This window comes from Dermacentor variabilis, chromosome 5 (genome assembly GCF_050947875.1).
Source record: "Dermacentor variabilis isolate Ectoservices chromosome 5, ASM5094787v1, whole genome shotgun sequence".
Lineage (NCBI taxonomy): Eukaryota > Metazoa > Arthropoda > Arachnida > Ixodida > Ixodidae > Dermacentor > Dermacentor variabilis.
The window spans coordinates 78,438,621-78,641,120 of NC_134572.1; the positions used below are offsets into that span (position 1 = coordinate 78,438,621).

The 202,500-nt window shown below is 44.9% G+C and overlaps 9 protein-coding genes and 3 non-coding genes across 18 annotated transcripts in view; 2 read left to right on the forward strand and 10 right to left on the reverse strand.

Moving 5' to 3' along the window:
• Nucleotides 1–245: 245 nt before the first annotated feature.
• Nucleotides 246–2,341, reverse strand: LOC142581909 (uncharacterized). The gene is made up of 3 exons (XM_075691354.1): nt 2,325–2,341; nt 701–1,742; nt 246–322 (listed from the first exon to the last, which is right to left on the reverse strand). Coding segments are annotated over exons 1-3 (1,047 nt in total). The 5' UTR covers nt 2,328–2,341; the 3' UTR covers nt 246–320.
• A 14,563-nt stretch (nt 2,342–16,904) lies between these two features.
• On the reverse strand, nt 16,905–19,045 carry LOC142581910 (uncharacterized). Its single transcript, XM_075691355.1, has 3 exons — nt 19,028–19,045; nt 17,428–18,445; nt 16,905–17,043 (listed from the first exon to the last, which is right to left on the reverse strand). Coding segments are annotated over exons 1-3 (1,023 nt in total). The 5' UTR covers nt 19,031–19,045; the 3' UTR covers nt 16,905–17,041.
• A 7,075-nt stretch (nt 19,046–26,120) lies between these two features.
• LOC142582839 (uncharacterized) lies at nt 26,121–37,812 on the reverse strand. Its single transcript, XM_075692911.1, has 6 exons — nt 37,595–37,812; nt 35,635–35,726; nt 32,812–32,984; nt 29,021–29,079; nt 27,942–28,007; nt 26,121–26,288 (listed from the first exon to the last, which is right to left on the reverse strand). Exons 2-6 carry the CDS (start codon nt 35,722–35,724, stop codon nt 26,164–26,166), a joined length of 513 nt encoding a protein of 170 aa, XP_075549026.1. The 5' UTR covers nt 35,725–35,726; nt 37,595–37,812; the 3' UTR covers nt 26,121–26,163.
• A 13,218-nt stretch (nt 37,813–51,030) lies between these two features.
• On the reverse strand, nt 51,031–69,589 carry LOC142582841 (Na(+)/citrate cotransporter-like). 2 transcript variants are annotated; one of them, XM_075692915.1, is made up of 6 exons: nt 69,041–69,589; nt 66,993–67,097; nt 64,655–64,829; nt 57,940–58,101; nt 52,773–52,910; nt 51,031–51,387 (listed from the first exon to the last, which is right to left on the reverse strand). In XM_075692915.1, exons 2-6 carry the CDS (start codon nt 67,076–67,078, stop codon nt 51,232–51,234), a joined length of 717 nt encoding a protein of 238 aa, XP_075549030.1. In that variant the 5' UTR covers nt 67,079–67,097; nt 69,041–69,589; the 3' UTR covers nt 51,031–51,231. The 2 variants fall into 2 exon arrangements, with proteins under 2 accessions (XP_075549030.1, XP_075549032.1); XM_075692917.1 differs by lacking the exon at nt 57,940–58,101.
• On the reverse strand, nt 58,833–58,905 carry TRNAA-AGC (transfer RNA alanine (anticodon AGC)). The gene has a single exon. It is a non-coding gene; the product is annotated as a tRNA-Ala (tRNA).
• Nucleotides 59,507–59,579, reverse strand: TRNAA-AGC (transfer RNA alanine (anticodon AGC)). The gene has a single exon. It is a non-coding gene; the product is annotated as a tRNA-Ala (tRNA).
• On the reverse strand, nt 59,764–59,836 carry TRNAA-AGC (transfer RNA alanine (anticodon AGC)). Its single transcript has one exon. It is a non-coding gene; the product is annotated as a tRNA-Ala (tRNA).
• LOC142582840 (solute carrier family 22 member 15-like) lies at nt 68,268–134,780 on the forward strand. Of its 3 annotated transcripts, none has more exons than XM_075692914.1 (8): nt 68,268–68,378; nt 96,565–96,812; nt 98,335–98,762; nt 105,741–105,959; nt 107,451–107,665; nt 112,141–112,255; nt 120,631–120,703; nt 128,575–128,835. In XM_075692914.1, the coding sequence occupies exons 1-8, from the start codon at nt 68,312–68,314 to the stop codon at nt 128,698–128,700; spliced, it is 1,491 nt and encodes a 496-aa protein (XP_075549029.1). In that variant the 5' UTR covers nt 68,268–68,311; the 3' UTR covers nt 128,701–128,835. The 3 variants fall into 3 exon arrangements, with proteins under 3 accessions (XP_075549029.1, XP_075549027.1, XP_075549028.1); XM_075692912.1 differs by having other exon boundaries at nt 68,273–68,378; nt 128,570–134,780; XM_075692913.1 differs by lacking the exon at nt 68,268–68,378 and adding an exon at nt 95,979–96,281 and having other exon boundaries at nt 128,570–134,780.
• LOC142582091 (Na(+)/citrate cotransporter-like) lies at nt 84,841–88,034 on the reverse strand. The gene is made up of 3 exons (XM_075691501.1): nt 87,822–88,034; nt 86,100–86,249; nt 84,841–85,209 (listed from the first exon to the last, which is right to left on the reverse strand). Exons 1-3 carry the CDS (start codon nt 88,032–88,034, stop codon nt 84,841–84,843), a joined length of 732 nt encoding a protein of 243 aa, XP_075547616.1.
• LOC142582842 (prenylated Rab acceptor protein 1) lies at nt 134,769–144,067 on the reverse strand. 2 transcript variants are annotated; one of them, XM_075692918.1, is made up of 7 exons: nt 143,980–144,067; nt 143,452–143,597; nt 141,657–141,869; nt 139,394–139,491; nt 138,362–138,463; nt 136,118–136,228; nt 134,769–135,114 (listed from the first exon to the last, which is right to left on the reverse strand). In XM_075692918.1, exons 2-6 carry the CDS (start codon nt 143,535–143,537, stop codon nt 136,131–136,133), a joined length of 597 nt encoding a protein of 198 aa, XP_075549033.1. In that variant the 5' UTR covers nt 143,538–143,597; nt 143,980–144,067; the 3' UTR covers nt 134,769–135,114; nt 136,118–136,130. The 2 variants fall into 2 exon arrangements, with proteins under 2 accessions (XP_075549033.1, XP_075549034.1); XM_075692919.1 differs by having other exon boundaries at nt 143,869–143,996.
• A 7,983-nt stretch (nt 144,068–152,050) lies between these two features.
• LOC142582843 (signal peptide peptidase-like 2B) lies at nt 152,051–185,701 on the reverse strand. 3 transcript variants are annotated; one of them, XM_075692920.1, is made up of 15 exons: nt 185,310–185,701; nt 184,982–185,211; nt 184,669–184,782; nt 184,365–184,547; nt 184,175–184,261; nt 182,235–182,383; nt 180,324–180,517; nt 178,794–178,890; nt 176,366–176,561; nt 170,074–170,148; nt 165,891–165,947; nt 162,377–162,530; nt 161,143–161,220; nt 158,552–158,706; nt 152,051–155,172 (listed from the first exon to the last, which is right to left on the reverse strand). In XM_075692920.1, exons 2-15 carry the CDS (start codon nt 185,069–185,071, stop codon nt 154,729–154,731), a joined length of 2,073 nt encoding a protein of 690 aa, XP_075549035.1. In that variant the 5' UTR covers nt 185,072–185,211; nt 185,310–185,701; the 3' UTR covers nt 152,051–154,728. The 3 variants fall into 3 exon arrangements, with proteins under 3 accessions (XP_075549035.1, XP_075549036.1, XP_075549037.1); XM_075692921.1 differs by having other exon boundaries at nt 185,299–185,701; XM_075692922.1 differs by lacking the exon at nt 165,891–165,947 and having other exon boundaries at nt 184,982–185,699.
• Nucleotides 185,702–190,939: 5,238 nt separating this feature from the next.
• The window catches only part of LOC142583583 (beta-mannosidase-like), a 52,542-nt gene continuing 40,981 nt past the window's right edge, over nt 190,940–202,500 (forward strand). Inside the window, exons 1-6 of the mRNA XM_075694072.1 lie at nt 190,940–191,048; nt 192,214–192,360; nt 193,799–193,947; nt 194,501–194,703; nt 200,455–200,525; nt 201,156–201,361. Of these exons, the coding sequence (XP_075550187.1) occupies nt 190,940–191,048; nt 192,214–192,360; nt 193,799–193,947; nt 194,501–194,703; nt 200,455–200,525; nt 201,156–201,361 (885 nt within the window). The remainder of the gene's footprint in view (nt 191,049–192,213; nt 192,361–193,798; nt 193,948–194,500; nt 194,704–200,454; nt 200,526–201,155; nt 201,362–202,500) is intronic.

Genomic DNA, 202,500 nt, shown 5'->3' on the forward strand with positions numbered 1-202,500 from the left:
TCCGCTGTTCCCGTTACATTTCATGCCGATAGTACTCTTGTAAGAGGACCGTGACTCCATCCTTCACTAAGCTTTAATTGAATGAGAATATAAACGCGTGATTGGTGTTTTGAGTAATGAATGTAGCGACGCTGAAAGAGTGAACAATGGTTACATTAATGAAAGAAATATTGTAGACAGTAGTGCAAGTTGAAAATTGGTTAAGTTTATTCTCGCCTTCCTCTTGTGCCATGATGAAAGGGGACAGAAGAAGACGGACCCTAAATTTGTTAAATCTACTAACTTTCGACGATGACTGTGCTGCTTCCCACATAGCAGATTTCTGAAAACAAGCAAAATAATATTGATTAGTATATTGTTCTCCTAATACACTTAATGCTGTAAAATTCAAATAATCAATAACAAACTCTTTTTGACCATTGCTACATGCGCAGCATACTGTAGCCACTGCTATGAAGTTCGGCATGTGGCCTTTCAGATATAAGTTCTTAACTCCATTGTGTACAACACCTCAAACATTTAATAAAGACAGAAAAGAACTGTGATTGGCGCAAACAAGACGGACTTATTTAAAGCGCAGTAGCAATATCAGCCCTTGATTGCCCTTTTTCTTTTTTTTGGTATGAGCTCAAGTATCGCTCTTTTAGTTGAACGTCAGACTGTTTCAAGCAACGCATTTCAATGTACGTGAAGTACTTACACTTCTTCCTGCGGAGGAGAGCGGTGTAGTCGTAGGCGCTGCCGAGACCATAGCCGTAGTTCAGGCCATAGCCGAGGAGACCGTGACCGAAACCGTAGTGGCCAGCGCCGTAGCCGAGGGAGCCAACACCATAGCCGTAGACTGGGGCGGCGTGGTAGGAAGCGAAAGCTGGGGTGGCAACAGCGGTGGCGACTGGGGCAGCGTGGTGGACGGTGGTGGTGGCCACAGCTGGAGCAGCGTGGGCAACGGTGGCGACGGCTGGAGCAGCGGCGTAGGTGGCAACTGGGGCAGCAGCGTAGGTGGCGACTGGGGCGGCGTGGGCAACAGTGGTCACAGCTGGAGCAGCAGCGTAGGTGGCGACTGGAGCAGCGTGGTAGGTGGACACGGTGCGGGTAACAGCTGGGGCAGCAGCATAAGTGGCAACTGGAGCGGCAGCGTAGGTGGCGACTGGAGCGGCGTGGGCAACAGTGGTCACAGCTGGAGCAGCAGCGTAGGTGGCGACTGGAGCAGCGTGGTAGGTGGACACGGTGCGGGTAACAGCTGGGGCAGCAGCATAAGTGGCAACTGGAGCAGCAGCGTAGGTGGCGACTGGAGCGGCGTGGGCAACAGTGGTCACAGCTGGAGCAGCAGCGTAGGTGGCCACTGGAGCGGCGTGGTAGGTGGACACGGTGCGGGTAACAGCTGGGGCAGCAGCATAAGTGGCAACTGGAGCGGCAGCGTAGGTGGCGACTGGAGCGGCAGCGTAGGTGGCGACTGGAGCGGCGTGGGCAACAGTGGTCACAGCTGGAGCAGCAGCGTAGGTGGCGATTGGAGCAGCGTGAACGGCGGTCACGGCTGGAGCAGCCTGGTAGGTGGACACGGTGCGGGTAACAGCTGGGGCGGCGACGGCGTAGCTGGCAGCTGGGGCGTAGCTGTAGCCGAGGCCGAGACCAGAGTAGCCGATGCCATGAGCAAGGCCGTAGTGGGAAAGACCGAGGCCGTAGCCGCCGGTGAAGCCAGCGAAGGCGCTGGTGGCCAGAGCCAGGACAATGCAGGCACGGATCTGGGCAAAGAATACGACGTGGTGGTGTAAACATCACATTCGTCTAAACAATAAGGTGCTGCCTTAATGTGCACAGCTCTTCCTGAATATTTGATAGTAGATATCTAAGGTTCCATTTGCTTCCTATATTTGTGTAAACGTTGATGAGAGGTGAAATTATTGGAGTACAAATATCTCCGGCTGCCATCAGACTTCGTACAGGACTATAATCGTCCTATACAATCCTAAACGATCAAGGTTTGCCTAATTGCTTTGAATTCGAGTTTCGCATGATGTGTTTAATTATTCGTAACAAGCTTATTTTGTGTCAAAGCGAGTGGCAGCAGTTAGACTATGCGTCCAGCTTCTGGTACTCAAAACTGATTTCAGACCATGGCTTTATAAGGGAGTATTGATCACGAAGAAGCTAGATATGGTAACTATGGACGTAAATATCGTGACGAGCCTACCACTAAATCTCAACGACTGTCTTTCACGTTCATCAAATGTTTCACTTCAGCTTCACTGTAAGCGCAATTCCCTTTAAAGCTCTCCTATGGAGCCAAGCAAAATTCTTATTAGAGGCATGCTGGTTCTTCTTACCATGGTCTTTCTCAGCTGCTGACGGTCCAACTGCTGATTTTACCATCGTTCGGTCTCCTTTTTATATCGAAATGCTCATCGGCAGCGCTCTAGCGGTGGCCGAACAAAATGCGTATACAAAAGAACAAAAACGAAGAGGATACATCGCAATTTATGCATGTTTTACCAAAGCGGTTAGAAGCGCATTCCGCTACTTCCCGAGCGTTCTATCCTCCTCACTTAAGGTGAGGTAAAAAGAAGTGACGCTCCACGCAACCATAATGGAGAGGCAGTGCTACAGCCCGACCTTGACACCCTGCATCGGCACGGTCTATCGCTGGCCTCTACACGTATACTCAGTTGTGCTGAGAATATACCTTGGCTCAGAAGCAGCGGAATACAAAAGAAGTCGAAGTGAAAAGCCGGGCAGGCGACAACTAAAGGTTTACTGAAGCGCGCACAAAACCGGTTTCCAGATGCACCCGCTGACGGAATGTAGATCAAACGGCGTCGTATACGATGCGCGTCTCCTACCTTTATTTTGTGGCAATATTCTTTTTCCTGTTGAGGTGCTGCATGTTATACAAGAGTGATTTCGTATTTGAGTGAAATCTATACGAGAAAGCTATCACGTTTCATCGCGTTGGCGCTAAGCTGCGCGTAAAGTTATTCCTTAAAGCGCTACCATTTGTGAGACGTACAATCTTCGCAGGATATTAGCAACACAAATGTAGTTGAAATGCAAGAGTGACACCAGTAACACCAGGTACAACTCTTCCTGCACGAAGAGCATTGACTGTGTAATATAAATTTTTTCTTGCTTTCGGTATTTTTCGGTCAGTGTGCTACCAGTCACCGTACGGCACGTCCAGATCGCGACCTAGATTGTTCCTCAGCAGGCACTGCGCTAAAAAAAAACTTCTGATTTCAAATGAACTACTACTGCATTTCAAATGAAGATCGCCGCAGTATTTGTCCCATTGCGTTCGATGGAGGGGCTTGTGGTGTCAATTTTGAGGAAGGTTGGAGAATGTCCTTGCGACGTCCAAAGGAGAAACAGACAATGTGGCGGGGCCTAGCTGTCGTTCAAGATCAACGCCTCCATTTCACTGATTTTAACTGTAGTTGCAGCAACTTCTTTTTGCCTCATTAGCAGCCTAATCCCGGCTCTACTCCCTAAATATCCAATGATATTTGTGATATAGATGTGTCAGGTGCTGAAAGCGTGTTTTGCAGGCTTCTTTGTAACAAGACTACTATTTGCGTGATTTGCTTCTATAGAAGCCCCTCTTCGGGTGATGAGAGCATTTCTGCCATTCATGAGTTTCTACGCCGATATGCTGACAACTCTAGAATTATCCTTATGGGAGTCTTTAACCTTGCGGACGTGGACTGGGTAACTATGCATCGCACATCATCTTCTTCAGAAATTCTCATTGACCTAATGTTATCATTTAACCTTCACCAAATAATCCTAGAACCGACACGTAAGCAAAGTTCAGCAAACAACATCCTTGACCTTATACTAATCAGTGATCATTTTGCAGGGTACGAAGCACAGACAGGAATTATTGAAGGCATTTCATATCACAACTTACCGCTATGCTTGTTGCCTCTGGACTGCTCGATAAAAACGCGTTGTGGTACATCTATAGTACCCAACTTCAAGAAGGCGGATGACCACAGCATATCAACCCACCTTGCGTACGAATTTCAAGCCTTTACTGAAATAACCTCCGACCCGTCAATCGATGTGAACAAAGCCTGACTTCATTTTAAGATTATGGTTTCCTACTGCGTAACTATGTTCCGCTAAAAGTCAGGCGACCACAAAGAACAAGCCCATGGATAACTCGGGAAGTTATCTACGCAAAGCGTCATGTAAAAAGGATACGTAACTCTATTAAAAATCATGGATCATGTCCATCCAAAACCAACAAACTAGCATGGGCAGTTGCACATTTTTTAGAGACAGCCAAAGAAGCTAAGGAACATTATTTTCATGTAACGCTGCCTAACTTTCTGACAAACAGCCCTCAGCGATTCTGGAACCATTTCCGCCCTACTAAAGACACGTTATCGGACTTGTCTCCTGAGGAAAAAACTAACAACGCTAACGCGTACAATAATTTTAGGTGAAATCTTCGCCTTTCGAGGTGAAATTTGGCTAATGCGTACAATAATTTTTGGTGAAATCTTCGCATTTCGAGGTGCCTCACCTCCCCGTCTTGCGGCCATGGAAGCGGAGCATGCCAGAGGCCCACCTGGCCAGAAGTCATCAGGGCTGTCAACCGCAAGGAAGGGAGCTGGCTCCACCAGCGACACCGAGGACACCGAGCTGTACTCTATCTCGGAAGACGACTCATCCGACGACGGCTTCATACCCGTCCGGAGTAAGAGGGCGAAGAGAAAGATCGCCAACACAGCGCCGTCAACTCCTGCGAGCACTACGACTATGAAGTCAAGACCTGCGCGCTGGCCGCACGTCATCATCTTTATGCCGGAAGAACCGTCAAGCAACCTACGGTCGCTGAACAGGCAAGCCCTATCCATTTTTCTGGAACGTGCGGTGCCGGATCAAATGAAAGACATCAGAATAAACCCACGCAAGAATATACTCGCCATAGACATGTACAACGCGAGTGCGCTAGGAACATTTCAAGAAATCACGGAGCTAGACGGAATCAATATGCGCCCCTTCATCCCGATCGACGACACATCGATAGCTGGTGTAATTTACGACATTGACATTGCCATTCCCAATGATCATTTACCTAGCCTCATCAAACCGGCAAACGAGGACACGATCATCACGCAAGTGCGCCGTCTTGGGAATACGCGCTGCGTAAAAGTAATTTTCAAGGGGGATTGCATACCACCCCACGTTAAAGTCGGACATTTTCGACATCCGGTTCGACCATTCATCCAGAAGCCGCTTCAATGCCATCAGTGTTTCAGGCTAGGGCACGTCAAAGGCGTGTGTCCCAACTCGCTACTGTGTCCCCGTTGCGCTGAACCTCATGCAGAAGAGACCTGTGGTGCCACAGTTCTGAAGTGCGCCAACTGTAGCGGCCCTCACGTAGCCTTGTCGAAAGACTGTCCCCGTATCAAGAGGGAGCGCGCGGTTCTGAAGCAAATGGCCAGAGACAATTCGGTCCACAGGGAGGCAGCCGAAGTAGTCCTGCGTCGGGGTCGACGTCGACACCGTCGTACGTCTTCAAAGAAGGCGCATGCGCGAAGCGATAGTACCCGCTCCACTACGGTACCACTTACTCGCGCCGCGAAAGGGCCCACCGCTTCCACGAGGGAATCAGATAAGACTCTTTCTTTAGAGGAATGGCCTACGCTACCGAGCCGCTCCCTTGCTAAGGAACCTCAGCAGGTCACGGCCCCACCGGAGCCTTCTCCGGCCATTGATGATTCGCCTAAACCAGATGGTCAAGTCATCTCGGTGCTACGGTCCCTCATGGAGGCCATCCGAACGATTTTAGTTGAGATGGGGACACCGTCTGCTCGAAGCGCACTTAAAGTGCTGGACGCCTTAAGCCCAGTGCTTGAATCCCTCAACTAGAAAGATGGCTACCCCATACCCCATCCTTCCGAAAAGAAGTCAAGGCAGCGTCCGTCACGCAGTGGAACGCCAGAGGGCTAAAATCACAAATTTCAGATTTCCGTCAGTATGTGTACACCAATGTGTTTCCACTTATCGTCATTTGTGAGCCCAACTTGTCGAAACCAATCAGACTGTCAGGGTACGAATGTTTCATGTCATCAACAAATAGTGCATGCAGCAAAATCATCGCTTTTGTTCGTCGTGAACTCACCTATGTTTTGCAACCAATTGCGCCCCACGACGACAATCAGTATATTTGCATCACAGTTAAAAAGAACAAACTCTTGTTTACTCTCATAGGCGCGTATATATCGCCTTCCAGCAATTTCGACACTAAAAGATTAGTGGATATTTTGAATGTTTGCCCCGCCCCATGGGTCATCATAGGAGATTTCAATGCACACCATCCAGCATGGGGAAGTACAAAGACAAATGCAAGAGGACGAAGATTATCAAGCATCGCCTACAACTATGGCTTTACTCTCTTGAACGATGGTAGCCCCACCTTTCTTCGAGGCGTGACATACGGCAACTGCCTCGACCTTGCTTTCGTCTCCAACTCTCTCGCCAGATGTGTGAAGTGGTTTCCAGATATTGAGACACATCGGAGTGATCACATTCCCACCTATCTGAACATCAAAGGCTTGTCGTCTAGATCTGGCCCACGGAATACCATTCGGACGATTCAATGGGCCAACTTCAAATCTGATATGGAAGATGCCTGCAGCGAGGGCCTACTCTCAGGGTTAGAACAAACAATTAAAAATACGAAGCGAAACGCCACTCGCATGCTGACAATCTCTTACACGCGAAACGACTTCGACATAGAATTAGAGCGACTTCGCGCACTTCGTCGCCGGGCGGAACGTCGATATCGGCGTACAAAATCAATCCATGACCTTAGGACAGCCAGGAGGATACAAAAAAAGATTCAGCGTCGAATGGATAGATTAGCGTCTGACCGTTGGGCAACGTTTTGCCAGACACTCGACCCCCGCAAGCCGCTGTCTCACATTTGGAAAACGGTGCAAGGTCTGCGTTGCCTTCCGGAACAGCGTTTTCTATTCAAGGCGCTCGCGCTTTTCCAAGGGAGGCAAGACATCGATGTCGCAGAAGACTTTTGTGCGTGGATGGCTGGCCAAGCGACACGTCCAGACCCTCCAGCCCGAGATGACGTCCCCCATTCCCGTGACTGCCGCATGGACCTTCCTTTTTCAATGGAGGAGCTCGAGACAGCACTAGCTCTCTGCAGGCGCTCATCATCTCCGGGCCCAGATGGTATATCCTACCGAGCCTTGTGCTATCTCGGAGAATCCGCACGGATAGCGCTATTGAGTCTCTACAACACCTCATGGCAGGAGGGAAATGTTCCTGACGAATGGAAAGTGAGCCGCCTGGTGCCAATCTTGAAGCAGGGCAAATCCCCGCTAGAGCTCACCTCTTACCGCCCAATAGCGTTGGCCAGCTGTGTAGGAAAGATGATGGAACGGATGATCCTTGGCCGCCTGGAATGGTACCTTGAATACTACAAGATTTATCCGAATTCCATGGCTGGTTTCCGACGTGACCGCTCTTCCATCGACAATGTAGTTGATCTCTTTTCATAAGTCCAGCACGAAAGGTCCCGTAAACGTTTATCTGCAGCTTTATTCTTGGATGTGAAAGGGGCATACGATAACGTATTACACGAGGTGATTCTCGACGCTCTTGTGACGGTTGGCCTAGGTGGTCGAGTATTTTTGTGGATTGCAAGTTACCTTTCTGCAAGATCATTCTATGTGTTAACTGACGATGGCCCAACTACGCGACGCTATACCAGCAGGGGCGTTCCTCAAGGCGATGCTCTCAGCCCGACGCTATTCAACCTCGCTCTTATTGGGCTTGGTAAACACTTGCCAACTACCACCAAAATTTCGATATACGCAGATGACATCTGTGTCTGGACTTCGGCAGTCATACGTCCTCAGATACGAGCACGGCTTCAAAGAGCGGCTACTTTGACAGCGAGCTACTTGTTTGAACAAGGTCTGAGCATATCGCCAGAAAAATGCGCCCTAGTGGCATTTACTCGCAAACCAATGACGCCTTATGTCATCTCAATCAATGGGCCGACCATTTCCTATGTCAGAACCCACAGATTTCTAGGCGTAATTATCGACCGAGACCTCAGTTGGAGCCCGCACATGGCCTACATGAAACGGCGCCTGACAGGAACCTCCCAGTTGTTTAAATACTTGACAGGAAAGACGTGGGGGATGTCAGTAGACGCAATGCTGAGACTCTACAGAGCTCTCTTTCTCGGTTTTTTAAGATACAGTCTACCTGTACCGAACAACACCTGCAAGACAAATATTCGTGTTCTGCTGGCAACACAAGCTCAAGTACTCAGAGTTTGTCTTGGTTTGCCCAGATGCACGTCAACTGAGGCAACTATTGCGATTGCTCGGGACCATCCAATGCAAACTCACATCACGGTGGAAGCCCTGAGAACGCATATCAGACATTTTGCACGTGCCACCTATCACCACTTTGCAACACTACCTTCAGACAGGCACTAAGCATCATTCTCTAAAACGATCGTCAAGTACAACGACAAACTTCCCTCGGGCTTCACCGCTGCATCTAAACCATCGATATCCCCTTGGTGCCTTGTCAGCCCCACAGTCCATCTCAGCGTACCAGGAATCGGGAAAAAGTCTGATTCGTCATCGCCTGTGCTGAAACAACTGTCTCTGCTTCTTCTGCACGAGCGGTACGCGGACAGTGCACATATTTATACAGATGGTTCCACAAACATCCAGCGTTCGTCCGGTGCTGTGGTCGTCCAAGCAAGAGGTATTACCATCAGCTTTAGGACTGACCACCCAACGACATCTACATCTGCGGAACTAGCTGCTCTTCGCGCTGCACTTTGTTTCGTCAATCGGGAACCACCTCGACAATGGTCAATTTTCAGTGACTCAAAGGCAGCCCTACAATCTGTGCTATCAGCTCTGCGTCGCAGGCCATTCGAACAGCTCGTGGTCGATATTAGATGCCTACTTCATACATCACATGAGAAAGGACATCACGTGACGTTTCAGTGGCTGCCAAGTCACTGCGGCGTCATAGGAAATGAAGACGCCGATAAAGCCGCTCGAACAGCTCTTGAAGACACACAGGAAGAGGCCATACCACTTTCACGGTCCGACGCAGCCAGAAGCCTTCAAGTGCTTGCACGGGAGATCACGCTCTCTCTATGGTGCACACCAAGCAGCCAGACCAACCGCAGCAATCATCAACACGACCTGCCCTCATTGATGCATCTGTGTATGCCAACTGGACTCCGCCGAAGTGAGGCCACCCTGCTTTATCGCTTATGGCTAGGGGTGGCCTTCACGAAATCCTACTCGTCTCGCATTGGAATGGCCGACAACGCTCTCTGCAATGCCTGTCTTTGGGAGGAGATGCTGGAACACATTCTGTGCGACTGTCCTGAATATAATGTTCCGAGACAGTCCATGGCGTCCGTTCTAGCGCACCTGGACAATAGACCATCGTCAGTTGCAACCATTTTCACATATCGCCGACAGAAGACATCGCAACTGAAGGCGACGAAGGGACTACTTCGGTTTATGAAGGATACGAGCTTGGACAAGCGGCTGTGACATTGACGTCGCGTACCGCGCAAGAGTGACGGACTGTAACTGACGATGTGTTTGCTGTGTTATGTGCTCTCTCTCTCTCCTCCCATCCTTCATCCCCCCATCCCGCTCCCATGTGTAGGGTAGCAAACCGGGTAGGCTACACTGGTTAACCTCCCTGCCTTCCTTCTCCACTTTTTTCCTTTCTTCCTTCACTCGAATCTCACAAAAGATGACGGTAACCTTTCAGACTTGAGTAGCAGTTCAACATGGCGCATCGATCCTTAATCATATCTGACGTGGTTATATTTAAAGGGACCCTGAAACGCTTTTGACGATTTTCTACAAACGTACTGAGTCGTTAGAGTAGGTCCTTCTGATCATTAATTGACACATCTAAGTGCTCTGCGTAAAGCGTGTAATTTATTATAAGGTTTTAAAAATGCACATCGCTGCCGATCGCAGCGCACTGCTCGGCGGAATTTTAAGCCGCCCCTACCCATATGACCAAAATCACCCATATGACGTCAGTGGGGCGAGCTATCCGATTGGCTGACCAGGGCGCGTGATCGATAATTTTTCCAACTTTATGGTAAACAAATGATCTTCGTAATAGTTGGAATGTTAGTTCATTTGTTTTTTATAAAAAGGAAGTAACATAAAGAGAATGCACAAGAACAATGTTTCAGTACACTTAAGCACTTCCGGCACACAGCAACTGTCGTCTGCTTGTGTTACAACGTACTCCATTTTGACGAGATCTCCGCGGTCACAGTTGGTCTCAGTCTTTTCGCGAGCACTATGATTCGACTTTGTTGCCTTGTGGACTGCAGACGTAGCGACTGGCAATATGTCAAGCTGCGACATCGTGTCCCTCTGCAAGGCAGCGTACGAGCGAACTGGCTGCTGCGCATCGGACTACCGCTATCCGATCGGCGCCAGGATTTGCGCGTTGGTGGCCGTCACTTTACACCGGAAGATTACTAACGCAACAGCGTTTCGCGAGTCCCGTATTAGGGCAAACGTAAGCGCAAGGGGACAGGGTCTGGCCGCTTGACTGTGCCGTAACGGGATGAGCCGAGATGAGCAGAAGAGCAAATGTGAATAGTCTGCACGGTGCAGCCACCTGGTGGCATAGAGCGCAACCATACACAGTAGCAGCAACGAAGCGTATTCTTTGCTGCTGGTGCGTATTTTTCGCAGGAGTGTAATCATCGACACGTTGTTTTTATAAATGTTTAAAATGTTTTACACTTGGTTAGAGCAATATTAGCGCTTTGTTTGGCTGGTTAAGCGCTGCGCCAACAAGTGTCTGGACCGTGTAGACCGATCAGGCCGCTCACGTACGTCTACGCCAAAGTTCCTTCATCAGCTTGAGTTTATGCCTCCAGTGATTTGCCGAAATGACCAGCTTGCCTGTGGTTAACGAAATACCAGACACGTTCGGCGCTACGACAGAATGCTCGCAACGCACGCTGCTTCGATAGCTCTCGCTTGGGGTCGACAGCCAAGCGGCTAGCGGAGAGGTCTCGCGCGGGCGGGGGCGGGCTCCAAAACAAACGAAAGTGGACGATGTGACGTCGCATCGTGACGCAGGACCAGTGAAGGCGGAGCGTAGCCCCGCTCGCTCGGCGAACGAGCTGAGGAGGAAAAGCGTGGATGGGGAGGAGGGTAACTTCTAATCGCTTGTAGCTCCATTAATACGTAACGCTTCAATCAAATTGTGGTGCGAATGTTCTACTTAAGCTGTACCCTACGCGTCTACAAAATTTGTCCGAACCGTTTCAGGGGCCCTTTAACATGTTGCTCACCCTTGACCCTAAAATATCATGCGGACCAGATGACCATCCCAAAGCACTTTCTAAAGAGATACGCAGAGTGGCGCAGCCAATACTTGGGCCTGATATTTCGAATATCCCTATTGCAATCATCCTTACCCGATGACTGTAAAAATGCGAAAATCATCCCAATACACAAAAGAGGAGATACCTCATTGCCCTCGAATTATCGACCAATATCTCTCACTAGCACCGCTTCCGAGACGCTCGAGCATATCATCCTTAAACACCTAAAAAACTTTCTTGACACTCACAACTTTTTAACGCCACACCAGCACGAATTCCGCCATGGATTTTCAACCGTCATCCAGCTTACGGAAGTTGTGCAGGACCTCGCATTCAATATCAACAACTGTAGCCAGACTGATATAATATTATTAGACCTTTTGAAAGCATTTGATCGCGTATGCAGCAGTAAATTATTAACGAAATTGCGAGGTTTTATTGTGAATGCGGAAGCTTTAAACTGGTTAACATATTTCTTAACAAACCGGGCACAATTCGTACTATTTCAGCATATGTAATCTGCGACAGTGCCTCTCACATCAGGCGTTCCCCAAGGATCCATGTTGGGGCCACTGTTATGTTTAATTTTCAATAACAACCTAACCAGAAATATTAACTGTAACATCAAACTGTTTGCTGACGTCTGCATTATCTACCAAACAACACCTACGAAGAACATGTTAAATGAACAATTCACTAGGCCAGCTAAATGAATGGTGCAAAAAATGCAAATGACAAACACAACTAAATCAGTTTGAATGACGGTACCAAGAAAAGAACAACCTCACCACTTTCCGTACTTTATTATCGGCACATTGCTAACAAAAGTTCACCAGCATAAATACTTGGGCATCACTCTACCTTCTCACCTGAGATGGGACGTGCAGATTACCAACGTGACCTCGAAGGCATTACGCAAGCTATTTTATCACCGAAGATGTCTCCGCCTGGCACCCACGTCGACTAAGCTTTTCGCGTATACTACTTTCGTTAGACCGGTTTTGGAGCACGCTAACACAGTTTGGTTTCCCCACTCATGAACTAATATAACGACACTGGAAAAGGTACAGTGAAAAACGCTGCGGTTTATTTACAACAAATATAAGCGCACAGATTCACCCACTAACCTTGCGGCTATATTACGTTTAGCGACGCTATCATCAAGAGCGAAGCAAGCAGGGCTCAAATGTTTATTTAACTTGATTCACAACTATTAGAAGATAGACTTGACAAAATACATGTTTTTCGCAGTCACGATCATCGAGACAAAAACATGTAGACGCCTTAACAGAATATTCATGTCATAATGACACATTCATGTACTCTTACTTCCTCCTCGTTATAAGAGAATGGAATCGCATCGATCCTTCAGTCATTTCTGCAGACTCATTATCTCAGTTCACATCACGGTTAGAATCCATATCAAGCAATCAGTAACGCAGTCTTACTCGCATATTATGCTTTGCGACTCTTGTAAGCCATGCTGATTATCGTCAAGGCGTTTAGTGTTATTTTTGTTCCCGTTTGCTGTCTTTTTCATGATGCGTTCTCTGTATTGCTGCGCGTATCTCCTAGATATGTTATATCTTCATTTGTTTGTTTTTTATGTATTCTTACCTTGTTCCTTTGCGTTCCTTGTTTGGCTTAGTGACACGCAATTTGTACGTGCCCGTTTATTACCATGTATTTCATTTTTTTGTGTTACCTATGGCCCCTGATGGGACTGGCAGTATTGAAAATAAATAAATAAATAAATAAACAGAAAGAAATTCGGAGTTATTGAAAGTTTGGAGAACTTCTAGCTCAACAAGATGCACAACTAAGTTTCTAATTTTCTTCATTTGACAGAGGTATCTTTCGTCGTGCGTGCGTGCGTACGTGTATGTGTGTGTGTGTGTGTGTGTGTGTGCGCGCGTCTGTGCGTGCGTGCGTGCGTGCGTGCGTGTGTGTGTGTGTGTGTGTATGTGTGTGTGTGTGTATGTGTGTGTGTGGGCGTCTGTGCGTGCGTGCGTGCGCGCGCGTGTGTGTGTGTGTGTGTGTTTGTGTGCGTCTGTGCGTGCGTCTGTGCGTGCGTGCGTGTGTGTGTGTGTGTGTGTGTGTGTGTGTGTGTGCGTGCGTGCGTGCGTGTGTGTGTGTGTGTGTGTGTGTGCGTGTGTGTGTGCGTGTGTGCGTGTGTGTGTGTGTGTGTGTGTGTGTGTGTGTGTGTGTGTGTGTGTGTGTGTGTGTGTGTGTGTGTGTGTGTGTGTGTGTGTGTGTGTGTGTGTGTGTGTGTGTGTGTGTTTGTGTCTGTGTGTCTGTGTGTGTGTGTGTGTGTGTGTGTGTTAAATTAGCAGTTAAATTAGAAAAATCGGTAGTTCCGCCTCCTTTGAAAGCGACAGGAACATCTAGCAGTGCACTCGCGCTCTTCGCGTGGTGTAAATGACACGACATGACATCTGCTGCTGCCCATCGCCAACCACAACCAGGCAGACACCCGGCTTGTCACAACGCTGGCCCGATTAGAAACACCAGCCGCGACATTAAGCGTCACTTCTAGATCAGCGCCGAACGAAAGGACCAGATAGATTTAGTCTGGCGTTAATAGTTGCTGTCCGTTCGCCCAGACCAGTGTATGCACAACGTTGAGCGATTGAAATTCGATACTCGGAGTGCATGACGACCGGAACTTTTTGCACCGCAGGTGATCGCTGGGCACGCCGTAAATCCTGACCGATTAGCGAAGGTGCCCAGGCAACGGCGTGCCTTATTTCGGTCGCGGGTGGACCTACGCTACCGGGGGAGGCATTTCGCGCTGTCAATGGAAAGGATAAGTGCGCGGCACACATCATATATAGCTTGACGGGCTCTTGCAAACGGGTCCAGCGTCGCAGCAAATATTCGAGCGTCTTCGTTTGCGCGCACTGGCGGGACGAGCGCGACTAGAGAGACAACGCAATTCAAAATCTATTCGCTTCAAAAAGTCAGAGAGATCGGTCTGAGTTTGTGAGCTCTAACCTGCTACTCTGCACATGGGGAAAGGAAACAAAATAGGGATGGCGTATGACGATATATTGGTGCGATAAGGCTGGTCGTTAACACAGCAGGGTATTTAAAGGGTGTGTTCCAATTCTGGCCAGCGTCGGAGACAGGTTACGTAGACAGCTAAGGAGACAGCCACGGCAGCTTTGAACCCAAGTAACGGAACACATTTCGAACTGTTTAGAAGGCGTATGGAAGACGCTTCTGCGACGTAAAGCCACCTCGCGACGACAAGGGGAGAAAAGCACACATTATTTGGGTATTTAAACTATTTGCGTCTGCAAACCATCTGCGAACCGTATGCGAACCGTCTGCGGACGTTTTGACTTACATTAAGCGCATAGGAAAGCGTGTTTGAGTTCTCGTGTGCGCCGACTACCTTCCCATCGAGTTCCCAAGCATCCGGCTTAGCCGCCATCTTCTTTGAACAGGAAAGTAACCTCCATAATTTTAATTCGAAAGCTTTATTGGCTCATGAAACGGAAAATCTGGCGCCTTCCCCGTACGTGGTACAAGAAGTCACGTAGCCACAGCTGATAAATGAGAGGCACGCGCCAAGTGTGCGCTGGGTTCCGAGCACCACCAGATGGCGCTCACTTTCGCGCATCAGTCATCGTGTGTGTCTTTTTCTTCCTTTTTTTCTTTTTCGAATAGGTGGGACATTAGGCAATAAAATAACAACAGCTGGTGCTTGGTGACAGGGACGGAGGGATGGAAAACTTTATTTGATCCTGCAAGTAGTGATAATTAACCACTGAGCGGGCCACTCCCACGTCGGGACCGGAAGGCCAAGCCTTACGCCAAGTCGTGAGATTGCTGGACAGCCCAGAATTGTTCATCCAGGTCCGGGCTGCGAAGTGCAGCCTCCCACCTGCATGCATTCTTTGAACGCCGAGTCCAATTCTTTCGTAAGACCAGAGCATGTGTTCGAGCGTGGCTAAAGCACCACAATCTTGGCAATAAGGCTCTGTATACGTCTCCGGATAAAACATGTTCATTCTCCGTGGGCAAGGATAAGTACCAGTCTGTAGTAAGCGTAATGTAAGTGCCTGAGCCCTGCTTAGTTTAGGATGCGGCAAACTGTAAACCCTGCGATTAAGAAGGTAATACTTCGTGATTTCAATGCATGAGGAAGAGGAGTCTCTTTTCTCGGGTAGTACCGCCACGCCGTTGCGCAGGGCAGAGCGGAGGGTAAGATCACGCGCTGCCTCATGAGCGGACTCATTGAGATTCGGAGGGGCTCCCTCGATCATCCCAAGGTGAGCAGGGAACCAACATAAGTAGTGTTGAGAGATCTCACATGTCTGCATAATTTTAAGAGCAACCTTAGCCACCGAGCCCCTATCAAAGGCCCTAACGGCCGACTTTGAATCGCTATATACAAAAGGCCTGCGCCTGTCAACCAGGGCGAGCGCAATAGCGGCTTGCTCCGCGACCTCTGGCCTACCAGTCCGAACGGGAGTATTGGCTGATATTGGAACCACATCGTGCGCCTGACAGCTTGCTACGTATCTTTGCATCTGGCTGAAACTTGACGTGTCTCTGGCTTAGTATTCAGAGAGAGGTTAGTTTAACTATCTACAGCTGCGCCTGTTACAGAGTTCTGAATTGATTACGATCAACAAGGCCGCTGGCTAGATCTCAGTAGCAGCTCACTTACCTACTTCACATCACTGATATCCCCCTGCGAACCGAACGTGCTACCGTGGTGCTTCATCATCATCAGCCTGGTTACGCCCACTGTAGGGCAGAGGCGTCTCCCATACTTTTTTTTAGGAGGTTGTGGCCAATTACTACACCATAGTGGCCAATCCTGCTCTGGTGAGGGAGTGCGTTACCGCTTCTGGTCACCGGGATCAGGCCGCACTCCAGGCCTGTTTCTGCAATTTTATCAACACGCGGATTTCTTTTTAATCTGGTGAAAGATTGGGCGGCATCGGGATTCGAACCACGGTCCTCTTGCACCCGAGGAGGATGCTCTACCTCTACGCCACCGCTGCACCCTAGTAGTGCAGCGGCGGCGTAGTGCGCGGTGCACCCTAGTGCGCGTAGTGCAGTTTGCACCGTCATTACATAGATTCGCTCATGCGGTTTGCCGCTTGCGCACGACATTCATTCTTTCAATCGGCAAAGTTGCAGCGCGTGGCATCGCTGACAGCCATGATGGTGGCCGGCGTGGGCGTGCCCAGCGCGTTTGGCTGTTTGCTTGACTCCCAAACGAGCGCCGTGCGGCCAAATCGGATGGGCGCGCTTGTCAATGGTGACGACTGGACGGCGCACACTACACCTTCACTTATGCTTGGGCCACGCGCTCCGCTGTTCGCGTTACATTTCATGCCGATAGTACTCTTGTAAGAGGACTGTGACTCCATCCTTCCCTAAGCTTTAATTGAATGAGAATATAAACGCGTGATTGGTGTTTTGAGCAATGAATGTAGCGACGCTGAAATAATGAAACAGCGAACAATGGTTACATTAATGAAAGAAATATTGTAGACAGTAGTGCAAGTTGAAAATTGGTTAAGTTTATTCTCGCCTTCCTCTTGTGCCATGATGAAAGGGGACAGAAGAAGACGGACCCTAAATTTGTTAAATCTACTAACTTTCGACGATGACTGTGCTGCTTCCCACAAAGGAGATTTCTGAAAACAAGCAAAATAATATTGATTAGCATATTGTTCTCCTAATACACTTAATGCTATAAAATTCAAATAATTAATAACAAACTCTTTTTGACCATTGCTACATGCGCAGCATACTGTAGCCACTGCTATGAAGTTCGGCATGTGGCCTTTCAGATATAAGTTTTTAACTCCATTGTGTACAACACCTCAAACATTTAATAAAGACAGAAAAGAACTGTAATTGGCGCAAACAAGACGTACTTATATAAAGCACAGTAGCAATATCAGCCCGGGATTGCTCTCTTTTTTTTTTTTTTTTTTGGTATGAGCTCAAGTATCGCTCTTTTAATTGAACGTCAGACTGTTTCAAGCAACGCATTTCAATGTACGTGAAGTACTTACACTTCTTCCTGCGGAGGAGAGCGGTGTAGTCGTAGGCGCTGCCGAGACCATAGCCGTAGTTCAGGCCATAGCCGAGGAGACCGTGACCGAAACCGTAGTGGCCAGCGCCGTAGCCGAGGGAGCCAACACCATAGCCGTAGACTGGGGCGGCGTGGTAGGAAGCGAAAGCTGGGGTGGCAACAGCGGTGGCGACTGGGGCAGCGTGGTGGACGGTGGTGGTGGCCACAGCTGGAGCAGCGTGGGCAACGGTGGCGACGGCTGGAGCAGCGGCGTAAGTGGCAACTGGGGCAGCAGCGTAGCTGGCGACTGGGGCGGCGTGGGCAACAGTGGTCACAGCTGGAGCAGCAGCGTAGGTGGCGACTGGAGCAGCGTGGTAGGTGGACACGGTGCGGGTAACAGCTGGGGCAGCAGCATAAGTGGCAACTGGAGCGGCAGCGTAGGTAGCGACTGGAGCGGCGTGGGCAACAGTAGTGACAGCTGGAGCAGCAGCGTAGGTGGCGACTGGAGCAGCGTGGTAGGTGGACACGGTGCGGGTAACAGCTGGGGCAGCAGCATAAGTGGCAACTGGAGCAGCAGCGTAGGTGGCGACTGGAGCGGCGTGGGCAACAGTGGTCACAGCTGGAGCAGCAGCGTAGGTGGCGACTGGAGCGGCGTGGTAGGTGGACACGGTGCGGGTAACAGCTGGGGCAGCAGCATAAGTGGCAACTGGAGCGGCAGCGTAGGTGGCGACTGGAGCGGCGTGGGCAACAGTGGTCACAGCTGGAGCAGCAGCGTAGGTGGCGACTGGAGCAGCGTGAACGGCGGTCACGGCTGGAGCAGCCTGGTAGGTGGACACGGTGCGGGTAACAGCTGGGGCGGCGACGGCGTAGCTGGCAGCTGGGGCGTAGCTGTAGCCGAGGCCGAGACCAGAGTAGCCGATGCCATGAGCAAGGCCGTAGTGGGAAAGGCCGAGGCCGTAGCCGCCGGTGAAGCCAGCGAAGGCGCTGGTGGCCAGAGCCAGGACAATGCAGGCACGGATCTGGGCAAAGAATACGATGTGGTGGTGTAGACATCACATTCGTCTAAACATTAAGGTGCTGCCTTAATGTGCACAGCTTTTCCTGAATATTTGATAGTAGATATCTAAGGTTCCATTTGCTTCCTACATTTGTGTAAACGTTGATGAATGGTGAAATTATTGGAGTACAAATATCTCCGGCTGCCATCAGACTTCGTATAGAACTACAATCGTCCTATACAATCCTAAACGATCAGGGTTTGTCTAATTGCTTTGAATTCGCGTTTTGCATGATGTGTTTATTTATTCGTAACAAGCTTGTTTTGTCTCAAAGCGAGTGGCAGCAATTTGACTATGCGTCCAGCTTCTGGTACTCAAAACTGATTTCAGACCATGGCTTTATAAGGGAGTATTGATCACGAAGAAGCTAGATATTGTAACTATGGACGTAAATATCGTAACGAGCCTACCACTAAATCTCAACGACTGTCTTGCACGTTCATCAAATGTTTGACTTCAGCTTCACTGTAAGCGCAATTCCTTTTAAAGCTCTCGTATGGAGCCAAGCAAGATTCTTATTAGAGACATGCTGGTGCTTCTTACCATGGTCTTTCTCAGCTGCTGACGGTCCAACTGCTGATTTTACCACCGTTCGGTCTCCTTTTTATATCGAGATGCTCACCGGCAGCGCTCTAGCGGTGGCCGAACAAAATGCGTAGATGCAAAAGAACAAAAAAAGAGGATACATCGCAATTTATGCATGTTTTACCAAAGCGGTTAGAAACGCATTCCGCTACTTCCCAAGCGTTCTATCCTCCTCAGTTAAGGTGAGGTAAAAAGAAGTGACGCTCCACGCAACCATAATGGAGAGGCAGTGCTACAGCCCGACCTTGACATCCTGCATCGGCACGGTCTATCGCTGGTGCCTACACGTATACTCATTTGTGCTGAGAATATACCTTGGCTCGGAAGCAGCGGAATACAAAAGAAGCCGAAGTGAGAAGCTGGGCTGGCGACAACTAAAGGTTTACTGAAGCGCGCACAAAACAGGTTTCCAGATGCACCCGCTGACGGAATGTAGATCAAACTGCGTCGCACGATGCGTGTCTTCTACCTTTATTTTTTGGCAATATTCTTTTTCCTGTGGAGCTTCTTGAGCGCATGTTATACAAGAGTGATTTCGCATTTCAGGGAAACCTATACGAGAAAGCAGTCACGTTTCGTCGCGTTGGCGCTAAGCTGCGCCTAAAGTTATTCACAAAAGCGCTACCAGTTGTGAGACGTAGAATCTTCGCAGGCATTAGCGACACAAATGTAGTTGAAATGCAAGGGTGACCCTAGTCGCACCAGGTACTACTCTTCCTGCACAAAGAGCATTGACTGTGTAATTTTTATTTTTTCTTGCCTTCGGTATTTTTCGGTCAGTGCGCTACCAGTCACCGTATGGCACGTCCAGATCGCTACCTAGATTGTTCGTCAGTGGGCAAAGCGCTAAAAAAAAACACCTTCTGATTTTCAAATGAACTACTACTGCATTTAAAATGAAGGCCGCCGCATTATTGGTCCCGTTGCATTCGATGGAGGGGCTTGTGGTGTCATATTGAGGAAGGTTGGAGAATGTGCTTGCAACGTCCAAAGGAGAAAAAGACAATGTGGTGGTGCCGAGCTGTCGTTCAACATCAATGCCTCCATTTAATTGATTTTAACTGTAGTTCGCGGGTGGATCCGCGATACCAGAGGAGACATTTCACGCTGTCACTGGAAAAGCTAAGTGCGCGGCACACATAAGGTATAGCTTGACGGGCTCCTGCAAACGCTGTTCAGCGTCGCAGCAAAAATTCGAGCGTCTTCGTTTGCGCTCACTGGTGGCACGAGCGCGACTAGGAGAGACAACCCAATTCAAAATATATTCGCTTTAAAAAGTCAGAGAGATCGGTCTGAGTTTGTGCGCTCTAACCTGCTATTGTGGGCTGCGGAAAGGAAACGAAATAGGGATGGCATATTATGATATATTGGTGCAATAATGCTGGTCGTTAACACAGCAGTGTAATTAAAGGGGGTATTCCAATTCTGGCCAGCATCGGAGACAGGTTACGTAGACAGCTAAGTCAGCTTTGAACCCAAGTAACGAAACACATTTCGAACCGTTTAGAATGCGTATGGAAGACGCTTCTGCGACGTGATGCCACCTCGCGACGACGAGAAAAAGTGTAACAACGCACACATTATTTCTGTATTTAAACTATTTGCGTCTGCGAAACTTGCGTCTGCGAACCGTCTGCAAACGCCTTGGCTTACATTAAGCGCATAGGAAAGCATGTTTGCGTTTTCGTGTGCGCAGGCTACCTTCCCGTGTAGTTTCCAAGCGTCCTGCTTGGCCGCCATCTTGTTTGTCATCGTGGGTCTTTTTTTTTCTTCCTTTTTAAACATAGGCAGAACATTAGGCAATAAGATAACAAGAGTTTGGTGGCGCAACCCACCACTCAGTTCCAAAGGGGACGCTCTATCATCCATCCATCCAGCAGCAGCGGGAGAAAGAAAAAAATTAAGCAGATACTCCTCCGGAAGTTAAGTCTGTGTAAACATTGGGCCACTTGCTCATCTCCACGCAGCCTGGTGTCATTATCAATGTTATGAAACTTGATCCGACCAGTACAAGCGACAGCAATGCGGCGACACGAACTGCTGCCGTCGGCAGCAGTTCGTGTCACAAGCAAAGTACAGCAGGTGATGGCGTCAGGTGCGCTGATGACTTTCAGATCACTATAAGCCGTTATCGCCCTCTAGCGCCTTATCCGTCTCCGTCGAACCATTGTGAGGCGTGAGCGAACGCACTCCGGTGGTGGCTGCATCTGGCGCGACCACGAGGTCCGTATTTTGAAAGTGATCTGCGAAGGCGACAGAGAGCGCCGGCTGCTGACAGCCTCGTGTCTTCTCTGTGCTCGCCACTGAGTTCGCGTTGAAGAGAGGCGCGCGGGCTCCAGTCTCGAAAGCGATCTGCAATGTATGATCAGTGCGGTGAGTGCTGACAGCTTCGGGTGCTCTGTGTTCTCGCCGCATAGCTCGCGTTGGAGCGATAGGCAGAACGAAGGTGAATTCGCTCGCTGCTGTGGGAACTATCTTGAAAGCGATCGTCTTACGAGACGGAAGGACAGACGGACAGACGGATGGCTTTTCTTGTTGAGTAAGTATGTAAATTCTTACGCATTTAGAAAAAAGAACCGCAAAGTTCGCTTGGCGCATTACGTTCGCCGCAAGCATTTCCCGGTAACGATTACGGTTGCATAAGCTGAAGTTGCCGGGAAGCGGCAACTGTGTGGCCTGTCTATATAAGCGTCGCGCGTCGCGGCGCTGCCACTCGGTTCTGTCGTGCGTTCTCATGAGTGAACCTTCGAGTTTTCTCAGTCATTAGCTGCGCCCGGCTCCTTTGGGCGTCCACGCAAGTACGCGAACGAGGCCGAGGCGTCATCCAAGAGACGTCGCAATGCATTCATCCACGTAGGGATACCTAAGTGCACTTGATTTTTTTTTACTTTGGTTCTGTCTGCGCGCAAAGCTGTCTTCTTTGGCGTATTTGTGAGAATTGTAACTAGGCTTAAGATTATTGCTGTCTGCTTAGCCCTCTACTATGCCTCTACAGAGAGTATTAGAACAGAGCCTATGGATCTTGCGGCTAGTCTTGCGTTGTGCTCAGGGTGACTTGTTAAACAGCCGGTCACCATAATACCAAGCAGCCAAATGCGTTTTTTTTTTTCAGAATTTGTGCTACTAGACATCCTGCTATCCTGTACAAGAGTATTGGCAAAATCAACGGCTGCTACTACAACTACTGCAGCAATGGTTCCCAGCGTGGTATTCGCTGTAACGAAAACAAGCAACAACGTTGCCAACACGTGCGTCTATGTGCTCTCACTACGCGGCAACGGCGCAGCAGTCTGACGAAGACAAAGGGGGGCCCAACGAAGGCACACGCAGCGCTGTGTGTGTTTTTGTGCCTCTTTCCGTCTTCGTCAGATTTTTGTGCGGTTCCCCTGTAACGCTCAAAAGCCGACAAACCTAACTCGGGACTCTCAATGGGTTCCAGTGGCATGCACACCTTGCACACCTTCCAGTGCACGCTATGATGCGTCAGTGGGTTCTTTATTTATTTATTTATTTTGTTTATTGCTTTTTCTTTGCTTTTATGTTCATTTCTTCTTTTTTTCTATATGTTGCTTTTCTTGTGATGACTGAAAGCGGGGTGGCAGTAGGGGGCTTCCTTCATAACGACCCAATTGCACATATATTTTTGGTTTACAGTTTGCGACGCCTGTTTTGTGATGATCTTCACGCTGATGATGGCAAATACCTGCTGAATTGCGCAGCAGCCGGCGTGCATATTCCTATTTCATGGTTGCGCGCTACGTAAATGGTGCATTTGCGATTTTCCTGCATAGACTCTCACATTTTCTTCTGAAAAATATAACTACATAAATAACTATGATAGCAATGGTAGAGGAACGCCACATCTCGATACGTGGGACAACGGCGATCGTGTTGTTAAACATGTTGCTTGGTAGGACGGCGCGTTGCCCTACGGCTACGCTTAAAATACATTTGTCAAGCATTCGTTGGTCGTCCAGTGTGACCTGGATCTCGGCGACAGGTCCCTCGATCAGTTGCGGCTACCAGCAGCCAACTTGTTGTCAACTGTTAATAATGGGCACAAAGGATCATTGTTTTGGTGCATCATGCTTTGTTGATGCAGATATGTGGATATTGTGCTGCTGTCATATGTTTTTTTTATATAACTGCTGACAGTCGGCTCGACAAACGCAGTACGCAACATTCTGTATTTGTGCTAAACACATGCGTATGAGGACCTGCTGTGTAATTTAAACAATCATTACAAAGGAGTGCGAACAAACGAACACGGAACGCAGACACCACAAGCGTCTCGAACATTCTTAAAACATTCCAAAACAAGATTTTACATTTGCTTATTTCGCAGCATGACTGCATTGTTATAGTTCTAATCATTCGATACAGCACTTAGTTGATAGTGTTACTAGCCCTGTTTGTGAAGAAAAAGAATGTGAAATTGGCTATGGTCTGCACCCATTGGCATGGGCGTCGTCCAAAAGAAGTGGTGATCATAGCATCACTGGCCGTCTCCAGCTTCTGCTGTCTTCGTGATTGGTGTTTATTACTTCTGAGTGCTACGAGGTGACAACCATGGGAGAGGGTGCCGACCAACGCAAATCAGCGTTATTGTTCTTTTTTACCAATTATATAGTTAAGAATGCTCAAAGTTCACTTCCCTAGCACCCTAGTGAAAGTAGACTGCTTCCCTCCGAGCCTAATAGCAGTCAATTTCGCACAGCTCATTACGCCTCTCTAATCCCATTGTGACACCGACTAGCTGTAGATTAAACTAGGATCGATGCTTTGAAAACTGAAGCCGTCTTGTCAAGAAGTACTTTCATTAAATGCAGTATTGTTTGTCGGTTTGTAATCCGGCGTGAGTCGTGGTCAATAAATGCACAATCAAGTACGGCATAGAAGGAAACGCGACCAATATTTCACATTGTCTGCACAATTTTAACACTCGAGTTCCTGGCGTGCCACCTGTACGCCCGAAAAATGTTTGCACGTATTTCTTGCGTATTACTTATTTACACAAACTGCAAGAACGCTCCGCAAAAATATTTCTTTTAAGTAGAAATAGGCGTATGTCTACGTCGCTAAATTTTTAACCCGTTTACAGGCACATCGCTTACAACGTTTCATAGAACAAAGACGTACCGAATTTGTTAATAAATGAATCTATCCTGGCCTTGACACGTTTGACAGTAACATAGGCCGAAAATTGCAACCTTTTGCCCGATTATGCTTCTTTTCCAACATGCATCGCACACCGATTTCCGTCATCCTCAATCCAAACACCTGAGTTCACAAGTATTGCGCACAAAAAAAAAACGTTACATGCTCTGGGAATGTGCCGGCAACCACGGTAATGGGACCACATCCGTTCGCGACGCGTCCGTAATAGCGGCCGTTACCGCACTACAGGAAGCCTCGAGCTCGCTTCTCCCCGACGCCGCCCCAGCTGCGGGGGCCGCCGGGGACCTTCTCCATGGGCGTCGCCGCCGCTGGGAGGCGGCTCTCAAAAGTTCAGAGTTGGCAGACCAGATCTGGGCCGTCCGGCAAGCCAAAGATGCCGCCTGAGTCCAAGGACTTCGAGCCGCCACCTGAGGCCACCACAACGAAACTGCCGGCCATTCATTAATAAAGTTTCTTCTCTCTCTCTCTCTTACATAACCGATGAGTCGGAATCAAACTAGTGAATTCACCTATACATTATCGCAAAAGTATATGAGCAAGTGCAAATATGGTCGGCCACACCATGGGCGAAAATCCACTTTTTTTTTTTTGCCATAGACGGCTTTGTACATAGTTAAGCTAGGTCTCGTGTCTATGCATCGAAAATCTGGCTCGGGAAACATTTGTGCTTGCTTTTCAGAAACGCTGCTGGAAGAAAGTGGAAACTGAGTGGTGAAACTTACGAATGCTTTTACGTTCCAATTGAGACACTACACTTTCATGATGTGCATAGCGCGACTGCAAACAATGGACGAAAAAGAAAGCACGATGGAGACAAGCGCCGAGTCCTTTGTCTCCTCACGCACTGTGCACATCGTGAATTATCAACTAGCCCCGTCTCAAACATTACTTTCATGCTTCGCAGAACCTCAGCCTTGACTCGCTTGTAAATACATAACAAGCTGGCGCTCAACTGCTCTGTGTCAATACAGTCCCTTAGAACAAGGCATTGGCCAATCTGCTATGAATGTGGCCAAACTATCGCCCCAATAACGTACTGTGGAGGGTGCCCTTCAGCGAAGCATTCGATAGCAAAAATTTTGGCATAGAACTTTCGGTTGTGCCAGTTTTTTTCCGCTAACCAACAGCTATGAGTAAAAAGGTGTCGTGTTCCTTCCCCAAGTTTCTCTTGAAAGCGAGGTCGTGAATATTACTTTTCTTTGTTACGAAAAGTGGGTTTTATTATATGTGATTGCACAGCACATAAGTTTTTGGTGGCAAAATGCCGGCTTCACCGTTCAATCCTGAACCGGTCTATAAGCAAACGACTCTCGCCATCTCTGGCTCGCTCGCTCGCTAGCACTTTCTTACTCAGTCACTCACACTTAAGTTGTTTTTTAACTATGCTATCACGGGAGCATTACGTCACTAAAATCTCTCAGTCAACGTAAAGTCGTCACGAAACACGCTATGAGCGAAAGACATTTTTTTTGTGTGTGTGCGCTTTATTGGCTTTAGGCGGGATAATAAAAGCTTGAAGCTCATAAAGAATAAACAAGTGGAGTTATCCTCTACTACAAAATGTTTTCATACTACTTCCCATCCCCGAGTCATTACCTCTTATAAAGGAGTAAAAATAATCGAACTACCGAAGTTATTGAGCGAAGCTACAATGAACAAAAAATGTGCAGCCGAATTACGCCAACATACGTTAGTTTTACCAACTACCTTACATTCAGAAAGCAAGGATCAGACATCTGCCAGCTCTTACGAGGTACCAACATCCTATATTACCTTTAAACAGGACAAAGCGTTCACAAGGAGACGTAGACCAGAAATGATCAGGCGTGGGCGAACATATTTATAAGGATGAAGTCGGCCTTGACGTAGGACATGCCATATGCCCCGACCGTATACCGTCAATGCATAAAAATGCTTTATTGCGCAGTATTTTGCAGACTGCACGGATCGGTGCAGACGATTTTCCGCAAGGCATGTGCGTTCTCGCACGTCGCGCTGGTGTCGTAGATCTTGAAGCTTTCGTCTCCGGTCGAGGTGTCAACTGCAAGCGGACAAGGAAGATAGCGACTAGGTAAGCAAAGTTTGAAAATAACCAAAAGCGTAAGCTTATTCTCGGCGTGCTATGTTCTCTAAACGGCGCAGGCACTGGGATGGCATGCATTTAATAGAAAATACATATGTCATTTCTAAAGTCAGGTGGATGGGCGCAACATAGTGTTCGCTAATCAGCGGCTTCGAGGGGTTTCGGCGCTAAGTTGTGCCTTCGCGTGCAGACTATGTAGCACCCTGCACACTCATTTGTCCTGTGGCACGCAAGCACTCGCAAACCACCAGCTGATAAACGAGATTATACTACAATGCGAAGGGATTAACAGCAGAGTATATGATTGCGTTAGCTGTTCGTCTGCCTCATTGTCAAAAAAAGAAAGATATCCGATTTCTTCGTCCGCACGTACTTTCTCTGGGTTGTGCTGTTTTCAAGTGCGATAAAGTATACTTCAGTCAATAAATATTTCCTTGCATATATTTCAGGCACGTGCAATAAACCTTCAGTTGTTGGTAGCATCATGATTCCATTTTGCTGTCGTCCTGTGTGCTTCGAGCCAAGCGAGCCTTTGCAGCCAGTGACTGCGTACTCTTGGCGTCTGAGAAACACACTCACGAAAATGCGAAATCAATGGCAGTTCTCCACAAAGCACTGTTTTCATTGAATACCACTAAACTTGATTTTTAACGCTAAATTATAATCCTAGATTCTCACTTTCTTTTCCACAGATATCAGCCAGACGTTGCATATCGCATTGCTTGTTAGCAAGCAACACAGTGTCGTCCGCATAAAACAAACCCGGAAGCTGCTGCCCTATTATGGTGCCCGCCTGTTTGTATAAGACATTAAACCCGATATTCCTTCCCTCGAGCGCCCTTTCCATCCTAACCATGTAAATAATAAACAGAGTGGAAAGGGGTCATCCATGTCTCAGTCCCTCTGTGATATCGCCTTTCTTCTCCCTCCTGATCCCTTCCAATTCCGCAAAAACGATGTTTTCTCGGTTAATCTACCTCAAAGCCTGTATAGAGGCGTTGTCTATACCTTCGCCTTCCAGAATATCCCGCTCGCATCCGCGGATGCGTGGAGGCAAGCGCCATCTGGGGGTGTTGCAAGAAACCCAGCGGCGCACGCCGCACTCGTCTTCCGCTGTGATTGGTCGAGTTTTTGCCCACGGACGTGACAAATGCATTGGGGGGGGGGGGGAGGGGGGGAGGTGAGCATACAGCTACGCTGTAGAACTTCGGAAGCTTCACTGTGCATTTGTCACCACTGTAAACTGAAGACACAGCTTTCGGCAATATAGGTACATGGTTAGATCACGTATTCAAACCCGGTCATTTACTGCTGCTCTGGCTCTGTTTCGATCTGCAGTAGAAGGGATAGAGTTATGATTCAGTTATCATCTCAAGTTTCATCGAAGGCACTGGCTTAATGGAAGAGGATAAGCTCAATTCGTAACGTATTAGCCTATGATCCCCTCGAAACGTCAGCTGGTTGCCATTTCTATTCACGAACAAGTGAGTTGTATTTATGAGTGTATAAATTAAAAGCAAAGTTAAACCAGCCCGTTCAGACAAAGGGGGCAAGTTTCCACTGGTAACTTATAAAATAACTGGAACATTATCCGCGCTTCAAGCCGCTTACCATGCTTGAAGAAATAGGCTTTTCCGTTGTGCGGCGCCTCGAGAAGGTAAAGATTCACATTCTTTCCTGTAAGTGACAACAAAAACAAAAGCTTAGTAATGCACACTGTCAATTTACTAGGTAATCAAGCGAACGTTAGTCAAGTTGTTAAAAGAAAGCAAAAATAAAAACAATTATCACGATTTAGAAGTAAATGCGAGAAAACTGTGTTAGCATTACATCGCACCTCTTCGAGCACCCGGATCCCCGATTTAAACCGCTTGCACCACCTCTCGAAACACACACACACACATACACACGCATATATTTATATATATATATATATATATATATATATATATATATATATATATATATATATATATATGTATATATATATATATATATATATATATATATATATAAACGCGTTAAAAACGAGGTTCAAGGTGCAAACATACGACATACGCTGTTCGGTGCACCAACGAAGTGCAGCCGGTCCAACAATTCCGCAGGTCTTATATCCTGCACCATGTTTCTTTTTCTTCTTTTTCCTCTTTTTTCTGTTTTTTTTTTTTCTTTTTTTGTCGGGGCATTTAGTTTATCACTAAGGTCACACACATCAGTGCAATGTGTATAGTGCTCAGGCGACCTGCTGTACCATTGCAACACTGACTCAACGCTCCTTAAGACTTCACCTTCTATAAACGTTTTATCATCCAGTCGATTCGAAATAATACGTTGTGTGCCCAAGGGGAAACATTGGCTGAGAAGCGGTTTGATAGCCGCCTCAGATATTCACATGGCGCAAGCACTGAGTCAGCCGTTCCGATGAAATGGCAATATGACTTAGTGAAGGCGATTCTGAGTAATAGTTTACGGACCGTTATCGCTTTGCATCGTGAGATATTGGGCGGTAGCCGTAAACATAATGACGGATTGAGGACGTAATTGCCTTAGGCTTTGCCAAGAAAAGAACGTTGTTGAAAAGCGCGCTTCTATGCTAGCGCTGGAAGCAGCATCGCCAGGATTATAAATACAGCGAAAAATTCCCAGAAACATTCGCAGAGCTACAGCGTGCGCGCGCAGTACCGACTTACCACCTGCGGCTAGTATGGCGTAGTCCTTCTGTGGCGCGTACTCCGCAGATGCGTGAAACCTGCGGAAATAGAAATAAATGGTGTACAGCTTTTAACGCGAAATACCTCACCCTTAAAAAAAATGGTTGATGAGGTTTTCGCAACGCGGTTCTCTTTGTCCGCTTCGCAGTAAAAACGAGATAAAATGTTCGATTGCGGTATTGTTTTCATTCCATGTTTTTTACGCTGACGTAGTTTAAAAAAGACAATACGTTCGACAATTTTCAATTGCCGATGTAACGGCACATTCCCAAGCTTGTAAATTCTTCAAAATGAATATTCTACAGCCAACCCATGGCACATGACGAAGCTTTTGCAACAAGCAACGTGCCTCAAAACATTGTTCGTAATATCCCGAGTTTAATTACTTCGCTTGTGCAGCCACCCGCGTCGCTCGTGCTCATGACGTTGGAATGCAAAAAGAGACCGTAGGCAAAACGCCGTCCCCCATGAAGAGTCGAGGCACACCGAAGCCAATTAGCGAGCTGCCTGCAGGCGCGCTAAAAAGGCGCTCAAATAATAGGAACGAGTATAACGCACGTGGGGAGAGATATTGTTAGAGGATTGCCGCCCCTATAGTTGTCCGGATAGGCGACCTCATAACCGATGCCTTAGTGGCTACTTTTGCATCGTGCCACTAGGTTTTTAACTTCCATCATACGTTTCTTTTAAACACGGCGCCTAATTCAACAAATGTTTTCGTTCGTAGTGCTTTTTCTTTTCTATTCCTTTTTTTTTCGTTGGCATACCGCCTTCGCTAATAAGTTGAACATCACAATTTGCTGGCACATGCGATTATCAACTGTTCTAGCATGATAACTTTTTTTTGTATATACGGCCCGCGTTTTGAGAACGCAAATGTAAGGGAATGCTGCAGTCATCCATGTCGAGAGTCGAACCCATGACTTTTCCATTTCAAGACAGACGATCAGCCGACAAAGCCGTCACTTTGCTAGCCGCCGTATTCACAAACAGACTGCGCATTGAATATTTTAATCGACTCCACCGCGTCGACTCTCGACTTGAGAAGCTGCTGAGCTGCAGTCTTGCTCCTACGTCGAGTAGTTGCTTGAACAAACACAGTTTTACACCAATGCAGCGACGCCGGGAGCCAACTGGGCTGGTATTCGCAAAGCAGTTCTTGCGCCATAGAACGATTCGTAAGAACGAGAGCCGACCAATCCCAATAGCGAGCATATAATTACGAATGGCGACCGGCCAAGAACCGGCAGTTCTTACAAACAAAAAGCTTCGTGAAATTGGTCACTCGTTGCAAAATTTTCTACAAAGCGAAGCGTTGTGACGAAACGTGACTCAAGACACCTACTGCCATCCGCCCATTGTCTGCCATCCACTTTGCTGTGCATACCTATATAGTAAAAACGTCGACTCACAGCATAGAAAAAAAAAACAAGAAACTTGCTAGTAAATGTTGCGTTAACGGCATGAAGAGTGACAAGGAATAAATGTTAAACGTAAAGTTGGAGATGCAGAAACCGCATACGGGATAGGTGCAACTGGCAGAAAACGAGTGATTAATATATGCCAAAGACAAACGAATCAAATTGGAAATGTGTTAAGATAATTCAAAGGGCAGTTCACTTCTGTTAGAAACCAGCTAAAGGCATTTGAGAGAAAGTTGTTATTGGAGAGAAAAAAAACTGACTCGCCATCCAAGCCCTGCGTCCAGCGAAGCTGTTGCAAAACCACCACTACAGCGGCTGAGGGGGGTATTGATGGCTCCGGTGCTTGTTTTGAGCTTGTTCTTTATTGAAACTTACGCTGTTCTGCACGTTGTATGCGTGACCCTAATGAATGTATACACTGTTCGCTTCACTTTGCTGTGTGCTTATAGGCTCTCCATTACTAGGGGTATGTACCACTGCACGTTTTCTTGCTTAGAGGGTTATGAGCCATTGCTGATGATGAGAATTTTTGTTCATAAATGGACACTTAAAATGCGGACCACCGCGAGGCTAACAGCTTCGTTGTAAAATTTACCGATGGCGACTATACGGATCTGGCGTGTGAAGATAGCACGGAAACCCTAGGAAATATATTTTGTTACGATGTTTCAGTATCCATCCAGATGTACATGCGGATGAAGTTGCCTTGCCGGAGTCCTTGGGCTTTAAGAATAAGAGAGGAAAGTTAAAACGAATTTGTGATGGGAGGAGAATAGGGAAATACGGTTGGAGTATTCGTGGCGTCCGACCAAGTAATACACAGGCATAATGAAAAAGCCTATGTTCTTAAATGGTAATAATGTTATATCGGGTTCGATGGTCTGTTAGCACGAAACTATGGGCCTTGAGGACCGACAATAGGCACCAAATAAAAGTAAAAATTATGAGCTTGCTGGTTTCTGCCACCATGCCGTTTCAAAGGGGATGCTCACTTATACATCCATCCATTTATTGTGTCGAGGAAGAGCGTCGAACGGAGAGAGAGATGAAAAGGAAATGCAGGGAGGTTAACCTAATATTAGTCTCCAGTTTGGTACCCTACACTGGAGTTGGGAGACAGGGGCTAGAAAGAGGACAGAAAAGAAAGGGTTAAAATAAAGTGCACACACAGAGACACACACACGAAGGGCGCTCAAGTTAGAGACGTTCACAAAAGCCGGTAGATCGCAAGAAGCGCAGTAGTGTTTGCACGGGCTTCTTCTGTGACGTTAGCTCTTGTCGATAGTGTAGAATTCCTTCTTCAGAAAGTGGTCGGTTGTTCAGCTGGTTGAATGGAGGAACATTATGCAATATAGGGGGTAAGTCGCTCGACGATGAAGAAAGACAGCAATGAAAGTGTAAAATGGCAAGCAATTACGCATTCAGCCGAATCAAAGAAAGAAGAAGACTGCGATAATAATTTCCTGATGGTGAGTAAAGTTGAAACAAATGAATCTATATGACATAAAAAAAGACATCAACGGCGATGAGCATGGAAAAAATGTATTATCGAGGATCTAGAAAAGAAATTTTGATGCTTAATCTCTCAGACACTGGTGGCGTTTTCTTTTTCTTCTTTTTGTAATTTTTGCATGTCGACGCACTTTTATCACAGGTAAAAAACCTGCGAGGAATAAGTCTGAGGCCTCAATTATACTTCGGTGTTACTAGTCTGAGGCCTTGATTACTCTTGACCTTTTACAGTTCCAGTGGCGAGCGCATGAGTGCACCAACTCTACCACAACAGATGCATGCTTGCGCATCCATTAGATTACGCTCCCAATTGTTACTTTCCTCTTACTGGCGAAGCCATCCATATTTATCTAATAACGCTGCAAGCCTGTCCAGATACGTACTATCACACTGGAATGAGATGCAAACAAGGGCAAATACAGATAAAGAAAAACACTTCTTGCGCTTGATTATTTAATAACTGCTTGAAATTGTAATGTATGATCGTTCACTGTAGCGGGTCGCTAAGAGCGCTCACGCCTGCATGGCATAGGCCACTGTGAATGAATTTACTTAAGCGTCGTACCAAACAGCGAATGTCGAAAGTAAATTCCCCCTTCTATTTCGTTTTCCTTGTGTCCCGCGTTTCATTCCGGCCGTGGTATAGCGCACAAAGATGCGCTTCATTTCATTCGAAATCGTTGCCAACCGACTGAAGCCCCTTACTTCTTAATTACGGGAACAGCGCGACTCGGAGAAACAGCTTCAGCGGGCGAGTCTATTACAGCGTTCTTTATGCGATGTAACCGCACCCGCCCCTTGAAAGCTCGTCAGACAGGAGAGGTGTGCACTCACGTCGTTTTGCCTTCGCTGCCGGGCAAGCTGAAGGAGACGATGCAGTCGACCTTGTTGGGGTCGGAAAGGCCCCGACCACTCCACGAGACGCTCAGCTTGACGGCCGACGGGTCCTCCAGGCTGCTGCCGTTGCGGTAGCACTGGTACGTGGTCAGTGGATCCTTGCGTACAATCTGCGCACATTAAAGCAGGACGTGGGGGAAAAAAGAAAACCCGACGGCATAAAACAAGACGTGGCATCACATATGACACTCCAACACAACCCAATTTTTGATTGGACTGATTGCTAATTTAACTGCTGATTGGTTCTGCCCCTTGTAACCTTACAGTTTTCCAACTAGGCATCCTTGTGAAACCATGCATGATGTCCCAGCCATCCTACATCACGTCTAAAAAAATTAAAGAGAGATGGGCCATTATACGCGAAGATAGCCAAATTCATATTGTTCGCAGTCCAGTAGAGTAGCCGCCAGTAATTCTTTTTGGTGCCATTCAATTTAGTAGTTCATTGCAAATAGCTATTTTTCAATTACATGCACTAAATGACTTGCTGTCAATAGAGAAATGGCAGGAAAGTGAAAGAAACTTCAAACTGACATGTTTTCAGCCAGGTACTTTCTGCCCATTTATTCTTCCGAAGAAAGAAAGCCCGCGAAAAATGAAAAACTCGACGTGACCAACCGTGAGGCCACATCAAAAGGCAGCGCGTTCAAAAAAGGCGTCGCGCTGTCATGACCAATATATATATATATATATATATATATATATATATATATATATATATATATATATTCTTTTACCATTATTGCACAGCGCATTTTCTAGTGTTCGCTAATTTTACACCTGAGCCTTCAAGCTTGCAGTGTTGAAAGACAGACGGCGCGCTGCGCCCAATTTTTTTAAACGATTATATTGGAATTCGGGACACCAACAAACACCACCTAACCCGATTGTTTACTGCAAACCAAGAGGCCTTATTTATGTAAGAAAAAAAAATTTCTTCGTCAAGAACTAGTGACATAGCCACCAAATGGAGCTGTAGTAATGCTTTTTTTTTTTTGCCGCCATATTTTGTGGTAATCAGCGTGGTATGTCTCTTATTATGAACGCAACAAAAATTGTCGTAATCTAGACGCATAGTTGTGTAGAAAAACTACAACAGGAATTAACTTTAAATTCAGTGTGTGCACTGAGTGTCAGGAAAATCAGGGTCCAACATAAATTTGAAACAATTGTTTTTTTTTATTTTCGCAACTCGTAGTAAAACCAACATTCTTTTACAAACGACTATTTCCAAAATACTTCAGCCACTTTAATATTATAAGTAGGCCACGATATTGTCGGCAAATTTGTGCAATACAACAGCAGGTCATATTATGCAAAATGGCTTGTTACTCTTTGAAGTAGTGGCTTGGCGCAAAAAAAACCACGGACACAAGGAAGACAGACAAGGACAAGCGCTACTCACAACTGTTAAACTGTGTAAGAATAGAGATAGATGTGTGAGTGAGCCTTCCATCACATTACTGGATGCCGAATTTAACTTCTTGCGCAACCGCCTTTGATGTGCATGTACCGGCTTCTCTTTTGCTTGGTAGGCGCATGCGTGACAACAGGATATATATATATATATATATATATATATATATATATATATATATATATATATATATATATATATATATATATATATATATATATATATATATATATGCACTATCCTTCCTTCGATTAAACAGTTGTGAGTAGCGCCGCTTGTCCTTGTCTGTCTTCCTTGTGTCCGTGATTTTTTTGCGCTAAGCCACTACTTCAAATATGGACGACCAACTAGCCCAACAGTCAACTCTTCTAGGCTTGTTACTCGCCCTGAGCTGTTAATTTTCTGCGCACCACTTATCTATTTCACTGGTAGTCCTCACACAATGCTCTTCACATCGCTGTTGTCACCATCGAAGGAACTTTGAATTTTTTTGAGGTCATACTGCGCCACTTCGTAGCGACATAGGCGAACTGATTCTGTAAACTCTGGACGAGCGTGTTCTGATTAAGTGCTTTGCGTCGGGCTTACGTCACTGACTCTGAAAAGAAGTGCGGCCAAAAAATTACCTAAGATTGTTCAAGCGCATTGACAACGAGAACAAGCCAGTGTATATGCACACTTGTTTTCGTTATCAGGGCGTTTAAACGATCCTAAGTATTATGCCTCACCGAGATGACCGAACGTCAACGCTTGTGGCCTAGCAATCTACAAAAATCGAAAAATACACAAAGACGAAATGCAATAACACATTCGGGAGGAGCATCCGCCGTGGTAGCTTAGTGGACATGTGGAGTTTCGCTGCTAAGCTCAAGCTGGCCGCGCGGGCGCATTCCCAGGAAGGGGGGGGGGGGGAGGACAGGTAGAAGTGGGGGAGAAGGGGGGAATGCAGAAGTGCTCGTGTACTCACATCTATTTAGGTGCGTGTTAAAAACCCCAGGATGGTCCAAATTAATCCGACGTCCTCCACTACGGCGTGCCTCATAATGAAATCGTGGTTATGGCACGTAAAACGCCAGAATTTCGTTTCAATTCTAACACACAGAAGGGGTACAAAAATACCTCGGTACCTACTAAAGCAGAGGACGTTGGGTCACTTGCGTACGCATTCGATGCGATGATCGTGGCCGTCCGATGAAAACGCACTAGGTCTAGTGGTCGTGGAGAGATATTTACGCAGCCAGTCGCGTCTTTTGGGTTTCCGCTAGTCAAGTTACGCCAATTGATCAGCCGAAAGCTTGCCTGATACGAATGTGGGTTGTTCGTGAAGCTGTCTGGTAGCGTACCTCAAAGAAATCCTTCAAGGGCGAGCAGAACACACCGCTTGATGCCAGGAGGACAAGCAGGGCACAGAATGATGATTTCGTCGATGTCATGACTGCAAAGGAGGCCCGAAAAAGAAAAGAACCGACAGAAACGCAACACTTATTTCTACTGTTACCACACCAAGTCATTTGGGAGAGTAACAGCCTTAATTTTAGTCACCTTGACCGCTTTCTTACGTTCAACTTGTGTAACACGAAATGAGGACGCCACCTCGTTTACCCATTCAACATTTTCGCATCTGAGGAAATGCGAGCGGCACCCAGCACTTGAGACTGGTCGGGTTCGTTGGTGATGGGTGCGGGAGGGAGTAAGGAACGTGACACGCGGACGACCCGGTACGTTACCTTGTGTGCATTTTCTGCTTTTAACGCACAGTCGAGTTTCGCCGTCGTTTCCCACCAAGTTCCCTACAGTAGCTTACATGACACAAGCTTGATTCATTGGTGGTGAACCGAACACAGAGGGAAAATTAAAGGAAAAGTGACTGCCCAAGGCTGTTTCGCAGCCGTGTTCAAAGATTTAATCTATATGTCCGAATGTGAAAGTAAGAAAACAGTTTGCTCTTCCTTGCTTTTATTATTTGTTTTTTCTTCTTTGCTACACAGTCTTTCTAAAGATATTCGTACCTGCACTTCAACGTGCACTAAAAATTGTCAACACTTTGCGCCTATGTACTGAACTCTTAAATCATCACGAAATGGTACGCCCGCCGTGTGCAAGGATAAACATTTCCCTCAATTATCTTGTAAGATAAAATAACCAGTTACCTTTCTTCGAATGGCAGACATATGCATGCCCTGGGTGCTCCACACTATTCTAATAGAGGTCAGAATGGCAAAGAGTTTCGCTGCCTCTTGCAAGCCAGAATGCCTTCGGGTACCTGGCATATGCACGGTGATATGGCATTTCAAAAATTCTGACGTAAACTTGGTCCAAGTTGTTCGAGCAACAGCCGGTAGTTTGAATCTCACTAAACGCCATAAATCCTTGAGTGTATGCATAGAACTGTGAGGCGATGAAGCGTGTCCAGCGGTGGCGCACTTTCCCTCCTCGGCAGTCATCTACGCCGTTGTCCAGTCACATGCTGCATTTCAGCAAAATATGTTAAACCAACATGGTCTTATAATAATAACGCGTACAATCAAGAATACTTATTCAGCGCCATCTTGGCGCCCCATATGGTATCACTGCAGGACCATTGGCTCTCTGAATTCGATTTTGATTTGGTTCATTTCACAGCATCAAGTACACAAAAAAATTCACCTTTAAGTGACCATAACGGAGAAAAGCTACGTTTCAGCAGCTCGACTAGCCCCGCCACCCCCAGAACACAAAGGCAAGACAAAGGTAACCAGTCCCGTCTATTACCCACGCCCTGGGGCAACCGCTCCCACCCGCTAGTTGAAAATTCGTGAGTCTGCTCACTGCGTCTAACCGTCTTCAGACCTCAACTCCCTTTATTATTCCTTTTTGGTATCGACTTTCTTAGGTTTACAGAAAGCGCAGCGTATTCTAGACGTCACCACGTCTTGATCAAGAACTCCACTTAATCTTGACGGAACGGAAGACCTAATCTTTTATGCTCTAACGCCGCATCTGCATAGACAAGAGCCTCGGTCCGGGTCATGACAGGCCACATGCTGCCCTCTAGCGTGCATCGCAAGCTCACGGCACACGGAAGTTTTTATGCCTGTCTCTCTTTTCGTGTCTGCGTTCCGTCCTCACGATCATAATTTCGCTGTTCGTACTAAGCAACATGTAATCGTGCATTAAACTATGTAACCCCCGCTTGTCCTGAAAGTAACTCCGACGTGGTTTTCGTCGCGCAGGTTTGCAGCATTTCACACAGTTTACGTCGACTTCTTCACTTGCCGTTACGGATTGCACCTTCACCGTGCAATAAGCGAAGGATGGACTCACCTGGGCGATGTGTTGGTGCTCAAACAGGCGTCCTTGCTGCGGGCGCTTCGGTTTCGGTCTGGCGAGTGGCATTCTCCAGCCGCCGACGCTTATCACCGAGGTGTCCGTTTCGTTTTTCTTGTTCCCACCTGACGGTTGGGCGTTCCTCGCAAATGCATACAACACGAACTCGCATATTTTTCGATGGAGAAGAGACGCGGCCGAGGCTGGGTGTGTATCTTTTCCAGGAAGCAGCCCCGCCAACACCGGACCAAGGCCGCACCTTCTTGCGCTCGAGAGAGATTTCATTCGCCGACGACTCGCTTCGTGCACTGTACAAAGACGGTCGGTCCTCCTCCCTCCCTGCTGTTTGCATTTGTTTATCGCCTGTATAAGAACTCTATGAGGGTCAGTTAGAACGAGAGTGGAGGTAATACCACATTTACTCGGGCACTGCGCTTCCAGTAAACAAATGGCTGGCATCAACGTTCACGATTGGCTGTTCAAGCTTATCACGGCTCGCGTTCGCAGAGAAGTTCTTTAGCTAGAATTGTTCGTAACAGCAAATTCAGCGAATATAATACTAAATACGTCTTTAGTGAAGGTGGCCGGCTGATAAAAAAGCACAGTTACGAATGAAGGGCCCGATTTTCGAAGCCTTCCGTTTGTCAGAACTTTTCCTGACTGGTGCGCTGACTTCGAAAATGATATGTTCGCTGCCAATATTGGGCCGTATTCTTTCTTCAGACTCACAACTAAGGTAAGTACTTTTTGTAAATTGTGGCGGAACAGCTTTATGAAATTCACAAAAGCTTTCGTTCATATGTGCATTTTGCCATCGGCCAGCTGCGGCGGCTAGTATATCTGACATCGCCGCTGGCTGGCATCTATTACAAACAGTTTTAGCATAAGATTTTTTTTTGTATATGAGTGCCCAGATTTTTAAACGCTCAGGAGCGCCGACGAAGGGAACCATCTTTAAAATAAACTTCGGCGTGACAGCAAATGTTCTAGTATAACATTATAACCGCATTCCCTGCCATCCTCGTTGTTCACGCCAAGCAATAGCTACGGGTATAACTTTCTTTCTTTGTTGAAGTGCGAAATTTTCTTCAGGCCCAAGCATGCTGACAAGGGCTCGTATTCGCAAAGAGCCCCTACGCTATAATTATTCGTGAGAAAAAACTTCAGCTAATCCTGACGCTGAACATATCATTAGCGAAGGTAGCCCATCAATGACGAAGTGAACTTACGAACGAAAAGCTTTGTGGATTCGGCCCCAGAATCCATAGAACAAACTGCTCAGCCGTGCGTGCGGTCCCCGCTCCGCGCAACTGTATTCCCGAATGCGCGCTCAAGTAAACAATAGAAGTCTGTAAATCTGTAGTTCTGCTATATTTCTTTTTCTGCCAGCTGTCGATGACACAACTGACAGTTGGCGTCGATGCAAGTATAAATAATTCAGGAGGACGAAACCAGTGGAGGCAATCAGCTGTTAAAACATAAATTTTCCAATTACGACGGCTCACGCATTCGTAAATTAACCTCTCGGTCTCGTTTTCCTGAATTATTTATCCTTGCAGGAACGCCAGCTGCGGCTGTGTCACAGAGAGGCAGAAAGCAAAAAAGGTCGCAGATTTTAGCGATTCCTTTCGACTATGAAGACAGTTACTGCGACAGCCGAATTCTACTACATTGAAAACCGCAATATTGTTTTCACTTGCCTGCAGTTTTCCTCGAATAATTATGCTCACCCACTACGTGAGAATGACAAAGAAGTTAGCGGTTTCTAATCCAGAAGTGGATGTTTCTAGGCTAGTCGGTGGATATTGCGCAGCCGACCATAAATTTTTATGATCGCTTAGCGCAATCAAGGGCGCTCCCCTTGTCCCTTTCCGTCCTTCCTTGTTTGCGCTGAGCGATCATAAACATTTATGGTCTGCTGAGCTAGCGTTTGCATGCACTCAGACCTTGAAGTAATTGTCCGGTACTGATGTCGCACGATAACGCAAGATATCGATAATGTGAGAATCTAAATTCTCATCGGGTCCGATATCTTGCGCTATTACGCAAAATATCGTGGGATTTCGAGCTGCCCGTGGACTCTGAGACCGGCGGCGTCTGTACGTGTATTTCGGAGGCCCAAGTCAGCAATACTGTAAGGGGTTTGTACCCCGTGACGACGTGCCATTTGATCTGTTTTGACTGAGGGGGCTGCATAGCTTGTGGAAAACAAATGCAGAAGCACTGCGTTAATCAAAAATACATTTCCGTCAGATTATTAGGCATTTCGAGCAAGTTTATGATCAAGATTATCGTCAGCCGGATTGGTATCGCCTTTCGATTAAGTGTTTAGCTTCTTCTTTCTAGATTTTAGTGCGATGGAGGGGGGAGGGGGGGCGGGGTTGCTTTGTATTATGTTAATTTTATTTGTAGATACTGCTCGCTATTCTTTCATTGATTAGGATTATTTGGTGTGATTATCTGGCGCGACTATCTTGTGCTTGCAATACTGTAAATAGTTCCTGTAACGTGCACCATTTTTGCTCTCTGTGATAAATACCATGACAAAAAGAAAAAAAAAGGTTTCGCGATAGCGCTGTGGCGAGCGCGCCCGACTAAACAAATGCACATTTCTGCAGTGACATGGGCTCGAATTCCACTGGTGTCGGCTGTGGACGAGGTTTCCTTTTTCTCCGCCTTACGGCGATGGTAAAGCGGAAGGAGAGGAGGTGGCCTGACGACGACAGAGTAACGTTCAACCCTTCGGGCGTCGTCAGCGTAACGGAATGGAAAGACGGACAAGGCAAATCCAGTTTCGAGCACTCAGCTGCTGTCGCAGTAAAATTGAATAAAAAGGGGGGGGGGGGCGAGGTTGGCAGGACAAATGGTGTACACACGACTGGCCGTTGTCGGGCGCTCCACGGTGCTCTGACTGCGAGCGTTACAATTAGGCTGGTCTAAATTGTGTGCTCGGAGCACATTCGGCTGGTCCTTTCAGGGCGCCACGCTCCCGCCCAGAGTGCTCGGAGGCGCTCTCACTTTCAACATGGAAGCGTGACCGAGATCCGACAGAGACTCGATCACGTGGTCACACCGATTGCTCTGGTAGCAGATGGGGCAGCGTTTCTCCGGCTTCAACCTCCGCATCGCTGCAAACAGAGTTTGACTGCGATAGGAATCGACCGAATGTATGCCATAAATATACCAGGCTTACCACCCTGTACGCGAGTGTAATGGGGAAGGAGTTAGCGGAGTAAAAGGTCGAAGAGGAGTGTGCTTGCCATACAGTGTGAAGTTAAAAGCCTCCAATTCACACTCACATAGGGAAAAAAATGAAAACAAAAATGAGAAACAACCTCCAGCAGTCCTGGCCGTGTATTCTGACTTTGGTGAAATCACGCAATATCGAAGTTAATGCTGCGGGCAGAAGTAACGGACCTCCCAACATTTTGCAAACCGCAATTCGCCATGACTGGACCGAACTGTTACCGTTTGTCGCTCAGCGCATCCACAAATAGTGACGATGGCATTTTTTGCTAGCTGATGTAAAAATGAAAATCAATGTCGTCCTGGATGGTCCAATACTTTTGCTCAACAGAACAACTTAAATCACAGAACTCCGCAATGAAATTCTACTGCGACTTCGTAGGCTTCGCGGTATCCACATAGCACTATGAATGCGCTCTGCTCACCTCGGAATACTTAGAGTTGTATCAGTGTAACTGCGCCAGTTGCCTTATATGAGTATAATCTCAGCATAATTGAACTGTCTACACCACGAAGGCGAATACATCACGGCACATGTGGAACGCTATGGCGCTACGTGAGTAGATTATGCCTGAAATAAGTTCCACCTCGACTACGTAAAGCTAGTAAACCTGTTGTATAATTCTATTGCAAGAACGCTGACACCTGTAGTTCGATCCCACAACGGTGCAAAAAAAAAATAATAAACTGGGAGTATTTTTCCCCCGAGTTCTGTTGCGCACCTTGGCAATCTACCAGCAATGGTCACATATAGAATTTCCAGTCACACTCATCAGTAATAAATGCGCATTCATTTTGGCATACGTTGCCTTACAAAGGATTTCGCCAGTTCGTGACGTCTGGAAAGGCCTGGCTTTGTCGAGCTATGCTGTCGGTCAGGGATCCACAAAAGTAAGTTCCGGCTATTGCGCTCGAACGACTGAAATTCCCTGCCTCATTCCTTCTCTCCAGTGATGCCCCCGTTGCTTCGCGAACGGCTGTGCTGTATATTTTAAAACCACGACACTGCGAAATCGGCGCATTATGATTAAACCTTTGCGGTAAATTGATATCATTAAACGCTAAAGAGAGACAAGCGAATCGTGAGCCCAATTGTATTTTATATAATCATCTAGCGTGCAGTTTGAGCGTACAAATATAGAACACAGAGAAAGCATGAGAACGTCTTCGCCGGCGCCACATTGGTGGTTGGAAATCTGTAGAGAACGTCACTCCCTGTTCTAATCCTTCTTTCTCACGACTTCTGTGCATGCAACACATTCTCACCAGTGTGAAGCAACGGCAAGCTGATATACTGTTAATTCCCCACCATCGCTCTCCAGACCATGGAGTTGGCTCCATTCTGTTGCTATAAGCGACAACCTTTTGGGCTAGGCATTTATCGTGGCGTATTTTGTACTGATTTTACTAAAAGATGTGCGAGTTGGGTCTTTCTGTGTCCCTTGAAATAATCTCCCCCCCTAAGGCTACTAAAATCAGCAGTTTATATTGACGCGAACGGTGACAAATTTAGTTCAGATGCGAAGCTATCCAATAACCAAGTTTTCAGCATAAGGTTAAATGTTAAAAAAAAAATTATAAGGTTTTACGTGCCAGAACCCCGAAGGTTAGATGTTCTGTCCGAAATTGAAGATATGGCTCACTTCCTCATGAAGCAAACAGAGAGCAGCCTTGAACAGAACTTTCTTTTTTATTTGATGTTCTTTTTGTTCCTTTTTTTCCACTACGTATCTCTTTCGGCAAATCCAAAGTAGATGTGGGGCAAAGACAGTCGGCGAAAGGGTACTTAGATGTGGGAAGTTGAGGATCTACCAACCTGAAGGCTAAGTAAAATGGATCATGGACAACACATTCTAAAATCCGCCTTTGTTGTGTCTGCATAAAACTGGTCCTTTATGCTTACATTTAATTTCATCTCAAAGTAATGGCAAGTGTCAACCCAAACGAATGAAAAAGATCTCTTTCGGCAAAGCCCCCGAATAAAAGAAATTATGAACCTTCTTTTCGACTTTGTGTGCGTGTTCAAGAGAGGCTGGTTATAAGACGCCTCTTCTATGAAAGTATCCGCAGGTTTCCTGTGGATATGGACGCCGATTCTACTCCAGTACTCGCCCTCCTTCGACTTCGACCACAGAAATTCTAAAACCTATAGTTGTAACAAGCTCCTAACATATATGCTCTTTCCTCGTGTTCTTATCGTGCATTTCGAAGCGCTACAGTGGTCTAGGCGCACGTCTATCTAAGAAGCAGGGGCATAATTCGCGGTTTTTCGTTAGTAAGTGCTGTTTACCGCTGGAAAGCCGCCTTCGCCTGTAACATGTATACGTGGAACATGGCGATCAGCTCGTACGCGCTCTTACAACCTGTTCTAGCGTAGAAGCCGTGGTTGATCAGTGACACTGCCGTCAGGCTACTGTGCACGAGGTCCGGGGTTTGATTCCCGTCAACGTCCGCCGCAGATCATCGTGATCTCAGAATCCAAACTCGATCGCATGTGTAGATTAATCTTCGCGTTAAAGCACAACAGATGGCCTAAATTAATCCAGAGCCCCGAAAAATACAGCCTATATCATAGTCCATATGTTGCTTTGGGGCGTTAAGCCAGTTAAGCCTAACAACTTGAACACGGGAGCAGGACCCTAGGAGGCGCGCAGAACACATACATACATACATACATACATACATACATACATACATACATACATACATACATACATACATACATACATACATACATACATACATACATACATACATACATACATACATACATACATACATACATACATACATACATACATACATACATACATGTACCAATTACCGCAACTGATGTTCTCGCCTACAGACTTAGAAATGAAAATCGCGCGTTGCAACCCGGCAAAAACGGTATTCCAAAAGCACTCGTCCGAAAGATGACAGGCGAAATTACCATAACCAGAAGACGACTGGTTATAGTGCGTACGTGCCCGGCATATTGCTACATAAGGCGTAGCTTTCCTTTTCGATTCTTTGTAATAATGAATGCGCTGTCAGAGGGGTCTTTCAGTGGACTGGCCAGGAGCAAGAGGGGCAGGCTGGCGCAATTCCAGTGGCGGCGGCTGCAACAGATAAGCCCTCGTCGGGGCGTCGGCGAGCGGGAACAACCTGTTTTCTTTTTTTCCATGATGACAAAAAAGGGAAAGCGCAGGCGGATTTTGGCGTCGTGACAGTGCGGTCAAGGCGGCCGAGGTCGCACAGTGGCCTCTGCTGTCCGAAGATCCGATGTTGCTCCCCTGAAGCTTTGCCCTAAAGTTCGTCTTCGAATCTGTAGGCTTTTTATTTGATACAGTCGAACGTCGTTACAACAGACGCCTTTACTACGAAATCACCCGCACAACAAAAGGACCAATGTATACACCCTGTGGCCGTATTACGTGAATATTTTCGTTTTTCATTCTTTTGGCCCTTCGTCATTGGTTATCACGACACCACGCCTTCGTCATCGTCGGTGTAAGCCACTTGCTACAACGGGTGATAAGAAATTATTAGAATCGAAAGAAAAGGACTCATAAAAACTACTCCTGACCAGCTTCCTATATATACACATTTATGTATTGCGAGAGCCAATATGACGAAGAATTGTACAACGAACTTGCCTCTTTAGAGAAATTTATCAGTTTAACAAATTTACTTGTATAACGAAGTTACTTGTTTAACGCGTACCTGGTAACATTTTAGTCTTTTAGAAAGGAATTATTGCCAACATGCAAGTGCGAAATGACCATTCCTGCTCGGATGGTCAAGGGTACCACCGAGCTGTGCATGTCTGAACGCCGCGCGCGAGGCTGAATTTAACTCCGATTGCGTCATGCGTGGTGCGACAACAGCGTCATCTGCGCGTTCGACACATGCACTCTCGAAGAAGGGCTTTTTCTGTCTACACAACAATATTAACGTAAGGCGCGTGGGTAGTACGGTTGCAAAGATATAAGTGATAATGCTATAACACGTTTTAGTTACCGTCAGTTTCAGCAAGCGATCCTTTGAGCCTTTTGGAAGAACGCTTCGCGAGGAGTCCTTCGTGAATTCGACTCCTGCGTCATTGCACTTTGAATTTTGTGTCGTTATTTGTGTCCGCAATCTTTTCGATGCCACTAAGTACTAAGTGTTATTCTTGCTGTTTTTGTTCCCTAATAATTATTTCTATTATGTACAGGAGTTCTCAATTCGGTATAGAAATAAGAAACGTTCCTTTTTACGCGTGTAATACAGTTTCGTAACTGATACTATAGCACATTGGCCAAATATTATTCAAATTCTGATTTTGATGCGGGATAGCCAGCTCAGCTTCGTGCGTTGTTGGTAAGCAACTGCCTAGATTTCTCGGGAAGGGCACGTCTCGGGCCGAATTAGCAAAGCTTTTCATTGGCAAGTGCGCCCTGCCATTGGTCGGCCGCCTTCATTAATAATATGACCAGCATCAGGATTGGCTGTAAACTGCTCTTTCCAATAGTGCAAGCGTAGTGCTAGCGCTTTTTGAATAGGGACCCTAGATGTGCACGTATTCGCAAAAACGTATTTACTCTAGAATTCATCGCAACAGCAAATTCCAGCGAATCTAGACGTTGGACGCATCATCGAAGGCGACCAGCCAATCGTAAAAAAAGCACTTGCGAACGGAAAGCTTTGTGAAATTCGGCCTTTGTTCTCTCAGCGTCCTTCGGCAGGCATGCGTGAACCCCTGCCTGTAAAACTGCGCAACTCGGTTTGTAAGCGCAATTCTCGCGCTGCGGTAATCAGCACTTCCGCGATTATGTAACGGCGTAAAAACGTACTATTGGCACGCCTACAATCAAAACCGACGTCTGCGTGAATACAGACGCTAGCCGTATTGGTCAACAGTATTTCATTTTGACTAAAAACCACAGACACGCCGTGAAGCCGCACATGCGTGAAGACACAAGCGGAAGATCGCAGAGCTGCTGGCAATAATATCAGCTTGAAGGACAGCGCAAAATACCGTGACCAGACAGGCGTGTAAAAAACGAGCTCGAAAGCTTTATGCCCTCGTCCTTTGTCAACAGTTAACGCTCGCCACGTCTTGCCTTCCCTTGTGTCCCGCAGTCGACAAAATGTAAATATATTTCAAGGCCAGCATTAAAAGGGAACCATTCTTTCATCGGTAAAGAGCCCGGCAGCTAGTCGGCTCCAGCACCGGGTCGGTGGGCAACCGATGAACAACTTCAGGAGCCCACAGTTGTCAAGACTCGCGCTGCCTCTTTCAGGTTTTGCGGTGATTGCAGAACGGTTTCTGATGACAGTGCTAGCTCATCATGTTAACTTTTTAGCGATCCAACTTATGTTCCTTTCTTCAGAAAAAAAACACGCCGTCAAAGCTTCGGCTTTTTAATGCTCAGAATTTCGTGCACATCCAAACTTGTGATTGACGTCGTCGAAGCTGTGCAACACTCTCTTATTATATAAGTTTCCTTAAATAAGTGAAGTATATAAATCCGCCGCTGCTAAGTGACACCTCTGTCGAAGCAAATAGTGTGTGTATATATATATATATATATATATATATATATATATATATATATATATATATATATATATATATATATATATATATATATATATATATATATATATATATATAGTCATATCTTGCGAAGCCAACAAACACTGACACCAAGGACAACATAGGGGAAATTACTTGTGCTGAATAAATGAAATAAAGAAACGATAAATTAGTGGAAATTAAAGTGGATGAAAAAACAACTTGCCGCAGCTGGGAGCCGAACCGACAACCTTCGCATTTCGCGAAGGTTGTGGGCTCTACTAATTGGTAGAGCATCGCACGCGAAATGCGAAGGTTGTGGGTTCGGCTCCCACCTGCGGCAAGTTGTTTTTTCATCCACTTTAATTTCCTGTTTTAAGCACATATCCACTTCCTGTTTTAAGCACGTATCCACTTCCTGTTCTAAGCACATATTATAAACTTCATTATTGAAGATCAAATACAAAACAACTTGTGACTGTCATATGGACCAATTAGGCATGTCACCTTAGGAAAACTATTATTTCACAAATAATGAAGAAACACATTGCTTTTGTTAGAGCCCGTCAAGGGGGCTTATAATGCAGGATAAGGCCAGTCACGTGTTTATCACATTTTTGTAACAATGTCATCACTTTGAGGCTAAGTTCAAATTTTTTCGTTGTCAATATATGTCTGATATGCAATAATGTTTAGTGTTAACAAATATTGCTAAGTATAAAAAGTACTTCATATTGTTCCTAACAGCATTACAGCACAGAAAATACCTTGAAAGCTCGTTTCGGCGCAGAAGTTTGGAAGTGATAGTTTTCCTCAAGGTCTTGTTCGGCCAAAAAGAACAAACTGAGAAAAATGTGCAGAATGCTTTCAGAACACGTTATCTTATGTTCAGACCAAGAATAATTAATCAAAGTGACCTGCTCCATAAGGTGGACGCTTCTCTTCAATTTGAAGCTGCTCTGCGGCAATTGTTGCAAGTCGTCTTCCTTTCTTTTCTTTTCAGCTTTAGAGCAGCCCAGCTCCTTTGTCTGCGTCGCAGCCAGAATTATGCCTTTCTTGTTCAGTTTTTCTTTTACGGTCTACTGCACTCTCGATGGAAAGTCTCCCATGATTAAAACTCCAGCAAAACTAACTTTCTAACGCGGGTATTCACTCTGTGTTCGGCTTTTTGCCGGCTCTGTGGCCGCGTCTTCGATCGGGCGTTCGTGGTCACTCTCGACGGCAAGTGGTCACCGCCACCACACGAATTCATTTTCTTCTTTTTTACGGCACAGATTGCAACCAAACTTGGTGATGAACTTCTTTGTACGTCTAGAAATGCCAAAAATAAACTAAATTAGAAAGTGCGTTTTTCTGGCAAAAAAAAATATGATGATTTTAGCCCCTATCCCCCCCTAAGCAAACTTACATGGAACGAGATTAAGAGCGTACTGCATAGCCTTCTTGTCTTAGAATCCTGCTATGTTCGGTACAAGCGCAAAACAAATTGTTGGTGTACCTGGCTACTTTTTTTTGTCTCCAGGAGCATATTTAGCTCCTGAGCTGAACGCCGAATAAATGTTTAAAAAATTAATCCAGTTTCAAGCCAAATATCTTCTGTTTAGCAATCATCGAACACCGGTGACATACCCCGTGATTGCAAAAAGACAAAAATCCTCCCAATTCACAAGTGAGGCAACCTTTCCAGTAATTAACTAACTATCGTCCAATATCATGCATTCACGAGCATTAGTTACTACTAGAGCACGTTATGTATTCCGAGCTAATAGGTCACTTAGAATCCATTAACTTTTTTTACAGGCGCCATCACGGATTTTGTAAACGCCTATCCTGTGAATCCCAGCTCGATGAATTTGCGCACGATAGGTTGCAATCCAATCCGGCGGCGGCTGCGTATGGCGCGGCCACGCACGGCGACGTGGGCCCGACGTGGAAAGCGATCAGCGATGGGCACACAGTCGGTGCGCCGAGTGCTGATAGCTTCGTGCGCGCTGTGTACTCGCCGCTAAGTTCGCGCTGAAGCGAGAAGCAGTAGGAAGGCCAATTCGCTCGCTGTTGCTGCCGCGCTTTCTCACTCCAGCGTTTCGACATCGAGTGCGCGCGGTCATCGAGTGAGACGTGCTCGTGTTTGCTTGCGCGCGCCTGGCACCATGCTTGTTAATTTAGCTAGTAAGCGAATGTTTGTAAGTTTATACGGCCCATAAACCTACTGTCCTTACTTCGTACAGCTGTCCACTAATTTGCTATCGAAATCGATGCTTGGCCTTTCGGGCCAAACTGCGACTTTTTCTTCTTTTTCTAATAAACCCTTGCGTTACCGAATTCACATCTATTAAATACCAACTTCACATTGTTACACGCTTGAATTATATACTTACTATTGTATAATTACTGTTTATTACTATTATTCTTCGTTCTGTGTATTTTTCTTTACAAGCACAGTAATATATGATTCAATTACATACTTACTATCGTATGATTGCTGTCAGTATTCCTGCATTTTTTTGATCGTGTGTATTTTTCATCAGGCCAGGACGCAGCAGAAAAGAGATTTGGTTGAAGCCAATCACATCTCTTAACTTGGCCCCGAAAAGTGTTGAAGCGTGCCATCGGGGATCCTAACCAAGAAAGAGCTTCAATATGTTGAACAGTGCTGCAGTGTATAGGTAAGGTGATTGCCGTTAATGTATGTTTGTGCCTTGCGCACGTTCATTGCGGACTTGGGGACAGTTGTTTTCAATAATAAAGATCCAGCCACCTTCCTGTCGCTATGTCCATGTTTTCCTCTCGACTTTTTCCTTTTTCAAGTTTACTGGCATTGTCTGAGTATAATGTGCACTTCCTTTACGAACGTAGTTTATTGACTACATATATATAATACGAACATATTTATTTGCCCCCGTCTCATGTAATGCCTTCGGGCCTTTAAGACTATAGAATAAATGCAATCCAATCAAATCATATGAAACAGGCGCGTCTCTCTGCTCAATAAAGCAATGTCGAAACAATTTTCTTTAAAAGCAGTAAAAGGTTTAGCAGAAGCCTTTTGTCATAGAAATCCGTAAGCAGGGGAGGTATTCTGTAAGAGTCCACCTAGTGGACATGTCTATTTCATATGCTGTTGAAGTTCACAATGGCTGGGAGCTGGTGGGCGCATCGCCAGCAACCATGCGCCACAGCCAATCAGCACTTCAGAAGCAGACGAAATGGACATGTCCACTAGGTTCACTCTTACGGAATACCTTCTCTGAAGTCACACTATAGCAGCCATAATCAAGGGCAAAATATTTTGGCGCAGAAAAATAGTACAAGAAAAAAGAACAAGCAGCGACCGCAGGTCGCGCCGCAAGCCGGCATATCAGTGGTGATGGACCAAGACAGACGTGACAAAATCTATTGCTCCCTTGACGACATCCCTGGTAGCGCCCATGGTTGCCATTGCCCATGGTTGCCATTGCCCATGGTTCGGCGTCATCTCTCGTATCTCGCTTCTCGGAGGACGTCATTCCACTTACTCAATGAGCAAGCGGAGAAATAAATACGGTGCTATTTACATCGACACTTTGCCTGCAAGAAAAATAACCCTCGCGCGCAAGAATCCTAAGGCGATAGACTTACGTTTAAGCTATGTGCACTCATGAACGGCCAGCGCCTAAAACGCTGGGCTGGGATGCACAAAAAATAAAGTTATTACAGTAGAATTTTTCGAAAGGGCGAATTACAGTCAATCCGGACGCTGGACTTGTTAGCGCAAGCGGCCAAACACAAGCAAAAGGCTTTGTGAAATTGACTCTTGGTTCGTCATATAATGTAACGCAATGGCCAACGTTGTAGTAAAACGACAGGTACGCCCTATGACGCATCAGTATCTAGAAAGCGTAAGAAGAAAAAAAAAACTTGCTGCAGCCATTCAGTTAACCTTTTAATCGGTAAGCTTGCGCGGTCTCGTTTTATGCCCGCATTCTGCTCGCAGCGGCTGGTCGTTGACCAGGCTTTCCATACCGGTCTACATCATAGAAACCATAAAAACGTCCTTGAGACGCCCCTGCTTCTCGGGGCGTACAATATTATTGCTGTCGAACATAGTTGAAGCGTGTTGTAGTAAGCCCCATAATCATTCGTCGCACGTTGCAGCCTACGTCGAGCGGTCTTGCCGTATACTCTTCGTTCAGTCATATTATTCCACGCGAAGTGGGCTGGTTTCTGCCAGCGAACACGTTAAAACACGCCTTCGCACTGAGGCAGCAGTGTACTTGTGGCCCCATGAGACTTCCGGTCGCGCGTTCTTTGGAACCCAAGTTTGTCAAGAAAAATAAAGCATTTAGTCCCGTAGTCAACTACAGGTACGGCCCGCATTCACAAAGCATTTGTTATGCTAGAACCAATCAAAATAGCATACGCAAGCCAATCGTGATGTTGGGGATGGTATTAGTGAAGCCGGATTATCACTTACGTAGCACTTGCATCATTTTAATTGCGTAGCGAAATTGGCGCCACCAGGAGGGTCCTATATTTATAGGTTATTATGAACAACACACACACCTCTCATCAAGGTGTGTGTGCGTGTGTGTGCGTGCGTGAGTGCGTGTGCGCGTGTGTGTGCGTGTGTGCGTGTGTGTAAACATAAGAATTTATACACGTCAATTTTATTGCAGATCTTGTGCGTTATACGAGCACGTCTCGCGTTAGCAAACTGCGAGACGTCGTCTCGTGCAGAGCGAGAAAACAAAAAGCGAAGTTTCAGCGACGACCGCGAGGAAGATGTCGCAGACAACCTGACGAAAGACTGCGCACGTGATGCACCGATTGTTTCTTCCCACTGAAGGGTTTAGCACTTGTGCGCCTATCAGTGAGGGATAGCGCCGATGGCGGGCGCACTGCTGAAGCAGGCGTACGCCCACGTAGGAAACGAGTTCAGGTTGAAGACGTATTCGCCCAGCGTGTTGATCAAGGCAAGGTTCACGATCTGGCAGCAGAACTTCACGATGATGCCCGGTATCAGCTGCGAGTGCAACGGGCAGAACCGTGAGCATCATGAATGGGGTCCGGGAGAAAAGTACTCACCATTTCCCTACGAACATTGATAGAGGGAACTCTGGCGCTAATGTCTATGGGAATCCAATCATGGCGGTTCCGTGACCTTGGAAATGATGCTTAGTACGTGGACTTTCCTAAAGTGCGTCCTCTTTGTTTCAAACGGCGTTGCGACTTTGCTAACCGGTCAGTTTGAGCACTGTCGTGTTATATATGGGATAACTCGCAGGAACTATACATTAGCGCAGTCCTACCGTCTTCCGGGTTGAAAAAAAAGTAATTGTTTCAATATTTAGGGCAGTAAAGGCACATGAATGGTAGTAAATAAGGACACAAGAACGTCTGAAGCCAGAAGCACGAATATGAGACAAGTCCGTGCACTGACCATCATTCACATGGTAGACTGAACGATCGCAGAATCAGAGTTCCCTCTAGTAATATTAGTAGAACACAATGTTGTTAACTGACGCCATGACGGTCGCTGTGACGTTGTACAGCTGGCATGGTGAAAATAATTCTCATTCTTAGAGCATTAGAGGCAGGGGAAGCATGCGTGCGCAACCCATACTGCGGATAGTCTTGATCTGAGGACTTCATTTGTGTCTAATAAACCAACGAAATTCTCAAACTAACAACACCACACCAGCACTCTCCATAAAGGTAAGTTATTCCGAAAATTTCATGTGTGGCGATCATTAGACTTAATTGGTCTAATTTTTATCGTACGATTCTTTCCAGAACATTACGTGCGGAAATAATCACTTGGAATGCCAATAATTTATTGCACACGCCATTTAGATGTTTTGACGGACATATAGTGGAATATGTTAAGATTTATGCACCGCAAAAGATTAATGCGCTGCAAAATTGCACAACAAAATTAACTTAACTCGGAAGGCTTAACTTCACATCTGCCCTCTCTAAGCTTTATAAGTAGCGGTATTCCTTCGTTCTCATGTGAAATAGGTGATTTCCTCCAGCAATACCAGGAACCTGTGGAGGTACGCTAGCTATAGTTCTCATTCTATCACGAACAACTTTGTTTAGGCATTCACAATCATTCAGATTCTATAAATTTTAAACCTAGTACAAAAGCAACTATTTCAAACTACACGTCATCTCTCTCCGCAATGCAACTTCAGGACTATTTGGTATAAACTGTGTCCACCAGTGATATGATATCTCACGAATTCAAAAAAAAATATTACTGAGACGTCCCTTATCTCGGCCGACGATTCCATTACGTCATGCAACAATGCGCTGAACCAGCATTTCCCAGCGAAATGTATATGCTCCCCCCCCCTACGCACATGACGTCACTGCTCAAAACGCCCAGCACGGTGCAGCGCGTACCAAGTCCTTAGTGTTGACGTGTCCCTCGTCGCAGATGATGGCGATGACCGAGGAGGAAGCTGGAAAGATGCACGCCTGCGTCACCGACAGGCACACCGGGAACACCAGGTACAACGGGTTCAACTTGAGTTTGCAGGCCTGTGAATCCATATAGAATGACTTGATGAATTACTAGATAACACACAGGAAAAGCCGCTACTCCAGCGATCACTCCATGTTCTCTTGATTAGGTGTTCTAAGTGCGTAAGCATTTCTGTGCCTACCCACCCAACGAGGAAACCTGTCCGTCCGTCCGTCCGTCACGTAAGACGAATTGCTATAAAGAAATTAATGTGTAAAACAAGATAAACTCGAAAGGCAATTTGTTGGCAGCGGTGAGTTCCGAACCTACGCCTCCGTGCTCAGAAGCCGGCTGTCTTACTCACTGCGTTAAACGACTACACTTGTAGAAGCTGAATATATTTGAACCATATGAATGTGTTGCACCGGCGGTACAAAAGAATTGTCAAAGGAGAACAGTTTATGAAGGCTTTGTTGAAACATTCGTTGACGGTGGAATAAAGGCCACCATCACCAAGCATGTAGGACCACATGCAGAGTCGACTCGAAGCATTGTATACATAAGTAAAATTACGATTTTGCGAAATTTTAATGACAAACGCGCCACATCTCCGATGTGCTTCGGTGGTTGCGGGATGCGCCTTCCGTTGGGGCGTTCCTTCACCATAGAGTTTCGTGCAGTAATTGTATGTAACTACACATGCCTTCACCGACCGAAACGTCACCGATCTCTGAAGGCTTAGGCGCTTCACGTCGCGCAACACAGACAGATAAGCATTCAATGAGCTGATAAGGAGCGGTGAGGGGTTATGTGGGTCTCACCACGGTTGGCAAGTGTTCGACGCGGTTGGATAAAGTGTTAAAGGGCGATAAGAGTTTATAATGATCGGAAATTTTCTTATAATATTAATAAGTACCGGTAAGGGTCGTATAAGGTCTGATAAAGTTTATAAGATCCTTTAAGAGTTGATAAGGGTCGGATCATGTATAATAATGTTAATAAGGTTAGATAAGGGTTTATAAGGGTTGACAAGGGTCGGATCTCGTTGTATAAGGTTGATAACAACAAATAAAGGTCGATAAGGGTTTATTAATGGTTGAATCAAGTTTTATAACACTGATAATGACACCGGGATGTGTGGAAATGAGCAATTGCACAATGCTTGCGCATACTTCGACAACTCCCACAGAAAAATTCAGCGTAATTTTTTTAATAGTATGCATGTTCGGCTCACGCTTGGCAACTTGACTGGCATGAGCACATAGCACGCATCATGCTGGTGGCGATTGCCGCTGAAGTTTGGTGGATTGATCGGCCAATGTCGCAACATAAACGCATCAGGGGGAATCTTGCTGCGGTTTACGATTATATAGATGAGTGCTTTGATTCTACACACGTGAGCCAATGTGGTTGGTTCTTGCTTTCATCTAATCGTGCTCTTTGTCGAATTCTTGATGGTCAGCAAGTGTGCCACAAAGTGAAAAAATAAACAACTGATGCGAAGTTAGAATAGGACACCGACACTCTTGATTTCAAGATCGGTTCGTTATTAGAAGTCGCTTTATTTGTTTTTTTTTTTTCAAATTAGCACTATTGCAATGCCCGACTAAAATACGTGCTCACATGTTGCTCAAGCTGAGCTTGAAAAGCATGACTGCTACTGCAGAAGCAATCACTACGGACATATTTTTTGCGGATGTCCAGGCACATGCGTGGTGCAGGTCGTACATTGACGCGAAAAGCGTCCTGAAACAACCAGCAAATCTGAAATGCATGCCGCACCTCTTAAAATACACCGTTATCGGCCCGCGTGCATGCTCATCACAACAAGCCCACAAACCTTGGTTAAAGGTACCGACAACTGTTCGGAGCGTGCCTTGACATTATCGTGCCGACGGAAAAAATGTGACTCACAATGGCAGGAATGAGCATAACTTTATCCCTTAAACATGGAGTTACATATTTAAATTGGCTCCAAAACATGTCTCAAGATGACGTGGTACGACACTTCGTGGTGAAACATGTTATTACGCCCTTGAAAATTATGTCCAATTCCAAATAAATGTGCAGGCCCCTTGTTCGTTTTAAATGCCAAATCTAAAAAGTCGCAAAAACGTTTATTTTCCTAATATTGCAAATTATGTCTATTTATCTGTGCACTTCTAACCCGCAAATAAGTGTGTCGAAAAGTGGCGCTGCGTGCGCTCGAGGAAGCAGAGCCATGCATTGACGGAACGCCGCCGTCTCACAAGCAGTGCCCCTGGTAAGCTTCACGCTACTTCAAAACCAGCCACTGTAGTGCACCGATTTTACCGTAACGCCGCACAGGAGTCTGCAACTCAGCTGACAGCGAGTGTTCCGTATGGCCACACTAGTGCATGGTGCAACCAGCACCGCCCTCCGCCTCAGTCGACTTGGTCAACTCGAAGCCGTAGCGGACGGCGCGTCAACAACCGCTACCGACCACAAAATGCTATGGGGGCGCTTAACCTATTACACTTTGGCTAACATTGCTCGTGATTTCACATAACTATGACATATAGGCTAATATCCGCGGCACACGAGTACCAAAGCCATGTTCTCAGTAAACCAGTGGAGAAACACCGATTCCGAGTCAAACTTAATTTGTCTCGTATCGTAGTTTCCCATTCGTGCGAGTGGTTTGAGCGTAGTCGTCGGACTACGCGAAACACACAATTTATGCAGCACTTTATTCCAGTCGTCGATATTTTGCGTGCAGGACAGGTTTAGGCAATGTTTCTTTTTCCGGTGGCGGCGGTGCGCTCAGTATAGCCGGCTGTCCAGTGCAGACGGCACCCGTATATCCGTCTTTCGTGGGCAGCGCTTCTAAAGCAACCACTGGGGGTCATAGAACGCATGAGTTTGAAATCTCTATACTGCGGATTTTTCATAATTTTACAGAAGAAAGGAAGATAGGTGCACATCCGCGGCCTTACAGATGGCGAGCTGTCTCATGCACAATGCACCGCGGCGGCCAGGCGCTGGTTCCGAGTTGCACTTGTCGGCAGCTAGTGTTACTGCTAAAATGGTCGTCGCTTGTCGCAAAATATCCGCATTACCTTTTAATGACCAAACATATAAATACCGAGAAAAAAGTTTATTCTTCTATCTAAGTATGCAAAACACATCAAGAATAAGTATAATCAGCAAAAGGAAAAAATATATTGCAGAAATCTTTTAGTAATAAAGGGAAAACCCCAGGCAAGAAACTGGAAGTGGGCTTCACCCCAAGCCACCTAAGGCTTTATTTTCAGTTTGTATAGACAGCTCTTATCATATGTGAACCATAGGTGCACATTTCATTTGCTTTACGTCACATGTGTGACCAGCTGCATATGTCGCATCGGCCTGTCTCCTCTGACCTTGCTTGCACAAGACAGTGAGTCGCGTGCCAAACTTCTACTTCCTCGTCCAGTGTTCCAGCTCTAAACCAACAAATGACGCTTGCTGCCTGTAATTCAGTGTTGCTCGAAGACATTTAGCTAGACACTTCGTACTCAATACTTCAGAAATCAGAATACTTTAATACTTCAATCAGAAACCCGGAAAGAAAAAATATTTTTTGGTATGTTGCCTGTAGGCAACACTCGTCAATAAACGGTTAACATCTCACTTAAATCTACGCTGCAATAATGCTTTATGAGAAACAGGTTGTAAGTTACAACGGATGTTTGATTCGTCGTGGGCGGCGATGCTCATCTCTGCGATGACGTCACAAAGCTTCGCGGTCATCCTCTGGTCGGACACGTAGGTGGTGTTCGAATACACGCCGCTGCGGCGGTTGTCTCTGAGTACCAGACGCATATGTGAAATTCTATGCTTTTGCTATTTTCATGTACCGGATGTAATTGCGGACCCAAAAAGACGTCAAATCTGCTGTTTTACACCGCTTAATCTAGGGAGGAAAGGCGGTGACTTTTCTGTCACCGGCAGAAAAGTTTGCAAACGATAAAAATGTCCGTGACATCCCTACATTAATAAAATATTGTTGTGACTGTTTATAGGTCACAATCGCGAGTTTAATGAAACAGCCATTTTGCCGCTTGATGTGCACATGTTTCAAGTGGCTAAGTTTCCGTCGCCGTGTACATCAGTTACCACTGTTGTTGGCATCTAGACAGAGTAAATATAGCGCTGTGAGTAAATGTAGCGCTGTGTCCGCGTCTTGCCACTGTCTCTCGTCCTTTTCCGTGCGCTAAAAAAACCTGAGTTATGGAATACCAACACGCCCTAACCTACGCTCTTTCAAATATAAAGGACGTTTTGCAGATCGAAAAATTGTGCCTTAAAGCTTTTCGGACATTTCCAGGATGAACCCTTACGGCTGTAGACACTTTCGATAGTAGGCTTTCCATCAAGCTAATAAAATTTCGCGTTTGAAAATTGGTTCTCGGTGTTCGTGTAACGTTCATTTTCTTAGCTTTAAGGTTGGCCTTTTTTATTCACCTTTAAGCGTCATATTTGTGCGTTCCTCGATCCTGCGCATTCTAGAAGTATTCTGGGCCGAGTACCGAAGTGCGGCTTATTAACGTTGCGTGGGCTAACGGTATCAGGCATCGAACGCAATGACCCACGCGCACACCCCTCAGCTTCAGACTACTGGAACAAGACGTGGAGACTAAAATAAACAAACACACGCGTGATTGTCAAAATGCGCTGACATTTGGTAAATTTTCGTAAAGACTTCGCCGCACCATTTCGCGATTAGACTATTTTCGCTACCATAAAGAGAAGAGTCGGTGGACACCGCTACACTCTTTCTCTCTAGCCAGACACACTGAACTGTTGCGGGGCAGAAAAGGACGTACTGGCATTCGGCGTTTCCAGGTCTTCCACCCAAGGTCTGACCAAGAGACCAAGGTCTGACCAAGGCTTAGATTCGGTGACCTGACGAGAGCAGCCGTATTCAGCACGTCAGGGTCAATGACACTGGTGTTGAGGAGCACTTGCGAACACGGGATATAGCGCATCCTTTCGTTATTACAAAGGAAGCGCAATCGTTACGATGTTGGACGGGGAACAACTTGGCCCGACTTCGTACAAATTTGCTTCCTTTGTTCCGTCGGAATCTTTCGTATTACGTACCAAGGAAATGACGACGGGCAGCAGCATGGTCGCGGCTGCGTCGTTGGGTGTGAACTCCGTGAGCAAGGCGGCGCTAAGGGAGATGAGAACCTGCATTTGTAGCGGTGTCCGGATGTTCAGACTCTCGATCAGAACCACGAACTCGGAAGAGAGCTGCGTGACCTGCGCGAAGCATCCCGACGCACGCACGCAATTCAAATAAACTTTATCATTTTCCCTGCAAAACAGACTGAACATTAAGCGAAACCTGTAAAAACGGCTTTACGAAAGCCTCGTGTTTCATAGACGGCACCAGGTATACGTGCTACAAACGGTACAATATTTAACGCTTACAAACGCACGCGATATATATAAACTTACCTCGTACAATGTTTACGCTATTGCTAAACACGTATCAGCAAGTAGTGTGGTAACACTAGAGAGATTGGCAGTAGTATTTAACAATCGGCAACCATTCACGATGGTATAAAACCCGCCTTTAAGTGGGGAACAACGCCAAACAAGAAAATATTGGCGGTAGTGAGTCAGCCGCCAGCCGTTACAGCAGTTCCGTTTTCACATCTGCTGACAAAACCTAAATCGTCTAATCATGGCGCATTTTATCAGAGCTAGAGGCTTGGAATTCACATAGGACCACGAAAGATTGTGGGAGAAAATGGCACTCATGTCTCATTGTGGGCGCATGTGTGTATAAGAACAACATTTGATACTACAGGTCACGAGGATGCCAACAAGTTAATAAAAACACAGCGTACGTTCTAACTAAAGCTAAACTTATGCTGCCAGAAAGCGAGCGCCGCTGCAGGGACCAAATACCGTTTCCCCTGTAGCAGCCGCTTTTATCGCGTAAGGCGTTTGTTCAATCTTGTGCCACAAAATGTAAGAATAAGAAACGGAGGTGCTGGGTATCGATTCCAGTACCTCTCGCATGCTAAGCGAGCGCTCTACCATCTGAGCTACACCCCCGACGGAGGTGCCAAGTGTGGACACACCTTCCAAAGAGTATCATAAGAAGCCAACAAACAGTGACACCAAGGAGAACATAGGGGAAATTACTTGTGCTTAAAAAATGCAAATAAAGAAACGATAAATTAGTGGAAATTAAAGTGGTTGAAGAAACAACTTGCCGCAGCTGGGAACCGAACCCACAACCTTCGCATTTCGCGTGCGATGCTCTACCGATTGAGCTACCACGGCGCCGTTCTCCCATCCACTTTCTTGGGTATTTATGTGCCCTAGTAGAACCTTAGGAGTGTTAGCCAGCGCCACCACTCACAGACCTTGGCGGCGGACGTGGAACGTCCTTTAAGCCGCAGGCGTCACGAGAACGTGATCTTTTTGGGTGAAGGCAACTGGTCAATAAACTCACATATGCTACCTGAAGGCATCAGTGTTGCCGGATTCGAGACCCTCGTTATTCAATCACACATGGATCCTGCCGGAAAGCGAGCGCCGCTACAGGAACAGAATACCGGTTCCCCTGCAGCAGGTGCCTTCCCTCGCGCACGGCGTTTGTTAAATCTTGTGCCACGAAATGTAAAAAGGAAAAAAAAACGAAAAAATATAGTGGAGGTGCTGGGTATCGATCCCAGTACCTCTCGCATGCTAAGCGAGCGCTCTACCATCTGAGCTACACCCCCGACGGAGGTGCCAAGCGTAGACACACCTTCCAAAGAGTAATCACACATGGATCCTGCCGGAAAGCGAGCGCCGCTACAGGAACAGAATACCGGTTCCCCTGCAGCAGGTACCTTCCCTCGCGCACGGCGTTTGTTAAATCTTGTGCCACGACATGTAGAAAGAAAAAAAAACGAAAAAAAAAAGTGGAGGTGCTGGGTATCGATCCCAGTACCTCTCGCATGCTAAGCGAGCGCTCTACCATTTGAGCTACACCCCCGACGGATGTGCTCCAAGTCCGTCCGGTCCAGGCGATTTCCTTGCTCTAAGATCATCTATAGCCTTTTCAATTTCTGCTAGAGAAATTGGCCTCTCGTGAGGTTCCTTAAGTTCGCCACATATTTTCGGTATCAGAGGTAAAAATTTGCTCTTAAACGCCGAGATATCGCTTTCTCTTGCTTAGTAGCGTGCTATAGTAGTCCACGAAAGCACGTTCTATCTTTCATTTGTCATTTGTAAGCTGTCCTTGATAAACGATTTCTTTTATTTCCTTCGTCAAAGCGTGTCTCTTCTCTTCACTTCAAGCTCACTTAATAGGCGCTTCACCCAACCATACACGTTCCGCGCGTGCTCTTAAAACTGCGCCGCGATATCTTTCTTCATCAATCACTTCAAGTTTTGTTTTAAGTTCTTTGATATCATTTGCAAATGTACAAGCCGCGCCACTTTCCATGTTCAACAGGTATGGTAACGTGCATTGCAGTTGCTTTTCCTCTTGCTTTTGTCTATGCCGCAACATGCATGCTCTCTCTAAAGCAATTGTTTTCGCTTCTGTTTTGAACAGCTCCCAAGCTTCTACAACATTTTTTTGCATCCTCAAGGAGAACATTGTCTAATTTCTCTTTTATTCTTTTAAGGAACACTTCATCCTGGGGAAGATTGTCATTAGGTTTCCATAAGTGCCAATTAAATTTTTGCTCTTTGCTTTTCGTACCTGTCGTAACCATTACCAAGCAGTGGTCACTGAAATTGATGCTTTCTACGCCGTAGTTAGAAAGTAGCGGAATTAAGTGAAAATGAACATAGAAACGGTCATCCCTCGCGTGGCTGTTTTCTTGAAAATGTGTATATTGTACATCACTGTCAGAACCAAGAACACTTCCAACATCCTCAAGATCAACTTCACACAAAATTGTAGCGCTTTTATCTTGGCTCAGTGGCCTTTTGATCGATCTTTCGGTCGGCACACACAATTAAAGTCGCCAAACATTGGAACGTGTCTTTCACGCCCCAAGAAAGACCTTAGATAAACAAAAAAATTGTTCACGTTCACGAGCATTATTAAAGGGACACTAAAGGTTACCAGAAACTCAAGTTAAAGTGGTAGAGCAATGTTCTAGAACGTCTAAGGCGTCAATATAATCGCGAACAGAGCTTTAGTAACCGAGAAATTCAGGTAAATGCATGACACGATTTGAGACCCCCCAGCGACATTCCGGTACTAGCCCGATGACGAAAGGACTCCTCATAATTTGTGTTACTAATACTCAACTACTCGTATTAAAAATACCATTTCATTCGATTATAAGACGGAAAAAAATGCTACTTGCCTACGTCTATTCGATTCTAAGAAAAAATAACATTTTGACGTTACCCTTCAGTAATATGGGTGTTCAAAAGGTTTCGTTTTCGCTCGACTCTGCGCGCTCGACTCTGCGCCGCGCACGCTTTGGAGTTTCAGTAGTTTCGTTATCGCGTCGTGCTGTGAGGGTTCTGCTGGCTCGCGAAACTTTCATTTGGAACAAGCAGCGAGAATGCCACGTCCATGTGATGTCGTGGGAAGCCCTCGTTGCTTTCCCGCTCCGGAGAGCCGGTGTCGAGGCCGCCGTCGTAGTACGCAACGACGCCGGCAGTGCGAGCCCTCAGCAGCAGGTCGCGCTCGTCGGTGCTCAAATCGCTGAAGTTGAGCCCACCATCGCGAGCCAATCTGTCGGTGTCAGGGTCCATTGCGACAAGCGTCGAAGTTAGCGTCATAGAATGAAGTACCAGCTTATGGGCGTCTTGCGCTGGAGTTTGAGGTATAGTAGCGGCGCCTGGTGGCGGTGCGGGAAACGACATCTGGGTCGTGCCAGCTTGGGTCGTATTGAGCCCTGGCTGTGGCGAAGCACGTTTCTAGGCCGAGTTTTGCGTCGATTCGCACATTTTTATGCCCTGTTGCGAGTGCGAAAAGGCTCGTCGCTTCTCATAGACCACGCCGACCACGCTGCGAGCTCGCCGCAGCCTATAGTTTAACGAAAACGGACTCTCCGTGTGCCGCGGGACGTAATGTGGGACGTAATTCATTTCTCCTTCCGCTAGCCACCATACTCCCGCTTTCGCTCTGCTGTCGGCTCTGTCTTGGCTCTGTTTCTGGCCGCGCGTTCGCGTTTTGCGCAGAAAAGCCGTAGCGCCGTCTGCGGACGCCGTTCTACTCACCGATGGCGCAACGTCACTATGAGACCATGATGTCAGTACTCCTCGATCGGAGGGCGGGCGATTTGAACTGCGCTAGAGGTACGCGGACGCTTCAGAACGCATTTTCTCTTAAAATAAGTCTCTCCTTGGCACGAAACAAGCGTTTCGAGGTTTCTGTGATGATATTTCAACAGTCCACGTTGACTTAATAGTAACCTTTAGTGTCCCTTTAAGAGCGTATACACGAACCATTCGCGAAACCATTCCAGAAATAGAAAAATCACAAACAAGCGAACGCCCCCCTCCTTACATGATGTAACTTGTTGCTCTGTTATCCCAATATTCTTTCTAATAAACAAAAGGCAGCCACAAGAAGTGCTGCTCGCGTGGCAAACGCATACGTTGTACTTTTTTCTGAAATTTTCAACCAATCGAGCCGTTATTGCTTCAGATTTAATTTTTGTTTCGTAGACTGCCAGCAAATCAACGTCTTTTTCTGCGTATTAACATGCGACTTATCTGACATCGTCTTCGCCTCTGCGACAACCCTCTGACGTTTAATGTCGCCAAGCGAAGCGGACTGGTGAGGTTAATAGTGTTTGTCATTGCTTGAGCCATCATTAGGGTGCACCCCTATAGGCAAAATTTCATAGGAAACATACGGACTCTAGTATGCGGTGATGTTAGATGAACATAGCCTTCTTTTTCGAAGCGACGCCTGCAAAGCCACGTCCTCGCAGGCTCATTCCCGATCAAATATCGGGTGTTGGAAGTTGTTTCCGTGACACTACCTCCGCTAAGGCGGAGGCGGCGCGTGTGACGGCCGTCTGTATAGCGGCACCTTAGGTTTTACCTTCAACATCGACCGTCGGCCTGTCTGGGTTTTCTGTGCAGGTCCTTCCGTATCCGCGCCGTCGGTGTCTCGGCTATGGTCCTCAATATCGCCGCGCAACCGCTTTAAGGCGCCCTTAGCGTCAGAGGTCACGTCCATGTTCTCGCTGATACAGATCGTCAACCGCGGTGGTCGGAGGAGGCCTAATAGTTGAAGATGCGCGCGTCGCCCCAACACGACTTTCCTTCCCTTGAACCTTCACGAGTAGAGGTGCAGAATCCGGCACAATGCCCTTATCAGTCCCCTTCAGGTATCAGTCCCCTTCAAGTTCAACTTTTCAGTCTTCATTTCCAGAGGTGAAGACTGAGCATCCGCCCCTTCAAGTGCTTCCTTAGCGGCCTCCTCTGCGTCCTCTTGATCCAAAAGGGGCTCCGATGAGTCTTTGCTCCTGCCTGGGCCAGCAACGTTGGCGTACGTTCTCACGCACTGGGTCTCGTCGTGGACGAAGCGACGACACAGTCCACGGAGTGCAACCCGTCATTCTCATACGTGTCCGGTACCACGGCGCAGGAGGCAGAGGGGTGCTCTGGCCGGGACAATAACGAGAGCCAGGTCTTTCGCAATCCAAAGCTGATGTGGTAGGTCATCCGCTGTCATTGCGGGCTTGAGTTTCAGGACCCCTGACCGTGTCGTGGTTCCTTTGTCGTTGCAGTCCTGTACCTGCCACTTCTCCCTCGTCACTTCGGTCACTCTTCCGAACGGTGCCAACGCTGTTCGGACGTCTTCATCAGGAACACCGTGCAGCAGCCAGAAGAGCTTGAGCCTGACACACCGGTTGCACAGGTCACGCATCGGTGTTCCTTCACAAGAAATGCTTCAGTGTCGAGTATCTTCTTTTTTGCCGCCACGCGTTCGTAGAATTTACGGCCCACACATGATTCATCTGATAAGCCCCCAGGGCCACCACTTCCGGTAGCAGCATGAGTCTTGAAAGCGCGTCTCTGAAGTTCTGAACATGGTAAGGCCGCGCCTTAACTTCACTGTGTATAAAAATAGTGTTCAAAACACTAGCACCCGAAGGAAGTTGTGGATAGAATCATTTGGTAGTCCGGAGAAGGCTTTTCCGTTGACCAGGAACAGCGGCCAAGGGCCGCTGTAACCACTCCTGGGGAGAAAGACATTCCGCGATCGTTCACTGCGGTGGCCGGAAGTGGAATCCTCTCTGCTACACCCCCGACGGAAGCGCCAAGCCTATAGACACACCTTCCAAGGAGTAATCACTCGCGGGCCCTGCCGGAATGCGAGCGCCGCTACAGGCACAGAATACCGGTTCCCCTGTAGCAGCTGCTTTTCCTCGCGTACGGCGTTCGTTGTCTTGTGTCGCAAAATGTAAAAAGAAAAACGAGAGAAAGCAGTGGAGGGGCTGGGTATCGATCCCAGTATCTCTCGCGTGCTCTACCATCTGAGCTACACCCCCGACAGAATCCTCATTCTTCAATCACCAAATTAAGAGAAGAAAAAAAAACTGCAGAGTTTCAAAGACCGAACAGCGGAAGTTTCAAATTGCGAACAGTTCAGGCTCCAGCGGAGCGATTTCCATGCCACGAAGGCGTTTTGAAGAATAGACTGCCTGGAAAAGCAAAAAGCTGCTACCGTAGCAGGAAATAGAATACGTAATTTTGTGTTCAGAAGCACAACGCTATAGTCACTGAGCTACTTTGGCGGGCTAGGGACGCGTGTGCCTATTTTTACCGGCGGGTAAGCGGCTGCAGAAGGTTTCGGATACACGGCCTTCCGTGGCCAAGCACCCACCTCGCTGGCTACTCCAAGGGCGAGTCCACCGCCGAAAGTGAGCAGCATGCCCCAGGCCATCTTGTGCTTAACCACGCTCCACGAGAGGATGCGTTTCTCCAGGTTGTCGCGGGACATGGGCACCGCGAACAGCACCGCCACCGCCATGAATGCCACCGATGTGTCGTCCACCGCGCTGCGTACCACACAAACACAAGAACCCTGCGGTATTCAGGTTATGAACCCATGGCACCAGATCATGTGAAGGTGGAACCAGAAGCCAGGGGCGCTATAACGTAAAGCTATTCCAAATTTTTCTATTCCAATTCTGAAATCAGCCCTCCGCGACTAGTCAAACTTTTTTGGACCGGAAACGGAAACGGCGATAGCCCCACATCCGATATGACGTGTATACACTGATTATATATGCATGATTGGACCGAACAAAAGAAAAAACTTTATTTCTGATTCGACGCCTCTTCACCATTAGACCTCGGCTATTCGTCAAAAGCTTTCGAGCTGCACCCACTTCACCTGCCCGTCACGCAATGTCACAAAACCGCAACAACTCACCGCGTCAAAGTGACGTGTACGCGTTAAAGGTGCACTAATATGCCGAACAAAACTGAATTTTCTTCTGAATAGCCGCAAGCTGCCCTGTTCCGAAAGGAATGAAAGATCGCTGCCGCCGATCGCTCAGGCACTGGATACTCGCACCTGCCTGAGGGCATGGGTTTATTTACGTATAATCAAACTTTTTACATCACCATGTAACATTTTCGAGCACTTTCGGCACGTTTACGACCTCGGTCTACCCAATCTTCTTTGCTGAGGATCTGTTTTAGCGTAATTCTTAACCTTCCATTGCATGCCGCCCCGATTTTCGACCAGCCACCGCAAGCTAAATAAGTGGACCAATCGCAGACGCCGGCACCACCCTCTTCATCCGGTTATCTATTTTCAGTGCACTGGCTCGGCCCGATCGGATCTCTCTTCACTTGAGCGTGCTCCTCACCTCTTTTCAGCCAATTAGCTAAGACAAGGCGCTCAGTGTAGGCAATGTTATTAGTTTTTAGAACAAACAAAAGTGACCTCCTATAAACAAGGAGAGCGTTTGATTGGTCTGTTCAGACAACCCTGCGAGTCACCGCCCGATGCTTGCGTCGGCGGTTACGCAAATTTAACATCAGGAGATTGGAATAAAATCATAGTGGAATAGTTTTACTTTAGAGGGCCCCAGGTTATTAAAGCGAGGGCGCAATTTCCTCGAAGGCTGTGCTTTGGAGATAACGTTTTTGTAACGCCTTACTATACTCCGAGAAAAACAGCGCAGCAACAGGACCAATGAAATATAAAACAACACAAACGCCCACTAGAAGTCAATAGAATATAGCTTTTGTTGTTTGTTTTTTTCATTGTTTCTGTTACAGCGCTGTTCTTGTCGGAGTGTTGCTCAACAAACTAGCCCATCCTCACACTCTTATGCCTTCTTATAAGCTGCTATATCGGTTAATGCGCGAGGAACGCCGTTTACCGTAACTGCATGCCTAAACTGCACTAATTAATATCCTAAATATTTTTTTTCTTTAGCGTAGCCGTCAGTATTCAAGGCACATGTCTATACCCGCGAAGAAGGCCGAGACTTAAGAGCGTTTTCGGATTCCGGGAGAAAAGCGGCGGTGCCTGTGACGACATTCTTTCTGTTCTACAAAGATCTGCGGGGAAGTGCACAAGCAAGGCATTGTAGGAAAACTGTACATGAACCATCGATGCATTTATCGGCACCTTTGGGGGAGCAGTGAATCAAAACTGGCGCTAATCTCCAGATTTCTAGCAAGTGGACAAAGAATCTGCCAAGTGAGCACGCGCTGGACCGTGCCCCTTCTTGTCATTGCCGCCGTCCTCCTCCTGCGCTGAAATGTTATTGCAAGCTTTGAGCACAGACTGGATTCGGTACTGCAATTGTGACTTGTGCCCTAAATTGATTATTTAAAAATAATTAGCGACATCTAGCCATCAAAAAAGTGAGCAATCGATGCTAAATTCCGGATGTCTGCTAGCCCGAGTCACCCTCTAAGCAAAAAAGGTTGCCATAGCCGACCGGCGAAGAAACTGACATAACGTGCCTGTGGAAATTTTGTTTCCTCTTTCTTTTCAATCAGTATGACGTTTTCCTAATCACTCCGCGTTCTTTTCACGTTACGTATATGAATGTCGCACGATTCAGCATACAGTTCGTAGTTGACCGTCAGCACTGGTGTCCCGTTCGTCTCTCTCGTTTCGCTGTCAGCGTTGGTTGACAGGTCAGACGCAAAGCCTACTACAGCCCCAACTTCGCACAGCCGAAAAGAAAGCTTACCTCATGTGCAACCATTTCGCCCAGCCCTTGAAGAAGACGGCCTTCCTGGTCGACCAGAGGAAGAACACCACGGCCAGCACGACCATGACGACCTTCTCCGCGGCGCTGAAAGCGACCGAGGACAACTCAATTCTTTATTCACCGGAAAGCATCTTGGCTGGTCGTTTGAGCTCAGTAGAAACAGCTTGACGGGCCCGCATAGACGCTTGCAAAGCAATACGCTACATAAAGTTTGTGGATAATAACATATAAATTGCACACGGCGAACACAACAGACACACAGCACTAGTTGTGCGATATAAAACACTCGCACAAAATTTAGCGGTCATAACACGGAGGCGTTGACTACCGAGCAGTATGATGAAACTTCGCGGCAAGAAGGTTTTCTGAGCTTGTCCATGTCATCACCTTTCTTGCCGATGTTCTTTTTTTAGTACTGCTCGTTTTATTTTCTATTTATTTGTTCCTTGCAGAGTGAAAATTTCTTGCATTTATGAAAACGACAGCGCACACCTTCTAATGCATCACGTTCACGCAAACAAGCCTTGGCAACCGATCAATTATTTTTTTCTGCTAGTCGAACAAGGCTCTAATCGGGATTAAGTTGTTTATCGGAGGAATAGCTTCAGCCTCCCTTCAACACATTGTGATATATCGGGAAAACAATCTCCCGCTACACGGCAGCTGAAGGTCGCCGCGCAAGAAAAAAGAAAGCTATGAGATTAGGATTGTCCGCCGGCTTTCTCGCAATACAGGCACGACTATGTCGCAGTTTCCCAGCTGTTACCAGAGGCTCGAGGGAAGTGGAAGTGTTATTCTTTTGCCTCGTGTTTTTATCAGCCGTACTCTAGCACCGAACGCTAACGTGTCGCGCCAGACGAAAGCGAAAACTCTCCGCCGTTTTCTCTGACACTTTATCACGCTCTCAACGTGTGACAGAGACGCACAAACGTTGCGAAAGAACGACATGCGCGCACGGTAATGCGAAACGTCGGCGCCGAGGCCGCTGCTCGAATAGCGTGTGTGACTCGCGAGAAGCGTGGGAAGAAACGGCGTGCACACGGAAGTGGGGACTGAGTGAGATCCCCGTCGCCGACGACGCACGCTCTATTCGGTGTCAGTGAGCGCAGTCTCGACAGACCAAGGGAAACCGATTCAAACTGGCCGCCACCGGTCCTCACGAGAATCTACTTGGATGCGTGGGGAAACGTTGTGGGAAACAGTCGTGAAAAACGCGTGGGCGTCTAGACCTCAAGCGTCACACGTGCGATGAGCGCTTGTTTCGTGTCCAGAAAGGAAATACCAAGACTGTCGGTGAAATGAAAAGCGAGCAGGCGTCAGCCCTGGGCTGCGTTGACTCCGGCGGTTCAGGCGAATCGACAGCAGGTTTGGTTTTTATCAATTACCGTGCTATAAGCCGATAACTGGAGCACCACGAAGTGATAGCAAATTTTTTCGAGGCTGCCGTGGTGTCCAAAACCTTTTCTCTTAATGTTAGTTCCATCCATGCACACTCACCTAGAAAGCTACAGTAGTGCTTCAAGTTACAGCACCGTTTGTATAGTAAGTGGCTACGCGCTCACAGCAGCCTTTTGCAGCGAATGCACAGCTGAGTTGATAGTGAATTTGTTACACGCGTTGCCGAAACCTTCTCGCAGTCAAGCAGGCGCCTGTATAATGCGGTTGCTGCATATGATTGATTGATTGAATGGTTGATCGATCGATCGATTGATTGATTGATTGATTGATTGATTGATTGATTGATTGATTGATTGATTGATTGATTGATTGATTGATTGATTGATTGATTGATTGATTAAATGTGAGTGTCTTGTAATATATGAAAGCCCTCTGCTCGCAAACAGGAGACACCAAGAAACATCCCTAAAACCCAGCGCCCCCGCACAAAGCTCCTGAAGCCGGCCGTTGCGCGAATTAGCCTGCGGGCCGCTGAAGTTTCAAACGAACGTGATTGAGCTCCGTCGTAGACAACGATGCGATTCTGCCGGTCGTAACGCTCGAGTAGCTCGCAAACTTCGTCGACTCACGTGACATTGCCAAGGCTCCTGTACTTGACCAGGAAGGCGTCGTGGATCGCCTCCTTGCGGAAGTCTGTCGCACTGGTAAAATAATCAAAAGGACAATTAAGAACAAGTTCGTGTCCCGCTTCCAGCGCTCAAACCGCTAGTTTATTCAATATTAATTGCCTAGGATGCTTGAAACGCGAATACGGCGCGCAGGAGATACGGCTTGAACCAATGCAGCCGGCGTGTTGCAAAAATCGTGATGCCGAGGATAGATTAGGTGCTCAAAAAAGAAAGCAACCAAAAATTAACGAATTATTCTCTGTCACGAGAACTGCATCTATTCCTTCCGTATGAGACCCCGTATAAAGGACAGCTCTGGATTAATTTTGACCGTTTGAGCTTTTTGACGAGCCTCAGCAGCAATACAAGCGCTCTTGGATACCACCCAACTATAATAAGAATGAATATAGATAGTCCGTGCATGGTCTAAAGATCTCAAATAGGCTGCTTTGCCTTGTTATAACGTCTTGCCTCGACCACGTAAAGTCTACTTATTTGGTTTCGTTGCTGTCCGTAGACATTTAAACGAGCCCGAGAGCAGTAAACATGTATTACTCCGTAGAAATATATATACACATATTTTGTAACTGATAGTGTCAGAATGCCACTATCCGAAGCTAGGAACCAAGCCTGCGAGCATGTGTTACTCAGCAGAACATCATATATGCTGAGTCAAATAGTGGCGCATATAGAAGGAATGTGTCAAGACTGCGTGACAGACTTCGCGCATCATTTGGCCAGTACCTTCCGCGGCAATAAATTACCGGTAATTTATAAGCGCACCGCGAAGCTGAACTGGATGTGCCGAGCTCTTAATGCAATGGTTTTCTCGGAGCACAGGAATCATACGTCGAATACCCCACCATGCGTCGTCGACAAACTAAAAGTTCGTACTTCTCCAACACGCAGCGCTACCCCGTTGCTTTTGATATATTTCGAAATAAGATAAGCACAAATCTTACTACAGGAACCCGCATCGCATTGCTGATTATTCTGGAGCAACGCTATAGGCCTCGATATACAAGCGTTGTTTCAAGATTAGGTACCATAGCCGGCAGTCTCAGAATAAAGACATCGTCTTGAAGTTGTTCGCACACATTCCATCGTCCACATTTGCTTAAGCGAACTGAGGGTGCCTCCCGCTGTCGAAATTATGTAAAGTGCACATCACACACTACAAACCATGCACTTCATTCTACCCACTTACCATTTCCCAACTGAAGCGGGCGAAGTCTACATGTTAAAAGGTCGTGCTTGGAAAACCTTTTCCCGGCTAAGTGAGTTGTGCAAAAGTCAAGATATTCCTAAGTTCAAGAATTACGCGTAAGGTGCCCACCTTGCTCTACACGCAACGCCGTTGGCTGATTTCAAATAGCTGTTTCTTTGTTTGTTTTTTCTGCTAAGTTTCAGGAAGCTTTAGGAACAAGTTTATGCGGCCGATAAAACTAGTATCCTTACTTTAATATGGCTCTCCGCTAATTTGCTATCGCAATCGACGCTTTGCCTTTCGGGCGAAACTGCGGCGTTTTTTTTTTTTAATCAGCGGCATCTTTTTTTACGTATTTGAGCACCTAAATCATAATTCTGCCACAAATATTCCCTTATTTATAGCTTTTATCCCTATCAAATTTATCGTAATTCATTCACCTCAGTACGTCGGCCGTCTATATATAAAGAAGGGCATTCTTGCGTTTTAAATGTACTTCAACACGCGCTTACCGGGTATCATACGTACGCAGAACTGTTGCGAGGAGAACCGACCGCAAAACATTCAGCTGCGGATGCACTGGGACAGAGCAAGGACTTACAAGTGATTATTACCTACACTTGACTATGCAGTATTAACTACAGCGGTTTAATTACATACATATTAGTCCACGTTTCCATGGTGCACTTTTTTGCTATGCCTTCATGCAACTGTAGCAGAGAGCGCTGTTACGACTTTGAGGTGGTCCCGTAGCGCTCGTCACCCGTTTCGTGACAGAGCGTTGGTAGCGAAGACTCCGAGTCAGGCGTCGGTGAGAATAACGAAAGGGATTTTATACACTATATGCAGGTCATTATACAGGACAAGTTCGGATCGGCACGGGGGCTGAGAGCTAACAGCAAACGCGACTGTTCCCGCTCGGCGACGTCCGTTGAGACTGCAACGCGTGACGCATCTCACTCCACTCGAGAGCGGCACTCGGCTCCCGGTGGGTCGGTGGATCCGGTTCTCCCGGCGGCGGCGTCGGGGCTTATAAAGCCCCGAGAAACGATTGTCACTCAAACGGCCCAATACAAAGCCAGCACTCGACGGTCGCCCGAGAGGTCCAACCAGCGACCGCGCTGGCCACCCGGTTAAAAGTTGCCGCGCGCGGTGACCTCCAGACAAAAGGAAATACGGCGCCGGGCTGTCCAGCACTTCGTTGCACGTTTGGACATGTCGCTTGCCGATGCTTTTCATCAGGACGCCGCTGCCTGACGGCTCAGCATCTTGACTTGTCAAGGGAGAGTTTAGGGTGCTGTGCCTTTCGGCGCAGCCCCGGGTTTGTCCAAAGGGCGTTCGCAGGATAAATTCTGCATCTTGTAGATTCGGAATCCGGGCTGGTGGTAATGGCACAACAGCATCCCCGCCATCAGATAAGGCGCCGGGAAGACGAGCTGCCTCCACGTGGCTCGGATGCCAGGCGCGCACGTTCGTCAGGCTCGTCCAAGTTCACGTCCAGTGTCCGGACGCCAGGTAACTTCACATGCCCAGGTCCCACTTGCCAGGACAGGAGCTCTGCTCACTGCGTTGCCGCCAAGGCACCTCGACCAGCTCCGCTCGGGTCGTTCCTAAGCCTTTGCTTCTCTCCACTGGTCCCGGTTGGTCGTTCTGCAGCTTGCAAAACCGACCGGCAAAAGGCAACACCCAACACGAGCAAGTGCCCTCTGTCTCCCGTCAAACACCAGACAAGGCCATAATCCAAATCAACCTAACTAAATTGCTGTCCCCCTTTTTGCTCCCGCTGCAACAAGAGGCAGGTGTACGATCTGGTACACAAGGCTCAAACAACCATTTTTCAAATTAACAACACACCGAAATATCCCGAACAATTAATAATCAGCAATAATAATGAAAATTAGAATGGTCCCCTTGAAATCACTTGGACCGAAAACATACTACTGAGGAAGCAAGTGAGCTCATTCATTTCTTTCGTTGATACTTTCGAGGAATCAGAAGCTGCTTATATTTGCGACCCAGCTTATCCGTGTAGCGGCGGTACAATAAGCCAGATTCCTCGTAAAATGAAACCCTTTTTTTTTTTTCACTCCCCGTTTGACGCTCTTCCTCAGATCGGCTATTGAACAGCCTTCCTGTTGCTCGCGAATCAGAGTGTCTTTTTCAACTGCAGCCTGCTCCTGCCAGCTGGCGGAAACCGGAGCGAGTGTGGAGCGCGCGTCGCCTAACTGCGGCGTCGCGTCCATATCGCGGCTAGCACTGCACGTGTCACTCCCACTCACTTCCAGGACACGCTCACCCACGCAAGCCTCCGAGCTCTGCCTCTCCTGTGCATGCTCGCCACTTAAGTTACCTTGCTCGGTCCGTGTGCTGCCCCGCTGTTCGCTCACCGACGCAAAGTCAAGTTCTCTCGACAGCGGGCGCGCTTTGGCTCGCGTGAGGGCAATGTACGCCACGTTGGCAAAGAATGATTTGCCCTGATCCTTCAGCAGCTGCTCCGAGCTATTTGAGAAGAGGTAGGGAAAGTACTCCAGGAGGGCGGCAGACACAGCGGCTTCTGTGTTAAGTTTTCCAAACTCTCCTTCAATGATAACCGTTGCGATCGGTAAACAGACACTCTCCTCCTCGGCCACTTGCCGTATCCTAGCGCACTCTCCCGTAAGATCACTCGAGGAGACGAAAGATTGGTGGACAACGTCCATAGTTGGTGCAGAGTCCCGAAGTGCTCTGCACTTCTTGCCGTTTACCTTGATTTCCTGCACATATGGCTCCAATAGTCGTATGTTCTTGCGAGTTTCCTGTATTGTTGCAAAGGCAGTTTTCTCTTCGCAGTTCGCAGCGATGTGCCCTTGCCTTTTGCAATTGTAGAAGGTTAACGGTTTCCGTCTTTCAAAAGAACGCGTCGTATCGTTTCGCTGTTTTGTTGCAAAAACAACTTTCTCTGGGCAGTTCGCAGCGATGTGTCCTTGCTTTTTGCAATTGTAACAAGTTAATGGCTTCCGTTTTTCGGGCTTCCCGGAAAACCCATCTCTCCTATCTGCTTTTTCTACGCGCACTTCCTTGCTGTGCAAGCTGCGGCAGGTGTAATACTCTTCCGCTAACTCTGCTGCCTTGTTTAGCTTAACCTCCTTTAGCCTATTTTGCAGCCAGAGCCTGACATCATCATCAATGCAACGGTAGAACTGCTCCAACGCGATGCATTCGACGATTTTGTCGCGGTCGTCGTAAACCTCTTCGCCCTTCAGCCATTCCATCAGGTCGGCTTTTAGACGAAACGCGAAATCAACATTCGACTCCCTGCCCTTTTTTGCATACTGGAACCTCGGACGGAAAGCTTCGGGCGACAATTTGTACTTCCGCAGTAGCGCTTCCTTCACATCACTGTAGCTCTCAAATGCCTCTTTCGATAAGCAAGTTATTACGTCCGATGCCTCCCCAGGAAGCAAGGCTAACAGATTCTGTGCCCTGAGGGATCGCTCAATGCTATTCCGTTCGCACACGTGCTCAAATTTCACGAGGTATTTGGCCATATCCTCTCCGACGACAAAGGGCGGAAGTTGATCGCGTATTCTTGGAACGTTAGAAGTGAGACTAGGCGCCGGCGAGCTATTTCGGGTCTCCAACGCTTTCATTTTAAGCTCGTGCTCGCGACGCTCCTTCTCTCTCCTTTCCTCGCGACGTTCTGTTTCCCTCCTTTCCTCCCTTTCCTCCTCGCGACGTTCCTTTTCTTTCCTTTCCTCCTCGCAACGTTCCTTCTCCCTCTTTTCCTCCTCGCGACGTTCCTTTTCTGCCTGCCGCTCCCGACGTTCATTGATATCCTCCCAGGCCTCTTCGGCTTCCTCAGCCGTTACGTGCCCAGTCCTCATGACCTCAAGGATCGCATTCTTTTTTTTGGTTGAGCCCAACTCAATGCCCAACTCCTCACAAATTTGGGGAAGTTCTTTGACCTTGTACTTCTCCATCGTTCACACTGTCCTCCTGCTGGTTACCCTTTTTGAATATACCTGCCGTACGCTACTATAAAGCTACTAGTAAGACATCCGCAAGTATTTCACACGCTGCCCTGTTTACCCCCTCAGCATCCCCTGGTTTTTAAAACACTCTCACTAGGCTTGAAACACACAAGGTTAACACAATGCAACACCAAATCCTTCCCTAAGCTACTATAACCTGTGTCAGAGAAAGTCTGGTGTTTGAGGTAAACTTCAGGCACTCACCGCGCCGAGGTAGCCGATGCCGGTCAATCCCGTAGCTGCCACCACTGTTGCAACTTTGAAGTGGTCCCGTAGCACTCGTCACCCGTTTCGTGACAGAGCGTTGGTAGCGACGACTCCGAGTCAGGCGTCGGTGAGAATAACGAAAGGGATTTTATACACTATATGCAGGTCATTATACAGGACAAGTTCGGATCGGCACGGGGGCTGAGAGCTAACAGCAAACGCGACTGTTCCCGCTCGGCGACGTCCGTTGAGACTGCAACGCGTGACGCATCTCACTCCACTCGAGAGCGGCACTCGGTTCCCGGTGGGTCGGTGGATCCGGTTCTCCCGGCGGCGGCGTCGGGGCTTATAAAGCCCCGAGAAACGATTGTCACTCAAACGGCCCAATACAAAGCCAGCACTCGACGGTCGCCCGAGAGGTCCAACCAGCGACCGCGCTGGCCACCTGGTTCAAAGTTGCCGCGCGCGGTGACCTCCAGGCAAAAGGAAATACGGCGCCGGGCTGTCTAGCACTTTGTTGCACGTTTGGACATGTCGCTTGCCGATGCTTTTCCTCAGGACGCCGCTGCCTGACGGCTCAGCATCTTGACTTGTCAAGGGAAAGTTTAGGGCGCTGTGCCTTTCGGCGCATCCTAGGGTTTGTCCAAAGGGCGTTCGCAGGATAAATTCTGCATCTTGTAGATTCGGATTCGGGGCTGGTGGTAATGGCACAACAGCACTTTAGTAGAGCGTGTATTACTGAGAGAAACACGACTTGGAAAAAAAGTCTAAATTTGCCATTCAAATAATATGACCCCCCCAAGAGAGTGCACGGCATAGTACATATTCTCGTGTCAAATGCGCCAATATACACTGAAGTACTAAATCGCCAAACAGACGACACAAGAACAGACACGGACAAGCGCTTAAATGCTTAAATAAATGCTTCCCGAATAAGCGTTGCTTTATAAACGAATTCAGTGTTTCCTCCCATTGATCACGAGCAGATTGTCAACTTTTGACTGTTTATCGGAGATATTATGAATGTCTAAATGCCTACGACTGCTTTCGGCATCGAACCCACCGTGGTTGCTTAGCGGCTGTGATGTTGGGCTGCTAAGCAGGAGGTCGCGGGACCGAATTCCGGCCACGGCGGGCGCATCTCAATGGGGGCGAAATGCGAAAACACCAGTGCGCTTAGATTTAGGTGCGCGTTAAAGAACCACAAGTGGTCCAAATTTCCGTAGTCCCCCCCCCCCTACGGCGTGCCTCATAATCATATCCTGGTTTTGGCACGTAAAACCCAATATTTCATTATCTTTCTTTTTTTGCTTTCGACTTCATACTGTTCACAATAGCTAAAAAAATATAATAATCTGCACCGACGTTTCACGTTTATTGCCAGCAGAGTATTACAGTGCCCGAAATCACTACATCGATGTCGTGCGCTGCATCCCGCAGTTGCAGAAACTGCGTGTTTTTTTATACACATGAGGGTCACTGCAAAGGGAGAGCGAGGACGCACGTTCCAGCGAGTCGTCCTCGAGATGTCAGAACGGACGGCTATGTGTCGTACACGCGCCATGTGCAAACGACACCCCCAAGCCGTGGCAACAGCCGTCCGCGATCGCGAATCCATTCAGACAGCACGGGTATCTGCCAAGCGGTAGCCTCGTAACACTCCGTATCGGTGCGGGCCCCACTTGCTTCCCGTACAGAGCGCGCGCTCTACATGGAGTCGCTCTAGAACTAAAACTCAGACCTGTCGGTGTTAAATAATATTCGAAAACGCGCACGATTTCCTTTTTCTAAATTTTATTTTACTCGATCTGTGGGGTTTAACGCCCGAAGCTGACATTGTGAGGGACACCGTTATGGGCGGGGGCTGTCTCGGGATTAATTTTGACCAGACCAGGTTCTTTAACGTGCACCCGAAGCACGATAAACGAGAACATGACAAAAAATTTAATTAGGGCGTTTTACGTGCCAAAATCACGATCTGATTATTAGGCACGCCGTAGTGGGGGGCTCCGAAAATTTGGACCACCTGGGGTTCTTTAACGTGCACCTAAGTCTAAGCACACGGGTGTTTTCGGCCCCATCGAAATGCGGCAGCCGTGGTCGGGATTCGATCCCGCGACCTCGTGCTTAGCAGCCCAACTCCATAGCCACGAAGTAACTGAGGCGGTACGAGCGAGTGCTATTATTATTATTATTATTATTATTATTATTATTATTATTATTATTATTATTATTATTATTATTATTATTATTATTATTATTATTATTTCCATCGAAATGTGGCCGCGGAAGGCAGGTGATCGCGCCAGCGACCTCGTGCTTGCAGCCTCCGCAGCGCGTACAAATTGAATATAAACACACACAGGAGCTCTGAATTCCAACCTCATAACACGAAATTGTTTCATGTCGGGCCTCACCGAAAATCTGTCGGGCGTACATACATCACGCAATCATCATCCCGCAAATGTTCGAGGTGGTGATATAACTTCGCCTACCTAATGGTTAGTATTAGGTTAGGTACGTAAAGGTCACAAATGTTCGGTTTATTAAAGTAATTGCGCTCTTCGTGACATTTACTTGTTCAAATAAGGATATTTAGCTATCATATATTTTACCACTGAGCGATTTCATCGACAATGTGCCCGGTAGCGTGCACAACTAGAAGGCTGTATATTAAAGATGGCAGTGCTTAAAAGTGTATTTTCGGTAATATTTTGCCGTTTTGTGCCTGCGTAATGGTTAGGAATTGAACATTTAGTTCGTCACAAATAAATCTACGCAAGTAAATTCCAGTCCGTGTAAGTCTTGTGACCTGTATGCGTGACAGGGCAGTCACGACACGTGAGTATCTAACCTATGTGACATGGCTGTCATGAGTAAACGAAGAGAAAAAGCGCGCAGGTACAACGAAATTTGCACCACATTATACAGAAGTTTGTGAACGCTTTCACAACTGGATACAAAAATGCATGTGTAAATGACCGTCCGAAAAAAAGGCAAATCATGCATAAATCAATTCTTTTTTTTTTGTAATTTTGCAATATCTCGCGTTGGCCAGCCTTTAGTGCAATAAAGTGTTTAACGCCAAAACACAAGGCTAGAACAGTGCACCTGAACATCTGCTTTCTTTCCCTTGTTCGAGCAATGCGTAGTCTGATCGACTCACTTGTGGAATTCCTGAGTCACAGTTCTCGTTGTGACATGTTGACTCAGCTTCAGCAAAGCTGCGTTCACTTCTCTGTCCTTTTTTTTCTACGCTGACGACAGCCGTCAGGAACGGCAAACTGAAGTCTAACATAGCAGTGGCTCGAAGCAAGAACGAACTAAAAACAGTAAAATGGAATGTTAAGTTATAATAGCGCTACACGAAGCGCGCTAGTACAGTCTTCGAAGTTGGGGTTAAAACGACATTTTCCTTGAAAGAAAGCAATAAAGGTTTAAAGGTAATGTCCCAAAAGCTATTTACTTGACAAATGACTTCTTAATTACCATTTCACCGATTAGAAATGTTAGCCGATATCGTATTTAGATAACAAATTCAAAGACGTATATAATTTATGTCATCAGCGGGAATATCGTAAAAATCACGTGCCACGATATGTCGTATGCTATGTAGACTTATTACCATAGTGAGGGCCAACACTTATGCCCGATATTTAAGCTTAGTAGAAAGTGTTCAACAGGAGAATAGTTACCTTGCCTTGTACAACGGCCGTCTTGAACTTCACAATATAAGCGTAGTCCGTCAAGTGCTTTGGTGAAGATTTACATTTTGACTCATCGAGGATACTAGTGAAATGTTTTATACCCGTGAAATGCGTCCGCCTTACAGAACAATACAGTCGAACTAGTGTACCTTTAATAGTGGCCCTTGAAGTATTGCTGGAAGCTTAGCGTCCCAGGACCCTGTACATCGGCTGTTACCAAAAGTATGCCCATTATGCAACTACTGTTTCTAGGCCCTTAAAATAACAGATTAGGCTAGGGCATAAAATATCCCGAACCTATCCATAAGTGTACAGGTCCAATGTCTATTAACAACATATGATGTTACGTGTCTTATACAGATGTCACATGGTGCACTTTCGATCACGACCAATACTGATCCGGCTCGATTGCAATGTATTATTCTATACGTACCATATATATCACGATGTCATGATATATGGTTTTTTTTTCACCCACATTTATTTCCATTAATTTATCATTTCTTTAATTAGGTTAGTAAGTACGAGTAATTTCCCCTATGTTGTCCTTGATGACATTGCTAGTTGACTTGATTCATAAAAATAGGACCACTCGGTTAATCCCTTTTCTTCTCGTTTATGCCGTGTTGTTAGGCAGTTATAACGCACGCAAGTTTCTTTTTTTCCCTCTGTACAACGTGTTCTACATCAGTAAAGAACACATGACCCATATTCATAATTCCATGTTATATTATGGAATGCTGAGTAAAAACCCGTATCTTCCCACGTAAACTCCTATGTACATATGGTATTGCGGTTACAAGGCATATATGGGCTATTTTAATAGGATGCTTATCGCGCACTGTGGTTTCTTAGTGGCTATGGTGCTGGGCTGCTAAGCATGAGGTCGCGGAATCGAATCCCGGCCACGGCGGCCGCATTTAGATGGGGGCGAAGTGCGAAAACACCCGTGCACTTAGGTTTATGTGAACTTTAGAGAAACCCAGGTGGTCCAATTAAATTATTCCGAAGTCCCCCACTACGGCGTGCCTCATAATCAGATCGCGGTTTCGGCACTTAAAACCTTATAATTTAATTAAGTGAATCAATTTAATCATTCTTATTTAAGCGTCAGCATCGGGAGCTGGCATCCTGCGATTGTCGAAAGCCCGTGAATCGCTCGTCACCGATCCTTGGGCGACATAGAGCTGCACCAGTGGACAGAATGGTGAACTATATAGTTCTGCCCCAAATGAAAACTTCTAGTTCGACACCCCGGGCCTAATCTTAAAGCCTCGCTTGCAATAAGCTGCCCCGCGGTGACGCCAAACCAGCTTACGGGCTCTGCTCTGCAGTGCACTGACGCAGGTATACATTTACAATCTCGATCACCAGTGGCTTTCAAGCACCACTGACGCACTTACGGAACGAGAGTCCTCATGACCTAATAAGACGGAGGGTCGACATATGTTTGTAAGCACCCATCACAGGATCGTCTTGCTGTACTGGGAGAGAATCTTTTTCTTTAATCACGGTAAATTTTTCTAGTTGTAAATTTCAGACCACTTTGTGTTATGTAGTCTAAGCAGGAATTGCGTCAGCTTGATCGCGTAGAAATGAAGAAAATAAATAGCTAGAAAGGAGATAACTAGAAAAGAGATAATTAAAAGGCATAACCTGAAAAGAAAAGAAAAAGCACTCACAGTCGTCGCATGTGCATGAAGTACAACACGATGAACGCAATGAAGACTTCGAAGAAGGCAACCGGGAGGAAAGCGGTCATCCAGGACAGGAATGTGACCGAGTCTACCTTGGGGAATCGCCTACGAGTAAACACAAGACACAAATTAGCTGAAGCCTTCCGTAGTTTCCCCAGGGCAGGGTCGTTTTGATTTCGATTCGTGACTCTACCATTCCGAAAGTGCCGCGCTGTCCATAAGAGCGTTTTTGTAACAAGACGACAGGCCCATGCCTAAGATCCGTTGTTTTGCCAAAAGCGTCGATCTTCATTAAACTTGCATCGAATGTTTTCTAACGTGAACGCGAAATGATGTTCTGCTTCAAGGCAACCTCAAACCTTTTGCAGGAACAAGACGTCACTAGCTCAACAAGTGCGAATGTTCTCGTAAGCTGTAGTTGACAAATATGTATCTGATAACAAAACAATGCAACAAAACATTTCCAATGATGGCGCCGTTTTTTTTTTATTGCTAGGTGGAACACCCATGGTTAGATTTCATTAAGTAAAATAAATTATGAGGTTTTACGTGCCAAAACCACGATCTGATTATGAAGCACGCCATAGTGAGGGACTGCGGAACCGCCTGGGGTTCTTTAACGTGCACCTAAATCTAAGTACAAGGGTGTGTTCGCATTTCGCCCCCATCGAAATGTGGCCGCCGTAGCCGCGATTTGATCTGCGACATCGTGCTTAGCAGCCCAAATTTCAATAATCCGATCAGTGCTACAGAATGCAAACACTGACTTGCAAATTCATGTGCATCCGCGCAACAGCCTTAACGCGCAGCATTACGTTATTATTTAATCTATTTGAAAGTTTAACTCTCGTTAACTTCTGTTCTTGCTTTACATTTATCAACTAACTCAGCTCGAGCGTACCGACGGTGGTGTTCGGTCACGTTCGACGATTTCTTTCAAAGCTTGAGGGATCGAGTCGAGCAGGGCCGTAATCAAGCGCGATTCAAAACTGCCATGCGAAGGCCCCAGATCGGCATAGAGTTATATGAGGATTGACTCAAATGCCGTAGAAAGTAACCGTGTAGGCACAACACTCACGACGTGACGATCATTTTGGTGACGTAGTTTGTGATGGTGCCGCTGAGAGTGCCCACGGAGCCGAGACTAGCCGTGTAGGCGACCGTGATCAGGAGCACCTTGCGGATTTTGATGAACCTCCTGTGCACACGAAACCAACAGCCAATGTTTCGTCTGTGCCACTGCGCCTCGCAACGTATGCGCTGTTTGTAGAACATCGATTTCGAATCATTTTCGTGCACCTGTTTCGCAAATATCCGATTGGGTATGGCCTTGTTACCGACACCCCCTTAATCCATCAAAAAAATATCATACGAACGTCGCTCAAAGAGGACCCATCCTTTATATTCCTTTTTTTCTGTTTGTGTGCGTGCGGTAGCTGGTTGAACATTTGAATACATGTCTTATAGTCTGTATATCGTATCTTGTATTGTATCCGTAGGACACTGTAGTGCAGGTGCATATTTCTTTTGTATCTGGCTGTCTTGTACGAACGTATATGTAACATCCCTCCCTGTTATGACCCTCAACTGAGGGTTGACAGTATTTCTAAATAAATAAAATAAATATCAGTATGTTAAGGCTCACTTGGGAAAATTCTAGAGACACAGTTTATAAAGGCTATGAAACGGGTATCCAGACTAGCGCTGTCGTAAGTGTTGATTAACATCGCGAAGCAACACCAGCCCTGTGAGAGTCGCCGTAGAGACTAGCACCGAAACTTTTTTGGCCAGCATGGGTTTCTTCGGCGGGTACATAAGTATATCCAGTATATCGCTCGAGTATATCCAACTCTGTGGCATCACAGTGCGGCTGCCGCAATGGATAATCGAACCTGCGCGTGCCATCGTGCTCATAGCATGAACACTGAGCCAACACAGCTGGTGGCCTTTGTCTCAAGGCATGAGGGCCGCCTACAATACGCTGCAGCTACGTTGTTTGCGTTATCAGCAGCATTTAACTCTTCCGTTACCTATTTTTCTATATCCCTGTAGCTTAGTCCTTTCTTACGGACGATATTGAGCTGAAATTTTAAATCTATCAGCGGTGGAGATATACTCACGTTGTTATACGCCGCATCTGAATATCGTCCAAGTTGAGAGCACTGGCAATGTCTGCGCCACGTGAGAGGAAAGAGTCTTTGAAACCACGGGTGTAAAATTACGCACTAGGTCTGAAATAGAACTAAAGCGTTAAGTCACCTAGTTGAATTGCTAACACGACTAAAATACGCTCATAGAGTCACACGAATGTTGACACCATATATACACATTAACTTAAAAACATCAATATGTGCCTGTAAGCATGGGTAATACACTTTTGTCCATGTTGAGTGAAAAGAAAGCTGTCATCAAAGGAAAGTTGCCTGCATACTTCGGGAGCACCAAGGTATACGGTACGAGTACGGCACTGTTGCGGCTCGAGGTGGCGTTCGGGCAAGGAATCCACCAAGCCCATTGACGTGTACGTACGGTAGTAAGAATGAAGGAAAAAGGGTTTATTTTGCATTATCTACACTGGCCCCAGATGTTAAACGTCTGAGTTCCTGTCAGGACACATTAAACGTCTGAGTTCCCGTCAGGACACGTCAACCCACCCTCACTGCACGAAAGGTCTCCGCTTTTAATACCCTCTTCATCCCTGGGCCAGGAAATCTGATTATTGCATCACGGCCAATCACATTCACCGAATCGGTCACCATATCCTGCCTATATGGTATCGTACCGTTCCGCCGAACTCCACCTCCAATGTTGTACTGTCGCCCCCGCATATTTAGCAGGCGCGTAGCAACCTGTAAATTCGAAGTCTAAGCCGTTCCCACGGTAGCATTCGACGTTGGCCCTTTTCATCATTAGTTCAAGTTCTCAGGTGCAGGTAGAGGGGTCTTTTGTGGACCCGCCAACAGTTGGTGTCAGCGTTGCGTTGACTTCTGGATAGGCACAGTGGGGTTGCCTCGAGGCAAACGTCTAATCAATGCCCATGGCAGTGTTGAGACGTAACAGCACAAGACATAGAAGCGGCAAACTTACGTCATCATGCTGCTTCAAAATGAAACTTGAGAGCATAGTTAATTACGTGAGAGTAAAAAAAGCGTATGCGAGGAGTGCCTGCGAAGCTCAGGTGATGTCACTTGCGAGATGACACCAGTCAAAATTCGAGCTCCTGTCAATAGGTCTGACTAGGCTGTGAAGTGCAAGCACGCCTACCTTGCCAGCGCCGTTGTATCTATAAAGCGCTCGCTGTTATTCCCGCTGTACTTGAGCTCAGGCAAGCCTGAGCATACTGTTGTGGACAGCTGCATTGTTTTGTTCTTTTAAAGTAGCTATTTTCGTTCCCATGTTTAAGTAGAGATGGACCTTCCTCAACCTCTCTATATTACATAATCTTATTCTCTCCTAATCTCCGTTTTCTCACCTCCCTCCTCTTAAATGCAGTAGTTACAACCTGTTGTCGTGGGAATAAAAGCGTCAGGAAAAAGACCAGAAACAACGCTCCAGCCGTCCTCCTATTCAGCATGTTATGAACCACCACTCAGGAAATTGGCATGAAACAACGCGCCAGCCGTCCTAAGTCCCATTCAGCACGTTTTGGACTGCCACTGTCATCATCCGCGGCCTAATTACAGCGAAGTGAACCTCTCAGTGTGATCAGTCTATTGCAATTTTTTCTCCAGCTTCAGTACCCAAATCCTAAGTCACTGTGTAAATGAACAAAAAAAGATTGCGTAATAAATTAATTACCGTGACTTCGTAGTTCTTTACTGAGGTTAGTTCTGAGCAGCTGCTCAAGGACGCAATGAAATTTTAGTTGCTAAGCCTCTTTGATTCCCATTTACACACAACACTTGCCATAACAAGAGAAAAAAAATCGCCGACGATTACGATACTCTCTCATACAAAATTTGAGCGCGGCTCTACACGCGTTTTCATTTCGCGATATACTGACTGGCGCGGACCATCCATCTCGTACGGCACGTTGCAAACGGAATGAAGTGTGAAGTGACTGCCCCGCTAATCGGAAGATCACGACAGGCAGCGCGTGGGTGTCTCGTGGGAGCGATCACAGCAGCCGCCGCAGACAGACATCCGCTCATGCAACGCGTTATTTGGTATCGTGCGACGCGCTCGCCGGATGCCATTGGCGAACAGACGACGACACGCTCCTCTGGCACCGTCTCGTAGCGGTCGTCGCAAGTCTTGAGCGGCACTACGCTTTCCTCCTCACGCTGCGCACCGCGTTGGCTTTCCTCTTTCGCTGTGCTCGTTCGCTCGGTTACACCGAGGGACAACGCCGACACTCGCCGCAGGAACGAGCGCCTAAGAGCTGGACTCTAAAAGAAGAAGGCAAGTTATCCATAGTCGACTCGAATGAAAACTGGGTCAACATGTGTGGTGTACGTAGTGAAAATGGGGCCTTAAAAATTATGCAATTTTGCATAATTCCAAGATATTTTTTCATTATTTGCATCTGTTTCTTCGCTCCATTGTGAAACCTTACTTTTTTTCAAACCCTCTATTTCTTTTATTCAAGTCGGGTTTTTTTCATTCGCTTTCGCTAACGCGCATGTACGTCGACGTTGTCTTCTTTCGCCTCGACTTTGGTTGACATACCCCCCCCCCTTTTTTTTTGGACCAAAAGGCTAAGTGGCCTGATCCCAGAAGGAGTGCAGTCTATGGTGCAATGTGGTTAGTTTTCCCCTACATCGGTGCTAAATTACGCCCGTAGCGTTCATGTTGCCTAGTCAGCGACTAAATTTCGCTTCTTCATTGGTTAACTGAGGCTTACATTCTGACTCTTCTATCATGTTCGCACGGCGCTCCAAAGTAACGAAGTTGCCCCCTTTTGTTAAGAGGTTATAATATAGATAACCAGATCTCAGGTACGCCAAACCCGCATGAAGTCAACAAAGACTACCTTGTCTTCTAACAAGATTCCCCACCACTCACAGGAGATGGACGGCCTCTTCTTGGCGTCTTTTCCGACGCGCTGCGTGTACATGTCCTTCATGTAGATGTAGTGTATCTCGTGCACAGTGGCGTCCACGACGGGCACCATGATGTCCAGCGTGGCGCTGTTTTTGAGTAGCAGCGTGATGAGGAACGTGGCTACGGTGTAGCCGGCCATGATATTGCGCAACGACTGGCCGCACCGCAGCAGCACCCAGAGCGCGATGCGTGTGTGTAGGTTGGTCGTCTCGATCGCGATCGACATCATGATGGCCGCCAACGTCAGGAGAACTGTGTTCTGTGAGTTTAACGGTATACAGAGAGAAATCTTGCACAGGAACTCAGAGTGGTTACCGTAAAATGGATATGTACCCGACTTCGCCAATTTACATATCAATGCGACGTTATTTCCCTCATCTAGTGAGGAAAGCCTAAAGTCAAAGTCTACAATATAGCACACGTTCCTGAAGTTCTCCATATTTGCGGATTTTGAGCAAGTTCTGCGGTAAAATGGCTTGTTTAGAAAATGTGGTAGTTTATAGAGGGTGACCAACGTCATCAGTTTACCCCAATCTTTCCACACGTTTACCATAGCTGAAATCCTTAGAACGCCCTTCGTAGACTAAAGCGCCAGCCTTTTCAATAAAAGTGTAATAATTCATTCATTCATTTGAATAAAATGTTCCTTTAAAAATTACGCATTCACACATTGATTGCAGTAAATCTTTAACGAGATTTATTGGAACATTTGCAAGAGAAATATAGCAACACTTAACTGGCGTGTATGCCTTCGATGGTACTGACGTTGCGCTGCCCGCGAACCCACTCAACCAATCGCACTCGACTGTCGCCGTAATGAAATATGACGTCATAAAGTCACGTGTCTCATACGTTCCTTCCTATCATCATCATCAGCCTGGTTACGCCCACTGCAGTGCAAAGGCCTCTCCTATACTTCTTTGCAGAATCGTAATCGTAATTTAGCTCATACATTGCACCGCATAAAAACGCTCGTTTTGCTATTACTGACTTTAGTTACCTTTCAAAATTTCTCTTGGCGGATTAGCAAACACGCATGGAGGGTTCCAGGGGATTTCTAGTGTCGATGTAGCGAGATGCTTGCAAGAGAAAAAAAATAAGGCCAACAGCGGTAGTTCTTATAGGCGCAAATGTTTGATGCCCACTCACGTTCATGTACATGCCGACGACCTGGTCGTAGCTGATTATGCGCAGCGCGGGAAGGTAGAGCAGGGGCATGAGAGCCGTGACGCCTAGCGGCAGGGTCCTCGTCACCCAGTTGATGAACACCAACACCATCACGTAGGCGCAGCGCGTCTTCTGCATCAACAGTGCACGTTAACTGTTGATAACCTGCAACACTCTCCTGTAGACAACAGTCAAGAGGGGGAGGAGAATGTGCTACAATACGTTTCAGCAGCAGCTCTCCTTCGCGTAGTCTCTGATTAAAAAGAAAAAGAAGGACGCTAACAGAAATGTAAATAAAATGTGGCCTTTTTCTGGGCACTATATATACTGTTCGTACTCTATAGTTTAATATTATAGTTATTTACGGTTACTTATAGTTAATATAATGTTACGGTGGAAACCAAGTAGGCGGGAAACTATTTACGTGGTATATTTACAAGTGTGCTATGGTAAGCACCGGGCAAGATGAAAGCCAGCCGAGATAAAGCAAGGCACGTCGTCGTCTTCATGTAGTGGCTGATATGGGCACATCAAACTAAATCCCAAGGATCAACATCTGCATCTTCTTCGAGTGACACGTAGCAATATAGTATAGTTACACTGATAAATATAGAGTAATTATTACTCTACAGTATTACTCTTATACTAAGTATTTCATTAGTTACATTTTCCTTGTTTTTTTTTGTTTTTTGATGTTTAGTAGTATTTTTATTATTTGTAACATATTATAACTGGTCCCCCTACAGTGTTTACTATTAAACCTCTTTCTGCACATTATAAACATTTACTTATGTCGTCATCATCATCATCATAATCGGCCTGGTTACGCCCACTGCAGGGCAAAGGCCTCTCCCATACTTCTCCAACAACCACGGTCATGTACTAATTGTGGCCATGTCGTCCCTGCAAACTTCTTAATCTCATCCACCCACCTAACTTTCTGCCGCCACCTGCATGCATACGTATGCATACATAAGTATGCATGCATAAGTATGCATACTTATGTATGCATACTAAAATTGAATAAATATTCAACTGCTGTGAACCTCGTTAGTTAATCACGCTTATACTATAGCAAAACTGTCACTCTCTCGTTATGTATTTTGACAGCGTCTACTATTGCTTTACTAGTTTAACCATTCATCGGTAACGAATGGGCTATGAAGAACAATGTATTATGAAGGAACATAAGAATCGGCATAGTCGATTTCGAGGGCCCGAATTCACAAATATTTTCGTTCATAAGTGCTCCTTGCCACTGGCCGGCCGCCTTCGCTATAGTAATATGTCCAGCATGAAAATTGGCACGAATTTTCTCTTACGAATAATTCTCGCTTAAGAGCTTTCCTCTCTCTCTCTCTCTCTCCCCCCCTCTCTCTCTCTCTCTCTTAAATCTGTGACATGACACTCATGTGCCGGCGCCGAGGCTTGGCGCTAAAATCTTTGCAGTCTTCTCTTCTTTATTAATAAAGACTTTCTTCCCACAAAAATTAATACAAATGGAACGTTGAAGTAACACTTTACCAGTCCAAACTGATTTTTGCTCTGTTCTGTGTAGTGTCCCTGCCTGCGTGGGATCTCAGGGAGCATGCCTCGTTCATACCCCGCGTATCGTTGCAATTACTGCTCGTACGGCGAAGTTCACCTCAGCGCATTCGCTGCTACTGCGTATACGCGCGAAGCCGCCTATATCGCGCCGCTCACCGGGGTGTTGTGGAAGACGAAGAGAGGCAGCAGCAGTATGGGCGTCAGGTAGGTGGCGATCAGCTTGATGTGGAATCGGCTGTGCAGAATGGATCGCTTGTTCTTCGAGGACCTGGCGTGCTCCGGCAGCGAGCTTGCCCTGTCCACCCTTGTTCTCTCGCTGACGACGTCGCCTTCTCTGTCAATACCTTTGCTGAACGCAGAAGCATCCATTGCAGGAGGAATCACCGGCGCAGTTCCCAAGTGGGGACGTGGACAGGTGCTCGGTTTATACTCTCGGATCCTGCACGACAAATTGTGTAATGAATTAAGTCGAGCGCCTCTACAACTAACGCCTCTACAATGAAATAACTTGTATAACGAAGGAATAATTTCGTCAGAGTTCGACTGCGAGCTGTGCGCGACCTTTACAACGAAGTTACCTGTATAATGAATGATTTCGGAGGCCCCAAGCCATTCGTTATACGAAGGCGTCCAACTGCAATTTCAAAGGCGAAAAAAAATTGTGCGTTATAGAGTTCCTAAATTTCGAAGTCCCAAAGTTGGTCATCGGCAGGCCAGCGAGGTCTTTCACAGAGCAGAACACATTTCCACATGCTTTGTTTCGAGACTGTATACTTGCAAACCATCGTTTCCCAATAGACTTTCGTTTATGCCGCGTTATTTTATGTTCAGCAAGAAGCTTCACTGTAGCGACGGGAGCCTTGTCAATGCACTCGAAAGTAATGTGAAGTGAACATCAAAATAAGCATTCAGCAGTTCCTACAACCCAGCCAATAATTTCATTCTTAATTTCGTAAAAAGTTGTCACGGGCACAGATATTCAATAATAATTTCGTGAATAGTTGTCATGGATAAAACTAAGCACTCAAAAGTTCATACAAGTCAAACGGCATGTTTTTATTTCTAAACGTTTTTTTTTCTAGGCCCTGTGGATGGACCGTACTAGACAACCAAACCGCAGTTATTGAAACTATCCCAACACGCCATTAGTACACTACGATGGCACATTCGTTACCGGCGTGGAGGTCAAATCTTTAGTTATCTGGCGGAACTGCAGGCATTTGTGGCGGTTAGCCATAAAACCGCCGCGTTTCAAAGCAGATACCGCCTATAGGCTACCTCACACAACTCAGGCGGCGGCCAATTTCCGCTACCCCTCCTCAAGCACAGAAACAAGTTTCCAGCCAAGAAATATCTGTAAAAGGGTCATAAACTGGAAAACTGGTCTAGAAGAACATGCAGTTGTGGCTGAGCAAGAAAGGAAATTGTTCTTATTTCCAAACAAGGGCTCACATACAGTACCAGGAATTGGCCAAGAATCAGGCAATATCATAAGTGTGAGAGAAGAACAAAAAATGTGGAGATAAGAAGAAACGTATAATAAACTTGGAGATAAAATATTTTAATAGCAAGAAATAAAACGAAGAAGAATAACACATAATTTTTTAAATTTAATAAGGTAATCTTTTTGTGTCCTTGACAAAGCTATCAATTGTAATACAGTCGTTCCTGTGGCTGAATCCCAGTGAAGATGTTCCAAGGGATAGAATGGCTCGCGAAGTTAATGATAGCCCAAATCGGCGAAACGGAACTTTTAAATGTTTTCGTTGCTTTGAAAACTGGTGGCAGGATAGGACAAGCTAGGTTCCATCGGTGCAGATACATTATAAAGATAACAAAAAAAGGGACAAAGCCAGACCAGACCAGTGTAAATGAAACTTTAACGGTGGAATACGACAGCGTAGTTTTCTAAGAGAAACTTCAAAGTGTGTTGAGGGCCACCGATTATCATTCTCTGAATAACACAGATGGAAGCCAGAAGGAGATGTGGCGGTGGATTATACGTAATTGGAGATATTGAGAAGGTTATGTACCTATAGATCGGCTTTAGCCGACGTATAAGTCCGCTTTAGCTGTCTTTCTTGTGTTCGTTGTTTTGCGCTAAACAAAGTAAGTATGCACATCTACCGATGCAGCAAAAACATGCGATGTCATCGGCGTATACGTTCACGTGCACATTCCATTGCAAAGGAACAGTACTTAAGAAAACTTTAAACAGCAATGGCGATAGGACTTATCTTTGGTGTAGAACTCTTGACTGTTTATACGTTAAGGAAGACAATCCACATTGAGAGCAGTAAAATTCCCTGCTGTTTGAAAATGCATACACCCACGCGGCAAAATCATTTCGCAGACTTGCATTCTGAAGCGCAGTTATTAGGCTCACATGCTCTACACTGTCATACGCCTCAGTGATATCCAAAGTAGTTAAGGCTGCATATTTTTTCTGACATCAAGCTAGTTGAATAAGGCTTTCTAGGTTGACATGGGCACACCAAATCGGTTACACCAAATCGAGTACCCACGTCTGAAGCCAACTTAACATGGGCTCAAAATCATGTTATCTGTTAGCCAATTATATATGCGGTCGTCTAAGATTCTTTCGATGAGTTTTACTAGGTTAAATGTAACAGATATTGGCCTAATGTTATCTAATAGATAACTGGCACCTTGGTTTTTTATGAATAGTATTACTTTTGCAAGTCTCCGTTCCGGAGAAATCCACGGATTTTTAATAAAATGGATTACCATGGTAAGCAATGCGTGACGCGATATCTTTAAAAAATGTTTTTATTACTGGTGTAGTAAGGCCATCGGTACCTGGCACTCAATCGGGCAGATGGCTTACTACATTTGTCAGTTCCGAAACTTCTTCAAAGCCTTCACCATGGGTAGGCGACGTAGCGTGCTAGGGCAAAATAGACTTAAAGCGACTTCTAGACCTTTAGCATATATCCTCCGGTAATTTGGCCAATTTTCAGGGCGTTGGAAGCACAAAGTCGACGTTTATTTGTTGCCGGAATTACCTTTTTTAATTCTCATAAATCGAAAAAGTGTTTTGCTGTTGGTGGCCTTTGAAAGATAGTCGAAGTGCTTACAAGCAAAGTTGTCTTTCGCATTTGCATCTGCTCTTTCAGATGTTGCTGCCGCGAACTTATTGTCTCTCCAATTGCTAGGACACTGGAAGTAGATATTGTAACATTGCTTCTCTTACCCTGTAATTCCGTGAGCAGTCCGTGATCCACCAAGGGTTAGAAGACCCACTTTTAGTGGCGTGCGCAGTGAACTGAGGCTTCCTTACAGAATCTTTTAAGACAGAAAATAAATTGTGGTATTTTCTTCATTATCCCAAAGCCATGCGTAAGACCTTTTCAAGTGTGCTGTAATTAATGAAAGTATATGAATGCGTAGTAACTTGAGTCAATACAAGCTCAAAAAATGTAGGAAGATGGTTACTGCTCGTGCCCCAGTTTATAGCAGACCATGTGTAGATACGCAAATTAAAGCTCGTGAAAGTAAGATCTATCGCTGAAAGAGATCGACAACAAGCAAATGTGGCTGCCCTTTCGTTAGCGAATGGTAAATTACTGCTAGCAGCCCGATTCCCCAAACGCTTACCTCTCGAATCGGTCTCAAAACCCCAAGAAGCATGATGGGAGTTAAAGACCCCGGTAAAGAGTATTTCTTTTCTACAGGACGTAATTACTTAATAAAGAACACTAGTTCTCTGAATACCTGCATTCCGACCGCGAAGACGAGGCAGCTTCTTCTTCTCTCGCAACTTTTTCTCCTTCTTCGTTGTCCTTGCGCTTGCCTTTTTTCTAGGGGTGTCCAAATATTCACAATTTCGAACGTGAATTAATTAGTCTTCGTTATTCGAGTCGAGTTCCATTCAAGAATTATTTATACGAAAGATTTGCATATTTTTGTGTCTTTGGCGAAACAGTACGGCATGAGAATGATGGCTTGTTTCTACCGGTTGAAATAGAAGTGCTAAGACCGCCTGAAATGCGTGTTGTTAATGCATATCCCGTGAAAATATGAAATATGAAATCACCACGCACTACTATCTGTCAAGACGGGTATTCCCCCTCCCGCACCCCGCCTTATGCAGGGCGCGGGCGGTTACCCTTCGACATTTACAAGCCCGTGCCTACCCTAACCTCGCGGTTCTTCATGCCATATACCCTGAAAGATATCCCAGCGCGGACTGCCCTGCCTGTGGACTAAGGGCAACATTGGACCATGTGTTGTGGGAGTGTGAAGCCATCGGCTCCTCCTTCAGCGAGGATAGGTGGGCTGCGCTCTTGGGCAGCCCCGAACTCAACGACCAAACCCTGGCCGTCCAGAGTGCCCGCGATCGGGCCGTCAAGCTCGGCTTGGCGGTCCCTACATGGGACTATAGCCGTGTGGCGCGGGGTCTCCCCTGCGTCTTTTCTGGACCGAAATAAAGTTACTTCACTCACTCACTCAATACCGAAAGGCACGACTTTCTAATGTGTCGCGTAGAGAATCGCTTTCTTTACTTCTTTCTTTCTTTCATGATATCTTGCAATTATTTACGTCATCATTAATGTATCTTTCCTGACTTCCTGCAGATTTCTTTAATCGATTTAGGCAAAATATCCTTATGTGAAGTTCACTTTGTTCGCAATGAAGGTGTGCGTTCTCTAATTCAGTATTCAGTATTCAATTTAGTATTCAAAGCCAATTTATATATATATATATATATATATATATATATATATATATATATATATATATATATATATATATATATATATATATATATATATATATATATATTACTCGTCTATATATTTTTACTTCTGCCATCTCCTTCCCCACTTAGACTAGTGAACCATCCTGGAAAGTAAATCGCCTATTTCTTCGTTCATTCAGTTAGGTGTTCCTCAGGAGAAGATTTCGCAGCTTCATGTCGGTATTCCCTTGAAGGTCCGTAATCGGTATCACGTCAAGCCTGTTCCCAGGAACATGCATCCGGAGCGAAATGTGGGTAGAAGAAAGGCCATGGGGGCTTGCCTGCTGAGACTCATTCGTGATGAGAATCAGAAGGTTGGCTTCGTCGATGCTTCTTTTAACGAGGAGAGGATGGTGTTTACCATAGTTGTCGTGGACAATGAGGGCAGTGTCGTTAACGCTGCTACCGTTCGGACTGATAGGCCTGAGGTCGCGGAGCAAGCGGCTATTGCGCTCGCCCTGGTTGACAGGCGCAAGCCTTTTGTATATAGCGATTCAAAGTCGGCCGTTAGGGCCTTTGATAGGGGCTCGGTGGCTAAGGTTGCTCTTAAAATTATGCAGACATGTGAGATCTCTCAACACTACTTATGTTGGTTCCCTGCTCACCTTGGGATGATCGAGGGAGCCCCTCCGAATCTCAATGAGTCCGCTCATGAGGCAGCGCGTGATCTTACCCTCCGCTCTGCCCTGCGCAACGGCGTGGTGGTACTACCCGAGAACAGAGACATACATTGCTCATACATTAAAATCACGAAGTATTACCCTCTTAATCGCAGGGTTTACAGTTTGCCGCATCCTAAACTAAACAGGGCTCAGGCACTTACATTACGCTTACTACAGACTGCTACTTATCCTTGCCCATGAAGAATGAACATGTTTTGTCCGGAGACGTATACAGAGCCTTATTGCCAAGATTGTGGTGCTTTAGCCACGCTCGAACACATGCTCTGGTCTTACGAAAGAATTGAAAACTCGGCGGTCAAGGATGCGTCCAGGTGGGAGGCTGCACTTCGCAGCCTGGACCTGGATGAACAATTCTGGGCTGTCCAGCAGGCTCACGACGTAGCCGTGAGGCTTGGCCTTCCGGTCCCAACGTGGGAGCGGCCCGCTTAGTGGTTAATTATCACTACTTGCAGGACCAAATAAAGTTTTCCTTCCTTCCTACACACAACCACCAAATGTAAACTTAAACCAAAACAAAGCTTTCTTTTACATTTTTTTTAAGGAAGAAATGAGGATGTTTACTTGAAGAATTTGTATGGGAAGAGGGAGCGGGGGACAGCGTTAATCATTGACCTATTCGATTCAAAAATAAAACAAATTACAGGACGGCCCCAACAAAGCATGATAGATTCAGACAAAACAATAGTCATCTCTGATGGGCGACAACCTCCATATGCGGCGAACAGTGCACGGTGAAAAACTGTTGGCAGTCAATGAAAGAATGGCTCATTGTCTTTGAGGCATTTCAATTTCTGCGCTAGTGCGAATGAGATAAAGAAAAAAAGAAGCCGAGTGCGGATAAATGTAGACTAAGAGCGCGATAGGAAAAGCGTATACTAGAGTAGCTTGACTGCTGCGGGACAAAGAACAAAGACCTAATCGCCCGTGACAACGGAGGCACAAGGTTAGAATTTCGGAGAACGCGCTATTATCTATAGGTTTTCTAAACGGGGCCATTTGTGAAACCTATCCGCTTTTGTGTGCGCTAGGAAAAGAACGACCGCTTCGACAGTATAGTAGTGACGAGGTTGCGAAGGAGTCGTCCACTTCTTTGATCTTACACCAGTGCCTTGAGACAACCGAGGAAGGCGAACTTCGCGGACAGGTTTTGAACAAAAAACGAGAAATGGGCCACGGCCAACTCAATTGGTTTCTTTGAGAGAATTGTGCTACAAAATCGCGGACAGAGCCTTTGACAATTAAAGCATAAGTAAGGGGTGAATATGATTCCCTAAACTTCAGTAGACCAGTTAGAAGGCCCTGTGCTGCTGTGGTCTCTCTCTCTCTTTCTCTCTCTCTCTCTCTCTCTCTCTCTCTGTGCGTGTGTGTGTTTTTTTTCTCCCACGTACTCAAATTTGATCTTACATTCTGATGAAAGAGGCATGTTCGCTTACGGAGAGCCACTTGCTGTAGGTCGAAACTGGCAAGCTAGAAATGTGCCAAAATTTTTAAAACAATTTAACAAAAAACGAAGACAATCAAACAAACATTTGCAAACTGAAAATAAAAAAAAGAATTACACATTTGAGGGTGCTATTATGTGCCTATAGCCAACTACACTCTTCAAACGGTTGCACCCTTTGGGGTGTATATTTATCCCACAACGATACACTACATGTGTTGTTGTGGGACAAAATAAGGGCCCCAAAGGGTGCAGTTTCTTTCAAGAGTGTACACTCTAAAAAAAGCTTACACCCATTGGGTTGTATATCTGCCACACAACAATAATCGTCATCTACCTTGCTTGCGTTTCCTTTCTTAATTGAAAACGCCGCGCCCGCTACTTTCTTGTCGGCAATGCTATGTGATGCTGATAACGCGCATGCCGTTCATTACTGGGAAGTACCGGGCTCGCAGCGTTAAAGAAAGGAAATGCGGACAAGACAGATTAGGTTTATTGTTGTGTGTCAAGATACGACTCAAAGGATGTAAACTTTTCTTAGAGTGTATAGCTCACTCTACGAAATGCAGTAGAACGAGAAACCACTACGGCTTCTGCCATGATTTTGTGCAATCAGCTGTCGAAAATTCAACTAACACACTGTGCTACATTCAAGCTGTAAAATGCGGAGCAGTAGGGGGAAGGCGTGTGTTGTAGTTGGCTGCAAAAATAGTGGCTGACATTTAAAGGAATGGAATGATTAATCTGTGGGGCTGCGTTCGGCTGTCTGTTCTTTCCTCAAATACATGGCACATACCCACTATGGTGGATCAGTCGAGAACCGGGACCCATGAATGAAAACAATAATAATACATACAAAAAGTCAAAGCAAGGCACGCGCCCTGACTACTTCTCTGTCACCTGTTTTCCATATATATATATATATATATATATATATATATATATATATATATATATATATATATATATATATATATATATTCATACCGTGAACTTCAGTTGCTTACAGGACCATGTAAATTCGTGCACAACATTCAAACGGTTCAAATTTTCTTTCTTTTTTTTTTTATGACGTGAACTTTCGCACGCCTTTTGTCCAAAACGGTGTATCCTGTCTATATATGCCTTGTACTGTTATAAATCTCACGCTTTTGGAAGCCATGAGAAAATAACGTATAACATTTTTTTTTTTTTTTTTTTTGCAACTCTTTCAAGACGTGCATATTTGGCCTGGAAGCGATAACCCGCGATTCCCGCAGAAAAACAGAGCAAACACGTTGAAAGACAGCCGACAAGTTCTGCGAGGCCACATCTATTCTTAAGCAAACCCCCTTATCCAGATAACATTACAAGTGTTGTCAGACCGTTACAGATTGTAAGAGTACGCGCAACCGTGGACGGTGAAATCAGCAGTTATCAGACGTGTATCGCTGGCGGCACGAGCGCTCTTCCAAGCGAGAGCGGAAGCGCGTTGTGACGCCGGCGCCTAGAGCCTAGAGCGTGTAGAGTGTTGCTAGCTTCGCAACTGACCGTGTTAACCCAGCCAACCACCGACCCCGCGCTGAGGAATCGGAGACAGCCGACGTGCAGCTCTGCAGCTGGACGTAGTTGGTTCTTTATTCTATGTGGACGTGTTAACGCTTGAGACGCGCATACGACATGCGCATCTAATTAGCGTTGTTTTCTTGCCCGATACAGTTTCACCACACGTTTTGAATCAAGCATGGCAAGTGCGTCGCTGTGTCATCGCAGCTAAGTTTCCCTCCCGTGTGCTCACATGCGCCTGACGCTCGCACCTGGAAAACATGCCTATGCCGCGGCGAGTCGTTTTCTTGTGTTGACTGTCACTCACATTACGGTTGCGTCGCTGCGCCTTGACACGACACCGAAGCAACCGAAGTGTGGTGTGGTAGTACAGAGGAACCTTGAATAGCGACGACTTTATAGTCTGTTTTGTCAGGTTTCACTGGTTGCATTGAAGCGTTGTTGCTGCGAACATATCGCTTTGTGCAGGCAGAATGGATGTCGACCAAGTGTTTCACATAGTTGGCGAAGTCGGGCCACAGCAGATCCTCTACTTTGTCTACACTGCTATCCTCGGCGGGTTGTTTGTCAGCGGGGAGATGCTGCAAATTGTGTTCACCGGCGCGGCGCCGGAGTTTCAGTGCTGGAATGGCTCAACACCTTCATCGTTGGGCTGCGTGAACGACCGATGCGAGCATCCGCACTACACGTCGAGGTTTACGTCAATAGCCACCGAGGTAAGCTAGCTTGGCGCGACGCGTAGTTTCATTGTCATTGTCAGTGCCGCATAAGAACTTCTTTACGTCTTAGGTATGTCAGTGTAGAACGACTCAATTTATTTTCGGTTCACTGACGGTACGAGTTTTTTCGGTCGTGTGTTCATTTTTGAGCTACCGAATTTATATGATTTATCTTTCTCGACTGTTCATGCCATCCTTTATCACCGTCCGCAGTTTTTGAAAACAAAACTTTGTCTCTGTTGACTAGTTTCCGTTGATAACCTGCAGTATGTCAGCACAATGAACTCTCACTTGAATGAGCTTCAAGGGACCCAAAGAAAAATTCACTTATCTGAAAGTTCACTTAACTGAATATTCAGTAGAATATGGAACAGCATAGGGCGCAGCAGACATCGAGTCAAAAGTGTGAAATGCAATATACGGAGTTGTGTACATCAATATATACAAAGTGCGTAGCAGTTACGTTGCAACCTATCGCATTTTGAAAAACAGGAAAAAAATTAATTGTCATTTGCACTGGTTCTCCTAAAGTGCACAAAGTGACAAAGCTGTGCAGAGAGTCTATGTTTTTGTGCACTTCCTCTGGCACAGCTTGTTGCTGAAACACGGAAGTCTCGCACCTTTCCAAGGCATCCTACAGCCACAGCCAGAGTTACAGGATTTGAATCTGCCTCTGCCATTGCATCTTCCTCATCGCACTATTCTTTGGAATGGACACTGGAAACAATTTCCAGATCTGTTAGTTCAGCACAGGTAACGAGCTGACTGTCACACTGCACATAGTCTTCAAACGAAGTGTTGCTGTCAACATCCAGCTCGTGGCAGACCTCTGTCCAAATCCCGGAGCCAATCATCTCACTGTACTGTTTCTCTTGCATGCTTTCACCACACAGGGGGGAATGGCAGGATTTATGCCAGCAGTTTCTAACTGTAGCCATTGTTGCTGTTATGCCGCTGTAGGGGCGATTTGGGGGCGGTGGGCATCGGCTAAGCCAGCACTGCAGGGCACAAAACAATGTTAAACTGATTTCAGAAATGAGCCCAGGTCCACTGTCAAGTTCGTTCAACTGAAATATTTGCTATTCAGAAATTTGTTTAACTGAACGATTTTTGTGTAGAATACATAAATAAACTGCCGGGGCTTTTCTAAAAGTCCCGGCAGTTTTTATTAAATATTCATTCAACCAACGTTCGTACAACTGAAACTTTACTTTATTGGAACTGCACATCTCGAGCAAACTCTTGTAAATTTAAGTTCACTTATAAAAGAATACAATAATGATTTTTGATTCTTTGATGTATATTTTCTTTTCTCATACATAAGTGCGCCATTTATTGCAGCTCAGCCTATGTGCATTGGTGTCATTGCATCAAAAGATGATGTGCAGTGTGATCTTCCACTTTTTATTCACATGCAAATACCATTCAACTTGTTAGTTTAAGAAACAGGACCTGACAGCTTCGATAACATGGACACCAGCAGGGCATTTATTAACGAACTACATTTTTCTTCTTCCAGTGGAATCTCATCTGCCATGATGCATACTTCGTGAAGATGGTGCAAGCAGTCTTCATGTCCGGCGTTATGTCTGGTGCCTATGTGTTTGGCTTCATCTCTGACCAGTATGGACGACGTCGTACGCTACCATTCGCTGCCATCGCCATGTCAGTCATGACATTCTTTGGGGCGTTTGCCCCAAGCCTGGCACTACATGCCATCTGCCGCTTCTTTGCTGGCATGACCACGGCTGCTGTAGCGCTCGTTACATTCGTGCTCATGACAGAACTTGTTGGGCCATCCAAGCGGGCACTGCTGGGCACACTATTCCCATGTGTCTTTGCTTTGGGCATTGGACTGCATGCTGCACTCGCCTATTTCATTCCCGACTGGCGCCACTACTCCATTGCCACAGCACTCCTGAGTGCTCTCTTCGTACCCCTTGCACTGTGAGTGTTTATTTTCTTGTAGGTATCTGTCAAAGTGTATGCTTCGGCTTGTTTATCAAGCACAACATTGACAGAAAGAGGATGATACTGATCCGGTGCTTCGAGCCATATTCAGCTTAAGAATCTTGTCAAATCAAAACTCTTTTGGAACAAGGTGTCTGTTCCTTTCTGATGAAGTTGTGGCTAATATAGCATAAGGATGGCAACATTGAAGGGCGGAGAAGTCAGTAGGATAAGTCCACTGATAACCTATGTGGTGAATAATTGCATTGTCTATAGGGATATTGCCATTAACAAGCTTTTGTCTTTGCTATCAAGCAGCCCTTATTTCCATAAGCCCTTTCAGCATCACTAATTTGCAGGCATGATTCTGGGTTTCTGTCCTGCCATGCTCCTTTTGTCAGGTTGGAATATGAGGCCCATGGCTAGGCAGATTTGCCATTATCCATGCCATTTTTTTTCATTTCTGCACAATCAAACATAAACCATGTGTTCATTTCATAATATCTAAGAAAAAAAAAACAATGCTGCGGGTGTGTCACCTCAAAAAAAAAAAAAAAAAAGAAAGCCTGACACTGACAGGGTTTTCTGAAATACATATCTTGCTTCTAAACAGAAACAAATAGAAGTAGAAACATTGTCAAGGACACAAGCAACACTTCCAACGAATTTTTCTAAGGTATTGACCCATTAATAAGTAACTAGGCACGCATGCATGGAGGACCAATCACAACTGCTAGTACATCCAGCAGACAAAGAATCTTGTACCATATTGATATAGAAGAAGCAGCATATCACTTATCCTTCGCTTCTATTTATTATCATGTCATTATGTAGCACTTAAGTTATAATTGCTTCAGCAAGTAGCAATTGGGGCAAGGTGCTTTCTCCTGAAGCCCATTTTGCTAACACTGAGTTGCTAAGAAAATTGTTAAAAATAACGTGTTTTCTTACCTAGTCCTTCATTGGCTAGTTGGAGGATGTGGATAAATTAGTTTTGGGACTTATATGCTATTTCCTATCGTGCTGACAATATTTTTGTCTTCGTGCTACAGAGTATATCCTACAAAACTTACTTGAGCAATCTATACAACACAGAAATTTACAGGAAAATGGAGACTTGAAGTGATGAGCAGTAGTCAAACAAGCAATTCCGCTGAAGCCAACATTTTGGCAAGAGGGCTTGTCTTAATTGCATTTGCTGCCCTGACAAAGAAAAGTCCCGTTGTTGAAACGTTGACTTCAGTGACATTCCTTGTTCAGCTGCTTCTCATTGCTTAGAGCAAACTATGGTGCTAGTGTCTATGGAAGATTGCAAGTACGGTGGTTCACCCAGCATTAGAATGATTGGCAGAACATGAATCTGTTCAGAGATCACCCTTCCGGCTTCAAACAGTTTTGTCACTGCATATTTATCATTCTCTTCAAAACACAGCCTTTTAAATTTAGAGATTCGCAACTATTATGCATGTGCACAGAAATTTATGGTGTTTGTGTGTTTAGAAAAATATTATTTCTTGGAAATTTAGAATAATAAAGCACAATAAACAACTTCACAAGAACATCGGAAGGCAGCAGCACAATGACAATACGAGTCCTTGTACTACCTATTAGTCCCGCGGTAGCTTAATGATCGTAGCGACAGAGTTCCTCTGTTAACTTTTGTAGAAATTTCTATGCATCGTTGATCGTATGGACAACAAGAAATAGAAGCAGGCTCAGTGGCTGTCACATTCCGTTGATGAGCATGATGTGGTGCTGTTTTGGGATGCAACAACCCCACCAATGCTCTGAAAACTTTCATGCCCAAATACTTAATTTGATTTTCTTGGAAGTGCAAGAAGACTACCCTCTACGTAATTGCGTTAATGGAGCACAGTTTGGACGACAATGCACACTTGACAGTGTCATTATAAACTCACTCAGGAACACATAAAACTGACTGTAACAACGTGTGCAGATGGTTCTAATTTCATTGATTTGTGCAGTTGACATCCGTTAGTTCAATCCTGATGGGACCAACGAAACTTTAAGAAAAAGGCAGAAAAAAGGACCAAAACCAAGTTGATTCACTTGGCAGTATTTGCCTTTCAAGTTAGCTTCGCTGCAATGCAGTGTTTTGTAGTGAAGCATACCAAGTGGAGGGGAAAAGGTGCCATTGTTATAGACATAGCACGTGTTCCCGAATTAACACACTCGCATTCGCCGTCTCCGGTCACAGTACAAGCACTGAGACGCCTAATAAGTTTACTGGCACACCTTCAGAGTTTTAGATAGACCCTCGCTCTTTTGTTGGGTTTAGATGTCTAACCATTTTTTTTTTTTTCATCTTATCACCTTTCTTTTCGCTAGCTTTCCCACAACACAGATGAATATTCTACATTTCTTAATGCACGGCGCGTGCACACGCGTATAAGTAAAAAATGCATGCTAGATCTCGTTAACAGTCTCGTATACGAGACACGCATGGTGGGCGACAAAGGCTCAAATCACCACAGTAATGTTATAAATACCTCTGAATAGCTGCCAGTATACTTATTGGACATCTTGGTGCTCAGTTGTTAAGGAATGCATACTATGTCCCGTGACAGTAGGCCGTTTCCATTCTTGGGATGCTTCACCGGAATAAATTGTGCATGCTTCACCATACTGCAGCAAAGCTGATTAGTAAAGTTTGAATTATCCGGCAAAGGCCACTTTTCAGATCGAGGTAACGGAAGTTTGGGCCCATAGTATGAGCGCTGGCCGATACCTTTGGACGGTCAAATTAACTGAAAATTTTTATGAACCAGAGTCGAATTAGTGGAAGCCTACTGTATTTGGAATGAACTCCTAGTTACTGAAGCAGGGGTGGCACTTCAGATGACAAGGAGAGCTTTTAGGGCAAAAGGCCAACTCAAGTTGAATAAGCTGATGTGCCTGCCAATAATTGTTTGTCCAAGTTAAATGTGACAAAATGTTTTCTGAGAAAAACTGGTATCATGTAGTAGTCAAGCAGCAGCATAATAGTTTTGCCAAGCTGTCTTCCTTCTTGCAACACATTTTTCTGGCCATCCTTCCGTGCACTTTTCATTAGGATAGGGGCTTGCAGAATGTGGCAAGCTTACAGTTTGTGGGCACTCCAAATGACCGCTGCATAGAAGTGCACATGCTGCTGGCTATTCCTTCCATGTAAGCACACCAGTCTCATTCATGGTGGATTAGGGGAATTAGCCTTTGAAGGCCTAACTTACTGTGTCATGATAAATGTCCTTTTTACCTATTCCACATGGAAGGGTGATACAAAGTAGCAGTCTTGTTATGAAGCCTTGAAAACTGTTACAAGGACTCATTGTCACTTGCTTAAGGGTATTAATATGAATGTGGCCTCAGATAATGTGTGAAGTAGAGTTGACCAGACGTTTACAGGTCCATCGAAAATACTCATCATCATTATCATCAGCCCATGTTATGTCCACTGCAGGACGAAGGCTTCTCCCTGCGATCGCCAATTACCCTTGTCCTGCACCAACTAATTCCAACTAACGCCCGCAAATTTCCTAATTTCATCACCCCACCTAGCCTTCTGCCATCCTCGACTGCTCTTCCCTTCTCTTGGTACCCATTCTGTAACCCTAATGGTCCAACAGTTATTTTACCTGCGTATTACATGACCTGCCCAGCTCCATTTTTTTCTCATAATGTCAATACGAATATTGGTTGTACCCGTTTGCTCTCTGATCCAAACCGCTCTCTTTCCGTCTCTTAACGTTATGCCTAGTAATCTTCGTTCCATCACTCTTTGCATGGTATTGAACTTGTTCTCAAGCTTCTTTGTCAATCTCCAAGTCTCTGCCCCATATGTCAGCACTGGTAAAATGCACTGATTGTACACCTTCCTTTTCAATGATAATGGTAAGCTTCCAGTGAGGAGCTGACAGTGTCTGCCATTTGCGATCCAACCCGTTTTTATTCTTCTATGAATTTGTTCTCATGATCAGGGTTCCCTGTGATTAATTGACCTAGGTAAACATACTCCTTCTCAGATTCTAGAGTCTGGCGGCAATCCTGAGCTCTTGTTCCCTTGCCCAGCTAGTGATCACTATCTTTGTCTTCTGCATATTAATCTTCAACCCCACTCTAGGGGTTGAATTCTTCTATTAAGGTCTTCAATAATTTGCTGTAACTCATTTGCAGTGTTGCCGAATAGAACGTCATCTGCAAACTGAAGATTGCTGAGATATTCGTCGTCGATCCTTACTCCTAAGCCTTCCCAGTTTAATAGCTTGAATACTTCTTCTAAGCGCGCAGTGAATAGCATTGGAGAGATTGTGTCCCGCTGTCTGACCCCTTTCTTTATTGGTGTCTTCCTGCTTTTCTTGTGTAGAATTAAGGTAGCTGTGGAATCGCTGTAGATATTTTCCATGATATTTACCTAAGCGGTCTGGACTCCTTGATTACGTAGTGCCTTTATGACTGCTGGTATCCCTACTGAATCAAATACCTTTTCATAATCTATGAAAGCCATATAGAGAGGCTGATTGTACTCTGCGGATTTCTCAATTACCTGATTAATGACATGGATGTGATCCATTGTACAGTACCCCTTCCTGAAGCCAGTGTGTTCCCTTGGTTGGCTAAAATCCAGTGTTGCCCTTATTCCATTGCAAATTACCTTGGTGAATATTTTATATGATACTGGGAGTAAGCTAATGGGCCTATAATTTTTCAATTCTTTAACGTCTCCCTTTTTGTGGGTTAGTATAATGTTTGCATTCTTCCAGTTTTCTGGGACCCTTGAAGTTGATAGACACTTTGTATAGATAGCTGCCAGTTTTCCAAACATTGACTCCTCCATCTTTGATTAAATTTACTGTTATTCCATCTTCTCCTGCTGCCTTTCCCCATTTCATGTCTTGCAAGGCCCTTCTGACCTCATTGCTAGTTATAGGAGCAGTTTCTGTATCCTGTTCATTACTGCTTCGAATGGAGGTATCCTGACTCCTCTGGGTACTGGACAAGTCAGTATAGAATTCTTCTGCTGCTTTTACTATACATTCGAGATTGCTGACCATATTACTCTGCTTATCTTTCAGTTCATACATCTTGGTTTGTCCTATGCCAAGTTTTCTTCTCACTGATTTCAGGCTATGTCCATTTTTTACGGCTTCTTCAGTCTTTCTCGCATTATAATTTCGAATATCCCTTGTTTTCGCCTTGTTGATCAGTTTTAACAGCTCCAGGAATTCCATCTTATCTCTTGAGTTTATCACCAAATAAAGTTGATTAAGCAAGTTCTCGCATACTTGTAAAAGGTACAAGAGGAAACTCCATTTTGACACATGGAACATGGTCATGACGGTAGTTGAACAATTATACCTCTGCACTTGAAAGTTTGAAGGTCAAATTGCTGGCAACAGCAGAACTCAGGTCGACGCGGTTAGTAAAGCTTCCGCTTTAAAATCATTCTGAACCACACCTACGTAGGCCCTCTGCGTAACGCAGAGGCATTACTGAATTAATTGAATTCCTCAAAGTAGGATGCATCTGAAAAATTTTAAAGTACGACCTAAACACCACCTACAGACAGGATAGGGTCGAATTGTAATTTGAATATACCAGAAAACAATTCTGTTACGCAGAAACTCGAACACAAACCCCTTTTCCAGTGTTTCTACCCTTCGTAGAGCAGCATGGCCTGCTCAGTTCCTTGCAACAGCACCATCCAGATGGCACTTGCCTCCATGTATCTGCAAGAAAGCTGCTGTTGCTGGGAGGCGTGACAAGCAGTCGGGGATCTTTGATTGCTATCGCGTTCCTCTCTTAAAGGTGAAGCTTAAGTGTGCTCCACATTTTTATCTGAATTGACTCTTTGTCCACATAGGTGGAAGTGCTGATGGAAGCATGTGCCTGTGCTATCTAATCAACAAAGTAGTTTTTCAGAAGCGTAACCCCCCAGTTGACAATAAGAACTGGCTTTAAAACATGTTGTGCAACTGGCATTTTGTTGGGTCTGAGGAGGTTACACACCACTCTGTAATATAGTATATAGTAGTAAGACTTTGAAAAACCCTTATAAACATTGCAATAACTCCACATCAGGTGCAAACTCATACACCACATTTGTCCGCTTGAGATCCTTCACAGGTTCAATTTGCAGATCTGTTTTTGATTCATAGTTATGAATTTAAAGAACTTGTACTTCATTTTTTTTTTTTCTTTCATGTATATCTGTAATAAAAGATTTGAGGCCCTAAATTAAGATTCTGTTCCCTACATTCAGTGGAATCTATGTTTTTCTATTAAAAGCAACAAATTTCATTTTGATCGGCTCACGAGTCGCTTAGTGAGAGCATTGCTGCATTTTATGCGCATTTAAATAAATTCCGACAGAACCCATTTTAAGGTGAATGTCAATGTTCATGTGATTAGCATTGAAGCAATGTGGCGACCCACCGCCTTGCCAACGCTGAAACGTGCGCTTCTGGGCTCATCTGTCGCACTTCCTACTGCTTGTACTGTGCCATCTAGCGGTGCCACCATAAAGCTAGTGTGCGGTGCATATTCAGTGCCACGGAGTATTAGAGAAACTTAAAAGAACCATTTTTCTACCCAGTTACCCAAGTTGGTGTCAAAGAGGTTCATTGAAAAGCAGCACAGACCAACTGATACATGCCCAGTGCCACATATCCGGTCAAAGCATTTCCAGTGACCCATGTCGGCATCAAAGAGGTGTTGAAGAGCAGCATATAGGTGTGCCCACATACTCAGTGATCCAAGATGCTCTGACAGTTGGTTTCAAACTCTGTTCCTTCAGCACAGCAGTCTGATGCACTACCCATTGACCACAGACTACCCGTGACCCACACTGGCGGGAAAATCGTTGGAGAAATAGGCGGGCAGTTGCCCTGAAGTACCCGAAGAGTGATAATTGCATTAAAGGAAATTGGAGTTGGCCCCGACGTAAAGCTTCCTGTTGTGTTCTATTCCATTGTGCAGGCTCCTGCCAGAAAGCCCGCGTTGGCTGCTTCTGCACGGTCAGCGAGCGCAGGCACGACAAGTCCTTGTGAACATAGCAGTGCGCAACGGCAAGGTGCATTGCCTGCCGCGTACCTGGGACTTGCAGGAACCCAAGGTGCACCACAAAGGCTCCAACCCGATGCTAGTGTTCACTAGTCACACCCTGCGTGCTCGAACTCTCATCCAAATCTTTCTTTGGTAAGCTTTTCTGTTGATGATCACACACTAAGCTTAATGCTAGTGTTAAAGCTCGTGAAACTTCAGAAATGTGAATGCCCCTGTTACCCTGGTGCGTTTATTGAACCTATATGTGGTGGGCTGTCGGACGCGAACAAGCGTAGGATAAAAAAAAAAGCTGGTAATAACTGCACAGTTTATGTATCTTCATAAGCCAAGATACAAGATAGTATAAGACTTTCGTTGAGACAGGTTAACTCGGCTATAGTGTTAAGCACCGACGCATTGCATCACAGTCGTACAGTATGTTGAGATTTATTTCCTGATTTAATTATAAGTGGAATGATGTCATTTGTAGAAAAGTGGCTTTCATCACTTTTTATATTCTTGAAGTTATGTTCCCAGGCTGCGACTCGCTGTTCAAATCATGCTAAGCACAAGCATAGGTTCCTTGAAATCGACTTTGAAGCTCTGGTGTGTATCAGGTGCATTAAATTGTTTGATAACAATTGACTATGCTGAGTGTTGAAGCTTTCATAATTACCATTTGAATGTTTGACCACGTATGTTTGTTTTAGTTTTTCTCTTTGTATTTGTTTGTTTGTCGGTTGGTTTACTTTACATTTGTTAGGTAATATTTATCTTCAGGCATCCTTGAGCTGCCCTGCACACCTTCTTGGTCTGTTAACTGGCCTCCTTGTATATTTTCTAAATCAACAAACTGACCTAGCTAATCAGTTCTGCTCATGGTACACTGGTGTAAACATAGCTCTGAACAAGCCTCTTAACTGGAAAGAAGTCCCTGATAATATTGTTAGTTTTCTTTGTTTAAAAAAATGGCAAGGGCTCGTGAAGACTTCGAAGACTCTAACAAAACATTTATAGAGGCTAAAGTAATTCTATGTCTGACAGCTGGAAAACGATTTTCGTGACATCTCTTAGTTATTAAGCTAGGGAAGGCCTCACTAATCAAGATATAATTAGTTTGTATAATCAGTGTTATAGTGCTTTTGGTTGTCGAACAAGTTGTCTTCAGGCTGCAGACTGCTAGCCTCTTGGGGGTTAGTTCACTTGCTGCAGGGATTACTCCCAAAGGAGTGGCTGCCCTAGGCTCAGTATTTGGACCAATATGAATTTTTCTGCTGGTGAGGTTTCTTTCTAAGAAACGTGTAGTGGCTTTTCAGGTTTTCGTTGTGGCCTTGTTTTTAATTTGTGTGGATGTGGATGAACCTACCACCACTTGAGTGTTCCTGCTCAACACATCTTGTCAAATTGTTGTTCTCTCAAACCTTGCTGTAACGAAATCGCGTGCAACACAAATGTACTTTTGTTATATCTGACATTCATTACCAAGATACATTTGTTACATGCTAACACTAAGAAAAAGAATTCTTTATTTACTTCGCTATATTTATTATTTTGTTATGTTCATATGCCACGGTTCAGCTGTTCTATGTCTCAAGAAGGGCAGTAAATAAATGACACTGCCTTGCTTTTCTTTTAATTCTTCAGGTTAGTAAATGGCATCACCTACTACGCACTGACAATGGCTGCCAGCAGCCTAGGCGGCGACCTTTACATGAGCACGGCCCTGTCGGGCCTGATCGAGCTACCGGGTTACCTGTTGTCAGCATTCCTGCTCAGTTATGTTGGCAGGCGGCGCTCGCTGTGCGCTGTGATGCTGATTGGCAGCGGGGCAAGCATTGCAATGCAGTTTTCAGATCAGTGTGAGTATTGTTTTGCTTTTTGCTCTTTGGCCATACCTGGCCCTTGTGCCACTAAACCACACACGTTCATTCATTATTGTTTTGCTTTGATTTGGGATGACCCCTGAAAATGGGCAGTGCTTTAGACTGGGACCAGGACAGGAATGACGATGCGCAGAGAAATGTTGAAATGTGTTTTGTTTTCCGACCATATGACAACACATTTAATACCTGCTGTTGCCTGCATTGCATGCTGCGCAGCATTGCATTTGCTTGGCAGGTTCTTTGTGTGTCTGTTATTTGTGATGCTCTATAGGTGTGTTCCCAAGGAAGTGCTTTGTGCAGGGCTGTTGCCCTCGAGTGTTATGTGCCGAGTTGAACTTTCTAAAATAAAATGACAGTCGTAGCAATTCAAAGAATCCTCATGCTATGGAGGTATTAACTCGTCTGCCATGGTATATGTTCTCGGCTTTAGTGCTTGATCACATACTGTTTATGCTGGGGATGGAGGAAATTTACATAGGTGGGAAGGGCATTAGATGCAAAGTCAGCGTAATTCCTCTTAGTCCCTTTTCAAAGGTAATCGTCTGTAGTAGTGCGTATGTTTTGATTATGCGAACAGTCCTGTCTGTCCTTGTACCTGCCAACCTTGGCTGTGCATACATAATTGCAAGTTGCTAAGCTACTGGGACACATCCTCTTCATACCAGCTTGATCCAAAAGGAAACTATCTTCCTAGGGCACAAGCAAGCTACTCGCTTTTACAAACGTTCGGTTGCCCTCTTGTGATTCGTCGGACCCATGCTTTTGTCAGTGGCAGCCATTGCGGCGGGACAGGACTACAGAATGCGCACATGTCGCACTTCTGTCAGTCATTCGAAAACCGAACGCATAATCTGCTGGCAGTGAAACGGGCGACAAGGTCATTTGCTTTGTTGTTCCCTTTAGAATGAATGGCCGCGGCACAGTGCGCTTGGTGTTTGCTTGTAATGGCTGCTCCTCTCTCTTGATGTCTCTCCCCCAGCTGAGTTGGCTGTGCTGCGAGACGTGCTTTTCTATATGAAGACTCATTACACCACCACTTCTGTGCCCGCTTAATGGGCACTCTTGGTAGCCAACGAGACAGTGGCCTCATGATGGAGAAGGTCTTTTTAGCTCTCCAGTTTTTCTAACCGTCAGTGTTCGAAGTCCTTGGGCAGTGCGCTGTTGCTTTACTTTTTGCAAGTGTCTGTTTTCCTTGGCACAAAACATGCTTACAGGACTCGAAGTTTCTTGAAGTTGCCGCCATTCTGTAGTGCTATGCAAGTTTCATTTGTGTTTGCTGGGCCCACGTTTCTGCTGTCGCGAATCAGTACACTCGTGCTATCAAATAAGGCATGGTTTTTGAATGCAGCAGAACCGTAGTACTTTCCTGAAATACGAGCCCACCGTGTATTAGTTTGTAGGTCCGGTAGCAGATAATTCTGGCACATTGTAGAATTGACATCATCAGTGCGAGTACATGTGGAAGATTCTATGGCTCATCTATACATAAGTGACCAGGCTCAAGTGACCTTCATTCGATTTGGCGACCGACGACAGTGTTCATTGTGTTCGTTGTGATTTGAGTGTTACTTATCTTTCTGGGAACAAGTTCCGCCATCAGCACAATGTGATATTATCAATATTGAAGTCGGTCAGCGATGCCATACGTGAAGTGGCCGAAGTGATATATATAACAGTGGTAAGCCAGCGGTAGTGCTTTATGCTTACAACTGATGTCGAAACCAGAGCCAAGACAGCTCTTTCATGACGTCGCCGTATTCCAGGCGCACTAGCTCCAAGGTCTCAGCCTAGCCAAGCACCTGTTTCATCAGGTATGATCATTATTCTGTAAAAGCAAAAAGCAGGCTAGTGTTGAGACGTGTGCGGGCCCGAGTGAACGTTCTTATGTGATGACAGGATGGAAGAGTGGACAAGCTGTGAGGTCCATTCGCTTCACCTGCACTTCCTGAACTAATTCATGAGCTGCCACACTTTGCCATTTGTTTCACTAGTTCAGCATGACGGCATCCGCACGTCGCCGATCGTTTCCTCGTCAGAAAGGTAGTGCATCGGTCATGCATGTGGTGCCTTGACCGTTCTACACGAGCAAGAACTAGCACTTAACTGTCGAGAACTCACTCGTAAAGTGCGCATGGACCTGCAGGGTGTCTACCGACCGGGAAAACCGGGAAAACCGGGAATTCTCAGGGAATTTGAATAGTCTGGAAATACTCAGGGAAAACTCAGGGAATTTGTGATTCTGTCAGGGAAAATTACCTGTAACTTTAGTGAAAGGGAATGAAAGTCGTGTTAATGCTGGCTCCAGTAACAGAGGAATCGCAAAGAATCATCGTTGAAGCTGTGTCATCGGCACGATGTATTGCCAGAATAGTTGACAGATTTTCCAGACGCCCGATAATTCGCACGGCTTTGCGGCACCACCACGTACTCCATATAGCCAATGTATATTGCCCTGATTGCAGGTCTGAAATGGCATTAATCAAAGCCACAACCGCCGCCATTTTGATTATCTCGCCGCCTTGAACCGGCATACTCGCACGCATATCCGCTGGCAGTCGTAGCCATTACCGCGTCAACGTTAAGCCTAGCTGCTTCTACGTTCGCTATTAAGCTTCTTGCCGTGCGGTGCCGTGTTTTTCACTTAAAGAATTTGCCGCTGTCAGCAATGGCACCGACTCCGCCTTTGTTATTCTCGCGATTGGCTTTGAAGCTCGCAGAGCACAGCGCGTTGCGTAATGCCAGTCACCGAAAGTTAGTTTCGCCTCAGTACAGTAGTGCTAGGCGGTGAAGCATAACAAGGGTGGGAAGGGGCAATTGTCACGGGACACAGTGTGTATTCCTTAATTATACACGCGTGCATCCTCGTCTCATGTCAAAGTGCGAGCACCGATATGCCTAATAAGTGTACTGACAGGCTTAAAGAGTTTTTTCGGACGTGCTTGTGGCAATTTTAGCCTTTAAGGGCAGTTAAAGACATGCATTCATTTTTTTTTTCGGACAGCCAGATTTTTCGGATATTTTTGCGGCTCCTAGCGAGTCCGAAAAATGGGACGTTGTCTGTACAACTGACCAAGAGGATGCTTCAAATGGTCCATGGGGTGAAAGGGTGGCAGAAGGAGGATGAGAACCGAAAGGACTGACGCACTAAGGAATTAACGGGAAAGGAAGCGTGCCGCCGCCTCTTTGAAGGAGCTTGAGTTCAAAAAACAGCGTTAGCTGATGCCGTGATGCAAGTGTCCCAAACTCTTTAAAGCAGTTAAACCCAACACTGAGATGTTGTGTACGGGCTGAGAGTATGTCAGGACAGTTGAGGTTGACTTCCCAGCTGCCGAGAGAGAATCTTAATTGTGACAAAGTTCAGGCCTCATACCAATGAGCTTGCTATCAGTTGATAGAAATATCTCCTATTCAAAAATATTTACTCATGTATGCACCTCCTTTTCATTTGTATTTGAATATGTTCGACTCAATTTGGAATGGGTTTTACCATTTCTTTCGCTGTGCATTTTACTAACACCTTCCTTCTGTTTTGTTTTTAAATAAAATAGATATTACTTCTTACTATTCAAATTGGATTGTCATTTCTTTTGTTTCAGCATGCTTACTAGCAACATGGTGTCAGCCTGTCTTGACATAAAACAAAGTTCTGGCTCATTCAGGGAATTTTGCCAAGGTGCTCAGGGAAAACCTGGAAAAATCAGGGAATTTGGAAATGTCAACTTGGTAGACACCCTGACCTGTGAACATGTTGTGGCATATGACGTGCAGCAGACGATAAACGGTGTTGTCTGCGTGCGGTACCACCGAGCAGCCAAAGAAAAATAATGAGGACATTATATTGTTTTAACATTCATGCATAACTTTTACTTCGCAGATAAACATTCTGTTGTTAATGTATCATCTGCATTGGAAGCCCAAATTAGTAACACAACCTTTTGGAACTGCACTCGCTCATCTGTTGACTGTACTCTGCCTCTCATTCTCACAAATTTCACGGAAAGCCTACTTTGTGACGTAGAAGCCAAACCGAACGTTCGAAAAGTGAGCTGTTTGCATGATGGCAGCCCTGGATTACAGAGGGATTGATAACATGGACCCCATGCTTTTGTGGGAGGAGCTGCTACGGTATTCTTGTCTTCTCATTGTCTATATTGTCTCTAGTGATGTAACGAGGAGAGTAATGTGCTAACATTCATTAATGAACTGGTTAGGTGGAATGAATGTCTGTTACTTTATTCACTTTATCGTGAAAATGTAGTGATGATTATGGTGACAATAATGGCTCATTTTTGAAACGTTGGAAGTTCGGCTATACATAGTTTTCTTTTTTCATGTTGCAACAGTTAATTCATTCTATATGGACTTTGATATGTGGATTATGCCATCTTTTCAAGGTTTACATTGAAAGCGTTGAATTACATGCGCCTGTGCACTGATTTTGTTCTGTGCAGTAAACTACAGCACTGCAGTGCGTGACGTTGTCTCACTCAGCGCCAAGATGTGCATTTCAATGTCCTTTGCCATGATCTACGTCTACTCAGCTGAACTCATGCCTACTATTGTGAGGTAAGGACAAAGCAGCCCTACTTCTTGCTACAAGCTAGAGCTTATTTCTGAATTGAAGAGTCGTTAAAAATGAACAGACCGCAAACACACAGACAAGTGCCAATTCCATGCTGGGTTTTAAGGGTGTATTGCAGCATATTCATGTTGTCGCCATCATTAAAGACGAGCAGGCTTTTTTTGTCCACGAATTTCTTCTGCAAGTCTCCGTAACCTATTTGTCTGTTTTATGCTTTGCACGGATGGCTCTGGTTCCAATTAGTTTTTATGTTTCAATGCATCCGTGTGAGTTCTCATACATTCTCATTTTTTTTATTTGGCAGCAATGCTTACCTACTTAGGCATGTTAGCATGGACAGTCTCTGCCAGAACTTTTGATGCCATTGCATGTGTTTGCACCTAGAGGTGTGCAAATAATAACTTTTTAGACTGGATTAAGTACATATTGAATGGTGCTATAAGTAAATATGAATCAGATCAAATATTGAATATGTACTATGTTTAGAAAAGTTTTCGATAATGAACCAGTCATTTTTACCATTAATATAAAATTATCTTCATACCCTAGTGTATTCACATTAGCAAGCTTCTGTCCTCACATTGCATGTTATAAAGCGTTGTTTTCTAAAAGCATAAATGGAGCATTGGGAGCAAATAATGAGCTTATTTGCCTATTAATGAATCATTGGCAAGTGCAAATGATAATGGTTTAGCTGAGAAAGTCTGGCTCCCTGATTGACATAGTGTGCTGCATTACGTAACTTCTTGTGTTTTATGTCTGCTGTGGCCACCAGGTTGAAAGTTATGACACCTTTGGTCCACTTTTATGCATTATCATGCACCGTTGGTGATTTGGAATATTTGAAAGTTATGTAAACAGTATTTGTATTTACAAATATTATCCATAGGATTCAAAGAACAAATTGAATAGTCAGATATTCAATTCATTCTTCGAAAGTTTCGAACATTTGCGCATCTGTATTTGCACCCCTTGTTGGGCGAGGCCATGATATCCCTGCAGAGCTTTAATTGAGCTGAACCCAACTCCTCACTGTGTTGAGCTTTGGATTACCATGGTTTTTACAGGACCCCTGCAGCAGGTCCTGGTAACAGATCTTGTCACTCACAAAGTGGCTCTTTATATTGATATAGACTATATAAATATATATGAAGTATCTATCGACTGCAAGGGTCCCAGAAAACTGAAAGAATGCAAACATTGCCATAAAAACCCATGTATAATATGAGGTTTTTTTTCCTATTATTAGCGTCCCAAATTTTCGCCTTCTACTATATGCGGATCCGAACAAAAATTTCAGTAAGAAATTTGGTCTAGAAGTTTTGGTTTCATTATTGCTGCGTGGCTGTGGCTTGACTTCATCATTGCTGCGTGGCTATGGCTTGGTTTCGTTATTGCTGTGTGACTACAGCATCGTTTCTTTATTGTTGAGTGCGCACCGTGGCAGCACACATGCACACCACGCTTCACAAAGTGCATCTTTTTTATTCCGCATTGGAGGACCAAGATGTCCTGACCACGAAAACAGTACTTGGCTGCTTTCAAGAGAAATATTATTTTTAGCCGCACAGGACTACGGCAACAGTGCGGCCGGGAGGCAGTTTGGCGTCAACGAGGGAAGCATTCGCGGGTGGTATCGACAGAAGGAAGTCCTTTTCTCGTGCAGCGGAACGGGAAAAAGCTTCCGCGGTTTGAAGAGTGGGACATTCCCGGAAATCGAACTCGCCCTGACGGAGTTCGTACGCCAACAGCGAGCTGCACATCTAGCTGCGAGCGTGGAGCTTATGCAGGCAAAAGCTAAGGAGCTTGCAAGAGAAAAAGTGCTACTGAGCTCCGCCTTCAAAGCGAGCAAGCACTGGATTTATCACTACACGTGCCATGCTGCATTTTCCTTACGCCGCCGAACTTCGAATTCGCAAAAGCTGCCCGAATCGTTCGAAGAACTGCTTGTGGCTTTCCAGCGTCACATTATTTCACTGTGCAACTCCAAGAACTTCCAGCCAGGGCAAATCGGCAATGCTGACCAAACGCCGGTTTATCTGGACATGCCATCGCCCCTCACCGTGCACAAAAAGGGCTCTAAACAAGTTTATGTCCAATCCACTGGCAACCAGAAAACGCAAGTTACCATCATGTTGTCGTGTACGGCAGATGGACACAAGCTCCCGCCCTATGTCGTCTTCAGGTGCAAGACAATGCCTAAAGGTGAGCAGCTGCCAAAAAATGTGGTCATGAGATGCCATGAGAAAGGCTGGACGCATTGTGGATGCATGGGCCAGCATACCAGAAGACCTTGTGCGTTGCGCATTCAAGAAGTGCAGCATATTGAGTGCGCTCGATGGCACAGAAGATGAGTACTTGTGGGAAGATATGTCCGACAAAGAACTATCCGAAGAGAGCACAGCTGAAGAAGACAGTGATTGAAGTGCAGAGTGCAAATTAAATAAATGTTTTCCTCGAGTTTTCCTAACTCATATTATATGCGGATAAAACTTTCTTTTTTTTGCATCTTGCGTCCCAAAAATTTCACCTCGTACTAAATGCGGGTTCGTATTATACGCGGATTGTTACGGTATGCTAATCCACAAAAAGGGAGATCTTGAAGAATTGTAAATTATAGGCCCATTAGCTTACTCTCAGTATTACATAAAATATTCACCAAAATAGTCTCCACTGAAATAAGGGCAACACTGGTCTTTAGCCAACCAAGGGAACAAGCTGGCTTCAGGAAGGGATACTCTACAATGGATCACATCCATGTCATTTATCAGGTAATCGAGAAATCGGCAGAGTACAATAAGCATCTCTATATGGCTTTCATAGATTACAAAAATACATTTGATTCAGTAGATATACCAGCAGTCGTAGCGGCGTTACGTAATCAAGGAGTACAGACCGCTTACATCAATATCTTGGAAAATGTCTACAGAGATTCCACAGCTACCTTAATTCTACACGAGAAAAGTAGGAAGATACTTATAAAGAAAGTGATCAAACAGGGAGACACAATCTCTCCAATGCTATTCACTGCGTGCTTGGCAGAAGTATTCAAGCTATTAAACTGGGAAGGCTTTTAGGAGTAAGGATCAATATAGCATATCTCAGCAGCCATATCTCGGCAGCCTCGGCAGACAAAGAGTTTGCCGATGACGTTGTTCTGTTCAGCAACACTGGAGACAAGTTACAACAAATGATCAAGGACCTTAACAGAGGGAGTCTTAGAGTGGGGCTGAAGGTTAATATGCAGAAGACATACCATATTTACACGATTGTAAGTCGACTCGAATGTAAGTCGACCCCCCCCAGCAGCGAGTGTCGTCTATTCCTGCTTGTCTCCACTGTGTCCGTGTTTGTGCGCTGCTTCACCAGCAAGGTACTATGACCCCCCCCCCCCCCCATATCGCTTGACCGGAAAAAAAAAAAAAAAAGCCCGAGGGCGCATTCGATAACGAAAATTTATTAGTAGCTGACATGGTCACTGGACTGCTCGTCTTCACTAGTGCTGCCATCGTCATCGTTGCTGCGGTCCCACAGCGCGTCGTGGTCCAGCGAAATTTCAAATTTGGCAAACGACCGCACCAGGACATCTTGCAGAACAGCAGCCCGCGCCAAATGCACCCAACCACACGCAGCCGTCAGGGAGGCTCATTTGACAGGTCCGGTTGGCGTAATTTCGCATTCTTCTGCCGCCAGCCACTCGTACTCACGGCGGAGCAGAACTTTAAAATTAAGGCGAAGGTCCGGGCTTGTTTCATGACCACGTCACACTTCACTGGCAGGGGCCGATCACGCATTTCAGCAATGCTGCCGCAAACTTAGCCTACAGCTCCGGAAAGCGTCCAGACTTCGGCACGTCGGAAATTTCTCACTTGCCGCCACAGGGTGAAAATTTCGCTTCGCTGCAGTTGCCACTCTCGCACCACCCGTTTAGAAACATCGAAATTGAGGCCCGCTGCGCAGTGATTTGTTTCTTCGGCGTAAAGGATGGCAGCCCTCTTGAACACTGCTGTGAACGAGTGCCGAAAGATTAGTGAGCCTGCAGCACTCATGACGACTGGGGAAGCATAGAAGTAGCACGTAGCCAGCAGTCAAGTGGAGCGCGTCAAAAAGTTGGTCAAACCAATGCCTTTAAACAGAGAAAGAGAAACCCGTGAACGGTGTCTGCTCTTCCATGAACTACCGATACTCCCCGCAAGCGCCGCCTTTCTAAGGGTGCCGCCGCAAATGGGAATAGCGGCGCTTCCATCAACTATCGACACCCCCCATGAGTGTTGCATGCACTGTAAGACTCTCAAAAATGTTGAAAAACCCTTCCGAAAAGCGAACAAACACGCGGGATAGCGAAAAGATACAGGTAGGACCATAGAGCAAACATAAAATTGTAACTACGTTGTAGCTCTCGTTGGTATCGCTTTTTTTTGGCGGGGCCATGTTTTGGTTTCGATTGTAAGTCGACCCCCCCAACTTCATACTTTCAAATTTTAAAAAAGGGGTCGACTTGCAATCGTGTAAATACGGTAGATAATCGTGAATAGCTGGGCAAGGGAACAAGCGTGCAGGATCGCCAGTCAGCCTCTAGTGTCTGGAAGCTTACCATTATCATTGAAAAGGAAGGTGAAGTTCAGTGTTTGTTGGAAGCCCGTTTGGTCGGGATGGAACATGGTGAAAAAGTAGACAAAACCGGGGGCACTGCGCCGACCAAAGTGAAGTTCAAAAGAAAAGAAGACGTTTCGGCTCCCACGTGGAAGCGTTGTTCACAGGTAAAATAAATAAAGGTGTTCGAACAGCTCGTTTAAATAGTCTTGAACACGTGACGCAGGCAGCGCGCATACACTGACGGCAGATTGTCATTGCTTCTGTTCAGAGTGTGTGGTGTAGTCTGAATCATGAGTGACTCAAGATAAAGGCATCAAAATAGCCCTTTTGTTCTGGCAAGGACACGTGCCTTCCCCCAGTCGATTGCATGGCCGCTTTAAGCGGCATGCTCGGCCGAAGCACTGGATTTCACATTTTCGTTTCTGACATCATAATTGTACTGTTTAAGACGCCTTTCAAAGTTGCCAGTTTCGCCAATACACGGTAGTCACAATCCGCGCATCGGACAACGTACACAACACCTGGTATTTCTTTTTTTTTATTTGTCCTTAACATTGACGAGTGATTGTCGTAGTTTCTGGTTTGGAATGGTGTGCCACTTCAACATTGTATGAACGCAGAATACGGCTTAGAGCTTCACTTGTGGACAGGATATATGGTATTCCGGATATATGGTATTCCGCCGGAATATATAGTATTCTGCCGGCTTCCGTACTCACACGCTTCAGGCTTGCCAATGCTCCGTGGTCGCTAAGCCTCGCTCTCCCAGGGTGTAGACCACGTGGCTCTCGTACCGACGAATGTCATTTAAAAAAAAAATCATTTGCGGAGAGGCCTAGCATGTTGAAAAGTTCACACACTGCAGCCACTGTCGCCTCGCTCAAGAAAGCACGCAGCCGACGCTAGCGATCAAAATCCACGCTAGCCCTACGCTTCGGTTCTAACAAAAGTCTCGAACAAAGCAAAACTGTTAAAACTATCGTCCGATGCTTCAAGAGCCCCACGTTGGGCGCCAGATGTGGGGTTCTGACCCATGCTCTTGAGACAAAGGAACGACAACACAGTACTGCAAACAATCACAAGGGCATTTATTGCACCTTTCATAGACCCTTGCCTGCTAGCCGAGTTGCTATCTACAAAACATGCCGATGGGTGCACGACAAATCGCGGAAGTCCGACTCGCCGCGACCGGATAACGAGCGAATATGTTCGCTCCATACTGGACACCAATGCCTGGTCGTTTGCGCGTACGGTCACGCGAACGGTGGTGCGTTCGAACAATTCTGTTCGTCCATTTCGGGGTAGGCTTCACGAGACGGTCTCGCAGAAGCATGGATCAGCGCACGCGCAGAACATCCGCTTGCCGACCCCAAGCCAAAGAGGAAGAGCCTTATTCTTTTTGTGCCCAAGTAACCCCGCCGTTAGGTAGCATTAGCAGAGCAACACTCACGCCATCTCTCGTACTACCCTGCAAGCATACTGATTGCCGAGTAAAGCCACATGGTGAAGCCGGATTACAGGAGACGGGAGCTATGCGAGAAAACAACATATCAGGGGACGCGCGAGTCGCGCATCCCCACACACTTTACCAGTGCTGACATATGGGGCAGAGACTTGCAGATTGACAAAGAGCTTGAGAGCAAGTTAAGCGCCGCGCAAAGAGCGATAGAATGAAGAATGCTAGGTATAACATTAAGAGACAGAAAGACGCTAGCGGTTTAGATCAGAGAGCAAACGGGTCATGGAGCTGGGCAGGTCATGTAATGCACAGGTTAGATAATCGTTGGACCATTAGGGTTACAGAATGGGTACAAAGAGAAGGGAAATGCAGTCGAGGACGGCATAAGACTAGGCGGAGTGATGAAATTAGGAAATTCGCGGGCACTAGTTGGAATCTGTTAGCATAGGACAGGGGTAAGTGGAGATAGCAGAGAGAGGCCTTCACCCTGCAGTGGACATAAAATAGGCTGCTGCTGATGATGATGATGATGAATAGCCCAATTAAATTTGCACTTACAGTATGCTCTACTTAAATGGAACTAGAAGGGACAGAAAAAAAGGGTTCTGTTTTTCCAATGTTTCATTTAACCAAAGGACATAAAAATTGACTTCAGACTTTCAACTTCATCTCTTGCTGTCTGGTTTGAAACATTGAAACAGCAACGTGCACTGGAGCACTAATATTTATGTCCTCATTATTACCAAACTGGTGGAGTTCACCACCAACTCCACCAAGATGAATTATTCAACTGCCTCTTCAGAGCAGGTAGTGAGGGCGTCATCTGAGGTCTCTTATTCCTGGCATCGCAGTTGAAGCAGTAGTGGTAGCCTGAATGCAAGGTCCTAGACTTTGTGCTCTTTTCCTCATCGGGGATCATTGTTTGCCTAGCAAAGTCGTCATGATGGAAACACTGTTGTAACCTCAACATTGTTAATTTGCATTAACTATCCTGCAACTGCCTGATGAATTGTGTATTCTTCACTCTATATAGCATCATTTCACATGTTCCTAACACTTGGCGTATTCCATACATTGATGAAGTAGATGGTAGTTTCGATTAAAGTTCCATTTAACACTAGTTCACAAGAAATGGGTTCTGTTTAACCTAAGTTTAACATTGTGCCTATAGACAGTCAACCAAAGCTAATACCATCGTTTCATTTATTCCGCATTTTCTTTTAAGCGAGTTTTATCCCGAGTCCACCGTATTCTTGTGTGCTTGTTTCTGTATAACTAAATGCATTGCATTTTGTTTCAAGTTAATAACACACTCCAGATTTGTGTCCATAAGCCTGAATTGTGTTCTTTCATATATTTGCAAGACACTTTGGGTGCTTTCGGCCACCACCCTGAGTGTATAATTTGATGTGCAGAGAACTTTGGTTATAGATGTAGTGACCCTCATGCATGGTTCTTTATTTTTTTCACATGTTTTTTTGGCCTCTGTATTCTCTAGAACAATTATAACTTCAACAGTTCATGTGGTATGCGAAACAAACCAGAGGCTCTGTATTATATGTGCTGTAGTGATTCTCTTCTTTTGATTCCATTTGTTCGTCTTTCTGTTCTGCTGAGTGACTAATTTCACCATAAACAACAGGTGACAGTGTGCATGAGCCAGTAATAAAAGGTGAAAAAGAAGATATTGACAAAAAAAAATTACAGAATCTTGCCCAAGGGTGTGCTGTATTGAAAAATTGCACATGCCCTAGTATTTTCCATCTCTGTAAATTGTGAAACTATGCAACTATATGTTGCTGTCTGCTAGCTTCCCAGACCAGCTTGTGCTTTGCAGACAGTAATGGTCAAGGTTAAATGCTTCAACTTAGTATATGCAGTTGATGATTTAATGGACACCTGTTGGGTGCAGTGCTTATTGACCCTGTGATCGTATTAAGTGGTTCTGAGCCTCTGTTCTGTGCTATTTAGTTGTTTACCAGTAAGAAAATTATTACAATTTGTGCTATAGTGAAGGAAGGCTTGACATGGCAGCTATTGTGGATCTTTAATTTCTTTACAGAAAGATGCAAATTGGAAACAAATTGCATAAATTTCATAATGTCACACTGACCTGAGTGGCATTGAGAACCATAGTTTCGGCATTCATTGCTGATGGGAATGATTAAGAGGTTCTTTTGTTCTTGTGTATACTATCCAACTAGTGTGCAGCTTTATTAGCAGTGGTCATGAGCTCTTCACAAGGTTCTTTCAAGTATGTTCAGAAAGGTGGCGTCTGCTCACTCGATTCCTTTTCTTCTCTAGGAATGTTGGAATGGGCATTGTTTCCGTTGCAGCAAGAATTGGCGGCATAATCTCTCCATTTGTCAGCTTGCTGGTAAGTAATAGCAAAGATGGTTACTGCATGCGAGACATTTCTTTCACTCGTGGTCCTTGAAAGGGAGCAGTAAACTTTTGTTAGACATTGTTTCCTTCCCTAAAGCAGTGCTGCTTGTAGTGCACCCTATTACACATAATAATGTTTATGCAACCTCACAGTCTCAGTTTCATGTCTCCCGTTAGTGCTCATAAACACGAATGGTTTCAGAGCACATGTTCAAATGCAGTGCTTTTATTATCAGTACTCGAATGCTGTTTGCCAATAAACAGGGCTTGAGAGGAAGCTTTATTGTGTGCAACTTCAATTTCTCTATTCAAATCCATATAAAATGCAGAAATGCTTTTTTAATAGATCAACTGGGGCATCTTGAATGAAATTTGTTGCAACTGAAAGAGAAAGTTAAATTCTAGTAACTCTAGGAAGCAGAACTTTGATCTAGCATACGCTGCTGTTGCTCCCTCTTTTTCTAAATCTGATGTATTGAACCCCCTAACAAATAGCTTCACTGCAGAAGCCTATGCAGTACTGTCTGCAGTAAAACATGTAAAGAAATTAAAACTTGACAGAGCAATAATATTCACAGGCTCGTTAAGTCTTGTAAAAGCATTAATGTCTTTACAAAAGCATACAAATCTTGTTTTTATTGAACTCTACTCTATCTTGTGCAACATTTATTTATCTCGTAGACATGTAATAATACGCTGGGTTCCTGACTATAGAGGAATCGAAGGTAATGTGCTTGCCAACGAAATCGCCAAATCAACAGCATCGCAGGTATTCATTGTGCTGCTGTTCCCGCCACAGACATGAAGCGTTTCCTACGAAACAAACTGCAAAGCCACTGGAAACGCTTGTGGGATGCTGAAAGGAGCAATAAGCTTCACGTGACTAAGCCGAAGTTAGGTTTCTGGCCCCCAACTACGAAAACATAAAGAACAGATGTCCTATTCACTAGACTCAGAATAGGACACACATTTTGGCACTCATAATTTTCTTTTTACTGGTAACAAGCCTGCAACCTGTGGTAGATGTGGTGACAGGCTGAACGTCTTCCACGTCTTCCTGAAGTATCGGGAAGCCGAAAGAGACAGGAAGAAACATTTTCTTCTTGCAGACCACTATTGTGACCCTCTTCATCCGGCTATGTTTCTTGGTAAAGAACTGCTTTGTAAGACCGAAGCTGTCCTCACTTTCTTGAGCGATGTCCTACATGTTATAAGCCCATTAAAATAATAGCGCATCCTCTTTCCAGAGGATGCCGCTGTGAAAGTTGTTTTGTATAGCACATGCCTCTAGGCCCTTGTGTTTCAAGGGCTTTGGTGAGGCAGTAGTAGCATCTGACATGTTTGTACATTGAATCATTCTCTTGCAACACATTTTAATGCTCATACTGGTACACGTCATTAGTCATTGCCATAATCTTATTACACATAGATTTTATGCAATTTACAGCAACTAGTTTAGGCCCCTTTACAGCCAAGCCGCGTCAACTTCACAGAACTCGTCAGTCCACTGCAAACTCATTAACACTGGCATGGTGCTCTTTGGCCATACCTGCCCCTTGCGCCACTAAACATCACACATTCATTCAACTTTGATCTAGCAACTTGAATTTCTTGCAAAAATTGCCATAAGTCGCTAAGTCTAAAAGAAAAAGAAGCATGAAGTTTTTGAATCCATAACTTTGCACCAAAGGCAGATACTATTGCACAGTTCTGTAAACTGTAAGCTTGCTTTGCTTTCACATATACCCAATTGTATTTTCTTTTCCTTGCAAATGTCTTTATGTATGCTTACAATGAATATCAGATATAACGCAGGTATTTCATGTCTGATGCGACTTTGTTATAACAAGGTTTGATTGCATATATAAATTTACAACTGATGTGAAATTGTTACAGTTTCTAAGATAGTTTTGTGAAAGTTGTACTCCCGTGTTAGCAGTATATTTATAAATGGTCTGTAGGACGTCCATTTTGTCTGCATTAAATGTATTTATTAAGTGCACTTTACAACTGTGATATAATTATTTATGCCCGAGCTACAGAATTGTAACCTTGATACTTGATCTTCTTAAAATGTGGCAGTTTTCAACAATTTTTGTTAAAAAACTGACAGCCTAAATAAAATATCTTTCCTATAGTAACTATATATATACAGCAGAATGTCGTTGGTACGATCTCGTTACATTTGACTTCACCGTGCCAGCGTTCACTATCGAGAATGATGCTAAAGACAACCCAATACAGTTAAGGTTCTTTTTTACCCGTTATTACGTTTCCAGAAAACATTATCTCTCGGCACCGACATTCAGTACATCGCCAAACTGCAATCGTATGATACGTTTCCCAGCCATTAGATCCCATGTAAACAAAAAAAGACGCAAGGCGCACGCAACCAGAAAACAGTAGCCACTTGCTGTAGCAGCTTCCCTGCAATACTCGCTCGCCTGCCTCTCTCCCATGAGAACGCCAGCGCGGTCGGTTTCCTATTTCTGTACCAGCAAATCTCTTTTCAGGTCATCGCACGTTGCATTACCAGCTATCACCACCGACCCTATTTGCAATAAGCATCCTCACTTATATGTTTCACACCATGTGGGAGCGTAGTGCTATTGGAAGAGCACTACATGCTCTTGCACGGCTGTTCCCTGGTGGCATCATAGGCATCATATTCTGGTGAGGGTCTTCAAACACTGCATAGTAGGAAAACGACATTGTACGTCTCGGGTCGCTTGGGCCCTACCAGCTCGATGCGCCTCGACATCTGGTGCCGCAACGATTCAAGCCGAGTGGGCATGTCAAAACTTTCCGCCGAAGTTCCCCACTCAAAGAAGCTGCTGAACCAGGCTAAATTCGAGAAGTGCAAAAAGTGATCTTACCAAAGCCACAAAAATGACAATGTGTGTCTGTGGCCGTTCTAGCCTAACTAGCTTGGCACGCGTTGGCGTCTCGTGCTGCAACAATTCACGCAACTGTTTGCCTTACTTAGATATTAACTGCAGTTGAATCTGTCAAATATTTTAGTGAGTTCAGATTGTACATTTTCTCATTTTGCTTTTCCCTCCTTGCATTTTTTAAAGAAACGTATGAATAACATTCTACCATTTTGATTTTTTATTTTAAATGCAACGAACCTCATGAAAATTGATGCATTGGCTGCTGAGCAAAACAACTTCCCTGGTCCCATGTATATTTAGATAAGACCTGCCAAGCTAAAAAAGCTTCTTACGAGATCATTGGGAGTGGGTGCTGTATTTATACGGCAATCATGATGCCAATACTGTCCCACATGTACGTGTTTATGCTAAAGAACCAAAAATGTATATTCTCATGAAAAATGATACTTTGGAGGTTTTAAAGCAGTAATTTGCCACTTTAGTCTGGCTTGCTTTCAGTACCCCTCAAGGGTGCAATTATGCTCACATTACACACATTTAGTTTGCTCTATCTTTTATAATTGCACTATTACCTTTTATTTTCTGGGCTTTTGAAATGTCCTTCCTCATGTTTGATGAGCAAAACGAGAACAAGGTGAAAGCAGGAGGCAACGTTTCGACAAGTGGACTTGTATTTCTTTAAGGTGACATATGCTTTCCTTGGCACAGTATATATAAGCAGGGCTCTTCTAAAGGGGAGAAGGGGTAAGGTGGGTAGGTGCAGCAACGAGCAAAGGTATGCTAGTGGCCAGAGTGTAGAATTGAGAATAAAGGAGTGCTGTGCACAAGGCCGGTGACCAAGCCATCTGTCAGCCATGTGTCAAATGCAGTGTGTCATCCACTGGCATGTCAATGGCGAGCACAGCACCCCTCTATTACCCGCTTCGCTGGTGGTCGTGGGCTATCCTGTCTCTGAAAGAGATAATAAAAGGAGCGGCGAAAACCGGTGCTCGTTAAAAAAAGACACACACACACACACACACTGAAATGGAATAAATAGATAAATAAAAGGAAAGAAAGGGAAAAAAATACGCTAAGCAACCACTCAGTGTTGATGCCTATAGCTTGAAATTGAGCATAGCGAATAGATTCTAAAGCTCCGTTTGAATTGTTTATGCCTATTGGTTGCAATGTCTTGAACTTATGGGTAATGTATGATTCTCTGTATTTTCTTTCTCGTTCAGAATGAAACTTTGACTAAGATGTAGAGTTTAACTGCATCAAAGTTATGACCTGGTTGTTTGAAATGCTCGGTGACGGCTTTGGGAAGTTTTTTCGCTGTGTCCATGCGATGTCTGTTTAATTGGACGTTCATTGATTGTCCCATTTCACCAATATATTGTTTCTTACAGAAGGAACATTCAAGCATATATATCACATCTGAACTTGTACAAGTAAAGGTAGTTTTGACTTCGTGTCTATAACTATTTGCGGTGCTTTTAATTTTAATGTTACTTTGAAGGTGAAGTTTCAAGGTGAAGGTGATGTCACATTGAAGGCCTGCAGGTTTTGCATCTAGGGCGACAACATGCTTTTATTACTAAGGAATGATGTTGGCTGACTTTTGTGTGCACTAACATGTCTTTAAAGTTTCTGTTGTGGCGATAGGTGACCCTTGGTACATCCGGAAACGCTTTTCTCAGGCACTTGTTACTTGATAATATTGGGTGGTATTTTTGTAGAATGTTGTTTATGTTGTGAGTGCATTAGGATATTTTGTTATAAAGGCTGGCGGTCGGTCAGATTCTGGTGTAGGCTGTTTCTTAGCTAATTCCAACTGTCTCTCCAATCTTGACGTGACATTGTAAGCTCTATCGAGAGCAACTTGTGGATAGTTTCTTTCTGCTAGCGTTATTTTAAGGTCATTTAGGTGGTGGATGTAAGAGTTGTCTTAGCTGCAAATTCTTCTTATTTGTTTCGCTTGTCCACCAAAAATTCCTTGTTTTCAGTGTTGCGGGTGATGACTGTTATAGTCTAAATATTGCTGGCTATCCGTAGGCTTCGGTAAAGTGGCGTTCTCAGTTTTCTGTTTTCTATGTAGACCAACGCATTAAGGAAGTTGATTTGACTAGGAGAGTGGTGAGGAGTAAATTTAATACTGGGGCGAAAGTGATTGAAATGGCTAATTAAGTCAGTTAACGCACTTGTGCAGTGTTCCGATATTATAAATATGTCGTCGATGTAACGAAAATAGGTGTGGGGTTTTAAAGGGTAGGATTTCAACACATCTGCTTCAAGCAGTCCCATGAAGATGTTCGCATACGTGGGAGTGAATGGTGCTGCAATGCTAGTGCCGAAAGTTTGCAGGTAGTGAATAGAATCGAATTCAAAATAGCTGAGCGTGAGAACTAACCTAAGGAACAACAGGTAAACTTCAGGAGCATGGGCTTGGGGATTGATTGCAAGGGATTTCTATACGGCTTCAATTCCTTTACTCATGGGTATGTTAGTGTAAAGGGCAGAAACATCCAAAGTCACTAGAATAGCGTGGTCAGAAAGGATTTGGTTGGCGTTGATGCCGTCGATAATTCGAAGGAAGTGCGGTGTGTCTTGAACAAAAGATGGGGAGGGTGGCGGGGATAATTGACAGGTGGTGATTTAAGAATTTAGATAGTGGCTCGGTAGGTGTGTTGGTATTAGACACAATAGGATGACCTGGTATTTCTGCTGTAAACATTTCTTCAATTGGAACTTTACGTATTTTAGGAAGAAGATAAAAACGGCCTGCTTCTTTGTTCTTTGGCATCATGAAGCAATATTCAGATTGCATGATTAGTTCCCTGGACAGGAGCGCTGCTGTTGTGCTTTACACAGGAGTTGGGTTAGAGTCGAGTTTTCTGTTATAGGTGTGGTTGCTCAGTTGTTTGGAGGCCTCATTCTTGTACTTTTCTATAGGCCAGATTACGATACTGCTGCCTTTGTCTGCTGGTTTTTTTACAATATCATTCCTTTCTGCGAGTTCCTTAAGGATTTGGTTCTGAGCAGGAGACAAATTTTTTCGTTTCTGACAATGCCGCATTGACTGTAGAATTTCCTTTTGAGTTTAGCTTTTTGTATAAATCCAGGTCTGGGCACTGTTCGGCTTTCGGTGTCCGCATGCTCGGTGGTCTAAGAGAGTCTCTATCTTGTTTTCCTATGTCTGGCCTATCAAAAAACTCCTTGATGCACGTGTCTTGAAAGCTCTGTTATATCTTTGTGGAGTTCGTATTCGTTTACTGCATTGTTCGTGGGACAAAACATTAGACCACGTTTCAGGAGATCAACTTCATAGGAGCTTAGACTTTGGGATATGTCTATGTACCACATTGCTGCACTACTCTGGATGCCTGCCTGTAGAACTATCAGTGGAGCTATGTGCTGTAGGGGTTACATTAGTTTTCTTCGGTGGATCTGCAGCTCCAATACATTTGTGCTGGTATTTATCTAGTAATTTTTCCTCCCTAGTTCGGACAAATTGTTCAAGTTCTCCTTTTCTGGTTCAGATAAATTTATGCTGTCGAGTTGATTAGCAATTATTGTAAGTTCTTCCTTGCAGTGTTCTTCGAGCATATCAATTAAAGAGAGCGATGCATTTTCTAGGACAGCATTCCACTTCAATAATAGCCTGGAGGGTAAAGAGCCAAAGGCACATCTAACCTTAATTCTGAGACTTTCTGGGATTTTCCTCTGTTTAATGCTAGTGTAAGTTTTTAGGTGAAATCTGCAATTTGTTTATTTGGCGGCGAGTTTGCAGGATTGGAGGAAAGGGCGAGATTTTTTGTTGTGTGTGCTATCCATAGTGCGTGGTAGTCATTTCTGTTTGGTTCTGGCAGACCTCTGGGGCGAAACATCTTCAGGTGGTGTCTTTTTATGCTTCATTTTCTTGTCGAAGCCTGCACCGAGGCCTGTCTGTGTATCTGTCTGCTTATTAGTGTATATAGCTGTTTGCGTGAAGGCTCCGCAGCTGGTTGTGGGCTTCTGTATGAGCGGGTGTTGTTCAGGTGGTGTTGGTTCCGCACCTACCGTCTGTGTAGATGCTTCATGGGTTCTAGCTTTGGTGGAACATGCGTACGAGCTGGTGTTGAAAATTTCAGGTCTGTGTTTGTGTTGAAGTTAACTGGGATGCAAGCTTTACTGATGTTGGTTGCGTTGATTTAAGAGTTCCTGAGCTTGTACTTGATGATGTTAGCAATTACCTTGACGCCATAAAAATATGTTTCTCCTTTATTTCCTTTTATTTAACTATTTATTCCATTTCAGTATTTATATCCGAGCACTAGTTTCTGCCGCTTCTTCTATTATTTCTTTCAGAGACGCGATAGATAGAGGGGTGCTATGCACGCCATTGACACGCCAGCTGACATGGGGCGCTTGATACGTGGCTGACAGACGGCTGGTTCACCGGCCTTCTCGATTCTACATCCTTACCACTAACACACTTCGCTCCTTGCTGCACCCACCTGCCTTACCCCCTCTCCCTTTTAGAAGAACCCTGCCTGCCTATATATACTATGCCGAGGAAAGAATATGTCGCCTTGAAAAAGAAGTCCACTTGTCGAAACCTTGGCTCCCACTTTCACCTTGTTCTTGTTTTGCTCATCGTCTTGAATTTCCATCTCCTGCCTTCCTCATGTCTTCCTCATGTTTGTTACTTTCAGTCACAGATTATGATGGACTGTGAATAAATGTGCCAGTGTTACCTAATATTATTCGAAGGCGTTGCAAACTCCATCAAAAAAAGAAATCTAGGTTGCAGGATTTCATCTCACCATCTTATCGGAAATTGTAGCTCAGAAAATTTTTCATGCATAGTGTCCTGTGCTACATTACCAACTTTCCCAAGTTTTCTGTGAAGCTATGCACATGGCTTCAGATGCCTTGTTCTTGCTAAAGTTCACAGATGGTTACACAATATGGACTTGTCCTCACATGGCCCCTTTTTGCAGGACAGTTTGATTCCTGGTCTGCAGTTCACCGTTCTTGGCGCCATGATGCTTGTCTCAGGCCTATCTGCTCTCGCACTGCCAGAGACAGGGGGCCACCGTTTGCCCGAGACCATAGAGGAAATCGAGGATGAAGATAAACGCCCACTTCTGTCACCGACAGCATCAGGTGTCTTCACCCGAGAGTCCGTGGATGAAGGGGTTGTGGAATTATCCAGCAGTTCTGAAGACGAGTTGTACTCTGTACACCAGCGGCCACCCGTTGCTTACGGATCATAGTAGGAAATAGCAGAAGCAGTCATACAAACTGTGCCTCACTGCATCGGAGATCTTGGTTTCAGCATTGGCATGCTGAGAACCCCTTGCATGCACCAAGTGAAAAATCGTCCATACGCGAAGGCTGTGTTGGTGATTCGCATGCCACCATTGAGATTCTTCTTCAATGCCTGAAAGGTGGTTGCAACCATAAGCTGCTGACTGGGTGTAGTTTTGCACTGGTCACCTAGGCATTCAGTGTTTTTGGGAAGCCACAAGTGTTGTGTGCAGCAAACAGTGGATCAAGATACTGTGGGGTTTGCACATTCTGCCACCACCACAATTTCTCTTTCCATAGGTGATGCTTCCAGCAGCACCTGAGTCTGGTCACCTAGACAGCTTTAGTTATGATATACCACTTACGTTGTACATGATGGAACTGCAGAGAAAGGTGTTTTGGAAACTGCATATGTGCATTATGCACCATTTCAATTTTGCTCTTCCGCTTTCTTTGGGGGGGAGGGGGGGATTTATTTAGAAGTTTTCCCAGATATGTGTTTTGGAGACATCTTCCCAGCTGTGTTGTCCCGAGGTTGTGTGCAGTTGCTAATAGATGAAGTTGTGTGTGTGGATGCAGAAAAATTGTCAACGCAAACTGGTGTAACAGATGCTCTGCCACTGGGCAGCTGCGTTTCTTTTTTCCTTTTTTTTTTCAATTTTTTAAATGAAAACCCTGGACAGACAAGTGTTTTTAATGATGACCTTCCTATATTTGCTGTGCTTACTGTCACAAAGGAAGACTGAACACTCCACAGGGATACCTTAGGTGTATATTGTACCTATCCCCTTTCCTGTATTTCATTTTTTTTTTGTATGAAGTTGTGCCTAGCTTGCAAAAAGGCTTCAGACAGGAATACCTCATTGAAAAACTTGATTGTAATGGACAGTGACCAGTACAGTACAGTTAAACAGTAAATCATAGGAGCACAAGAAAGAAAAATCCACATGCAGTGCTCGCAAGGTTATTCCCTAATATTTGTGCAAGACTGGAGAGAGGTGCTCACTGATTGTTCTGCTGTAATGGCTGTCACCCGAGCCGGCCTGTTGTTTGTAAGCAAGGACAAGTTCCAACTAAGAAGTGCCGAGATTATGCATTGTCCTCGATTCATGTTCTGCTTGCTCCCTTTTTCTCTAAGTTAGTTCATTAGCCAACATTTGGTGCATGTTGTGTAGCGTGGACCAGTGAACTAGTGATCAGATGTGTGCAAAACCAAATTAATATGCTGCTGCCTATAATTAGTTGAAGAATCACTGCAGTGCAAAAACTGTGTGACTGTTAGTATAGGCAGTGCTGGTGTTTATAGTTGGCATCAATGTGCAGAGTTTTAATTTCATTTCAACTAATGTGGTAGTGCAATATTTGTTCTGGAGACTTCGAAAACTACAGTGGGTGCTGCTTACTAGTGCTTTGTGTTGCATTTCTGATGGCTGTGCTTGCCTAGCAAGTCTGCCATGTCCAAAGGAACGAATTTACATTGCCTGGCAAGGTGGAAACATTTTTATATTTCACTTTTATTAGCCACCTTAATCAGTGCTTCATACTGTTGTAGATACCAGAGCTGCTGCTCACGCGTGCAGATTTGTCTCGCAGTTTGATCGTTTCATCGGTGTACAAGTGCAGCCTTCGTCACAAGTTTTGGAACTAGTGCACGAGTAAGACCTGCCCATGGGGGCCTGTGCCAAGGCTTCAGTAGCACTCCTGGAGCCCCAAAGCTACACTATAGTGAGAGGTGCTGCTTCTTTTGACCACGAGAGAATGTTCAATGCCAGAGGCTCAAAGTACACAACCTGAGGACAGCTCTAGGAATGCATGCACTGACTTTCAATCTCTTCACAGAATCTTTATCTGAACATAAAAGGCATGTTACGTTGTCAAGGCTGTACGAGTTCAGTATCTCGTAAGGGCAATACTGAAACCACAAGCCATGATGGAAGGGAAACAGTGAGGCCACTTGTCATTAGCAAAGTGCCTTGTCTTTAGTGGTTTTGATAGCGCACAGGCCTTAAAAAAAAAGTAGGCAATGGCATAGCCAGAAATTTTTTTCGGGGGTTGTGGGTGGAGGGCACTGTATTTAACGGGACAGTGGGCAATGGCTGTGCCCTGTAAGTAAACATGCTACATGCAGCATTTACAATAACGAGGGGCTGCTGATGGTTAAGATGTGAATTTGCAAACTTTCTGCATCATTTTGCGCGGAAACACATGCTGGAGGTTTGCCTGGCTTCAAAAGCATGCTGTGCCATTTTGTGAATCTGAACACTTGCCAAATAACTCAGTTCCTAATTTTATGCTTTGCGATTTCCTTCTTGCAACCAGTAACTTAAGTGTTTGTGCATTCTTCCATTGTTGGTGTTTGCAGTCTGCATGCGGCTTAGGTGATAGCTGCAGTAAGCTGTATACCACTACTTCAGTCTACCTTTTCATGTCGTCATTGCAAACAAGTTGGTATTCGTCAGCATGCTGGTTCAGCCGCATACATTTGACATAGCTCATTTCTGCCTCTTTTAATATTTTGCACGTCACTGCATGACCTCAAGAAAGGTGTCTGTTGTTTCATACGGACCTTGATCTTGACGTGGAATTTGAGAGGGGGGAAAATACGTTCGGAGTACTGGATGAAGCCAACAGTACCAGTTCATGCTTTCTGTATAGGCATCTTTTAGCATGGTTCGTAAGATGTAAGTAGTACTGTATTTTATTAGTAGGTCATGGTGTTTGCTGAACCTTCTATGGTGTTTTGTGTTATTCAACACAGAAAATTGACAACTTTGCTGCAATGTCATCTCGGAGCTTAACCAATACCTCATCTTTTGTTCTGTTGCTGTTCATATATCATATCTGCACCTCCATCAAGGACTTCTAGAGACGCGGCACGGTGGGCTCTTCACATGGCTCATTTTGAAGTGTGATTCTATTGTTGCACAAGGAAAGTCCACTAATACAGCAGAACATTGATATAACGAATATGGATATTCTGTATTATTGAATATAACAAATTAAGTAAAATATTTCATGCCAACATCGGTGGTAACAAATGTATGCTTATAATAAATATTGTATATAACGAAGATATTAGTGTCTGAGGCAACTTTGTATTAATAAATTTCAGTAGTAGGAAGAAACTGCCCCCATATAGTGATCAGGCTAACATAACTTCAACATTTATTTTACAAGGTTTCGTATAAATACCTAATACAGGGTTACACAGATATAATTACGTAAATATGCAATAATCTATTAGCCAGATGGGCTTCAATATGAATGAGGGATCTTAAAGCAGACGGCCGTTCACATTCCATATTTACGTTTTCAAAATAGCTTGGCTGTAATGTGCTCTATACGTAGGAAATGCTGAACTCTCAACACATGCAAAAACCCAGGCAACCTATTTTTAAATGTGGAATATACGTGCACATACGTTTTGGACACAAGTGTGTACAAGGCATCTAGGAACCAATGACTCTGCACATATTTTTTTACTAGTCACTTGTCTGTAAGGTTAAAGGTGACAGATACCTGTCCTTGGATGCAGCCCGTAAGAATAGGCAAAATTAAGTAGTTTGCGAGCTTTGTCGCTAGGTGCGCCGTGTTGTAGATTGTTTTAATGCCTGCAGCAACAGTTCTATGACTAGCTACTTTCAGGTAATGCTGGTGGCATAGTTTTCTTACCAGTGTCATGACGCAAGTAACACTTCGACTCGAGACCCTCAATGTTATTTGCACCTTTCAGGTATATCTTGTCCCCAAGGAATAATCATCTGCCTTGCGTATATTTAACAAACTGTGTTAAATTATCTGTCAAGTCTTGCTGATATGCACATGCCATTTATGACCCGAAGCTACCAGGTGCGCAGCATTAGAGAAAGACTTGCAAGACAGATGGTTATTGTTTGGGGTCTAGATAAGCCCAAAAGGTTTTGACATGTTCTCAAAGTGTATGACACTACAAACGACCATGAAATGTTACATATTCGTTTAGTACCTATGGTAGCCGTTAAGCTAAAATGTCTCGCCTCCATCAAAATGGCACAGTAACATTGTTGAAGGCTTAGTTGTTCTTTTTTTCTTTGTTCACTGTATGTGCAATATTGTGTACTAGATACTTGCGTCAAATACATTTTTTTTCATATTACTGTTTTGCAGTGACATGATTATGTTACTTTGCTGTTTTTTAACAGATGAGTAGTACATTGTCAGCGTAACAGGAAATTGTGCTTTCTTGGCTCAAAGTAGCTTTGAAGTTAGTTTAAACACTGGGGTCTTCTTGGAATGGTACATTTTCTGCAGATTTTGATTTAAGCATGCACACTTTTGAATTTACACCTCATATCAACAAACAGGCCTTGGCTTAAATGTCTCCAGTGCTGTCATTCGACTGACGTAAGCACTGCACATCAATAATCCTCTGCAATCCCTCCAGTGAGAAGGTGCTCAAGAAACAAATCCTTGTGCTTTTTGTTGGAAGCAGTCTATGCTTTGTGAAGTCTTAGCTCGGGAATCGGCAAGGGGCATTACTGAAGCTGTGAATGATTTGAGGGGTGTGGCTGGTGGGATTCAAGTCAAAGCCTATTTGTGAATATGGGAAAATATGCATGTAACCTTCACTTTTTTGACTGACCTATCACTGTATCAAGTTTCACTCCTTATGCAAGCTCTTTTTTTTTTTTCCGAGATATACTGAAAACCCAAGTGTTGTGTAGGTTTCATAGAGACTGCTGTGCTGTTTGAGTGGCTGATAGGGCGATGCACTGCTCATTTTAAGCAGCACGTGAAGATGCCAAGCCAAACGCAACGCAGTTTTGTGTCTGCCTTTATGAAAACTTTTTTATAGCTCTTCTATTTGTTGTCAGTGCTAGTGTAGCTATATACAAGCTTCTTCAAAGAATGAGTAAATTTTTTTTTTATACGGTGTAATGGAAGTAACGCTTGTTCAATACAACACATCATAGTGGCAGAAAACGTCACTAAATGTGCGATACACTCATTAGTAGGACATACTAATACCAATTAATACACTTTAGCCACATGTAATTTAAGCCACTCGGCACCTTCGTCATCACCACTAGTAGATGCCGGGACCAACAACAGTTTTTCCCCACAGATACAATAAAATGCATTGCTGACTAATATGGACATGTCTTTAACATTGACTGGCTTCAGTGCTGCAAGCACAGCATGTGCCCTAAATGAATTAAATTGATGCACTAATTTGTGATTACCACACATTTGCTGGTGTTTGCTATTAGTTTCAATGTGCTACAGGAAAATGGTTTTGCTGCAGTGTTCAATAAAACTCACTCTTCTGCCTTGAAAGTATGTAGTACAAGTATAGCATACACACCAACATTCCATTTCTTTGTTCATGACTAGAGTGTACTTTGCATTACAAACTATGTGGCCCAATTATATGTGACACAACCACATGGGTTTATTTTTCTATAAATAATGATACCGTGGGACTATCGTTTATGGGAGGTCATGTGGCATGTTTTTTGTTTTATTTCGGCGTTGTAAGTCATGTTTAGGACAGTTCTGTTTGTACTGTGCAATACAAGAGTGCAAAGCCGTTCCTGGTTACAACTGTTCTACATTTACTGAAAAAGTTTCATGCAAATGATATGGGGTTGTCTTGTATATTACATATCTGTATATGTCACTTTATTTTGTCAAGTGTTGTTGTTCCGCTGCGAATTATATGTGTCTTGCAATTTCAAGGAAGTGTTGCAAAAATGTTGTGCAACTGTCTTTTTTCTTATTGAGTACCTATATCTTGTTTTACCTAAGCCAAATGTAGACAGCAGTGACAGACCTCTAATATAGCCATGTGATCTTCAGATGTACAAAGGTATCCTGATGTTCCAAATAAAAACAATAAATATGTCATGATTTATTTTCACAGCAAGAACGTTTTATTGAATCAATCTTTCACCCATTATAGACAGATGGTAACAACTAGCATAAAACGAAAATGACAAATCGCAAGAAGTTGCACAGCCCCTGACCAGATTTAATCTTGGCAACATTAAGCAAGTATGCAGAGCTTGAAGTTTTGTCTCCACAGCCCTTCATAAAATGAGAGATTCCAAATTTTGCAACTACTGAAAGGAACAAAAATGTTGTGAAAAGTCTTCCCTGAAAATTCAGGTGTGGGACAAGCGTGAAGCTCTGTGCACTCTCCAGCCATGGTCCGCTGTCTTGGTTAATGCAGCCACACCAAACATGCATTTCGAACCTGCCAACAGTGATGGAACACAATAAGGGGTTCAAGTCAGGATTAAAGATTCTGGCCCAGCAAAACAAAAGAGAAAAATTAGGTTGAGCTGTACAATTTAAATGTGCTTTTACAATACCCAAAAAAAAGCCACTCTTTTCAAGAGAGAAGGCATAGTAAGCTAGAAGAAAGAATGGTGGCGACGTCGCCTTAAAAGTTTGCATGGAAGTTCACCCGACATCATGAATTTTCACTGCCGCTTCTGGACTAGTTAATTTTTTACCAGTGAAGATGGTCTGCACTGTATTCTAAAGAGCGGAAGAATGAATCTCGGCAAGTGTTTTAAGAACCTTTACCACGACAGTTTAAATATAAGAAAATAATGTAATAGTTTCCTAGGCTGCATAAAGTGTCATCCTTTTAGATGCGTGAAGTGTAGTAGAGCTTCTGGAACTTTGAAAATATTTGTAGGTCTGCCTTTAATGTCCTAACCCATTGGCTACTTGCCACAAAATAAGCTGTACCAATGCAGCTGGGGGAACAAAACAGCTTGCCATGGCCAAAGATACACTTTGCTGGGAGCCATAAAAGCAAACTCGTCAATCGCACTTCTTAGTTCGTTATGGTTGTTATGGTTGATGGTACAATATGGTGACAGCTGTTCTGCCTGGTCGCCACATTGTCTCAGCAATTTACTTCAAGAAAATGGTTATCAGAAAACTTGCCAGAGATCTTAAGTTTTAATGGTTCAGGGCATTTCTTGCAATAGACAGAAAAATTTTGATGCAATAGTTCTTTAATGAATAATCAGTTTCTACAAAAAACCTGAAAATGTTGTAAGCTACCACTGCCAAGTTCTCCCATTTGTGCAACCTGAACAGACCAACCAAACAATTTAACAAATCACCACATCTAGTCCACATTTCTCTTCCCATTCCACCTCACTATTACACGAGATATCGCCAACATTGTACATTGAAAGCCCTAAGGAATATACGTCGCCTGCCTTTTCTTTCTCTCTCACCTCGGCATCATTTTTACACTGTCTGCAATTGCAATTCAAAGCTTTCCTCTGGAGTTGATGCTTCGATGGCATACAAGGTTGCGTGCAGCATGATCGTGAAGAAGGACGCACCTGGAGAGGCAAGAAAGAATGATGTTGGCCTTACCTTAAGTGCTACAACTCAAGTCACTTGGCACATTGCGGCAGTTGCGGCATTGCGGCATTTAGATGCTGTAAATGACAAAACTGACTAGCACTAAGTACAGATACGTAATTATGACAGATTGTTCTACACATCTGCGTTCGGAATGTAGGCTGATGTGAGCAGATGAACACTGAGGCTCCAGGAGGAAAAAAATAGGCACATGACAGAGCTAGACAGTTAAATGCTTACACTAATGCCCAAAGCAAATTTCAATCGGTCGCTTTTTATGAAAACCATATTTATTGGGAACCAAGTGCTTGAGTCGGCACACACCCCATGTAAAATGTCGTGAGCCATAGTGCATGCCTTTAAATGTAAAGGAAAATTAAGACAATTTACAAGCACTGGATACTGTTCTACTGAAACATCTAGTTGAACTAAATAAACAATGAATTACAGCAATCAAACCTCATCTCATGAGAAGCCCACAAACAAAGACGCCAAGGAAAACGTAGGGGAAGTTATTTTTACTTACTAATTGAATTAAAGAAATGATAAATTAATGGCAATGAAAGTGGATGGAAAAACAACTTGCCGCAGGTGGGCAACGATCCCACGTCTTTGCATTACGCATGCGATGAACAGAGCATCACACACATACCTTCGAGTAGTCTAACCTCGTTACACTGACGAAGTTGCGTGCAGCACAGAAATGATATTCATCGTAAGCATGTTATTTGTTGCATGTCAATATCAGTGATAAACATTTTAGGTTCACATCGCTATGTCTAATATTTTGTTATATCTGTGTTTGACTGCATTTATGAGCAACAGATGTATTGCATCGACTGGCCAAACATAATGTTACAGTAAAACTTTTACCCGTTTTACTGAAATGTTATGTTACAGACATGATGGCTACTACAACATAAAACTCCTGATTTACAGCTGCTACTGCGGTTGAAATCACTTGTAATGAATACAGCATAATTCTACTTAGTGGCTATGGTACTAGGCTGCTAAGCATGAGGTCGCAGGATCGAATCCCAGACACGGCAGCCGGATTTCAATGATGCCAAAATACAAAAACATCTGTGTACTTAGATTTAGGTGCACATTAAAGAACCTCAGGTTGTCCAAATTATACCATAGTCCCCCTCTACAGCGTGCCTCATAATCAGATCACGGTTTTGGCACAAGAAAACCCATAATTTTAGCATAATTCTACCAAGAACAGTCATTATATCGCAAGTTTGTTGTATATACTTGCCTACCATATAAAGTGCATAAAAAGCAAGGAAAATGCAGCTAGTTGTAATGACCCGCCTGTTTGTCGAAAGAACTGAATGAAGACTGCCTGCTTTTTCAGTGGCTACAATGGTAATAAAAAATAAATGCAAAATCTAAATACCATTATCAAATAAATGCCGTTATTAAGGCATCCCAAGCTCCTGCATTCTGAATTATGATTCACAACCAATTATGCATTGCATATGCAGGTTGCTTAGAAGCAAAACACCAAATTCTGTCTATTACTGGCTTCTTCCATTGGTTAGGGAAAAATGTATTCCCTTTAGTGCACCGATTCTGCCTATTGAAAATTTGTTTCGCCACATTTCTTCTAACTTCAGAACCTTGAAAAGCGTACAGCTGCAGAGCAGACTACGAATTTCCAATTATTCAGTGAGTTTTGCCAAGTTTACAGAACCTGGACTCCACGTGAGAACTCTACAGGAGCGTCAAGTATGAAAACATGTATTTCATGTCAAGCATACTTGAGAAGCACCTACCCAGCCACTTGAAATATATGCTGGATTCAAAACAATAAAAGAAGTGAGCCCACAACATGACGTACACTGAGAGCAAACACCCAGCCGTCCACCTTTCAATGCCTTCTGCTGAAACACTTTACACCTGTTATTCAAACATGCAGCACAGATTACTTTAAATTGCTTCGAGATGTATGCAACCCACTTTAAATATCACTCGTTATTTCATCAGTGCTTTTGCACTTTATGCACTATCTTGGTGGACACAATTGCACGCCTGACTAGACACACAGAAAGCTCAATTCAAGGGACAAGCAGCCATGTTACAGTTTGTCTTCTGCAAGTTCTCACCAATAACCCAGAAGACAGCTGATCCAGCTCCAGCCACATAGAATATTGGAAAACACAGCATGCCCAGTATACAGTACTGCTGGATCACAGTGAGCTCTTTATCTGCATTAAAGCAAAAGTCGAGAACAAAAGCATGACATTCAAGTAAAGGAGCCAAGCAAGATTAAGCAACACGTACAGAGACAAGGATGAAGGCGCTGTGCATATATAAATACAATATATAGCATAGCAGGTGTTTAAATGTACTACTAGTCCAAGCAAGATGACCTGCATATTATAAAACTAGCTGGCCACAAATGTAATTGTGTTTGTACAGCTGCCCTGAAGATCAAACACTACATGTGCCCCTACTGAACTGTAGTAAAAAGATAGTATGCATACAGTGCTGCTTCAGCTGTTACTCCTCCTTATACAAAGGAGCATGAAACACAGAAACACTTGCATTAGGCAACTCCTGAACACATTCACATTAAACTTGTTGCATATATAAGAAAGGTAAACTATAGTTGTGCTGCTGTACAAGCGTGCTGATGCCTTCAATTCCATGTTTAAAAAAATGTAACTGCAACAAGCGAATGTTTTGCCACAATATCAAAAGCATTAGCAAACTAAAGCGATACTAGAGCTAGGTGTCGATGCAGCTAAATTGCGGGATTACTTTTTATGGCTTGTTCTGCCTCCAATGGCAGAACTATCCAGCGTAGGCAAAAACTAAATTGGCACATGCAGGGGTATTTGATATGAATGCACAAATGAGATCAGCTTTGGGTGGATGCATACGGCATGTCTGCTTTTAGCCTACCCTATGGCTTTAGATGTATACAATGCAGCATTATTTTATTTGTGCTCAAACATTAACACAGCTACTCAGACCCATTCCAAACAACAGATCCATACATCTTACAAACAGTGTAACTCGAATACAAGCTTCTTTTCATACCTAAACAGCATTCCAGGAAATACACTTAGTTAATTATCAGGCACTGTGACAAGATGAAATAGATGCAATGAATTAAAAAAAGAAAAACTCACTGAACAGTTTGATTTTGCCTTCAGCACTCTTCAGGCGAATGATGTATGCACCTCCCATACCAGCCACTATGGCAATCAGCAAGAGAGGAGAGGTCAGTCTGAAAGCAGAAAAGGCATGGTGTTTTTTTTTTTTTACAGAGATATAAATTATATGGACACTCCAAGCAAATTTTTGCCGATGGCACTGCCGTCCGGTTACACATCAAGTCCAAGTGCGATAAGATCCTATCGCACCCCTCAAGCCATATGCTGCGGGAATGAGGATGAGCCAAGAAGGAAGGTAGCGTGACTCATGCCATCCTCCCGCACGAGAAGGGTGGGTGGGGGAGGGGGGGGGAGTGTTGAGTGTGCGGTATGTGAGCTAGGGGGGAAGGTGTGCACGCAGGTCTCCTCGTCTAGCCTGAACACAGCTATGCATGGCTGTCCACGCTGCTTGGAGCATACGTGGATCATGCGCCCTATGTTGGAGGTAATCTGTGGCAGGTGCAAAGACTGGACAAGCTGAGATGCCTGATGATTACATGTGCACTGTTTCCTGCATGCAAATTGCTTAATATTAAGTACTATCAGAGATGCGCTGAAGCGAGAGCAACACAAAGAAGTGCTCACACCCAGAAGCCAGCACTCTTCATCATAACAGCATTTTGCCAGCGAGTGTTCACGATTTAGTGATATCTGTTCATGTTTGCCTGTGCACGCATGACACCACACTTGTTAATTTGATTAATTAGCAAATGTTTACTGCAATTTATATATCCAATAATAATACAATTTTTTACTTTTTGTTGTTGTTTAATACTCTGCTATCGCTATCATTGCTTCACCTTTAGGGCTAAACTACAAATTTTTTTTTTGGCTTCCACTGAAACCTGTGGCGATGTATATAGAAGAAAGCTGAACTTTGACATGCATCATCATCTGCATGTTCTGCAAAGCGCAGACTAGATCACAGGAAAGTGCATTGCATTGATATCGTACCCTTTGACTGAGTGTTAGGGCATGTCTTTTCTTATTTTTGGTTAAAGACTTCAATGTTCCAGTTCCTTTCTAGTTTTCTGGCCTCTCTCAGATTTCAAACATTATAAATCCTACGAGCATGCTACTTCAGGAACTAAGCACATAGTTATTACTGTGGACACAAATGGCTCTTGGTACATCTCCAATTTTTCAGTGCACTTCACACATTGATGCATAACTCTCATATTCTACAAAAAAAGGGGGGAAAAAGAAAAAGAAAAACAGAAAAATCACAAAACAGTGTTTCACCTGCCCTCTGAGCTAAAGGCATGCCACTCTTCGACACGCTTCTCAAGATGATTATGTATCAGACCTTCTTCACTTCAAGGTATCTTCCCAAGTTACAAACACATAATTCCAAGAAACAAGCAAGATCAGGGCTGTAAAGAAGGTTGTTGTTCGACCAGGAATCCCAATTGAAAGTAACCTCTTTAGCTGTTACACCAAACCAAATAGTGTGTGGATGTCCATGAATAGCATCAGTCAGCATTCTACGTACTTGCCGCACACAAGTGCAATTTCTAGGGCCTTGTTGACAATGTAATTAGTGTATGGGTATTCAACACTAACGCAGTATTCCTTGGCTAAAATTTTTGAGAAAAAGGATTCCCATAAGCAAATGATGTCACCAACACAGTCCACAGCCATGTAATGGCTGAAGCATTGTGGATTGATGTTAAATTGTAGTTAGACTAAGCTATAACATTTCTGTCATCAAATCTATGGTTCGACGATAATTCATCTGGTCGGGAGGAGGCACAATAAAAAGAAAAACAGAGAAACGCCGACCAAAAAATGAAATGGTTTAAAGAACTTCAAGATGTTTCAGCTTCCGTAGAACATCTTGAAGTTCTTTAAACCATTTCATTTTTGGTCAGCGTTTCTCAATTTTCCTTTTCATTATTCCCGTCATCAATGCAGGAATCTCTGTACCGACACATAACCTTATGTAGACTTCCCAAAGACCACAAGAATGACTGCCTGCTGATACACAAAGAAGCCAACAAACTATACAAGCCAATAAGCCAACACCAACATTGTTTTATATGTTGTCGTTATAATTAAAAGCACCGATATTATTGCATGGTGTCAACGGCTTCTCTAGAGGGCACATCTTTTGTATGTGTGAGTTTGAAACTATTGACAGGTTCATTTCAGTGAACGCAATCAACCTGCTGTTACTTTTGGAAACAACACCATGGTACATTTTCACATGACATGCAATGTGCCCATGCAGTTCACTTACATACAGTACAAGATGAGGCCAATGAAGACAAAGAGGTAGTTGCTCTGGAAGTGTTCAACATTCTGGACGACTCTGGCGGATGCAACGCCAATGTTTTTGGGCATGTTAAATCGGTTAAAGTTGACGAACTGCTTCCATGGACGAATGGTCTGCTTCTTCTGTGAGAGCCATTCCTTTGCTGCAACAGGACTGGTTGGCAGTAGGCCGGGCTTGCTGTGGGAAAAAAAAGGATTATTTAAACAAGTGCGAACAAGACAGCTCGCAAGGAAACATGACTGTGACCAGAATAAACTTCATGAGACTACCATACCATCGCCTTCCCAAGTTCTTGTCTAAAATTTCATTTGGTTTTATGGTTATGAAATGTGTAGCTACCTCGGTTATGCTACAAAATTATAATGCACTATATAATACCACACTGTTTTTCAATAATGTTGATATTCTGTTTGTGTATAATCTTCAGCTTTTTTGTGTCACCTAGTTGTGTATACCTTTACTAAGCTGTAGAGAGAATACCCTTACTGCATGAACTTTTTTTTTTTATATTAGACAAGCCTTTGTTTATTTAGCCCAGTAAGACCCAAGAAATATCTACAAGTTAAATTTTGTTGATTTTTGAAACCAGGCGATCTTTTTACACTGCACGTGCATTGTCAAAGTTTCACGAGTTGTGCTTTATTCTTTGAAAGACTAACGATAGCAAGCTTTATAATGTACGCTGAGCCTTTATGGGAGCAAAACCTGATGCATGTCATCAAATGCACATTCTATATTTTGGAGCTTCCCAAATCAGAAAGGCTTGCAGCGACAAAACTTTAAGCAAGCCCGCATAACCTTCTGGTAGCAAGATTAGCATATTAGTGGGAAATATTCTTTGCTGAGATGTTTTTGCTATACTCATGTATGTAGCACGACTTCATCAAGTAATGGGGAAGGACTTTGGTGTTGCTTTCAGAGGCACGCACGATGAAAACATATATTTGATGCAGATCTAGATGTGATGTTTTACGATAAGTGCAGGTATTAGACTAAAGCATTCAGCATTTGGTTCAATGGTAATTGAAACATCCAACAGGCTGGTGGCATCTCCTCCAATGATAGTCGGTTCTTGAATTACAGTCCTGCTGTACGACTTGCTCGGTGACAGTTTCGTTATTATTTTCTGATCTTTCAAGAGATGCGGTCTACGTCTCGTTCCTCAATGTGAGTTGCCCTACTTTCATTGCATAACTCATCTCGACTGACAGAGGAATATATATCATGTTTGTTGTTTTCTGTTTATTCCTACCTATTTTTGAATTTGTAATAAAAACCTGCATTGATTATCTGTCTTTCTAAACAATGTTCATATGATATCTAAATGGTTTTTAAAATGGATAAGCAGCCTGCTGACTGTCCACCTACGTCACGGCAAGAGATAACAGCGCAAGCGCACAGCAGTGAATGTAGAAAGCAGTCTTTCTTTTTTTTTTTTCATCAGCCGAGGAAATGTCGCATACAGAAGAAGGAATTACGTCGCGTGGGGGGACAATAAACGCTAAACCTCATGAGAGCGATTTTGTGCGCGACGGCGACGAGCGACGGCTTTACAGCCATCTACATCGCGTCGCTTGTAACTGTTGCGCGCAAGCTCGCTTGAATGGGGTTAAGAGAAAGATGATGTACATGCATCGATTGCATCGTTCGGTGTGATTCCGTATACGACACCAGTCATCCTCGAAATCTGCTCATTAAACTTAACCGAGAAATGTCATTAGGAATGCAGAACCTACAAAGTTTGTGCGAATATACCAACCTCTTCTGGTCCTCATCTACTACAGCAACAATCTCGCCAGTAAGTTGGCTTAAATCCAGGCTGACAGTGTCTCCCTTGGCATCCATACTGTCGACACTTCCGCGAATTCGTTAAAAACACCGTCAATTTTCTTCTGAGGGCTGCGCCTGAAAATAAAGCAGTCGATTTGAGTTCGCGACGACGAAATCGACAAGATGTGTCAGTTTCGCTTCGCGCGCACAGTCATTTTCGTTTGTCATTACTCTCTGCGCATAGTACAAAATAGAAAATTATTTCTCAGAAAGAGGACACGTCGCAGCAGTCACAGCTGTTGTTTTAGCATCTAACAGAGGATGGTATTGCGACATAACATTTGCTTTAACAGCGAAAGAAATGAATAGCATTCCTCAACGAAGAACAAAACCGCTCAACGCAAACCTGCAGCTTGTGGCTTACTGTTGCATCGATTAAAAGAAATAAAAGGGAAAGCGCAACACTCTTTAGGAGTAAAATTTTAAATCACAACTATTGTAGCTGTCGTTCGCGCACCTGAACGTCCAGAATCCTACGCATCGCAACAGATGTACGCAACGCAGGAAAAACAAGAAGTGTTATTTGAGATGTCAATGGCGATTAGTTGTCTGTTTACATGTGTTTACTGGTACCGCGTAAAACACATCCTCTGCACTGCTTTCAAGGTTTGTGGTTTCTGCTCAGTGCTCATATTTAGAGAGGGCTCTAAAAGTAATAACGTATTAAAGTAGCGACATATATGTATGAAATAATTTACTGCATTCGGTTTTTCTCGGCAACCACTGCACCAAATTTGACAAGGTTTGTTGTATTAAAAAAAAAACTTAACATATAGTTACTGTCAGTTTCAATTTTTGATTTAAGTCATCAATTTTTTATTAAAAATTGGCAAAAATCGAAAATTTTTAGAAAACGAAACTATCAAGTTTACAACTCTGTAACACAGCTGTGCGAAATGAGATGACAATTCTGTGAATTGAATCTAATAGTACATCTAAAGCGGACAAAATTGATCTGTTACACATGAATCTAAAAAAAAAAAATTAGTAATACAGAAATACAGCTTTTGCAGAACCCTTGTACACAACGTAACAAATTCACGCAACATATATATTGAGATATCGAATTCGTCCGCTTTGAAGGGTCTAATGGATGCCGTTTACAGAACCGCGATATCTGTTCTTGATGCAGAGCTATTAATTTATAAACTTTGTGCGTCTATTTTTTCTAACTTGCGAATTCTTAAAAACATTTGAAACAAAATTCAGGCCCTAAATCGAAATTCCGCTTCCAACAGTCATTAGAATTTAACTTTTTCTCTCAAATGCAACAAATTTCATTAAAATCGGTCCAGGGGTTATTTCAGAAAAGCATTTTTGCGTTTTATATGTATTTGAATAAGCCACGTCAAAGTTGGGCCCAAGCTAAAGCTTCCTCTTAACAGTCAACGTGAATCAAGAAAATGAACGAATGTGCTCCTGCGACAGCACCTATACATGCATGAAGCCTAAAGAGTAGCCTGTGGAGTGTAGTAGAATATTTTAGTACACTCAATGAAGCATTTATTAATGCAAGTGTGCTTATTTTTGTAAGAGACGATAGTCCAACACTTGCTAATCCAAGCTTTAGCGGTTATTCTGATGTTTCGGTGGAAACTCTTCCTACTCCAGATGTTTTACTTATTTTTCTTTCTTTCTTAAAGAATAAGGCGAACCTGAAGTGTTCGTTTCAAATGTATGATGCGTTGTTCGTCCTGCCTGAACGTATCTCATTGGTTAGGGTATCAATATCGTAACAAAACCAAAATACTAGTCGCTATAACAGATAGGTCGTTTATGCGTGATTATGTGCCGGCATGTGTTGGTGGGCTAGTTGGTTAAGCATGATTACAAAGACGGCGCCGAATAAAACAACACACAACGAAGGGACACGTGCTGTCTCGTGTCCCTTCGTCTTGTGTTGTACGTTTTATTCGGCGCCGTCTTTGTAATTATGTGCCGGGTTTAACTACAATTCAATCACTTTTTTTTTTTTAAAGAAGACTAAGCATCAACTACACCAGCAAATTTCACTGAACACTGCCTGTGAGCACTGTGCAGACAGTCAGTGTTGCAGCACGAGTGAGTGGGCACACAAGCACAGCATGGTAAAGTCACTTTGCTTTATTTCACAACAACATGGCATTTTGTGATGATGCTGCAGAAGTCATCATAAAACAGATCGTGAACAAAATAAGAGAGAGGGAGAATACCTCTGCCTTGTAGCCATCAAAAATCCAACAAGATAATTGTGATCAATGGGCACAAGTAAAAATCAAAATATACCAACTATATACATCTTGTGAGAGGTTAGAATGTAACTAAAACGTTTAACTTAGTTCATCCAGTGCACATCAACCAGTGCAAAAGAATTAAATGTTTTCCTGAGCATACCTGCCAAACACAGAACTGATTTGGCAGTATGAACTGAAGCATGCAGTGTAGAGGAGATGTAACAAAAACCAACTTGTGTAGACTGTACATGCTACTCGAGTTGTTCAAATAAAGGTGACACCATACTCGTGTTGCAGTATGGAGATCTCCTTTCAATTCGGATATTCACGAGTACAGTCCCCAGGCCACAAGTATTTATTACATGTACTAATGGTAAATTTCACTGGATGACAGGAAGCAAGTCTTTTGCTCCAGAGCAACGAATTTGACTGGTCATTTCAAACAAGTGTGCTCCATGGCTGATCACACTCTCTTGCACGAGGAATGAATTGGACCACAACTTCTATTAGAGCTACATTCACTTCTGCTGGCCACTTGTGATAACTTGCACTGTTATGCAGAACAAAACAATTGTGTTTTCCTCTGGCAGATATAGGTGTGTAAAATATGAGTGTGGCCACAGCACTTGGTAATAGTTCTTCTGGAACAAGAGGAATTCACCATACTAGAGCAAAATCTGATGCTAGCCAGTCAAACGCTGTAAGAACCATGGGTAGTACATAAATTTTTCACAAATTGGCTTAAATTCATTTAGAAATTGGGCTCTAAATTCCTTTGTCATATTTTTATGCTTAATTGCACTGTGCGCTTGCCTGAAACATTTCTTAGGATGATAAAAGTATCATACATTCACAGACAATCCGCTCTGTTATACAGTTCTCAGCAAATAAATTAATTGGTAAATCATATTTGTTATTCTTACTAACTGCTTCTCTGCAATGTGAAAATTGCCCAATGCTGGCAATCAAAGGTTAAGTAATGCTAGTTATAGTGATGATGACATTCTAAAGTCTGGGGACCTCGAAGACCAGGCTACAAGTATGATGAAGGACAATACACCAGACAAGCCGAGAGCAGTGCTTCTTACGCTGCTGTTTATTCCCACAAGATGATGAAGAACTCCAGTGCCACGCACGCTTGATCGCCGCACTTCGTTAATCTTTCTTTTGCGTGAGCTATTTCTTTGCTATTATCAACAGACATATTAGATTCAAGATGGTTAATATAAAAAGAAGTCACATGGAAATGTTTGAAGCCAGATAGACAAAGTTTAGGCATATTAATGTACTGCCAATATTTTCAATGTCCGCTAAGTGTCCATGCCGGTACCGTGCACAGACTACAGCCATCAGATTTTGCTCTAGTAACCTTAGAAAGGAATTCTGTGCTGGCTTTAGCTGAAGCAACAGAAGTGTTAAGGCTATTTCATCCAAGACAAGGTGTCCAGGCACACAAACATGCTTTATTATCTTGACTGTCTCCATCACATCTGTTTGGCTGAAAGTTACCTATATGGCAACCTTACAACAAGATGGCAATATACTACGGAAATCGACAGAATGACTCACAGACCAAGCATTAGAAACATCAACTGCCTACACACAAACAATCCAGTTCTGGAAGCCTAATTTTCTATGGAAGCTATTATGCAAGTGTGGTGACAATGCTTTGCAATGCCGTATTCAATTGCAAAAGTTCATGCGCATGTTGCACTGTACTTCCACCAGGGGCACTTGCATCAAACCATTACTATCTTTTAATTTCTCTGTGTATTTCTGACATCTGCAATGACTGCGAAAAAGAAATATGCATGCTATCCAAGACTACTGTCCAATGCCCCATCTCTAGCCTTGGAGGACATGAAACACATCCCAGCCATTGATGGCCAATGTATCCGCGCTTAATTGTCATTTTAGGCTGGCTGACCTACGTCTGCTGTTCCAGACAGTCCAAGTTATCTTCTTGACAACAGCCCTCTCGGTGACCAAAGGCCACAGTATGAGCCCCATCTTATAACCAATGTAGTATTGAAAAATTTATGTAAACAGCTTTTATGATGTAGAAACAGCACTTTTAAACATCGAGAGGGCACAACCTCCTCTTGTCTTGTTCAAAATCAGTTTCTTTGCCCAAGTACATAGCAGCTAGCCCCAGTCAGCACTCTGCCAAATTTTAGTAACAACAAAATTCTAGATGATGAGTTTTTAGAAAACGACTGAAGTTTTCCTGCAAGACAAACAAGACAAGCTGCAAATTAAGTATTCATCAATTTTTGAAAAATGCAATCACAATATGGCTGCAATGTTATCTGGTATTCAAAAGTGCGACCTTGCATTTACGAAGCCAGTGTAAGGGCAGAGTTTAGAAACACTACACAAATGAGGATGAGCCATTCGGGCATTGGCACTTGTCAAGCTCACATATGCTTGCATTTACACACATCTAGTTTCTTAAAAGCATGAGTTGCAGCTTTCAAGGCTTTCCCCTACATTCAAAGTAAGGTTGGGGATGACCAGCGATCACATTTTTGAATGATCATTTCATTTTCCATTTTTTTCACCCTTCGTCATTAGTTTGGACACCACCGCACCACTGTAATAGCCAAGATTCGTCCCTTGCCATGACAGATAAGAAATGGATCTTTACAAAACACGGCCTTGATATGACTTTCCAATGACTGAATGCACCTGATGCTTAATTTTATATCCAAAACCAAGAAACTCGTGCTTTACCTTAATGACAATAAGTACACTCTGTATCGGGTAATATGTAGCTTCAGAAGCCGAGGAGGCTAGACACAATAAAACATGTAAACTGTACTTAGCCAACACTGTAACCACTAGCAGCAGCCCGACTTATTTTCCAGTACCTATCCTCACTTTGGGGAAGAAATATGTTTCCTTTGCATATACCGAACAGTAATTAAGAGGCTGTGCATAAAGCTCGATACTTAGCCAGGTACTCAGCTGGTCAATGCAGCTAAAATAAGTACATTGCTGGTATTTAGCCGTACTGACCTTGTTGTCTGCTTTTCTGAATCAGCTCAATTTTTGCGTATGTTTTTCTTTTCGCTACAAATGTCCCCCACTGCAATAATGCCTTTGTGGAACTGCAGGTACTTGTATAAACAAACAAATAAAACTGTAACTAACCCCTTGCAGCAGACAGATTCGCAAGCACTACCTTCACCCTTTGCCCTGAGCCACCCCTCAGGTTTGGTGAAAAAATGCAGTCAGCTGATAGTATACACTGCTGTGAACATCTCAGCCAAATTTTGCAGTCATGCACAGGGCATGGAGCTCACAAGCAGAGCACAAGGTCACATATTTCTCGAACACTGTCTTTTCAAATGAGGCCTTCTGTTCAGTTGCTTTGAAGCTGCCTGCAGCTTGCATACGTCATGTGCATTCCCAAGACGGCTGCTTATTGGCTGATAGCTGGCATCAATCAAGAAGGGTTTTTGGATCAGTACGCTTGTTCCTCTGTAACCGTATATATTTATTGATGCAGTTTAATAAACAGGCTGAAAAGTGTGAGAACCTGCTTTTGAATTTCGATAAGAATTATGTACTTCTGGAAAGGGGAGACTACAGTCTGTTCACGCTAGGCCGCAGCCACCCATGCAGGAATCAACTTTTCGCCACCCTGTTAATTGTTGTCGTAGCCATTGGGTCTCGCTAATTTCAACTTCTTTTCAACACTCAACTAGCCTCGCACCACGCAAAACTTAAAGGGGTCCTGAACCTGTTCTAATCGAAGAGGAGAAATGCATTTGAAGTTGAAATAGCCCATTTCAGAAATATGTTGTCACAAAAAGTACTTCAATGCCTTCAGCAGAAGCGGAGTAATTGGCAATCAAACACCCTCTTCCCTGTGCACCCGTTTTTTCTTCAATGCCTTGCACTGCGAAGGCTACGGTGGAGCGGGCCATGCCCACAACGCTTCGGCTTCTAAAATCACCATGGCGTGCAGTTCAAATTTGCTTTTGGATGCTAATATAGATGTTACTACTTCCGATTCTGGCACCTACGACGCATCAAAGATAAGCCAAGCGAGGCTGTCCTCAGTGAGCCGCGGTACTACACTGTAGCGGTACACTTGAGCCAGTGGACTTGTGGCGGCACACCGCAGCGGACATTGTATCTATGCTACATAGGAGACCGCAGCTACGTGCAACTGTAGTGTGTACGCGCAGCGTTTGCTTTGTGCATAACAGGGCTCGAGTGCGTGCTCGCATGTATATGCTACAGTCTGACCATGCCATGTGGTGTGGATCGGCTTTGTCCTTCGCCAGCTTGTCTGATGGATACTAGCCACATGAAACTTGCGCATTTTTGAAGCGCTACCATTTAGTGTGCCAAGGCGTCTAACCAGGAGCAGCCAGAAGTGAGCGTATGCTGGCAAGCGTGCGTGTGGCCTAACCTTAAGTTTCGCTTGGTTGGAGGCTTGTTGAGTGTTCAGAACTAGTCAAAATTAGCGAGAATCGCCGGCTGTGACACCGATAAGCAGAGTGGCCAAAGTCTAATTCCTATGTGTGTGGCCACAGCTGATCGTCCGTGAGCAGATGTTAGCCGGTTTCTTCCGAAAGTGCAGAATCATTATCAAAATTCGAAAGCACATTTTCGCTTACTTCAGTTCGTTTATTGAACTTTGTCAATAAATAAACACAGTAACAGTAGGAAGAAGCACGCTGATCCGAACACTCTACTTGATTGATGTCACCTATTGGCCAATAGCAGCCGTGTTTGGGAATCCACTTTACTATGAAATAAAGCATCCAGGAGAGAATGAGGAGCAGGCTTCTGTTGAAAAGAGAGTGTTTGAGAGAAAGGTTACTCTGTGCTCCGCTTGCAAGCTCCATGCACCAAGTACGACCGTAAAACATGGCTGACATGTTCACAGCAGCATATGCTATCCACAAACTATGTTTTTTCAACAAGCCCGAGGGGTGGTTCGGGACCCCTTAAAGGCAAGACCACATGTATGCTTGCCAGCGTGCGTTTACTCCTGGCTGCTGCTGGCTAGACACCTTAGCAGACATCACTTCGTATTGAGCTATTGGCAGCGCTTCCAAATGCATAATTTGGATGTGGCTACTATCTCTCAGTCAACCTAGTGCAAGACAAAGCCAGTCGGTCCGCACTACGTAGCATGGCCAGACTGAAGCACACGAGCCCAGCACAGTTGCACATAGCTGCGGCCTGCTAAATATCGTAGATACTGTGGTTGCCCCAACGAGCCTGCTTGCCGAGTGCACTGTGGCTTGTTGAGGACAACCGCGTTTGGCACGTTGTAGAGAGACGGAAGAAAGGGGAAAGACAGGGAGGTTAACCGATGGGAAGGTGCAGTATGCTACCCTATGCTGGGGAGAGAGGGGAGAGGGACGTAAAGTGATAGCATAGTAGAGATAAAGAAAGAACAGAGCATAGACATACTGTCACCTCACAGCACTGTCGCACTAGCAGCGCTATAAACATCTGTTCAGGCTACAGCCGCTTGTCCAATTATGTTGCCCCTAAAAACTGCAACAGTGCCCTCATCGCCCTCCACTGAGATGGCTTGTGATGTTGGCATTCTAAAATAAGTTCCTCTGTTAGAGGTCTTTGGTCAAAGAGCACTGTCGCAATTGCGAGCGATCGTCTCTGTAAATTGTAGCGAGGACAGTCACAGAGAAGGTGTTGAAGAGTCTCCCTGCTACCGCAGTCCTCACACGAGGTGTCGTCGGCCCATCCGATTCAGAATGCAAAAGATTTATTGAAAGCCACCCCTAGCCATATTCGACAAAGCAGAGTAGCTTCGTGACAGCAGAGTCCAGCTGGAATGCAAAGGTGTAGAGAGGAGTCTAGGTCGTGCAACCAGTTGTTTTGAAAACTTCCTGCGTTCCACAAGGAGAACGTGATAGGCGCCCAAATTAGATAGAGTGGCGCCTATGTGACCATCGAAAATCTAATTTGAATTGCACACCATACAGCAACGTTCAGCAAGTGGACTGTTGTCCCCCATAACCTTCACAATGCAAGGCATTGAAGAAAGAGCGGGGGCACCACAAAGGAGATCAAAGGTAATTTTTGATTGCCAATAACTCCATTTATTCTGAATGCGTTAGAAGCATTTTTTGCTGTAAAGTATCTGAACTTATCTACTTCAAATGCATACTAAAACGTGTTTCAGGACCCCTTTTACAAACTGCTCCAAGGTTTAGCTTTAGTGAAAAGTAAGAGATGCAGGGTTGTGAACATCAGCAGGCTTTCTGCTGACAAATGAGTGAACATCAGAAAACTTCTTGAATATGTGACGATTGATAAGACTAGAGAGAAAAGCTTTGAATCAGTTTATTGTCACTTTAACCAAAGCTTTGCTCTAATGGCGCATTTTCACATATAAAAATTCAGACCCGCATGTATACATATTATACTTACATGTTAAAATGTGTATTTGTATATCTACGATAATCATCATTACCAGGTCAACTTCAGAAAATAGGAACACTTGGCACAAATACCCACAAAATGTGTTCATACTTTACCTCAATATGTAACCTTGTTGCACAATCCGTTTAATAAGCAGTCACAGCAAGCAAACGTGAGGAACTCATCACAAATAAAATGTCAGTGCTACATGTACAAACGCATCTAATACAGGTTGTTCCTTGCAAATCGCAGCATGATTACAATAGAATTCACCAACTCTGAAGTATGTTTTATTCGTGCAGGCCCATTTGCTGTCATTCTTAGGAAACTGAATTTTTGAAACGGGAAGTGATTTCACAAAGTAATTCAAGGCGGTTACCGAAGAGCTGCTTACCAGTGCCTACATACAGTAACAATAGCCACACAAACTGTTTACAGTGTGCATTCTCGCTATGGGGCCATTACTCTCCCTTTGCGACACTTATATATATCAACACGGAGTCATATTTGCTCAAAATTAATATACACTCTAACATCGGGTTTTATGACATGCAGTATAACAAACACATCATCACAAAAAAGTGTGACTGCCCTGCTACACAAATCTGAGAAACTTTGCTACTGGGCTGAGAAAACGAAACTCGAGGAAATCCTACAGGTCAATCCCCAACAATTTTCCATTCTTCTGTTTCTTAATAGGGGAGTGGTTCTCGTGGCAGATGGCGTATTGCTTTCTGAAAAGACCCGTACTGAATTGGGTCACAAAAAGCGTGGTCAACACAACATAATTCTGTGGCTATGTTCTTTAATTCCTTTTCCTTTAAGAACTGTCACCATTCAACCATGACACAAAACATCTTCATCCACATGCAGAAGTTATCATAATGAGATCCTCCTTTATTCATTTTATGTGGCACAGTATATTTGCATGGGTAGTGATTGCATCACTTTTGACAATGATGCCACTTTTAAAGTGTGCAAAAGCTTTAGCTCAGTCAGTACTTTAACTAGCATAATGCCAAGCTATGACAATGGTGACATGGAACTTTCTCAAAATTCTGCAGTGTAAAACTTTGTGGCATGCAGCATTTTCATGGATTAAGGTTTCAAAACCCCATGGCTGCTTTCATCTTTGCTTGCTGTTTCAAGATTGATTGGCAGACTTCTAAACAAAACACAGGGGGAAAATTCAGCTCAGGAACATATATTGTTACCATCACAGGCATTCGATTGCAAGCACTGCTACACAATACACAGTGGCTGCATGAACTAGGCAGAAACAGCTCACAATTTGTCAGGAAAAAAAAAAGATGAAAAAAATAATAATTAAAAAAATAAGCCACTCTGTTCTCTCTCAGCTCCTGAGGAAAGTGTAAGGACGGAGAGCACACCAAAGGCACCTTCGGCACCAAAGCGACCCTGGCAAAAAAAAAAAATATAAGAAATAGGGGTATGGGGAAGAACACTGCATCGAGCACCCGACAAGAGGCATTTTTGCAACTCATCAGGACCCTCTTGTTCGCTACATGAAGCCTCAAGGTTAACTTAAGCAAACATTTCAAGTTGTGCAGAAGTCCACTTTCCTCATGCAAAAGCTGTGCTTCCAAAGATAAGCAGCGACAGGAAATTATGAGGACAGTAGTGGCATCTAACAGGACACATGCCAACTAAGACAACTGTAGAATTGAAATTTGGGCAAATTAGTGCAAGCATATCAAGAACCTAGACAGTGCAAAGCACAAGGTACATTTAAAGATGACGTGAGCAGCTGTGAAATAAATTGCGCATCCATGCTGTGAGCAGGATACAAAACAACAAAAACTGACGGTTTGTGTCAGTGAAGCATATACATGAGCATCCTACATGAAAAAAAAGGTTGTGTACCTTGACAGTTGATAACTCCACCTGTGCGCCTTGTATGTTTTTATTGTTTTGTTTCCTGCTCATAACATGCACACATCAATTCTCAGCGCATAAGGAGAGCGAGGACCATGGTTGTTTGTTCTGTTTAGACCAAACCACAGATTTCAGTTGGTAGTTGCCACGTGTCCTGTCAGCTTACGCTACTGTCTCCACCGTTTTGCACTGCTCTTATTCAGCTGTCTGAGCCAGCAGGCTGAATAAACACCTGTGTCGAATCACAATTCTGCTAGATGCTCTGTGGTTTGACACAGATGATAATCAAACTGAAAAGTATACAACTTTGTTCTTCTCGTAACCTGAAGGAATTTCCTGTTGTACATACACATATTCACATCTACACACTGCGACAGCTGGACCAGCACATGCATGCATAGCTTCTTGTCAGTGCAACTTGTGGTATCATGTCACGGACTGCACTATACAAGAATTGCCCAATGAGTACACATGCAGCATGCAAAATAAGGGTGCAAGCTTTGCTAAGCTTTCTGCAGCTTTTCTGCCTACTGATCGAATTCCGACCCACCTACTGATCAGATGGGAACAGTGTGGCCGCAGAAAAAAAAGAAAGAAGAAAACAGGAAAAGGAAAGCCAAAATAAGACACACTTCACGAGACTTCCAGGTACAGTCCTCTTACTGAACAGAGGTCATGAGTGGCTACTACCTCTGTGCTGTTTCTGCAGGGAGAGCATTGACAAAGTGGTCTTGCGCGCCCACCCAGTACTGGCTTTGTGTTCCTGGGTGAGGATACTGAGCTGCACTCAGCAGGGGAGTGTTCGCCTGCGGGATGCCAGGGACACGAGCATTCGAGTGGCCGTTTGCCATATGGCCTGGAGAGCTTCTGCCCCCAGAACCTGGACTTGGGGGTGGAGACATCCTTGGCTGAATACTATACTGAGAAGCTCCCAGCTGCAACATGGTGCTGCCTGGAGGATGCTGTGGACTCGCGAGTGGAGGCGGTGTACCTGGTCGACTCAAGTTGATCGGCCCGTGGAAACTAGTGGGAGATGATGGGGCTTGCGAAGCATTTGCACTGCCGACTGCCCGCGGTGGCACGACCGTGGCTTGAGGAGCGGCTTGCCCTGCCAGTGTTAGCGGCACAGGCTGCAAGTAAATTCAGCCCCCCCACAAATGATATAATAATAAGTATGCAGCAATAGAGGCACACTTGCATTGCACACTAACTTGCAATGTTGGCAATGTGTGGCCTTGCTCAAAATAATTGAAGCCATTTGCACGCATGACTGCATCCAAAGTCCAAGGCCTGTAGATAGGCTCCTGTTGCATTCAGACAGTTTTCAAGCTCTGGAGCATCATGAGTACAACATGACACAGCTGAGCAATGCTCATTCTTTTACTGGCTTCACTTTTGACAAAAGCTGAGCATTATGACAGTCAAAAGAACAATAATGAAGGCATAACATGCCACAAGAATATAACATGGATATAATGAAGGCATTTACGCATCAGATGCAGCTCTATTATAATGAGGCTAGAGTGTACTGTAGGGGCCACTGCAGTACTAAGGACAAAGTCTGAAGCATACAGTTGGGCCTACTTATAGCAATATTCAAGTGCAAAAAAAAAAAAAAAAAATTTTGTTGCTTTAATCAATCATTGTTGTAAATGGCTTGCACAATGGTTGGTTTTCTATAGTCAGCTTTGCTGCAATACAGTAATGTCATGTGGCAAATCATCACAATGGACCTCAATATAATGAAGTGGGTAAAAGGGGCAATTTGTTTCATTAAATCAAAATTTGACCTTTTATGCAAATAAGTACAGTTGCCAATTGATTTTTCTGACACAGAAGGGGCTGCAAAGTTTTCTGAATTATCGAGCAATCAAAAAAAGCAAATGTGAATGAGAAAAATTCACTTTGCCGAGTTTGAGCGTTGGCAATGAAAGATGCAGTTTCGTGCAGTCTCCACTCTATCTTTATATAAGCAGTACAAATTAAGCGAAGCCAGCCATGCTTTCGCATCCAGTTCACCCCCCCCTCCCCCAATTGATAGTGTCACCCGCAATGCGATGTCACTATCATGACAAGCTTTGTCTGCCTCTCGCTTCAATGGGTCTACGAAACTCAGGATTACTCAACCTCCAGTACTTAATGCGCGGGAAGACAGCGCACATGATGCCATGCTATCTCAGCATGCCCACTCTTTGCACACACGGCAGGTTACCTCTAAAACAAGGTGTGCGGGCTGCGCATATGTTCAGCTATGCGGGGCTGCACTAGAAAAGGAGACTCGTGCTTATCTGCTGCTAGGACCACATGGACGCGACGCAGTGAAAACAGTCGAACACACGCAGGGAAAGTTAAAGGCACAAACTGGTTTCTCCTTTCACTGAATGGCCGTCAGTGCACTCGGTGCAGTTGACTTGTGTTTCAGAAGTGTAGAAGGGAGGCAGGCAAAGACGCTGGTGATGCCGCAAAGATGCGCGATGTGCGTGGCATGCGCGTGGGTGCGGCGGCTTGCTTTCTTTTCTTTTTTTCTTTTCCAGGATTTCACGTTCCTTTTCCTTTCGGCACAGACACCCAGTATCGAGATTTAATTGTTATAACCGATAACACAATAAGAAAATTGCAGTAATCCGTTCATTTTGCCATAGAAAGGTTCTCGGTGCCACGGCTTCTCACTGTTACCGTATCTACACTAATTTAATGCGTACCATTTAAAAAAAAAGGGGGGGGGGGTCCAAAAGTTGCCTGCGTGTTACAATCGCATACAAAACCAAAACAGTGCCATCACGTGATAGCAGCGGCAGAGAACAATTTTTAGAAGGTGGCAGTAGGTCTATTTTGTGCTTGACTATGACTACTTTCGATGATACCACTTTTGTGAGATTTCACATGAATCTGCACTGGATCTGTCTGCATATATGTACCCAACGTTTCTAGCACTATGCCAAGCTTGCTATCTGCACAGTGTGCAAGGAACGCTCTCAGTCATATATTTTGACAAGTCCGATTCAGTCATGTAATATCTCGTGAAAGTGACGGTATCTCTAAAAGTGACCGCTTGAGAATACTACCACCTTGAGTGCTTTTTGTATCTGTGGCCAATTAAATGCAAATGGCTACGACGATGCGCTGCTTTCATTGTGAAAGCTCATTAAAAAAAAAGTTTCCCTACAGTGTAAGGTAAATTGTGCGCGTCTTGTTTTTTCTGATCGTGAACATGGGAATGTGCTATATTGTCCTTTTATGAATCAGGTGCATGTTACATTCATTTGCACATTTATTTTCTTACGTTAAAGGGGCCCTGAACCGCCCCTCGGGCTTGGTGAAATAACATAGTCCGTGGGTAGCATATGCACACCTCAGCCAAGTATTGTTGTCGTACGCGATGCATGGAGCTCGCAAGGACTCACAAAGTCACCTTTCTCTCAAACGCTCTCTTTTCAACAGAGGGCCCTGTCCTCACTCTCTTCTGGACGCTTTATTTTGTCATTCCCTTAGACGACTGCTATTGGCTGATAGCTGACATCAAGCTGCGGTCAGCTACATGGCATAGATACTGCGGCCGCCATGAGTCCACTGGTTAAGCACACTGCGGCTCGCAGAGGACAACTGCATTTGGCTCATATTTAGTGCTTCGTAGGTGCCAAAGGCGGAAGTTGTGGCATCTATGTTAACATCCAAAATGAAATTTGAACTGCGCACCACGGTGACATATAGAAGGCGGAGCGTTGTGGGCACACCCCACTGCGCCGTAGCCTTCGCAGTGCAAGGCATTGAAGAAGCAATGGGAGCACAGCAGAGGCCATGTTTTACTGCCAATAACTTTGCTTCTGCTAAATGCTTTGAAGTACTTTTTGCACCAAAGTATTTCTTAAATTGCCTATTTGCACTTCAAATGCCTTTCTCCACTTTGATTAAAAGAAGATCAAGGCCACTTTAAGCCCGCAAAAATTGGGTGCATTTTAGATTTGGGGGCATGTTAGAATCGTGCAAATACGGTATATCTGATATACTGTTATAACTGCTAGTGTTATAAGTAAGTTAAACTGCATATACAGTGGAATCCCTAGAAATGGGAATTGCTTAAACGGAACTGCCTCTTAAACAAAATACCGTCCTCATGTTTGGTTGGTTTTGTGTTCACACAATTGTATTCAGCTTTATCTCTTGGTAAATCGAACTCCCTATAAACAGAGCCAATTTCCCTTGTCTCTTGAGGTTCCGTTTAAAAAGAGTCCACAGTATACCTTTCTTCTCTCTTTTCAGCTTATGGCTGATATCAATTGTGTGTTAAACACAGCACATTAATTTGAATCGGGGAAGAGCACATAGCAGCCATGGCTGACAATTGGAGTGAATTGTGCAGCACTCTTGGAAGACTATTTATTTATAGTTACCTTACAGAGCCCTCGTGGGGTTCTGTAAGGGGGACAGTACAGCAAATGCATATAGTATAAAGATTAAAATACATTAACACCTTAACAAAGTAAAAGGAAGACTAAAAGGACATCTCACCTTGACGCCATGCCATATGTCAGCCAACTGCCCTCTACACCATGCTATGCAGATAGTTGGCAAGAGCGTGGCTGGCACAAGGTACAGCAAGGCAGGCTGGGGAGTTCGCATCAGGTATAGTGCGATGAATGTGAGCACAAGCCCCACGCCATAAACTGCAGGAGAGACATGGCATAATGATACACGGTAAAAAAAGCGATTTAAGGGCTCGAACAAAAGAGAGAGAGAGACGGAAAGATCAGTACAGTCAAACTCACTTATCACAATATTCAAGTGGCACGAAAATTCCATCGTCATGACCAGGTTGCATGAAAAAAAATCTAAATAGGGGGATGGCAGAGCTGATATGAGAGAACTATAATGGCGGGGAAGCCAGTGCCCCTCCCCACCACCTTCCTCCATTTGGCTCGTGGTCTCTCGCTTAACTGCTTCTTGAGTGCCCCGATCGCGTGTAACAAGCCGCGGCTGTCAGCATTATAGATTGGCACTGCTATCACAACTGCAAAGAGGGGTCACGGGCGGCAAGCGATTTGTGAGCTCCGCCGAGGCATCCTTTGGTGGTCCCAAAGGTACCTTTTAAAGAATGGGAGAAGGTTGCCGCGGCAGCCTGACAACTTGAGAAATCCAGAAGAAATGCTGAAGTGAGATGGCCACAAGCATCTTGCCACGTACTTCTCACTGGGTTGCACGAGAAAACCTTATGTCTGTCAGCTTTGCACCCTTTACACGAAGCTTGCCGACATCCTTCTCCAAGGCATCCAGGTGCTCCATGTAGTGCAGCAGAACGTTCCTCGCGAAAACGAAGCCCTGGAGGGACTGAGTCATCTGCCGGGCCTCCTGTGAGGGCAACGATGAGGCAGCCTGCGCTACCGCGTCGTTGCTGCCATCATCGCTGTCGCTATCTGATGCAAGCACGTTTGCGACGATCGCCTCATTGGTTAGAAGTACTTAGTTTCCAAATCTATAGCAGTGTGTTTTCTTTTCACCGGCAACGTCGTGTATTGCCGATGATCAGCAGGCGAATCAGCCATCTTCTGTTGCGGCGGTGAGTCAAATGAGGCTGAGAAACTACGTGGCCAGGAACGATTTTGATGCAATCAACGAAGAAGAACACGAGTGATTAAGCTGTTCACACAACTGCGCTGAATGAGGAGCCAGCAAGCAATCTTGGAGCAGTGCAGTTGGCATAGTCCATTCGTGTTTCGGAGGGTGGCACAGCATAGAGCTATGGGTGCAGCCCATTCGTGTTCGGAGGGGTGGAAGAAGGGCGACGGGAGAGCGACGTGTGAAGGCTGGAAAATGAGCGCGTGGTGGCTGTTGGAGCAGCAGGCCATTGTGTAGCGGCTCGAATTTCTAGTTTTCTTTTTTTATTTTCAAGAATTTTGCATTTCACTACCTTTCAGCACAGACACCCAGCAGCCAGACTTCACCGTTATATGCGATAATGCGGCATAGGTGCATTGTAGTAAGCAGGTTATTTCAGCATGGAAAACATACAAAAGTTGACAGTACAGCAGCTTCTCATTGTTATAACTGATATATTGTTAAAACCGGTATCATTTAAGTGGGTTCAACTCTACAATGGTATTAAACCTGAGGAGGCAGGATGGGGAGGCTGCCCTCACATGACACCAGTTCGTTGTTGCTGAGAGTCAATGACTAAAAAAAGAGAAACATCATGGAAACTTGCCGTGAGCCTCCAGATTTCAGAATCTTTAGCAGGTGGCAAATTGCGCAGAAGCAGATGATAAAACGGCACAGACGGTGCCTGGTCTTTGCCATCACCGCTGGCTACATACGGAGCGGTGATCAAGTGATGTGATGTGTGGCCCTTTCGTCTGTCGTGCACATTGCCCTTATGATAACCTATCAGCCATGTAGTTGGGATAGCCTTTCTGTAGTTTTTTGAAATACTGGAAAGTAGTAGTTTCTATCCAATAAATAAAAGACTGCCGCAGAGCAGAGGTCTATTATTAAACTGAGAACCTCATTGGTATTCACTACAAGACGTCACTAGTTCATTAGTTACAGAGGAAAAAAAGCAATTCATTCTATTCAACAGAAGTCCTATTGATTAAAAAGAAATTTACAGACCTTCATGTACCAGAACTAACTTGCAACCAATGCTGGCATACTATAATTTGGTGTTCCCTTTAATAAGAGTAGACAGCACTGTATCATATCTTGAATTCTATGCACCCAAGTTACTAATAGCTAGCTACATTCTTGTTATACAATTCTGGGAGACTCCCGTGCATTTGCAGCACCGTGTTTTCTTGCACAAAATTTGTGAGCATTACATTTTGTGAAAAACTTTCTCATATTCGATTCGATATTCAGCTTTCTTTTTCTTGATTCGATTCAATGTTAGATTCAAAATCTACTATTTGGCATATGCACACCCCTACTTAATGCCATTTGCTGGCTTTAGAAACGAGGTATTTCGAGCCAAAAAATTGCATACATCTATCTGTTATGCGGCTAAGGTACGTGGCAACAACAGAAGCTGTAGGAGAAGTGGCAGAGAAAAGGAATTGTGACAGGTACGTCTAACGGCAAAGGAGAAAGAAAGTGCACAAAAAGAGACATACACAGTGTCCCAGTGAAGAAATACAGACGGCTTCTCGTTGTCAGCAGGTCAAAACCATGGCAGTAGGCAACTAGAAGGCCTGAAAATAAGCACAAATTCAAATGCTAGCTTATGACATGCACCATATGACGTGCAACAAACAAGCAAGCAACAAATTAAATTAATGCTATTCACGAGCCCTTTCCTTGGCAACTCCTGTCACCCACCTAGAGCGGCCCATTCGTGACCCATTCGAAAGATTTCTTATTGAGTCAATGTGCACTGTGCCCGATGGGGTAGTTGTCAGGGACACAACTAGCTCATTAAAGGAGTACCAAAACATATTATGGAAGTTACATAAACTTGACCACACGCTTCTCACATGTAAAACAATGGGAGTTTAATAAAGTATGAAAATTGAGAAACGTTTGTAAGACATTTTATTTGATACTAAGGTTTGATAACTCGGATTAATTTTGATCACCTGGAGTTCTTTAACGTGCACCTAAATTTGACTACGCAAGCGTTCTTAAAGCAAAGCTTTCTTAGGTTTTTCTTTCTGCCTCCTCTTTGGTGTCTGTTTCTAACCACTATCAACTTGTGAACACACTCCAGATGTGCATGTTGACACTCAATGGAAGCAATGGAAGCATAAAAAACAAGTTACCTTTCCAATGACTACTTTCGAATTCGGTTTCCCCAGCCCAGAAGCCTATTGCTCCAAACATTAAGCCATGGATGGATGCCTAAAAAGGCGGAATAAATCATCCTTACGAATTTCCCTCTACAAGCCAACGCTTTGAGATACTTGAATTGACTGATGAAGATAGAGGTTACAGCAAGTGTTTGTCGTCGAAATTCACAGCACATCACTCATCATACTGTGACACGTTTCTACCAAGGTCGGGCACACTGCATCTTGTGACTAAACGCGTTTTAACACTATGTAAAACTTCAACTTGCTCTGAAAGGTCCACTACGGTGGCTGAGGGATGCGTTCATCACTGCAATTTGCAGCGTGTTTCTTGTCGTAATGCACCATTTTTGCTTTGCTTGTTCACAAAAGTTTAGCATACACCGATTACCTCAGTACATGGGATCTACATAATTTTTTGCCTTTCGCCCCCGTCAAAATGCGATCGGCGCATCCGAAATTGAACCCATTACCTCGAGCTCAGCCGCAAAAAGTCATAGCCGCCGGGCTACCACGGCGGGTAACGTGGACAAATGGACAGTCTAGGTACAGCGGAGCATACCGGGAACAAGAATGTCACCGAAGCCCAGCAAGGAGAACTGGCCGAAGCAGACGGACAGCGACTCGTTGTTGAAGTGGGGCACCCTCAGCACCATGGGCAGCTGCTCCTGAGTGTTGCCTCCTTTGGCCACTTCTACCATGATGCTCTCGCCCTTCTGCAAGCGCGCAACAGTAGCAGCAACAAGCCGAGTGATCGCCACGCTCGGTCTGCAAGAGTATACTTCTCAAGGAAATACGTGCCACCAGAACAGACGAACACAAAAGCAAGGAACATGAGCGACGACACGGGGGTAGCTTGCAACTACAGTTGCCGACAGATTTTTTGGATGTGCAGGTGGCCGCAAAAGAATGTTAGAATAACCAGGCACCTAAACAAATGTTAGGAAAAATTTACTTTTTTTTCAGTGCCAACATAAGAACAAATCTGTTTATGCAGTTTTGTTAAGCCTCCTGCTTCATTGACATAATACCCTACTAGAAATTTTGCAATGACCGAGGCAGTAGGGATGCTTTGCATTTGCCCTCCATGCAGCCAAGTGTTCTTCGCGCAATTGAGATGCGGTGAAATGCAGCAGATGTTTTATGTAACCTCAATTGCACTATGTCAGGTGTTGTGCTGTGCAAATTCAGTCTAGATTTTTCCGCATACGGGGGAACTCATTCTCCCCAGCAAGCTAACAGAGGAACTTGGCATGTGCGCTCGCAATAGTTGCAGAGTGGTTACCTGCAGAGCCAAATGCCACTTTTGTGGCCATCGGCTAGCTCGTGTTGATAACATTACGCTCAACTGCCGACGAAGAGCACTGTAACAAAGAAATCAGTGGCAAGCTTCCTGCAACAGCTTGCTGCCCATTACCACGTTACCAGCAGTAAATTTTCTTCGTGGCCGCACTGCCCAGATTGTTTGGCTTAACTAGTACTGAGTCATCGGGTGCCAGCGACCAAAGTTATGGTTTGGTGCTGGGTCAGCGCAGATCTATTTGCAGGGGCTCTATGGCAACGAAAAGCTAAAAAAGTTGCTTCCTCAACAAAAGCAAGGGTGTGGAGGATAACCCGAATGGTATGACTTAGTCCATCATCATCATCATCATCAGCCTGGTTACGCCCACTGCAGGGAAAAGGCCTCTCCCATACTTCTCCAACAACCCCGGTCATGAACTAATTGTGGCCATGTCGTCCCTGCAAACTTCTTAATCTCATCCGCCCACCTAACTTTCTGCTGCCCCCTGCTACGCTTCCCTTCCCTTGGAATCCAGACCGTAACCCTTAATGACCATCAGTTATCTTCCCTCCGCATTACATGTCCTGCCCATGCCCCCCCCCCCCCATTTCTTTTTCTTGATTTCAACTAAGATGTCATTAACTCGCGTTTGTTCCCTCAACCAATCTGCTCTTTTCTAATCTCTTAAAATTACACCCATCATTCTTTCCATAGCTCGTTGCGTCGTCCTCAACTTAAGTAGGACCCTTTTCGTAAGCCTCCAGGTTTCTGCCCCGTAGGTGAGTACTGGTAAGACACAGCTATTATACACTTTTCTCTTGAGGGATAATGGCAACCTGCTGTTCGTGACCTGAGAATGCCTGCCAAACGCACCCCAGCCCATTCTTATTCTTCTGATTATTTCCGTCTCATGATTCGGATCCGCCGTCACTACCTGGCCTAAGTAGATGTATTCCCTTACCACTTCCAGTGCCTCACTGCCTATTGTAAATTGCTGTTCTCTTCCGAGACTGTTAAACATTACTTTAGTTTTCTGCAGATTAATTTTTAGACCCACTCTTCTGCTTTGCCTCTCCAGGTCAGTGAGCATGCATTGCAATTGGTCCCCTGAGTTACTAACCAAGGCAATATCATCAGCGAATCGCAAGTTACTAAGGTATTCTCCATTAACTTTTATCCGCAATTCTTCCCAATCCAGGTCTCTGAATACCTCCTGCAAACACGCTGTGAATAGCATTGGAGAGATCGTATCTGCCTGCCTGATGCCTTTCTTTATTGGGATTTTGTTGCTTTTTTTATGGAGCACTATGGTGGCTGTGGCACCGCTACAAATATCTTTCAGCATTTTTACATATGGCTTATCTATACCCTGATTCCGTAATGCCTCCATGACTGCTGAGGTTTCGACAGAATCAAACGCTTTCTCGTAATCAATGAAAGCTATATATAAGGGTTCGTTATTTTCTGCACATTTCTCTATCACCTGATTGATAGTGTGAATATGGTCTATTGTTGAGTAGCCTTTACGGAATCCTGCTTGGTCCTTTGGTTGACAGAAGTCTAAGGTGTTCCTGATTCTGTTTGCGATTACCTTCATAAATACTTTGTAGGCAACGGACAGTAAGCTGATTGGTCTATAATTCTTCAAGTCTTTGGCGTCCCCTTTCTGATGGATTAGGATTATGTTAGCGTTCTTCCAAGATTCCGGTACACTCGAGGTCATGAGGCATTGCGTATACAGGGTGGCCAGTTTCTCTAGAACAATCTGCCCACCATCCTCCAACAAATCTGCTGTTACCTTATCCTCCCCAGCGGCCTTCCCCCTTTGCATAGCTCCCAAGGCTTTCTTTACTTCTTCCAGCGTTACCTGTGGGATTTCAAATTCCTCTAGGCTATTCTCTCTTCCATTATCGTCGTGGGTGCCACTGGTAATGTATAAATCTCTATAGAACTCCTCAGCCACTTGAACTATCTCATCCATATTAGTAATGATATTGCCGGCTTTGTCTCTTAACGCATACATCTGATTCTTGCCAATTCCTAGTTTCTTTACTGCTTTTAGGCTTCCTTCGTTCCTGAGAGCTATAGTCCATAGTTACCATTTTTGGTAGCAATTCATGCGTGGATCATGTTGAAAAATCGAGCAAGGCACTATAGAACCTGTAATTTTGGTCACCCATACAAATTGATTCTATGTAAAAGCTGGCAGTGTTCATAATAAAGTAAAAATAATTGAGCAAGCACAAAAAAACCAGGCATGCGAAAAATCAGGCACTCAAGAGAATCGGTCAGCAACTGTATTTAGTGCTAGACAGGCAAATGCAAAAGCAACAAACTTGATCTCCAACACGGGCAGTCACTCCACCACCCACGTCATCGTCCCAATTTCTTGCTTTTGTGCTTTTCTAGTGGTAAATATGTCCTTCAGCAAACAAATACACCAACAGCAAGCTTTTCTAAAAAGTGGACTTTCTCAATGCACATAAACAAATGTGCTGCGACTTCACCGGAATGCTGCTAGCAAGCAAAAAGAAAAATAGTGTGAGAGAGAGAGAGAGGGAAGCTGCTTGGCATGATTTTGCAGGAAACTCTTAACATACAATTGTACATTCACAGAGGTAGGGGCAGCAGCTGTTTGAACATTCACACAGCAGGAATTTATGCCTGGTTTTCTCATCAACATGTAGTTGAAGTCTGGGACAGCAGTTACAATGCCACTAGGGGCAAAATTTAAATCGTTACGCAGACGAAGAGCAACTCATTGTCGAAGTGGGGGGAAGGGCACCCTCAGCACCATTGGCAGCTGCTCCAGGCCTCTTGTGGCCAAATCCACCATGATGCTCTCGCCCTTCTGTAAGTGTGCAATGGTACCAACAATCAAGCTCAGTGCCACATGTCTGGGTAAGAATGAACCTCCTGAATTCATATACAGCTAAAGCTCGATATAATGAACTTCAATATACGGGAATCCTTGATATAACTAAGTATTCAACTTTTATAACTTACTGTCCATAGAACACCACGTATTCTGAACCTCAATATAACGAAGTGTGTTCGTACATGATTTCAATATAACAAAATTTAAGTGCCGCCACGAAGCAATACCAAAACAGCAAATGGAAACTTCCACAGCCACAGACGGACAAATGGTTGAATTATAAGTGCTGCTTGTGAAAACACCTTTCAAAGTGAGCACCGATGGAGAGCCACTGCTGAACCAGAGCAGCGTTATGTTCCGCATAAAGTTGAAATACGATAAAATCCTATCGCGAATGAATGAATTCTGGAGTTTTACATGCCAAAAAGACGACCTGTTTACGAGGCACGCAGCAGTGGCGGACTTCGGATTAATTTCATTCACCAGGGGATCATTAACGTGCCCCCAATGTACGGGACACGGGTGTTCTTGCAGAACCTATTGCGCCCAGCGTGCTTGATGTTTTGGGTGTGAGTAAAAGCATGGGAGGGTGAGCAGAGAAGGATGTCGGCTTTCTGGGTGCCTTCTTTCCGCATGAGCAAAGGGATAAAGGAGCGAGCTCGCAGTAACACGATCAAGTGGAAATGAGGGGGAAGGCAGGGGGGGGGGCACATTGGCGCAAGTCTCCTTTTCTAGCGCCGTCATGCATGGCTCTCAGCACAACTGAGTGCGTAACGCAGCCCACACGCTCTTTTTAGACCAAGTGTGCTACATGCACTGTATCACTGATATAAAGATATCACTGACACGGCCTGAAAGGGTATCTTTTGTTGCCAACTCTACAACTCAACAAAACGAATTTACTTCTCATTCAAACTTGCTTTTTCCGATTGCCCAATATTTTGGAAAATTTTGCGGCCCCTTCTGTGAAAGAAGAAACCATTGGCCACTGTACTTATGTGCATAAAAGGTCAAATTTCGTTATAGCGGAATTTCGATATAATGAAGCAAATTCCCAATTTTACCGATTTTGTTACATAGAAGTTGGACTGTATGGTCACTAAACAATTTTTGGACACAGAATACAAAAATTTCCACATAATCAATCAGTTCAAAAGAACGAACATGAAGACAAAAAATCTATCCCATTCCCTTCTACAACACCAGAAGCGCAGTAATTATGTTTCTAGAATTTCACTCAGAATTGAGAATCAGCGAAGTACCATATTTATTAGAATCTAGGCCGATAGCTTTTTCAAATAATCATATGCCAAACTCTATAGAGTCAGCTTATATTCGAGGATGTTAAAGAACGTGCAGGTTGCAATTTAAAATGATAAATATGGTGCACAGCTAGCATCATCTATTAAAGTCAGTATCGCAGCCGCTATTAGTCGCGCCAGTAGCCCCTGAAGTACACGAGCGATGTCACTATTTTGACCTGCGTCATATTGGCATGCGGCGTGGCGTTATCATAATGACACCAAACAGGTGATGTCACTATAGTGCCGGTTTCAAACGAAAAGTTGTGCAAGCCGCAGAGGCATCATCGAACGTTCAAGATGGGCGGGACTTCAGCATCAATGAGAAAAATGTCCGTCGTCGGAGGGGGGCAACGGGGGACGCGTTCTGCGTGTGCCGCAACTAGGAGATGACAACGATAAGGAAAATAAGCACGCGATAACAGAGAGGAGCTCATGTTACGCCGCATTTCAATTCTTGCGAGCCGCGCTGCACTGTCCGCGTATACATGGGTGCGCGAACGCAAGCTTGCGTGTGGTCTGGGCTGCAGCAACGAGGCAAGCAGCGATGGTAACGTACAGTGAGCTCGGCATGTTCATATTAAATAAATGCTGTTTTCATTTTGTGAACCTTTCCTCACTTTTTTGTTCGGCCTACATTAGAGGCAAGTTTTTTATTTTTCCGGCTTCCGACATTCGGGGGTCGGCATAGAACTGGGGCCGGCCTAGATTCGAGTAAATATAGTAATATCAATTCACAGCTGCTTACTGCAGAGCCCCATATGCTCTGCCCATTGTCATGATGCCGTAAAGTACAGATGTTGCATGAATTTAGTTTCGGGTTTTCTGTCTGTATGTGAGCATAACCCTTCCATACAATAAGTGCAACTACCATTCACTACACCGGCCAGCAGTGAACTTTCTTCATGGTCACACTGCTTAGGCTGTTAGGCCTAACAAAGCTGCTTTGTCTGGTGTTACCTAACTACAGAAGTGTGGAGAGCTGGCCTAGTTGGCACATACATATTTATGGCATTGAAGCGCAGAAAAAGACACACAGAGAAAACTGAAACACACTTGTTTATTCGAAGCGAGGAGGAATATATATTACTACAGTGGCACCTATTACCTTCTTTCTATCTGCTCTGCCTATCACCTGTATATACCGTATTTACACGATTGTAAGTTGACCTCTTCTTTAAAATTTGAAAATCTGAAGCGGGGGGGGGGGGGGGGGGGAGGTGGTCGACTTACAATCAAAACCAAAACATGGAACCAAAAAAAAAAAAAAAAAGCGAGACCAACGGGATATCAGGGGATCTACAATGTAGTTCCAATTTTATGTTTGCTATACGGCCCCACCCGTAGCTTTCCGCTATCCCGTGCATTTGTTCGCTTTTCGGAAAGGTTTTTCAACATTTTTGAGAGGTTTATAGGGCACACAGCATTCATGTGTGGGTGTCGATAGTTCATGGAAGTGTGCTGTTCCATTTGTGGCGGCACCCTCAGAACAGCGATGCTTGCGGGGAGTATCGATAGTTAATGGAAGAGCAGACACCACTCACAGCTCGCATGTTTCCGTTTCCCTGTAGCTCTTTAGTTTCCCGCGATCGATTTGACTGCCAGCCACGTGCTACTTCCCTGCTTCCTCAGTCATCATGAGTGCTCCGAGTCCACTAAACATTCGGCGCTCGTTCACAACGGCATTGAAGAGGGCTGCCATCCTTTACGCTGAAGAAACAAATAACTGTGCAGCGGGCCACAAGTTTGATGTTTTTTAATGCGTGGTGCGAGAGTGGCGACGGCAGCGAAGCAAAATTTTCACCTGTGACGGCTAGTGAAGAGGTTTCCGCGGGCCGAAGTCAGGACGCTTTCCGGAGCTGAAGGCCAAGCTTGTGGCGTACGTTGCCAAAATGCGTGATCGGCCCCTGCCAGTGACGTGCGACATGGTCATGAGACAATCCTGGATCTTCGCCTTTCAAGGACCTGCTCTGCCGTGAGTATGAGTGGCTGACGGCAGAAGACCGCGAACTTATGCCAACCAGACATGTCAAAAGAGCCTCCCCGACGGCTCTGTGGGGTTGGGTGCTTTCGCCGTGGGCTTATGTATGTATGCAAATGTGGAATTTCGCTGGACGGCGACATGCTTCGGGACCGTAGCAGCAATGGCGATGGCAGCACTAGTGAGAGTAGTAGTCCAGTGACCATGCCAGCTACTAATAAATTTTCGTTATGGAATGCGCCCACAAGTATGCTCTTCTTTTCTTTTTTGGTCCTGTCACACACGATATGGGGGGGGGGGTCGACTTACAATCGTGTAAATACAGTATTCTTTGTTTCAAATAAGCAAGCTTCAGCAAGTGCTTGTTGTGTCTAGGCTTTCTGTGTGTGCGTTTGTTTGCACTACAAAACCATGTTAGGTAACAAAGTGCAGAGTTGACACAGATTTTTTTTTGGTAGCTGTACAGCTGTCTCATCTGCACAGCTACGAAACGTGAGCATCGGAGCATGTGGCTTGTGGTATGTGCCAGTGTGTAACGACAGCCAAAAAGCTTCTGCACATGTGCGGACACATAGATACAGCTTCATATTCTGATCTTATGTTCTATATCGGTGTGTAAAGAATATATGCTGATAAATGTGTTCTCGTGTCGGGTGCGATTTTGTTATAACTTGCAGGCAGACTGCAGGTTGGCTGTCTAAAGCAAATAAAATGTAATAAAATGCAGGAATAATGTGATGCTCGGTCGGCATAGTAAACATGATATTTGGTCGACTAATTTCTAACAACAGCTATACAGTAAATTACAGTTACGTACCATAGTCAAGAATGGAGTGACGAAAACGAAGAAGATGTCGTAGAAGAAAAGCAACACCAGGAGCACGCTGCAAATCTGCAAAAACGAAAACAGACAACTTCACCAATTGGAGCACCTCAAAATTATGCCATAATTAGTCATTCATATGCATTATTCTATCACACACACACACCTGAATTGTATTTAGTCTGCTGATTCCATGCTTAAATGGTTCCCAAAATTGCAACACGGCTTGTACATACAAAGCCAGCAGTTGAAACTTCGTTCGATTGGTATCCTCAATTTAAGTGGAAACCTAGAGGCTATTTGTGGTTTCTAACTAAGGAGAGAGATTTTCTAGTGTGCAATGACAGAGATGGGACACAGGATATACAAACGTACTATTGTTGGTGGCACATGCCACCTCCCTGTCTCAAAGAGGATGCTCATATTGTCTATTCATAATGCAAAGGAGGGGTAAGCCGTGCACACATGGACATAAGAGAAGTGGACAACATGAACACCGTTGTCTATCCAACCATTCATACACATGGGTACTTGTCTGCACTTTAGAAAGACAGCACGGTCTCCCGAGGTCAGAAAGCTCGAGAGCCACTTCACGGCTATAGCAACACAGAAATCTTCTTACATTTACCTAGAGCAAGGGTTTTCAAATTTTCTAAAACTGTGCATGTACCAAATAAATATTGACTTTGTGACCTTGAAAAACCATCAGCTTTCCCAGAGTGCTGCAGAACCCCCTTCTCTCTCCTACTTAGCACCGATATGCTCATCCATAAACTTCCAATGAATGTTGTAATGAATCAACCCAAATACTGTACACAGTATATTATGTTGAAATGAGTGGACCTGTGGACTTCTAAGTGGCAATTTAAGTGGACTTTTTGTCAAATTGAGGTTTGTGTGTTCTAAAGTGAAAGTAGGCTATTCTGTACTCTATCTCGCAAGTCGTTTGCAGCACTGGCAAAAAGTATGATGCGTACAAAGGCAATATCCTTGCTCAGCTCAATATAGTTCCAGGAGCAACTGTCCGATTAATGGCGGGGACAGAAAGTTCTGTATTTGCTTGATACATGATCCATTACAGCAATACATAACTAGCTAGGACGCTTCCGCATGTACGTCATGTACCCCAAATTCAGAAGCAGCTGTGCACATGACGTGGAACAGATGAACCCATCTTGAGGGCACTTTGCTTTCCCATTGGCTAAGGAGCACTGAAGCTTCTACAATACTGTAAAAAACTTGTGAGATAAGGGTATACATACCCTCATAACCATTTTGTTGGCTAACATGTTTAGCCAAGAAATGTTTATGTAAAACATCACCAGTAATTCAAGCATCAGTGATAAAACCCATACCTGCCAACCTGAAAATATGGAAATTCAAGAAACTATCGCGCGGGGGGGGGCGGGGCAGCAGCAGCACTTCTTTATTTAAGGGATTTGCCTTTTGCGACAGGCCTACTCACATTTTTACAACCGCAACTGAAATCCGTGTCTTAGAGAGTAAAGAGCAACAACTTGACTGGGGCACAGTTTATTTTTGCAATGATTTTGCTGTTACAGACTGCCTGCTTCAGAAACTTCTCCGTGTAGGTTTGCTCAAAGCAAGTACCACTCTGGTGCCCCTTCACCATCAGCACACTTTTGAGTGTTTTCTCACACACAGATGAGCAAACGTGCATTCGAGTTTCGTTCACAGTGCTGAATATTCTCTCACATTCAGCATTGCTGTGGGGAATGGAGAGAATACCAAGCATAACCATTGAAATTCTGTGGAACCTGAGCGATCTGTCGACACTTCAAACGCTTCCTAATTGCGACCACTGCATGTCGCACCTTGGCTCATTCAATATGTAATCTGGAACCTGATATACTTGCAAGTTGGCAAACTCGACTTGAAGTGCATCGATTGCTTCTTCTATTGATTTGCCACTCTGCTGGGGTAGGATAGCAGGGAACGCCATAATAAAATGATGTACGCTGTTGAATGAGGCAGTTTCCAGAGCTTGTACTTGAGCAACTTCAGCCATCTTGAGATTGATGTCTTCTAGCGGGAATTTGTGGCGAATGCAATCGCATGCTGCCCTTAGGTACAGACGTAGAGCAGAGAAGAAATGCTCTCTCAATGCAGCTCAGTGTCTCAATTACAGAGTAGGTTGTGCTGCCAATGACTGTCTTCGTCACCTTTCTGGTTCTCTGCAGCTCCGTAGTCAACTTCCAGCAATGAATGACATGCCTTGACGACACCTGGGTGCACAAATCTAGTCTGGAGATCCTTGAAAAGGCGGTTCAAGAGGCCCCTCAGTACATCACTTTGAGGAGCCTGTGCCTGAAGGCGAAGGCAGCAGTTTGTTTTTTCAAAAAGCGGTATAACATTTTGGAGAAAAAGACGGCATGCCCTGTTCAGCTCCGATGACCAAAAATAAAACAGGCGCTCCTCACAGGTCACATGGCTGGCTTCCCCAGAATCCTTGGTATGAAGTTCCAGCTTTATTGCTTGAGGTCCAGAATGAGTTCCTTTCCTCTTTAGCGAGAGTTCATCGCCGTTGGTGCTTTTTTTCCCCAAGGCCTGCAGCAGTCTTGTGAAGATGTATAGCAGACTTTCGGGTCAGTGCAGGGTTCTTGGGGGTTTGTGAGGAAGTCTTTGGAATTTGGTATGACTCCAAAAACAGGCTCTGCTTGTTGCACTGCTTTGTTTCAGATTAAAAAAAAGCTGAGTAGTGGATTCCACTGGTTGCGCAACCTCTCCAGACACTTTCTCAACGACAGCCAATGTGTCGGCGAACGCTTCAACATCTTTGTGATCTCAGCGTCATGCATATTTTGGAACTCTTTAAGTCGATCTTTCCATTTCGAGCTTTTTCTCTAGGCAAAAAAAAAGATGTCAACCAAAGCATCACCAATCTTTACAGGAAGCCATGAAGCTCCTTTTTGGGCAGCCAAGTTGATCAGATGGCATGGGCAACCAACCCCTATCAAAGCTGGTTGAGCCCCTCTCAATACAGTAGAAACACTGTTTTTCTTGCCGATCATGACATTGGCATTGTCCGAACACATAGCCAACAGGTTTCCAACAGGCAAATTTCAAGACTTCATCTCGTCCAGAACCAGATTTGCAATCTTATGACCCGTTGCTTTCCTTTGAATTGTCCCGAGGCAAAGAAGGCGGCTTTCGACTCTACCCGTTTCTTTAATAAAATACGTTGCAACAATAGGGTATGCTGCGTATCCCTATTGTTACTGCCATCCACAGCAATCGAAAATATTTGCTGTTTTAGGGCATCCAGCAAAGGAGTCTCCGCGTTGGCGGCTATTTCTCAAACAATTGACGGTCGTCTTTGTTCATCCACAGGCATAGCGTTTCGCTTCTTTGCACTTGGGGAACATCTTCTGGAAAAGCGGTCCGACATGATCGCTGACAATCATCGGGATGTTGTGCTCAACTAAAAATGCCGTGAAGAGGCATTATGCATGAATCACATTGAGGTCATTGTCACTGCGTACAAAACTTGCGAGGCTTGGCTGGCTGTCGCCGGCTCGCACGTATCCCTGATGCTTTTTCAAAGCGATGTGAACCTTGATGTCAGACTTGCCGCCATGCAAGATGCTCACATCACAGGCACCCGTGGTGCAGAATCCGAACTTCTCCCCTTTCTTTGATGGCACGAAGCACGGAAGTTCTGCTGTGTACGATTTCAAAACACTTGGAAGTACTGTCGGGGCTTCAAGCCCGCCAATGCACTGCGAAGCCGCTACAGGCCAGAGTCGCACTGTGTCTGATGCAGCAGCTAGTCACACAAAAGTCGAGGCCTACACTGCAGTGACTGAAGCTGACTGAAGTTCAAACCCGTGCGCCTGTACGAGCAAAGGCAACAGCATGGCAACAGGTTTGTGGAACTGCTAGAGGCGCGATCAGCACTATCGAACTTTGGATATGGATTCGTGACTCCCCTGGACGACAGAAGTCACTACAACCTTGCAGCTGCTGATGATAATACTACGCATGCATATTGCCCTCTCGTGGTGGCTCAAGGTACCAGGGTGTAATTTTACTACATTTTCATGTTGTTGTTTTTTCACAAATAAAATGTTTTCCGTAAAATTTAAAACAAGATTCGTAAAATCGTAAGCCTGCTTGAAATTCGTACATTTTGTGGAACATTCGGAAGAGTTCGCAGGTATGCAAAAACATACTAGTTTTGCAAGCAAGTGGTCTCCAACATTTAAGGTTCAGAGTGTTATCTTCAATCTCGAAGGCCATTGCTGTTCAACTTGCAATACTACACAGACAAGTGACACTTTTTTGACAATGACATGCCTGTACCTTGAATTGCACATCAATGTGCCTCGCATGTATGTTACAACATGCCATTTAAAAATCCGACGGTCATCCGCTGACGACGAGAGTTGATCAGGCAGAAATCGGTAGATACCGAAGTGGCCATCAGCTTGCAGAACTTCCAAGTCCATTCCTGCTCACTAGCTACAGACTGCCTCCTTGAACACGAATGGAACATGCTCAGCGCGGACGCCGTGGACCCACAAGTCTGACAGGAATGAGCCTTGCATGCTGCCACCATGCAAGTCTAATGTAGATAGAGAAATTGTGAAAACAGATGGGAGAAGGCAAATGAGGTTAGATTCATTCTGGCCACATGCGGAACCCCAAAATTCCACAGAATCCAGTTGGAGGACCCCTGCCCTAGAAGGGAAAGTAATGTGGTGGTGTATTGCATACATCACAGTGCAATTTTTTTCTTAAATTTCACCAGGCAAGCATATTGGGGTGATACCCAAGCAGTTAAAAATGAGGCAGAAATGGCAAGGCAAGCACCAGAAATGTAAATGGTGCGCGTGAAGGCAAAAGAAGGTCAAGCGAGGAATTGGTTGTTACGGTGAGAGCCCAGAGGCGGAAACACAGTTAGAGAAATGTGAATAAATGAGATGCAGATTTTTGCATATTAGGGCAAGTTCTGATCATGTAATATCAGCAGTGCGCGCACTAAAGTGCTGCGATGTCAACAACAGTGCACCTCATGCGGCACACACTGTGTATCCACTGGTCAAGCTTGCCACGGAGGCACTTTTGTTAAGAAACAAAAGAAAATCGTCTTTAGTGTACGGTTAAAATCATTGTTTAAGCATTCAAAAACACATGTTTGACCAACAACATGCATGACATTATAAAGCTATGATAGAAGTCCGCACAGCATTTCACTACATGCCGGCTCGTTTCGTTCTGTCATTCGTTACATCGCAATTTGTTCATGCAGTCATGTGGTGTGCACGGAGCGCTCCTATTGGCTGACCCAGATTTGAATCAGTGGAACGCTTGTTTTGCATGCATTTCGAGTGTTTCTGAGACTGAAATTTCAAGCTCTGCCTGGCATCACATGTTTCTTTAGTTGCTCCATCCTAGCTGCTGCCCGATGATGATCCGGAGATAATTTGCACAAGAAGATCTGTTTTCTTTGCAGCGACGAAGCGGTTTTGTATCCTTGTGCAATCTGATGGGCACAAGCGTAAATAAGTTCCTGTCAGAGGGCCATGCTTGCATGTGATTGCTGGCTGCTGATAAGATTGCAAGGAGTTGAAAAATGGCTGACAAGCTGCATGATATTGCTAAAAGAATGCCGAGGATTGCATTGAAATGTAAAGAAAACATAACCTCACTGGTAAAAGACTGCTGTCCTGACAGGCTTTAGGTTGGTGCTCTAAGGCATTCTTGCAATGATTCTGACAAACAAAACTTTGGGCAACATTTTCTCAGCTTCTAGTTTCTAGGCAGTTGCTGTCACTTATCATCCCTTCGCCATTTAGAAAATAATAACGTTAGAATCATCCTGCTCTTACATATAGGGGCTGAAGCATTGAGGAGTGCTACAAAGCTGTCTAATTATGTTGGTAAGCCATAAATATTTGTATAACTGATTTTTTGTAAATGTCATTTGTAAAGCAATATACATAATAACATTTTTAAAAAATTTCTTAAGCTTACTCTGCCATAAAATATGAACCAATAGCTTTATATAACACATAATAGGACTTAGTGAACATTACGACAGGAAAATCAAGAGAAATTTCTGATTTTACTTTAATTAGTTGGGGGATGACAATTTGAGAAAGCCGAATATTGTAAATCAAAAGCTATAACAGATGGCTTGGAACTGATTTCACATCTAATATCAGCATAATAAGTTACACCGACACATCAAATTTGATCAAATTAGTTCCATAAATAACGAAAATAATTTTAATTGCCATGTCCCCATGTGATGACAGCGCACCATGAGGTTGGGCAGGCGCAGAGTCTTGAGCATGTTGATGCTGAAGGCAACACCCAGCAGGTCCTGCAGTATCCATGACTGTGGGTGGTGGCGCAGTACAACCCAGGTCACCGACACCGAGATGGCAAACACAATCAGCGCCAGCTGACGCACCTCCAGGGGGCCGTGGAAGCACGGGCACACATTGCGTGGGATCCTGTGCAAGCCAGAGGCACAATACAAGAGTGTGAAGTTGGGTTTGTTGGTCGAGCAACATTTCGAGAAAAACGGTGCTCAAGAGGACAAATGTCTTTTGTTGGTCTGGTGGCGAAACTGTTTTCCTCAGAATGTTGCTTCTCAGCACCTGTGTTTGTTTGTCTCTCGTTAGTCCTGCTGCAACACCTTTTTTCACAGAGAGGCATTATATTTTTAAAGCAACAGTAAGCCCTCATGCCACTAAGAGACACCCAAGTCAAAAATTTGGGTCGCCTACCATTTTTTAAATTTCAGAAATCAGCGGCATGCTACATCCAGGTCACAGAGGAAGAATATTTAAAAGCTGAAACTCCCGTCAGTGCAGGCGACCAAATATTGTCACAAAAATATGTACCGACGGAGGTGCATGCAGTGGTGGCGCCCTGCAGCCCGTGTCATGCAAAACTCAGCAAAAAAAAATAAATAAATAAATAAATAAAAAAAAATGCTGGCGCCCAGGCAGGCAGCTCGGGCGCGCTCTCTTCGCCGGCACCCATGTCTTCTGCTCAAAGCAGATGACAAGCAGATGACACTGACGTTTCCTTCAGCGGGCACGCCTCAACATTGTATTTGTGCACCCTTAAGTCAAACAGCAACAGTTCTTGTCAGTGTCTTTTAGAGGGCCATAATACTAACAGTGCTGCTGCACACAAATGCCCTTGTTCGAAATTTGCTAGCCTAAGATGGGACACAGGTGTTTCGTTGAATACTACAAAAGCAGGTTCAAGTCTTGCAGGAAAAAGGTGAGCATGTTCAAGGCTCTGAATTATCTTGAACGTCTGCAAGCATGGGCTGTGGCAATTTCTGGGAATGCCCCGCAGCTCACATTGAGAGATTACGTCTGCGAGAAGCACTCCACGAGCAACATGTTTATACGGGATAAATACTGTGGTGAGCTAAGAGGCGAGGTAATCCTGGACCACCAGAAAAAAACCTGGACTGCATCCAGAGGATGTTCCCTGCATCTTTCTTCCATCTCTAGCATCTTTGACATCTCCAAAAAAAGAAGCGCAGTCCCCGGGAAGCATCATCAAATATAAGTCATGCTACCATTAAAAGATAAAGAACGACAGTGAACGAAAGCAATGTTCGCACAGCGTGTAAGGCCCATGAGCTTGAGGAAAATCAGCTTGGTCACGTATTCGGAGAAATTGAAGGCATGTTTGCCTTCGACGAATGCCAGCAGCGCTTACACCTATCCAATCACTCATTGCGTGGGCGTCAAACAATAGGGCCGCATACAACAGGAAGTTACAGATCACCTCATTACAGCGATCATCGAAAGGAATGCTTATTCTTTTACTCTGCTCAAATGGTTGAAGCATAGCACCAATCACTGTCCAGGCTACTAATGTTAAAGAAGCATGCCCGAGTGCCCTCAGTAGAACTTTTGCCAGGCACACGGCCGAACGCGAGCAACACGCGCGACCTTGGCAACCGAAATGGTGGCAATTTCTTTTTTGGCCGCCAGCATGATAGTGGCTCTGCGGGCTTGTGACCCTTTCTGGTTGCCGCAAAGAGCGGAGTTTCCACTCCTGAAGGTTTCTTGCTCTGTGATCTAGGTGCACTTTTATTTTAGTACTTTAAACCCGCAAAAATTAGTTGTGCGTTAGATTCAGGGGTGCTATTCAGGGGTAAATATGGTATAGGAGTTCCTAAAGTCTTAACTGTGGCATTTAAAAAAAATAGAGGACTTGCACCTACAACATGTGGCACACATCAGGAAACAGCAGAGCAGGTGCTACAGCAGTCGTAACCATAACCGACGCATTTTGTAAACATAGAAGGAACTATGATCTGGATTATCGAGCAGCCCAAAAATGTGGCACAGGAAAAATAAAAAAGAAAGCTTGAACAAGAAACGTTCATACTGCTCTTTTTACAACCAGTACTATGGAACGCTCACGTACAGACTTTTGGTTTGGTCAGTATCACTGCTTCAGTTATAGTATTATACATCTCTACTTAAAATTTCATGATAGTTGAGCTTATGAGGGTGCTTTGCATTCACCCTTTGTGCAGACTCAAGTGCATCATGTGTCATTGCAATGCTACAAAATGCAAACGCCACATGCGACCTTAGCTGTGCAGTGCTGGCAGTAGCATGGTGGGACATGTAGCCCAACAGCGGCACCAATAATTACAACAATGTTGTAGCTAAAAAGACTTCACCAAGGCAAGCTTGTGTACCCACCGTGTTGTCCCTATTGGGATTTTGTAGATTAGAGGTTCAAGCACACCGATGACAGACACCACAGATGCCAAGGCAAACATGCCGATGATGAAAAACACTGGTGGAGAGGGAAAAAAGAAATGTCCACATTAAGCAAGGTGAAACAAAAAGTACAAAATGTTTCTTAGCTAATTGCTCAGGATTTCACAGTAACTCAGCGACAGAGGCCCAGCAACATTTCAAGCAACAGTTACAAACCAGCAAGGACATAAATGTCCTTATTATAAGCTTGTGTGAAAGTAGTAATAACGATGACTTTATTTCGAAGCGAACAGTGCGATTTGCACAAACCCATGAAACAGCTACACATTGACAAAAGAGTAATAACTGTGAAATAATTTCGAAGCAAATAGTATGACTGCTTCGATTTGTATAAAACCTTGAAACAGCCCCATGTTGACAGATCTAAAAAAGAAAAAGTGGCTCTCGCAAAGAATGAAACAGTTTAATCTCTGGAATCAGTGTAGTTTCAAAGTACTGGTATTCCGATACTTTCATGCAAAATGCAAGTTCAGCACTTTTTTATAACCCAACAGCACAAAAAGTCATAGACAGTCTTTTGCTTACTGTTGTCATTCAGTCTATTTGAAGTTTTGCAATAGTCGAGGCTGTGGGAGCATTTTGCATTCATCTGTAGTGGTGCAAGCGATGACATGAAGTGACATAGCCAATGAGTCCCAAAAGCAAGCACTCAGGCCAATACCACTAAGTTCAATGACCTTGTGAACACTATCAAATTCACCAAATTCAATGAAGTCGTTGTAGGCTAGAGGGCTTTGTTGACGCCTAACCTTAGTTCAATAGTTGAATCTCGATATAACAAATTATTGGGTATAGCAAAGTAAATCGGAAATATTGTACGCCCATATCCACAGACACCTTAACACTATGCTTATAACAAATATTGGATATAGCAAAGGTATTTTCGTGTCGGGTGCAACATTTTTGTAAAAATGCTTGACTTTTGTAGTAGTGTAATTTGACTGCAGCAATGAGGACCTGAGAAGAAACTGTGAACGTCCATGATGTCATGATGAACTGGTGGAGAACTTCAGGATGGCATCGCAACCATTCTTTAATTTTTCTGCCTTTCTTAATACACCAAACATCCTCATATGGTAAGAGCAGCTATTTTGCTATTGCAAGAACATAATTTACATATTGGTAGATTCTGCTTCTGCAATAGCAAAATGACTTAATATTGCTCCCTTAGCGTGTTTTTAGAGTCACCACTAAAACACCTAGTGTCTTTTGCTCATTATAATGGGCAAGTCAATGAAGCCAACATATTGATACGGGGATTACACATACATAAAAGAAAAGTAGGAGTATATTTGTACAATATATACAATTGTATAAAGCAGCCAAGCCGACCATCAATTCATACAGTGTTTATCTATTATCTCGTCTTCTTTGAGCTCAAGGCACCATTGTCACATTCAACGCACAAGCACAGTATAACAATATACTGCCAAGAAGGGGCATGCTCACCTAGGTACTGGAAGAAGAAGTAAAGCAGAAGGAGCATGACACCCATGCAAATGACAAACAGAGTGACCAGCACGGGTGAGACATCCAGTGAGCTCTCTTCCTCGAGGACATTCTCGGACTTCGGTAATGAACTCTCCTCCCCTTCCGCCCCAGCGTGGCTGGCATGTGAGCACTTCCCAATTTCGTGCTGGTAGCTGAAAAGGCAGTGTTCTTTTATTTAAGATTGTAGCTGTTACAAGTTTTTTTTCTGGCTCTTGACGCAGCTATACATCAATGCACGGGCTATGCTATAAAACACCCCACATTTAACAACCTCCAAATGAAGCCAAACCAAACCAAATTATAGGGCTTAGCATTCCGAAGCAACGCACAGTCTATAAAGATGAATGTCACCGCACTAGAGGCCTCTGGATTAATTTGAACCGCCTAGGGTTCTTTAACATGCATCTAAATCTATACACCGGCTCGCAAACTTCACTCAGTGCAGTGAAGGCTTGGACTCCTGTCAGCCAATCAGCAATGAGAGCCAGCTGTTCCAGAGAAGACCGGAGAACTTGCCCCCCCCCCCCCCCCCCATTGTGTGCTACCACCATATTTATTCAATACTCGGATATTTATTCGAATATTGTTAGCCTTGAAGTCACCCCCTGTTGGCTAAATTTGAGCTGCTGTGAAGTTGCACCTCAAGGCAAAATTCGCATATAACCCGTACCAATTATTCCGGAGGCTTCAGATTATTCAGTACTTCGGGCAATCCCTGCCAAGTCTAAGTAATCTGTCAGCCACTCTGTACTGCCTTAGAATAGTGTGCATACTTAAACAGACCACTAATGGAAAATATTAAGTCGAGTTAGATTGATAAATGTTTCGTCTGCAAGACTGTCATCATGTTCTGTGTGCCAATATATCACTTTCTTATGTAGAAAATTGCCGTTGAAGGTCTCACTGCTGCTCTTCGATATTAATCGCCCATGTCAAAAAGACGAGTCAGGGCAATCAGTAATACCATGCAAAGTGTGCCAGTTCTGATCAGGCAGCTGAAGCTAAAGAGCATTGGCCTTGGCCGGTCCTTGAGAGGGAGACCACCAAAGAACGCCAAGTCCTGATAGCTTCCACAGGCTATATATCTATGTAACAGGCGACAATACTCTGTAACATACATAGCAGGCAACACTGTGGAAACTAGACGAATAGTGCAGTCATAGAAGTCTTACTTTAATTGTTTCGCAGTGTGCTTGTTTCAAAAGTGCAGTGCTTTCTATGGAATAACCATGCCATATAGTACTACAATAAAAAGTTGTGGTTATATCAAATGATGTATTATTTGTGCACGATTGTGCTTCCAGCGTGCGAACCATTATGTCCTGGCTGCAAGTGCAAGCGGTGGTCTGTGGCCACTTGCTGGAGAAATGTCACACTTCACTAATCTGTGGTAAATGGCTCGGATCTGTAAAGCTTGCAATGTAATAACATGTCATATTTTGAGACGTAAACGTACCAGGCAATGTTACATTGAATTACATGACACATATTAATATCTTTCTTTCATATGTGATGCGCTGATTTTTCATTGCGAATTTAAGGTGTGAGAGAAGTCTCTCGTTCTTGTGCATTGCCTGCTATCTATGGAACAGAGTATGCAGCCTTTTACAAGAGGATTATGGTGCCGGCAGTCTGGAGATGTCCCCCACTCCCTGCTTTCACTTAGTAACAAACGCTGCTTTAGATGACCCCTAATACGTTTTGTGTCAAATAAAAGAAGAGGGAAAAATGAACTCGATATTGCACCAATACAAAACAAATTTCAAGTTCTTCAGACTCTCTACCTTGCGGAACCTCAGGGAATGATTACACATAATATGAATGCAATGACTGCTATGAGGGATGATAAAAGTAGAACAAGGTGCTCACATCTCGTGTTTGACCAGACCTGACCAGTAGGAGCCTACGCCAAGGGTGAACACAGCCACCAGCCAGATGATGATCAAGCTATAGTCGAATGCCAAGCTTCTCTTCGTGAACAGCTTAGTCAGCAAGGGTTCCTTCGGCTTCATCAGACTCTGCAAACAGCGGCCAGGCATTTCATTCGCTGCACCCATATTAAAAAATAACGGGTACGCAATTTGTACATAGGTGGCAATGCATTTCAGGTTCCTATTATTCAATATGCATTTTATGCACCTTTTTAATTTGCCATTGAAATCATAACCTTTTTTTTTTTGTAGCTTTGATTTACAGTTTCCCATCCGTACTCTTCGAGACGAACATCAGTTGCATGAAAACTTACAACTATATCAACACACAACCTTAACACACTGCCTGGTAATCGATGCCATATTTCCAGTGTCAATATGTTTTGACCTAGTTGATGTTCTTATTAATGCAAAATTGTAGGTGGAAGAAGCAATAAAATATCGTTTCACTGTTAGCAAGTCCTTAATTGCATTTCTTGCCCACCCAAACCGACAACAAGGGTAGAGCTGTGACATCATGATGCATTTGCAACTATGCAGGGTATCCCAGTTATCATGCACCAAGTCACCTGAAGAAAAATCCATAACTTTTTTAGTTATCCCTGAATATGCAGCCTGTAGCAATTCATAAATATCTCTTTAATTGTTAGATTTGTAATAAATGTATAAATGCTAAGTTTCAGAGCCTATTTTTGAACACAAGGTTCACTCATATGTGATGCACTATTTCTTACAACTTTATTTTTTGCACATTTAAAAGCTGACAAAATTTGAAAAGCTGTGTGAGCACCCAGCCTGCTCAGCAAAGCAATGTCTGCCTCAAGTTCACCACAAATTTTAGGTGATCCATGCCACTCTTCTGATGGGGGCATTTATCTTGGGTCTGGCCACTAAACTTCTATTTATGGTGTGTCTCGTGCCGAGCCCTAGCCCATGACACTTTGAGACAATGATAAGCAACCTACAAAATTTAAGTTATGACAAACCCGAGGCAGAGGCCACTGACCTGCATTGTCAAGCCAACGGAATGAGTGGCACAAATGTTGCAGGTGACTTGAAGAGAGCCAATACATTTATGGGCGAGAATGGCCGGTACATATGCAGCATGTTTGGCAGTGTGCAAAAGGGGCAGAACTGTGTAAAAGTATGTGACTACACATACAATTATACAACTATGTACATGTATGAAAATATATGGTAATCATCTTTTCCATGTGGCAACAAGGTAAATACACTAAGAAGCCCTTGATTTTTCACATAAGACAAATAAAATGGTCAAGCAGACATAAGTGCTAAAAGACATGCACCAAAACTTGAAGCGGATAATATCATGCCTAAAACATGTTGCCCACATTTTAGGTCATTCCCAATGTTATCCAGACTGGAAGAAATTATTTCTGATATGCTCGAAATGCATTAGTAAATTAGCCTGGAACATATAGGCATGGGCGGTTGCTCAAAGAATTAGTATGCGGTAATGCATCAGGTCTACTTCTTTTCCTTGGAACCACGATTTACATTATGAAAATTTATAAATAGATGTCTGTTTACCAAGTAACTTGATGCAATATTGTTTTGTTCCTCTATTTGAAATATTTTCCAAAGCTTAAGTGTAGACTCCATTTTTGTGAATAGTCGATTTTTTTCTCTTCATAAACAGCGCTGTAGCCCAAATAAAATATAATTGCTTGACAGAACGGTTCTTTAGCACACCAGCTATGAGACAATGCTGCAGGGTGACTTGATACAACTTGTTTGAATTCCTGCCATTCAGATACACCTTTCAGGCTCTCAGTGGCCTGGGCAGACAGAAACTGTCCTATTTCAAACACAATAAGTGAATGAAGCAAACCCCTATAAAAGAAGAGAGAAACCCACCAGCAAGCTGTTGCCAGTGACGTCTGTGACAAATCCAACAACAAGATCCAAGTGACGCGTGTCATTTCTGTTGATGATGATGTTGTCCTAGAATGCAGGCAAATCAGAAGGCAGTTAATCATTACTTTGGTACAACAAGGCTTGCAATTTTGTGATTGCCAGATGCCCATCCCTTTGTGCATCCACTTACCACTCTGCTCTTCTGCGTCGAAATGACAATGCCGTATGCCTGCGCAGCTTTGTAGTGAAGAACAACCTTGTCCAGTGTGCAGTTCCCGCTGTCTTTTATGAGAGCAACTTTGCCATGCAGGTTAATAGACTGCAGCTTCTTGCAGCCATCCTGAGATGTTAAGTTGACCATTTGGATGTACGGCTGTATTGCGAAAAGTGAGACAATACAAAGGGCGGTACTTCACTGCTCTTTCAAAGCATTGGTATCTGAACTCAGTGCAAAAAGAAGGGACCACAATATGGCATATGCATGAAAAACTCACCATTCGTTCTGGACTCTCAGGTAATTCTTTGAATTCTGAGAAATATACCATACAAAACTGATGCACGGAATTGTCTGCTTCTGCCATTATCACCGAGTACTCCCCGGCTGAGACCTGTGAATGGCAAAACATCTTTCAACGACCAGGATAACCACACGCGTTATTGATGAAAATACACATGCAAGATTTACGATTGCGTCCGACCGCGAGTAATTATTCAGTTCAAAGAAATGCGCATGCCTTCGCCAGCGTGCCTATAAGGCAGAAAATACAGAAATGTAGAATGACTGCGCGTGTATGGTGGTCACGCTACCTGTGAAATGGTCAATGCCAGGAATACGATCAGCCTCATCACAGAGACAAATGAAGTTCCACGCAAACGGCGCACACAAAGCAACGTCATGGTCGTGTAAGCCGACTCGAACAACTGCTAGGAGTATTCAAAGACTGGAGGACGGCGATGACAGTGGTTCCGGGAGAACATACTGCGGCCAACTCCTATCGGTGGGACCTTCTGAAAGGTCCGGCTTCGCTCATACAGCTCTGCAAGGAGACGCAGGGGCAAGGCGCCGATGAGGGCGGCACATCAGATTTCCACGATAGCTACAGAGTCTGAACAAAGAAACACACGATTTGCACACCGTTGGTTTCAAGACGAATCGGTGGACTCTGATCTCATCGGACCTGTCCTGTGGGTCTGTGGTAGGACCGCCGCTGGCACATACGCTTGTAGCTCTTCTTGCACCGTTGCTCGAACAACAATTTTACTATGTGTGCTCCGAATCATCACATAAGCGAAGGGGAAATGAGATTGTGAGGTGAGCAACAAACGTCAGATCCCCATAGTTCAGCCAAACAGAGCCTCGGTGGCTCAGCTGGCGATCGTCGCTCCGTCTAGTCAGCTGGGAAACATGGCGTTACTAGGCGCGTTGTCTTGATCTCCATTTAATTAAAATCGAGTTAAAGAGCACTCTATACGCTACATTAATACAGGTAGATTTATAGTGAAAACTCGAGAAAACATAGTGCGCACTGTCAATGCGGAGGCACGGGCACTGTTTATTCCGAAGTCCGCAGCCAGCTTGCGTTAGCCTTTGAAAACTAGCTCACTGCATACGCACCAGATTAATGCGAGAGAAAAAGAGGGCATAAATATTTGTGTGAAACTGTGAAAGCCCGCATATTTATTTCATGCGGCTAATACCAAAGTTAATTTGGCTTGTGCATAGCTTCCGACATTACATGAGCTTGCAATCTCGGAGGCTACCGACACCGCTGCTGTCGCCAGTCACGTGGCTCCGTGGCGGTTCTTTTGAGCAAGACTCCAAACAGACAGGACGGACGAACGAAAAAAAATTTAAGGAGAAAAGGACCTGCGAGTTTGACAGCCCGAGCTCAGGCCACACGGGCATTATGCGCGATGGGGCATACACTGTAAGAAAAGTTTACACCCTTTGAGTCGTATCTTGCCACACAACGATAAACGTCGTCTGTCTTGTCCGCATTTCCTTTCTTTAACGCTGCGAGCCCGGTACTTCCCAGTAACGAACGGCATGCGCGTTATCAGCATTACATAGCATTGCCGACAGGAAAGCAGCAGGCGCGACGTTTTTAAGAAAGGAAACGCAAGCAAGGCAGATGACGATTATTGTTGTGTGGCAGATATATCCCCCCCCCCCCCCCCCCAAAGGGTGTAGACTTTTTTTTTTAGAGTGTAGCCTTTCCACCGCTGCCTGGGCCCGCTGGATCGCCCATATTTGGTTGTGTAGTTCCGAACTAGTCAGAGCGCTTAGCCATCGCTCCTCGAGAAGGTCTGGTTCTATGTTGTCCTCTACACATATTGATCTGATCTCTGTGCATTTCTACAAGATGTGTGCCATGTCTGCGAGTTCGTGCTTGCAGAGCTTTCAGCTCACGTCTGGGTATTGTCTTGAATTTATTCTGTTTAAGTGTGCTGGGTTCCGGAACGTTCTGGTTTCCAACCTTCTCCAAGCAGACAGGAAGTTTTATGCGACAAGAAGGGCCCACGTCAGCATGAAAGGTAAGGTGGTTGTTCGGTTACCCGTTTACCTGAATATAGGTTGCCAATATAATTGTGATTTACGAGCAGAAGAATTCGCAACGGCTGCGTGCGAGATGGTTAATAGTGGAGGCGTAGTTGGCAAATTTTGATTGGAGTCGGTTCTCTTACGAAGAGAAAAAAGAAGAAAAATTAGCAGCTTCACTCACCATGACACGTTAATTCGGTAATTAAATCGTCCATGAGTCGAGCCGTGTCAGGTTGTTAGTGAAGCTTTGCAATGTCGCGTATGAATCGCTGTGTCGTAAATTTTGCTAATAACCACAAGAGCTGCCCATCTGTTTTTGTTTTTCAGTTTTTCAGTTTTCCGGCGTGACCATGCTTCAGAGACCAGCGGGAATGCTGGATGTAGTATGTTTTTGTCCTTAGGCAACCAGCTGGAGCCTCAAATAGTGTTATCGTAGTACTTATTTTTCCTTCTAATATCTTTCTTCCTATTCTTGTAAATCTCCACGATCGTTTTTGTTTCCATTCTTTGCATACAATCCACTGTTTGTGTTTCTCTCTTTATTTTATGATGACTCTTGGCTGTCTATTTGCACTTTCAATTACCATGTACTTGGTTGCGAACTTTCTTGACCTCTCCCTCCATTCTGTGGCCACGCTTTTCAGGTACTGATATTTGCCATCAGCCGTTTGCCTCCTCGTCCTTCTTCCCCATTGTAGAGTAGCAGGCCAGAGCAATAGCTCAGGTCGACCTACATCTCTGCCTTTCTGTAAATAAATTTCTCTCTCTCTTAGATAATTGTGCACTGTAGCCGCCCATTATTTTGATTCATGTCCCTGAGTCTTTCTTCAAAACTAATCTTACTCTGCGCTTCTCTCAAAAGAGGCTTCGTCAAAAGAGGCCCAACCCATGTCACCCTGCGCTGTCTCATTTGTACTTTTACCGTGGACTCTCAAAGTCAACCGGCCTATACCGATCTTTGTTCAACTTCCAACCCCGACAAGATACCCGATTTGAAGCCGAGCGCGGCATTTGCGAACGTTCGCGCTGGCACCATTACTCCCTTCCAGATTCCATGCACCACCTCATACTTATTGCGGCCTCAAAGTACTCTATATTTCATTATTGCTGCATTCCGCTTCCCCTTTATTTTCAGATTATCTTGGTGGGTGCTTGAGTAAGTCTTTCCTTCATTTATCCATACACCGAAGTATTTGTATTGCTTGGCTATGGATATGACTTATTGCTGAATCGACGCCATGTAATTAAGTTACAGATCATAATTCCCGATCTCTGTGTGCTAAATTTAAGGCATAGCTTTGTCGGTACGCTGCCCCAGATATACGCAAGTGCCTGTCATTTTCTTGCGTTGTCCGCTAGCAGCACTGTCATCCGCATGCAACAGTCCATCGACCTTCTGTTGCACCATTTGTCCATTACGCATGCAGGATAAATAAAACCCTAATTAATTGTTTTCTAGAAGTCTTTCTCCGCCATTAACATAAAGCGTGAACAACAATGGAGACATAGAACATCTTTACTTCAATGCTTGGTGAATTTCCACTTCATTACATATTCGGCATTCCCATACAATGTGTACTCGGTTGTCTGTATAGATGCGGAAAGCGCAACGCTGTCACCGAAAATGCGCCGCGTAGCGAGAAGAAAGGAAGAGAAGGGAAAGATTATGCAGACACCACGTGCTACGGTAATCGAAGTTATGCAAATAATCTTTAAATAATTAAATTAAATTATGGGGTTTTACGTGCCAAAACCACTTTCTGATTGTGAGGCACGCCGTAGTAGGGGACTCCAAAAATTTCGACCACCTGCAGAGTTCTTTAATGTGCACCTAAATCTAAGTACACGGGTGTTTTCGCATTTCGCCCCCCATCGAAATGCGGCCGCCGCGACATCCCGCGACCTCGTGCTTAGCAGCCCAACACCATAGCCACTGAGAAATCACGGTGGGTGCGAAGCATTTTTGCAGTTGTAGGTGCAGGTAGAGGCACCGACTCTGCGGCGGAGCGCCTCGACCGGCTTTTTGGCTCTCTTGCTTACTTCGAGCAGGCGCTCATTGTGGAGCGCAGACATGCTGAGGGTCAGAAAAAAAAAAAAAACCGTGGGCTTGCCTAGCTACTCGACCTTTGCGAAAGCATTCCCTTTCCTTTGCGCCGAGCAGCACCCTAGTAGTACGCCATTTTCTATCTGCTCAAGTAAACATCTGAGGAACGCAATGTCCGGGTTGATGCACTTCTCGACGAAGCTGTGGTCTTCCAAGAGCTTCTTTGTAAGCATCATTAGCCGGTGCTTGGCGTGCGCGGGGTGAGAAACTTGCTTTTGAATCGCCTTTATTACGGAGGCAACCACCAGCCGGTGTTCCGCAGTCGACATGACCGGTAGAGTTACTGTATATACGCTCCTTACGGGAGTTCCCCACAGTCACTCTAATGCCCGGTTCTAACGCGCGCCACATTTGCCAGGTAGAATTACTGTATATGCTCCCTACGGGTATGCTCCCCTTTGTACATACTGTGTACGCTCCCTTGGGAGCTGCCCAGGGGGGACCATACACAGTAACTTTAATGCCCGTTTCTTAAGCGCACCACCTGTGCCCGGTAGAGTTAATGCCACGGTGTAAGTGGTTACTGCATATGCTCCCCAGGGGAGCTCGCCGAGGGGAGCATACACAGTAACACTAATGCCCGGTTATTACGCGCGCCACCCGCCGCCGCAGGAAGGTGGATGAATTGATGGAATGGAATGGATGGATGGATGGATGGATGGATGGATGGATGGATGGATGGATGGATGGATGGATGGATGGATGGATGGATGGATGGATGGATGGATGGATGGATGGATGGATGGATGGATGGATGGATGGATCCCATGTGCTGTGTCGAAACGTTCCTTGGTGAACTCAACGTTTAATTTAACCATGGATAATGGTGGATCTACCAGCCTTCGGCGGAAAACAGGATACGTGATCACTGAAGACGAATGGCCTCTTGAAAGCTACTTCTCTGTTACAGGTGTTCGAAAAACCGGAATGGTCATAAATTTGTTGCTTCTTCTTTCAAACGCATATTATCAAAAGCAATAAAAGAATATTATTATATTAAACATTTCAATTACCTTTTCGAATCTAGAAACAAAAAGGCACTTCTAAATTTTGTTAGCCACCGTCACTGTTGTCGTGTTGCTATTGACATGCATGCGCTGGCCTCAGACACATAATAGCCTGCCCTACAGACGCATAATAATCCGTCCGGTAACGCGCTTTTCAAGACCACAGACGATGGCGGACATCTAGCTACCTGCAAAATGGTTCGCATAACATCGGTTGCCTCAGTGCGTGAGGTCATCATGATCTCTTTATTATGTGTCTAGTGCACCAGGGGGCTTCGCAGGAAAAGTATAAACCCCTCTAAAATAATTGATTCTAGGGCTAGTTGGTCTTGCATTGCTGATGAGGAAATTAGCGTAGCAAAACGACAACGCACACAGGATTAAAAAGACTGCTTAACAACTGCTTAATAGCGGGGCAGGAGTCGCATATACTAGATAGGAAAGAACAACAATAGCGGGAAGGGTTTGACACATATATATCACCTTGTCACGCATGCGCACAAATAAAAATACAGAATCGTCGCAGGAAGAGCACCTGTAGGTAAAAGAAGTAAAAAAAAAAGGGCAATTTGCAGGTGTTACCGCCTGCCCATAATGGCACATGCATGCGCAAAAAGTAAGCAAGGGAGAGAACAAGGGCGCTAATACGGTGTTGCACGTAATTGCGTATGGTTGTGAGACTTGTTTCTCAGAGGCTACCATTCTGGACAGGAACAGCAACGCTTCTTCTGGACTTGCATTGGAAGCCTTCTTTATCAAAAAGAACAGAGATCGTTGTTTGAGTGAGCCATCCATCGCACTTGTTAACTCCGAGTTTGACTTCTTGCGCAACCGCCTTTGATCTACGGCTGTTCTTCCTGCGATATTACTGTATTTTTAGTGCGCGCATGCGCGACAAGGTCATATGCATGTGGAACCTTTCCAGCTATTAGAAAGTTGTGAGTAGCGCTTGTCTTTGTTTTTTCATCCTATGTGCGGTGGCTTTTCCTTTTTTCTTTTCTTTTCGCGCAAATTTTCCTGATCAGCAAAGTATAAAACAAGTGTAAACCTGATTAAAAGAGAACAATGGAAGCAGTTAATCAGAACACGAACGAAGACGACAAAGAAGAACAATGGCGTGCCTTGTTAAAATTGCCTGCCTCCTTATCACTGCTAATAACGCGCTGGGATTCGAAAGATTTTCGCTGAATGGGCGGTGGACCGTCAGCAGCAGCAATGGATGTAAGTGTGTCAATATTTTTTATGCATTCGAATTTGACTTGCTCTGCGTGTGACTGTAACAGACCACCCTACCCGTCCGTCCTTCCGGTTGTCGAACTTTAATTGCCCATATAAATAAGGCAGAGTTGTCGTTCTCATAAATTCTGGGATTTCCGTGCTAAAGCCGCCGTATATATAGTGGGGGACCCTGGATTAATTTCGACCACCTGGGTTTCTTTAACGTGCACCCATTGAACGGTGCACGGGCGTTTCAGCGCTTCTTCCCGTTCGAAATGCGGCCGCCGTGGCCGAGGTTTAATCCCGCGCCCTCGGGTTTAGCATCGCAACGCCAAGGTCGCTGAACCACCATGGTGGGTGGAGTTGCCTTTCTTTGTTGTTTGTGGAGAAGTCCTCGAGAAGAAAGGACGACAGCTTTACTGTTCGAGGCAAAAATAGAGCTCTGTGGTAGAACTGGTAATCGGTATTCATTCATTCATTCATTCATTTTGCCATACAGGTTCCAAACAAGCATTGGGTAAGGGGGGGAGGTGAGAAAGATAGCAGCAATGAAGGCATAAAAAGGAACGACCAACATAAAATTACAGGAAGTGCAAAATCATTCACATAAACAAAGAAACAAATCATATTATAAGAATTTCCAGCGAAAATAAGAAAGAAACACTGGAAAAGGAAGCAAGTGGACAGAAGGACGCTGGTGTCCCTGTCCACTTTCTTCTTTAATGTGTAAGAGCGTTGCACCAGTCCAGTGTAACTGAGTTTAACCGAGTTTTGTGGACGGAAGCGGAGCATTCGCCCACCATGGCTCTCAGTGGCGCTGTTTAACACTCCTAGAGCTAGGTCTACTAAACATAAATACCAAAATTAGTGGAAGAATTGATAGCCGTCTCCGTATTACAAGTGGTAGGGCAACGCACGCGTAATGCGGAGGTTGTGGGTTTGTCTCCCACCGTCGACACGCAATCTTTACGTCCACTTTCATTTCCCTTTTCTTCATTATTTTCTACATTCCAATTTCAACCACAGCTAACTTCGCCGATGCTTTACCTTGCCTTCATTGTCTGTTGGCTCTATGTGGTGGTGATTAACAAATCAGAGCCCCTCGGTTCCTCTTCTGCTGTCAGGTATGAAATATTATTTGAAGCCGCACGTCTGTTTCAATGTGCAGCAATCACCGTACCGAGCACCGTGCCTGGCGGTATATACACGGATCTCATGATGGCGGGCATAATAAGCGAACCGTATTACGGCGACAACGATCTCGACTACGAATGGGTTGGTCAAGAGAACTGGACATTCTACAGAAACTTTGAAGGTATGCTTCTCCAAACCTTCTCCCGCTTTCACTACGTTTTCACGACGAGCATTTTAACACACACACGCACGCACGCACGCACGCACGCACGCACGCACGCACGCACGCACGCACGCACGCGCACGCGCACGCACACACACACACACACGCACACGCACACACACACACACACACACACACACACACACACACACACACACACACACACACACACACACACACACGCACGCACGCAAATCACTGATGGGAAATGACACATCCACGTGTTTGATTCGTGGTCGGGCTTATTTTCATAATCTGAATGTTCAGTGCTGATACTTTAATAAAACGTGAAATAGCAATAATATGTAAATTCAACTGTACAAGTAAATTATACGCTTCTGCCTTAGCAAAGACTAACACTCCTACATCTGCGTGGGAGAAGGCTTGCTAAAGCAAAACAGGGCATAATATATATATATATATATATATATATATGTACATAGCGAGGGAGAGAGAGAGAGAGAGATTGGAATCCGCGACGCCATCTTGATGTGTTGGTGCAAAAAAAGAAAAAAAACAGAACTTTAGTCTTACTAATTTTCTCTTAAGATAGGCAATGTTTTTTCTGCCGAACGAATTAACGTATAATTCTGAGACACTGCTCTGCGAATATGAAACGCTCTTGTGTTATGCTCTTCAATCTCCTTCTAACGCTCGCGTAATTGCGGTAAATGTGTTAGTAAACTGCAGTACAGTAGTTAGCTGGTCGAGTCGGTACACCCTCATCATTACTTACAGCACCAACAAATCAAACACGGACAAAGAAGAGAACCGTAACACGAGCGTAACACGAAACTGAGCCTCCATACGAGAAGAACGCGATGCGTTGGAACAAAGTGCCACCTGTAGTCTGGCGCGAATAACAGTTCGGAGAAAAAGAAAATGACGGCAAATGAGACAGACCGTGCTTCTCGAAACTTCGAAGTAGTTTCCAGTAAAGCTACAGACCAGTAAACTTCTGTTTTTTTTTTATTTTCTGAAATTGCATACTGGGGGGGAGGCGAATTGTGTCACTTCCGCTATGAGATAAAATGACGAACAAATTAGCGTTGAGTGCTCAAGCCGTAGGGTTAATATTTCAGCACCTTGGAGTGCAAGTAAATTACTCTCCATAATTTTGCAACATGTTAAAAAAAATTTAGAGAACAAAAGCTCTATAGAGCATTCTAGAATCATGACTGAACACAAGTAAACGCTAGCTTAAATAATTGGAAATAATTGACGTTAGTAGAATAGTCACTGAAGAATCACCGTAGAATGATCACCGGAAAGGATCACTGATATTTAGAATTGTACACTTAAAGCTACTTCATAGTTGCACCTTCTCGCTAAACCACTTGTAAGATGCGCCGTTAACTCTTTTCTATTTTCTTGTTTTGCGTTGCTGTGTTCGCAGTTCCCATGCAGATTTTCGGTTACCACGCTATAACACTCGTCGCTCACGGCATCGACACTGCCTGCAAGGTGACACTGAACGGCATTGACGTACTCAGAACGAGCAACATGTTCGTCCGCTACGAAGTCGGCGTGAAAATCGCGCTTAGGGTAAGCCTGTGCGATATCTTCATTGGTAGAGCGAGGAAAAGCGTGTTTGTCTTGCTCATACGGAGCAGCGCACTCCTAACGCGCTCTTGTACAAAGTTTTAAACTTGAATGCTTCCAAGGCTTTCACCAACGCTATGTTCATGCTATTCACGATTCTATAGGCAAATACCACTGGCTCGTATTATATGTCGGGTATCTTGAATTATAATAATGTTTACGGTACATCGAGACGATACTTTATTTGTTGTCCCGAATAATTTATTGCGTGTATTAATCGATGACGGCAGATTTGACTGAAGCGAAGGTTACATATTTCGCTGTTGCATCGAAGTTTCTTGAATATTATAACGCCAAATTGGCCGCCGATGACAGATCAAATGCAGACCGTGTTCCTTCGTGTACTCAAGCTGAGCTAAAAACACACTTGCATCCGTCGGTCCTTTTCGTCCGCGACCCGTTGAGCCCCGTGCGACTGAATATCGTGCAGAGCCGACCCGCACAAAATCACGTGCGCTATCAAAGCATCCCGCTTTTGTCATGCCCGCCAATGCAGAGAAACAACACCATCGTGGTGAGCTGCGAGTCGCCGGTGCTGTACGCCCTTCGCAAGCACATGGAGCGACCTACGTCACGCCCCGTGTGGCCGATGTGTCCCCCACCGGAGCAGAGGGGGCAGTGTCACGTGAACATGATCCGCAAGATGCCGTGCTCGTTCGGCTGGGACTGGGGGCCTTCGTTCCCCTCCACCGGAATCTGGTCAGTGTGCGCCGCACAGTATATATAGTGATGCAGAATTGAAGAATATTACACTCATTGAGCACGAGAATAAGTCGAATCTTGAACAGTGTCGCGCTAATTCGGGTTTATCGCATTCGAGGCGAACTAATGTTGCCGTATAACGACGTCGCAAAATGCAACGGTGCCCGAAAGAAATCGAAGCACTCATTTCTGGTGTAGTGTTGCCGCAGGAAGTACACGACGACCAAAGAAGACGCGGTGTACAGAGTGTTGTGCCATACCGCGTGCCTGCATCGAGGCACTGGGTGCACCCCCCCCCCTCCCCCATTGTTTTAAGTTGTTGCCCTTGGTGACAACCTGCAAAGTTCCAGGAAGCTGCCGAACCCTTTCAGTGGGTCGAACTGACGAGTCCGGGGTCACAGAGCACCGCGACGAATCCACTGGCAGCCTTCGGAATTCCACAGAACTGCTGACCATTGCCGGGGAGATCGGTTTTATGCAGCTTAGACTTCTTCGATGAAAGAGAAAACAAACGAGGTTGACGTCTGCACCGGTACTGCCTCGTCCTGCCGAGGATGTGACGCCCAAAGGGATTTATATATATAAGGCAGAGCCGGCCTATTGTTAGAGAAAGAGTCACCCCAGTCGCCCCGTCTGTCACGTGCGCTCTTCGTCCCCGCTGCTTGTATGCAGCTATTCTGCTATTACCTGTTGTATGTGAATATTGTATAAAGCTTTTCTTCTCCTCTTTGTCGGCTTCAAGAGTCCGTCTCTCGTACGTCTTCGACCCCGAGTCACAGCAACAGGCGCCGTGCACACCGGGTCTTCTTCCGTCATCGTTTATTTTCTGCGGCAACGTTACATCGGAAGTGAACCCAGGCCAGCGAGCCCAGCGTTAAGTCTTTCTAAAGTTTAAGTGTCCCAGAGCAGCAGCCCGACCTCTCGATGACTGAGTCTGTTTTTTGCGAGGGAAAAACCCTCACGCCAGACTAACGTCGGGCCGAGACAAGTAAACAATTAAGTAGTTTGCGCAGACGACGACGACGCACATAGCGCCTCTGACAGCGGTGGCACCAGCCAACGAACAACGCGTACGGCCAGGCATCAAACAACTGATGCGGAAATGTCCCGCACACGAAGCGGTGCTGACGAATTCCGTCAGGAAGAGATGCCGATCTACGATGGGTGGGTTCGACCGGTTGGCAGCCTTTACAGAGGACCGTCACGCAGCGCTATATAGCATCTCCCGACTTTCGTCAGGGAATCCATGCTAGAGCATTGATTCCCTGCACGCACGGGCCGAAAATTTTCGACCCTGGCCGGCCCGGACTGACCGTATACAGCCCAGGCCCGAACCGAGCCCGTGCATGACCACGCCCAGGCCGGGTCCGTCACCATATGAACGGGCCCGGCCCGGCCACACCGGAGAAACTTAGTGTATACACACGCGTTAAAACTGTCGTTGTCCTCTACATGCATTGACTACTAAGCTACATGCAGCGACAATAAAATATTGCGAACAACGTTTTCCTACAAAGCACATGCACAGCTAGCCTGGAAAGGCCGACAGAAACAAAGCGTGAGCTAAAAAAGCCCTGAACCACTCTTTATCGAAGTGGAGAAAGACACCTGAAGTTAAAATAGGCTATTTCAGCAATACTTTGCCGCAAGAAGTACTTCAATGCGTTCAGCAGAAGCGGAGCTATTGGCAATCAAACACGGCCTCCACTGTGCTCCCGTTCCTTCTTGAATGCCTTGCACTGCGAAGGCTACGGCGCAGTGGGGCGTGCTCACAACGCTCCGCCTTGAAGCAACAAAAAGTAAGAAAGCTTTTTACAGAAGGAAATCACACAAAAAAGAATTCGGAATATTTTGTATTTTGTTTGCTAAAGTAATTAACAGCCAGCTTTTATTTTTCCTTTAATTTTTTTTCTTCGACTTGTCACTTGAGCTTTGCTCAGAATGCAGAGCGCTCGTATGTGTTCGAAGGTCCGATCTATGGGCGTGACGGGCTGCTCAGGCGGCGCCGCGGAAAAGCCGGTCAACCGAGCCCTCCATGCCGCGCTTGTCGGTTTCGGGTGGAATACGTACAAAACGCGAAGGCCATTAATGCAACGCGCCGCGGTATATCTGCTCGTCTGAGCTGCGCTGCGGTGGAAATTTCGTACGAGTCTCGTGCATGGGAGACCTTGTAGCATGCCTTCCGTCGAGAAGGACGCAAAGTGCTACGCCGAATGCGTGCACTGCGCACGATAAGTCGTATCGGCGCAGTTTCGCTGCGCAGCCACTTTCGAGTATGTTAAGTCTTGTAAATTCCTGTGCGTGGCAGTTATTTGAAAAAAAAAAACACGCCATCACTCGTGATTTTAGAGAACAGGCAGCGTTTCACTGCCAAGCTACCCCTGTCACACGGCAAATCTAATGTCATTTCCAACAAAGACATTTGTTGCTATTAATGTCATTGTCACAGCGCGCTGTCACACGGCAAAAACTAACGTCATTTGAAAATGATGACAATGACGATAGTAAAAAATAAGACACGCCTCAAACCCACTTTTGTCCAATAATTATTTTCCAATATGCTAAATACCACTAAAATATGTGATCGTTGCTTTCAAACCGTAGCGTTCGATCGCTAACTTGTCGATATTGCCAACGAAGTCGAGTCGAGCTAAGCCAAGCTAAAGCTAAGGCAAGCAATAGGGCGAACAGAATGGTAGGCGCGTCCGCTACATCTGCTAAAGTGGTACGAGAAGGGCAGTTGCATGTCATCGCCGTTCTGATGTGCATGCGGGCTTCAAATATTCTCATTCTTGGCGCGTGCCACGGGAAAACACGCGCATGCTTTTACGCCAAGTCAATTGAAGCGGCCGCGGCCGATGCTCCGGTGCGAACCAACACGACTGCTGCAGCGAAAGCTAAAGACGGCTGTCTGGTCACTGGACTGAGAGTAGTTTTCTGTATTTACGCACGTGGTGGACTTCAATGTCGTTAAAGGAATAATTAGGTAATAAAATTGATAGAATAATAGTGATTTTTGTTAAAACAAAAAAAGAAGCATGTATTGTTTGCGAAACACTGGTACACTCGTGGTGTCGAGGATACACATTCGGTTCCAAACGAATGCGAATGAGTTTGGCGAACTCATTCGTTTGTAAATGTCATTTTCGACGAATGTCATTACGTTTTACCGTGTGACAGCAAACAAATGGCATTATCAGCGAATGTCATTCGTTGTAAATGACATTAGATTTGCCGTGTGACAGGGGTATAATAACTCTATAGCGTCCAAGGAAATTTTCGTGCCGTTGGCGTGGTAAGCAAAAAATACGTGGGCCGATCCCGGTGATAGCGCAATGCCGGGCCGACCCGCGGCGGAGGTGAAGCAGGCGTTAAGGACTCCCCATACGTGGGCCGATCCCGAAGATAGTGAGATGCTGGGCCGACCCGCGGCGGAGGTGCAGTTCGCCCTTTAAGGGGCTTACATACACAGTTTCGCTGGTCATCCTTCTTAACAGAGTGGAAGGGCACTGATTTTTTTTCATCCAGCTTGCTGCATGCTTAAGCGAAGCCCAGGGCATACTCTCTACGAGGTGAGAACAGCTAGCGCATATTTTAAGCAAACGACGGTGCCTATTCCGGTAGTAAGCACCAAAATAAGGTAACAAGTGTAGCCTGGACACACAAACGAATCGAGCGAGACCGGCTTTACAGCCCGATGACGGCGCAACTCAATGCGGAGAGCGCCCATTATAGCCATCATATATAGCGCCCATGCTGGCCGTAGTCGCCGGGTCCACCCGCCTTCGGCACTGCTTGGTGGAGCGAAGTGCCCGCGCTTTTCGCGAGCTGTGTTGCAGCTGGTAGCGCATGAAGTCGTGTGTGCGTTTCAAGCCCTCTTTGAGTACGAAAAATTATGCACCCAACTCAGAACAACGCACCAAACGCGCGAGACGCGAGCTAATTCTGTGGCGCGGCGTCCTATCCGTACTTTACCCAACCAACTTATGTGTTTGCCACCAGGTTGCGCCGCAGTGCGCGCAAAACTAGATAAGCCGGACACGTTTAGAGCATTGGTGAAAAAAAAAAAAAGCAGGGAAGAAATTGATGCGACCTGATCCGTTACATGCATTGGTAGCGATACAAGGTAGATAGTGAAGTTTTGAAGATAAAGAAAAAAAAAGATTGACGAGGTGTATACAAAAATTATAGAAATAAAACATGTACAGTACACCTGATTAACTCAAGCAGGCTAGGTGACCTTGTGTCACCGTCCCGTGCCGAAGGGGATGCCAGTGAGTCATCATCATCAGCAGCATCGTCGTCGATTCCAGACCGCTAGCCCCATAGGGTCATCAGTGAACGGACCCTGGCCCTGCCCGGGCTCGCTAAAAATTGCTTTACCCGGCCGGCTGGCCCGTGCTTCCGAGCCCCCCCCCCCCCCCCCCCCCCCCCCCCCCCCCCCCGTAGCCCCAGGGCCCTTGCAGTGCTCTAATCTGGGTTATCACACCTGTTGGAGACCTTGCTTCTCGCATCGCGCCTTCCACTCCCGACTCGCTTTTCCCATTTGCCATTCCTCGTATTAGGCCAAAGAGCAATCCCACAAATGAAAAATTCATTTAAGAAGTCAATTTTTTTAGGCGACTTGGCCAAATGCGTTGGATGTATCCCCGAGGAGGCTGGAATGAGCGGTCACTTGCCCACCATGCAGAGGTGGTAACTGGTCGGTTATCACCAAAAGCAGTCATACTTGTCTTCATTCTATACCGCTCACCCGCGTCTCATGCCACTGGCCCTTGCTCTCCTTCGTATGGTCCGGAGTAGTAGCATTGTTGCATGCACATATTTAAGAGGAGGTAACAACTTGCCTCTTTTTTTCTTTCTTTTTTTACTGTGCGCGCCACCGCCGCAGAGCTACGGTACGTCACTCTACCAAGTGCAAAACGCTAGCATGCCGAGAACGATCAGCCTCGTTCGAAACTTATGACCTTACTTATAACTAAGGTTCTATCCTGGACCTTGTCAATTTCCGCCATATTGTAGAATTTGCCATCTTGCCAGTTCTGATTGGCTCGTAGGGCTGCTACGGCCTCTCTGATTGGCACAGAACGCCAACATGGCGGGATTCGGTAGCGTCAAAAAACACATCTCCAGGCTTGCCTAATAAAACGCGCGTGGAATAGGAAGGCTTGTTGCACGTTCCACTCTTTATCTCGTGAGCTGCTACATGCCATAAGTGAGTTTTGTTTTAAAAGCCTTTGAAGTATTCTGGTAGTCTGCGGGCAAAATGAGCGATAAAGCACGTAACCATGGTGTTGTCGGTTAAGCCTTTTTCTCGCAAGCTAAGTGTCCGAAGCAGACGTCCTGCTCTGGCTAAGTTTTATTTCTTCCTTTACGCTCTCATTCGGTATAGCATGCGTACTGGGCTAGAAAAATAACGCCCGAAGTTAAGTTTAACTAGAAAAAAAAATCTGTGAAGCATCTTTGACAAAAGCACATATGAATCAACCACTTAAAGTCGATTTTATATACATACCAATTTTAATGCTCTTCGACGAAATGATTTCAATTCCTGCACTGAAAGTACCATTCTATAGCATTTGCTGAAGGAGTGGCTTTGTCCTTTTGCAATGTGAATTTCATCGTGTTCGTGAGGAGCACATAAGAAGTTATGCTTGCTCTTGATCGCGGGACATGCGAAAGGTTTAGGCATGTAGTCGATATTAACCTGTCATCTGGTTATTGAAGATTTCTCCGTTTCTTTGGCAGGAAACCGATTGAACTAGTGGCCTACAACGGAGCTGCTATTCGAGATGTTACTGTGACGACGACGCTAAAATGTGAGTTTGAACCGTGGGTCATGTCGGAACATAGACTAACATGGCAAAATTTACGCATCGCATGTAGAACCACGGGAATTCACACGTCACGTGATAACTACTGGCGGGAGCAATAAAAAAGAAGCATTATTCTTTAAACCCTGATGTCCGAATACACAGGTGCTTTTCAATGGCAGGAAGCAGATTAAGAAACAGATAACACGCTGTTGATATTTCTTATGTTTCATAATTAATTTTCGCTGAGCTCATCACTCGTGAAAGTATTGCTAGAAATTTAAGGCTACTGTTGACCGCTACTACAACACGTGGCGCTCGCGTCATTGCCGTTACGCGATAATTATGAGGGGAGCTTAAGTACGCTTCCGAGTTGAAAACGCGATAAAGTTTTTCATGCATTTGTCGGTAACACCTATACATGCGACTTTTACGACCTCAAGGAGCTTACACACCGAGGCCCGTATTCACCAAAAGATCTTACGCTAGAGTGTTGTTCGTAACATAAAATGCGAGCCAATCCTTATGCTGCATCTTTCATCCAATGGTAAACAGCACTTACGAACTAAAATTGTTGCGAATTGGGCCCCGAGATTTTCACCGCAGTTAACCGCTGCATATTGGTTGACTACGCAGGGACGAATGACGGAGTAGACAGATGGGCCATCGAAGTCGGCGTGTTCTTCACGCTGTTTCGACATGCACCAAAAAAGGGCACCATATTGATTAGCCTGGATGACATCTTGTTGCGCAGTTCAGAGGTGAACTTCATGAATCTGAAAAAGCGCATGCTATATGCAGATTACAGTGGAAGGGCGAAAATTGCCGTGGACATCCCAGACGTGAGTTCCTTTCGCACATTAACTGCTTTTACCATTAGTGCAGCGTGCTAAATTGGAATGCATTAGCGTGAAGCAGCCATGTTTTCGCGGTGAAGTACGCAACAATATTCGGCTGCAGCATTTTGCTAAAGTTTAGAATAAGCATTAAAAAAAAATAGTGACGTTTCGTGAACGCGGGTTACGCGCGATCTTATGGGTGTCATTCCTATATAATTGCAATGGCAATGATATAGACAATCCAGGCGCATTGCCGCCGTCGTTGTCGCCGCGATGTTCCTTGTAAAATCTAAGGGCGATAACATCGTCCTCGCGCGTCGCATGCTGTATGGGCGAGTGAAAGCGCGCGACGGTGACCCGAATCGCGCACAAGGAAGGAAAGCGGGAAGGCAGCGCGGGAGGGAAGGGGGGGGGGGACTTGTACTCTGGCAGCAGCTGCGTAGTTTGCGCAGCGGCGCGTGCCGTATCTTGGAAGCGATCTGCAGATGGCTCATACTTTTGTGCGTGCTGCGTTCTCACCGCTCGGTATGCGTTGAAGCGATAGACCGCGCGAAGGTCGCGTCGTCCGCTGCTGCTGCCGCGCTCCTTACGGCCAGCACTTCTTCAGCTCGAGCCCGGCAACGACTTCGGGGTCCGCCGACTCGCGGTCGCCCTGCCGCCGCTTGCGTTGCTGCTCCGTCCTTCTTGCACGGCGCTCGGCAACTCGATCACGAGACGAACCCGGTACCTCCATAGCGCGCACACAACCTGTAGCAACTGCCGTAAGAGTTCAACCCAGCGCGCTTCGCCTACCTGCAAAGCTTCGCCTCTTTTCTCCTTCCCTGCTTCGCTCAACGCCACCTAGACTTTCCTCTAGGGGGCGTTGGTTTGCCGCGCACTACCCCTCGATGGCCCTCGGTTCGCCTAGGCATTTATGCTTGCGCGTAAAACTGAAAAAAAATTCAGTTTGCGCAGAGCAGTTTGCTTTCATGGTCGCAATAGCAGCTTCTTCGGATGTTTGGGTTGTGATTATGCGAGGTTGCACACATCTCCCTTCTTTTCTTTTGTGCCACTGTCGTCGAGCTCAGACACCATATTAGGGACAACATAAAGACCAGTGTTTGGCCACACGACAGAAGCGACGTTATCTATAGAAGTCCTTG

What these genes read in the sequence shown, in the direction of transcription:
- LOC142582842 (XM_075692918.1), bottom strand. Translation starts at nt 143,537, where the DNA reads ATGGATGCCAAGGGAGACACTGTCAGCCTGGATTTAAGCCAACTTACT. An exon ending in GGCCTCATCTTGTACTGTAT is followed by an intron (nt 139,492 to 141,656) that starts GTAAGTGAACTG and finishes TTCTGCTTTCAG; the next exon opens with ACTGACCTCTCCTCTCTTGC. An exon ending in AGGCAAAATCAAACTGTTCA is followed by an intron (nt 138,464 to 139,393) that starts GTGAGTTTTTCT and finishes GCTTTAATGCAG; the next exon opens with ATAAAGAGCTCACTGTGATC.
- LOC142582840 (XM_075692912.1), top strand. Translation starts at nt 68,312, where the DNA reads ATGAAAAGCGAGCAGGCGTCAGCCCTGGGCTGCGTTGACTCCGGCGGT. An exon ending in CTCATGCCTACTATTGTGAG is followed by an intron (nt 112,256 to 120,630) that starts GTAAGGACAAAG and finishes TTTCTTCTCTAG; the next exon opens with GAATGTTGGAATGGGCATTG. An exon ending in CTCCATTTGTCAGCTTGCTG is followed by an intron (nt 120,704 to 128,569) that starts GTAAGTAATAGC and finishes CCCTTTTTGCAG; the next exon opens with GACAGTTTGATTCCTGGTCT.
- LOC142582091 (XM_075691501.1), bottom strand. Translation starts at nt 88,034, where the DNA reads ATGGATGCTTCTGCGTTCAGCAAAGGTATTGACAGAGAAGGCGACGTC. An exon ending in TCGTCTTCCACAACACCCCG is followed by an intron (nt 86,250 to 87,821) that starts GTGAGCGGCGCG and finishes CTGTTGATGCAG; the next exon opens with AAGACGCGCTGCGCCTACGT. An exon ending in TCGTCGGCATGTACATGAAC is followed by an intron (nt 85,210 to 86,099) that starts GTGAGTGGGCAT and finishes TTAAACTCACAG; the next exon opens with AACACAGTTCTCCTGACGTT.
- LOC142582843 (XM_075692920.1), bottom strand. Translation starts at nt 185,071, where the DNA reads ATGACGTTGCTTTGTGTGCGCCGTTTGCGTGGAACTTCATTTGTCTCT. An exon ending in TGCGCCTGCCCAACCTCATG is followed by an intron (nt 170,149 to 176,365) that starts GTGCGCTGTCAT and finishes TCGTTTTTGCAG; the next exon opens with ATTTGCAGCGTGCTCCTGGT. An exon ending in CGGTGACATTCTTGTTCCCG is followed by an intron (nt 161,221 to 162,376) that starts GTATGCTCCGCT and finishes GCTTATTTTCAG; the next exon opens with GCCTTCTAGTTGCCTACTGC.
- LOC142582839 (XM_075692911.1), bottom strand. Translation starts at nt 35,724, where the DNA reads ATGACATCGACGAAATCATCATTCTGTGCCCTGCTTGTCCTCCTGGCA. An exon ending in CCTTGAAGGATTTCTTTGAG is followed by an intron (nt 32,985 to 35,634) that starts GTACGCTACCAG and finishes TAATGTGCGCAG; the next exon opens with ATTGTACGCAAGGATCCACT. An exon ending in CGCCATACTAGCCGCAGGTG is followed by an intron (nt 28,008 to 29,020) that starts GTAAGTCGGTAC and finishes TGTCACTTACAG; the next exon opens with GAAAGAATGTGAATCTTTAC.
- LOC142582841 (XM_075692915.1), bottom strand. Translation starts at nt 67,078, where the DNA reads ATGGTCGTGCTGGCCGTGGTGTTCTTCCTCTGGTCGACCAGGAAGGCC. An exon ending in CCCTTGGAGTAGCCAGCGAG is followed by an intron (nt 58,102 to 64,654) that starts GTGGGTGCTTGG and finishes TGCTTCGCGCAG; the next exon opens with GTCACGCAGCTCTCTTCCGA. An exon ending in ACGTCAACACTAAGGACTTG is followed by an intron (nt 51,388 to 52,772) that starts GTACGCGCTGCA and finishes TTGCACTCGCAG; the next exon opens with CTGATACCGGGCATCATCGT.